General features: G+C 44.1%; 3 protein-coding genes across 4 annotated transcripts; all 3 read right to left on the bottom strand.

The window, feature by feature from the left end:
- Window positions 1-6,210: 6,210 nt before the first annotated feature.
- PTF1A (pancreas associated transcription factor 1a) lies at window positions 6,211-7,505 on the bottom strand. Its single transcript, XM_077809457.1, has 2 exons — window positions 6,869-7,505; window positions 6,211-6,413 (listed from the first exon to the last, which is right to left on the bottom strand). The coding sequence occupies exons 1-2, from the start codon at window positions 7,503-7,505 to the stop codon at window positions 6,211-6,213; spliced, it is 840 nt and encodes a 279-aa protein (XP_077665583.1).
- Window positions 7,506-22,305: 14,800 nt separating this feature from the next.
- Window positions 22,306-73,604, bottom strand: MSRB2 (methionine sulfoxide reductase B2). The gene is given in 8 exon segments (XM_077808758.1): window positions 22,306-22,429; window positions 60,232-60,260; window positions 60,262-60,309; window positions 61,964-62,111; window positions 69,702-69,778; window positions 70,777-70,889; window positions 72,990-73,089; window positions 73,518-73,604. Coding segments are annotated over 8 exon segments (726 nt in total).
- Window positions 73,605-101,947: 28,343 nt separating this feature from the next.
- Window positions 101,948-205,759, bottom strand: ARMC3 (armadillo repeat containing 3). 2 transcript variants are annotated; one of them, XM_077809455.1, is made up of 19 exons: window positions 205,712-205,759; window positions 200,248-200,365; window positions 196,696-196,821; window positions 184,321-184,389; window positions 183,819-183,994; window positions 182,162-182,356; window positions 177,637-177,820; window positions 169,410-169,562; window positions 169,180-169,285; window positions 139,906-140,155; window positions 137,388-137,524; window positions 129,524-129,692; window positions 126,203-126,303; window positions 124,762-124,848; window positions 122,780-122,788; window positions 122,247-122,342; window positions 113,043-113,246; window positions 106,312-106,474; window positions 101,948-102,157 (listed from the first exon to the last, which is right to left on the bottom strand). In XM_077809455.1, the coding sequence occupies exons 1-19, from the start codon at window positions 205,757-205,759 to the stop codon at window positions 101,948-101,950; spliced, it is 2,601 nt and encodes an 866-aa protein (XP_077665581.1). The 2 variants fall into 2 exon arrangements, with proteins under 2 accessions (XP_077665581.1, XP_077665582.1); XM_077809456.1 differs by lacking the exon at window positions 122,780-122,788.
- Window positions 205,760-224,344: the final 18,585 nt, after the last annotated feature.

Here is a 224,344-nt window from a genome sequence, read left to right as displayed (position 1 = left end):
GCAGTGAACGCGCCTCTCTCTCGCCCTCCAAGCAGCTCCGTGCAACAGGTTGCCCGGAGCAGGTGCACTGGCGGGGAAGGGGGATGAGTTGGCGCTGAAGGCAAAGGCCCAGCCGCCCTGGGGAGCCGGCCCGCGGTGCTGATGCTGTGCAGGGGGCAGGCCAGCCACGCCGGCGCCCCAAGGCTCACAGCGCCGCTGGCCAAGCAGCCCGAGCGCCTCTGGCCAGGGAGCTGTGCCGCTGGCATCACGGCCTCCAGCGAGCTCTGCCGCCGCCGCCCCCGCGGGAGGGGGACCCTGCTCTGCCCCCCCGGCAGCCGTGTGGGGGGCTCCTTACCCCGGGAGGGATGGTCGGTGCCCTGGCAGATCCTTCGGGGGTGCCCCAGCCGCTGCCCCCGAGCCTCCCCAGCGCCTCCTGCGCCCCGGCTCAGCCCTGCCTTCCCGGGGCCCCTCTTGGAGACCTCCATGCGCAAAGTGGCCAGGCCAGTCGGAGAGCCTGCGCCTGCGGCCCGTTCCCGGCTCGAGGGGCCACCGACGGCACCCGGGCACCGGCTCAGTCTGGAGCTGGGAGCTGCCTCCTCCCCGGGGCCGCCTCGCCCGGCTCCTCTCCGGTTCCCCGGGGATCTGGGAGCAGCGGGGAGAGGCGGGGCGCATGCGCGCCTCCGGCCGGGGTCCCTCTACAGCCGCTGGCTGCAGAGTTTGGGGAGAGTTTGGCCAAGTTTGCCAGGGAGGCAGCGGGCGCTCGGACGCCTGGCTCAAGTCGCTGGGGAGCCGGGCTGAGGCCCCGTGGGGCTCCCAGCCTGCGGCTCGGGGTGGGCTGGGGGTGGGAGGCGGCGGGGGGTGGGAGGAGAGAGGTCTTTGTGTGGCACGGGGAGACACTTGCGCACAAACGCAGCAGCGCGCTCGGCCATGGAGGCCTCTCTCCAGCGAGGCCACCTCCGCCCGGGCGCGCTTCATTTACAGCCTGGGCCATTCATCCCCCCTCCCCTTTGTTCGCCTTGAAAGTAATGCTGTGAATTAAAAGAAATGACAATATTTTCCGTCTGCTTGAAAGTCCAAGAGAAGGGCCCTTGAGCTTGGCAAAAATCAGGCAAATCATTCATCATGCCACCCCGCACCTGTGGTCTTGGCATTGAAAACCCTTCAGACCCATTCCTATTAAACTTAATTATTCCCCCAAGGCACACAATGGTTGAAATGGAGCAGGTTGGAGTCTGTTTATTGGTCGTAAATGTTTTTCTGAAGATCTTCTGAATCTCATTGTTAGCTCGTTGTTTGAGGCTGCCCTCTTTCTTTCAGCCTAGAGTAGCCTTGGACTTTTCAATTTTCAATCGTAACATCTGCTTAATCGTACGGATCAAAATATGGAGACACAAAACATATGTAATGGTTGATTTGTTAAATCCTGGTAATGAGTTATTAACAAGGGAAAACAATAGGCCAGGATGGTGAGAGCCTTATGGTAACAGAGTCACTGTATGTAACGCCTGACGTTTCCCTTCTTGATAAATGGAACTAAGGCCTGAACGCCAGGTGATAGCAAGAAAATCAATGTCTTTAGGGGCCAGCCCTGAGACTTTTTTTCTATGTGAAAAATTAGGAGACATAAAATTTAATTGGCTGATCAGGGGGAAAGCAGTGGTCTTAAGTTTAATTGCCAGTAGGCTTAGCAAGGGAGACAAAACAAGATTTGGGCCTGTTTGTTTGCTTGCATCCCAGCTTCAAGTCCAAGTGTATCATTGAAAATGTGTTTTATTATAACACATGTCATGCTTTACAGTTCCCATATTGTGTAAAGACAATAGTTAATGGTACATTAAAGACAAGCAAACCATGCCAACACGTCTTGGAGACATTGTAAGGGCCTCTCTCTTTGCTTGTTTTAGGCAGCTGCAGTCCAGGACCCAGAAGCACAAAAAGAACAAGTTTGAAATACCAGGTGCATCCTAGAGAACCACGACAGGGATTGATATGTTATAGCCTAGGACATGAACCTAGCAATAAAGATATCATTTCGATTGTCTGCGGCTTCCACGCCATGTAAAGCAAGAGGCGCCTGAGCAGCCTGCTTGCTGGCAGCAAAGCTTTCCCTCCCTGGGTTTCCCTATCTCCCTCAGCCAAATTCGAACACCTGTTGGCCAGACCTCACAGCCCGTCGTGGGAATCGTTGCCGACCAATGATTCCAGATCTCTGAAATGCGATTTGTTGTGGAATTATTTCGGACCATTCCCACAGGCTGCAGAATGCTTTGGAAAGAGGGAGATTTACCAGGGAGCACTCAACTGGTGTTTGTTCAACCTCGCAGCTGGTACTCGATGCCACCGAAAGATACATTAATGAAAATGGGATGAGTTCATGGATTTAAAAGGCTTCACACCCCATACAGTATAGGGCGTTAATCCGAATATTGGCAGATTAGAGGCCATGGGAATCACAGTGGGACAATTTCACAGTGCCAGTGAGAGCCTCTTTATGCGCACTGCTTTGCCGGAGGAGGCTTGCTCTCTTTCCCATACCTTTTCTGTATTTTAGGGCAAAGAGATTGATGCTTTCAGGTTTTTATGGGGTCTTTTTTACAATTAAATTGTCTTTTCAATGGGCTTTAAGGGGCATCACGAATGTTATTGGTCTCAAGAGGACACTGTCGCCATGTACATTAATAAGCACCGATCCCCCTTCTCGAAAGGCTGTGGGAAGTTACATGGCTCGAAGCCTCTTTTAAAAATACAGGCAGCCTTTGTGATATTTCTTTTCTTTTTGTTTTTAACATAAATCAGAGATCTCTGGGCTGGCCCTGGGTGTTTCTCACATTGGAAATGGGAGGGGGTATGGCCTATAATTAGTCACCTCCTTAAGCAGCCTGCACTGAGAATGAGAAACCACCAAAGGGGAAAATCAGAGGCTAGGTCACTGCATTATTTTCATAGCTGCATATTAGCCATGACTTCCCTCGTACCACTGACGTGAGATACATCCACTTTAGAGCCGATGTGAACTGACTTTGGGAACAGGGAGATTTTTAACTCAAACAAACACAATCTGTAGCCTCTGGCACGGAAGTCTCGGCAGTTTGGTTTTAAGGTAGCACTAAATATCAAAGCAGCTTTTAAAATATGACCCGAGGTTTGATCAGGCACCGGGTCTTTTGACTGACGAAATCAGTTTTAAAGAGGGGCATCATTTATTTTAGCGAAAGTAAATGCCTAGGGGAAAGGGGCTAGTTTGTACATATTGTTATTGCTACAATTGTCGTTTTCAGTGTGGTTGGGAGAAAAGGGGCAGGCTGATTAAGAGGAGGCCTGAATAGCTGTCAGTCATGCCTGCCCACACGCTGGTCCTTACAGTGCCAAGCAATATTCCGGACCAGCAAAACCCCTAAAGCTACGGCAAATCTCAGAGTTTGCTCCTGAGACAACAACGCCTGTGTCGGTTTCAGCCGTGGAGCTCTGCTCGCCTTTTGGACAGGAAGACTTGGAATGATCCTTTCCTTCTGCCTTTTGCGGCAGGACTGTTTTTGCAGAACTGCTGCATTAGAATGAATGGATTATGAGTAAGTAAAAAGAAGCTGTCAGTCTCTTTGAAGGTTGCGTTTAAAGGGACTTGCCAAGTCAAGACAGGAGAGTGACAAGATAGAGACCCTGGTGTTTTACAGGCGAAGCCCGGCTCTTCCGCTTGATCTGCATCATACTAAAGGATGTGTTGAAGCATTGAATCACAAAAAAAAGTGGCACGCCAGAGAAAAGGTGGCACACAACAATGATGGTAGTGTTTGAATTGTGGAGTACCCCATTACCAAATCCAATCGGAACGGAGGGGTCTCTACAACAGAAGAAAACGGTACAACACTTCCATAACTTATAATTAAACTGAAGTCCGACTAACATTTGACTTTCTAATGAGTGTAATGAGATTACATGCCTGATGGAAGCATTTGTGCAAAAGCGACTTTCTGTGTTTAATGAGGTCCTAATACAGGACAAAATCGAATTATAGTTTGACTCTTTTTCTCTCTCAAAGAGCACAGTTAAGTTCAATTACATCGGTGCAAACTTCTCCCTCCCCTTGCAGAATGGGGGGAGGGGGTTTGCACTCTGACACCAACACAGATTTTTGAGCTTTTTTTTAAAAAAAAAGAATTAAAAAAACCTTGAAGCCCCAGTTCTGTAGTGTTTGTATGGGCAAGTTGCTCTTCTAATTGCTGTTGGAAGGGGTCCATGCCATCCGCGCTAGCACAAGGGGAACTAAATGCGCTTAACTAGGTTAATGCAATTAGCAGGCATGCAACATATTGCTCCCAGTTTGTGAGCTCTAAAAAAAGAGTCCAGTATATGAGGAGTAATAATTATACCTTGGCTCGCCAGCGCCGTTCCCATCCGCCTGGGCACCTCGTTTGCTCAGGTCTGCTCGGGACTCCGCTTGCAGGGCTGGGGTGGGCATCTGGGGCTCTCCCGGGAGCAGTGACGTCGGTGGCTGAGCCTGAGGAGCGGCGGGTACCACGGGAAAATCAGCACCTGCAGCGCTGGCCAGCAGCAGCACCAGGCCGGCAGCCCACGCTCCCCCCGCCCCAGCCAGGTTCGAGCTCTGGCTCTGCAACACCCCCCACCCCACACACACCGCCGCCTCCTGCCCCCCAGCAACACATTAACACTTGCCGCGCCGGCCCCAGGCGCTCCCGGCTACTTTCCTCTGCCAGGAGGAGTGGCCAAGGGGCGAGCTCGCTGCATCCTCCGAGGCTCGTCCCAGTCCAGCTGGGGGCCAACGGGCTGCTAGCAAAGGATCTCAGCTCCCGCAGCCCTTGCTCGGGCTTTGAAGTCAAGGGGCGCTTTACCTGCGTAAGGGCTGCAAGGTCCGGCCATTTATTCCTAGCCACAGAGCAGCTCCTCGCTCACATGACGCACCCACGGGGCCGGGGCGCCGGTGTTCCTCTGCTTCTTGGCCTCAGGCTTTTGCTGGAAGACAGCCTGGTCCGCGGACCGCGCGCAGCCCCGTACAATACTCCTGTCCCCTTGTGAGTGCCTGAGCCCCACCCTGCGCCGCCTAGTCCCGGATTATAGGAGCTGGGAGTGTCGCCGAGTCACTGTGTTCTCTGGCCCTGGTGCCCTGGACGCAGCACCGGCACTGGGCTCACATGGCTAGGAAATGCCGCTGGTTTGCAACCCAGCTTGGCTAGGCTGCTGCGGTAAAGCAATAGGGCTGCTCCCTTGTCCTCTTCCTTCTTGGGGCTTTGTTTGTTGAAGAGGTGCCAAATGCATTTTGCTGAGACCAGCAGCGTTGGAGCTGTGCTGAGCTAAGTGCAGCCTAACCAGGTTGTTTCCCAGAAGTTATCTGAAATGCTGGCAGGTGGCTGTTGGTGGATTAGTTCTGAACTCAGTTTAGTTTAAAGTGATTCGTGAGAACGTGTGAAGCTGGTGTTGCACTAGCAGCCTCGTTCTTGGTGGTGGAAACCACAACCAGATCCGTGTCATTGTAAAAAAGCAGAGGGGAATGGAACTGGACAAAGCCATGACTTTAAAACACTTAAGGAGGGCATGTCTAAAGAGGGTGGAGTGAAAAGGCAGATGATGCCTTCCACCGATGTAAGATCAGCCCTCAGAAACGCTCCTTATGCTGAACGCTAGTCATCCCTGGTGCAGAGGCAATGGTACGGATACAATATAATGCTGCCATTGTTTGAACCAAGTAACCAGCCTGGAACTATTCCTGAACTGTAAATCCCTCTTTTTAGGAAGTGCCCCTTTAAACACCACAGCTCTTATTTGGCTTCTACAAGGTAACTTGACTGTGATGTAGCTGAAACTTCCAACTTTTTATTCTTTGAGTTCACTGTTATATTGTCTGATAGTTTTAGCAGCAAAGTCCCACAAAATAAACTGCCTTAGAATATTTAATCAGGGTTTATTATTAACAAACATAGAAATAGTCCACATGTGGTAATAAATTATTTTCATATTCTGGAAGTGTTTCCCGAACAGTTTTATAGAAAGGTGCTGGTGGAATAAAACTATTGCATATTTTAAAATCAGGATAAATTATATAAATTATACATACAAATAGACAATACCACCGAATTAACTCTACTTGATAATAAATAGATAAATAAAAGCATTGATTGCCATTAGATTTTGAATTTTAAATTACCTTTAAAATATAGGTTTTTACATACAAATATACACTGGTGTCATGTTTGCATTTACAGTCAAAATATTCACGATTCATGATACAAAATCAAATGGAGGTTCGTTTTCTATGTTGTTTAGAGAAGATTTGTTGTTTAGTTTTCTGGGATCTTCAGGGGTCCACACTTTAGCTGTTCTAATTATGTTTTGTTCCTTAAGTTGCTTTTCATCAGTCCATGACAGAGAGTGCCCAGCAAGAGGAGGCAGTCCGTAATCAGGGTCGCTTGGAGAAGGTGATCCTGGAAAAAGAGAGCAGTAGGAAAATAAATATTTTGCTATATACCAGTGGGAACCAGTCCCCTTCTCTTTGCTCTTGGCCTTTTCAGTGATGCAGGTAACCCAGCTACATGTATAAGCATTATAGGACCGTGTGACATGCTTAGAAAATACCAGGTTCCTCCCTCTTCTACCGATCAGCCTCGCTGTGGAGGGTCTCAAACCCTCTACAAGGTGCCCCTCTCTATCCAAGCTGCAGTCTTGCGCTCGGAGAGAAGTAGTGACATCAGGCAAGGTGCACATTCCTTCAGACCAACGGCTCAAAGGAGAACGCGCTGTGTGCGCGCCTCTGAGAGCCTGTCTTTGTGTGTGTCTGGGGAGGTGTAAACCCAGCCCTGGGGTAACTCCAGGGAAGCCAGTGGAGTTACGCCAGGGAGCAGTTTGGCCCTGGGCGCCTGTGTCTGTGCTGCCCACTTACTTGTGCCCCTGTGGCAGATGATGACTTTCTTGGGCTGGCTGGGGCTCTCGCTGCTGGCGCTCCGCAGGGGCAGGTCCGACTGCACCAGCTCGCTCAGGAAGTTGATGTAGCCAATGGCCAGGCGCAGGGTGTCCACCTTGGAGAGCCGCTTCTCGTAGGGCAGCGTGGGGATGTGGGACCTCAGCCCCTCGAAGGCGTCGTTGATGGACTGCATCCTCCGGCGCTCCCGCACGTTGGCCGCCTGCCTCAGCTGCTGCAGCTCGGCCTCGGAGCGCACCCGCCGGCGCCGCTTGGCGGAGCTCAGCGCCTGGAGCCTGCCCCCCGCGGACAGCAGCTCGGAGGCCGCCGCCCCGCAGCACTCGTAGGGGACGCTGGGCGAGGACGGGGAGGAGGAGGAGGAGAAGTTGGCCGCGGCGGCCGCCGCCTCGCAGCAGTAGCCCCCCTGGCCCTGCCCCCCGTCCCGGTAATACTCCTGGAGCTGGTGGCTCAGGAAGTCCACGTCCTGCTCCAGGAACTCGTCCGCCTCCAGGGGGTCGCGGGAGGACTGGTCCGTGAAGAAATCCTCCTCGTCGAAGTAGGGGGGCGAGGAGAAGGAGTCCAGGCCCCCAGGGAAATGCTCCAGCAGCACCGTCTCCATGCTGCGCCCCGGCCCGGGCACGCTGGGGCGGCTGCAGCCCGCTGCCGCCCGGGGACCCAGCCGCGAGGAGCCTGCTGCTGCTCCTGAGCCACTCGCCCCTGCTGCTCCCGGCGAGCCGCCCTCCGCTGCTGCGGCCCCCGTCCCTGCAACTGCGGCTGCGGGCGCTGCCCTGCCCCGGCGCCTCTGCCTCTCTCTGGGGAGGCGGCTGGGGACTTGCTGGAGCTGAGGGCTGGCACGCGAGGATTCTTATAACTACATCCACAGGCGCGTGCCATTAACCAACAGCGCCAGCCAATCAGAGCGAGCCGGCGAGGGAGAGACTCGGGCGCGGGGAGGGCGCATACACCTAGAAAGCTCCTGAGCGATGAGGGGAGAGGCGGGGCCCGGGCCAGGCTCGGGGGGTGGCGGGGCGCTGCCCCAGCTGCTGCCCCAGCTCTACCTGGCGCTGCTATGGCACCTTCAGGTGTTTGCCCTCACCCCTGCTCAGGGCGCATGCAGGCCGAGTTGGGGAAGAGGTGATGAAATGCAGTAGCAGCTCTGGGTGATTTTATCTGCCCCAGATCACCGGGGCTGTGGGCAGGACACCCTTGGTGGCCCTTCCCGCCTCTGTGCTATTTACCTATAACGCAACACTCAGCAACCTGAAAGGGAAACAGCAAGGCTGGTTTGTCGCCACGCTGTAGATTCCCCCCGTCTTAGAGATCGTGGACCCTAACATGGCTTTGATGAGCGCCACTTAGCAAGATACAATTCTTCAGTCTCTGATGAGGAAGGTGATTATACCTGCCCTAGAGAGCACGAAGCCTAAGGCACTGTGCGCTCAGCCTCTGCTCAGACTGAGAGTTTCGATATTTACATCCCCTGGGACTGTCACAAAGCATTTTGCTGCTGTCTTTCTTTAGGGTGCTCTTGGAAAGTTAATTAAAGCAATGTCTTTCCATTTCTTCTGTTATAGAATGTGACCATGTCATTCTAGATTTTGAACAGTATCTGCTTCGCTGGAGACTTTTTAACTACACAAGGCGCTGAACAGCAGGTGGATGCCATCCCTAAGTATCTTTATTTTTTTATCAAACACTTTTGAAATGGAGCATTAACTTACACAGATCACATTCGCAAAATCTACAGACGCGAAGTATGCCTTCCAAAGAGGTATATTTCATTCCTTGATACTTGCTGTCTTTGTCTAGTCACTTAAATATTTTTCCACCGTGTATTTAAGTAGTAACACCATTTATTCAGAAAATCTGTGAGTTTAAGCCGTTTTAAGAGTTATTTTAAAAGCAGGCATATGGTTGATGGATTGCTCGAATGCTATTTTATTATTTTATTGGCGTTTGAAATTAAGACGCTCTAACATCAAAATAAATTACATCAACTTCTTGCGTTTGGCTGTGTATCGATTTTAAACATATCGGATTTTACTTCCCCCCTCCCCACTCCACTGCTCCTCTGACTCAGAAAGCACTCATTTTGCCGAGGTTCTGTTAATAATTCTCTAGCTGACTCTAATTGATTACAGTGTTAAAAATTCTCACTGGGGTAAAATGGATTACACATCAGATTAGGGAAAGATTATCTCTGTGATTAACACTGCAATATTTTGCTCAGCAGAGTCTGTTGAGGTTTATCGAAATTCACTTTCCAATGTATTACTGAGCATTTGCACAGATCAAAACAAAAATGGAAACATATCCTTCCTATATCAGCAAAGCAAGACAGGAAAAATAATAAATGACTGGACTTCAAAGCATTTAACAAAATTTGGATAACATAAGAGTAAAATGTGTCTCATAGTAGTGAACAAAGGCCTTTGTCAGAGCTATTTCTTGGGAAGTCCTGTTTTTGGACTAACCACGCCGACGTGTAAAAGAAAAGAATAAGATCCACGTTTTAGTTCGGTAGGTTTTATTCAGAAACATGAACAGGAATGAAACAGCCCCTGTGGGACGCTGAAAATAACCCCCATTTGTTATGCTGAGGGGCAGGCAGTAGTGTGCTGGGGGAAGCCCAGCTCGAAGGAACTGGGAAGATTTGGGTCTATTTTTCGATCCACGTAGAAAGAGTCCCTTCAGAGGGATTCCTCTCACCAGATAAAGGCTGAAACTTGAAACTATTTGAGAGGTATTTTGCCCATAGATTTGTTTTCATTCCGTATGAAATGTAAAAACATATAAAGCTTTATATTATATTAAAAACAGCTCAGACTAGCTTTACCCCAGTGGCTCTAGTAGGCAGGAATTATGTACTTTCAGAGAAGAATTAATACTCATACAATAGCAGTTAGAAGGGAGTTTCCTATAGTAACTGTTCCTCCTCCTGGCTCTTTGCGGGGGAAGAGGGAAGAAGCTCATGGACAGGAGGATTAAGACCACGATGAGTAAAACATAACCCTATGAACGCTGGAATGGCTGCCTCGGACGAAAGGAAAGCTGCAAGGCAGAGGTAGGCGAGCAGCGTTAACAGGAGCACACCTTCTGCAGCACACTTGCATGTGACCTTGTCCTACAAATATGACCTCGAATTAACTGCTTGGGGAGAAGAGAGAGCCCTAAACCCAGCCTGGCCCGTTAGATTTAGAAAAACCTTCCTCCTTTGTAAAGCAGTGGCCCTAGTGAATGCAGCGGTACTGCCAGGATCGAAGAGCTAAAAGCAGCGGGATCTTCATCAATCAGCGACAGCCCTCTGGTCAATCAGTTTCTCTGGCAGCCGCCCAGCCGCCCCAAGGGTCACGCCGTGATCAGCAGAGGCGTCTCTCCCCAGCCAGCCTCCAAAGAACAGCAGCGTCCCCCAGTTCTCATGACCTGGCTGGGCCCCTGCTCGGAACACCGGGGAGGGAGCACGCCCGGCTGTCTGGTGGTCAGGCTTCCTGGCGTGATAAAGGAAACTTTGGGACCTTGCTGGAAGCTGCAAGGGGTGAGTGGCAAAGAGGTGCCAAATCCCAGCCAGCATGACACTGCAGGGTTCATCCTCATTCATTTAATTAAGTGTTATGTTGTTAGTCTTCGTGTTCACAGTGCGCGAGGGGTGGGAAACAGGATGAAAACCCAATGGGGCAAAACGCCCCTTGACTTCAGTGGGGCCAGGCTTTCACCCTCCGCCTCTGCCCGGAGAAGGACAAAATAGACACTCTTCTGCCTTCTCAATGTTCCTAGTGCTAATAAAACGCGAGGTGCACAGGCCTGCCGGCACAATTATTGCAGGAGAGGTGATTTTACATCTCAGAGCTTGTCTACACCGGCAATTTACAGCGCTGCAACTTTCTCGCTCAGGGGGTGTGAAAAAACACCCCCCTGAGCGTTGCAAGTTTCAGCGCTGTAAAGCGCCAGTGTAGACAAGGCCCCAGCGCCGTCACACAAGACATGCTCAGCTAGAACCCCAAGCCATTGAGAAATATTAATGAATTTGCTGAATCGTTGGAAATCTGGTGCAGTAAGAGCCACTGAGCCGGAGAGATAAAGGTGCAGCAATTGTTCCCAGTCTCTGAAATCATGCTGTAATATGCAAGAGCACCCAGGCCCTGGGATGTTATCTCCTAGTGCCCGGATTGCTGATGAATTGCCGAGAGACATGATTCTGGGATAAAGAGAGGCTTCTGATTTTTTCACTACTGCACCTTGTTTTCGAGTCAAGTGTATTCGCTTTGGCAGCAGCCAGGTAGTGGGAAGAAATTCTAGAGGGTTTCATCTGCCCTAAATAAATACATTTATGAATGTTCTCAAATAATCTTTGCTGGCCCTTTCAAGATCACCAGTGGATGCCGCTGTGGAAGACACGGAAGAAAAGATGTCACGATTAAGGAATATAAGAGGCTATAAGATACAGTGACAGCCTCCTGCAAAGTGAATTCCTAGCAGTATCAAATGCAGGCCTAATTCCTTGCTTGGAAAAGGGAAGTCTCTGTGCTGATTAGCTCACTATAATTAGTTACTGGTTCTACCAGCTGAATGAAAGGGAGATCGCTTTATAATCTTACCTTCATCCGAGTTGCTTTATAGGTACTATTCAATTATCTCTTGCCTTCCCATTTACAACTGTTGGCTAATGGAAAGACTCATGGCGGTATAATTATTCATAAGAAACTGTGCCCTGTCATTCCAAGGTTCATCAGATAGAAAGCCAAAGGTTTAGTGCGATGTCCTTCACTTGTGCAACTATGAAAGTTGTTTGAACTCCTGAAAAGTAAACATAATAAATTATTATAATCAGACTTGTACTTCGTGGCCTCATTCAGGAATAACGAAAATACAATGGCAGTGAACAAGTACCGGCTCATTGACAAGAAGAGCCCTACTGATTGCTAGAATACGTTTTTTCCCCCTGTTATCTGTAAAATACTGTTTGCCTGGTTGGTGTTACAAACTTAGCTTCACAAGGTACAGGAGTCAGAAGGGGCAAATGCTGTCTGGGCCCCGGATCAAGGGGACATACAAGTGACCTAGCATGACCTTTGCTACCTCTAGGCGCTCAGGTCCTGAACTCACTGCAGTGTGGCCAGATGCAGGGTCAGTCCTTGTAGAAAGATCTAGCAAGACCAAGAACTAGGGGTCACCAAATGAAATTAATAGGCAGCAGGTTTAAAACAAGCAAAAGGAAATACTTCCTCACACAAAGCACGGTCAATCTGTGGAACTCCTTGCCAGAGGATGTTGTGAAGGCCAAGACAATAACAGAGTTCAAAAAAGAACTAGATAAGTTCATGGAGGATAAGTCCATCAATGGTGATTAGCCAGGCTGGGCAGGGATGGTGCCCCTAGGCTCTGTTTGCCAGAAGCTGTGAATGGGCGACAGGGGATGGATCACTTGATGATTACCTGTTCTGTTCATTCCCTCTGGGGCTCATGGCATTCGCCACTATGGAAGACAGGATACTGGCTAGATGGATCTTTGGTAGGACCCAGTATGGATGGTCTCAAGACCTGAAAATCAGCAAGTCCACCCAAAGACAAAGACACTTCACCCAGAAACCTCTGACACCGTATGTCCTCCTGGAGTCTCTCGCCTTAATGCGCAGGAGTTTATAGGTGAGATATTTGCGCCATAGCTAAGCACCAAAACTTCAGCCACGGAGATGTGAAAGGCTGAAATAGGAACCATGTTGTCTGGCCAGACTATTTCTGACCAATGGCTGAGAGACTCCGGGGGGACTCAAAGTCTATGTGCCCTGTCCGGACTCCTCCCAAATACCCCGTTTTAGGCTAGGCTTTGGAACAGCATCGTACCATGGCCTCGTGTTTGTTAGCGCTTGGGCGCCTGTAGCATTTGATTGAAGTTCTGACATTGCCATGGCCCCGGCAGCAGCGAAATGCTCAGCCTATCGGTGCTCGGAGAGAGGCGCCACTACTCTGCCCGGCATTTTGGATTGGCTACATCAGCGGGCGAAAAGCCCTCGCCTCATTCTCCTCTCTCTATTCCTCCTTCTGTGGTGGGAGCTGCGGCGCTCCGGCAGGTTCGTGTCTCGCCGTAGCCACCTAGCTGCTGAAACGTCCATGTATGCCTCGGAAGTGTTCACGGTCTGCAGTGTGCCAGGCTGTTCTGCACCTGGGCGGGGAAGGGGGCGCTGGGCGCGTGGCAAAGTCTGACAGCGCTGGAAATGAGCCGTGGGGACTGGGGCTAAGGGGGTGGGGAGGCATAGGGGCACAGTGAGTGTCAGGCTTGCAGGACGCAGCAGTAAGTGTGCACAAGGTATGTCGGTCAGCGGGACAGCAGAACTGCTGCAGAGATGAGAGAGGGGGAAAGGCACTGCGGACACTTCGGAAACTGAATGCTCCGCAGGGCTTGGAAATATTGGAATTAGTAGAGTACCGGGCATGTCCAAAATGCTAAGAGCAGTCGAAGTGATAGGGGTACCGGGTGTGCTTAGGCTCATCCTGTAAGAGAACCCTCAATTTAAACGTGACACCTGGAATTTAAAATACTCCCCCGTTAGATTATGTCACTATAGCTCCTGTATATCAAAGATGAGAAGATGTGATTGCTTGAAACAGTGCGTGAGATTTTTTGACATCAAATCAGATCCCAGGGGTCTTTGAATCAAGTATGATGCCGCGGACGCAATTATGATTTTTTTGTACTGTGTGACTGATGCCAGTCATTATGCTGAAGATAACTGGGGAAGGGACTAATTCAGTGATGTTTTATAGGCAAAGCATTCAGTCATTTTTCATTTACATTTGAAGATGAATAAAATTAACCTATCCACTTTAGGATTTACGGAGCAATCTTAGACAGGTGGGGACGTGTGACCCTAGCACATATCTCAGATTGCTCCAGATATGGTGCAAGTGTAACTTTTTAAAGCAGTGAACAAGCAACACCGCAGTCTTAAACATTGGAATTCCCCTGGGCAAGTCCTGTCTGTTGCAAACGTGGCTGTTTCGATATTTGAATTAGTTGGGCATTTTATCTTATAGTTTAGTGTCTTATTCACTGGCAAACCACACTCCAACTGTTTGGAGAGGGAGCTGTGAGGAAGGACTGCAAACCCGGCAGTATGAACCCCTGTGGGCAAGTCCCACACCCTGGAGTGACCACTTTCAGCAAAGTAAATATTCTGCTCTAAATCCAAAAATGTTGTATATAAACTACATGCCCCTGAGAATCCAGGAACAAGTGGAGGTTTGATGCATTAGTCATAGTAAGGGCCCAATTCTAGTCCCTTCCAAGTCAACAGGTGATTTGAATGGAGAACAAAATGAGGCCTAATTATTGCTCCATGACTACAGTAATCCTGAAACAATGTCATCATGGAAATACAAGCATTTGCTGTGTTTAAATTAGGCGATATCCCCTGTGGCCCAGATTGGTGACAGGCTTGGAGCTTTGAGAGCTGCATTTATTGAGGGCCAAAGAACTATTCCAACTTGTCACCATATCCATTCCTGGGGGCCTACCAAGGCAGCACTGTTTTGTGATCAGCAATTGCTGAAGAAATTATAAGACAATGGGTGCAGGGTAGGGTATTGTTTTTTATTTTCAGCTTTCTGCTGCATAGCATGATTTCAAACATGCAACTACAAGCCCTCTTTATCCTAGAGCTAATGAAGGACCTACAGCAGTGTTTCTCAACCTTCTCAGGTTGGCAACCCCTTAACCACAGTCAAAAAACGTTGTGACCCCCCCTACATGCACTATGGAAATAAGAGTGAAAAATGTATCAGTGATCACAATGAGAAACCTACATAACTTTGTGTGTCTTGAGAGGTTGGCGGAGAATACCTGACCATGAAGGATAAGAGTGTGTTGGGAATGGGGAGCTAGATTTTCTTTGCTTTAGACTAATAAAATGTTCAATGCCTAGCAACCCCTACATGCCCCATTGCCTTTCCTGATCCCCCTGCAGGCCAGGACCCACTGTTGAGAAACATTGGCCAAATGGCAAGATCGACCACACTGTTTTAGAGCCTGAGCCAACAGAAAGTCTCCTCTCAGCTATTGGTCCCTGGAAGCTCTACAGGTACCCTGGGCTGCACTGCACAAACCTCTAGGCCTGAGGTGGAAAACTCCTGCCTTCCTACCATTGGAAACTGAATTAGGCATTTTGAACCGGCCCTGGCTTCATTACAGGTCCTGGCTTCATCCTGCCCACTCTGGCAATTGGCTTCCTAGGACGGGCTTGGAGGGTGGGTGAGTCTCCACTGAGCATGCCCAGAAAGTTCCCCAATGGTCGATGAAGCCGGGGGTAGCCGAACTCAGGGAGCAGAAAGCCACTGGGGAGGGCAGCAGCCCAGAGGAGCTGCGCCCTCTGGCTGACCTCCAGACTGGAGCGGTCAGTCAGTGCAGAGACAGAAAGGATCCCACCGGGCACAAGATTCCCTGTCTTCTGTGGGCCCGTTTACTGCACCCCGCGTGTGCCCCGCGAGGAGCTCTGTCGTGCTGACTCCCTCTCACCTGACTGTTAAGCTTCGTTGTCCCATTTTCCGGCCTTACTTGTCTTTCACAATCTCTGCCTGCCCGGCCGCTTGCACCGCCGGCTCCCCAGCCAAAGCGGAGCCCGCTGGCGGCTGGGGAGCGCGCTCCTCTCCAGAGCGCGGAGCGCAGCGCGGTCTCTGACGTGCCGTCTCTGCGGTGGCCCAGAGCCCCGCTCCCCACAGCTAACCTCGGTCGCCTGAAAGCGCCCGGCTTGCTGGGCGGAGAGGCGGCGCTCGTGCACCAGGCCGGCACGAAACGCTGCTCGAGCTGGTTTAAAACGAGAGGTGGCCCAAGCTGCACGGTTCAGCTCCAGTTTTCAGTCACCTCCAAGAAGTTCAGGGCTCGGTGGCACCAGCGCCTTTTGGTGCAGCCCACTGGAGCCAACCGGCCCCGAGCAACACCTGGGTTCAGGTGCAGATTTTGGGTGGGTCCCATGGCCACTTCAAACCATATTTAAGCAATCCCTGTCTCTCTGCCACAGGGACATGCCCTGCGCACGTGCCCAGCCTCACTGGCCATGGCACAGCCTGGTGAGCTGACTCCTCCATCCTCCCCACGCAGCGCGGCCGCTCATGTCTCCAGAGGGTCTGGCAGGGCGGATCCCCGCCCCGCCCGAGGCCCCTTTTCTGTTTTTCTTGTCGTAGTTTCCCCTCTCTCGCCTCCCTTTGCGCTCCTCTGAGGAGGACTCGCTCCCCTCTGCCCTGGCACCGCGTCACAGCGTTAGGGTTCAACACATGAACAGGTGCAGTGCCTCTGTGCCAGGGGAATGAAATCCCCTAGGCCAAGCAGAGCGGCGTGAAACAGCTTTCCCGGTCAGAGTTGAGGCTCGCTCCACACTTAACCGCTGCAAACTTGTTTATAAAGTATCAGCCAGAAGCCTATTATAATAAACAAGTTACACGCCCTTAACTAGCTGGACTTCCAAGGCAAAGGGCAGACCAGACCCATCACTACAGCATGGGAATGACTCCAAACACCCGCCTCGCCTACACTTCAAAGGCCATACTCCGCTCTCACTTTGCAAAGTGTAAAAGGAAATAATTCCCTGGATCACTGGTTTTAAAGTGCTCCAACCTGAACCGGGAGCTGCACAAAAATAAAGGAAACATGGACGATGTCAAAGGGCAGCAAGGTCCTCAAAGGTCAGCAGAATGTGTGCCATCCTCAGCCGTTTGATTTTCATGGGTCTGTGTTTGCTGGTCTGGTTGCGGACAGGGTTTTTATATCCATTCTTCTGCCGAATATAATTAGTGTCTAGCCTATCTATATCCCCATATAGGGATTTCAGGGTTTTTGTGTTTACAGTGCTACTTACTCCAGCTCTCCAATCCAAAATGAGCTTCCAAAACGACCTCTTTCCCAGACATAAACTACACCACCATAGTTATCCTTATATAAGCAATGAATAATCTTTTGCGGGAGCTGCCAGGTCTGACTCAGAACTGCAATGCATATAGCCAGGACTGTGCCTGGCCCTTTGCAGGTGCAAAAGGTAGGTGGGGAGAACCCAAAGTGCTTTTCCTCCCTTCCTTGTACCTCCCCCCCCCCCCCACACACACACACAAAGAGGAGTCAGGTAACAGTTCTGTTTCCTTCTAGTCCCCGCTGGAGTACACTGCTAGCTATCCCAAAAGTGGCAGATAGTGGAAGAAGCAGAGCTATACCACCCTCTCAATATTTAAATATTAGCCAGGGGAGCTGGCCAGATAAGCAGGAGGAAGTATACTCTGCACTGCACTCTGTACTCTTTTAGTGGGTGGTACAAAAAGCAGCTGGCCTAGCATGTCCCCTGGGGAGGTACGGCTAGACACTGCCCCCTAGCGTAGGCCTGCGCATTAAAGGCACCACACAGCACATCATAATTGCCTTCGTTTCATATTGTCCCAGATCATTATAGTCATATATCTTAGCAGTAAAATGTCCATTTTGCTGTGTTCCAAAATAGATAAATAAAATGAAGAATACTTTAACGTGTATTAATAATTTGTACTGAATGTTACTTGGAATTAAATGACTATCCATACATACTAAAATTATTAATCATATCCATAGCTGAAACAGCAGAAAAAAATGCATATCCATTAATTGGTTTATGGACCCAAAGTCTCCCCAAATCCATGTGAAGTCCCTGAATGTTGAAAGCTGTGTGTAAAACCTCATGTACTCAGATAATTTACTGCTGGATACAAACGTAGGAGCTGATCCTGCAGTCCTGTCTCATTCAAAATTTCCATTGACTTCGGGAATTAATCTCCTAAACAGTTTCTTATGCATACATTATTCCAGTTGAAATTGTTGCTAACTTAAGATCATGAAATGATCTTGAGATCCTCCTGTTATAGCTGGCGCTAGCCTACTGAGATCTTCATGACTTCGTGTAAAACACTGCACTTCTAGATGGTCCACCATCACACACATGGGAAACGGACAGGTTGGAAGAGAGACACTCTCAGCATGGAGACTTTTTCTAATTTTCTGAGACCTGTAGTGCAGATCTACGAAGAAATAATTTGTTCCCAAGCTTTCCTGAACTATGGGACACATTTTGACCTGTAGAAATGATTAAAAATCTATTGACTTTTGTGGAGTTGCATCTACTTACGCTGGAAGGTGTGAGATCAATAAAGTCACATCCACACTGATGCAAAAACAGAATAATAAAGGTCCAGATTTTCAAAAGACCTTAGAACCCAGCAACTCTCACTGTGACAACTGAGGTGCTGAACTCTTTTGAAAAGTTATTGTGGTGCCTAAATGGCAGCTGAGGTCTTCTGAAAATTGGCCCACAGTAGTGAATTTGGCCCAGTATATCTATGTTAGCAGATAGGCAGAGGCATCCATAAAGTCTACAGCAAGTATGCTAGCACACCCCCATTCCAAACCCCACCCTCGCTCATTTGAAACTGGATAGCATCTTTTCAGTTAAACTTATGATTAGAACATGAAATATCCAAGAACATCTATTTTTTAACTAGGTAACTTGGTTACATCAAGTGCTTCCACTTTCTGTTCAGATAAAGAATGTACTGCAACGCTGTGGGTTTCCCCAGAGCAACCCATAATGCATAACTGTACAGTGCTGCACATGGGAGAGCGAGGGCTGGGGCTTCTTCTAGACCAGTGGTTCTGAACCTTTCCAGATGACCGTACCCCTTTCAGGAGTCTGATTTGTCTTGCATACCCCCAAGCTTCACCTTGCTTAAAAACTACTTGCTTACAAAATCAGACATACAAATACAAAAGGGTTCCAGAGGTGATCCCAGCATCACAGGCCGGTAAGCCTGACTTCAGTACTGGGCAAACTGGTCGAAACTATAGTAAAGAACAAAATTGTCAGACACATAGATGAACCTAATTTGTTGGGGGAAGAGTCAACATGGTTTTTGTAAAGGGAAATCATGCCTCACCAATCTACTAGAATTCTTTGAGGGGGGTCAATAAGCATGTGGACGGGAGGGGGGCAGTGAATATAGCATACTTAGATTTTCATAAAGCCTTTGACAAGGTCCCTCAGGAAAGGCTCTTAAGCAAATTAAGCTGTCATGGGATAAGAGGAAAGGTCATCTCATGGACTGGTAACTGGTTAAAAGATAGGAAACAAGGGGTAGGAATAAATGGTCAGTTTTCAGAATAGAAAGAGGTAAATAGTGGTGTTCCCCCAGGGGTTCGTACTGGTACCAGTCCTATTCAACATATTCATAAATGATCTGGAAAAAGGGGGTAACAGTGAGGTGGTAAAATTTGCAGACGATACAAAACTATTCAAGACAGTTAAGTCCCAGAAAGACTGCGAAGAGCTACAAAAGGATCTCTCCTAGGTGACTAAAACTAGGTGACTGGGCAATAAAATGGCAGATTAAATTCAGTGTTGATAAATGCAAAGTAATGCACATTGGGAAACATAATCCCAACTATACGTATAAAATGATGGGGTCTAAATTAGCTGTTAACACTCAAGAATGAGATCTTGGAGTCATTGTGGATAGTTCTCTGAAAACGTCCACTCAGTGTGCAGTGGCAGGCAAAAAAGCAAACAGAATGTTGGGCATCATGAAGAAAGGGAGAGATAATAAGACAGAAAATATCATATTGCTCTGTATAAATCCATGGTATGCCCACATCTTGATCACTGTGTGCAGATGTGGTTGCCCCATTTCAAAAAAGATATATTGGGATTGGAAAAGGTTCAGAAAAGGACAACAAAAATGATTAAAGGTATGAAATGGCTTCCGTATGATGAGAGATTAATAAAATTGGGACTTTCAGCTTGGAAAAAAGACGACTAAAGGGGGATATGATGCAGGTCTATAAAATTATGACTGTGCGGAGAAAGTAAAGAAGTGTTATTTACTCCTTCTCATAACGCAAGAACTAGGGGTCACCAAATGAAATTAATAGGCAGCAAGTTTAAAACAAACAAAAGGAAACATTTCTTCACACAACACAGTCAACCTATGGAACTCTTTGCCAGAGGGTGTTGTGAAGGCCAAGACTATAACAGGCTTCAAAAAAGAAACTAGATAAATTCATGGAGGATAGATCCATCAATGGCTATTAGCCAGGATGGGCAGGGATGGTGTTCCTAGGCTCTGTTTGCCAGAAGCTGGGAATGGGAGAGAGCAGTATAAACAAGTCATTGTATGAAATTTTAGTTTGTACTGACTTCGCTAATGTTTTTATGTAGCCTGTTGTAAAACTAGGCAAGTATCTAGATGAGTTGATGTACCCCTTGAAGACCTCTGCCTACACCTAGGGGTACCCCTGGTTGAGAACCACTGTTCTAGACTTCTGTGGCTATCACTTTGCACCCAGAAACCTTCTGCTTGGTGCTCAGAAGTACAGTGCTTACATGAGCTAGAGAAGGCTATGGGTGTAAGTGATCACCATAGAAGTCAAAAAGGAAAGTTACACCTCCCTCCCCCCCCCCCCCCAAGAGCACTGTTGACTTTATTGACCCCACCAAGTGTTTCGGGTTGCTAATGCTCCAGAGACTATGCCGCTATGGCAGAACGAGCTGGAATCTGTTCGGCCCCTGCATCATCATAAGCTGTGCCAGCCAAGGTAGCTTTCAGAATGGTTATTAAATGGGGGGCAAGAGGAACAGGGCTGGGTCTTTAGACTCCATTTGTGTCTCTTGCAGGGCAGGCGGTTAGATAAAAAAAAAAAAAAAACCGGCCAGGTGCTGCACCGCAGGGTCAGCTCCTGCAGCCCCCTCCTCTTAGACCAGCGGTGACTTGTGCCTGGAATTGTCCCCTTGTGACCCGAGGACAGAGCACATCTGATCTGGAGTCACTGCGGGGGCTCGCCCAGGTGCTCTGACTACACTCTCCTCTCAGGACAGAGACGCGCTGGAAACGGCGAGATTTGGGGGCAGTTTCCAGCGGTGAGTTGGCTGCAGCCCAGCGATAAGGTGCAAGCGAAGCAGGGGGCCCATTCTCCGCTTCTTTACACCCGTTTTACACCTTGTCAGGCCCCTAGCTTCAGCGGGGCCGCTCCTGATTGACAGGGCGGTGAGCCAGAGGAGAAGCAGGTTGGGAGCCTGGATCCCCCACCTGCCAGTCCCGTTCCCCATGGGCCAACGCGTGACGCCCATAAATAATGGAGCGAGCGCTGCCCCCGCTACTGGGACAGGGCCGGGGCGATCGGGACACAACCCCCCCGGGCAATAAATAACGCCACAAGAGCAGCGAGCCTAGGAGCTGGTACCTGGCCTCGGGGCCGGCAATGCGCCGTAAACAGCCTCTTGTCCGGCGCTTTCAGGCGCAGAGCGCGGAGGTCACGGCGCCTGCCAGCCCCCCACCCCCAGACCGGGCCCCGCGCATGGGAATCCCAACACTTGTGCTCGCGGGAGGGGGGCGCCCGCCCCGCCTCGCCCCGGCCCCGTGACAGATGGAGCCATCGATCCGCGGGCGCCGAGGCACGTCAGTGGCCCGGTGCACAGGGATGCCCCAGCCGGCAGCCCCCCGAGCCCGCGCCGGGCAGCGCATTGGGCCCGGGGGGGCCCCGCTGGTGTATGCAGGGCAGGCCCCGCAGCAGCGTTCCCCGGGCGGGAGCTCGTGGTCACGATGGCGGCCGGGCCGGGCGTGCAAAGCGCAGGGCAGGAGGCCTCACCCCAGCCGCGCCACCGCCTCCGTGCAAACGAGGGGCCTGGGCGGGGGTGAGCCCGGGGCTCTGCGGCGCCACGAGCCGGGGCTGAGGGGCGCGTTGCAGGGCTGCGCCCAGCGCCTTCCCTTCCGCCCACCCACGGGCCGGCGGGCCCCCAGAGAACAAGCCTAGCGCGCCCCCTGGTAGCGCCGGCCTGGGGTGGCGGCGGGCAGGCTGCAGAGCTGCTTTGGAGGGAAATGCACGAGCGTGTCGGGCTGTTGCAAACTACCCCGGGCACAGAGACTAGCCAGAGCTCGGAGAACCCCCAGCTGACTCGGGCTGCCCAGCCCCCCCCGGTGGGGGGCACGAGCCTCTGCTCCGCGCCCCCGCCCCGCAGCCCAGCCGCTCGGACCCCAGGGCAGCCGCACGACCACGTCCTGCGCTTCGCGGGGAGAAGGGCGCCACCTCTCGGAGCGCCCGGGGCACGGCCTCACCTGCGCGCCGCGGGCTTCGGGTGCGCCTGGCAGCGCAGACTATAGTGCAACCCGGAGTTCATTAAACGCCTCGTTAGTGGCCGCAGTAAACCAGCCAGCCCGGGTGCGGCATGGTGCCCCCCCCGCCCCCGAATAATCAGACCTATTCTTCCATGCACAAAAAAAACCCACCCCCAGAAGTGAACAGCGCCGGCCTAATGGGAGTTTCAAAAGGCAGCACCTGCAAGAGCTGCCGGTTGTGAATGGAAGGGATTCAAGCAGCGAGCTCGTACCTGGGCCCTTTTCTCAGCCGCGAGCCATTAGCGCCCCGCTCACAGGGCTTGGGAACAAACCAGCCCCAGGCCCGCGTTTGTCTGCCTGCAAAGCTGCAGGACGGAGCAGTCCATGGGAATCTCACCACTTGTGCGCCTCGCCGCCAGGAGGGGGCTGGGCCGCCTTTACAAAAAGAGACACAATTAAGCAAAATGCTCAATGACCATTATAAATGATGTGCAATCGCTCCGCAGAGTGCCTGGCAAATCAAATTATATGGTCGCTCCCCGACGATTTCCATGTGTTTTCAACCTCCAACAGGTATCTGCGGAGTGTTCCAGCGTGCTTGAAAACCCACGGAGCAATGCCACACGCTGAAAGGCTGCGCTTTGAATAGCCACTTTGGCTTTTGTTAGCGGCTGCTTTCCACAATAGCGCGCGGGGGGGGGGGGGGGGCTGATTTTCGGTCTCCTGGTACATTTACCAATCGTGGGCTAAAAATGTCAGACACCTGCTTGGCAGAGCAGAAAGTTGCCTGCTTTTCCATAAACAATTTACTGGGCTCTCGGCTTCTAAATGGGTCTAACAATGCCCGGGCTAAAAGCTAATATCATTTAAATCAACCAGAATAGCTTAGTTCAAGGAGCGGTGGCAAGAGACAGCGTGCGGGGGGCAAACAGTGGGATTTGTCGCTAGCCCTCTCCGCCCTTCCGCTCGCCGCGAGGGAGGTAACGGGGCGCCGACAGCCGCAGCTGCACAGGGCTGACAAGCTGCACAGACAGGGCAGGGCACCTCGGGGTGGGGGAAGCTCGGTGTGTCTCTCTCGCTAAAACTGCCGAGGGCAGGAGGACGATGGCTCGGGCTTTCCTTGCTTCCTGCGGGAAGCGGAGTGAAGGAGTGAGCTGGGGACCGGCCACCACAGCAAGATGCGGATCAGAGGGGGCTGCTTGCATAGGAGTCCTTTTTAGTAGCAGGATGTCAAGCTATTGGGGGGGGGGGGAGAATTGCCTAATCAAAGAGCCTTTGCACAGAACGGACGAGGAAAACGCGCGTCTCCCAGCCTGGAGGGTGCTGCGTGCGAGTCTCTCTTTGCCTCTCCGTTAATGGTGTGAAACGGTCTGGCTACGGGCGACCGCACGTCTCTTGTTCTTTTGAGATCGTGAATGGAACCGGGCGGGTGAGTTGATCTGTCCTGGCTGGGAGAATCTTTTGTGGGGGCTGCATCCGACCCCCTAGAATACGGCTGAAGAAGACACAGCCACTGTGCTCCCTACAAAATAGAGAGACCGAGAGACACGCTCCAAAACAGACTTTAATGTAACAGCTCTAAAATGCCTGTCCGGCGTCAGAGGCAGGTCGATTGTTTTCCCATCTGTTTTCCCCAGCGTCTGCCTTCATCTTCCTCAGGGTACAGAGGAAGGAAGTGCGGCAACAAGCAAGAACTTGGAAAGCGAGCTTTCTTTAGAGGGCGCACAAGGGAAATGTAACCAGCTTCGGGAAAGGTACCAGCGTTTATACAGCACAGTCAGTGCCTACAGACACCAACAGGCTTGGAAGCAAGTGGGTGTTTCCCTTGAATCTTAAGGTCGTATAACCAGGACAGTTGTTCCAGCAACAGAGGCTGAAAATGTACCTTTCCAGTTAGTTCTCCCTACCATTAATGCTAAACTTAGCATTAGTAAATGCTAGCAGCATGAAATTGCTTTAAATACACGTAAGCCATTCTGCCAGATTCCCTACTCTTTTGAGCCGCCAAGACCACAAAGAAACCATTTCGTAAATGGCATATTTTAATAAGCAGTCCTTTCCTTAAAGATATCCCCAAAGCACTGTTGGGGAGGATGGTCACTCCATGGTAGAGCCTCAGAAATATTAACTCAGTCCTGTCCCAGTTGATCACAAATTAGGAAGGATTTTAAAAAATGAAAAAGATCATTGTGATAAGAGCAGAAAAAATTACAGAAAACAAGATAGGCAACATTAATTGAAACAATGTAAACACGTGCTGAACATTTTAAAAAATGAGACATCAAATGGATAGACAAAAAGAAGGGTGTCAGCTGGAAAGGGGCTTGTGTGCCTTTGATTTTAATTTTTTGTTTTTAACTGCTACCATACTTCTGTTACATTCCCTAATAATTATGGGCCCAGCTCTGACACCTTTACATTGAGTAATCCCTTATGCGGTGAGTAGTTCCACTGCAAATACTAGGTACTACTCAGCATGAGTAAGGTGGGAGAGTTGGGCCATAAAAGAATATGATCCCAATCTTGCAAACCCATATTCAGGCAAGTGCAACCCTCTGCTTCAACAGTACTATTCATGTAGAGTGAGTAAGGGCTTGAAGGACTGAGCCCTCCATATTTGTGATCAGCTATTAAATAAATCAGGGACATGATGACAAACCCGTGCTGCATATACACATGTTGCAATTAGGGTTTGTCTACACACAAAGGTCCCACTGCTCTATTTAAGTAGTTAAAGCAGTACAAGAGTGAATGTAGCTGTAGAATCATAAAACAATAGGGTTAGAAGGGACCGCAAGGGTCATCTAGTCTACTCCCCCTGCCAAGATGCGGGATTTGCTGTGTCTAAACCAGCCAAGACAGATGGCTATCCAGCCTCCTTTGAAAACCTCCAGTGAAGGAGCTTCCATAACCTCCCTAGGCAGTCTGTTCCATTGTCCAACTGTTCTTACAGTTAGGAAGATTTTCCTGAGAACATGGGCGGCGGGTGAACGGTGGGCTTGGGGAGGCTAGCTTCCAGCTGGCCTGCCCCTTCTGCCCCGGGCCCCTTCCCCAGCCAGAGCCCAGAGCTGGACGGGCAGGCAGCGCGGACCCCAGTGCTCCCAGCCCCTGAGCGCCAGGTGGGCGGGCAGCGCAAGCATCAGCTCCAGCTGCTCGGACTCCCTGACTGCAGGCTGGCCCCCACTAGCCCAAGCCCCAGCCCAGAGCAAAGGTGCCAGAGCCCTCCCAAAAGTGGGGAAACTGGGGGCCCATTCCCAAGGTGGAGGCAAAAGCAGCAGTCCCCTGCCCATGGAAGGTGGAAGGACCCAGGCCCCCCACAGCTGCCTGCACATTTCTCTCTGACCTGGCTCCGGCCAGCCGGTGGGGCCTCGGAGCCGCAGCCCGGCCATTATAAGTGCTGGGTGGCAACTGTGGGGAGCTGCAGCGGACCCTCCATCTGCCCATGGTGTGGGGGGGCCCAAGCAGCCCCGCCAGCCCATGTCCCCACCTAGGGCAGGTGGAGCCAACCCTGCTTACAAAGGAGCCACATCCGGGAAAGGTCAGGTGATTGGTCTGTAAAGAGCAGGGGAGGCTGCAATAAGGATGGGATGCTTAGGGATCAGAGCCTGCTAGGAGTGAGCAGGCTCCAGTTGAACATCCTGGGAGTTAGGACTTAGGGTTTGTCTACATGTAAAACGCTGTGCTTCTGTGAAGACACTACCTATGCCAACGAGAGAGGTTCTCCAGCTGGAGTACGTACCCCATCTCCCTGAGAGGCAGTAGCTAGGTCAAAAGGCAAATTCACCCATCAGCCTAGTGCTGTTTACGCCAGGGATTAGGTTGGTTTAACTGTGTGGTTCAGGGGTGTGGATGTTTTACAGCTCTGACCTAATTTCCTAGTGTAGGCTAGGCCTTAGACTCCAGCCAGATAGAGCCTAAGAGTGGCCTGGCAAAGCAGGAAAGGCCCCAGCAGGAATGCCTGGAAGGAGGAAGAGAAACCCTTGTTTTGGCTGAGCTTTTGGATGGACTTTGTTTGGGATTTTGAGATTTATTTATATTAATAAACCCAGCCTCCAAAAGGGGTATTTTTGACCAAGAAATTACTTGGATGAAGTTTTTATTTGAACAGTCCGAGAAGGGAAGCTGAGGCAGGCTGCCTGTAGCGTGACCCTAGCCCATGAAGGGGCACATGGAAGGTGTCTGGCCTATTTACAAATATCAGTATTATCATGATGGATTTTTAAATAATTGAAAGCTGCACTCCTTGCAGGAGATCAAGATCCCTGTGGGGTATCCGAGTTCTGCTTGTGGCCATTTCTCCCTTCTGCATCTCAAAAGTTATGCAGACATGCCACACAGAAGAGTGTAAGCTTAGACAGAGAAGGCTCGTTCTCATCTAAAATCCAAGAACTTTGATATTTATTATAAATAAACAGAAAACTGAATATGATTGGTGAAGATGGGAGAAATGGGTAAGTTATGGTTTCCTCTAGCTGATCCATAATTTGTGAGTTGTATCACACAAGAATTTACAGGAGTAATTCCTCTACTAGTAACGTGCACTATATTTGCCTTAATCTGCACCTCGTTCTGCACCACAAGCGGTTATGAAATAATAATTGCATCAAAATGAGCTACAGTATTTTATCACACAAGCCTCAGGGATGGCAGCAGAATTATCCCATGCCACCTGTTCCTGATCACCATGATGATGTACTGTAGGAAAATTAACACTTATTTTGTTCTTTTGTCCCCTAATGTTGTCTGGGTGGGACTGTACCGGCTCATTGTGAATGAGGACCCTATCATTAGGGCTGGGTGGCTGGGGCAGCTATAGCTGGCCCTCCGTGTCGGTATATGAAGTCTTGGGGGGAATGAGTGTGACTCCAGTGCCCCCTTTATAAGGTGCCAAAATTCATTCCAAATCCTCTGCAGGTCTTTACAGCTCATAGCCTGCATTCCTAGTGTCTCTGCCTGGGATTTCACACACTGTGTTTTCCTTTCTTCTTTGAACGGTGGTGATGTTGGCTCCCCATATTTCAGATGCTTGGCATCTCTTCAGTTATGTGTTTGTAATTGTCTAGGACTAAATAACTGTCACCTGACAGTAATGTATCTGGAGGCATATTTTTGGGTGATGAATCTCTGGTACTGCCAGCTCTTTCTAATGAGTTAATTAATTAACGTATCTACAGTGCTTTGAAGTGGTATATAAGTAGAGATGGGTCTGAGCCACAAAATTTGGAAAGATCACGGTGGTTCAGATCCAGGATTTTCATTAAGCCCTATTAAAGAAAGCGGGTCCAGCCACAAAATTCAGGTCTAGATCCAGCTCAGAGTCTGCCATTCCATCAAAGCTCAAGGGAGTTTGGATTCCGGGTTCTACTCCACCCCCATTATAATCAGAAATCATGATAATTAGAGCTGGATCTGAACTGTCCACAAAGCTCAGCAGTGTTGAGGTCCAGAATGATGGTTTGGACCGGTAAAGAGATATCAGAGGATCCAGTTCCCAATGCCATGTCTCTGAGGCATTTCTGTACCATGGCCCTTCTCCAGAGGTCAAAGTACAGCATCTTAAGCATGCTTATTGCACTGGGAGTTCAGGGTTTCTGAATTTCCTTCCTAGTGTTCTTGCTACATGTGTGGCATAAGCATCCTGATAATGATCTCCCCTTAGGCTTTGGACTGCTCTCCTCCCTCTCAGTTGGTCAGATTTAGGAGACTGTTCACTCAATTGTAAAGAGTGATGTCAAGGACATATTTTCCATTGCAGCCTGAATGGATAGATTACAGGGTGGATCTTCGAGTGATTAAGCCAGAGGCCTCAAGGAAACAGACCCTGCAGAGTTTACACCCTGCTTCTTTTCTCATCAAGGGCAATGCAGGCATCTTTTTCTTCAAGTAATGTGAAATTCAACTGGAATTAATGATCAACCTTGACTGGCATGAAATCCTTCCTTCCACCCCTGGGGATCCATAACTTACATCTTGTAAGAGATAATCCTGACTTCTCAGATGGTCTACATTTTCCAGATGCAACTGTAGTTTTAAAATGCAAATCTAACAGTTTCCTACAGCCTTCTAGTTATTTTCTGTCACTTCTGGCCATTCTTTCTTCTTCAGAATAGTTTCTAAACTCAGTGGGAGCCGCAGGTGTTCAGGCCCTTCGAAGGTCAGGCCACTGTTATATCTAGGTGGATTTTAAATATTTAATTCCATATTTAGGTGGATTTAAGGGCCTAACTTTAGGCACCCAGGGTTGAACATTTTTGGCCAAAGTGCCAATGACCCAGGAAGCTTTCCTCCGGTGAAGACATGAACTGCAGGGTGCAGTGTTCCTTGTGTAATGGTAAGTGACATTGCTAACACCTAATCCACAGCAGTTTCCCAGATTTGTGTTAGGTATAATGCCTTCAGCTATTGCAGGGAAACCAGAACTTTGAACTCATCCAATCTTTGCTAGTTAAAATAGCAGGAAATTATTTCAAGCTGGTTTTAAAATGTAGGTTTTGGTATCCCTTTGACAGCTGCACAAATATTCTGCAACTGATTTTTGGATCTTGAATATTTTAAACACCGTATTGTTTTCAGAGAAAGCTTCTCGGTTGACTTTAAGAGCAAGGCATGCTGACCATTCTGTACTGTGTGTTATAAAAGTCATCTGTTTCCATCGTACTGCAATAGGATGAACACCCTGTCACTTAGTGGCCATGTGAAAATACAGACAGAAGCAATGCTGTTGCTGCAACTCCCTCTCCCTAGCTGTTGAGGGGAAAGAAGGTCTTTGATACAGGCCATAGAGCTGCCAAATTTGACAGCTGAAGGAAGCCTGACTCTCAAAGCCAAATATTTTGCTTTGTTTCTGTGTGTACACTTTATCTTGTTTTACTTATCAAAGCAATAATAAACTACCATCCTTCAAGAACTAAATATTGACATTTAGGGCTCTTTTAACCCAAAGGCACTCACCTTGTGTCCCAAAGTTCCTTGCCCAAACCATTAGCCTCTCCCCCCCAACAAACATACTCACACTTTTTGCAATGAGGTCTGTTGTACAGTGGACTCATTCACTAGGTTTTTCCTTTAGGAAAGTTGTGTGATCCTGAACCCTGTTAAATGTTTTAGCTATGATTTGTATCCAACTTATCAACAATTACACACAAAAAAGGATGTTAAAAGAAGCTTAAGGTTGCAAAGTTAAGCACTCCAAAGTTAAGGAATACTAAAATTAAAGTGGCCTGTGTAACTTCCCTAGGTTTTTAAATAAACAAACTGAAAAAATAGAAATTCCATCATGTGGAGTCATAATGACTTCCACAGGGTTCATCAGCAGGGTTGGAACCTTTAGCTCCATCACACAGACCTCTGCCATTTCAGCTAAGGGCAGTAACTGGCACCAGTAATAGACTGTCCTCTTTGTGGGCCAGCTGCCAGAAGGGGATGAGACAGACGCTTTTTGCCAGTCGGTTTCACGGCTATTTTCTGATAGGAGAGGAATGGTGGGACTCACTCTTGGGCTTCATTCCAAATTCTGGAAGGGAGAGTGTTCTAGTGGCTACAGAGCCTTCTTGCCTTTCATTCCAGCCTATCCCAGTCCAGTCTCTTACCGAACATCTGCCTGCTTGCCCAGACAGACGCCTGCTATGGAAAATTTCATCCTGAACAATTACAGTTAGGCAAATCTATAAGCAGCTGAAAGAAGGTCTTACAGTTGAAAGTGTTGGGCAACCTTAACTAGAATAAGAGAGATTTTCCAAACCTATCCGCTAGTTTGTTAGTTGAAAATGAGCTCAATAAATAATTTCATAAGAATTTGATTGTATCTAGTATTCCCTAGCTTCATCCAGTGCTGTTGTAACCCACTGCTTCGTGTGTTACAGTCCCCCTCTTTGACAATCTGCAGGGGATATGAATTGTTGTAGTCCCCAACTACAGAGCCTTGACTGTTTACCTCAAGCTGTAGAAGCTGATCAGATACTTCTAGCTGTGGTGGTCCCAATTCAATATCCAGCACGTTGGCCAAGAGGTTAGCCACCACACTGGCATTTTGAAATCATGGTTCCAAAGGGATCTTTGTCACTACCCCGCCCCACCTCCTTACAGTTGCCATATTGAATGTGGTCTGTCCCAGGACAGACTCTTGGGGCCACTCCCAAAGATTTTTTTTTCTTTTTTGCTCTGAATTTGAAAAGCACACTGGGACCTCCTAGGCAATTGTCAAATGGGCACATGCCATGTAAAATTAGGCTTGGAGAGCTTTAGAAATAGCCCTTTGATTCAATTCAGTTCATGGAAATGAATCCAAAACTGCAGCCAAGATTTTGCAGCTTGTGCAGGATTCTATGAAGGCCCGTGCTTTGTCTTCTGGAGGGTCTGTGACACAGTTAGTATGTTTGCGGCCTATTGTCATTTGGGGGGTGGAGAAGAATTTTGTTTAAAAAATGAATTTGTTCCAGCCACACCACCTTATTGCTTGGCTGAAGCATTACAAATTACCAGTTCACACCTCAAATGAAGCAATCACTTTGTAACATATCAGTATATAGCCTGGTTAGATACAAGGGTGCTGACAGTATCTTCCCGCCTGCCAGACACTGGTATGTTGTGTTGCTGTGCATTGCTAAAGAACTATATTTTGGTCCAGAGGAGGATGCATTTCAGCAGTGGGTGAAGCGATGCCTGAGCACAGTTGGTACTGTCCCAGTGGAGCAATTAAAGTTTGTAACACTTTTGGATGCAAGAAACTGTGTAAACACATTATTATATCTTAGCAGGGATGACTCAGTGACCACAGGTTCAAATCTAGGCAGTGGTAACTGAGACCTCCTAGAGATAAATTGACCATGTTGGGATCTATCAGAAGAAGCCTTAAATTCTGAGGCCATCTCTCTGATCCACTTGGATGTTAAAGATTCCATGTCATAAGAACGTAAGAATGGCCTTTCTGGGTCAGACCAAAGGTCCATCGAGCCCAGTATCCTGTCTACTGACGGTGGCCAATGCCAGGTGCCCCAGAGGGAGTGAACCTAACAGGTGATGATCAAGTGATCTCTCTCCTGCCATCCATCCCCACCCTCTGACAAGCAGCGGGTCACTTTTCATAAGCACAAGCTTTGCCTTAGTGTCCTTAGCCAAAACTTCTCAGGCTGGCCTCCATCGCAGAGGTGGCTGCACCTCAGGGCTGCTAGATTCAGTGACAGCCAAATTCTTTTCACAGGTCACTGGGTGTTACACAGGGGAATAAAATCTTTCTCCTCAACCTGGAACCAAGGAGCAGAGCAGCCACACAGTCGCTTTGCTGTTGCTAGTGCAGTGTCTAGGCTACGGTAGCAGTGGCAGGCCATTATAAGGCCCCCAAGCAGGGTTTCGGACACTGATTCCGCATAGCTCAAGACCCACCTGCCTTCCCCCAGACCTCTCACACGGCTGTGGAGAGAGGTGCCCTGGCTCACAGGGCTATGTGAACTCTCCTTGTATAACCTTTCCATTTCATGTTCCCCCCTGCAATACAATCATGACCATTCCACTGCTTTTTAGCCTTGGCTGTCCATGTAAACAGGAGCGTGTGTGTGTAAGGTGCGAGGAGTTGGGCAGGACTTGCCCCACAGTTTGTAAAGTACTTTGGGCTGACGGACACTATGGGCCATATTCTGTCCCTCTCACTCACATCAAATAGTACCTTACTCCATGAGTTAGTATATGACTTCAGTGGGACTGTCTGGGGAGGACGATCCTCTTCAGCCTAAGTAAAGGAAGCAATAGCTTACATTAAAATATGTCCAGAGTCTATATAGCCTGGGTTGGGTCAGCTGTGATGGCTGGAGGGGATGTGTGTGCAACTGTAGAGACTGACCACTCAGTTTAAAATAGTTTTAGGCATGCTGGAAAAAACCTAACTAGGGGAAAGAATTGAATTTTATAAACGTATCTGATACATTGGAGGCAGACGGAACATTTCATCCAAAATTTCAGCTTTCTTAAGTGTTCTCCCCTGATTTAAATACCTTCATCTCACATCTCCCCTGCTGGTTTGTTTTTGGAAAAAAATATTGCTTGTAAATGACAACGTAAAATAAAGTAAGGAAGGGAAGATAGATGGGTTTAGCTATGCAATACGAACACTGTATTCTTATCAGACTACAACATGCTAGAATGACAGCATGGCATCTTCAAAAGCAAAGGGAAACTGTGCTTATAACTGATTTGTTGTCATTTGCCTCTTTATCAAATACAGAAACAGAACATACAAAAGTGGCCTCAAAAAGCAAACTCTGAACAAGTTCTTTGGCTCCATCTTGTGAGTTACCCTGGAATTACCACACCACTCACCTCTTCCTTCTTCCAACACTTGTGCTATGGTATATAGGCTGCACAAGGCTGTTTCATTCCCCTGGTCTGCTATAATGTTAAATAGCATGTCAATGCCTTCCCAGTATGCCTGGTTCTTCATTGGGGGAACCACTGGGCTGACATAGCCCCAGCAGAGCCTGGTCCTTGTACAGCATAGTACTAGATGTATATTCTGGAATAGCAGGGAGTCTTGGTTGATCTCCATGGGAATATTGTTTTGAAGAGTTTGTCGGAAAGGAATGACGTGACTTATATGGTGTATAAGTTCTGGCAGTTCTGACTAACTAATTGCTGAATTAGTAAACAATTTGGGGCACAGCAACTGGTGGAAGCCTTTGGGAAGAGGAATGCATGAAAGGAGATCTTCGGATTGGTGGGGCGCATACAGCCAGACCTGCTACACAGAGCTGAGTTTGATTTTTAACAAGATATATATGTTAAAGAAAACTAATTTGCTTTTACTGTTTAAGGGCTTCATCCTGTAACTTTTATTCAGATCTGTGGTCTCTACTCACACAAATTATCCCTCTGACTTTACTGGGACTGTCCTTGTGAGTAAGGATAGCAGGTGCAGGGTCTAAAGCCTTCTCTATACAGGACAGTTTTTTGAGTAATAGTTTTGGGGCTATGTTGCCTGCCATCCACACACAAAAGTTCATTTTTGGATTGTCTGGCCTGCATTAATCAACACACTGTCAAAGTGAAACAACTTTATTCTGGAATAAGTATTTTTAAGCTAAGATTTGTGTGGCTGCATCTATATTTCATTTTAACTATTCTGCTTCTTTGCAGTGTTGTTGTAGCAGGGTTGGTCCCAGGATATGAGAGAGACGAGTGGGGGTGAGGTAATATCTTTTATTGGACCAACTTCTGTTCATGAAAGAGACAAGCTTTTGAGCTTACCCAGAGCTTTTCAGGTCTGGCAAGATACTCGGAGGGTGACAGCTAAATACAAGGTGGAACAGATTGTTTAGTGTAAGGAGTTAACACACGTTGGAAGAGACCATCCAAGATGAAGGAGGCAATTCATACTTTTGCAGTCATAGGACATAGGGTTAGTGGGTTACAGATTGTTGTAATAAAACATAAGTGTCTCTACTGAGTCCATGGATTTTAGTGTCTAGCGAAGTAATGAATTTAAACTCCCAGACTCGTCTTTTGAAGGTGTTGTGTAGATTTCGTTTGAGAGGTCAGACATGGAGTGATTATTGTGTGAAAAGTGTCCATTCATGGATGATAGAGTGTTTTTGTTTTTTATCATTTTTCTGTGTTCATTCAAGAGCATTATGATTGTCAAGTTTCACCCACAAAGGTGTTATTGAGGTATTCAGTGCACTGGATGAGGTACACCACATGTTATGGTAAGCATCATGTAGGCCCCTCCCCCAGAGCTCACTGCTGCCCGTGGGGAGAGGGCAGGGGGAGTCCTCCTCTCTGGCCCCAGCTCCCGGGCAGCCTGCCTTCACCCCAAACTCATCCCCAGCCCTGCCCCACCCCAGAGCCTGCACCCCCAGCCAGAGCCCTCATCCCCCCTGCACCCCAACCCTCTGCCCTAGTCCTGAGCCTCTCCAACACCCCAAACCCCTCATCCCCAGCTCCAGCCAGCACCCTCACCCCCCCGCACCCTAACCCTCTGCCCCAGCCCTGAGTCCCTTCCTGCATTGTGAACCCCCCAGTCCCACCCCACAGCTCTCACCCCAACCCTCTGCTCTAGCCCGCATCACCAGCCCCACCCCACAGCCCTCACCTCCGCACCCCCTCCTGCCCCCAAACTCCCTCTCAGAGCCTGCACCCCCTCCAACCCCCAAACTCCCTCCCAGAGCCTGCACCCCTCACCCTCTCCTGCATCCCCACCCCAGCCCAGGGCCTGCACCCAAACTCCATCCCAGAGCCTGCAGACCTCACCCCCTCCTGCACAACCACCCCCTGCCCCAGCCCAGAGCCTGTACCCAAACTCTGTCCCAGAGCCTGCACCCCCACCCCCTTCCCACACATCCTCTCCTGCCCCCAAAATCGCTCCCAGAGCCTGCACCACCACCCCCTGCCTCAGCCCGAAGCCTGCACCCAGCACCCAAACTCCATCCCAGAGCCTGCACCCCAGACCCCCTCCCCCACCCAAACTCCCTCCCAGAGCCCAACCTCTCATCCCTTTTGCACCGAAACTCCCTCCCAGAGCCTGCACCCTGCACCCCTCCTGCACCCCAATCCCCTGCCCCAGCCCAGGACCTGCACCTCAGACCTCCTCCCCCCACCCAAACTCCCTCCCAGAGCCTTAGGCAGGTGGGGGGCGGAGTTTGGGTGGGTGGAATTTGGCAGGGGCAGGTTCTGGGCACCACCAAAATTTCTACAAACCTGCCACCCCTGTTGGTGAGGCCTCACCTGGCGTACTGTGGCCAGTTTTAGGCCCCACACTATAAGAAGAATGTGCAAAAATTGGAAAGAGTCCAGCGAAGGGCAACAAAAATGATTAGGGGGCTCGAGCACATGATTTATGAGGCGAGGCTGAGGGAACTGGGATTATTTAGTCTGCAGAAGAGAAGAATGAGGGGGGATTTGATAGCTGCTTTCAACTACCTGAGAGAGGGTTCCAAAGAGGATGGATCTAGACTGTTCTCAGTGGTAGCAGATGACAGAACAAGGAGTAATGGTCTCATGTTGCAGTGGGGGAGGTTTAGGTTGGATATTAGGAAAAACTTTTTCACTTGGAGGGTGGTGAAGCACTGGAATGGGTTACCAAGGGAGGTGGTGGAATCTCCTTCCTTAGAGGTTTTTAAGGTCAGGCTTGACAAAGCCCTGGCTGGGATGATTTAGTTGGGGATTGGTCCTACTTTGAGCAGGCGATTGGACTAGATGACCTCCTGAGGTCCCTTCCAGCCCTGATATTCTATGATTCTATGAAGGTGATTTTAAGCGTGTTAAGGTGTGTATCCCAGACTTTCTCCTGGGAGCATATTTTGTGTTATCTCAGTGCCTGCCTATAGATAATAGATTTCTTGGTGTGTCTGGTCTGGATACTGGATCTGCAAAGGTTGGTCTCATGATCCCTGGGTTCCTTGTATATAGTTGTTTGTAGGAGTCCATTGTTGAAACTGATCGTGGTATCCAGGAATTTGATGTGGGTGTGGGAGAGCCCTAGAGAGAGTTTGACTGAGGGACGGTGGTTGCTAAAGTTGTGGTGAAAATCGATGAAGGAGTTCAGGTCATCTGTCCAGAGTATGAAGAGATCATTAATGTATCTCAGGAATATCACTGCTTCTGGCATTTCTCCTGCTGCTGTCCCACACTGCATAGCTTCACACCTGTGACAGCCTGTCTCGGTACCTATGTGCTCTCTACTGCTGTGGAGTCATCTTGATTGGTTGGCACCTTCCTGTTTAAATGCTGGAATGCAGCCAGGTGAACCTCTTTGTGATTCCAGCCTGTGGCAGGTTCACACACCTGAAGCCACATACTCATCTCCCTCAGCAGAAAGACAGGGAATCCCCTTCCACTCAAAGGTGCAGTACATTTAAACAGACTCAGAATATATTCCTAGTTACAGAATAGCTGTGGTTTTCCTTTCTCAGCAATCCTATCTTCAGAAGCCAATGAAGAAAACAGGTTTGGAAGAAAACAGGTTTGGGTTAGCTCTGAAGGCCTCTCCTGGAAATACTGAGAAAGAAATAACCTCGGTTCTTCAAGCTGGTCTCAAGGGTATAATGAAAAAAGCATCTCTTATCACTGTGATAAAAAACTCCCTGAAACAGGCACTATTACTAATATCACTGAAATGGACTCTGAAATTCGTTTTCATTTGCTTTATTATTCTTGCTGATGGAAAAATAAAGCCAGCTTGGTGTTTTCCAATGCCTGGCTGCCTTCTCAGTTTTTTGCTGCTTTCTGGCTCCATACCAGACCTGATGATGGATTTTCCTTAGTCTGTATTATTCCTCCCTTCAGTCATTCTTAGCTTGATGAATCAAGTTCGTACCAGCTAGCTAGATAAGATAATGAATACTAAGTTGCACAGTGAATGATTTCCTGTGAATAGAATGAAAAGGGTACTTAGTTCTGTATCCTACATAGTTCACCTCATGCTCTAGTCTTCTGAACCTGGCACCCGTATACTCTGCTGCCATATTCCAAATCACACAGGCTGCTTTGGATTTGGGTAGCATGCAAATGAGAGACCTAAAATCCATACCTCCTTTGAATCTGTAGTTAATAGCAATGAAGATAATCAGAGTTGAGAGCCAGCTGTAGTGAGTTTAGATGACAAATGAGGATTCAGATATAAGATTGATAGCAATTACACTGTCACCTGCTATTGCTCTAATCTCCACCCTGAAGTTCAATTGTTAGCAAATGAATGCATAAGGACTATCTTTAAGGACACGAGATACTAGGATTTCATCCCAGTGACTGTAAGTAGGGCTGTACCAATTTTATTTTCAATTTCCTACTACAAATTTTTGTCCTGCTTTTTTGAATAATTTTGCCCTGAAGTTTATGAGAATTCTTTAGCCTGGAGACTTCATCTGCATTTAAAAAAAGTGGCCTGATCTTTCTTTGGTCTGGGCCACCTGTTTCCATCTTGGCTTCCTGATGACCTTCTGCTGTCAAGTGGTTTGCATTCATTTTCTTTTTGTTTCATTTTCATCCAGTTCCTATTTCAAGGCCCAATCCTCCAACCCCTTACTCACATGACTAGTCCTACTGCAGTCAGTGGCATAATACGCATGGATGAATGCTACTCACACAGGTTAGCAGGGTCAGGTCTCAAGTTTTCTTTTGGGTGGCTGTATTTTTTTCCCGCATCATAGTTCATCAGAAAAGGTATGAAGAGAAATGGTGTCAGGTTAACGGGATCTAGCAATGAGGGGCTTGGCAACAGGTGCCTCAAAGGGAATACGGTTGGATAAAACCTGGTTGAAGAAAGGCCATAACATTTGTATAAGGGACACAGGAGAGACTAAAGTTTGTTTAAGGGACTAGCATTGTCTATTGGCCTGTTCCTGAGAGGTGGGGCTTGCTCCGGTCCCACTGAGGTCGAAGGAACTGCTTTCATTTACTCCAATGAGTGTTGGAGCTGGCCCATGTTGAGTACCTGCAACTTTCTCTGAAGCTGCAGAGAATTGCGGATGATCTGCACCAGTGAGTAGCAGGCTCTATGTATGACATTAGGTGGGGAAAGGACCTTTACTGTGGGTTTTTGAAAGGAATAAGATCCAGGCTTATAACAGAAAACTGATTACAACGTTCCGTAGGGAGAAGCTACTGCTTCTGCATTATAAATATCACTGGAGGTCTGAAAGCCTAGAGGCAGAGCGGTCTTGTGTTCTGTCTTGTCTTATGGGATGAATTAATTGCCAGATTATTCTGAAATGTTAAATAAGATTTTTAAAAGGGCATTTTCAGATTACCTTAAATAACCAGTGTCCAGTTTGAAACCAAACAACATGGTAAATATGAACATTGCTTTTTTCCTTGTTTTGTACTGTGTTTTCTTTGATTTTTTTTCAATACTTGTCTTTTTTTCTCTCAATAAACAAAGGACCTCTCATTTGGGGGACAAAATTAAGCAAAAGAACAAAATTGCATCACTAGTAAATGCTAGCATTTAGACAACTAAGTACTGGATTGCACCTGCAAAACAGAAGTCCCATTTTAAAAAATTGGCCCAAGATAACTATTAAAAACAACAGGGAAAGGACTGGGTTATCTTTTCACAGTATCAAAGTCTCCCTAAAACAATCTACTGCATGTTATATTTGTTATTGGAAACTGGTCCTTACTACTAGTCGAGGAAAAAGAGAATACATTGAATGAACACCAATTGCCTAGAGTTTGCCATTTATTAGAGGTATATTGCTTACTGTGTTCTAAAGAAAAGTGCCAATGAACAAAACAAATTTTTAAATATTTTTTTTTCTTGTGGACCCAAAGATGAGGATTTCCTACCCTTCCTCCCACGACCCCCAGTTGCTTGGGCAAAGTTTCCATTGAAGCAATGGAAACAAGATCAGGCCCAAAGTCATTTAAAAAATACAACAGACTCTCACTAGAAGTTTCCCCGACATTAACCATAAAACATTGCACCTTATTATGAGCTTCAGCGATGCGGTGAACACTTTGACCTTGATGAGTTTTGTGCTCTAAGAAAGCCCACCAGGGAGCTCGACTCTTACTTGAACACGGTGTGTCTTAAAATAGCGAGAGCCAAGAAGGAGTGTTAGGCCATAATCCTTATTGGCCCATACTTTTCAGCTATATTAGACCCAATTGACCATAAGCTGCAGAGCATGAAGGTGAAACCTTGCAACAAAGAAACCATGTCAGGAAGGAGATCCAGCTTTAATAGAGGAGCAGAGTATAGGGAGCAACAACGGGAAATAATAATACATTCATTTCTACAGCACCTTTCATCCAGGAACATCGAACACTTTACAAACATCAACTACTTAAGCCTCACAACCATGCTTCTGAGGTAGGAACAGATGCTGTCCCTTTCACACACTACTCAGCAGAACGCTGAAGCTTTTTGACAGTGTGCAGCAACAGCACACAACAGTTTAGGGTGCAAAACAAAGAACGTCATATCGAACTGAAACAGCAAGACAGGGCAGTAGTTTGGAATCTGGAAACTGGCCTGCCCACCCTCACAAAAAGAGCCCTGGATCTTTAACACCAAGTGGTCAGGATCTCAGTTTTATGTCTTAGCAATAAAACTGCAAAGGTGAAAGCAGGGGCAGAACCAATCTTTTAACAGACAGCTATGGAAGAAGACAAATTTGTAAACTGAAAGAGGAACAAAGGGAAAACATTTACCCCCTGCTCTTAATAGAGGCTCATTCATTAAAATAAGGCAAGGGATCCAAGGTCATAGAAAGTTACATGTGATCAATTTTTGGAAAATCCCCTTGTTAGGGTCCTACCGAGCAAAGCCATAGTCAGAGACTCTTTGGAATATTGCCAAAGTGAAGTGTCATGAAGGCCCCATTCTCCTTCTTTGGGGCCCACGTAAACTCATGCACACTCTGCTAGACATATCGTACGTGAAAAGGGTTGAATGACCTTTGCTCATAATGGACCCCAAGCATGAATGCATTCAGGAGAGGCCCAGGACTAAGATATTATGTAAAGCCAAAAACATGGAATGAAATTCTTCTGGATTGGGATGAGGGTCATTGCTGGGGCAGTGGACGTGTAAGGGTTCACTCTGCACCTGGTGTACTGATTAACAGAGAGTGTCATAGATAGCCTGGTCAAGTCCATAATCTTCCCAAGCACAAACACCTGCCTCTAGCTTAAATTAGTTTAGTAAAGGGCCTGTTCCCTCAGTACTCCAGGAAAATATATGCTCCTGCTACAGCTCTTGTCATAAATATAAAGGGAAGGGTAAACCCCTTTGAAATCCCTCCTGGCCAGGGGAAAGCTCCTCTCACCTGTAAAGGGTTAAGAAGCTAAAGGTAACCTCGCTGGCACCTGACCAAAATGACCAATGAGGAGACAAGATACTTTCAAAAGCTGGGAGGAGGGAGAGAAACAAAGGGTCTGTGGGTCTGTCTATATTCTGTCTCTGCCGGGGATAGACCAGGAATGGAGTCTTAGAACTTTTAGTAAGTAACTTTTAGTAAGTAACTTTTAGTAAGTAACTTTTAGTAAGTAATCTAGCACACTTGTTAGATTATGATTTCTTTAAATGGCTGAGAAAAGAACTGTGCTGAATAGAATAACTATTTCTGTCTGTGTATCTTTTTTGTAACTTAAGGTTTTGTCTAGAGGGATTCTCTATGTTTTGAATCTAATTACCCTGTAAGGTATCTACCATCCTGATTTTACAGGGGGGATTTCTTTATTTCTATTTACTTCTATCTTTATTAAAAGTCTTCTTGTAAGAAAACTGAATGCTTTTTCATTGTTCTCAGATCCAAGGGTTTGGGTCTGTGGTCACCTATGCAAATTGGTGAGGCTTTTTATCCAACATTTCCCAGGAAAGGGGGGGTGCAAGTGTTGGGAGGATTGTTCATTGTTCTTAAGATCCAAGGGTCTGGGTCTGTAGTCACCTAGGCAAATTGGTGAGGCTTTTTACCAAACCTTGTCCAGGAAGTGGGGTGCAAGGTTTTGGGAAGTATTTTGGGGGGAAAGATGCGTCCAAACAGCTCTTCCCCAGTAACCAGTATTAGTTTGGTGGTGGTAGCGGCCAATCCAAGGACAAAGGGTGGAATATTTTGTACCTTGGGGAAGTTTTGACCTAAGCTGGTAAAGATAAGCTTAGGAGGTTTTTCATGCAGGTCCCCACATCTGTACCCTAGAGTTCAGAGTGGGGGAGGAACCTTGACACTCTAGTGTCATAAATGTCCCCAAGAGTCTCTGTCACATCAGTGTAAATAGACCTCAACTCCTGTACTCCCCTGGCTCATTCTGATCCCTGTATCCCATCTTCCTAGATGTTTTCCATGTGCCAGCTCCTGGCTGCACAATAACTTCCCAATACTGAATGCTTCATTCCAAGTCCCCTTCTGGAGAGAAAGTTCTGTCTCCCATTTCCCTCTCTGATTCTGTCCCTCACCTCAGGACTTGCTTGGGTCTATTTTCTGCCATGCAGACAAAATGTTTTGCGATCCCCACCCAGTCTCCCCTCCCAGCCCCACCAACCTAGTAGTGATTCCTGTCCCCGTCTTCCAGAGAAAGAAAGATGTACTGACTCTTACCTACACTTCACACTAGGTTAATGGGAGTGACCAGCACAGGCTGTTTCTAGTGAGAGATGGGACACCCATGTGTCCCTGAAAACCGGGAATATTCCTGTTTTCAGGGGCTACGCCTCTCAGTTTTACAGTAAACAGTGTTTGTCCTTGTTTTGTAAAGCCCAGCAGACTGGGCGCCTGAAGCAATTGGTAAAACTGACAGCCAGCTAGGTGAGCATAGCTGCACCTCAGAGATCAACCCTCTGTCATGCTGCCACCCTGCCCTTCACGAAGCCTGGAGCTCCTGACACAAAGTCAGATCCATGTGGAATCTGAGGTCCAGCACTGCTCCAGGTGATGAGCCCTCTAGGCAACCCAGCTGCATTCCCACTACATGCAGCAGCTACTGACCCAGACTGAGGGGATTCAGAGTAGCAGCCGTGTTAGTCTGTATCCGTAAAAAGGAAAGGAGGACTTGTGGCACTAACAAAGTTAGAGACTAACAAATTTATTAGAGCATAAGCTTTCGTGAGCTACAGCTCACTTCATTGGATGCATACAGTGGAAAATATAGTGGGGAGATTTTATATACACAGAGAACATGAAACAATGGATGTTACCATACAGACTGTAACCAGAGTGATCAGGAAAGGAGAGCTATTACCAGCAGGAGAGCAGGGGAGGGGAGAGAACTTTTTGTAGTGATAATCAAGGTGGGCCGTTTCCAGCACCCAAAGAAGCCCTTAAGGAATTCCACCATGATTTCAACAATTTCCATCCCACCATCAACCTCAGCCTGGACCAGTCCACACAAGAGATCCACTTCCTGGACACTATGGTGCTAATAAGCGATGGTCACATAAACACCACCCTATACCGGAAACCTACTGACCGCTATACTTACCTACATGCCTCCAGCTTTCATCCAGACCACATCACACGATCCACTGTCTACAGCCAAGCTCTACGATACAACCGAATTTGCTCCAACCCCACAGACAGAGACAAACACCTACAAGATCTCTATCAAGCATTCTTACAACTACAATACCCACCTGCTGAAGTGAAGAAACAGATTGACAGAGCCAGAAGAGTACCCAGAAGTCACCTACTACAGGACAGGCCCAACAAAGAAAATAACAGAACGCCACTAGCCATCACCTTCAGCCCCCAACTAAAACCTCTCCATCGCATCATTAAGGATCTACAACCTATCCTGAAGGACGACCCATCACTCTCCCAGACCTTGGGAGACAGGCCAGTCCTTGCTTACAGACAGCCCCCCAACCTGAAGCAAATACTCACCAGCAGCCACACAACAAAAACACTAACCCAGGAACCTATCCTTGCAACAAAGCCCGTTCCAACTGTGTTCACATATCTATTCAGGGGCACCCACCATCATAGGGCCTAATCACAGCAGCCACACTATCAGAGGCTTGTTCATCTGCTCATCTACCAATGTAATATATGCCATCATGTGCCAGCAATGCCCCTCTGCCATGTACATTGGCCAAACTGGACAGTCTCTACGTAAAAGAATAAATGGACACAAATCAGACGTCAAGAATTATAACATTCAAAAACCAGTTGGAGAACACTTCAATCTCTTTGGTCACTCGATTACAGACTTAAAAGTGGCAATTCTTCAACAAAAAAACTTCAAAAACAGACTCCCAACGAGAGACTGCTGAATTGGAATTAATTTGCAAACTGGATACAATTAACTTAGGCTTGAATAAAGACTGGGAGTGAATGGGTCATTACACAAAGTAAAACTATTTCCCCATGTTTATTTCCCCTCCTACTGTTCTTGTAAAGTGCTGGAAATGGCCCACCTTGATTATCACTACAAAAGGTCCCGTCCCCCGTCCCCCCCCCGCTCTCCTACTGGTAATAGCTCTCCTTTCCTGATCACTCTTGTTACAGTCTGTATGGTAACACCCATTGTTTCATGTTCTCTGTGTATATAAAATCTCCCCACTATATTTTCCACTGTATGCATCTGATGACATGAGCTGTAGCTCACGAAAGCTTATGCTCTAATAAATTTGTTAGTCTCCAAGGTGCCACAAGTCCTCTTTTTCTTTAGACTGAGGGGAGTAGCTGCATGGATGCCCACCTCCCCTGCACCACACCTCGGGTATTGGAGATGGCGGAGCTCAGAGGACCAAGGGGCGAGATAAAGGTCTCCGAGTGGATGTGAGTGAGGAATGAATACATTTGGCACAGAGCGAGGGAGGGGAAGCTCTGAGGGGATGGCAAAAGAGGAGAGAGGAGATGGAAAATAGAAGGCAGCTCATGGTTTGAGAGACCCTTCTTTAACTATAAATGTCTCATGTCCCAGACTTGCTGTGACACCTTGGGCAAGTTCCTGCCTCCGTGTGGTGATCGGAGCCCGAGTTCATTAGGCCCATAGTCATTGTTCTAGCTCATCACTTGTGTAAAGTAAGAGGTGGCACAATCACAGGAACACGTTTCTAAAACACTTCAGTGCCCCAGACTTGTGCCATTTCAAAACAGTACCAGGTACAAATAAAAGGATTCCCTTCTCAGTTGCGGTTAGATGACCTTCCATTGGCAACAATTGCAGCCAGAATCCAGGAAACAGAAAGTTGCTCCAGCTCGATTGCCACCTAAGGATTCCTGCAACTCTGGCCCCCCAGAAATAAGTTATCGAAGTGCACAGACTAAGGGCCAGCCTGCAGATTGGTGGCAGGACTCTCAGGTCCTGCAGGGGAGACCCACGGCTGATACTGAAGTTTGATGACAGGCAAATGTAAAAGTGCTTAGGGGCACAAACTGAGCACTCCCAGCATAGTCCACAAACTGCCATGAGCAAAAGTGGGCTGTTTTTACCATCTGGTACTGTGTCACATACAGTCACCTCCAGAGCTGAATCCTGGCCTAAGTATGCTCTGGATCAGCTCTGGCATGGCAAAGCCTACCTTCGGGTCCTCCTGGCTGGGGCCAAGAGCTGGCATTGCTGCGGGATGACTCACAACTTGGTCTTTACGAGACCTCACAGTCACAGACTGCAAAAGAGAAAATAATATTCCTAAATGCATAGAAAAATCCAAAATAAAGGTCCGTATTGGCAAGCCTCGCTCTGCACTTTTCTGTTTCAATCCCATTTGCGGCTGCGCTGCCTAAAAAAATCCCTGGGCATGTTCAAATGTCACTAATGTTCTCCGTTTTGGCAATGTGCTGTACTGGAGTGTCCTGTACGGAGGGTTGTGCCAAGGAAAGTGATGTTTGCTGCCAAATCTGGGCTGTAGAATTCCTCCCTATAATGCTCTGAGGGACCCCCATGTAGCTGCCTATTTCACAACCAAGCCTGTACCTCCTTTGCACCAAAGAACAGGACAAGTAAGTATTATTCTATGTGCACAAACATTTGGCCGAGTTTGCTTAACTTTGTTTGAATATTGTAGCTACTAAAGTAAATGTGTTCTAATTTTACTTTTTCTTCTTGTCATTTGAACTCATAATAAATAAGTACAAATCAGGTGTAAGAGGGAGGGGCAGGGTCTGAGCACAAACCTGGAGCCAGGCATGCCTGAGTTCCAATCCTGACTCTGCTACTGGCTTCACTCGTGGCCTTGAACAAGCCAGTTAACTTCTCTGCCTCATTTTTCCCTTCAGTAAAATGGGTAACACCTACCTGCCCTGCAGGGGTGCTGTAAAGATTAATTAGTTAAGAGTTAAAAGTGCTTTGAGGTGTTACATTTAGTATGCTAAAATATTTAAGTAGTATTGAAGTAGGAAAAAAAATAGAATAAAATCACTTTATTTCAAAATTTGGGGAGAGAAAAACAATGCACTATTGTTACAAACAAATAACTTATGAAAAAGTAGTTTTAGAAGTATTTTATCTTCACAGGCAAATGGAGCAACATCAAGTTCTGGTAAAATGGCGGAGTGTTTCCAGTTCAGCTGTGCAGCTGCCCTTTATCTGATACTCAGGAACAAAGCTGGTGCAGGTTCTGTGACAACCCCCACACTGTAATACATAACACATTGCACTTCAAAAGCACCTTCCATTTATTAATTATTATTATTAATTATTATTATTATGTATTCATATTAGAGGCTTCAATCAGGATCCGAGTCCTACTGGGCCCCGTAGACACAGATAGTAAAAAGATGCTCCCTGCCCCAAGGCGCTTACAATCAAAGGGCCTTTCCCCGCAAAAACATACACACATGCTTAACTGTATACACAAGTGGTCCCACTGAGATCAATAGGGCCATTTACGTGCAAGGAATTATGCCTGTGTGTAAGTAGGGGTCGTATAAAGGTAGCCAGCCAGTCAGGCAGCGGCACGGACAGCTGCAGCGGCACAGGAGCCAGCAAACAGAGCTGTAAAGAGGGGAGTTTGAGCTGGAGCTCTGTTGGAGGAGTTTGTATTGCGGTGCTTGTTTGGGGTTTGTTTGTGCTGTGGGTGGTGGTGTTTTGGTGTAGTTTGTTTCCCAGACTAACAGGATGTAGGTGGGAAGGCTATGACAGATACAGAGGCAGCAGTGGTAATGACCCATGTAGTGGAAGACACAATGAAGATGACTGGGTGTGGAAGCTGCGGTATGTACATGATCCTGGAGCGGGTACCTGGAAAGAGTTTCGTCTGCATGAAGTGCTGCCTGATAGAGCTGATGGAAGAAAAGATCCGAGGTTTGGAGATGCAGGTGCAAAGTCTGGTTGAGTTTAGAAGGGGGTTTGAGCAGATTATGGAGCAAAGACACGAGATGGCTGAAGGGAAAAGCTCAGACTTGCAGATGGAAGCAGGACCGAAGAACTCTGAGGGGAGACTGCTGGGTGAAGAAAATGGACAGTGGAAGCATGTGACTAAAAGAACCAGGCAGAGGAAAAGATGGGCTAGTGAAGGAGAAATAGAGCTCAAGAACAGGTATGCAGAGTTGGAAAATGAAGAAGGGGCACAGCAGGTGGTCACTGAAGGTGGAAGGGCAAGGAAGAAGAGAAGAGCAGCTAGTCCTATAGGAAAAGGGGAAGAGTCAATGGAGACAACACCAAATATGAGCCCCAGGAGGATACAGGATGGGTTAAAGAGAATTACAAGGGAGAATAAGAATGGAAAGGACTTGCAGCCAGACGGAACAGGGGATGGACCAGAGAATCGCACCATCCCCAGGAAAAGGCAGGTCTATGTGATCGGGGACTCTTTACTGAGAAGAATGGACAGGCCTGTAACCAGAGCTGATCCAGAGAATAGAAGGGTATGCTGTCTGCCTGGTGCTAAGATATGGGATGTGGACCCGAGGTTGAAGAGGATCCTAAAGGGAGCGGGAAAGAATCCACTGATCGTCCTTCATGTGGGAACAAATGATACCGTTAGATTCTCGCTGGAACGTATCAAGGGAGACTATGCCAGGCTGGGGAAGATGCTTAAGGAAATCGAGGCTCAGGTGATCTTCAGTGGGATTCTGCCTGTTCCTAGAGAAGGGCAACAAAGGTGTGGCAAGATTATGACTATCAACAGATGGCTCAGGCAGTGGTACTATAAGGAGGGCTTTGGGATGTATGGCCACTGGGAGGCCTTCATGGACAGAGGACAGTTCTCTCGGGATGGACTTCATCTGAGTAGGGAAGGAAATAGACTTCTAGGATGGAGGCTGGCACAACTGATTAAGAGAGCTTTAAACTAGGAATCTGGGGGAGGTGGTTGGGAGATGTCCAGGTAATCTCCACGCTGGATTTTAACACTGAGAGGGAAGAAAACAAAGTAAGAGAGGATACAGCTGTGGGTAGGAGAATGGACATAAGGAGGAAGGGCAGTGTGGATACCAGTCTAATAGGTGATGCTGGCGATAGAATGTCCATGCCTAATCGGGTGAAGAAAGTGAGCGAGGCCAAACAGCAAAAATTAAGATGTTTGTACACCAATGCGAGAAGCCCAGGTAACAAAATGGAGGAACTAGAGCTACTGGTGCAGGAAGTGAAACCAGATATTATAGGGATAACAGAAACATTGTGGAATAGTAGTCATGACTGGAGTACAGGTATTGAAGGGTATGTGCTATTTAGGAAAGACAGAAATAAAGGGAAAGGTGGTGGAGTAACATTGTATATCAATGATGAGGTAGACTGTAAAGAAATAAGAAGTGATGGAATGGATAAGACAGAGTCTGTCTGGGCAAAAATCACATTGGAGAAGAAAACTACTAGAGCCTCCCCTGGGATAGTGCTTAGGGTGTGCTGTAGACCGCCAGGATCTAATCTGGATATGGATAGGGCCCTGTTTAATGTTTTTAATTAAGCAAATACTAATGGGAACTGCGTGATCATGGGAGACTCTAACTTCCCAGATATAGACTGGAGGACAAGTGCTAGTAATAATAATAAGGCTCAGATTTTCCTGGATGCAATAGCTGATGGATTCCTTCATCAAGTAGTTGCTGAACCAACAAGAGGGGATGCCATTTTAGATTTGGTTTTGGTGAGTAGTGAGGACCTCATAGAAGAAATGGTTGTAGGGGGCAACCTTGGCTCGAGTGATCATGAGCTAATTCAGTTCAAACTGAATGGAAGGATAAACAAAAATAAATCTGCAACTAGGGTTTTTTATTTCAAAAGGGCTGACTTTCAAAAATTAAGGAAATTAGTTAGGGAAGCAGATTGGACTGAAGCACTTATGGATCTAAAGGCAGAGGAGGCCTGGGATTACTTTAAATCAAAGCTGCAGAAGCTATGAGAAGCCTGCATCCCAAGAAAGGGAATTCATAGGCAGGAGTTGTAGACCAAGCTGGATGAGCAAGCATCTCGGAGAGGTGATTAAGAAAAAGCAGAAAACATACAGGGAGTGGAAGATGGGAGGGATTAACAAGGAAAGCTACCTTATTGAGGTCAGAACATGGAGGGATAAAGGGAGAAAGGCTAAACGTCAAGTAGAGTTGGACCTTGCAAAGGGAATTAAAACCAATAGTAAAAGCTTCTATAGCCATATAAATAAGAAGAAAACAAAGAAAGAAGTGGGACCGCTAAACACTGAGAATGGAGTGGAGGTTAAGGATAATCTAGGCATGGCCCAATATATAAACAAATACTTTGCCTCAGTCTTTAATGAGGCTAATGAGGAGCTTAGGGGTAATGGTAGCATGACAAATGGAAATGAGGATATGGATCACCTTATCCGAGGTAGAAGCAAAACTTCAACAGTTTAATGGGACTAAATCGGGAAGCCCAGATAATCTTCATCCGAGAACATTAAAGGAATTGGCACATGAAATTGCAAGCCCATTAGCAAGAATTTTTAATGAATCTGTAAACTCAGGGGTTGTACCATATGACTGGAGAATTGCTAACATAGTTCCTATTTTTAAGAAAGGAAAAAAAAGTGATCTGGGTAACTACAGGCCTGTTAGTTCGACATCTGTAGTGTGCAAGGTCTTGGAAAAAAATTTGAAGGAGAAAGTAGTTAAGGACATTGAGGTCAATGGTAAATGGGACAAAATATAACATGGTTTTACAAAAGGTAGATTGTGCCAAACCAACCTGATCTCCTTCTTTGAGAAAGTAACAGATTTTTTTAGACAAAGGAAACGCAGTGGATCTAATTTACCTACATTTCAGTAAGGTATTTGATATGGTGCCACATGGGAATTATTAGTTAAATTGGAAAGGATGGGGATCAATATGAAAATTGAAAGGTGGATAAGGAATTAGTTAAAGGGGAGACTACAGCGGGTCATACTGAAAGGTGAACTGTCAGCCTGGAGGGAGGTTACCAGTGGAGTTCCTCAGGGATCGGTTTTGGGACCAATCCTATTTAATCTTTTTATTACTGACCTCAGCACAAAAAGTGGGAGTGCGCTAATAAAGTCTGCGGATGACACGAAGCTGGGAGATATTGCCAATTCAGAGAAGGACTGGGTTATCATACAGGAAGATCTGGATGACCTTGTAAACTGGAGTAATAGGATGAAATTTAATAATGAGAAGCGTAAGGTCATGCATGATATGGCTGTGAAAAAAACTAATGCGATCTTGGGATGCATCAGGCGAGGTATTTCCAGTAGAGATAAGGCGGTGTTAGTACCATTATATAAGGCACTGGTGACACCTCACCTGGAATAGTGTGTGCAGTTCTGGTCTCCCATGTTTAAGAAGGATGAATTCAAACTGGAACAGGTACAGAGAAGGGCTACTAGGATGAGCCGAGGAATGGAAAACCTGTCTTATGAAAGGAGACTCAAGGAGCTTGGCTTGTTTAGCCTAACCAAAAGAAGGCTGAGGGGAGATATGTTTGCTCTCTATAAATATATCAGAGGGATAAATACCAGGGAGGGAGAGGAATTATTTAAGTTCAGTACTAATGTGGACACAAGAACAAATGGATATAAACTGGCCATCAGGAAGTTTAGACCTGAAATTAGATGAAGGTTTCTAACCATCAGAGGAGTGAAGTTCTGGAACAGCCTTCCAAGGGAAGCAGTGGGGGCAAAAGACCTATCTGGCTTCAAGGTTAAGCTCGATAAGTTTATGGAGGAGATGGTATGATGGGATAACATGATTTTGGCAATTAATTGGTCTTTAACTATTCATGGTAAATAGGCCGAATGGCCTGTGATGGGGTGGGATCTGAGTTACTACAGAGAATTCTTTCCTGGGTATCTGGCTGGTGAATCTTGCCCACATGCTCAGGGTTTAGCTGATCGTCATATTTGGGGTCGGGAAGGAATTTTCCTCCAGGGCAGATTGGAAGAGGCCCTGGGTTTTTTTGCCTTCCTCTGCAGCATGGGGCATGGGTCACTTGCTGGAGAATTCTCTGCACCTTGAAGTCTTTAAACCATGATTTGAGGACTTCAATAGCTCAGACATAGGTGAGAGGTTTATTGCAGGAGTGGGTGGGTGAGATTCTGTGGTCTGTATTTTGCAGGAGGTCAGACTAGATGATCATAATGGTCCCTTCTGACCTTAATGTCTATGAGTCTATGAGTTTACAGGGTCTAAGTCTATGATGAGACACCACATGGATGCACCTAACAGATGTGGGGGAGCACAAGGTGACTACGATTGATGTAACAAGCAGCAGTCAGAGCATGCCAGCTGCCTAGCCATTGTGGAGTGCTGTGTAGGCATCGTGACAGATGTAAGATTTAAGCAGAGACCTGAAGAAAAAGGATAATGAAGTGGTTTTGCAGATTTTTAAGGGGAGATTGTCCCATGCATAATGTGACACTGCTGAGCCCGAGCCTGCTGAAGCCTGATGAGTCATTCCTGAGCTGGAGAGTGTGATAAGTCACCAGAAGCAATTACCTGCAGGTCTTGTGACAGGCCCCCCACACCATTCAACCAGGGTTCAGCCAGTTCACGGGGAGGATACACCCAGGTGATCCCAAGGCAGATATATAGGTTCCTAAGGGAAGCAGTTTCTAGTCTGCTCAACATTTATTTGGCTGGGAGCATTTCCATTGCTAATAGTTTCAACAGACTGTCCTTGCTCCTGCTCCTGCTCCAGCTCTGGCTTGCTTCTGCCCTAGCCATGTCTGTTTCTATGCTAGGCAGCAGAGGAGAAAGCACAAAGACGTTTGAGGAAAAACTGGGCTGATGGATTGCATTGCTGGTGGAGCACAGGCCAATGTCTTGATAGTATATAAGCGATAGGTGGGTAAGGAACTGGTTAAAGGGGAAACTACAACGGGTCATACTGAAAGATGGAGGGAGATCACTAGTAGAGTTCCTCAAGGACTGGTCCTGAGACCAATCTTAGTTAAGATTTTCATTCCTGACCTTGGCACAAGTAGGCTTGTGCTAATAAAATTTGCAGACGACACAGAGTTGGGAGGTGTTGCTAATATGGAGGAGGACCAAACTATCATACAAGAAGATTTGGATGATCTTAAAAACTGGTGTAATAGATATGGGATGAAATTCAATAGTACAAAGTCATGCTTTTCGGTACTAACAGGAAAATTTTTTGCTATAAGCTGGGAATGTATCCGTTGGAAGCGTCAGAGGAGGAGAAAGGCCTGGGTATACTGGTCAATCACAAGATGAGTATTAGCTACCAACATTATGCGGCCATGAGAAAGGCTCAGGACTGGCTCTAGGCACCAGCAAAGCAAGCACATGCTTGGGGTGGCATAATTCCAGGGGCGGCATTCCAGCCACCCTTTTTTTTTTTTTTTTTGCTTGGGAAGTTGTGCTCGGAGCTTGGGGTGGAACATTTTTTGCTTGGGGCGGCAAAAAACCTGGAGCCGGCCCTGGAAAGGCTAATGCCAGTATCAGACAAGGTATTTCCTGTAGAGAAAGGGAAGTGTTAGTACCATTATGCAAGACGCTGGTGAGACCACATCTGGACTACTGTGTGCAATTCTGGTCTCCCATGCTTAAGAAAGATTAATTCAAACTGCAACAGATGAAGAGAAGGGCTACTAGGATGATCACAGGAATGGAGAACCTACCTTACAAGAGGAGATTTAAGTAGCTTGGCTAGGTTAGCCTAACCAAAGAAAGGATGAGGGGAGATATGATTCCTCTCTATAAATATATCAGACATAAACAGTGGGAGAGGAGTTATTTAAGGGCCAATGGTGGCACAAGAACAAATGAATATAAACTGGCCATCAATACGTTTAGGCTTGAAAGTAGATGAAGGTTTCTAACTATCGGAGGAGTTAAGTTCTGGAACAGCCTTCAAAACCTAACTTGTTTTAAGACTGTGCTTGATATGTTTGTGGAGTGATGAGATAGGCCATATTCCATTGTAGCCAATCTGTGACTCCTATTACTAAATAGTTCCAATGGCCGACACTAGCTGGGCAGGGCTCTGAGTTACTACACCTGTTCCCAGGTGTCTGGCTGCTGGGCCTTGCCCACATGCTCAGGGTCTAACTGATCACCATATTTGGGGTAAGGAAGGAATTTTCTACCAGATCAGATTGGCAGAGACCCTGAGATTTTTTGCCTTCCTCTGCAGCATGGGTCACCTGCTGGGTTGAACTAGAGTGAATTCTCAGTAACAAAGTCTTTAAATTAAGATTTGAGGACTTCAGTAACTCAGCCAGAGGTTTTGGGCCTACTACAGGAGTGGGTAGGTGAGGTTCTGTGGCCTGGTATGTGCAAGAAGTCAGACCAGGTGATTATGATGGCCCTTCTGGCCTTTAAAGGCTATGAGATTATACACAGGGTGGGGCCAAAGCTCTTAAAAATGAATACACGTAAATGTATTTGATGCAGTGGAGGAAGAGCCAGTGGAAGGATACAAAGGGAGATGATGTGGCCAAAACAAAGAGTAAGAAACCTTTGAACCTCCCATCTCCAGATTTCATAGCATGCTATTTATTACCATTATTTACATCACAGTAGCTCCAGAGAACTGGTTAGGCTCAGGGACCAATTGTGCTTGACACTTGCACAAACAGAGGTAGACATGGCTCTTGTCCCAAAGGGCTCACACTCCAACAAGATGAGCCGCATAAGAAGGCGAGACAATCAAATGTACTATCATATGGTACACTCATATGTAGACATTAGGAGCAAGAGAAAGTTGTAGGAAAGTGTAGGGCCTCTACTTAGTGGGGAAGGAGAGCTAATAATTGATGACACCTGAGGCGTTAAATGCCTGTTATGCTTCAATCATCACTAAAAAAGGTTAATGGTGACCAGATACTCAACACAGTTAATATTAACATCAAGGGGGAAGGAACACAAGCCAACAGAGGGAAAGAACTGGCTAAAAATATTTAGACAAATCAGTTGTATTCAAGTCAGCCAGACCTGATGAAATTCTTCCTAGGGTACTTAAGGAGCTAGTTGAAGCAATCTGAGAACTATTAGCAATTATCACCAAGAAGTCATGGAGGACAGGTGAGTTCCAGCGGACTGGAGAAGGCCAAATGTAGTACCTAGCTTTAAAGAGGGTAAAACAAAGAGGACCCAGGATATTATAAACCAGTCACCCTAACTTTTTGATACCTGGAAAGATATCGGAACAAATGATTAAACAATCAGTTTGTAAGCACCTAGAAGATAAGATTATAAAGATGAGCCAGCCAGAACAAATCATGCCAAAAACCAACTTAATTTCCTTCTTTGACAGGGTTACAGGCCTAGTGAAGTGGGGGGAGAGTGGAGGGCACGGAAGTAGACTTGATATATCTTGATTTTTAGTAAGGTTTTTTTTAAAATAAAACATGGTCCCATATGACATTCATCGAAGCAAAACAGGGAAATATGGTCTGATGAAATTACTATAAGGTGGCTGCACAATTGATTGAAAGACCATACTAACAGAGTTACCAATGGTTCACTGTCAAACTGGGAGGATGTACCTAGTGGAGGGGTATCTTGCAGCAGTCAGTCCTTGATCTGGTGTTAATCAATATTTTCATTAATGACTTGGATAATGGAGTGGAGACGATGCTTATAAAATTTGCAGATGACACCAAGCTGGGTGGGAATGTAAGCACTTTGGAGGACAGGATTAGGATTCAAACGAACCTTGACAAATTTGAGAATAGGTCTGACATCAACCAAATGAACTTCAGTAAAGTGCAAAGTACGTCATTAAGGAAGGAAAAAGCAAATACACAACTACAAAATAGGGAATAATGGGCTAAATGGTAGTGCTGATTAAAAGAATCTGCAGGGGATATAGTGGATCACAAATTGAATGCGTCAACAATTTGATGCAGTTGTGAAAAAGGCTAATATTCTGGGGGATGTATTAAAAGGAGCGTCATACATAAGACGTGGGAGGTAATAGGCCTGGTTAACTCGGCACTGGTGAGGCCTCAGCTGGAGTACTGTGTCTAAGACGAGGGGGGAGAGAGCTACACTTTAGGAACAATGTGGCTAAATTGGCGCGAGTCTGGAGGAAACAACAAAAATGATAAAAGGTTTAGCAACCCTGCCCTCTAAGGAAAGGTTAAACAAACTGTGCCTGTTTAGTTTTGAGAAAAGAAGACTGGGGGTGTTCAACTACAGTAAGGGCTGTTATAAAGAAGACTGGAAGCAGTTAGCTTGTTCTCCATGTCCGCTGATGGTAGAACAAACAGTAATGGGCTTAATCTGCAGCAAGGGAGATTTAGGTTAGCAAGTAGGAAAAACGTTGCAACAATAAGGATAGTGAATAGGCTTCCAAGGGGTGTTGCGGAATCCCCATTGCTGAAGGTTTTTAAGAACAGGTTGGATTAACATGTTGCAGAAATGGTCTAGATTTACTTGATCCTGCCTCAGTGCAGGGGTCTGGACATGCACGCAAGGTCCCTTCCAGCCCTATATTTCTCTGATTCTGTGCAGCCTATGACAGCTTTGTAAATACTTTTTCTTTTTTTATAAACAAGAGCCTCGCAAGCTAACCTGATCCTTATTTGAGTTTTCCCCTCAGGTCATTCTGCAGCACATGTGGGTGGTCACCAGCTGTTTCTCACCTCAGTCAAGCCTCTGGTTGGATACAACAACACCTACGGTTACAGAAGAAACACTCCATCTCTGCGCAGGCAGCCCTCACTGTTTGGCCTAGTCACCAACTTGCCAATTCACTAAGGGCTGGTCTATGCAAAAATTTGCACCAAACTAATTAAATTGGTTGTAATCCACACTTTATTTCAGTGCAAGTTTGTGTGTTGACAGATTTCAGAGTGGTAGCCGTGTTAGTCTGTATCAGCAAAAAGATCGAGGAGTACTTGTGGCACCTTAGAGACTAACAAATTTATTTGAGCCACAAGTACTCCTCGTTCTTTTTGTGTGTTGACACTCTTATCTTGGATTCAGAGTGTCACTTTGATGTGAATATACTGCAATATTGTGGTGCTGAGCAGCAGGAAACCCAGTGTCCTGTTTCAATTTTTGCTGGTCTGTGTTGAAGCTACATTGAAATAAGACACTTGTACGCCACACTGAGTGCACACAAACAGACTTGCACCAAAAGAACTCCAGGTGTGAATTAAAACCAAGCTAGTTATTTTGGTGCAAGTCTGCAGGTGGATCTGACAGAACTCCTATCACAGTACAGGCCACATTCCACTCTACTTTGAGCTGGATTGGTGGGTGTTGTGAGCATTTTAATTTGGGGACTTTGCAAGTGAAATATCTGATCATGTACATACAGAGTCACACTGTGCTGTCTGTCTATACATACTAAACATGGCCGGCTAACCACAGTTTTCTTTGATAATCTCTAGTCACTTGTTTAGACAAAACTCTCCCTGAATGAGCAGTGCTGAACTGGGCCCTAAAGGACCCTTTGATAGTGGAGCAGTAGATCCCAAGAAGAAAACCAATGAAAGCATATTTGAGGTCTTAGTAGTCTCTTGGCTTATATGTTCACATAGGTGCATAAGGAGGCATGAGATCCCTTTCCATCCCTGTGCAGAGTACCTGGACTTCAAGTCTGGGTGTACAGGAATAAGAAACACTGCAACATTCCCTGGCCAGAGTAGGTGGGCAGGAAGTGGACAACAGTATATGACACAAATGACACATTAGTCCTGTTAATAAGCAAGTCTGACATAATTTGGCTCTTTGCTCCGAGGACAGCAAGCCAGGAGCTCAGTAGTAGCATCGCTGACTCCTCATGCAGTTTTATGGCTCTGCTGTCCTTTGTGCAGAGCTCTATTTTAGTTTAGCTGGAAGAATGATGTGTGTTCTGTGTGTTGTCACTAGTCATTTTTCAGAAAGGCTGATTCTAGAGCTGACAGATGATGTAGGGGTGAGTTACCCTATGTCCGTGATCACTATAACAGTTATAAGGAATTCTATGCTTCAAAAGATTTAGATGAGAAATGAAACTCCGTGCACAGCTCCAGACGAATGCAGCACTGCTTATTACATGAACTGAAATTTTACTAAAATGTTTCATGTCTTTAGAATTATACCAGGCAGCAAAGCTCTAAATAAATTAGCACACCCCTATTACTTAGGCAGCCAAGAAAGGGAAAACAGAAACACCTGTTACAGGTAGTACTGAATGAGATGTTGCCTAGTAACTCTCAGCAGGGAACAGTATAAAGCCAGCTAGGTTAGCATTATAGAGGTTATAGATGAGTGACAATCTGAAGGTAGGAAAGCTCTGTGCAGCACAGCTATGATTCTTTCCTTTTATGTAAGTGCTTAGGAACCGCACAAAGGTATGTACAAGCTTATACAGATATGTGTTTGACAAACAAATTACTGAAAATATTTTTTGCACAGAAGCCTTTGCACCCATTGTCATCAAATCTCTGAAATGTGTAAAAAGATAGCAAGTCAAATGCCTCTGTAGATCCTTACAGTGAGTGGACAAGGCTTAGTTCTGATGCTATTTTTGCATCAGGGAGTATCTAGAGTGAAACCCTTTGCCCATGTCTGCTAATGGCACAGGCACAAGGGCATTGTTTGAAGGAGGAAGTGAGCTGCTCTTGCATCTGAACCATGTTTCCTTGAATGGTTTTAAATATGGTTGAGGTTTGGAGTTTAAAAAGCCACTTCCAACTAAGTCCACTTAAGAAGATTTCCTCTGTTAACAGTGTTTAAAGTCATGGTAGAATGAAAAAGTGATGATGTTTGTGTAAAACACCTAGCTTGTTTATCCCTGCTTCAGTGCATCATTTCCTTATGTAAGCGGGGGAATAGCCCTGCTATTGTGGGGAACTTTCCTGGCTTCTCTACTACCCTGGTGAAGTGGGTGAGTGAAAGGCTCTGAGTCTTCGCTTCCACTTCCTTTACCCAGTGGCCTCCCTTCCCTTGAGGACTCCCCTTCCGCTCTCCTGTCTGGCGGAGTCCTCGTAACCCCAACAAGGCTGGGCCCAAGATTCCTGGGGGACTCAACCCCCAACCCTGCTGTGGTCACCTAGGACAGGGGCTAGGGTGTCCCCACTCTGGGGTACTCTCTCTGCACTGGGCACTTCCTTGACCCACTAACCATTACATACAATGTAAAGCAAATGCAAGTTATTTAATCAACAATTAATTTTAAAAAGAATAAGGAAAAATGGAAAAGGTTAAAGGAAACACATCACCCCGCTCTGTGGCAGGGAACATCACAAACAGTGTCTCTGGAATGTCAGGGCAGTTCACAGTCTGTTCCTTGTAAGTCCCAGGCCTTCTTCTCAGGCCCTAGCTGTGCTGTAGGTTGGACTCTTGCTCTGGTGGTGGCCCCACGCTCTCAGGCTCTAAGTGGTAGGACCCTTCTTCCCAGTGTCACCCCCGCCCTGTCGGGGTTATGATCCAAGCCTGGCCTGCAGAGCCTCTTGGCTGAGGCGTCTCCCTGTGCTGGGCCTGCTGCCCAGGGTCTCCCCAGCTGTTCACCGCACCCAGTTCCAGACTGCTCCAGCCCCAGCTCCACCACTCTGTCTCTGCACTGCTGCTGCTCTGCCTCCAGCTCCCTGGGCTGCTTCTTTGGCCCTTCTGCCTCTGGTTGCTGCAGCTCTGCTCCCAGGACAGGTCTGCTCTGCAGGCTGCTTCTGTGACTTCTCTCAGCGCTGACCTACTTCGTGGGCTGCTTTTCTGGCCCCTCTGGCTCTGGTTGCTGCAGCTCTCTCCCAGGGCAAGTCTGCTCTACTGGTCTGTGCCTCTAGCTTTGGGGCTGCAGCTCTGCTCCTAGGACAGGGTCTGCTCTCTCTGGGCTGCTTTTCTGGTCCCTCTGGATCTGGCACAGCTCTGCTCCCCAGCTTAGCTTGGGCCCCTGCTTCCTCCTTCGCTTGGCCCCACTCTGTCTGACCCAGGCAAATCCAGCTCACACGGAGGATGGGACCTCCCTGGCCTCCTGACTCCCTGATTAGCCTGCCCGCCTTGTCATTCAGGCTGACCTGGAGCATTGGCCTCTCCCCATTGTTCCTGGGGGCTGTCAGTCTCAGGGTCCTGATTCCCCATCGACCCTTCCCCCTTTTTAGTACTTGGAGCTAGCAACTAAAACACCCCCACTGAATGTTAGTAAGGGGGCAACAGTCCCCTTACATTTACAAACATAACTGGCGTCTAAGAGCTGAGTTCCACTCTGTGCCAATAGTACCACTCGTGTCAGGGACACAATGGAAGTGGCTTGTGTCTTCCCGATTTAGAGGCTGCCTATTTAGAGGCTGTCCCAGCCAGCCATCCTCCTGCCCTCTCAATGCTGGGGGCTCCTGAGGGCAGGGGTGAGGGCTGAAGAGTACAGAGACAGACTGGTGCCTACAAAACAGGTTCCCTGTGCTGGCTGATATTCACTGGGAGTTTAAGGAATTTGAACCTACAGTACGGCTCCTTTGTTTTGACGTAGCACAGCCAGTACAAAGAAGCTATTGGGCAAGAACAAAGTGTGCCCTGGCTGTCTAGTTACAGGTCTTCCCAATCGGAAGGCTTCTTCACTGAGACGACGACCATCTAAATTAAATTCCAAAAAATAATTTCATCCCATTTTTTGAATTATGTTTACTTCTGCACTGTTCGCTGTAGTGTGAAAAGGCCTTCCTCTCGCGTTGCTGGAAGAGCCTAGGGCTAAGGTAACCATGCTCTGAAAATAGGTTTCTGGAAATGGATCTCAAGAAGTGGTGAAATCTAGCTTCCTTGGGGGTAGGTCTGGTCTGCTGGAAGAAATCGGGGAACACAAGGGTTATCATACATACTGGTCATGCAAGGCAATGCACCAAGTGAGTAGATCTGCTAACCTTGTAATAAGAGTCTCAAAGTCTAGAGTTACTTTCTGATGGCATCCAGGATATGGCATCCTTTAGCTAAACAAGCTAAGATATCATTTGGAAGATGGGAGAAGTAAGAGACAAAATCAGTGGTCTTTAAATACTTTACTTATCCCTAAATACTGCTGGGGTGATAGTGGTAAGATTAACGACCCTCACACCTCATTCAAGCTAAAATGGGGAGCATACCCTTGTGAGGTCTCCACTTGCAATCTCAACCCAATTCAGTTCTGGAAGAAGAATAAATTTGTCAGAATTGAATCTCGGTGGGAATTGCAGCAATTCAAAGCCCCCTTTGATTCTGTTGTCTCAGACTGGGGCTGGGAGAAAGTGTTAATACTTTGGACTTACATTGCCCCACTGCAGAGCTTTGAATTTCTGGGGTCAGTTGCTCTCACAAGTCGCTGCTTCAATGAAATGTCTCTCAGACCTGGAAAAATATGAATTTGCAGATGTGCATTATTTGCTTTTTAATCAGTACTTGATGAGCCCAACATAAAAGCAAACATTTTAACACTGAAACCTACAGGCCACTATGACTTGGATTTACTTTTCAAAGTTAATGTAGAAGTTTAAGTTAAGTACGAGGCAATCATTCTGAGGAACATTTTATTTCAACATCTACAAGATGGAGGAACACATCAATGTTCAATTCCATAAACATTTTGCATTATTTCATAGAAACTTAAACATTATAGTCAAAACCAATACATTGTACACATTCTTAAAACCAAATTCAAATGAACACAAATATTAGGCTAGAAATTACAATAAATATATTTTTACCAACATTTTCTCAACAGCAATAAAGCAAAACTCCAGCAGCACAAAGGATCTGGTAGTGAATTCATGTCTGGTACTAAAGTGAAGTATTGTTGTGAAAGCTACAAAAGATCCTTCTCTTACTAGTCTAAGCTTGGTTTAAAGGGATAGAGAATAAGACAGAGAATATCTTGTTGCCCTTATATAAATCCATGGTAAGCCCACATCTTGAATACTGAATACAGATGTGGTCTCCTCATCTCAAAAAAGGTATACTGGCATTAGAAAAGGTTCAGAGAAGTGCAACTAAAATGATTAGGGGTTTGGAACAGGTCCCATATGAGGAGAGATTAAAAAGGCTAGGACTTTTCATCTTTGAAAAGAGGAGACTAAGGGGGGATATGATAGAGGTATATAAAATCATGAGTGGTGTGGAGTAAGTGAGTAAGGAAAAGTTATTTACTTGTTCCCATAATATAAGAACAAGGGGCCACCAAATGAAATTAATGGGCAGGAGGTTTAAAACAAATAAAAGGAAGTTCTTCACACAGCATACAGTCAACCTGTGGAACTCCTTGCCTGAGGAAGTTGTGAAGGCTAGGACTATAACAGGGTTTAAAAGAGAACTAAATAAACTAATGGAGGTTAAATCCATTAATGGCTATTAGCCAGGATGGTTAAGGAATGGTGTCCCCAGCCTCTGTTTGTCAGAGGGTGGAGATGGATGGCAGGAGAGCAATCACTTGATCATTATCTGTTAGGTTCACTCCCTCTGGGGCACCTGGCATTGGCCACTGTCAGCAGACAGGATACTGGGCTGGATGGACCTTTGGTCTGACCCAGTACGGCCGTTCTTACGTTAACGAAACACTGTTGATACAGAACCTTTTGTCCAGAAGGTCTGGGACCATCATCAAACACATGACCAACATCACACTGCAACAGAAAAACAATGATTAGTTAAGTGAACACAAATCTCTTCAAGGTAGAATATCAGACAGGACTCCATGTTCTGCAGTGCAGTGCTATTCCACAACTTAGTTAAGAGTGACAACTCAGGGGGAAAAAAACCCTACAGGCTACTCAGACATTTCTTTAAGAAAAGATTTTCTACACTCACAGCGTGAGGAGTGGGATCAGCACAAAGCTAACAGCAAGTTCACAAGCTGTAAAGACATCCAAAGGAATGTGAGGTTATGAGTTGTTCTAAGAGATCCCAGTCTTTCCAGGTTAGCAGTAATACACAATAAGATGTACTCACTACAGAACCTGGCCCTGCTGCAGGCAAGATATGACCTGGTTCTGCAGGTCTTATGCACACAATTCTTGCTAACCTCTATGGAATACTTTGTCAATCCTATCTTCACACCTCTGGTACACTCTGAGGCATCAGGTCCTACAAAGTGTGGCCAAACACCACAGACATGTTTGTAACAGTTGGTCACATGAAATAATCTCTAGTGAATTGGTAATAGATTTTGTTCCTAAATTCCACCCTGAGTGTACTTAAAAAGATGCTCATCTTATCTGCCAGATTGTTCCCTCAAACAAAAATGGATTTTTATAGCTGATACTGCTTTGATCTTGACTCACATATCTGAATCCCAAGGGATGAGAAATAAAATTTTTCAGTGGTATCATAATACTTCCGGACAGACTAATTTGCTAACTGCATGGATGCAAACAAAACATATCCACAAAGATTTTATATAAATTCACACACCAAATAACATTTTCAAAAGCACCTGAGTGACTTAGAAATTTAAGTCCCATTTACTTTCAATGGGGCTTAGACGCCAAAGTCACTTAGACATTTTGAAAGTTTTACCCTTTGGGGGTCGAGGCGGATAATCGGCTAAACATGAGCTCCCAATGTGATGTTGTGACCAAGAGAACTAATTTGATCCTGGAATGCACAAATGGGGGAATTTTGAGTAGGAGTAGAGAGGTTATTTGGCACTGATGCACTCACTGCTAGAATACTTTGTCCAGTTCTGGTGCCCACAATTTAAGAAGGAGATTGATAAATTGGAGAGAGTTCAGAGAGCCACAAGAATGATTAAAGGGTTAGAAAACATTCCTTATAGTGAGAGACTCAAAGAGCTCAATCTATTTAGTTTAACAAAGGCTGCTAAGGGATGACTTGAATACAGTCTATAAGTATTTTATGGGGAACATATATTTAATAATGGGTTCTTCAATCTAGTACAGAAAGGTATAATAATCCAGTGGCTGGTAGTTGAAGCTAGACAATTCAGACTGTAAACAAAGTGTACATTTTTGACAGTAAGGGTTACTAACCATTGGAACAATTTACTAAGGTTTATAGTCTATTCTTCACCACTGACAATTTTTAAATCCAAGACTGGGTGTTTTCCTAAAGATATTCTCTAAGAATTACACTGGTGAAGTTCTATGGCCTGTGTTATGAAGGAGGTCAGACTAGATGATCACAGTGATAGATTCCAAGGCGAAAAGGGACCAATCTCTAGATATTGTTCTATGGCAAACTATGCAGACAATGAAAGAAAGATGAGGGAAGAAGAAAACACCATAAAGTCCTTCCGTACCACCTTCAAGATAAATGTACCTGTTTGCAAATGACTTCTGTGCTGGTTGATCCCAATGAGGTATCTGGATGCCTCAGGATATTGGCATTGCATTCATCTGTACCACATGCACCAAAAACTTCTGAAAATGAAGGCCATCCAGTGCCAGAATTGTATTTCTTCTCTGACCTACTGAGGACAGCAGATCTTGTTGTTAATCAAGAATATAGATGTTAATCAGATCTTTTTTGTTGTTTTCAATAGGAAAAACTGGCTTTTCCTTCTACTCTCTCCTTCACCTTTGGCACCTTAAAGACTAACAGATTTATTTGGGCATAAGCTTTCGTGGGTAAAAAACCACTTCAGATGCATGGAGTGAAAATTACAGATGTAGGCATTATATAATGACACATGAAGAGAAGGGAGTTACCTCACAAGTGGAGAACCAGCGTTGACAGGGCCAATTCGATCCGGGTGGATGTAGTCCATTCCCAATAATAGATGAGGTGTCAATTCCAGGAGAGGCAAAGCTGCTTTTGTGATGAGCCAGCCACGCCCAGTCCCTATTCAAGCCCGAATTAATGGTGTTAAATTTGCAAATGAATTTTAGTTCTGCTGTTTCTCTTTGAAGTCCATTTCTGAAGTTTTTTTGTTCAAGTATAACTACTTTTAAATCTGTTATAGAATGTCCAGGAAGATTGAAGTGTTCTCCTACTGGCTTTTGTATGTTAATACATGCATCTGTAATTTTCACTCCATGCATCTGAAGAAGTGGTTTTTTACCCACGAAAGCTTATGCCCAAATAAATCTGTTTGTTTTTAAGGTGCCACCAGACTCCTTGTTGTTTTTTTGTGGATACAGACTAACACAGCTACCCCCTGATACTTGTCTCCTTCACCTTTTGTTTTTGTTTTTTTTTGTGTGTGTTTGGGTTTTTTTAAATAGCATTTGGCTCAGTAAGCATCTTTTTCACTGCACATCACTGTTCCAGAACCTTTTCACCTAATAGATTTCTTGTTCTTTCTAGAGCACAAGCTTCTGTCTCATCAGTGGTGGTCCAGCCTTCTACAGTGTTTGAAAATGGCTTTCCAAATAGCTAACCACACTAGGCATTTTCCATAGAGCTCCAAAGGCCACAGTTCAAAACTTTATGCTTCCAAATACATTATTTTTAAAAAATCAAAGTTGAAAATTACAATAAGTTTTGGAGTCTCATTAGTTTAACCTTCCAGACAAGGTTCATACCTCAGCAAAAGCGACAAGCTGTAACTAAAAAAAGTCCAGCAGATCAATTCTACACGAGTCAATGGAGCTTTCTAGAATACAATGATCTACTGCCCCCAAGAGGTGACAATTAGCATTACAGAGACAACTACTACTTGTGGTTAAACAGGAACTGGAAAAAAATATGCTGAAAAAGATAAGAGACTGGGGGTGGGGAATCCTTGAGCCAACCTTTGCTCAGAAGGTACAATTCAAAATTCTGTTGGGAGGAAAAATAAAGTCAAAGATAATGCAAATCAATATAGCTAATCAATACAAAACCTGAAGATTTTACATCAATCACAGAACAGCATGGCATGAAAAATAAATGGTATTCAAGAATGAAACAATTTCAGGTTCTTTGCCTTAAGGGTTCCTTTTTACATCCATTTTAATTCTCTAAGCAGACATTTAAAAAGAGAGAACACTACAGTTAATCTATGGGATTATTACCAATACAGAACTAGTTCCACATTCATCTTAAAATCTATTATAAAGTAGGATTTATTAATGACAGTAATTCAGAATTGTTCATTTCTATGGATAAAAGATTTGTAAATCATTGCAACAAATCAAGACTGATTGCACTACTATGCTAAATATACTGAAGAACAAATCCTGAAGGTCTCCACTCAGGTTTTCATTCCCTTATTCCAGGGCCAGCTTTCTCAATGCTCCCCAAAAATCAGTGCTTACAGTGGCACCTAGTGGTGCCACCATTGAAGAGTTTCCAGTAGCAGAAGGGAGTCCTGTATCACAAATGCTCTAAAGTGAAACATTTAATTAAGCTAAATACGCATGTTATGGTGGGGCATGATGAAACACTGACAATCTTATTTCTGTGCCTTTCAGAAAGACATATTAATATGTCTAAAAAGAAAAGGAGTACTAGTGGCACCTTAGAGACTAACCAATTTATTTGAGCATAACATTTAATGTTTCTAAAATGGCCAATGTTCACTTTAATTCAAGTCAAAAGTAGCAATGTACATCTGGCACATAATTTGTAAATATTTTACAAGCAATATAATCTTTGCAAGAATGCGAGACTATAGCGAAGGAAGGACTGGAGGATCACTCTAAGGGCTACTGTTCCATCTATTATACAAAGGCACAAAGTATTATTGAAAATGCTCAGCTACAGGTTTGCAAAAGATGTACAGAGTTTGGCCCCCAACACCTAGGGATCTCAGGGGTCTGCTAAAAGCCAGGACAGATTATCACACAGAGAGACCTGGTCCATCTTCACTGTACTGCATGGCTTCAACTGAACCAGTTCTCCAGGGGCTCCTCCAGCTGTCATCTGCTGAGGGAAACATGCCCCCTCACCTCATGGGGGTATTGGACAGTACTACAGAGGCTCATGGCAGGAAAGTTAACAGAGCTTGCAGATTCCCCATATGGGTTGGTGAAGGGACATTATGTGGTCCCCAGTCCTGCCCCACTCCAGCTATGCAAGGCTCTCTGCAGCATCTGGGACAGCTTTGCCCCAACACATATGGGCAGGGGAAAAACCACATGCAGCTTCCTAAGGCATGGCCTGAGTCAATACCGTCATCTGGTTAAAACTTCATCTACTTCTGCTTCTTTTTGTCTGTTTTAATAGTTCCAGAACACAAGAATAAGCTCTACATGTTCATACACTAACTCCCCGCCATCACTCCACACATAGTACATGAAAATTACAACAGAATATTGATAAATTGTCAAGAAACAACCACATTTCCTTACATTTATCCTTCTGTTCATTTAAATGAATGATACTCTGTAAGGGCCCTATCTGAAACCTAGTGAAGTCAATGGAAATTTTTTCACTACAACCTCAATCGGTTTTGGATCTGTCCCTAAATTTGCTAGTTCATTTAGTCTTCTACACCAGTTTTACAATGTTTAAACCTTACTGGAGAGGTTTTCCATTTTCAAAGGATCAGTCTTCTGAGCTATTAAACCAGCTTTCAAACAGAAATTGTCCCTGTGTGGTTTACTAGTAGGTATATCACTTATATCCTCTAACAGAAACATTTAAGTAGCCACAAAAATGCCGCTGTTCAAGATCATATTTGTCCTTTGAAGTACTTAATCGCAGAATTTATGGATAACTGGACTTTCCCAAAACATATGCATTAGATTAGCCTTCACCATACTATATCTTCAGCACATGTCATTTGCTTTGATTTCTACTTTAGCCACCTCAATGGAGTCCTGATAATTCTAAAAATGCTTTTTGCAGTAGAAGTCTCAGCTGTGTGGTTATTGAAGATTTGAGGTTTCATTTAAACTCCATAATTCGCTATCTATGACGGTTGCGGTCTTTGTTCCATGTATTTTGAACCTTTTCCACTGAGTAGATATATCTATATACTTATTACTCTCTGCTACCATATGGAGAGAGAACTTTTTGTTTATCCTTGGCTAAAACTCCGATGCATTTTAAAAAAAATACGGATTTTTTATTGTGAAGTTCTTTGTGTGTGTACAGCTCAGCTAAACTAGGATGAATGATTCTCTTTTTAAATACTAGTTTTTCTATTAGCATTGTGTAGATCCTTCTTAAAAAATTGAATCATGGAAATTTTTTCTCTCAGTCCATTTTAACCTATGAATTTTCCTGTTTCCAATCTTAAAGGATAGGCTGTTCCAGAATGTGATTTTTTTTTTTTTCCCCTGTAGCAATGGATCAAAGCCCAATTTATTTGACAATTCTAGCCATGCTTTTCTAGAGCAGTGTGTTACAAGATCTGTGTGTGTGTGTCTGTGTGTGTTTTTCTTATTGCAATAAGACTAGAAGTTTAGTACAAATGAAAGCAACTGACACAATTCTCTTCAATACTGACCCATCTTCATGCTTCCGTCTTTATTTAACATTCAATATAAAGGATGCTTTAATGTAAAGGAACAGCAATTGTTTTTGCAATTTGGGAATTTAAAATCTCCCTGATCTGCTGGAAGGTATCACTTTTCTAGCCTATTGCAGGCTTTTTACCTTGTCTCCACAGAGTTTTGCAACATCTTACTAGCTTCTGAACATTGATTTTTAAAAGTGTTTATGGGCAATGATCTAAAAAGCTACAAAAGTTTAAGCAGTGTTCATTGGTATTAAATATATTTCCATGCTCACCCAAAGGTGAATTTAGTCCGTTCCCAATTACCACGATCTAGTTTTATCACCATTTATTGCTGGGTCCTGCTTAATTTTTACTATGGCCTTTACATTGTTTTATTTTATAGCAGTTCCTCAGGTTCCCACTGAAGTTCTAGTCTGAAATGTATGTTTTAAAACTTTTATAGAAATTGGTATGATTTCAGCCTTATCCCAATTTAACTCTTAGTTGGAAATAGACAAGGCAATTACCTAGGTCCAAAATATGAGGAACCATCTTTTCTGGCTCAGTTACAGACAGTAGAGCCATCTGCATATAACATTCCTAGACACCCTATTGACAAACTTAGATGTTGATGATCTTGCAGAGTGTGTAGTGCTGATAAGGGGGATATGGAGAGGAAAAGCATAGACACTCAGGGCCAGATTTTCAAAGGTATTTGAAAATTCCATGTAGTGGGAATAGGTTAGACACCTAACTACCATTTGCTTAGCAGGAGTTCGGCACCTAACCTGCTTAAGTGCCTTTGAACATCCAACTAGATGCCTGTCTGCTTCTTAAAGGCACCTAATTATCTTAGAAAATCTGCCCCTCACAGGCCAGTAATGTCAAGGGTATGCAGAGAATAGTAGATTCCCATGCCACATTTCCTAGGCACTTGTGCCCCTGAAGATCTGATAAGGGGAAAAGGAGGGAGGCCTGGGGGCAGATATTATGGTGCTCAGACACAGTGGGTTGGCAGCAACCATCCTCACTATATAAAAGTAGGTGTACAGTAACAATTTTAATAGAAAACCAAGACTACTGCTCTACGGCAGAGTAAAGCTGATGCACTGCCTCCAGAAGAACAGGGTCTGGAGAAGGACTACTCAGCGGGCCAGTAAGTACTTCTCAGGGCTAAGCAGTCTAATGACCACTTTTCCTTTCAGGATCAAGCCCTTAGTGCCCCTGGTAATTCTGCAGCTGTCAAGATGCTTTGGCTAACCTGAAAGTAGGAGGGACTATGGAAATCCTTGGTGAGTGCCTCTGTGGACAATAAACATCTGAGATAAGGGGGAACCATCATGCTGGATCAAACCAGTGGCCTATTTGGTGCAATGTTCTGTCTCCAAGAGTGGTCAGCAACTGCTGCTTCAGAAGATGGTGCAAAACCCTGCAGTGGGCAGTTATGAAATAACCTGCCCCCAAAGAGAGTTTCTTCTTTACTTCCATTAGTCAGAGGTTAGCTTATGCCATGGAACATGAGGATTTATATTCCTCCCCAAACTCTTGGGTGTGTTTTACTATTATAACTGGATATTTTTGTCATCCATGTAAATGTCCAATTCCTTTTTGAATCCTGATAAGGTCTTGGCCTCAATATCTTCTAGGGCAATGAATTCCCCAGGCTAATGGCGCAAACTAATATTTCCTTTTCCTTTAAATCTGCCACCTTTCAATTTCACTGATTGTCCCTTTGTTTTTCTAGTATGGGACAGGGTGAATATGCCTTGTCTACCTTCTCTCTACCATACATTATCATTGTCTCCTTTCAAAGGTAAGCAGATCCAATCTTTTCACTCTCTCTTCATACAAATGTTTTTCTATGCCTCTAATCATTCTTGTTGTCCATCCCTGAACCTCTTCTACACAGACTCAGAAGCAACTATGCCTGGGCACAACAGCCCTGCCTAGCTCTAAAGTCAGTGGTAGTGTTGCTTAGTGGATACAGCACTGGGTGGGGATTCAGAAGACCTGGTTTCTATTTCTGGCTCTTCTATTTTCCTGCTGAGTGACCCTGGGCAAGTCACGTCCTTGCTCTGTGCCTCAGTTTCCCCAACTGGGATATGGTGATAAAGATAGTAACCTTTATGAAATGCTGTGAGATCTACTGATGAAAAGTGCTATATAAGAGTTTGGCTTTAATAATAATACCTGCCTTTCTTCCCAGCTGTAATGTACATTCTCAGTTCACTTTACTGAATGCCTTTCCAGCATCTAGAATCAGAACTGCAATTTGTCTGTAAACCTGTGAAGACATGTCAAAGCTAGAATAGTTGTCAATAGCAACACCAGCTTGGCTCACTCTGGGAGAACATATTCTATTTGTTTATCCATAACTCTGACAGTCTTACAAATAAAATTAAGGAACAAGGATCATCCAGTCACTTTTTTGGGGATTTAATATGAAAGAAATGAAAATATCCATGAGTGTTTGTGGTAAGATGGAATCTTCAATGGCTGCATTGAAGGCCCTGATTAATCTTTTCTAAAGTTAAAACTCTTCCAACATAAAATTCCATGCATCAAGTCCCAGTCTTCTCCCATTATTCAGAGAAGTGACTGATCCCCATTTATTTTTCTTTCCTTGTAGTTTTATCCCAATAATTTCTCACTCGTCATTTAAATCTCTCCTTAAAACGCACTTCTGCAAAGCCTTTCAAAATGACCGATGCTCAAAGCTGGATGAGGACAAACACTATAGGACATGCCTAGGTCCCAGCTTCTGGAGTCATGTGACTATATCAGACCCTCCGTTTTTTTTTTTAAAAAAAAAGTAGGTTTCTAGACCTCCTGGTTGAAAATGTGACACAAGTGTAATCAATGAAGTCATGTCTGCCTGAATCTTCAGACATCCTGAAACAATAGCTCAGAGGTGTGATCTGCTCCATTAATCTCAATGAAGTATTAGCTCCAAGACCTGCTGCTTTGGGGCTCAGCCCATATCAACCAACAGAGGCCTCTGTGCAGCAGGGGAAGAGTGCAGAAGCCCAAGCCCTAGCCCTGTCACTCAAGCAGATACACCCCGGGAAAAGTACAGCGGTGGGTACTGCTCTCTCCAGAGGGAACCCTTTCCGCATTCTTAAGAGGAGGAGGGACCCTGCTTCTGCCTCTAGGAGGGGAAGAAATGGGCCCTATGCCACTGCACCTGCCTCTATGAAGTGAGGAGGTCCTTCTGTTTCCACCATTCCAAGTGATGGGGAAGGACCACACAGCATTATGATATGCCTAGGGGCTGGGCCCAGACTGCTTTTGCTCGACCCTGCATGTGCTGCAATCTCTTACATCAACTCCAACTCTCCCCAGTGGACCAGGTGCTGTGTGTGTCCAGTTTGTTTTGAATTACACCATAAGCATCTTAGAAGGTCATCTTGTTTTCTTACTTCCTTGTAATGTACCAGGCCCACTGTTAGCAAACAAGTAAATAATAGGTGACATTAGGGATCTTCATGTGTTTAAGAACAGGGCCCAATACATACCCATGTCCCTGCCAGCATCTTGGAAATCTCATGCAATTTTTCGTATGCTAGCATCAAAGGATTTTTCGATAGTCTGGGCTATGATTTTTTCCCCCTGTTAAGAATATATTGCACTGCCTGTCATACTAAGAAGCTCTTAGGACAGCCATATATGCTGGAATTTTGAAGATCTTACCTGAACAATGGGGCATTGCAGTATACACAATGGTACATTCCTGGATCTCTGTTATTCAGATAGATTCCAGTAAATGGCTAAAAACCAACATAGTATTAACATACTACTTTCAAGGTTCAACATCTGGAACAAACATGTAGAGGGTCAGATTTGAAACAGGGGAAAAAAACAGACGGCTTCACAGGAGGCCTTTGAGGAACAAACAACAAACACGCACACAAAATCGAGGGGAATATGCCTTTGGATTAACAGTGAAGATTGCCCCGGCCTTCAAAAGCTTCCAGAATACAGTCTAACATCAAATGTGTAAATCATCCAGGTAGTGGAGCCAGTGTCACGACCTTCTAAGCTCATGAAGTGTGCAGCACCTCACAGATCAAGTCACTTAAATAGAGTTCAACAACTTCAAAGTACTCTACAACTAACTAATCCTCATAGCCCCTCTGGGAGGTAGAGAATTGTTATCCTTATTTTACAACTAAGGAAACAGACGCAGGTTACATGATTTGGTCCAAGGGCACATGGCAAGTTAGTGACATAGAACTAAACCATATGGCCTTTCAGTTAGAGAATGAAATATAGCAGGGTGACAAGGTATGAACATGGTCTGGCATGTAGAGGGTTACTCAGTTCCAGCCTATTACATGGCTGTTGTGGGTGGGGTTATAAAAGGAAAGAGGAAGCTGGTGCAAAGGAGGCAACCGCAGGGGAAAGGTGTATTCTGGTTGGAGCTGGAAAGGGCCCACCAATTATTCCCCGGTAATTTGAGTTGATTTGTTTTGGTTTTGAGCTTTGTTTTTGGAACTCAAACAATCCCTAAAGAAAGGGCTAAGTCTGCACACCAGCTTACAAGCACACAGTAACTGCCACATTGGATCAGACCAGTTGCCCATCTAGGCCAGCACCAGAGGCCTCAGAGGAAAGAAATCCTGCAGTAGATGGGGATAAAGAGCCCCCAGAGAAAGTTTCTCCCCAACCCCCAATAGCTAAAGGATGGATTAAGCCCAGAAACGTGAACAAAATGAGATATATTTCCAGTACCGTCTCCTTGACAGGCATCAGACCTTGTGCTTACCACTTCAGTTCCTTTTTTTCTCATGATATAGAACTGTTTCGGAGTCAATTTCTTTTGCCAATCAGTGGTGACAGCTGTTTCATCATATCTAGTCAGAGACCCCACATCTTTAACTGGAAAAAGAAAAGAGTATATAATTTAAAATATGTGCTTTTCTCATCTTGAAACACAATCTGTTGGCCATTGTCCACTTCAACATCAGGCTGAAAATTCACTTTGCCCACAAACAACTGAACTTGAGGTTTATGTGGGTAATATATAGGTGAGGAAGGTGGGGCTGGGAGCTGAATATTGCCACACCCAACAGAGGAGCAGGGCATGCTGTTGCAGTGCAAAACTCCACACCTGCTCTCTATGCTATGGGCTGGAACCATGACTGCAGTCCCTACACACCACTTACGTTAAAGATACTGGAGCTGTGTAACACAGCCCCTGTCCTGGAACTCCCCAAGCTTGGCCCTCCATTCACGCTGGGGTCAGCACAGAGGCCCCTTAGTCACTGCTCTGCTGGTGCACCTTCTTCACCCAGGTGCAGGGTTTGGCATAATTTGACCCTTAGAAATCAGAGCCAAAGCTAACAGAGATGTTATCCTCATTTATAGACCATCAAAGACTAGAGTAATGGTTCTCAAACCGTGGGCCACTTGTGGCCCAATCAGCGTACATGGCCCATAGGCACCGACTTCCCCGCTTTCCCCTGGGTCCTTGACCTCCTGCTCTGCCCTCGGCCCCGCCCCCACTCCACCCCTTCCATGCAGCCCTGCCCCGCCTCTTCCCAGCCCTGCCAAGCCCCCATTCCAACCCCTTCCCCAAAGTCTCTGCCCCCTCCCTGTCCCTATTCCAACCCCTTCCCCAAATCCCTGCTCCGGCTGTGCCTCTTCCCCAGCTCCTCCCTCTCCCTCCCAGCACACCACCAAACAGCTGTTTGGCGGAGGCAGGGGGAAACGCTAGGAGGTAGGCAGAGGAGCGGGGACGCGGCGTGCTTGGGGAGGAGGAGGTTGTGAGGCCGGGAGCTTGGCTGTCAGTGGGTGCAGAGCACTCACTAATTTTTCACTGTGGGTGCTCCAGCCCTGTGGGTGCAGCCCACATAACACATAGAGAGCTATATATGCGGCCCACAATGGTAAATAGGTTGAGAACCACTAAACTAGAGGAACTCACTGATACATTGTCAGCAATGGTGGTGAAATATCCCACACAATGTATGGAGTGGCTACCCGAGCTCATCCATAGGTTAGAACACACACAAATGAATGGGAGAGGGATAGCAGAAATCAGAGCATGGGTTCATCATTGATACATGGACAGGGAGCCCAGAGTACCAAGTCACAAAAGCCTGAACTACCAGTACTCCTATGCATGCTGGTGGTAGGGAGTAATAGGTTATTAACACAGCTGCTCACAAAGTGAAGCTGTTATAGAATTGCAAATATTAGCCTATTTGGTACCAGGTGTATAATCTGTGAAGTTTTATTTTAAACAACTACTAACTAGGATCTGAAAAATTCACAGACTAGTGGAGCAGCAATCTCAGAAATGTCACCCTTCCCCTCTTCACTTTCTAGTGGGTCAGGGGGATGGGATAGATAGATTGTAAACTCCTTGGGGCAGGGACTGTCTGCTAGTCTGTATTTGTACAATGCCTAGCACAATGAGGCCCCATAGTAATGAAGAATATTATGAGATAGCAATGAATTGTTTGGGGAGGGATGTTATGTGTTCAACAGTGACCTCAGAACATCCCTGATAACTATGTCTCTCCAACTAATTCAGCAATAAGCTAAGCTAAGGTGAAGAGGAGTGTACACAGGGGCAGATAAGGGATGAGAAAAAACAGACCATTGCCATATTCATAATTGCATGCTCCACAGGTTTAACTGATTGCCTATTAACTTTTACCGAGCGATTCCTGATCTAGCAAGCAATTCACCCATCAAAAAAGCCTTTAGAGTCATTAAAAAGACTTGAGATAGGAGGCTCCGAGGAATGGGATACAGGGCAGATGAGTGTTCAGCACAAACACCATTTCGCATGGCACCCTTGTTGGCACTCAGTGAGCTAAATGATCTCCTGCAGGCCAGGATCAACACAGGCCACGAGTGCCCTGCCCAGAGCCTAAAGGGACACATGGGCGGGCGGGCAGCAGAACGGCGGGAAAGGTTTCTGTGGTTCCTTAAGCTGGAGCCTGTATTTTCCCTGCTGCCTCCAGTCACCGCCTGACCAGGCGCTCTGGGTGCTGAGCGCCGGCGGGGCCCACGCGGTCAGCTCCAGCCGAAGTTCCGCCTCCCGGGCTCCAACGCTTCGAGCAGTTCCCTGGAGCCCCGCCCAGGTGGGCACAGGAGACAGCAGAAGTTTCCAGCGGGGAAACTCCTTTGCCCTCAGCCAAGCCCCTGGACCCGCTCCCAGGCACGGGACGCTGAGCACCCCCTAGCGCACGCGGCGGCCGGCGCGCGGGCGGGAAGGCGGCGCCCAGCAGCAGCCCCCCGGCAGGCGGAACGTGGCGCCACCACCGAACAGCCCCCGCGCTCAGGGCAGGCGCCGGCGGGTGCAGCGTCCTGGGCAGGGAGCGGGCGGCCCCGTCCCGGGCACAGCTAAGGGGGGCTCGCCCGGGCGCTCAGCTGCACGGAAGCCTGTGCCCGGGGGAGCCGGCAGGGCAGGGGCAGAGAGCCAGAAGGAGCGGGCCCGGCCCCGAGAGCAGCCTGAGCCCCGCCAGGCCTTCCCCCGAGCTCCGCAGCAGCTACCTCTGTCCGTGTGAGCAGCCCGGGACCGCCGGCCGCTCCCGGGGTCCCCAGCACCAGCGGGGGGAGCCCTCGGAGCAGCCGGGCCATCGTGCAAGGGCGGTGCCCACCCCAGTGCAGCTCCGCGGAGCCTCCTGCACGGAGCGCGCAGGAGACAGCGCTGGGTCTGCCTGGCTCCACGGCACTAGACACCTGCAGCCGCCCAGAGACCCGGGGAGGGTCCTAGAGCCCAGCCACCACGGGAAGCGTCTACAGGATAAAATTAGAGCCGGGCAGGGAGTCAGCGGATAAGGGCCAGCTGGGGGTGTCTTAGTGCTGTGGTAGCTGGCTGCACCCCAATCCCAGGAGCTCACTCAGGTTTGAGCCCAAGTCCTCTTTCCATCCACAGGCAAATCAGTCTGACTCAGACGAGTAAGCACTCAGGATCTGGTGGTAAGGGCCCTGCTAGGGGGGTGAGTCAGAGCCTGAGTCCTACTTTGACTTGGGTCTAAGCTTTGTCATTTTCCAGTGTGAACACAGCTCAGGCTGTAGGCCCAAATCAGAAAGTCTGTTCAGTGCAGCATGGCCACTTTAGCACACCTCTGAGACCCAGGTTGCAGTGATGAGGCTGGACAGGCAGGTACTGCTTCTACTCTCGGACTTTGGCTTGAGGGTCCCTCTTTAGAACAATATGTGCAGGCCACAGTCTGCCCGTTCTTGCCAAGCAGCTTCAGTGAAATTGCTGGGGCCACCTGGGGGGGAACGGGAGGTGTCAAGGTTCCTCCCCCACTCTGAACTCTAGGGTACAGATGTGGGGACCTGCATGAAAAACCTCCTAAGCTTATCTTTACCAGCTTAGGTCAAAACTTCCCCAAGGTACAAAATATTCCACCCGTTGTCCTTGGACTGGCCGCTACCACCACCAAACTAATACTGGTTACTGGGGAAGAGCTGTTTGGACGTGTCTTTCCCCCAAAAATACTTCCCAAAACCCTGCAACCCACTTCCTGGACAAGGTTTGGTAAAAAGCCTCACCAATCTGCCTAGGTGACTACAGACCCAGACCCTTGGATCCTAAGAACAATGAACAATCCTCCCAACACTTGCACCCCCCCTTTCCTGGGAAATGTTGGATAAAAAGCCTCACCAATTTGCATAGGTGACCACAGACCCAAACCCTTGGATCTGAGAACAATGAAAAAGCATTCAGTTTTTTACAAGAAGACTTTTAATAAAAAATAGAAGTAAATAGAAATAAAGAAATCCCCCCTGTAAAATCAGGATGGTAGATATCTTACAGGGTAATTAGATTCAAAAACATAGAGAACCCCTCTAGGCAAAACCTTAAGTTACAAAAAAGATAGACAGAAATAGTTATTCTATTCAGCACAATTCTTTTCTCAGCCATTTAAAGAAATCATAATCAACACATACCTAGCTAGATTACTTACTAAAAGTTCTAAGACTCCATTCCTGGTCTATCCCCGGCCAAGACCAGCATAAGACAGACATACAGACCCTTTGTTTCTCTCCCTCCTCCCAGCTTTTGAAAGTATCTTGTCTCCTCATTGGTCATTTTGGTCAGGTGCCAGCGAGGTTACCTTTAGCTTCTTAACCCTTTACAGGTGAGAGGAGCTTTCCCCTGGCCAGGAGGGATTTCAAAGGGGTTTACCCTTCCCTTTATATTTATGACAGGAGGCATAATTCAGCCCAGGCCATTCTTCTCCTGATTAATTGTCTGTGTTATGTTAAACCTGCTTCCAAGGTGGATGGGGCTTTGGGCATTGGCCTCACCCAGACCCACTAATCCAGACCTCAGTGTCTCTCAGTTTTGGCCTCTCAGTGAACTAGATAAACTGACCTAACCCTCAGTGTAGACAACACTAGGTCGATGGAAGAATTCTTCTGTTAATTTAGCTACTGCCTCACAAGGAGGTGGATTACCTACACAACCCCTCAAATCAGTATGTATAGTGTCTATGCTGAAGCACTATAGTGGCACAGCTGAAGCAAATCCCTGAGTGCCTTCTACTAGTACATTAACACAGCTGTTACATGTAGTTCTCTCTTCCACTCCCCCGGGGGAGAAGCATGTACAACGGAGTGTCCTATTTGATAGGGTTTGGATTTTTTTTTTTTTTTATGTTACAGAAGGCAAGGTCAAAGAAATGTACCTTTCACTTGGAGTGAAAGGTGGTGAGGTTTGTGATGGTCCCTGGTTCCTGGGAGAGTCCATTCCACATTCTCGGACAGGCCCATAAAATGTTCTGTCTCCTGCATAGTCACGTTTACCTTTATCGTAGAGAGTTCCTTGTGCCAAAGGAGCAAAGTCATTGACCAGTCTTCATCCTGGAGCTTTAGGCAGTCTTAGATAGCCTGGGCTCAGGTCCTGGGGTGCCTTGAAGATAAAGACCATGACCTTTAACTTGATTTGAAATGCTATGGGAAGCCAGTGTAGCAAACAGAGGACAGGTTTGATATGCTTGTGGTAGCTTGTGTTGCTGAGGATAGACACTACAGCATTCTCTACTAATTGGAGTTTCCGATGTGCTAAAGGTTGCATGGCCAGCTATATCCTTAGTGTGTTATACAGAACAAAGGAAGAGGCATTGTTTAGAAACAGTTATTTTTAATAAGCTGATTTTCAGAATGATCTCAGAGGAGTTTTTTAAAACCCCATCAAAATCAGTCTTCTCTGCTGCATGCCAAAACTCCAGAATGTCCTTCCAATCTACTGCTCATAGAACATCTGTCTGAGGCACCCTTCCAGGTGAGGCTATTGTCTGTTGTCCTCTAGAACTGAAATAGTCCAGCTAGTGTTAAAAAATCCTACGGTATTGAAAAGAAGAACCTCACAAATAGGATGATACTTCGTCTTTCTTTTCAGAATGTTTGCCTGACAGATAATGAAAGAATATGTGTGTACTGGGAACAGTGCTGGCGATACAAGTTCTGATTTTTGCATTGAATTCTGTCAGTGGACCTCTGAATCTAAGCAGAGCTTCAGTGAGACACCACATGGGCACATAGAGCTTAATGCAGGATCAGGGCCATAAACTGATGTTATTGTTGTATTATGACAGTTTCCAGATTGCATGGTTCAAATGTCTGATATACTATGACCTATAAGCCAACCTTCTCTCATTTCCTTTGCTTTCTTTCTCCATCCTCTGTGCTTTGGCTCACTCTCAGTTTTCTTACAACATACAGCGTGAACAAATGTAAAATATTGAGGACATTATAAACTTGGCACATATCTTTGTATTTCCTTTTATTTCATTGTAATTGTTGGTGTGTTTTTCCTTTGTACAATAAATAACTATTCTCAAATTCTTCAAAAGATGGTTGCTGTGTTTGTATGATCTACAGACACGTTATCCAAGTGGACACTAAGCTAAATGTTTAGTGGTTTTTCTTCTGGCTGTGCAAATGAAATTAACTAACAAACCTCATCCCCAGAGCTGTGTATGCCCTTGCTGACATCATCTGGCATGTGCTAAGCCAAACAGAACCAAATTATCTTCTGTTTCATTAGAAAAAGGGGCTGAGTGGCTAGAAGGAATCCGTGTTTGTCAAATGGAAATGGACAAAATCAGTAATGAAAGAAATTATATTTTCAAGCATCTAAGACAATATTCCAAAGAGAGACCACAAAAAGTGGCATTAAAAGTGGCAGGAGATTATATATTTGTATTCACCCATGCTACGGTGCTTCTAGCAATTCAAGTTTACAGTGATTTACATGGATGGGTGGATGGGTCAAAAATCATTAACTGTTCTACAGATTCATGTGTGTTTTTTTTTAAATGGAAAGCTTCCTCATATTGCTATGCCAAATGCTGCTTCATTCTTGGCCTGAAACACCCCATCTCCTGCTGTTGCAGTTATGAGCTATTTCTAAGTAGCAACTGCCAGTCATTCCATGGTTTTGTGAAGAAAACATCCAGTAGAGATCATTTTGAGGTGAGACTCATTGTAACTAGCCACCTGAGCCGGATTTGAAACAAGTTATGAAAGAGGTGAAAGGCCAGTGTACTAACAAATGGTGCCTCCAAGTATCTGGGTCCAGAGCCTCAGCTGGGATAAATCACTGTAGCCTTTGGCGTCAAGGAGTACTGGTCTCCTCTGGGACCTCTTGAAGAGAAGAGACTGCGGATGCTTTTTACTATTGCACCCCCTTCTCCTAGAACAGGCTGCTGTGGACCCTCTGGTGAATCTGCCCCACTGAGTGTCATTCTGACTTAGGCCTTGGGCAAATCATTTAACTTCTTTGTGTTTCAGTTTCCCGATCTGTAAAATGGGGATAATGATCCTTAAGCTTTTGGGTCAAGTGCTTTAATAGCCACAGATAAAAACGTTACATGAGTGCTAGGTAGTATTATTGCCACAGAAAAATCATCCATAAAACCACATGTACTTGGGCTGAAAGTAATTCTGGGACACCTGCTTAGTATGTAATTTGGCCACCTATACAATGTAAAAGCTATTTCTTTATTTTCCTCAGTATGATATTTTCCTTTAAGAAACAAACTCCTGTTTCCTGATTGCAAAGTGAGTTTTAATAAACATACAGCTACATCAAACACACTTGGCTAAGCAGGATTTTTAGTAGCCTCTGATTTTTACAGTGGTCACTAATCTCCTGGGTACGATCATATGCCTAATGTCAGTTCTGTCATATGCGTTCCATCCACTCTAGCTATACAGTCCTGTGGACACAAATTGAGAGTATGCATATGTGTCCAATACAAGTAGCATGCACTTGTAACCAATATTTTCTTTGGTTGTCAATTGCCTTAAAATTTAAATTAGTTATGGGAAGGATTCTTGAAGCCGTGTCTTGTTCCCAGCCATCCCGGGCTTCCTTGGGTGTAGGTAAGAAATGTGGTAGAGCACAGCATATCCATAATCCTTTCTCTACTCTATCATCTATACAGGCTGTGATTCAAAATCTGCTTCTGTTTAAACTGGTGTAATAGATTGATGCTGTAGATTTATGCTGCTGTAATTAGAACAGAGTGTGACCTTGTGCTTTGACATTGTATTTTGCTTCGGGTGCAAGAGGCCTTGCTCTCTAAGACCTGGATTCTCAAAGCCACCTGCACCTCTGCTTTCAATTCCAGTTCAAGCCCCTGATTGTGGCTGTTCACACTTGTTTCTCAAGTCACAAGACTCTCTTTCCCCTTGATCTGAGAAGTGTTCTCCCCAAAAATGTTAAATCCTTAGCAACATATGTATTAGAACAATATTCAATTTCCATGGAGTTGTGGGCCATTGTAATTTCAAACAACAGATGACACTATTATTAGATCAAAGTGTAAAATAAAAAAAAATTACAGTCGTGACCGATATTCAGACCAACAAAGATCATATGATTTTTCTCTAATGGGGATGATTTTATTGAGCTAAGACTGGCAGCCTGCCCCAAAGAGGCCCAGTTTGTCAAATTCTTATAACAAGATTTGTGCTGAAGACTGAAGCTGAATTTTTTGTGCAAAAATTGAAATAGACTTAATCATCCATACAGTGCATATATGCATTAGCCTTAGAGTAGTAAAAAGGGGATTCTCAGCTAGTCCTATCACTTAAATGCTTGACAAATTAAAACAGCTGAAGGTTCTGTGTGGAGCAGGAGGATTACTGCTACGCTCATATCAGGCTAGGGTGACCAGACAGCAAATGTGAAAAATTGGGACAGGGGGTGGGGGGTAATAGGAGCCTATATAAGAAAAAGACCCAAAAATCAGGACTGTCCCTATAAAATCAGGCTCAGTTCTGTCCTCAGATACATGAGCTCAGCTCCCATTGGCTTCAGAGGGACAGTGATATTGGAATTGGATCTGCAAGGTCTGACGAGTGTGTTAAAAAATAAGAAGCCTTATTAAGATACTCTGGTTTCCAAACTAGTAGATGAAAGAGCCAGCATTTTGTGGTAACCAACCCAAAGATTTTAAAGGCTAGTTGTAATGGGGTGAAGGGTTTGCCAGTGAATGACCTCTCATCTCATGTACATATCAGTGAGGAGGGCCAAGGATAGAGAAGGCCGTTGTGGCCTGACAAATCTCCTAACTATCCTCCATCTCAATATGAAAACATAAAAGTCTGATCTGCATTCCATTAAGAATTGCACTAAAATTAGCAGTGCACAGAATAGACCATAAAAAGACAAGTCTGACAGATTTCAATCACTTCTTATTAAGAGACAAAAAAAAGATCAATTTAAAATTGAATAATCACTCTAGCCATAAAAATATACAAAATATGTTTATTTGGTCAAGGAAAAATTCCTTGTCAAATCATTTATTTGCAGACTTTATGGATCACTTTTTAAATAAGGCATGCCCAGTATCTGCATGCAAAAACGTGTATATTGTGGTGCTCCTAATTTTGCATGCACAGTTGTGAGTACTGGTTGTACAACTGCATATGCAAAGAGCTATTTGGACACCTAACTGGCTATTTGCACACACATTTGTTTGATTTGCATTCACAACTGCAGATAAATATATCTACACCATACTGCATGTATTTTGGCTTGTACAGTTTGGGCCTCTTGTTTTAAAAAGACGGTCCTATAAATGAGTCATTAAACCATACTAGATTACTTTTGTCAACATTTCAGCACTCTGTTTCTGATTTGGTACTTGTTTATTGTTACTGAATGTAATGGAAATAACTATTTTTATTGCATTGAATAATAAATAAACCAGAGATAAATATGTTTAATAAGAGCTGTCATTAGGAAGATTTGTTAGTAAAATAGCATTTGGCCTTACCAATTCTACATCTTACAATGAAAAGATTAATTCTGTACATAAACTACTGCTATATGTCCAGCCTTCTTGACACAAATAACCTTTACACCAAACTGATCCTAATCCTGTGGGGTGATAAATCCAGTGGAAATTGAGGGGATTCAACCCACCACATTATCAGACCAATTAATTGGTTTCAAGATTAGATTACAAAATTCATGTAACCCTGCAGTGAAAGAGGGCCAGCACTAAGACTGGTTAATGATTGCATGTGATGATTTGCAGCACTCTATGGTACCACACTGTTAATTAAGGGCTCATTTAGTGTATAGTAAGATATGGTGGGGTGGAGCCATGTTACCCCAGCAGGAGCTCCTGGAGACATTGTGCCTTGGACTCTCCAGGAAAAAGAATTCCTCCAGTGGGAGGTCCACACTGCTGGGCAATATGGCTTTAATCCCCTTTGGAAATGCTAGCACCATCTGTGGGCACTAGCTGGAAGCAGTGCTTGCAATTGAGAATAAGGACTGAAACTGTGCCCAGTCCTTGTAAGGAGGTGAAAGGTGAAGGAGGATCTTTCCACCCTCCTATTGTATGCCTGTGTAAGGGCAGGTATGCACTGTAACTATAACTTAGCAGCAACCTGGTAAGGGGTTGTAAGCAGCTAGCCAGCCACTGACCTGCACTGGAACTAGGATAGCTAATCTGATATTCCTCTGTTCTGGTGCATGGCACAGAGCTGACAGTACAGAACCCAGCACAACCTCACTCCTCCCCTCCCCTGGTCTTTGCTCCCAGCCCCTAACCCTATCATGTAAATTAGGCATTTCCATTGTGGTATTGGCCTCATACTCAAGCAAGAGGTGTCCCCAAGGTTGTATAACTAATTAGTGGAATACCCCCTGAAGGATCCTGGAAATAAGAAAGGATTAAAAAAAAGGTGATTAGTTCTGAGACATGCATTTTAAAGTAATCCACATTGATTTAACTGGTGTGTTTTTAAATCACAAATTCAATAAAAAATGAACTGCCAGTAGCCTCTCTACAGCCCAATGTCTTTGTTGCATTTCAGCTATTCAGAAATGCCACAATTTACAGGCAGAGAGAAATTAAACAGGGTGGATCAACCACTTTGCTGTCTGCACCATGCTCTAGAGGCGGAGTCCAGTCCAGCATGTGAGCAGCAGATGGCTACACTGAATGAGAAAAAGCTAGGCCCCCTCAGTCCTGAGCTGGTAATTCTCTTTATTTGACAGAACGTTTGCTGCCAAACCATTGTTTGATTAAAATACATACATTGGTAATACTGCCAAGTCCATTTCACCTCAACAGCCATTTTCCACACTCCATACCCAGTACTCCAGTGCCCTGCATGTACATAGTCATTCACACCAGAGCCAAGTAGGTGTGACATGCAACCAAAGCAAAATGGAAGCATTTTACACCCATTTTGGACTCTCTTTGCACGTGTGCAAACAATCAAAAAGGTGCAAGACAGTGGCGAATCAAATCTGTTTGTTCTATTGGCCATAATTTTTCAAGAAGGGCCTGATCCAAAGCCCAGTGAAGTTCATAGTGACCTGCCTTCCTCAGCTTGAAAACAAAATTGCTTTGCTCTTCAGTGCTCTGAAACAGCATCATTGTCCCTGTCTGCTTTGCGATAGTGCCTCCCCCCGTTACAGCCCACACCAAGCTAGGCAGCGAGCAGCATTTCTCCCTGCAGACTGTCATAAAAGCCTATCAGGTTGTTACTTAATTTTCCTCTTACTTTTCCTGATGCCGAAGGGAGTCTCCCCTCACTACATTATCTTAATTGTAAAGTAAATTCTCCCAGGATTACAGTCCAACTACATTGTGGTGGAAGTGACATCCGACTTCAGCGCACGGGAGTCGTACAATCTGCATTCAGAGAAGGGTCACTCAGCAAAAGCACAACGTCTTATTAAATATGGGGTTGGGAAAGCAGCTCATCGGCTGGCCCTGCAGTGTCTGTGTTGTGGCAGCAGCATGTGTGTAGGTGGATGAGGTAGACAGTAGGAGGGATATGGTCACGGTCCAGATTATTTTGCTAATATTTGTTCCTGCTCTAACCATTTCTCAGCTCAGCTTCTGTCTTGAATGACAGCTCTGGAGACAAGCAGAGCATCACATAATGCCTACGCTGGCAGATACTGAGCAGTCAGCCAAGCAGATGTGACATGCAGAAACAAAATTAACCCTTTAAAAACTGCTGTTTAGGCAGCTGGTTGATAAAGCTTTTTATTGTTAGCAGACATTAAATATTTTGAAATTCTCTCTATACAATCATGTGTATGTGATATTATATATTATTTTTCTGGTCAGTGGTGCTGGAACTAGAGGTGCTGAAGTAGAAATAGCAAACATCAAATACATGGTTTCCATGATCAGCACCCCAATTATAAAAATTATTCCAGCACCCTTGTTTCTGGTGATGTTTTTGTCATATTATTCCACATGTTTAAGACTGCGAGTTTATCATGGATTCCAGCACTTTCCGGGATCTCTGTGATTTCTGCAGCAGCCAGTATGGCTGGCCCGGGGGCCACCTGAGCAGCTCGGGCAGTCCCCGGGCCAGCCACACCAGCCGCTGCTGGGGTGGTTTTGGGCCTCTGCGCCCCCCTCCTGCAGCAGCAGCAGGAGTTTGGGTGAGGGACGGTGCTCAGGGCTGGGGGTTGGGGCACGGGAGGGGATGAGCGCTTTGGGAGGTGCTTACCTCAGGGGGCCTCCCCAGAAGTGGCGACATCCCCCTCCCTCAGCTCCTAGGTGGAGGCATGGCCAGGCAGCTCTGCACACTGCTTCCACCTGCAGACACCGCCCCCAGTACTCCCATTCACTGTGGTTCCTGGACAATGGGAGCTGCGGAGCTGGCGCTCAGGGCAGAGGCAGCATGCAGAGATGCCTGACTGTGCCTCCACCTAGGAGCTGAGGGAGGGGGATGTTGCCACTTCTGGGGAGGCGTGGAGCCAGGTAGGGAACCTGCCCCCCCAGTGCCAACGGGGGTCCTGGGCTGGGTGCTGCTGCCCCCCCCGCCAGCACCAGAAGGGGTCCCAGGCTGCCCCTCCCCAGCACCTGTGGTGCCCCTGGGCTGTCCCCCTGCCAAGATTAGGCAGGGGTATAATACAAGTCATAGACAGGTCACAGGCTGTGAATTTTTGTTTACTGCCCATGACCTGTTCATGACTTTTACTAAAAATACCTGTGACTAAAATATGAGGCATCCCATTTCTGTAAGTCTTCCATGTGGGGAGTTCGCTTGCAGAATTGGGCCTGTCATATGTAACTGCAATTTTGATTTGTCCCAGGTGCCTGAGGAAAGGGGCACAAACATACACACTTTGCTGGATGTATCTGACTCTGGCATGGAGCTCCACTGCTCTCTCAGAAATCCATGGTATCCATATGCAAGACCTCCTTAGGACCTCCATGTCATCTTCAGCTAGAAACCTTCCCTTGCCACCCATAGAACTCAGCTCTATTTGGATTCCAGACCCTGGAACAGTGTCAAGATAACGCGATCACCTGATAATTGGCTGTATGATGACAGGTAACAATGGTCTGGTATAAAAATGATACATGGCCACATTCACTCATTGAATGCCACTGCTGGAAGTGGCTTCAGCCGGTTGTTGAAATCATTTTTATGCATCTTTGTCCTGGGTTTTAGCTGGGATGAGAAGTAAAAGTGCTGAAACATCATGACAAAGGGCCTGGCAGAAATCCCAACAAAGCCTATTCTCACCAGATTACCAATTCTAGCTCTGTAGCATCAGGAGCTTTAGGCAGTTCAGAAACAAACAGAAACTGACCCACCAAATGTTTTGAGGTTAACTTGTGCAATAGGTCTGTTTGGCTTAGCCAAAGACATCCATTCAAGTGAAGGAGGTACTCTGTTTTGTTTTGGTTTTGCTCTGTCTTTATTTAAGAAAAAGATTAGTGAAAAAAATAGATGACTAGTGGCTTAATAGCCCTTTTTGCTAATCATAAACAGCACAAACCAATCTCAGCCTAACCACCATTTTAAAAAAAGACATTGGGCCAGATTGTCAGATCTGTGCATTAACGTGAGTAGTGCTGCCCTGCACCAGGATCTGAGGCCAGAGTTTGTCCCATTGTGATAAAACACTACCACACACATTACTCAATGTAGGTCAGATAAACAACGCTGACGATAGGTAATGAGTTTCCAAAATGTCTGTGCAACTCCTCTCGCACACTGTATAAGTCTGTTCCTTGTATGCTATGGTAGTGAGCCGTTTTGAAAGGCCTCCTACCACCAAAACACAACCCCTGAACAACGTGTTTGAATGAACAATCCCTCAGCAGCAGTGGTGGAAGCCATAGCTTCCTGTAAGTTATTTTAATGGCTTTATCACCCTGAACTGAGCCATGGCCATCTGTTCCAGCCTCTAATTACAAATGCAGAAAGAGCTAATTCACAATTGCACCATAAACAAGTAAAATATAAATGATTTAGGAGCTGGTATATGTCATGTTTCACACACCAGTCAGAGGAAAATTGTTGTCCCATTGATAGACTGATTTCCATGATTATAGAACCTCTCTTTTCTGGCTGGCAGGAATTCCTCAGAAGCAGGGCTCCACATAGCGGGCTCTACTGCTTAGGGGTGCACAGAGGTTTGAGGGGCCTGGGGCAAAATCTGAACCTGAGGCCTCCGGCTCGTACAAAAAAATTACCACTGAGGGGAGGCCGCTGAGTGAGCCTACCCCACACTCACTCCAGAAGGGCAGCTCTTGTCCCATGCTAGTGGGCCTGGTTCCCTGCTCTGGACATTGGGATCTGGCGCATGGGATCACTGTGCCTCTCAGGTTTGGTCCAGATGCACCTGCAGGCCAAATCTGAGTGGCACTGCAGACCCGTATGCCAGGTAGCAATGCCACTCAATTTGGGGGCTTTCACAAATAGGAGGCCTGGGGCCAACTGCCCCTTTTGTGCCGCCCCGGGCAGTCCTGCCACTGCTGCTCTTTGTTTCTATATGTATAACTAGTTAATTGCTAATCACATATACTGCCATATGACTGATGTAATATTCCCTTTCTCTGTACAATGGGTCCAAGAGATGGAGGATGGCATTTTTGTGGAGCATTTCCAGGCAGGCAGGACAAAAATCCTGCTGTTCTCAAACCCTCCAAACCTCTGGGCCTCCTCCCACAATAAAAAAAAAAAAAAAAGCCCCATCCCACTAAAACAGGCACATGCATATTGCTGCTGATTTATTATCCGTGTTCAAAGCTATCCATTAATGTTACTCTGGTATTTGGTTTGCACTGGTATGTTCTGATTTGGGAGGTGGGTAGAAAGTTGAGAGGGGCATTTATTGCTCAAGCCCACAGTGACATTTGAAAGGGTAATTTTAAATCACTTGGTACTGGCAATACTTGATCAAACAGCAGTTATAATGTTTTAGTAATGATTTCCGCTTCTGATTTGCATTTGATATTTTAATAGCTGTGAGTGCATTAAGATTTATATGAATATTTAATCTAATTGTTTGTCCTTACTATCCATGGGGGATTCCCTTATTAAAAAGCTGATACAGCTGAAGAGGTTAAGCTACAAGAGTAAAAAGTAACACTTAAGGGCTTGATTCAGCATTCCAAATTCCTTACAGCCTCAGTCCTCTCACCACCAGCACTGGAGACAAGAATCCTCCTCTGGGTCTGCAGTAGTGACAGATCTTCTGGGTCTGCCCCCTTAGACTGGGCCATGGGGGAGCCCCCATGTTGCTGGAGTCTGTACCCCAGCATCCTGCAGATTCCCCACACATACTCAAAAAATCCTTTTTTCCTCTCTTGCACAGCAGTCACACTATGAAGCTCTCGTGTAGACTTGGGCAGGATTTTGCATATTGAATTTAATGGGGGTTTTGCCTGAGTAAGAATTCAGGCGTTTTGAATAGGATACTTGGTAAGTTAGATAGTTGGATGGTAACTATTAAAGCTGGGGAAATAATGAATGATTCCTAATGAATCATTTATTTATTTAATTTCTCTTTTTCTGTTTACAAATTGTCCACAGGCAAATCTGGTTTTTGTTGGTTCCTGGAGTAGTGGTTTCAGCTTTCACTATAATTCTTGGTGCTTAGGTCACTCACAAGCAATTTCTTGAGAGTATCAGCATTCTATATTTAAAATGTCAGCTGTTTTAACTGGGCAGCAAGGTAGCATGGTTTCTGTTCCATGACTGGATGAATGTTACCGTTAGACTCAGGTTTTGGGTGCAAATTCTTATGATTACAAATTTGAAATTTGCCTTCCACAAATATTCTCTAATATCCATGATGAGTCTGTGAACATTCCTGCCTGTAAAGTTCATACAAACAAATAGAAGAGTAAATGCAACCAAAGAGAATTCATGTTAAGGTTCTAATAAATATTTGTAGATTTTTTTTTGTTACATTTCCTCAGATCTAGTTACCATTATGAAAACCAGATGGACTATAAACACCTCAGAATGTTTGGTTCCCTGATGCCATAAAGGACAGGGCACTTCCCCACTCAAATACCATACATTGATAGTGTGTGGTACTTTAAGGGCTCGATTTTTCAAAGCTCACCCTTGCTCATCATGAGCTGTGATTGCAGTCTATGCTGCTGTACAGGGGAATAAGGGGATATGAAGTCCCCTTCTGGGGTCACACAGGACTGACTTGGAGCTTGAGGCTGGGCACAGTGTAGGGAAAAGTAGGGGTTGCATGCCTGATACCCCACAATCAAGTAGGCAGGGTGGAGTCCAGGAGAAGTGAGGCAAAGACAGAGCCATGGCTCTGAGCACTCCATCACCCTACCCCAGACAAAAGAACTGGCTAATATGATGGGGGTAGTATGCTGCATCTAATACAGCAGACTTCTCACCCTCATCCCAGGTAATCTGGAGCTCCAGAAGTGTGTTTCTGAGTTACAGTTCCTTTCCAGACACAGTCTTGGGGAAGTGCAGGGCTGTGCGTAAACTTTCAATCTAGCTCCATGCAAGCACTCCCTCTAAACACTGTGGGGTTAGTTATGCATGTAGGGACTCCTCATATGAAGGGTTGCAGGGTCAAGTCATATGTGTAGGTTTCACTTTTGAAGCCTTTTCAAAGAAGAGTTTGCATATCAGCATTGGTTTCATAAATGTTTGCTGTATAAAGGAAGGGCAGAAAGTGTTTGCAGGATCAGGGCTTAAAACAGTGGAATGCCATTAGCACAGAACTTATTCTTCAAAGCCATACAGTTATTAATAGAACAGCTGCTGGAGAGAAAAATGCCAACATATATTGCTACGTTGTTCATTATGGCACATCAGAAAAAGAGTTGTTACGTCTGGACTGCAAAAAAAGACCCACAGCAACGAGTCTCAGAGCCTAGGTCACCTGACTTAAGCTTGTACTATGGAGCTAAAAATAACAATATAGACATTTGGGCTCCGGGGGGAGCCCAGCTCTGAGCCCACCCACGTCACCAGTTTCAGAGCCCAGGCTCCAGCCCAAGTCCAAACATCTACACTGCTATTTTTAGCCCCATAGCACAAGCCCCATGTGCCTGAGTCAAGTGACCTGGGCTCTGAGGCTTGCTGCCATAGTTGGTTTTTTGTTTGTTTTTTGCAGTATAGATGTATCAATAGTGTAAAACAAAGGCATGGTCCAGCCTACCCAGTGTTAAGTTACTAACTGTGGCATGTAACCTATCACTTAAATCAGCCTCTGTACCAGATGACTGGTGGATAGCTAATGTGATGCGGATTTTGTAAAAAGACTCCAGAGACGATCCTGGGAATTACAGGCTGGTAAGCCTAACTTCAGTACCAGGTAAAATAGTTGAAACTATACTAAAGAACAAAATTATCACACACATATATGAACAAGATTTGTTGGGGAAGAGTGAACACGGCTTTTGTAAAGGGAAATCATACCTCACCAATCTATTAGAATGCTTTAAGGGGAGGTCAACAAACATGTGGACAAGGGTGATTCAGTGGATATAGTGTACTTGGACTTTCAGAAAGCCTTTGACAAGGTTCCTTAACAGAGGCTCTCAAGAAAAGTAGGCAGTCATGCGCTAAGAGGGACAGCCCTCTCATGGATCAGTAAGTGGGTAAAAGATAGGAAACAAAGGTTAGGAATAAATTATCAGTTTTCATAATAGAGAGAGGTAAATAGCAAGATCCCCAAGGATATGTATGGGGACCTGTGCTGTTCAACATATTAATAAATGATCTGGAATAAGGGGTAAACAGTGAGGTGGGAAAGTTTGCAGATGATACAAAACTACTCAAGATAGTTAAGTACAAAGCAGACTGCAAAGAATTACAAAAGTACCTCACAAAATTGGGTGACTAAGTAACAAAACGGCAGACACAATTCAATGTTGATAAAAGCAAAGTAATGCACATTAGAAAACATAATTCCAATTATACATAAAAAATTATGGGGTGTAAATTAGTTGTTACCACTCAAGAAAGAGATCTTGGAGTCATTGTGGATAGTTCTTGGAAAACACCTGCTCAATGTGCATCAGCAGTCAAGAAAAAAAAAAGCTAAAAGAATATTAGGAACCATTAGGAAAGAGATAGATAATAAAACAGAAAATATCATAATGCCACTATTTAAATCCATGGTATGCCCACACCTTGAATACTGTGTGCAGTTCTGGTTGCCCATTTCAAAAACGATATATTAGAATTGGAAAAAGTACAGAGAAGGGCAACAAAAATGATGAGGGGTATGGAAGAGTTTCCATAAGAGGAGGGATTAAAAAGACTGGGACTGTTCGGTTTGGAAAAGAGACGACTGAGAGGAGATATGATAGAGGTCTATTAAATAATGAATGGTTAATAAGGAAGTGTTATTTATCCCTTTACATAACACATGAACTAGGGGTCACCAATGAAATTAGTAGGCAGCAGGTTTAAAACAAACATAAGGAAGTACTTATTCACACAGCGTACAGTCAACTTGTGGAATTCATTGCCAGGGGATGTTGTGAAGGCCAAAAATATAACTGGGTTCAAAAATGAATTAGATAAGTTCATGGAGGATAGGTCTATCAATGGCTATTGGCCAAGGTGGTCAGTGACGCATCCCCATGCTCTGAGTGTCCCTAAGCCTCTGACTGCCAGAAGCTGTGACTGGATGACAGGGGATGAATCACTCGATAATTGCCCTGTTCTGTTCATTTTCTCTGAAGTATCTGGTATCAGCCACTGTTGGAAGACAGGCTACTAGACTAGATGGACCATTGGTTTGACCCAGTATGGCCATTCTTATGTTCTTCGGTAAGTTCAATAACATTGTCGTACAGACATCAGAATAGACACAGACAGAGTCTGCTCACAACTTGGGAACAGTAAAAGTTCTAAACTGATAATAAACTGCCCCAGATTTGTGATGTTTTATGTATGTAACAAAAGCAGCAAGCTTCGAGCATTCTCTGAGCAAATCACTGCAATTTTATGACTTTGAAATTTGGCTCTGAAGGGATCAGCTTCACCAACAAAGGAGCTATTACTGGAAATTTCTCCTCACAATATTTCAGCTTTGACTAGGCTGCATTTAGTGTTATTTGTACTTTAGCTGCACACAGGGCTGAGAATTGCTACCTCATATTCAATTTGTGGTCAGGTTTGAAGTAGCCACACAACTATTGCCATGCTAATGTATCAAGTTTAGCAGACAGATAATACTTGAAACAAAATCGGGGACAGATCAGCCTCTGGAAAAGGCAACAAAGGCACTAAGGGCCAGATTTTTACAGATATTTAGGTCCTTAAAGAGGCACATAGATGCTTAGTGGCTCTGTTAGCTGTGAGGAGGCATCAGGACGTAGGCAGCTTTGCACATGCCTACTGGTGGTAACTTAGAGTATGTGTTCACTGCAACAAAAAACCCCTGACAGTGAGTCTCAGATCCCGGGTCAACTGACTAGGGCTCACGGTAGTGGGCTAAAATAGCAGTGTAGGCATTTCCATTCAGCCCAGAGCCTGGGCTCCAAGACTCACCGTCCTTGCCAGGTTTCAGGTGACAGCCCAAACAGGAACGTCTACACTACTAATTTTAGTCCCATAGCACAAGCCCCACAAGCCCACGGCTCTGAGAATCGCTGCTGGATTTCTGCCCCCCGCAGTGTAGATGTACCCTCAGGGTATGTTTACTTTACACTAAAACAGCCAGAGCTGGCCCATGTCACCTGACTCAGCCTTGCAGGGCTTGGGCTGTGGGGCTGTAAAACTGCAGTACAGGCATTCGGGCTCATGCTGGAGCTCAAGCTCTGGGACCCTCCCATCCCTTGTGGTCCAGGGCTTTGGGCTCCAGGCCGAACCTGACTGTCTACACTGCAATTTTATATCTCCTCAGCTCAAGCCCTGTGAACCCAAGTCAGCTGACAATGGCCAGCCTTGGTGTTTGATTGCAGTGTGAACATACGGCAGAATCCAGGGCAGTCTATGGTGAATGAGATGTTACCATTATGTGTTGAAACCTAATTTCTGGCAATGTAACAGTGCAAGTAGGATGCAAGTAGGATGTCTGAGAAGATCCAGGAATCCACAGCTGTTCTTTGAACACTTAGAAAAACACCACTACCATCCCAGCTAACTGATTTAAAAGCAAATAACTGATGAAATGCTTCTAAGCCAATTTATTTGGGCTCTCAGCAACTAGCACTAACAATGGACCAATATGTTCCCCACTCCAAATTCTGCACTTACGGAAGGGTTTCTTTTTCAGTATTCTTATATTTTGGAGATGTGCATACCTGACCCACTTAGCTGATTGCAGGCTCCAGCACTGAGTAGTGTGGTTTTAATGTTACCAACAAAACCCATGGGACATCTGCTCACAGAAGAAAAAAAGTCCATAACCAAGGGGAAGCTTTACAGATTTGCAAATATAGCAATAATAAAGTAAAAGTAAACATCGTCATTAAAGCCTAAAACTTATATTTGGGGTTATGCTCAGCTACAGTTATTAAAGTTGACTTGTCATATTTTAAAAAAATCCTCTGCTGCTTATGTTTAATAAAGGTGAAGGTGAAATAAAGAAGCCCAGCATATTTGGGCAATGAAGAAAGTATAGCAAAGAGGGGATAGAGTGCAGAAGGGCAACGGTAGAGAGGGAGCACATTGTTTTATTTAACACACGTCTAAACACAACAGCATCTAGTGTAGATAAAGACATTTAAAAACAAGTTAACTGGTCATGGCAAAATATGTTTGCTGATTGTGGTTAATCCTAAAGTCCTTAGGGCAAACCATGGCTAGCTGACGTGTTTAAATGTTTGTGTCTACACTGCACTACATGTCTTTGTCCACATTATGTGCTAATTGGCACTTCAAATGTGTTAGTTAGAAATCTGTGACTTAAACCCATTGTAGAAGCCTTCACCTTTTCCCAGAGTGGAGAAACCCCTTGAGACACAGCCTCAAAAACCTTACAGTATTATATGGCCTTGTCTATGCTTTTTACTGGCAAAGACATACTGGTGAGTACTGCCTTGTGTCCACACACATATTGTTTTATTTTGATATATTTCTTCTCTTCAATCAATGTGTGTGTGGACACAAGGCAGTACACTTTAGGATTAACCACAGCTCAGACACAGTTAAATCAGTTTACTGACAGTGTGGACATGTTCCCCTTCCAGTTGAACTAAACCAGTTCAGCTGGTCCTCCCACTCCTATCCCACACTGCATCTGTCACTTCAGAGGTGACTGGCCTTTTAATTTTCTGCACTTTACTGTTCGAGGGTCATCTGGACCAGAAGCATCCCGCTCTCTTCCAATCTCAACCATACAGTCATCCTAGTAATCTCAGTTATAGACAAGATTGCAGCAGTCTCCTGGAATTCCTCCATGCTGACAGTGCTGGCAGAAGGCAGTTTTCAAATGGCATGGGCAAAAGGACATAAAATGAATTCAGGCATTCTGTGGGGTGAGGACATGGGAGTTTGATCCCTACTCCCACAATTCCTCCAGGCTCTAGGTGGTATCCAATAATCAGCCATGAAAACTGCCCAGAATGCCATGAGCCTAGAAGCAGCACTAGGCACTCTGGGATACGTAGCCACAGTGCAACTTGCTTCAGTTGATACAGCACTGGGCTGTGTGGACACAACATGGCTTCAACTGGGAAGCAGTTTAAACCGATGCAACCATAGTAGTGTGAACACACAACGCTGGAACAGTGCTCTCAGTTTAATAACTATATTAGTGCAACTTTTGCAAGTAACCAAGATGTGGGATTGCTATGTATTTATCTATGGATACTGATGTATAATTATTTTATGAATATTGTATGTGACCAGGTCAGTGAGGTAAATCTGATCTAAATTAATGGGGGGTTGTGGGAAAAACAAACAGAAAAGCAACACAATAGATCTAGATAAGGACATTCCAGCACACAGTTGAAAGGCAATGGGACAAACTGTTAGCTTCAAGGATCCTGTCTCCAAGAAACATACAAGCTTGGGTTAGCTAAAGGTAAGAGCCTGGAGATCAAAAGTACACTAAAGAGTTAAAAAGAGCTTCTCAGAGCGAGCATGGGGCTCACCTGTGAGAAGCTCTCTAGGGAGACAGACTGACAGAGAGAGTGAGAGACTCTGCCAGGGGAGACTAAATAAATTGGGCCTTCACAGATCCAGGGAATGGTAAACGTTAGGGAAAAGCTACATACGTGTACAGTCTGTTTTATTGTTTTTAAAATACGTTCTCTCTGTAATGCTTTTGTTCTAAATAAATAATACATTGCTTTAAGGAGGCTATTGGGTCACTTATTACCATGGTCTTTGCCTAGAATTGCAGGGGCTGCACCTAAGTCAGACCTGCTTAAGTAACCACAGGTGATCACAGGGGACTGCAGCTCAGGGCTTGGTCTGAGAGTGGGAGAATCACATGGTTCCACCCAGAAAGAGAAAGGACAGCCTGAGACCTGAGGCCTAGAAAAGGGTACACATCAAAAGACCAGGAGGGGTTAAAAGTGCAGGTCACCTGGTAACAGTTTCGCCATCTGTACAATGGGGATGATGATCCTGACCTCCTTCGTAAAGTACTTTGAGATCTAAAGATGAAAAGCATTATATAAAAGTATGTCGTTATTAATATTATTAATAATAATAATAATTAGTGGTAGTAGTACCCGAGGCCCTGGAGACAACATGCAACAAAAGAACAAAATAAACAATAGGAGGGAAAGTGAGCGGGTGGACAAGTGAGGCAGTAAGATTATCTAGTGACATAGTCCAGCTACGTGCAAAACTTAATGGTTATCACTTTTATTTTTTAAATCCTTCCTTGAAAACTGTTGTCTTGGAACGGTGGTTTTCAGCACCCTGTCCCTTTTCCATTCCCTCTGACTTTTTGGTTTGCTCAGGTTTGTCATATTGCTTGTGTCAGTGACACTTACTTCATGCTGCATTAGGTGAAATGCATGGGGGAGCTGCGTGGCATTTCATGCCAAGATATCTCAGCACCTGGCAGTGAGGGATTAACAATGATTTTTTTAAAAAAATGAAAAATATTGAATCTTTTTACTAGTTCAATCGAGTTGTCAAAAAACATTACATCAGGTCTCACTGCCCACATTTTCAGGGGCAATTCTAACGAGTACATACACTATGTCTGAGACTGCCTTTTTGCCACTACCCATGGCTAGAAACCAGTGACATTTCACCTTCAGCAGCGGCTGTCACTTTGGTCTGGTTCCCTACTCTTTTGTGACAGCTGTTACTGAATGTGAAATGCCTGTTACCTGTTTCTAATCCATTGCTTGCAGGGCCTTATGTCATCTCCAGTGCTGCAGCTGTGGAATTTGCCACAGAATCCCCCTTCTTGCAGCACAACTGTGCTCCAGTATCAAATCTTTCAATAAAGAAACTGTTTCCAGTCCTCGTGATTATGAAGATACCCTTGAAATCATAAGCCAAGTAAAAGGAGTGCAGTGTTTTTTCACAAACTGCAGACAGCCTGAAAAATAGCTCTGAAGCTGTGAACTGACCCCCCACCTCCCTGGGGTATAGAATTTGCGGGGAGGGATAGCTCAGTGGTTTGAGCATTAGCCTGCTAAAGCCAGGGTTGTGAGCTCAATCCTTGAGGGGGCCATTTAGGGATCTGGGGCAAAAATTGGGGATTGGTCCTGCTTTGAGCAGGGGGTTGGACTAGATGAGGTCCTGTCCAACCCTGATATTCTATGATCGAGCTGCCCATTAACCTCCATGGGCTGTTAAGGATGAAAGGTGACCATTTTAAATGTCAGCTCTGTTTACTATTACCAGCTCTGTTTCTCTGCTGAACATTTTATCAGAAACATTCAGCCAATGGTTTACCCCCACTATCCCCAAACTGCCTCCCACAGGTGTCAAAATCCCCAACTGTCCCCTACCCAGCTGCCAGACTTCATGACCCTGCTAGAAACTTCTACAATGCAGATAGCATGGTCAATAAAGAAAAATCAGTGGCATATTGAAAAATAAAAATATGTCTCAACGTAAGATAACTTGTAGCAAAAGAAATAATACAGGGCCTACTGTATTGACTGTGAATATTCACATTTAAATAAAATCCTTCCTTCTTTACATTTAAATGAGGTTGCCACCAAATTTCCACTCCACTGCAGCAAAATGCTGCAGAATGTAGGAACTTGTCATAGATTCAAGAACCTGCTTGCAACAGACTTCATCATGGGACCTAGCCCTTAGTTGGTGAGAAAAGACATTTAGGGTCTGCACACGGGGAGAACACACACACCCCTTGTCTACTTGAGGGAATTATAAAAAAGAGACCATCGGAACAGCCTTTACATTCTGCCTTCTTTCTCAGAGGGCTTGGCTCCATTAGAAACTATTATCATGTCTGAACACAGTTGTGAAGAGTCAAGTTAGCAGATATAATGCTGAATGTGATTTGTCCTGGTCTATGCTGTCCAGTCAGGATGGTGTCAGCCAACTCAATTCATTGCAATGGTGTCAAACACAATAACATGTTCTATAGAGCAGCGCTTCTCAAACTGGGTCGCAACCCCATTTTAATGGGGTCTCCAGGGCTGGCTTAGACTCGCTGGGGCCCAGGGTTGAAGCCCAAGCCCAAGCTCTACTGCCTGTGGCCAAAACTGAAGCCCTGGATGGCAGGGCTCAGGTTACAGGCCCCCTGCCTGAGCTGAAGCCCTTTGCCTCTCCCCCGCAAGCAGCGGGACTTGGGCGGGCTCAGGCTTCTGTTCCCCCTCCTGGGAATAATTTTAATAGAATAATTTTTGCGGTCAGAAGGGGGTCGCGGTGCAATGAAGTTTGAGAACCCCTGTTCTAGAGAGACAAGCCCTTATTCAGAAATGTACTAACAGTGAGTATGAATGAACAGGGACTTCGAGAGATCAAAGATCCTCTATGGGGACCATTTATTCCCCCTAATTTTTTTCTTTTATTTGTCAAGGTAAAGATTTATCTACCCATCCTAGAAAGTTCATACCCAGCGCTACTAGAAGTACCCATCTAAGGCATGGGTATGCTGAGATGGGCAAGTTAAGTAACACTGAGGTTATACCAGTAGGTCAAATCAGGATCTAAGGGGCAATCCTAGGAAAATTAATGGTCCAATAACACATGGTACAACTTGAAAGACCTTCAAGTCTGAGAGAGTTCACGTCACCATTCAAACACCACACACTCCTTACTCAGGCAGGGCATAATCTTCCTGCAGAAAAATCTGTGATAGGAGGGATCAAAGTATGCTGGGAAATCCATTTGGTTCATCTCCCTAAGTTGCCTCCTTATTCACCCCACAAGACGAGGGAGTTCTGGGCACACAGCTTGTAGATGCCACAGAGTCCAAAGGGAGAAACTACTTCAATTTTTGTTGGTTATAGGCAATTGTGCATAAAACAGACCCTTTGCAGTGCTTCCTGATCACCTCCCCCCCGCAACTAGGAGCACAGCTACTGTGTGAGACATGCATCCCTTGGCTCTCTTCCCTTGCAGCTGCTCCCTAACCTTCATTCAAGGGGTGTAGAAAGTGGAAGAGAGGGAGCTGATAATGCCTGGAGTATTTGTATTGTAACCCTTCTGCCCATCCGAGCTAGCAGCAACAAGGGCCAGGTTCAGTATCTAGGGGTTCCATTCCAATAATACAATGCAAAACTGGCTCAAGCCCCCACCCAGTGACCTGGGACAACTATATACCACCTTGCTGGGCGCCTCTAAGAGGCAATACTTCCCCTCTCGCAAGCACGGAGTCTGAGTGTAGCAAAAGCCTTTTAATAACAGAGAGAAACAATGTGGCATTATGTTGGGGAAACACCACCAAAAGGATTCATACCACAACCCATGAGCAAAACCCATCCCAAGCAAATTGGGCCATGTCCTTTCCCTTTGGTTCTTGAGTCCAGCAACCCAAAAGTCACACAAAGTTCCAAAAATCCAAAAACCCAAAGTCTCTGTCCCTGGTCAGTGCAGCCCCAGAGTTTGAAAGTTTATCTGCAGTGTTTTACCTCCCAACTTGGGTGGAAATGGGAGGGTTAAGGGGTACCTTATGTGGTCCAAAGCCGATTGCTCCAGCTCTCAATGGGGCTCCGCTCCACTCTACCAGCCGTCCCACAAATTGCTCTGCTCTACCAGCCCCCACGCATGAGCTGCTCCAGCCATCCCACAAACTGCTCTGCAATATATCTTCAGGCTCCCCCACTACCTAACACAGCACTCAGTGATTTCAGCTCTTTTGTGAGTTCAGCTTGTAATAGGGGAGCCTCAGTGCTGGTGCACCATTGGCCTAAAGTGAATTCAGCTCAGCAGCCTGTAACTAAACTCCTAATGGAATCAAAATTAGCTCTGACATTCTACAGTGGAGGAAGAAGGAGGTGCAATTAGCATATAAGGCCCTCACCAAAGGTCCATACCACCACCACCACCACCACCACATAGTAATACCTATCCCCAACCTCTCTCAATTCACTGTGTTTTAGAACCCATGTCCCTTGCCTAGCGAGTGCTACTTAGTTGATGGCAAGTCCCTCCATCATAACAAAAGGCCAAGTACAGTTCCACGGTCCTTGATTCACATAATCAGGATAATAACAATTAATTCTTCCTGCCACAATAACAGAGAAGCTGGGGATCCCACAGCAGCCAGAGTAACCATTTGGGCAGCTATGGGCTCATGCTAGGCGGGGTGGGTGTGCCTATGCCAATGAGATCAGCCCCTGAAGTTCTTTTCCACAACTTGCCACAACTCACCACCGGATGTCAGGGTGGAGCTCATCCTGACTCAGCTTACATCATCAATAAAAACAGCAAGAAGAGACGAAATCCTGGAAGTGTCAAGAGCTAGAGTCACAAATCAGAAAAATAAAAACGGTGCAAGTGTGTTTGTATGGTACATGGAATGCCTGCTGTACTGACTGAGTGGAGAACTGTGATTAGATGAATTCACTCATGTTGAAACATATGCTACTGTCTGAGAGAGACTCAGAAAGATCTCTTCGGGGCAGAGGGAACAGGGACTAGAGCAATAAAAGGAAAAGAACATAAAATTAACTGGAATATCTTAAGCCTGAGACTTCTTTAGGTGTATCAATAACCAGCAATATAAAGAGATGCAAGTGAATACACAACTTGGGAGAGTGCCATATTGTCACACTTCAGTCATTGCCATAGTATGTTATTACTCGTATGATTAGAGCAGAGGTGGGCAAACTATGGCCTGCGGGCCAGATCTGGCCCCTCAGGGCTTTGGATCTGGCCCGCGGGATTGCCCCCCGTGGTGCCGCAGGCCCCGCGCCGCTCTCAGAAGCGGCTGGCACCATGTCCCTGGGGCCCCGGGAGGAGGGTGGGCAGAGGGCTCTGTGCGTTGCCCTTGCCTCCAGGCACCGCCCCCGCCCCCAGCTCCCATTGGCCGGGAACGGGGAACCGTGGCCAATGGGAGCTTTGGGGGAGGTACCTGGAGGTGTGGCAAGGGCAGCGTGTAGATCCCTGTGCCCCCCCCGCCCCCAGGGGCGGCACAGGGACGTCGTGCCAGCTGCTTCCCAGAGCAGCGTAGAGTGGGGCCAGGGCAGGCAGGCAGGCAGGAAGCCTGCCCTGGCCCCGTGCATGCCGCTGCCACCCTGGAGCCCGAACCCCTCCTGCACCCCGCCCGCCAACTCCCTGCCTGAACCCTTGCACTTCTCCTGCACCCCAACTCCCTGCCCTGAGCCCCCTGCTGCACCCTGCACCTCTCCTGCACCCCAACCCCCTTCCCTGAGCCCCCTCATAAACCCCGCACCCCTCCTCTGCCCCAATCCCTTGCCCTGAGCCCGTTCCTGCACACCATATGCCCTCCCACACCCTGCACTCCCTCCCGCACCCCAACCCCCTGCCCCAGCCCTGCATACAATTTTCCTACCCAGATGTGGCCCTCAGCCCAAAAAGTTTGCCCACCCCTGAATTAGAGACTACTTGAAAAGTGTTAACTCTATCATTTGTATAGCAGCTGTTCCCTGGTCACACAAAGATAAAACACACATCAGTTATCCTGAATGTTTCTCCAGATCTGGGTGAAAGATATCAGTGGGCCCATGTGGGCCTGTTTGCACTGCTGCTGGGAGTAAATTGTACATTCTCTGCACCTGCTCTAGGGAAAAACCAGAGGATTCAATTGCCATATTACCTTTCAAAAGACATCACATTCATCACCAAAAGCCAGCCTATCCAAAGTGCAAATGTTCCGCATCCAGTGATGAGCAGCTACCAAGACTGCATTTCCCATGCCAATGCATGATTACAATGTTAACTAATCCAGAGCTGGCTCTGAGCCACAATCCCACAGCTGAAAAACCTTGAACTACCCACAGAGAACACCATTGCCTTTAATGGGCCTTTCCACTAGCATAAGAACTTGTAAGCATGGAGCAACATTTCACAATTTACAGTCAAACAGCACCACTGCAACCCATACGAACATGTGCAGCCATGGACTTCAGTGTACTACTTTGACTACTCGAATCAGTTAGAGTTGTGGAATCACATCCCAGCTCCTATCAGTACAGTCTAATTTCTCACCATATGTGGCTGTATTCCATATTGAACATATATTTTCCACATCTAAATCTAAAACAAAATTCCTTACAGTAAAAATGAATAGAAGATTTGTGTGTGTGTGACTTTGTGTTGTGTCCCAGAATGACACTTCTTTCTCATGGTCCCAATCCCGATTTATTTCCACTTTGCTACAAACAAAGTAAAATGTTTATTCGGATGAAAATCAGGGCTGGAGACAGATTTTTGTTAATTACTTGAGTTGTTAAAATCATCCTTCTCAACAGAAATTTTTCAAGAGGCCAAAACGGGCCCTTTAATTTAGGAAAGGAGGTTAATATCTCCTATTAAATTTACTGACATTTTGATTGGCCAGGATATTTGTTGACTTGCAAATGTTTGACTGGTGTCATAGAGGGACATGGCTCTAGCAAAAGCTTTGTCTTCTATTTCAATAGTGGCCCAGCCATTAGCCATGGCTAAGGATAAGATTTTGTCATGGATATTTTTAGTAAAAGTTAGGGACAGGTCACAAGCAATAAAGAAAAATTAATGGAAGCCTGTGACCTGTCACTGAATTTTACTAAAGATATCCGTGACAAAATGGGGAGCCCAGCTGTGGGGTCCCCCCACACTGCCTGCAGAGGTTGGGCAGCTGCAGGGGCCACTCCGAGCTCTGGGGACCCCACCACCTGTGGGGGCTTGGACCTCCAGGGTACCCCAGCTTGGAGCTCCCGGGTCCCCTGCCCCCTGCAGTGGATGGGAGCTGTGGGGGCCCCAGCCACCTATGGTGGCTTGGAGATCCAAGGGTCCCACACTGCCCGTGTCCACTGGGAGCTGTGGGGGGCCCCTGGTGCCCGTGGTGGCCAGGAGCTGCAGTCCCACTGCCTGTGGTGGCGGGGAACTCCAGGGGCCCCCCGGCAAGCACAGCCATGGGGAGCTGTGGGGTCCCCCTTCTGCAGCAGGGGGACCCTGCAGCTCCCAACCAACAGGGCTGAATGCACGGAGGTCGCTGGAAGTCATGTATTCCATGACTTCCGTGAAAAAATCATAGCGTTAGCCATGGCCTCTTCTTCACTCTGCACAAGCTGAAGGAGTTCTCTAGCTTATGTGTCTCTGACACCCCCAAGATACTAAGTACTGTGGACTACTCTCCACCTTCTGAATTTTGGATTATTTTTTCCATTCATATCTCATTTCTATTCCACATACTATCTATGGACTCTATATATGAAGGCTACATCACTGAACCTGCATTTGTGAATTGTACGGATTCCAGCAGCCAAGGCAGTCGATGACTGACTGGCTTGACGACCTAGGTGGAAGAATGCCTACATAGTCAAGAGAAAGCAATGATTTATTTTTTCAAATATCCAGAGAGTTATATTTAATTAAACACTGTAAAGGAAAAGCTCAATGTAAAATTCACCTTGAATGCTTCTATGGAACTTCATGTACCCTGTTGATGTTGAGTCAACTTTGAACGTGCACGTGATTTGTTGTCAATTTTTGCTAGCCAAGGGCATTTCTTCCTGGTGATTTATAGTTTTCAAGCAACAGAATTCAGTTCATATAAAACTAAACGCACAACAGAAAATCTGCCTCCAAAACAACTGCACACAAATGACATTTTTGATAGAAATCTTGTCAAAGTCTGCAGTGTACAAAGTTGTTTGTTTTGCTGAGGGTTTACTTGTCAAATAGTGTCTACTTGTCAAATGTGTTTGCTACGTGTCTAGAAAAGTATTTTTCATTTTTTACTTCAAATGACTTGCATTTTGTTTCTGTTTACAACCAAAGAAGAGAAAACGTTACCAAACAGCCCACCAGGAAATCACACCACATGTCTGTAGAGTTGGGGCAGAGGGTGCGGGAGGAATGGTAGTGTCTCGTTTCATCAGTAGTCATGAATGCAAATACAACCTCTCATCATATCTCTCCAAAGCATGCATTCAACATGCTGATGACCCTGATTATTGATGGAAGCACTTTGTTGACAATCAGCCAAGCCTCCCACAGGCATAATTAAACCACCCCCAATGAGTGGCAGTAGCTATGTCGGCGGGAGACGCGCTCCCGCCAACGTAGCTTTTGTCAGTGAAACTTATGTCAGCAAATTTTTGCCGACAAAACTGCTGGTGTAGACAAAGACTAAGACAATTCCTAGTACTCTGCTTATTTTAACAAAAAATATATTATAAATTGGTTTAACCATGTCTAATTATTTCATTGGCTTTGTATTCTCCTCACCTCGTATACTCCCATTAACATCAATGGAAGATGAGAGAGCCAAAGGAAAAGTTCTTAAATACTTTAAACACATTTACTGGGAGAAATGATAATGCACAGTCAAGTATTATGCTCACCAATATTGACAGTCCGGATTTCTACTTTTTATTCTATAATAAAGCATCAAATAAAATAAATAAAATGTCTAAGATGTCAAATTCGGATACCTAAAATGAGATGCTTAAATTCACATTCTGGATCACAAACAAGGATTTAGAGTAGACACCTAAAATGGATATTTAGAAACCGAAGTGCCTCTTTAGACAACTTAATGTGGGAATAGGTGCTTTAATTTCAGCATCAAAGTTTGAAAGTTTGGCCCACAAATCTTTATGTTTCATACAAATTTATTAATGAAATCTCTTTAAAAATATTTTCTTTTTGAAAGAGATCTGACATTAGAATTAAATATGTTGGTAGTGGTCTGCCTCTGCACTTCCTTGCTTCATTAAGCAGCCTGGCTGGTACATTAGATCTAAAATATACACTTGAGGAGGAAGCAGAAGCCCAGTTATTCCTTGAGGAGAATCGTCAACTAATTTAACTTCATTCCAAGCTCTGCCGTATTCTCCACGAACTAAACTACAGCCAATGCCAATTCTGTCTGCTATAACCTATGAAAGAAAACAAAAAGGAGTTAATGAAAGTCATTACTAGTTTCTGAAAGGTATCACAATACATTTAGTTTGTGAAATGCACCATTGGGCCACGGAAATGCTTAAACAAGAGAACAGCTGAAAGGTGCAGAGCCTTCCTAAAGGAGATTTGGTAATGGAGATTTTTCTGGATTCCCTGCAGGGTTCTGCAAACAGTAAGTTTTCACTGTAGGTCCTGGAGGGAAATTGCATTTTTAAAATGTGATTTCCACCATATTCTAGTGGAGGAGCAGTGATATACAGTTATTATAAGTCTTTTCAAGAACTAACTCATTTTGTGTTATAAGTCACTCCTCCAGGCGTCAAACTGAACAGGGCACATGTGGTCCCAAGACAGAGTCTTTTCAACAAATTTAGAAAATATTGGAGGAGTTGTTTTTGAATTACAGCAGCCTAAGATAATTTACCAATACAAATAAAGATATATATGTTTGCTCTGCATATAACATGGAACATATGATGATGTTTGATACAAAGGTTTAACCGGCATGGGTTTGTGATTGCAACATCATTCATAAGCTTATCTCTCAACATTCAGACTGGCCAGTGTATGATACAAACCATTGCAATGTGTGACAGATGACTGAAATGTGGAACACCTGAGTTTTGTTGCACGTTACACTATAATGACATATTGTAATTAGGCTTGGAGGATTAAATTTTCATTGGTAATTGTCGGCAAACATCAATATCACCACACGCACACACAAACGAATGAAAAAGTATTTCCACTGATAATAATCTAAATATGTGGATAGGAAAAGAAAGAAAAATGCTGCTTGAGAACTTATCAGAGTCGCACCTTAATGGGTATAAAACACGTTGTTATGCCAGCATAAATGGAGCAGGAGTAGGGCTGCCATTTAGGTAGGCCATTGGGAGCAGTCCCCCTCCTCCCCCATGCTTCATACCACAAGTTAATGTTAAGAACGTCTACTTTAAGTAATTATTATCGGACAACCCCCCGTCCAAAATTCATACAGCTCTGAATATTTAAACTGATAAAAATTGAAAAAAAGTATTCAAAATTAACATTCATATTATTTGTCGAAATTATAAATAAAAATTGAATTCTGCCAAGCCTAATTATAATTTTTTAAGTATAAAAATTCTTCCAAAGGATGTTTCCTTGTTGTGTGAATGAAATAAATCAGTTTTGTAATTTGTTACAGATGGCAGTGGGATTCTCATGACCTGCGCGTCTTGAACCTGGGTCAGCAGTCACGCTGCTCTGGGCCCCTGCTCCTCTCTGACCCTTTCCTCCAACGAGCACAGAGAGGGAGCCTGGCTACCCCAGAGCCTTAGTTTTTGCAGGAGAGGAAGAGGGAGGCTGCGCCACATCATTTTCCATATGGAGCAGGGAGGAAGACGGATTGGAGCCTACCAGCCTGTGAAGAGACCAGCAACTCATTGTCTGCTCCACTTCCTCCTCCCTCAATCCTGTGAAAAACACAGCTGCTCAGCCTGCTTTAGCCTATTCTACCTCATTCCTCCATTTTCCTCCTCAAAAATATTGCTTCTGGGTTCCCTTCCTGGGACACTCGCTCTGCAACTTTGAGGGAAGTAGAGAAAGAGAGAAAGGACCAGGGAGCCCAATGCTACCCGAGGAGACTCTCTTTCTCCTTTCTGCACCCTCGCTAGCCAGCTGTTGCTCTGATCTTGTGGCCTGCCACATATGTATGTGGTGCAGCAGAAGGGAGGCAGAAGCTGCTCTACTGTGGGACGCACATATAATGTAGTATACCCGGCAGGTTGCTCATGAATTATCCCATCAAACAAGTGCTAGTACAGTCTTTACAACATGCCATTATTTAGTTTGTTTAGGCTACATATTTTTAAAAGAGCCAAAATATAAACAAAAGTACTCATTTAGAGGTGTTCTCAACCCGGGGGCACCTTATCCTTCCCATATTGTTGAATGAGAGAGGTCCTGGTTATATGGGAGAGGGAGTCCCGGGTGGAAGAGGTTGAGAACTAGTTTCAAAGTATTTAAAAAATTGTACTGGGACTATTTTTCATATCCCTCATTAAGTAAAGCCAGGCTCTCTTGGGACCATAAATGCACATACAGACTGCACAGGGAAAAGAAAAATATAAAAAATAAAATGTAGAACCGTTTAAAATCACATTATTATGTATGAAAAACCTACTTTGGGTAATTTTTGAAGTCCAAAATATCAAGTATTTCAGGTCCCAAAGCACGCATTGTAGGATCCACTGAAAAGCCGGGAAATTCCTTTTTGCAATAGGATAAAGTTCCCATTTCTAACTATGCAGGAAGGAGTAAAATTTGGGGGGCACGCACAGGTGGTGTATATCCTGAATGCCACAGAGCCCAATTCTGTGGATATATCTACGCTGCAGCTAGGAGTATGCTCCTAGCTTCGGTAAACAGATGCACACTAGCTGTGCTTGAGCTAGCATGCTAAAAAATAGCAGTGTGGACGTTGTAGAATAGGTCGCAGCACAGGTTAGCTACCCGAGTTCGGACCCAGGGGGTCAGGTGGGCTTGTACTTGGGTGGCTAGTCCGTGCCACTACCTCTTCCGCAATGTCTACAGTGCTATTTTCAGCACACTAGCTCGCTTCAAGCTAGTGCATATCTGTCTCCTGGACTGGGAGGCACGCTCCCAGTTGCAGTGTAGACATACCCATTATGTGGCTAGGCGGTGGAGGTTTGTTAGGGGGGCTGTTTGATTCCACGAGCCATTCCCTCAGTGGGAGGGTGGTAGTAATAACAGAAGGAGCCAATGGCAGGGGATGTTGAGGCTACTCCAGCCCATTGTTCCCCCAAGGAACTGTGCAACTCACGAGCTATTCACTGCTATCAGAATTTGAGCCTAAACTTTTCTACATTGTAAGATACAACATCAATTATTAAATATAAATGATACTGCTATTTAATGACAGAGTACTTTCCACAGGACAATTTATCTGCTCAATTAGATATTTTATTACAGTTAATGTAGGAAGTATTTATGTGCACACTCACTTAGCTCATAATGGAAAAATGAGTATTTGCCCAACAGCACATGACATTGTAAAGTGTTCTGTGACTGTATAAGGTGGGCTGGGCAAACTTTTCAGCCCGAGGACCATGTTGGGGATGCGAAACGGTATGGCGGGCCGGGTAGGGAAGGCTGTGCCTCCACAAACAGCCTGGCCCCCGCCCCCTATGCACCCCCTCCCACTTTCCACCCCCTGACTGCCTCCCTCAAAACCCCAAACCCATCTACCCCCTCCACTCCTTGTCACCTGACCGCCCCCTCCTGGGACCTCCGTCCTTAACTGCCCCTCCAGGACTCCAACCCCATCCAACCCCCCCTGCTCCCTGTCTCCTGACCGCCCCCCCCCAAATCTCTGCCCCATCCAACCGTTCCCTGTCCCCTGACTGCCCCCCGGGACCTCTTGCCCCTTATCCAACCCCGCCTCCTTCATGCTGGCGGCAGGACAGGCTTATTGGAAAGCCTGGGAGGTGGGCGGGTGCAAGCCACACTGCCTGCGCGGCGGCGTAGCTGCAAGGGAGGGGGAACAGCGGGGGAGGGGCCGGGGGCTAGCCTCCCCGGCCAGGAGCTCAGGGGTCAGGCAGGACGGTCTCGCGGGCCGGATGTGGCCCGCGGGCCATAGTTTGCCCACCTCTGGTGTAAGGAAAGACCCTATGTCCTATCATAATGTATTACACATGAGCACCATTTAGAAGCTATTGTTGCAACAATTTTACATTTGCAGCATGAAAAATAATGAGCACTGCATAATTTAGTGCTTTACAGTTTACAGAAAAGGGAACGTATTTTGACTCACAATCAAACATTTTGGCTTTTTGCCTTATATCAAGGATTCTGCTGACATCACTTAAGACAAGTTCAACGATGCTTATAATAACAAGGATGTTTACAGAAAGAAGCTATAATGGCTTTCATTCAAAAGGAAATCAAATATTTACCAAATGAAAAATGACTTAAATATATACACAAATAAACATCAATATAACTCAACAAGGTTCTATTGAACCTAATATACTGTAGTTTGTGCTATCCCTTTAACAAAAATAAAGAATTATAATTCCATCAGTATTTTTAGATCAGTTAAGTGGTAAAGTAAATGCTAATATACCTTGAAAAGCAAAGCCCTGTGGTAGAAAGTCCCTTTCTTGATTTTCCCAATAGGTACAACATTGCATTTCAGTTCAAATTCAATTTCACTTATATGAAGTTCCCAGCTGAATTCATGTAATTTGTCTCTTTCAATTGGGCCACCCATCTTATCTGCAACAAACCTGTTTTAAGGTACACCAAAATCAATTAAATCTGTCATTTCTATCATACTTATCATGCTGAATGGTATAATGACAAAGCTGCGTAAATACAAACAATACCTGTATGACATATAAAAGTGTATTACTTTTGTTATCTATGCTTTAGTTTTATTGTTCAGTTTCTGGTACTAGAAGTCACCATTAAATAAATTAAAAGGATAATGCAGATCATTGGAGGTGAGCAACATAATGCCAATTATCAAGAGAGAACCAGCAAAAATTACATAAAATTACTGATAAAGTAATTCAGAAGCTAGGATTCATCTTTGAAGTTAGTAGAATCATTTGCGCTATTTACTATAATTCTCAGCCCTACCATTTGTTTTAAGTAACCAATATCAAAGGCATTAGAATATGAAATGAGAAAAATAAGGTCACAGCTAAAGACCATTGATTTATGAAAGCAATCCAATTAAATTTAAAGTTATGCATGTGTTTATTTGCTTTCTTGAACCAGGGCAAACATTTGTAATTGTATTGATTTGTATTTTATAATTTATGTATAAAAATGAATGGCCAAACCAAGGAAACCCAAGGTCAAAAATGCCTATGCAATTACTGTGATAGTGCACTACTATCAGACAACTGCACATACCAAAGCATTAAGCCCTGATTCAGCAAGTCATCCCTGTTCATCAAAGCACTTAGGTACACGTTTTACTTTAGGCATGTCCTTAAGTCCTATTAACTTCAATGGTACATTGAAGACACAGCAGAGGTGAGTTTTAAGGAAGAATTTAAAGGTAGCGGATAGGATAAGATAGTGGCTTTATAAATTTTTATGGAATACTTCTTCCATGCACAGAGGGTACATAGGAGAAATCTGCTAAAAAAATCTGCAATTTCATTGGTTGCTCATGCCTATTCAAATGTGATATAAACAAAAATACAATAAGCTGTGGACTAAAACATTTTATACATAGAAACAGAGAAATTTTCGAATGGAGAAAATTGAATCTTTTTTTGAGTTTCCAAGCACAAAATTAAAACAATAAGTTATATTAAAAACAGAAAAACACTTCCCTTCTCTTACCTTTGCCTCCTTCATATCCAGTTATTTCAAAAATAACTGAACAGATTTTAATAAAATTTTCCACAACCATTCATTTCTGGTATGAAACCAATCATGAGAAATTTCAGGCAGAAGGTATTTTTCTAAACTTACAGGCACCTGAGAATAAAAGTTCAGAATGGAATTCTCTCTATCATAGCCACAGAAAGATTACTCTGATATCATAATGATGCATCTTGCTTTAAAGTGACTCCATGCAACCAAAGTTTTGCTAAGTGCCAGACAGTGGCTGGAGGGTGTTTATGAGCAGGTACCGTCTGTGAACACAAGATCTGGAAATTTCTTGCATCAGCTTTTCAAAGGGAAAAAGTGAGGACAAGGATGAGAAAACCAGTTACTCATCTTCGCGTAACTGATGTTCTTTGAGATGTGTTGTATATGTCCATTGCACGGTAGATGTGAGTGCATCTGGTGCACTAGTGCCAGAAAGTCTTCCCTAGCAGTACACATACGGGAGGGGGGCACCCCTAGGTGAGCTCCTCATGCTCCAAAGAGAGGGTATAAGGAGTGGAGCTGCCCCACTGGAAGCTGATGGGAGACTCTGATGTGTTGGGAAAGGAGGGTGGGTCACATAATGGCCATGTGCAACATATCTCAAAGAAATTCATTTACAAGAAGGTGAGTAACTATTTTTTCTTCTTGTTCTGTGTCCATTACACTGTAAGTGACTTCCAAGCTGTCATCCCAGGCGATGGGGCTCAGAGCCTCATTGGTAGGACTGCTTTGCCTACATTTGCATCTTTCTTTGATATAGCAGACAGTCCATAACGTCTGGTGAATGTATGAATGGAAGACCACGCTGCTGTCCTGCAGGTGTCCATAATGGGGCCATATGCCACAAATGCTACTGAGATTGAACATGCTCTAGTCAAGTGTGCTGTGAGTTTGTCAGGAGGCATTATCCCTTTGGCAGCAGATCACCAGCTGCATAACAATGTGTTATCTTTCAAGAGTCTCTGAGTTGTGATTGGTTGTCCTCTCATATGCTGTGCATAAGAAACAAAGAGCTGTGAAGAAATTTGAAAGGGCTTTGAAAATACTCAGTGAAAACTGAAGGTGGGGAGCCCTCTCTCATCCTTGTGAATAGGTGGCTTTGGGAAGAAAACTGGCAGGAAGATAGACTGATTCAAGCAAAAATCAGATACCATCTTCAAGAGAAACTTAGGGTGTGGTCTAAGCTGAACCTTGTCCTTGTAGAAAACTGTATGGCAGATCAGTGACCAATGCATTCTGTCCTCTCCTCCTCCTTCCGAAGGTGATGGTCACTAAGAAGGCTACTTTCACTGATTGGTGTAGAAGCAAGCACAATGCTAAAAGCTCAAAAGAAGGGTCAAAAGTGAACACATCAGATTCAAATCCCAAGAAAGTTTTGGGACTCTGATAGGTGGAAACAATTTATCTCGACCTTCCAAGAATCTGGTCGTCACAGGATGAGTGAAAACAGTCTTACCCTTTATGCAAGGGTGAAATGCTGAGATTGCAGATGCACTCTAATGGAGCTATGGGATGGACTCCTTAAGGTGCAAAAAGTAGTCCAGAATTGTCTGAATTTTAGTTTGAGCTGGGAACACATTGTGGGGGGCTGTTCAGATGGCGAAATGCTTCCAACTGGTCTGGTAAGTAGCTTTTGTGGGAAGGTTTTCTACTATTAAAGAGAACATTCTGGATCCCTTTTGCATTTAACCATTGAACCGTGCTGTGAGGTGCAGCACTAGATGAGGTCTTCTGTTATCAGTAACAGCAAAAGTTTTTGAGGCGGCAATTTGTGGAGGTCTGATTATCAAATCTGTCTCGATTGCACAAGTTGGAGCTATAAGGATCATTCTGCCATGATCTTGCTTGAGCTTGATAAAGACCCTGGGAATCAAGGGTACTGGTGGTATGCATAGAGCAGGTCCATGTCCCTTGGAAAATGCCTGATATTGATCTGGAACTGTGACCTGCCCTGGAACTGAATCAGGGACACTTCCTGTACTGCCAAGTTGTGAACAGATACACTAATGGGAAGCCTCCTATGCAGAACATCCGAGCTAAAATGTTTGTGTTGAGATACCATTTGTGGTTGAAGCATCTGCTCAGATGAGATGCCCGGAGAGTGACCAAGCTCCGAATGAACCAATTTCACAATGTGACAGCCTACTGACAAAGGATGCCTGACCTGGCGCCTCCTGCTTGTTCACATAAAACATCACTGTCCTGTTGTCGCTGAGTATCTGGATAGTCTTGCCCTGAATGTGAGGCAAGAACCACTAACACAAAGAGAATATTATGCACATATCGAGTATGTTTATGTGTAAGCTGGCCTCGTGGGCAGTCCAGAGCCTGTAGGTCACCCAGATGTGCTTCCCACCCCATGGCTGAGGCAGGTAAGGATACATGTGGATGTCTCTTTCATGGAGGCAGGCCACCACTACTGCCATGGACTTGTTAAAACCCTCTGTGACAATGAGGGTTTGAATGGCAGGATGGTGAATTGATAATTTCCTACCATGAACCTCAGAAATTTCCTGTGGCCAGGATGGATCACCACATGGAATTAGGCATCCTGTAAGTTAAGGACAGCATTGCTGTTAGCTCAGCACAGCCCCACCTTGTCCCAAAACAATGGAACAATAGCATAAAAGGAGATACTTTTACAATAACGTTAGCCATGTAAGTCAACCCTTTGGAACCTCAGTCTCCCTCCTCCATCCATTAAGAGAGTCTTATATCCATTTACTGGAAAACTGGATCTAAGGGGGTGATAATCATAGCCAGGGACACCATCCAGAATATTATCTTCTTGATGTATTTGGTCAGCTTCCAAAAGTCTAGGATGGGTCTGAGATCCCCTTTAGCTTTGGGTATTAGAATATAATAAGAATAATCCCCACTGCCCTGATGCAGATGGCTCTATGAGACAGAGGCTCCTCCTCTATGGCTCTCAAAGACCATAGGGTTTGCACTTGTTGTCTTAGTACAGACTTGGGAGAGGGTTCCCAGAAGAGGGACCAGGTAGGGGCATGGGAGGAAAGGACAGAAAGGCAATGCAGGGTATATCCCAATTTCACCATGCTTAGCACCCATTTGTCTGAGGTGATGGACTGCTAGGCATGTGAGAAATGGGATAACCTTTCCCAGAAAGGAGAGAAAGAGCAAGTGAGAACCAGGTCGAGTAATATGCTGTCCTTGACATATGTGTCAAATTGGCTGCTCTGAGGCCTGGGGATGTGTAGATGAAGAGACCAAGGAAGGAGAAGCCATCAGCTTTCTCCTCTGCGACCTTTGCTCCTCTTGGATTTGTCAACCTGATGGAAGGGGTAATACTGCTGTCTAGGCTGGCATTGAGGACGATAGTTTGTCCTCTTCATCACTGGAGTACAGAGGCCCATGGGCTTCAGAACCACTCTTGCGTCATTCAGAGTATACAAAGCCTCATGTGTTTTAGACTAAAACAAGCACGACCCTCAAAGGGGAGGTCTTCAATTGTCTGTTGCCCCTCCAGAGACATCCCTGAGCACTGCAATCAGGAAGAATCATACATAGGATATATCTACATTGAAATTAAACACCCAAGTCAGCTGACTCTGACTTGCGGGGCTTGGGCTATAGGGCTCTAAAATTGCAGTGTAGATGTTTGGGCTCAGGCTGGAGCCTGGTTTATACATAGCTGAATAAACAGAGATGAATACGTGTCTTGTCAAACTTTGCAAGCATCTGGAGAATCATTTCTCAGACCACTGTATATCACAACATTAAAAGGGAGGGGTCACTTGCAAGACTAAGGAGGGTCTGGTACCAAGATAGCTAGCCTCAGAAACCAGCCATGGACCTGGTAAAATACAAAAGGGTAAGCTGGGAAGAAGACAAAAACAAGCAGACTGTTCAGAGGTGAGGATTCAACCTAGTGTGGCCGTGATTACAGCCTGGACTTGTTAATATCAGTCAAACACAACACTGCAATCAATATAACTATTGAGCCACACGTTGATATTGATATCCTGTAACATGCAATGCAATGTGATGTACTGGTATTAATAATAATAGTATCTTCAAACATCATCATGTTTATTATGGCAGTGCCCAAGGACCAATCAAGAATAGGGCCCCACTGTGCTAGGCTATGTACACACACAGAGTAGCAGACAGTCTCGTCCCCAAAAGGTTTACAATATAAATAAATAAGGACTTATCTTCACTTACAGCTCTACTATGCTGACGGGAAAGCTTCTTCCGTCAGTGTAATTAATTCACGTACCCAAGAGGCAATAGCTATGAAGCTCTCCCGTCACCATAGCACTGTCTACACCGGGGATTAGGTTGTATAGCTACGTCACTCAGGAGTGTGGATTTTTCACACCCTTAAGCGATGTAGTTATACTGATATAGGTCTGTAGAGTAGACCTGGCCTAAGACACACACAGGTTGAGGGAAGGGGTCTAACACACAAGCAGAGTGGACTATGTGATGGTGGCAAATGTCAGTGTAGATGAGCGGCTACCTCACAGCACCCTCTGGGGGTCTCAGGGCAGCCCTACATGCAACCCTTCATCTCAATTTCCTTTTATGGATCACCCAAAAAACTCTACACAGGGTTTTTCCAGTCCATTCACAACAGCCATCTTTAGGGTCAGATTTCTTAACTTAAAGTTCAAAACTAAACACAAAAGTCTTCTCTCCAGCCTTCAGCTGGGTACAGCCCAAATTCCCCATGTCTGGTCAGAGTCCTTACTGCCTGAGGGTATATCTACACTTAATCGGCTACAGAATCACAGCCGCAGTGCTGCAGCTGTGCTGCTATAGCGTTTCTGTGTAATCCAACTCCCCAAGAGGCAGCAGCTGAGATGATGGAAGAATTCTTCTATTGACCTAGTGCTGTCTACACAATGGGGTTGGGATGGTTTAACTACATTGCTCATGGGTGTGGATTTTTCACATCCCTGAGAGACATAGTTGGGTCAACCTAACCTTTTAGTGTGGACCAGGCCTAAGTGTAGACATACCCAGGCCACATGGTGGGGGAGGGCAAGCACCACCTGGGTTCCAGTTTCCCCAGACTGTGGGGGCGGGGGGGCTCCCCTGCACCATTTTGGGTTGTGGGGGCTCTACAGAGGGGTAAGGTCCTGGCGGGACCTCATTTTGACATTTTCAAAATGAAAAATTCCATTTCTTTGGCTTGATACAACATTATAACCATAAATTTAAGCTAATTATAGTAAAAAAAGTTTTAAATAAAAAAGAGCAAAATCTAAAAGAAACATCTTGACATCGCGGACCCTAAACATTTCGATTGACCCAAACTGAATTTTTTTTTCACATCGCAGGTTCACAAAAAAAGTATTTGACATTTTGACTTTTTGTCCCAGTTTGGGACGGGAAAACTTTTCAAATTCTCAAACATTTTCCTGGAGTGGAAAAAGTGTTTCCCACTCAACTCTACTTATTTGTATTTTGTTTCAGACACAATACAATACTCACTGTGCAAGTGCCACAACCTGTTCCTTGGTAGTAGTTAATGGCAGGATTATTTTGGAAGCATCCATAACGTAATCCAGTAAAATGGAGTCAAATGGTGGCAGCCATGGTACCTTTTCAAGAATTACTTCCTGCTGGATTTTAGACATTGTTTGCAACTCTTCTTCATCTTTTGGTTTTTCTTCTTCTTTTTTTCCTTTCCCTTTTCTTAAACAGAAAATAATGGATGTTTATTTAGAATGATGTAATCTCTCAGAGCCAAATTCCAGCTGCATGGCTCTGTGTAGGGACACAGCAGGAAACCCAATTTTGGGGGAGGAGCCTGGAAAGTTTTCTCAAGTACTCCTTTTCTTTTTGCGAATACAGACTAACACGGCTGTTACTCTGAAACCTGTCTTCTGATTCTGAACACCTCCAAATCCACAAAGAGGCTATTTCACAGGACCTGTGAACACTAGTTGTGGAAGATGTTCTGAGGAGGGGCTTAGGTACCAAGTAACATTGTCTGCATGTCTGTGCTCACATAACCCTTGACCAGACAGCTACAATGACACCAAGCATACCTCTCCCTATAAGGACTGTTTGTACTACTGGATCTGCAGTGGTAAGCACTACCAATCTGAATATAGGCACATAATAATAAGAGGTTTCTATAACCAGGGCCAGCCTTACATAGAGGCGAACTGGGCGAAAGCTCAGGGCTCCGTTATAAATGGGGCGCCTCCAGAAGCAGGAGTGCCCCGCCCCCTGCTGGTGTCTGCAGCCCCACGGCTCTGCTCCCTGCCTTGGAGCTGCCCCTGGCCAACTGCTCCTGGGAGCTTCCTGTTTGGTGTATGGGGGCGGGGGATGCTGCCCCCCCCGGCCCATGTACCCCATTTCCACAGAGCAAGGTGTGTGTGTGTGAGGACAGGGCTCACTGATAGAGGGACAGAGCTGCTTTCCTTCAGGCTGGTGAGTGTCACTTTCTTAAAGGGGCAGTGCGCAGTCACTCACACACTCCCCCAGCTCACATACGCTCTCTCTTTCACACTCACCCCCCCAGTACATACTTTTGTTGTTGTTGTTACTTGCTGGTACTTCCTGCAATGCATATATGTTCTCTGTAATTTTATTATTTCAAAGTGCTATTATTTTAGTTTTTTGACTGGTCTGTGCATTTCATAATTTTATTTCTCTCTTATGCTTACATTTAATTCTTTAAGTAGTGAGTTCTAAAATGCCTAACCTGTCCTGGCTGGAATAATTATCATTATTACTTGTATTATCATACTGTGCTTTGTCATTCATTATTTAAAGTGGTACAATCAAACAATAGTATCCTTCTAGAACAGGAGTGGGCAAACTTTTTGGCCCAAAGGCCACATCGGGGTACGAAACTGTATGGAGGGCCGAGTAGGGAAGGCTGTGCCCCCAAACAGTCTGGCCCCTACCCCCTATCCGCCCCCTCCCACTTCCCGCCCCGCTGACTGCCTCCCTCAGAACCCCTGACCCATCCAACCCTACCTTCTCCTTGACCCCTGACCATCCCCTCCCAGGACCCCCCCCAAACCACCCCTGCCATCCCACCCCCTATCCAACCTTCCCTGCTGCCTGTCCCCTGACTGCCCCCCAGCCCCTATCTACCCCCCCACCCCCTGACAGGCCCCCTGGGACTCCCATGCCATATCCAACCCCCCCATTCCCCTGACTGCTCCCTGGGACTCCCTACCCAACCCCCCACCACCACCAACGCATGCTGCTGCTGCCCCCTTACCATGCTGCTCAGAGCAGCAGGAGCTTGCAGCCCCTCTGCCCATGCGACGGGTGGCTGTAGGAGACGGGGAACAGTGGGGAAGGGGCCAGGGGTCAGCCTCCCTGGCCAGGAGCTCAGGGGCTGGCAGGATGGTCCTGCGGGCCGGATATGGCCCGTGGGCGGTAGTTTGCCCACCTCTGTTCTAGAATGTAACTTTAGCTTGTATTAACCTTAGCAGTGCCAGTTTAAAAAACATTAGCTAAATACATAACTTTAGACACTGGGCAGATGAAGGCTGCTTATTTTCAGACTGTATTTTTAGTTATAGATGTAAAATAACTTAAAATTTGCATGAAAATAAATGCAGTTCCAACTATGATACCAATAGCAATGATTGAGTCAAATATTAGTGAGTCACATACAAGATTATGATTGGTAAACATAAATGCCAAAATAATTAGAAAAATAAATTCCCTTTCTTAATAAAAGAGGGAAAAAACCCTTAATCACATATGTTAAAATTATGTTTTTAGTGAAAAACAATTGACTAAAATAGAGTAGATAATGGCAGTAACACAGATTTTAAGCAGATTTTATTTATCTTTATGTTTCGCTAATAAAGATAGTGTACAAAGTATCAAATGTGTTTCTGATATCTGTGTTAAAGCTCTAGAACTGATACCTCAAGGCTTGGGATTGGGAATATCTTGCTGTATTATCTCCTGATTGTTCTAAATTTACATATAAACTTTAAAAGTGGCTTTAATTGGAGTTTGTATATATTTTTTCTTTCTTTATATAACAATTAGATACAGTGCTCCTGTCAGCTAATTCCTAAGTTATTATCTGCAAAAACCTTAGAGTTTTCAGGTGCCTAAGTAGTCCCTGGAATCATGGTTAAATTTTCCTTCCCCGGCCCCCCTTAAATCTGAAATGGCACCCTGGGTGAGCCAGGAGGGCCATGGGCTCTGGCAAGATGCAGCCCCCATGTGACAGCATGAAGCCCGCCTTGAGCCACATGTTGAGCATCAGGCACCACGAGCCACAACAGCAGCGCAGAAAGGTGGCAATACACCATATACCATGCCACCTTTACTTCTGCGCTGATTTAGGTGGTGGCATTGCCTTCAGAGCTGGGTGCCCAGCCAGCACCCGCCAGTATCAGGCTGACCTGCCAGTGCTTAATTAGTGCCAGGGCTGAGCTCTAGCCTCTGGCATCTCTTTCAATACAAATTAAACACTGGGGGAGGCAGCAGGATACAGAGGTGATGGGGGGGGGAAGCCCAGGGAGCCCATGGGGGCCAGGAGTGATGGGACAGGGGACACCAAAATACAAGTTCGCCCAGGGTGCCATTTTTCCTAAGGCCGGTCCTGTCTTTAACATACATGTAAACCCATTTTTGAAGCATTTTTGTAATTAAACAGAATTTGGTTCCATACAATGTTGGTAGTTTACAGACAAAACAACTCCTATGAGTCCTGTAAAGTTTTTCACTGTGACTTCAAACAAACAAACAGGGACTCAACAAAATGGTTGAGCAGGTAATACAAAACAAGCTGCTACAAACCTCAACTACTAGATGACATGTCCTATTAAGATTTCATAAGAAGTCTATGTATTTATTGATTATTCATTGCACATTCTGCATTCTTCACTGGAGCTTATGATTTGAGAAATGCATATGATCATGAATGGCAATCACAAGAGTCTAGCAAAAATGTAAACTAAACATTAGGTTAGACCAGATAAACTTGTGAAATTTATATACTTTTTTATGTGGTAACTATAAAAATCTATATATTACTGGATATGTCATCCAAACATATTTCCAAAAGTGTCACAAACATAAATTTAATACCTTTACAGGCAGTTTGAGCACTTTTAGACAAAACGGTACATCAGAAGCCTGCTAAATCATCAAGAGGACAATAAAATAACTTGACGTGTCAGCTGTACAAAATTCCAGATTACAAAATTCCAAACTTTATACATATAGTTTTAAAAGGCACTACTAGATATTGTAGAAGAGACAGTTACTCACCTTGCAGTAACTGAGGTTCTTCGAGATGTGTGTCCCTGTGGGTCTCCACTCCAGGTGACAGTGCGTCCCAGCAGTGCCTGGTAGGGACGCATGTGCTCAGCTGCTGTCTTGCAGTCTCATTAGAGTTTGCTTGAGTACGTGTGTCCCACACCCCCCTCAGTTCCTTCTCTACCGTGGAGATGTCAGAATAGTACTCCAAAGTAGAGGGGAGGAGGGCGGGGAGTGGAGCACCCACAGGGACACACATCTCGAAGAACCTCAGTTACTGCAAGGTGAGTAACCTTCTCTTCTTCTTCGAGTGCTGTCCCTGTGGGTGCTCCGCTCCAGGTGAATGTGAAGCAGTACCCACTATGGCTGCTGAGACTTCGGAGTTGCATCAGTGACGACTGTAAACAGTACAGCGTGGCCTACTACGGTGTCTGCCGTGGTATCCTGTGTGATAGCATAATGTTTGTAAATGTGTGGTCGGATGTCCATGTGGCCACCTTGCAGATATCAGTAATAGGTACGTTATGGAGGAAGGCAACGGATGTTGACATCGCCCTAGTAGAATGAGTTCTGACGCCCTCGGTGGTTGGGCATTCTGAGTTCGGTAACAGGATTTAATGCAGTCAGAGATCCACTTGGAAAGTCGTTGCTTAGAGATAGCCACACCCTTCGATCTCTCTGTAGTGTAGACAAATAGCCGAGGGGATTTACGAAATGGTTTAGTTCTGTCTAGATAAAAAGTAATTGCCCGGTCTGATGTCAAGGGTATGTAGAGCTGCTTCGTGTGGAGTCTTATGAGGTTTGGGATAGAATGCAGGTAAGTTAAGGTGGAAGGTGGACATCACCTTAGAGAGAAATTTAGGGTGGGGTCGCAAGGTAACGCCCACGCAGAGGTTCTCTGGTCTTGTCCACCATTGTAGGGAGGCTAACATGTTCGCTGGAGGACTTAGCATCATGCAGAAGCTGTGTCTGCTGGGTTTGTAGTTGGAGTTGAGCCAATCCTGAAGACATCTCATGTGCAGCCTGGTGTACTTGACCACCAAGGTGGTGGCTGCCATGTGGCCAAGGACCTGTGGGCAAATTCTTGCCTGTAACCTGGGACGAAAGGATAGCATGCGTATGAGAAGTGTAATAGCGAGGAATCTGTTGTGTGGGAGTGAGGCTCTGATTTGAATTGAGTCCAGGTGAGCTCTGATGAACTCAATTCACTGTGTGGGTGTCAGGGTGGATTTTTGAAAGTTTATTTACAGACCTAAGCTGTGGAAGAGGGAGATGGCGAAATGGGTAGCTCATAATGTCTCGTTAGGGTCTTGGAGAATATTCTCGGTGCTGTGGAAAGTCCGAAATGGAGTACGCTATATTGAAAATGGTCGTGTCTGAGTGTGAATCGCAGGAAATGTCTGTGTGCTGGATGAATGGATATGTGAAAATAGGCATCCTGTAGGTTGAGGACTGTGAACCAGTCCTCTTGATCCACCGCAGGTATTATTGTGCCCAGTGTGACCATCTTAAATTTCTGTACACATATAAATTTGTTCAGTTAGCATAGATCTAGCATAGGTCTCCATCCCCCGCTCTTCTTTTGGGTCAGAAAGTAGTGGAAGTAGAACCCTTTTCCTCGATGTTGTCTTGGCACAGGTTCCTGTGAGATGTAGAAGATGAGCCACTTCTACGCGAAGTAGGTGCTTGTGAGAGGGGTCCCTGAAGAGGGACAGGGAAGGGTAGGAGGGTAGGATATAAAAGGGATGGAGTAACCTGACTGAATTATTTCCAGGACTCAACGATCCTGTGTGATCTGCTGCCAGGCATGGTGGAAAACCTGCAGGCGGTGGCCAAACAGGCATTGGAGTCAAGGGGTGGTCGCGCAGACCCTCAACCAACACTTCAAAATTGTTTTTTGTTTCCCGATGGGTGGGAGGTAGCTGGTTGTGCCTGGTTTTGTCTGCGTCTAGGAGGTCTAGTGCAATTCCTGGTTATATTGTATGGTCTGGGCTGGGGCTGGTGATATTGTTGTGTGTGTGGCCTCTGATAAGGTTGATATCATTGTCTCCTGGGAAGGGGCGGGTAGATGCCCAGGGTGTGCAGGGTTGCTCTAGTGTCTTTCATAGTGTGAAGGACTTCATCATTTTTTTTTAAAAAAGTTTATCTTTATCAAAGGTGAGTTCCTCCACTTTGGTTTGCAGGTCTTTGGGGATACCGTATGCAGACATCCAGGAAGATCTGCACATAAACACCGCAGTTGCAGTAGTGTGGGCTGCTGTGTCTGCCATGTCCAGAGATGCTTTGTAGGGCCATCCTGGAGACCAATTAGCCCTCAACAAGGACTGACTTAAAGTCTGCTCTCCTGTCCTCCAGGATATGGGAGGTAAAAACAAAGAGCTTATTGTAATTGTCAAAGTCGTAGCTTGCAAGTAGGGCGGAATAGTTTGCAATTCTGAATTGCAAAGTGGAAGAGGTATAAATTTTGCGGCCCAAGAGGTCAAGGTGTTTGAGGTCCTTGTCTTGTGGGGTGGGCTGGTATTGCGGCTGTTTCGTCCCGTGTGTCACCGCATCCACTACAAGAGAATTTGGTTGTGGATGGGAAAATAAGAAGTCTATGTCCTTAGCAGGAACATAATATTTACGTTCAGCCTTTTTGCAAGTTGGTGGGATAGAGGCTGGGGTGTGCCAAAGGGTGTCAGCTAGTTCTAGGAGTGCTTCATTTACGGGGAGCACAATCTTTGAGGGCACAGAGGGTTGGAGGATTTTGAGGAGTCTGTGTTGTGTCTCCTGGACCTCCTCTCAAGGGATGTCCTGCTTGAGTGCCACCTTCTTGAAAAGTTCCTGGAATTGCTTAAAGTCATCCATATTCTGTGGAGGTGGAGGCATGAGAGCTCTGTCTGGAGCTGATGGAGAGTTAGGAGTCGGTGAATCACGGTATGGTTCATAGTCCACCTCTTCAGGGAGGGGGTTCAGGCACTCTAGAAGTAGGTGGAGCTGGAGATAGGGGGCAGAACATGCTTGTGGACTGGTGGAAGAATCATGAGGATGAGTGGCAGCAGGAACCGGCCAAGGGTACCACTGAGGCCAAGGCATGGGATAAGAGAAGTGAGGTCCTGCCCACGGGGGAGCAAAGTAGGGAAACTGAGGCTGGTGCTTGTGAGCCGTGACCTGAAGTGTAAATGGTTCCGGTAGAGGAGGAGAGGCAGGTGGGGAGAACTCCGCCTGCTGCTGCACATCGGGCTCACTGTCAGTGAAGGTAGCCAGGTCAGGTGGGGTGAGCGGCTGGTCAAAGAGTGAGCACTGTGTGTCAGGGAGCGGGGAATCAGGCTTGGGGCCACTGAGATGTCGTCCTGATTTAAGAATTGCTGCTGCTCCCTGGGCTGTGACCCTGCTAAGCGTGATATGTGCTCAGAAGCCCGTATTGACTTCTGTTTTGCTTTCGCTGGTGCCACAGGCTGTTTTTAGGCACCCTGTGGGAGGTCCGCTCCTGCTGCTGGAGTGGTAGGCAGGCTTGGTGCCGACATTCTTGTCGGCACAGGAGCAGAACGCGTTGTCGGCACCGGGTCTATTTTCAGTGCTGTGGGGACTGGTGCCGTGGAGACCTTCCCGCTATGGGAAGTCGGGTCCCTGCCTCTGTGTTCTGTGGGAGCCATAGCTGAGGTGCTGGGATGGTTGGAGGCACCTGCCTTCGGCGCTATCAGCACTGAGGGTAAGGATCTTGCAGGAGATCCTTTACCGTTTTGAGAGTCTCTGGACAGAGACAGTTGGGCTTCCTGCCTCTTCGCTTGAGAGGATGAAGCCGTGCTCCCAATCGGTTCCGACCTGGCAGGGGAGCATGAGGGAAAGGGTTTGCTATTGCCCGTCTCCATAGGTGGCTGTAGGGATTTCTCCATCAGGAGCATTTTCAGTTGCAGATCCCTGTCACAAAGAGCCCTGGTTTTCAGGCTGGTACAATGGACACACTTGGCAGGGATGTGTCTCTCGCCGAGGCACTTCACACAGCGAAGTCACTTGACAGGAGGCACATTTCTTAAATCCTGAAGACCCTGACATTATTCCACTAGGAATGCCAGGGGAGAGTGTCTCAACGGGAGACGAACTGGAGGAAAAAGGTTGTTTTTTTTTAAACTAGGTAACTATTCTAAAGGAAGGGAAATAACTGGGATGTTTCTAACTAACTGTTTCTATGTCTTTGTACTTGTTTCCTTCAGTGACAGGAAGTGGAGAGAAGAGGTTCAGCACTGCCCTGAGTCCTGTCTTCAGCTGAGGACAGTTGAGAAGGAACTGAGGGGGGTGTGGGACACGCATGCTCAGGAAGACTCTAATGAGATCGCGAGACAGCAGCTGAGCACGTGCGTCCCGACCAGGCATTGCTACCGAAGATCTCCGATCAACGGCGCTGGGACGCATCGTCATCTGGAGTGGAGCACCCACAGGGACAGCACTTGGAGAACAACACTTTCTTTACTTACAAAAATACAAAAGACCCCACATCTTGTAACCATCAAGCCTTTCTTCAAAGAGTTTGAGACCTGAGAGATGCATAACTTGAATTTCCATCTCAAAGGCAAGTTTCTCATAATTCAACTTAATGAGAAGCAAACAACTCTGAAATCCAGCCAAACATATTAATTTTCCCTATCTCTAATAACTCCAGCGAGTGAGCAATTCTGGCTTACTTTTTAAATTCCCAATATCCCAGGGACTTTTGTAGAAAAAACAGAAACAATGAAAAAACCACCAGACAATATGGACTCAGGACAGACCCTAATTATTTTATACTTTTAGAATTATTAATGAAGTTGTGAAAATTAACACATTTCTGCATTCTTGGGATAGAATGCACTGTACAGAATAATCAGCCATGTACCAGTAGCCTTATTCAAGGACTCCTCTCTCCAGAAAGGTTTGAATACTTTTCTTTTGCCTTATTAAGGATTATGGTATTAACTGGTAGCCCTCCTCATAAATATTAAGGCCAGAAGGGACCATTCTGATAATTTAGTCTGACCTTTTGTACAGCACAGACCATACATTTTCACTCAGTAGTTCCTGCATCAAGCCCATAACTTCTGGGTGAGCTAGAACATATCTTTTAGAAACACAATCATTCAAGTGCTGGAAAATTCACCACCTCTCTAATTAAGCTGTCCCAATGGTTAATTACCCCCACTGTTAAAAATGTCTGCCTTATTTTTAGTCTGGTTTTGTCTAGCTTCAGCTCCCAGCCCTTGGATCTTGTTATATCTTTGTCTACTAGATAAAGAGCTATATACTAATAGACTTTTTTTCTTCATGGAGGTACAGTCACCTTTGAGCCCTACTTTGGGTTCTGCACCAAGCAGAGCTCAGCCAGACCTGAGAATCAAGTCCTTAGCTTTCAATAGTCAATACTTACTATCTATAAATAGCTTGCATTTTAACTCTAAAGAAAATAAAAATACTCCATCCAAATTATAATACCTTGAGCCTTTCTCTCTAGTGCTGCTTTTGCTGAGAGAAGAAGGAGATCGTCCAGAAGATTCTTGTTTTTCCTCCACAGGAGATACCACTGCACTACTGAAATTACAAAGTAGTTTCCCAAATCCTTTTTACTTCCTTACAGTAAATTTCAATTTACACACACACAAAGCAGCACATAGGCAACATTAAGGATCACCATCTCTAGCAATAAAATTCTTACATGGAGTGTAGGGGTGCCATGATTTGTGGATGATCCCCAAGAAAAAACTGGAAATATTCCTCCACAACCTCTACTCCTTTCCAATGTCTTCTCATTCCATGTATCCCCCACCAAAATCTATTTCTCTCTGTTCCCACAATCCATGCAGTGCTGCAGGAAGTCATCTGTACAAAGGTGCCTCAGCTATTCTGAACCCCTGCACATAAATAGAAAAGGCACCTCCCACATATCCATAAGGCACCTCAACTTTAGCAGGCAAGCAGGATGCAGGTGCATCTTCCTAGTCTCTGGAAAGTAGGGAACTTCAGCTGACAAATTGAAGCTCCTAATCCCTGAGTTGGGACTATGGTTCCTCTCTCTCCTTCCTCACAGCAAAGAGGAACCAGAAGGGATATCTCTGTTCCTAGTCGGTGTTGTAGAAACCTCTACCTTTGCTAGAAACCAGGGAGGGGAGGCAGCAAAGTTATTTTTCTCTCCCGCTCCATTCAAAGTCAGAGTGGGGAGAGGGTCAGTAGGCAGTTGCTACTCCTGGCTGACACAGAGTCTGTGCTACACTTTTGGAATCCCTCCCCACACCAGCCTTGCAACTCCACGGGGAATTGACTGGGCCCCAACCCCAGCAGGGATGGGATTTATGTAAAAGATAAAGAAAAGGAGACAGAGAATTTCCTTCTCTGCCACAGATGTCTTGTGTGTCCTTTGGCAAGTCACTTAGACTTCTAAGACACTTGAGTGCTTTTTAAAAATTGTGTCCCAAGTCCCATTTTCAAAAGTAATTCAGGAACAACTGAAAGTCAGTGGGTCTTGAATCCTAAGTACTGAAGTCACTTTTGAAAATTTTACTCTTAGTCTCTCTGTACCTCAATCCCCTATCTGGCATAATAGCACTTCCCTACTTACCAGGGTGTTGTGAGGATAAATACATTAAAGATTATAAGGTGTTTGGATACAATGGTATTGGGGGACAGATAAGTATGATAGATTAGATAGACAGATATGCAGTGTTGTAGCCAGGTTGATCCCACGAGATTAGCTAGACAAGGTGAGTGAGATGATATCTTTTATTGGACCACCTTCTGTTGGTGAGAGAGACAAGCTTTCAAGATTACACCAAGCTCTTTTTCAGGTATATGCAAGACCTGAAGAAGAGCTCTGATTAATCTGAAAGTGCCTCTCTCACAAACAGAAGTTGGCCCAATAAAAGACATTATCTCACTTACCTTGTCTCTCAGCTAGACAGACAGATAGGTAGATATTTCTGTAATTATGAGGTGAAAAAGAAATTGGAAACAAAAACTTAAAATTACATTTAATCATTTTTATTCTCTTAGGAAACTGTCCTTCACCCATTTCAATTGAAATTATATTTTTTAATAGACAAAGTGTCTTAAAACATTCCTATATATTTAGAGATTGTTTCCATTCCATTAAAAATAGTTTTGTTTAAAAGTCAGTCAGTATGTAAGCCTTGTCTGAATTTAGATGCTTGTGTGATGGATATTGCAACCACATGCTGTATCTGTGGGGAAGCAGATTGTATTAGGTTTATGAATGGTTTGTGTGTCAGTGTGGGCCAGGGATTGTATGCAACTCTGTGGGGTGGGGAGGGTTGCCTCCAGGAACAAAGAACAGTGTGTGGGGGGTGAGGTAATTCAGGTGAATCACTCAGGTTGTAAACACCTCCAGAGAGGTACCATCCCCTGGAGAGGCTTGCATCTACTGGTTCAAACTGGGATTTCCAGAGATCAACAGACAAAGGGCTTTTGATATAAAAAAGCTGGGTTTAAACTGACTCAGAGTCTTCTTTCTGATCCAGCAAATGGACAGCAGGCCCCAACCCTTGCAGAACCATTGAAAAGACTTTGGCTTACTAGGGCCCTATAAGACTGATGGGTGATTCCTTGCACATTTAGAGGGTTTTAATCTGTTTATTGTTTTCATTACATTTTCTCTGTAAGGCTTTTACCTTAAGAATAAATGTGCTTTCCTAGAAAGAGTTTTGTGGTAACTTGTAACTGCTAAAAATACGCTGTTCATAGCCCTCAGAGAAAAATCAAAGCACAAGTGCTGCTGGCCATTCGGTGGACTGGCTTGCTGGGGATATCACAGTGTAAGGCAGAGAGCAGTGCAAACTTAAAACACCCAGTCAGAGGCGAGTGGGATAGGCGATGGGTGAAAACCTGAGACCTGACTGGGCACTGTCACGGATGGAGGGATACAGGTGCAGTTACCCTGAAACTGTGACTGTTTGCTCAATCACAGTGCAATGACTGTTAATTAAACCAAAGGTCATACCTTGCTCTTTCTTTACTACTTTTTCTAATAGAAGAAGAAGAAGATGTGGTTCTTCCATCATATCGATCTTGTGATTTGTCCTCTGCACTGAAGGAACTGAAATGATACAAGACATTTTTATTCTGTTAGAACAGGCCAAGAGAGTTGTGCCACCTTCAAAGCACAGCAAGTATATTTTATGAGAAATAAAATATTACAGGTTGAACCTCTCTAGTCCAGCGACATCTGTGGTCCAGCATGATTTTATTTTATGCTTTTTATGCTTTATCTACTTATTTCCTTATGTCAGTACAGTAAAATTGTGTAACAACACTAACACTTTGTTATGAAGCAAGCCAGAAAGCCTTGGCTAGGCGGTGTTAAAAGCGCTGTTCTGTTTATTTGCCTTGGCGAGATAAAAATAAGAAGAGACCCACTTGCTACAATATTGACCTCCTGTGGTTCGGCAAATTCTCTGGTTCGGCACCGGTCAGGTCCCGAGGGTGCCAGACTAGAGAGGTTCAACCTGTAATTAGTGATCTTGATTAATTACTAAATAGTGAAAAATCCTGTGACCCACATAAAGAAAACTGGACAGTATATTGCCTTCAGGATGCTACCAGGGCATGGGGTTGTGACAAGAATGGCAAATAAAGAATATTTGAAAGAATTAGGGACCTGCAAAGAGCACTGAGGTTTAGGTTATAACAGGTGATCTCAGAGATCTTTATATCATGTACAAGTTAAAAAGGGAAACATGATAACAGAGATCAACTTGATGACAGCAGAAAGGAGGGTTTGGGATTTACAAAATATTTACAGCGCCTTCTCTAATCTGGGAGACTGTATAGATTAAATGATTTCCAGAGTACCAATTTCCTGCGTTCAAAGGTAACAGGGTTTGTTAGGTGGTCTTAAATTTAAGTAGGAAAAAGGTAGACATCAGTTCTTGATAGTACTGCACCACAAATGTAGAAGGCCACTAAAGGGTATGAAGCTTGGCTGTTTCTTGTTTTTGGGAATATACTGCTTTAAACCTCATGAATTTGGTTGGGGAAGAAGTTCAGCAAATTCATGGGACTCATTGCAATTCTGAGACAGGTACTAAGCTTTGATAGCCCAGTAATCAATGCAGATGGCATGCTCTCCTAAATCCTTGGGAGCCCCTCCATCGAGAGTTGGAGCTAAATTGAAAATTTTTCCTGGCTCACTTTTCTAAATGTAACCAACTCAACTGAACAGTTATGTGCCGTTTAAAGAAAAATATATCAAAACTCGGAGTTTATAAAATGCAAAACCTTTGGCTCCTGAAAAAGGAATCACAATGTTAAGGTTAACCTAGAAAGATCTCACTCACAATAGAAGGTCAAAGTTGCAGTACTATTGGGCTATGAGAATGCAGAGGGGGAAAAGGCAAGTTATTTTAATGAAATGTAATCTTTCCAAAGCAAATCTGACTCACACATCTGGTAGTTTAGCATTAACTAAAATTATAGCACGATGATCATTAAGTTCTTGTAAATTCAGTTCCTCCAAAGACAAAAGTTTCACTCCAGGCTTTACCTACAGGAAAATTAGAATAACAGAAAAGAAATTTTATTCTATTAAAGGTGAATGAAAAAGCTTATTTTGAAAAAGTAAGGTTAAAAAGAATCATTTAAGATTCCGAATCTTTAACAGAATGTAGCTGAGAACTTAAAATTACAAACACTTTTAAAAATAAAATACATAAAAATCAATTGCTTCTTCACTTACCTGCCATTGAAAAGCTGCTTTACAAATAATTTCATTTGAAATTGTTGTTACTACTAGTATATAATCCAAAATGAGTTCAGAATAAAGACAGGTTCATACAATCCAGGGTGGGATTTTTAAAAGCACCCAAGTGATTTAGGAGCACAAACCCCACTGACTTTCAATAGGACTTGTGCTCGTAACATACTTGGATATTTTTGAGGATTCCACCCACAATTAAGAGAGCAACAGATGACAAAGTATGGAGTGGCCATTCTAGAAAGGCCATTTTATGGGAAAGAGGGCTGTAACGAAGCACATTTTGGTCTCTGTTATATTCACATCCTGTTTGTTCCTCTTGTGAAAAAACAACATAGTTATTTAGATGGCAGATTAATATATTATACTAGTAGCTAAAAGCCTGTGTTTGGATATGGCAGTTGGGTCAAGTAATACACTATTTGTGCAGTTTCCCCCACAATCAGTGAATTATTGCTCGGGCATGTAGGAATGAAATCAGGAGGGCCAAATCGCACCTGGAGCTGCAGCTAGCGAGAGATGTCAAGAGTAACAAGAAGGGTTTCTTCAGGTATGTTGGCAACAAGAAGAAAGCCAAGGAAAGTGTGGGCCCCTTACTGAATGAGGGAGGCAACCTAGTGACAGAGGATGTGGAAAAAGCTAATGTACTCAATGCTTTTTTTGCCTCTGTTTTCACTAACAAGGTCAGCTCCCAGACTGCTACGCTGGGCATCACAAAATGGGGAAGAGATGGCCAGCCCTCTGTGGAGATAGAGGTGGTTAGGGACTATTTAGAAAAGCTGGACGTGCACAAGTCCATGGGGCCGGACGAGTTGCATCCGAGAGTGCTGAAGGAATTGGCGGCTGTGATTGCAGAGCCATTGGCCATTATCTTTGAAAACTCGTGGCGAACCGGGGAAGTCCCGGATGACTGGAAAAAGGCTAATGTAATGCCAATCTTTAAAAAAGGGAAGAAGGAGGATCCTGGGAACTACAGGCCAGTCAGCCTCACCTCAGTCCCTGGAAAAATCATGGAGCAGGTCCTCAAAGAATCAATCTTGAAGTACTTGCATGAGAGGAAAGTGATCAGGAACAGCCAGCATGGATTCACCAAGGGAAGGTCATGCCTGACTAATCTAATCACCTTTTATGATGAGATTACTGGTTCTGTGGATGAAGGGAAAGCAGTGGATGTATTGTTTCTTGACTTTAGCAAAGCTTTTGACACGGTCTCCCACAGTATTCTTGTCAGCAAGTTAAGGAAGTATGGGCTGGATGAATGCACTATAGGGTGGGTAGAAAGCTGGCTAGATTGTCGGGCTCAACGGGTAGTGATCAATGGCTCCATGTCTAGTTGGCAGCCGGTGTCAAGTGGAGTGCCCCAGGGGTCGGTCCTGGGGCCGGTTTTGTTCAATATCTTCATAAATGATCTGGAGGATGGTGTGGATTGCACTCTCAGCAAATTTGCGGACGATACTAAACTGGGAGGAGTGGTAGATACGCTGGAGGGGAGGGATAGGATACAGAAGGACCTAGACAAATTGGAGGATTGGGCCAAAAGAAATCTGATGAGGTTCAATAAGGATAAGTGCAGGGTCCTGCACTTAGGACGGAAGAATCCAATGCACCGCTACAGACTAGGGACCGAATGGCTAGGCAGCAGTTCTGCGGAAAAGGACGTAGGGGTGACAGTGGACGAGAAGCTGGATATGAGTCAGCAGTGTGCCCTTGTTGCCAAGAAGGCCAATGGCATTTTGGGATGTATACGTAGGGGCATAGCGAGCAGATCGAGGGACGTGATCGTCCCCCTCTATTCGACATTGGTGAGGCCTCATCTGGAGTACTGTGTCCAGTTTTGGGCCCCACACTACAAGAAGGATGTGGATAAATTGGAGAGAGTCCAGCGAAGGGCAACAAAAATGATTAGGGGTCTAGAACACATGACTTATGAGGAGAGGCTGAGGGAGCTGGGATTGTTTAGCCTGCAGAAGAGAAGAATGAGGGGGGATTTGATAGCTGCTTTCAACTACCTGAAAGGGGGTTCCAAAGAGGATGGCTCTAGACTGTTCTCAATGGTAGCAGATGACAGAACGAGGAGTAATGGTCTCAAGTTGCAGTGGGGGAGGTTTAGATTGGATATTAGGAAAAACTTTTTCACTAAGAGGGTGGTGAAACACTGGAATGCGTTGCCTAGGGAGGTGGTGGAATCTCCTTCCTTGGAAGTTTTTAAGGTCAGGCTTGACAAAGCCCTGGCTGGGATGATTTAACTGGGAATTGGTCCTGCTTCAAGCAGGGGGTTGGACTAGATGACCTTCAGGGGTCCCTTCCAACCCTGATATTCTATGATTCTATGATTCTATGTTCCACGCAAATTAACTGTAGAGTAAGGGGGGTGACTGGTTGAGTTACCTCTGATATCTCAATGGTCGAGGACTCTTGGCATGGCATAGATACATGCCTTACTGTGGCTGAATATTTCACAGGTATAATTAGTAAAGTAAAAATGGCTGTGAACTTCAAAACTGTATAGTAGCAGACCATGAATCACAGGGATGACAGAACCTGGTGATATTCTGAACAAAAAGAGCTCTTAACCGTGCTTGTTGCTGTTTCCATTGCTTCACACTGACTCAGCAGACATTAGGCTTCAGAGAGAAGGACATTTTATTATACAGACTGTAGAGAAAAAGAGCAGGAGAGGAGCCAAGTATCTCAGGAGGAATCTGAAAAAGGAGACCGTGGTTGCAAAGCACTTATGGTCAGTGGGAAGATTCCAGATATGGGGACAGCAGGAGAAAAGATGTGGATTCATTCGCCAGGGAAGCTGATCAAAAGAGTGACAAAGTGCACCAAGCTGGCACAGCATAGGACAGGAGAAGGAGCAAGGTGATTCAAGGGACCAGATCCTGGTCCCTGCTATGACTCTTTTGTATTGTGGTGGCATAATGGGGCCATAAACCCAATACTTTGTCTGAAGGAGTGAAAAGTCAGGCCCTGCATAGACTTTTAAATAATACTTAAAGTAATTTACCTGACCATAATCATAGAACCCATCAGTAATTATGTTACTGGATGATAAGTACCCCATCTGGCTGTATTTTTGGGAAAGGTTGTTATCAAGTAGCTTGTCCAGAGCTCCTTCACTGAAGTTATTTTTGCGCCCTGTTGACAAGTTAATTTCTTCCAGGATGTCTAAAGCACTGTTCAACAAAATAGAAAAAATTATTCAATTAATGTGACTAATCCATCATTAAGTACTAATTAATTAATTATTACAAAGTGCAGAGATAGTACTCTGCACTGCTATTCCGGAGACACGTTTATTTTCAATCCCTGCCTCCTGTCCCTTGGGCCAGCAGGAGGCTGTGAATGGGGTGCAGCATTCTGTCTCTGTAGGAAAAAAGATCCTTCATATTACTCAGAAGCAAAAGCCATTCCTCTAGCCAGTTAAGTATGAGCATTAAGACGAAGGGGTGTTCTAGTTAGTTCTCAGTCAGAAAGATGTTGACTGTGTCAGAGATCTTGAAGATAAGGGGAGTGTAAAAGTAGAGAAAACAGAAGAATAATCTGACCTCATATAAGAACCTGGTGAGTTAACTATGTATTATGTATATTTTATAGTACAAAATAACCAAATGTACAATTCCACAGAAGAGTTACGGTTCTTTCATAAGCCTCGCAGGCTAACACAGCTAACTCAGGTGCTGATGTATGGAGATTGTAGAGTCCATGTAGAGGAAGAAAAGAGTAATTATCTTGCACGGCATTAATTTTTGTGATGTTTCAGCACAACTACGTTGACTTAGTCCTTGTCTACACTAAGAAATTAGGTCGAATTTATAGAGGTCGGTTTTGTAGAAAGCGTTTTTATACAGTCGATTGTGCGTGTCCCCACACAAATGCTCTAAGTGCATGTAGTTGGCGGAGTGTGTCCACAGTACCGAGGCAACTGTCGACTTCCAGAGTGTTGCACTGTGGGTCGCTACCCCACAGTTCCCGCAGTCTCCGCCGCCCATTTGAATTCTGGGTAGAAATCCCAGTGCCTGATGGGGCTAAAACATTGTCGCGGGTGGTTCTGGGTACATTTCGTCAGGCCCCCCTTCCCTCCCTGCCTCGTGAAAGCAAGGGCAGACAATCGTTTTGCGCCTTTTTTCTTGAGTTACCTGTGCACACTCCATACCACGGCAAGCATGGAGCTTGCACAGCTAACCGTCACCATAAATCTCCTGGGCACCATATATCTCCTGGGTGCTGGCAGACGCGGTACTGCATTGCTACACAGCAGCAGTTTATTGCCTTTTGGCAGCAGACAGTGCAGTATGACTGGTAGCCATTGTCGACGTAGTCCAGGGTGCTCTTTTAACCGACCTCGATGAGGTCGGGGCGCCTGGGCGAACATGGGAGTGACTCACCCAGGTCACTTCCCTTTTAAGTTTCATCTCATGGCGATTCAGTCCTACCAGCAGTGCACTTTTAATCTGCTGCCAGCAGAAGACAATGGCCAGCAGTCATACTGCACCGTCTTCTGCCGAGCACCCAGGAGATGACGATAGCTAGTGATCATACTGCACAGTCTGCTGCCAGCAAGATGTATAAAGATAGACAAAGTGGATCAAAACAAGAAATAGACCAGATTTGTTTTGTATTCATTTTGTTCTCCCTCCCTCTGTGAAATCAACGGCCTGCTAAATCCAGTTTTGAGTTCTATCCTTGAGGTTTTGAGTTCTATCCTTGAGGGGGCCATTCTGTTTCTCACACAGCCATCCCCTTTGTTGATTTTAATTCCCTGTAAGCCAACCCTGTAAGCCATGTTGTCAGTCGCCCCTCCCTCCGCCAGAGCAACGGCAAATAATCGTTTCGCGCCCTTTTCTCATGATTGCCCGAGCAGGAGTAGATGCCATAGCACAGCAAGCATGGAGCCCGTTCAGCTCACCGCAGGAGTCATGACCATTGTAAACACCTCGCGCATTATCGTGCAGTGTATGCAGAACCAGCACCTGAAAAAACAGGCAAGGAAGCAACGGCAGCGCAGTGATGAGGACTTGAACACACTTTTCTCTAAAACCGCATTCCCCCGCAATTTGGAGATCATGGTGTTAATGGGGCAGGCTCATGCTGTGGAACGCCAATTCTGGGCCCGGGAAACAAGCACAGAGTGGTGGGACCACATAGTGTTGCAAGTCTGGGATGATTCCCAGTGGCTCCGAAACTTTCACATGCCTAAGGTCACTTTCATGGAACTTTGTGACTTGCTTTCCCCTGCCCTGAAGCGCAAGAATACCAAGATGAGAGCCGCCCTTACAGCTCACAAGCGAGTGGCAATAGCCCTGTGGAAGCTTGCAACGCCAGACAGCTACCGGTCAGTCGGTAATCAGTTTGGAGTGGGCAAATCTACTCTGGGGGTTGCTGTGATGCAAGTAGCCAACGCAATCATTGAGCTGCTGCTATCAAAGGTAGTGACTCTGGGAAATATACAGGTCATACTGGATGGCTTTGCTGCAATGGGATTCCCTAACTGTGGTGGGGCTATAGACGGAACGCATATCCCTATCTTGGCACCGGAGCACCAAGGCAGCCAGTACATAAACCGCAAGGGGTACTTTTCAATGGTGCTGCAAGCACTGGTGGATCACAAGGGACTTTTCACCAATATCAACGTGGGATGGCCGGGAAAGGTTCATGACGCTCGCGTCTTCAGGAACTCTGGTCTGTTTAAATGGCTGCAGGAAGGGATTTACTTCCCTGAGCAGAAAATAACTGTTAGGGATGTTGAAATGCCTATAGTTATCCTTGGGGACCCAGCCTACCCCTTAATGCCCTGGCTCATGAAGCCGTACACAGGCAGCCTGGACAGTAGTCAGGAGCTGTTCAACTATAGGCTGAGCAAGTGCAGAATGGTGGAAGCGTGTGCATTTGGACATTTAAAGGGTCACTGGCGCAGTTTACTGACTCGCCCAGCGAAACCAATATTCCCATTGTTATTGCTGCTTGTTGTGTGCTCCACAATCTCTGTGAGAGTAAGGGGGGACGTTTATGGTGGGGTGGGAGGTTGATGTAAATCGCCTAGCTGCTGAATACACGCAGCCAGACACCAGGGCAGTTAGAAGAGCACAGCAAGAAGCGGTGCACATCACAGAAGCTTTGAAAACCAGTTTCATGACTGGCCAGGGTACTGTGTGACACTTCTGTTTGTTTCTCCTTGATGAAAACCCACCCCCTTGGTTGACTCTAATTCCCTGTAAGCCACCCACCCTCCCGCCTTCGATCACAGTTTGCTTGCAAAGGAAGTAAAGTCACTATCATTTAAAAAACATGTATTCTTTATTAATTGATTATAAAAATAGGGAGATAACTCACAAGGTAGCCCAGGTGGGGTGTGGGAGGAGGGTAGGAGGGAAGGAAAAGGCCACTTTAAAACTTGTTGAATGCCAGCCTTCTGTTGCTTGGGCTGTCCACTGGGGTGGAGTGGTTGGGTGCCTGGAGCCTCCCACCCCTGCGTTCTTGGGCATCTGGGTGAGGAGGCTATGGAACTTGGGGGGAAGGAGGGTGGTTAAGCAGGGGCTGCAGCAGCAGTCTGTGATCCTGCTTCTGTTCATGAACCTCCACCAGACGCTGGAGCATGTCCGTTTGATCCCGCAGTAGCCCCAGCATTTCCTCATGCCTCTTCTGATCCTCCTGCAGCCACCTCTCCTCACGTTCATCGGTCACTGTCCTGTACTCTGCTATTGTGTCCCTCCACACAGCTCTGTCAGTGCCGGACGACGGCATGTGCTCAGAGAACATTTCATTGCGTGTGCGTTTTTTTGGCTGCCTTATCTGAGATCGCCTATGGGACGGAGGAGGGAGGCTTGAAACATTTGCAGCTGCTGGAGGAAAAAAAGGGAGTGAAGTATTTAAAAAGATACGTTTTACAGAACAATGGCTGTACTCTTTCCCGGTAAACAACGCTATTCACATTACAGAGCACATGTGATTTGGGTACAAGGTCGCATTTTGCATCTTATATTGGGTGCCTGCGGCTCTGGTGCTAGAGATCGCACACGCAGGGCCGGGCAACAGAATTCGGCTTGCAGGCGGCCACGGTAAGCCATAGTCTTTCGGCTTCTATAACCTTCATAACAGCAGCCCCCTCCTTTCCCGTACAAGGAAAGCCCGTTGAGTTCGCCATGTAGTGCTGCAGTTTTCCTGTTAACGTGCAGCGGCAGAAACCAAACTAACCCCCCACCCCCATCCAATTCTCTGGGATGATCGCTTTTCCTCTCCCCCCACCGCCTGGCTGGTATCAGGGAAGATCCCTGCTAGCCAAATGCGAACAGCTCAGCGCCAATGGCCCCCCCACTGCGTGGCTAACTGCAGGGAGGATTTCTTTTCAGCCACAGGCAAACAGCCCAGTAGGAACGGCCACCTCTGAATGTCCCCTTAATCAAATTCCCCTATTTCAACCAGGTTACCATGAACGATATCACTCTCCTGAGGATAACACATAGAGATAAAGAACGGATGTTGCTTGAATGCCAGCAAACACCGAGACCAGACGCAGCCAGGCTTTGTCATGCAGTGATACCAGATTACTTGCTACTAGCATGGCGTGGTAAAGTGTCCTACCATGGAGGACGGAATAAGGCTGCTCTCCCCAGAAACCTTCTGCGAAGGCTTTTAGAGTACCTCCAGGAGAGCTTCACGGAGATGTCCCTGGAGGATTTCCGCTCCATCCCCAGACACGTTAACAGACTTTTCCAGTAGCAGTACTGGCCAAGAATGCATCCCAAGATCTCAGGGCTACTTAATCATTAAAAAACGCTTGCTTTTATAACATGTATTATATTTAAAAAGGTACACTCACCAGAGGTCCCTTCTCTGGCTTTGTTGGGTTGGGAGGGTATTTCAGTCAGGGTGATAAAAAGATCCTGGCTGTCGGGGAGAACGGTGTGCTGTGTGCTCTGCCCAAGCTCATCTTCCTCTTCCTCATCTGCAAAATCCTCACCCATGGCGGAGAGTACCCCGTCATCAGAGTCCACGGACAGGGGTGGGGTAGTGGTGGCGGCCCCCCATTGCATTGTATGCAGCTCAGCATAGAAGCGGTATGTCTAGGGCTCTGTCCCGGAACATCCGTTTGATTCTTTGGTTTTCTGGTATGCTTGTCTGAGCTCCTTAAGTTTCACACGGCACTGTGTTGCATCTCTGACGTAGCCTCTGTCCCTCATGGCCTCTGAGATTTTTTGAAATGTTTTGGCATTTCATCTTTTGGAACGTAGTTCTGATAGCACGGATTCCTCTCCCCATACAGCGATCAGATCCAGTACCTCCCGTTCGGTCCATGCTGGACCTCTTTTTTGATTCTGGGACTGCATGGTCACCTGTGCTGATGAGCTCGCCTGGCCAAACAGGAAATGAGATTCAAAAGTTCCCAGGGCTTTTCCTATACACCTGGCCAGTGCATCCAAGTTCAGAGTGCTGTCCAGAGCGGTCACAATGGTGCACTGTGGGAGAGCTCTCGGAAGCCAATACCTTTGAATTGCATCCACACTAACCCTAATTCGAATCGGCGATGTCAATTTCAGCGCTAATCCCCTCGTTGGGGAGGAGTACAGAAATCGGTTTTAAGAGCCCTTTATGACGAAAAATGGCTTCGTTGTGTGGACGGGTGCAGGGTTAATTCAGATTTAACGCTGCTAAATCCAACATAAACTCGTAGTGTAGACCAGGCCTCAGTACCTGGAAGCAAAATTCAGCCTTTGTGTAATCTGTGCAAATCCATTCTTTACAGATGACTTGTGACCACTAAAATGAGATGGAAAATGGTCAGCGTGCTGATGGGGAAAGCCTTGTGCTGAATCTCACCAATTGTGCAATAAAGGATTTTTGAAATTTTATGGTGTGTGAAAGAGGAGTTTCTCTGTTTCTACCACAGAGTCTGCTATGTTTTATCAGCAGATTTGACCTAAGCAGCATACTACCTGACCAATCCAGGCTGGTTTTGCACAGTGTCTGATACAAGTGACAACCACTGAAGAAATTGCAAGTGTCTTTGCAGAGAAAAATCAAACATATTCAGACTGAACTGCCTGCTTTGTGGGTGCAGGATGATATCTAGTAGGTACAAACGTCTCAGGTTAAATTTAGGGCTGTGATGCTCACTGAGGTACTAGAAGTACTGGGAATTCTTCAAGCCACAACCTGTGCTTCAGACCTATGTCCTTCCTGCCTGCTGAACACCAGGGAAGAACTGGATACATTGTTGACTGAGATGATCAATGCCTCCCTTAGGAAAGGCAGGTTGCTGGCTTTTATATGGAAAGCCGTTGTCCACCATTACTTGTTAATGGCACTTGAGCTGACAAGCTGTCCAACTACTGTCCAGTAATCTTCCATTTTTTGTAAAAATTATCATGAAGGTCACAGAAAGACAGCTCTCTGAGTAATTAGACACTTCATATTGCCCTGGCCTTTACCAATCTGTGCACAGACTTTCAATATTGTTGACCATGAGTTGTTGTTCACTCACCTGTTGTTCACTCACCTAGCAGGAGTAAACACAGCTGCTCTTCAGTAGCTTCATTCCCACATATCAGGGAGGTTCAAGGTGTTAACTGTGGGAAATTGTTTTTCTGCCCCATTGATTTTCTGATGGGGAATTCTTGCCCCACTTTCCTCTTCAATGTGGATATATTAGGAGATTTAAGGAGGTTTGCCTACAGTATTGTATACTGATGACACTCAGTTTAATGTGCCTGATCCAAAGCCTATTTGGTCAATGGAAGTATTTTCATTGACTTCAATGGGCTTTGGATAAGGCCTTATATGTCTATTTCATCTGCCCAGTCAGTACTATCAACTTCCTTACTACGCATTTGGCTGAGAATGGGGCGAAGATGAGGGCTAACTGGCTGATGCTCAGTCCAAGTAAGACAGAAGCAATTCTGTTGGTAATACGGGACATGTAGTAGGAAGATATAACAAAAACAATATCTGCCCTTCATTCATTGCCAGAATTTGAAGTCTGGGATTACTGCAGCTGCTATTAGAAGAATATATACCTGAAGTGATCAGAACAGTATTTTTCATCTATGTCCATCAGGCAATTGAAACCATTTAAATGCAACCTTATTGTGATCTGTACCATTGTCCCTTTGAGATTAAATTTACCCTGGTACACTCTATGTGGGGTTACACCTTAAATCAACCTGGAACTGCAGCTCACGCAGAATGTTGTATCTCATTGGTTAGGTGGAGTTTCTCATCAGAAGCACATTACAGTAGTGTTCCATGTGAGAGGCAATGGCTGCCTGTTGGTTTCTGGGTGGAGTTTTAGGGTTTGGTTTTCATCATTTGGTTTGTAGTTGGGGTGGGTATTTTTCCCTTCCTAGGTCTGGGGAGACTGTTACATTTATTTTGTTGGTATTTGCTTGATTGTATTTTATGTATGACAAAGGCACTCAGAACCCTGGATAGGCACTTTTTTTGTACACATCTCAATATATAAAAATCCTGTTGACCCCAATGGGATTGCACTTCCTCACATCTGGGCTGAATTTGGCCCATAGTGTTAATCTCAATTGTATATGGCCTTTACATGGTGGCCCCTAAATTTTGTTGCTAAAAGTTCACCTTTAACGTTAAACATAGTTTTGTTAAGTTCCATCATAGTAACAATACTGAGAATGCTTCCATAAATTCAGGCAGGCAGGCCCCATTTCAAGCTATTTTCTTCTAGTATAGTTGACATGTAGAATCTATAACTTTCCTTCTGAAATAAATGTCACATCGTGAAACTAATTTAATTTTAAGAAATGCACAATTAACTTTGGTATAAAATCAAAAATATACAAACAACAGCTTTGTTAGCATCTTCATCCAAACCATGCCCGCTAAGCCCTGATACTACTTCTACTCACCCTAGCCTGCAAAGTTCAACTGCTGTTAGTTCATCGCTTGCACAAACCATAACAGCCCAACAGGCATTTCTTCTGACTTCATCATTCTTAGAATGTAGCAGTTTAACGAGTGGTTCAAGTCCACCTGCATTTTTTAACTAAAAACAAATATAAAAACATTGCTCATGTAGAGTTACATTCAACCCACTGAGGAAGGTCTGTGCAAACCCCTCTGAAACTCTCAAGTCCTGAAGAGAAGCTATGCAGGTGGATGGAACGGACTGGCAGAATGTCCACATACAAGCTTTCTGCATCTATTGCACACTCCAAATAGAAAAAGAAGCTTAAGGGTGGGCTGGAAAAATACACATACCCATTCTATTGGCGGTGTCTTTGTCAACTATTAGATTACATTCTAAAAATTGTACAGAATGTACATCCCAAGGTTGCCATGGAGAGCTGTAAAACATTCTCAGAGTTCTGATGCATCCTGGCAACTAATTTACATCACAATATATATGAATTTGTGTTGCCTTGTATGTATGCCATAGTCTCATTAACACCTTTTCTCCTGGGGTGCTCCAGTACTTTTTCCAAATACTCATGGAAATATCCGTCATTCCAATTTTCAGGGGTAAATATGTTCTCAGTATGTAGATACGGATAAATGGATAAGCCCATGCCCCATATTTCCTGACCTGACCAGCTGTCTTGACCCTTGAGAAGGTTTTCTATTTATGGGGTGTGTATGTGCAAGAAGAGTCAAAACACAGCCATTGATAAATAAGTAGGCACAGGTTCACTTACTGGGTTCCATTGACCAAAGGATTAATGATCTTCTCCATGAATTATGTTTACAAGAGTCATGTCCAACTCTCCTAATAGAGGGTTAATCACTGTGCCACAAGGGCCTGAAGACGGATAGTAAAAGAACAATAAGGGAAGCTTCTGAGCTTCAAAAAGGTCCTTTTGGGGGGATAAATTAATTTTAAATGTTTCTGAAGTTTCATAGGGTGTGAAAGCTCACTGAAATAATTGGAGCTTCACCAGAGATGAACTTGGCCCATTCAGTTTATGTATATCTACAGCAATGAAATGAAGATTACAGAGGGTCCTCTATATTTCAGTTTTTCCGAGTGCTCATGCCAAACTGAACTAAGTTTATCTAACTATTATTTAACTAAGTGGATGTATTGTTTCTTGACTTTAGCAAAGCTTTTGACACGGTCTCCCACAGTATTCTTGTCAGCAAGTTAAAGAAGTACGGGCTGGATGAATGCACTATAAGGTGGGTAGAAAGTTGGCTAGATTGTCGGGCTCAACGGGTAGTGATCAATGGCTCCATGTCTAGTTGGCAGCCGGTGTCAAGTGGAGTGCCCCAGGGGTCGGTCCTGGGGCCGGTTTTGTTCAATATCTTCATAAATGATCTGGAGGATGGTGTGGATTGCACTCTCAGCAAATTTGCGGATGATACTAAACTAGGAGGAGTGGTAGATACGCTGGAGGGCAGGGATAGGATACAGAGGGACCTAGACAAATTGGAGGATTGGGCCAAAAGAAATCTGATGAGGTTCAATAAGGATAAGTGCAGGGTCCTGCACTTAGGATGGAAGAACCCAATGCACCGCTACAGACTAGGGACCGAATGGCTAGGCAGCAGTTCTGCGGAAAAGGACCTAGGGGTGACAGTGGACGAGAAGCTGGATATGAGTCAGCAGTGTGCCCTTGTTGCCAAGAAGGCCAATGGCATTTTGGGATGTATAAGTAGGGGCATAGCGAGCAGATCGAGGGACGTGATCCTCCCCCTCTATTCGACATTGGTGAGGCCTCATCTGGAGTACTGTGTCCAGTTTTGGGCCCCACACTACAAGAAGGATGTGGATAAATTGGAAAGAGTCCAGCGAAGGGCAACAAAAATGATTAGGGGTCTGGAACACATGACTTATGAGGAGAGGCTGAGGGAACTGGGATTGTTTAGTCTGCAGAAGAGAAGAATGAGGGGGGATTTGATAGCTGCTTTCAACTACCTGAGAGGTGGTTCCAGAGAGGATGGTTCTAGACTATTCTCAGTGGTAGAAGAGGACAGGACAAGGAGTAATGGTCTCAAGTTGCAGTGGGGGAGGTTTAGGTTGGATATTAGGAAAAACTTTTTCACTAGGAGGGTGGTGAAACACTGGAATGCGTTGCCTAGGGAGGTGGTGGAATCTCCTTCCTTAGAAGTTTTTAAGGTCAGGCTTGACAAAGCCCTGACTGGGATGATTTAATTGGGGATTGGTCCTGCTTTTGAGCAGGGGGTTGGACTAGATGACCTCCTGGGGTCCCTTCCAACCCTGATATTCTATGATTCTATCTGAATGAGAATTTATCTATTAAGGAGACACAAGTTGATTTACTCTATATAAAATAAAGGATTTTTTTCAGACACACATATTAAATTGTGTTGGTCCCAGAGTCAGCAAAACACAAACATCAGTTTTATTTTAAAAAAGTAAATATAATAAATATCCACAGAGCAGATAAAAGGTAACGTAAGACTTACCTCAGTTCTTGCATCAGCGTCACAACCAAGGGCAGCCACAGTGAGTGCTGCTTTGCTTTGTACCAGGCTGTTGGTAGACTGTAGTGGTTCTACAATTGCATTCATAACACCACGACTCTGGATGCTGAAACGTAATGGCTCTTGCGTGGCCATATTTGTTAGTACTGTAGCTGCATTAGCAACAGTCCCATCTCTCTTAGCACTCAGGACGTTTATTAATGGCTCGATTCCTTCAGCTTCAGCAACAGCACTAGTTAAATTGGGGTGGAGGAAAATCTCTATTACTTTAAAGCCAAATATATATTTTTTAAACTTAAGGTATTTACAAACCAAATCAATATTTTAGCTCAAAAAGTACGTGAATAAAATGTTAGAAAACACAACAGTGATTGTTTGTACAACTCTGAATTACAGTATATAAATGCACCTAACCTGAAAAATACTCTGATACCAGTAATACATTTCATTCATTGGGTGGAGTTGAGAAAGGCACAGCATGAACAGATGACAAAGAGCCAGACACTCCTGAGTTCTCATGACAGCTCAGACATGGATTCCTTCTGAGGCCTAGAGAAAAAGACTTATGGCCTGATTTTTAAAGATGCTGAACATCTGCAACTCCATTTCCAGTCAAGAAGATCTGCAGATGCTCAGCACCTCTGAAAAATCAAGTCCTTAACCCTCTAGCTCTGTAAAATGCGGACTATAGTGCATAAAGCGATAACTGATAATATTTTTTCTGGTAGACTTCCCTGGATGGCATTAAGCCAACACAGCAGCCCTCTTCCATCCCCTCTCAGTGCTCATTGTATGTTGGGGGCAGGTAGGAAACATGGTCAAAACAGGCTGAGCTCCAGAAATCTCTGGCAGGTGAAGGGACCCTTGGGAGGCCATTGCAGCGGAGACATACTTTAAAATGTAGCAGCTCAAAACTACATTGTGAGCCAACTCAATCATCCTCTGCCCCAGGGATGGGGGAACTGAGAGGGAATGGAAGAGGGCTGCTGTGCTGGCTTTATGCCACCCAGGGAATCCCTGACACTGAGACATCTTAGGGTGTAGCACACAGAAAAAGTGATAACCACTGAACCATGGAACAGGTGAACATGGTTGAACCATGTGCAGATTGAGAGCACCTGATTGTGCTCTCTCTTACACCAATTTTACACTAATGTAACTCTGTGGATGTCAATGGCATTGCTCCTGATTGATACTAGCGTAAATGAGATCAGAATCAGGCACTAAGAGGGTAAAAGCAGCAGAAGAATCATCCAGACTTGAAAAATTTGTTGTTAATCATAAGTCTGCAATGGAAAGAAGGTTGGAAATACTAGAAAAACAGGTGAACACTCAGAATATTGACTTGTAGGATTCCTAAATAACTTTGAGCCTGAAGCCCAAGTTGTAAAAGAACTATCTAATCTTCTAGGAAGCCATGTCTAACAAAAGGACCTATGCGCTAACCATAAAATAAGGACAATATAGGGAATGCCATCATTATCATCTCCCTGTCTAACATCTGGGAGAAAAAAAATCCTGAAAGCAGCAGCTGACTTTACCTATAAAGGTTCTAAAATCCTGATTTTTCCTGATCCGAGCCCTCAAGAGAGAAGTTGGATTGGATGGGACGGAAATGCTGTGATTCCCAGCAAAGCTCTGAGTTGCTCATGTTGAAAATGTGTACATTTTCTGGGCTACCAACTCACCATAGCGCCTTTTGGGGAAAATGTGTCTACTTCCCTAAGTGTCCTAGACAAAAAAAAAGAGGATTGATAGGACTATATCTTACTTCCTTCAAATACGTTTGGATGGTTATTCTTTCTATAGCTTCAGGTTTATTCCCCTTGTTCCCTGGGATCCCCACCCCCAGCTAAACTGTGGATGGATTTCTAATTTCTCCTGTCCTAATGTGCATTCTCCTTTTTTCTTATTGTTAATATCAATGTTACTGGTTCTTGCAGTAGTACACAGTAGTAGAAATCACTGTAAGAATTGAATTCTTTTTCTTATAAGTTTGTATATGCTGTTTGATCAAATGACTTGAGGCATATGCCCAATTTACTATTTTTTCTTAGTAATTTTACATTGGGATGATCTGTTTGTTAAACAAAAGTTGGCAATGCTGTTAACACAGGAAATATACAGATGGCAATCTGAATTTTCCTTGTGCTTTCTTATTTTTAGATCTTTACTGCAGTACATATTCTTTCAAAACTGTCAACTCCCTATTACAGGATCTTATCTACATTGCTACTGCAACAGAAAAGTTTACAGGTTTCAGAGTAGCAGCCGTGTTAGTCTGTATTCGCAAAAAGAAAAGGAGTACTTGTGGCACCTTAGAGACTAACAAATTTATTTGAGCATAAGCTTTCGTGCATCCAATGAAGTGAGCTGTAGCTCACGAAGCTTATGCTCAAATAAATTTGTTAGTCTCTAAAGTGCCACAAGTACTCCTTTATTTTTTGAGAAAAGTTTACAGTTTTTTATTAGCTTCGGTAACTTCCTGTCAACATATTAATAACAGAAATCTGGATGTGCTACTCTCCTTTTAACCATAACAAGAATCCGGTGAATGGATCTTGTCAAAAATCCATACCAATCTCTCAGGTAGTTCTCCCAATTGTAAAACAATCATGTGCCCAAAATTATCAAGTAGACAAGAAGTATTCATGCCATTCAAGTGAGTCAAGCTATTGATAAAAACATATATGAGTACTGCAGATCTTTCCACTCTGCAATCTCATTCAGAACATAAGACCTCTAAGTTTCAATCCCAGATTCCACTTTTGTAAAAAGTTCTGAAGCTTGGTATCTTTGTTTTTGCTGCTTCCAAAATCTAATCAAGGCTAACATCGAGTAGACTGAAAAAAATTCCAGTAAAAATGACACCAACAGGCAACAGGAATTGAGTGTATGCAACATCTTGCAAGATCAGGCTTTAACAGGAGCTCGAACACTAAGGGGAAATATTGTATCCAGCCCTGCATAAGTACATAAGTGTGGGTTTGCAGGAGAGGAGAAGGAGTCCACCAATTTGATTAGGGTGCTAGCATAGGATCTGTGAGACCTCAGTTTAATTCCTTACTTTTCCATAACCTTCCCACGTGACCTTGGGAAAGTTACTTAGGGTATGTCTACACTATAAGTGAAGATTGTAACTACTTATACAGCTTCCATTACTGTAGTATCTGAGTGCCTCCCAATCGTTAATGGATTTATTCTTCCAACACCCTATGAGGTAGGGGAGTACTATTATCCCCTTTTTGCAGATGGAGATCTGGGGCACAAGTGAAGGCGTGATTGTAGCACAATTAGGTTTACCCATGCTAACTTTAATCTAGCTCTAGCACAGGTAACAATAGTCATGTGGATACGTTGGCCCAGGCTAGCAACCTTAGTATGTATCCCAGCTCCCCACTGGGCTTGTAGTTGTGCAGCTAGCGCGTACTACCATATCTACACTACTATTGTTACTTGTGCTAGCTTTATTAAAGCTAATACAATGCTACTTTAAAAAAATAATCGTAAGTCCTGAAAATTCAGAGGTCAGGATACAATTAAAAGAAAGGCAGAGTTCAGTAGAGCTGGTCAGGAATTTTTCGACTAATCTTTTTTTTGTCAAAAAATACTAATTCATCAAAACTGAAACTGTTTCCTGCCCCGCTCTAGAATTAAGGCCCTCAAATAATCTTAACTCTGCCCTGTAGTGATGCCATGCTATAAACATACAATTATGATTAATGCATTTTAGTGTTTGTGTTCCCAGATTAGATAAAACTGATTTTAAAGACGCTTTTTTTTTCATTTTCCCCCTCATGATATCACTTCAGCGGAGAGTAATGGTCTGACACTAAGTACTAAATTTCATGAAGGACCCATTTTAAAATGAATTTTAACACAGATAAAAAGACAGATTTACTTGAAAATTCTCAGCAATTCCTTCTGTACTCAAAGAGTAAGTGCTATAAATTTGGACAAGATACAGCTGTATTCTGCATACATAATGAAGAGGTTTGCTATTAGTTCAAAACTTAAACCAAACTTAACAATAAAACCATGGGTTACACTTCCATAATGAGAACAGGTTTTCCAAGATGCATGGAGGGAAGAAACACAATGCTTTGTGTGGATCAGATGAAAATTTGATTCGTACTATTGGCATCCTGAGGGTGCAAAAGAAAGGATATGTCTACACAGTATTTTGGAGTACGTGAGAGCAAGCCTCCTATCCTGGCTTGATAGACTCAGGCTAGCAAAGCTCACACTTGTGCTCTAAAAATAGTTCTGTAGATAGAGCTTTGAAGTTGTGGCTTGGGCTGGAGCTCAGGCTCCAAAGCCTATAGAGTTGGGTGGGGCGGATCAAGCGATGATCACTTGTACCTAAATTACCATTAATTTTTATTTGATTAAAATGAAACCAAATCTATAATCAGTTCTTTATTTGTTAGGACAAGGGTGTTATCTAACAAATTAGTTCATTATTTAATTATTTGTATTACCACAGGACCTGGGAGCCCTGCTCATGGACCAGGACCCCATTATGCTAGGTGCTGTAGAAATACAGAACAAAAAGACAGTCCACGACCCAAACAGCTTACAAACCAGACTCAAGGAGTTTTTGCCTGGATTTCTCAATAGCCTGTTTCTTCTGTTATCTCTTCAGATATGTCTGAACAGCATTTTGGAGTGAGTGGGAGCAAGCCTCACACCTGGGTCAACAAATTTGGGCTAGCAGGGCTCGCACTAGTGCTTTAAAAATAGCTATATAGACAGTACTTTGAAGTTGCGATTCGGCCTGGAGCTGTGAGGAAGAATCATTTAAGAACACCTTTCTAAGCCTGGTCTACACTATGGGGTTAGGTCAAATTTAGCCGCATTACGTCGATTTTAAAATGAATGCGTCTACACAACCAACCCCGTTCCGTCGACCTAAAGGGCTCTTCAAATCGACTTCTGTACTCCTCCCCGGCGAGGGGAGTAGTGCTAAAAATCGACCTTGCTGGGACAAATCTGGGGTAGTACAGACGCAATTCGACGGTATTGGCTTCCGGGAGCTATCCCAGAGTGCTCCAATGTGACCGCTCTGGACAGCACTTTGAACACCGATGCACTACCCAGGTACACAGTAAAAGCCCCAGGAAATTTTGAATTTCATTTCCTGTTTGGTCAGCGTGGAGAGCTCAGCAGCATAGGTACCATGCAGTCCCCCCAGAATCGCAAACGAACTCCAGCATGGACCAGTAGGGAGACACTGGATCTGATTGCTGTATGGGGAGAAGAATCTGTGCAGGCTAACCTCCAATCAAAAAGAAGAAATGCAAATATATATGGCAAAATTGCACAGGGCATGGTGGAGAGAGGCTACAACAGGGACACACAGCAGTGCCAGGTGAAAGTTAAGGATCTCTGGCAAGCCTACAAAAAGACAAAGGAGGCAAATGGTCGCTCCAGGTCAGAGCCCAATACATGCTGCTTCTATGATCAGCCGCATGGCATACTAGGGGGGGACCCTACCACTACCCCACCACTGTCTGCAGACACCTGCAAGGGGGGAATCTCACGCAACAGGGAGGAGGATTTTGCAGATGAGGAAGAGGAGGAGGAGAAGAATGCGCAGCAGGCAAGTGGTGAATCTGTTCTCCCTGGCAGCCAGGACCTTTTCACCACCCTGGAGCCAATACCCTCCCAGGGTGGGATCCCCGACCCTGAAGCCGGAGGATCTCTGGTGAATGTACATTTGTAATGACAGAACAGGGTTTAAAAGCAATAGTGTTTAATGTTTGATTTGCCCTGAAGAATTGGGATGCATTCATGGCCAGTACAGCTACTGGAAAAGTCTGTTAATGTGTCTGGGGATGAAGCAGGAATCCTCCAGGGACATCTCCATGAAGCTCTCCTGGAGGTACTCTGAAAGCCTTTGCAGAAGGTTTCTGGGGAGGGTTGTCTTATTTCGTCCTCCATGCTAGGACACTTTACCATGCCAAGCCAGTAGCAAGTAGTCTGGAATCATTGCAGCACAAAGCATGGCAGCGAATGGTCCTGGGTTTTGGTCACATTCAAGCAACATTCGGTCTTTATCTTTCTGTGTCAGGAGAGTGATATCATTCATGGTCACCTGGTTGAAATAGGGGAATTTTTGTAAGGGAACAGTAAAAGGACCCCGTTCATGCTGGGTTGTTTGCACTTGGCTAAAAGGGATCATCCCAGACAATAGCCACGTGGCAGGGGGGAGGTGAAGGGATCATCCCAGAGAATAGCCATGCGGTGGGGTAGGGGGAGGTGTGTGCTGCACATCCACCCGAAAACCGCAGCCCCTGTGGTGAAACCCAACTGGCATTGCTTGCTATGGGAAAGAATGGCGCTGCAGTTTGAAACCATTCCCACATGTTATGAAGGCGGAAGAAGCCAACCCCGCTTACCAAAAGGCTTACCATGGCTGCCTGGAAACTGAATTCTGTTGCCCAGCAGTGTGTGATGTGTCACCACCCTGGCAGGCGCTCGATATAAAAGGCAAAATGCGACCTTGTACCTAAAGCACGTGTGCTGTGAATTGCATGATTCACTGTGAAAGAGTCTCCCCTTTGTTCTCAGAAATGTATCCTCTTAAATTTTACTCTCCCTTTTTATCTCCCCCCAGGTGCAGATGTTTCTATGCTCCCCCTATCATCTCCGTCCCTGAGGTTATTGCAGATTAGAAGGCGAAAAAAACACACTTGCCATGACATGTTTTCTGAGCTCACGCAGTCCTCCCGCACTGATAGGGCACAGCTTAATGCATGGAGGCATTCAGTAGCAGAGGCCAGGAAAGCATTAAGTGAGCGCAAAGAGAAGAGGCAGGAGGTGATGCTGAGGCTAATGGGGGAGCAAACGGACATGATGAAGCATCTGTTGAGCTGCAGGAAAGCCAACAAGAGCACAGACCCCTACTGCATCTGTTGTATAACTGCCTGCCCTCCTCCCCAAGTTCCATATCCTCCTCACCCAGATGCCCAAGAACACAAGGGGAGGCTCCGGGCACCCAGACACTCCACTCCACAGGATGGCCCAAGCAACAAAAGGCTGTCATTCAAATGGTTTTGATTTGTAGAATGGCTACAATAAGCAATGTGGCCTTGTCTTTCCCTTCTCCTGCACCCCACCCCAACTGATAACTTGTCAGTTATCTCACTTCTTTTTTTAATTAATAAAGAAAAAATGCATGGTTTCAAAACAATAGTTACTTTATTTCCTTTGCCAGCTGTGATCGAAGGTGGGAGGGTGGCTGGCTTACAGGGAATTAAAATCAACAAAGAGGGCGGGTTTGCAGCAAGGAGAAACACACACAGCTGTCACACCATAGCCTGGCCAGTCATGAAACTGGTTTTCAAAGCCTCTCTGATGCGCAGCACACCTAGCTGTGCTCTTCTAATGTTTAGCTGCTCAAAATCGGCCGCTAGGAGATTTACCTAAACCTCCCACCCCTCCATAAACGTCTCCCCCTTACTCTCAGAGATATTATGGAGCGCACAGCAAGCAGCAATAACAATGGGATTGTTGGTTGTGCTGAGGTCTAATCTAGTCAGCAAACAGCGCCAGCGAGCTTTTAAACATCCAAAGGCACATTCTATCACCATTCTGCATTTGCTCAGCCTATAGTTGAACAGCTCCTGACTACTGTCCAGGGTTCCTGTCTGTGTACGGCTTCATGAGCCATGGGAGCAAGGGGTAGGCTGGGTCCCCAAGGATAACTATTGGCATTTCAACTTCCCCAACAGTAATTTTCTGGTCTGGGAAGTAAGTTCCTTCCTGCAGCTGTTCAAACAGACCAGAGTTTCTGAAGATGCACGGGACATGCACCGTTCCCGGCCATCCCACGCTGATGTCGGTGAAACGTCCCTTGTGATCCACCAGTGCTTGCAGCACCATTGAGAAGTACCCCATGCGGTTTACGTACTGGTTGGCAAAGTGGTCCGGTGCCAAGATAGGGATATGTGTTCCGTCTATCGCCCCACCACAGTTAGGGAACCCCATTGCAGCAAAGCCATCCAGTATGATCTGCACATTTCCCAGAGTCACTACCCTTGATAGCAGAATGTCACATGCATCTGACTAAGTGGGTATTCACCCACGAAAGCTCATGCTCCAATATGTCTGTTAGTCTATAAGGTGCCACAGGACTCTCTGCTGCTTTTACAGATCCAGACTAACAAGGCTACCCCTCTGATACTTGATGAGTAATTGCATTTGCTACTTGGATCACAGCAGTCCCCACAGTAGACTTGCCCATTCCAAATTGATTCTTGAGTGACCGGTAGCAGTCAGGCGTTGCAAGCTTCCACAGGGCTATCACCACTCACTTCTCAACTGTCAGGGCAGCTCTCATCTTGGTATTCCTGCGCTTCACGGAGGGGGAAAGCAACTCACAAAGTTCAAGGAAAGTGGCCTTACGCATGCGAAAGTTTTGCAGCCATTGTGAATCATCCCTACCTGCAACACTATGCAGTCCCACCAGCCTGTGCTTGTTTGCCGGGCCCAGAATCGGCATTCCACTGTATCAACCAGCCCCACTGCCGCCATGATGTCCCAATTGCCACAGTCCATGCTTTCAGGAATGTCTGTGTCCATGTCCTCATCACAATCGTCCTCGTGCTGGCATCTCTTCACCTGGTTCTGTACATACTCCAGGATAATGTGTGAGGTGTTTACAATGCTCACCACAGCAGCGGTGAGCTGAGCCAGCTCCATGCTTGCCGTGGTATGGTGTCTGCATGGGTAACCCAGGAAAAAAGGCGTGAAACGATTGTCTTCCGTTGCTTTCACGGAGGGAGGAAGGGAGTGAGAGGCGAATAACGACATGTACCCAAAACCACCCTTGACAATGTTTTTGCCCCATCAGGTATTGGGAGCTTAACCCAGAATTCCAATGGGCAGCAGAGACTGCAGGAACTGTGGGATAGCTACCCAGAGTGCACCGCTCTGTAAGTCGATGCTAGCCACAGTATTGAGGCCACAAACTAGAACAATATAAAATTAACATGGCAAGCACGAAATGAAAAACTGGCTAAATGACAGATTAAAAACTGGCTAAATTACAGGTCTCATAATGTAATTGTAAATGGGGAACTGTCATCAAGTGGGTGTGTTTTCAGTGGGATCCTGCAGGGACTGGTTCTTGGCCTTATGCTATTTAACATTTTTATCAATGACCTGGAAGAAAACATAAAATCATCACTGATAACATTTTCACATGACATAAAAATCGGGGGAGTGGTAAATAATGAAGAGGACAAGTCACTGATTTAGAGCGATCAGGATCGCTTGGTAAAAAGGACACAAGCAAACAATATGTATTTTAATACAGTTAAATGTAAATGTATAAATCTAGAAACAAAGAACGTAGGCCACACTTACAGAATGGGGGACTCTATCCTGGGAAGCAGTGACTCCGAAGAAGATGTAGGGGTTGTGGTGGATAGTCAGCTGAACATGAGCTCCCAATGCTATACTGTGGCTAAAGAACTAATGAAATTCTGGGATGCATAAACAGGGACTCTTGAGTAGGAGTAGAATGGTTATTTTACCTCTGTATTTGGCATTGGTGCGATTGCTGCTGGAATATTGTGTCCAGTTCTGGTGCCCACAATCAAGAAGGATGTTGATAAATTGGAGAGGGTTCAGAGAAAAGCCACAAGAATGGTTAAAGGATTAGAAAACATGCCCTATAGTGATAGGCTCAATGAGCTCAATCTATTTAGCTTAACAAAGAGAAGTTAAGGGATGACTTGAATAGTCCACAAGTATCTACCTGGGGAACAAATATTCAATAATGGGCTTTTCAATCTTGCAGAGAAAAGTATAGCACGGTCCAATGGCTGGAGGCTGAAGCTAAAGAAATTTAACCTGGAAATAAGTTGTAAATTTTTGACAGTGAGAATCAACAAGGGTTGTGGTGGATTCTTCATCAATGACAATTTTTAAATCAAAATTGGATGTTTTCCTAAAAGATATGCTCTAGGAATTATATCAGGGAAGTTCTATGGTCTGTGTTATTCAGGAGGTCAGACTAGATTATCATAATGGTCCCTTCTGGTCTTAGAATCTATGAATCACCACGGGTTAGGAAAGGCACGAAATACAGAGCTATGAATCCTTTACACTTATTTTGAGAATAAGTGAATGAAGTGAATGCACAGGAGTTCTCCAAGCTTGAGGCTGGACAGTTCCTGGTGAGTATGTGTGAAAGGAAGGGTCCAAGGAGATGTTCTCCTCTCCTTGCCCTGAAGGGAAGGGTCAGGGACAATTGCAGCCCCAAGCATGACTGACCAACTGCAATGCAACACATATCTCCCGAAACAGGACAGCAAGGAGGTGGCCTCATAGCCCTGCCTCCTGTGTCCAGGCCACCTTGCAGAGAAGGCCCAGAACAATGGGGCAAGTAGGTAGCACTGTTCAAAAGTATGGGTGGAGACTGTGCTTGCCCCTTGTGCACCGTAAGCTTGGAGACAAATTGTATCTCACAAAATCTGTCTCTGAACTACATCTAGGGGGCGAAGCTCCACATCACTGGTTACACAGGGCACTCATGAGATAAATTATAAAATAATTTTATTTTGTGCCACTTCCACCACTACCCTACATCTATTCTATTCTTTTCATAGGTTCTTATGCTGCACTCCATCAAGAGTGGGATTTCACTCAATTACAGCTCAGAAAAATCAAATACTATCTTCTCACACAGGGACACTGAACTCCTTATGGACTTCATTTTCAAAATGTTTGCAATTTGTGTGCAAAATTACCGTGATTGTGTGTGAGATGCTTAGCTGGCCATTTATGCATGCATATACCTAATTTTCGTGCATAATTGCCTAATTTTATGCATAATTTATGTGCATCTTATTACACAAACACATTTTTTAAAATTAGGCCTATATATGTCAAATCATATAACTTCATTTCCACACTAGGCATTTCAGATCCAGCTCAATTACATAATTTCTGACTCTAAAACAACTTTAAAGCCCAAGAAAACAGCAGCAATGCAGAACTCTGAAACCCTCACAAAGGATATTCTTTTTTCCTCCTTTTTAATGTTGTGCTTTGTTGAATCTTTATTTGTCTTGTCATATAATCAGAATAATGAATCACAGGAATATATATGCAATACATGTCTCTTATGGTTATCAAAATCTTCACCTTTGCTTTGACCTATAATAATTTCCAAAAGCAACTTATTGCTTAATATTAATTAGTTTACCATGTACAGTATCACTTAAATAGCTCTCATTGTTTTCAGTTATGTACAAGAGAGATTAATGCCGATTTATTTATTATGCGTGTACCGTGCTCCCTGATTGGGGCCACTATATGCTACCACAATGGAAATAATAAATAATAAGTTTACAATTTTGATATCAGTAAACAAGAAATATTCATTCACTGGTTCAGGCCCAAAAACTCTGTTCCTGTTTTTGTTAGTGACAGGTACCTGGTTAAAAAGACAATAAACCTAGCAGTCCTGAGGCAACCAGGTCTTAAGCTCCCTTGGTTGGCAGGGACTGGAACAGCTGACCCATTTAGAAGCCCATTGATGCATTCTAATATCTGTCATTAAATTTACCTGAAATAGTTACAAAGAGCTCAATTATAACACCATAGTATACTGAAATTCAAATCCATATTACATGAGGAAATGGTAGTGAATCCCCTATTTAGACTGCCTCACTCTTTACATAATAAAAGATTTTGCAATCTTTTTTTGGAAGAGCTCTAACACCTCCATTATTTGCAGAAGGGCTTTGAATGCAGCAGAGAGAAAGCCCTTTGGTTAGAAAACGGCCTTTTTCTTTGTCCCTTGAAATTCCATTTATGTTTAGCTTGCCTGTGTTGCTCAGGAAAATTATAGTAGCATGAACATTCGAAGCAAAAGCAACAAACTCTGAAATCGGAATGTCTGGGAGCTGCCAGAGCAGCTGCAGCATTGCGGGTCAGGAGAAAAGAGGACAAAGCCACAACCGGCTCCCCACAACCAGTTCCTGGACCCAGCATCTGGGTGGCCCATCTCCTCCTTTGGGGGCACCAAATAAGATAGGAGCTTCCCCAGATCCGTGGGAAGGAAACAGAGTTATGCCAGGCCAGTCTTCCGGACATCCAGCACCTGGCCTTAGCAGCCCATCCTCCCTTCTGGGATCACAGCCTTACCCTTCCAACAGTTAATGTAACTCAAATGGTAGTAGTCTGTGTTGCTACACAGAAGGTTCAAAACCTGCTGTTGTCATGTGATGGAGGGACTGTTACAGAATTTGTTTTTCCCTTTAAAATAAACTAAGAAATTACATATAAAATACTATGGTTAAAGAACATTATTAAATTGGCAGTCAAGCACTCAGTAATTAGGAAATGCCAGAATTAAGGCTGCCTGTGCAACCTTAGTTCTAAGCCCTTGAGCACATGCATTATGATGAAACCTTTAATTACATGATCACATACTCTTTTTTCCTGCAGGACCCCTGCAACACTCAGTGCACATGATGGATTCACAAGAGGGCTGAATTAAGATTGCATGGACAACTGTAAATCTGCCATATCCTAATTGTCACTGTTTGGCTCTGCAACCTAAATAAAGTTCTTTTAATACATTTTTTTCAATGTATAAATACCTATGTAAGAAATATACAAGAGCATCAAAAAATCTGCCTCATCAGATTATTTATTAACATTTAAACGTAATATTCAGAAAGCCCTGGCATCTTTAATTCATTAAAAAAATTCACCACAATGAGAAATTGTGTCTCAATGTATACTACTGAATACCCTATCAATGGCATGCAGTAAGAAGAGGGTAGATATACCCTGCACTGCTATATGAAAAACAAATTTGACTCCCAACTCTAATAGTCTCCAACCTAGAAAGAGACAGCTTCTTGTCATTCAGTGGGAACTCAATGTGGTCAGTTAAGGATTGCTGTCTATCAGCTCTGAAGGTAGTCCCAGTCCTCTGCAGCTAACAAGGACAGTGATCACATTGCAAGGGCTTGAGGGAAAGAGGGTGTTATGGTCCAACAGATACTGCCACCTTCCATTAGATAGGGTCTGTACGTAATCATTATCCTTCCAATTTAAAGTCACTCTCTTTCCTGTTTGGAATCATTTTTGACATGTATAACTACTACACAAATGCCTCCTCCAGATTAGGTACTCAGGGGGTCTTTATCTCAAGGTGGTATGGCATCAAAAATGATAGAACATTTAGAAAACCTGACCTATGATGAAAGGTTAAAAAACTAGGTATGTTCATTCTTGAGAAAAGAAGACTGAGGGGAGACCTATTAACAGTCTTCAAATGTGTTAAAAGTTGTTATAAAGAGGATGGTGATCAATCATTCTCCATGTCCACTGAAAGTAGGACAAGAAGCAATGTGCCTGCAGCAATGGAGATTTAGGTTATATTTTAGGAAAAACTTTCTAACTATAAGGGTAGTTAAGCACTGGAATAGACTTCCAAGAGATGTTGTGGAATCCCCATCATTGGAGGGTTTAAGAACAGGTTGGACAAACACCTGTCAGGGATGGTCTAAATTTATTTGGTCATGCCTCTGCACAGGCGGCTGGACTTGAGGACTTCTTGAGGTCCATTCCAGCCCTACATTTCTATGATTCTATGGTTTCTGTGGGATGGAGGGAGATGAACAAATTTTCTGTGGCATAGAAGAGTTCTCTGTCACCAATGTGTCCCTAAATTGTTTCAGAGCTGAATTGTCATCAAAAGATTAGCAACACCAAGTCAAAAACAGAAAAGTCACCAACAAAGGGTAACTCCTCTGTACCATCAAAGAATGTTGCAGCAAGCAGTGCTGGTTAGCAAAGCACCTACAGTAACCCTATCTAAGAGGAAGGACCCCTCCATATAGCCAGGCATTTGTGTGTCAAGTGAAAAAAAAACAAAAAACAGCATTTGGCTGAGGTAATACCTCTTATATTGCACAAGGGAAGGCAATTTGAACTTATAGCTATGGGGTCTTTGTGTCTGTCACCGGGCATTATCTTAAGGCTGCAGATGATTACCCATTTCTGAAAGCTATTATGGCATTAGATTTCAATTGAGTATTTTTTAGAGTGATGCATTTTCCAGTTTTGAATGGAAGTTACTGCTTCAGTTCTACTTTATTAGTGCAATTTTACAGATTTTATTGGTCAAAACCAAATCAATTTTAGTCACATTCCGTCACAATGTGCTTATACACAGACTGAACTGCTTTGAGTAGAGACTATTCTTTCTTTCCTCTCTGCAAAGCACCTATGAGAACAATAAACCCAAACTAAAACAATAAGATGTTCAGGGCAAGGACTAACTGTGTGTGTTTTGTACAGTGCCTAGCAGAATAGAGTCTTTGGGTGAAAGTGTAAAAATAATAATAATATTTAACAGCTAAACCAAACAAAAATCTGTCTCCTTTTAAAGCTAATAGTACCACAAGAAATAATTCACTCTGATTTTCACTAGGGGTCAGTATTAAGACATATTACCTTCATACAATACAGCTAGTAAAATTCTGCTGTAGATTCCTCTTTCAGGAGTACAAACTTCAGTTATAAGAGAGACATTTAAACTAGGAAAAATGATAAAATCTGTAATATTATAAATTATCACACACCACTGTTTTAAAATTTAGCACTCAGAAGAGATCTTGCAATTTGTATGCATACTCAATAATAGATCAAGTATTTTTGTACATTGATACTTCTATGTTAATTCTAAAAGATTATTTTGTATGGTAATAATTCTTTCATGTTAATCTAACTTGTGTGAGTCAGACCCAATCTATGACTTGAGAGAGACAAGGGCTTTGTTTAAACTTTCCCTTCTCTCATAGCTTCCATCATCAGGCACTCCCTAGCACACTTTTAACAGAACACCAAATAAAATGCAACATATTAAAAATTAAAATATCTGTACAATATAGTTTTATGCTTTTACCATTTAATGGGGATGCGGGGCAGGGCACTAGCTGGGCTACTGATGAAGACATACATTCCAAATGTAAACAAACAGGTTACTTAACGTTTCTTCCCTTGACAGCTACGCATTTTTAAGCACTCGTTGTCTGTATCTTCACTGGATATTGAAAGCACTTCTCTAAAAACAGTGGTTGGGTTCTCAGCACAGAAAAGGTCCATTTTGTTATTATTTATAAAGCATTGTCCAGATACAATGGACCAGTAGTTGAGCTGGGTCAGCAGACAAATGAATTTCAACAGAGGCTTGATCCAATGCCCACTGAAATTAATGGTGGAACTCCCCTTGACTTCAGAGGACACTGGATCACACTCTAGATGAGCCTTTTCGACAAGCAGCAAGTTCCTGACCTGGACCTTACAGCCTAAGGTCCAGATCCTGCAAACACTTATACATGTAAGTAAAAAGGTGCTTAGATACTACAGTTATAGAGACCATACAGTTACCTAGATGGATAGAATTTTACCAAAATGAGTAGCCCTCCTGAGTTCAATTAAAAATTAAAATGAAAATGAAAAAATTTAAACCCTCTAGTCTGTAACCTTGCTCTTCTTGGGATGATGTTCTGTGATCCCCAGAATCCTGATGTATTATTTAGAAGATCCCTGGCAAGTCAGTAGTGGTCACCTGGATTTGTGTTCTATCACACAAGAAATCATGTATGTACTACAACTCTCTTCAGCCCTTGATGCACCCTCAATAACCTGTTTTTCTCCCTCCTCCCTCAAATAAATCTTTAGCTGAAAACCCTGTATTTTGCACTTACAACAATCAAAAATATATATTTTAGATGATAATAATATCCTCATTTTTATGGATAGTGTGAATGATTTAACACAGCTGTTAAATCTTAAATCTATTTAAGAGCTTATTTCTTCCTTGATGATAACTCTAGTAGATGCCTAAAATTCAAATGTAACCAGCATTACTAAGACAACTATAAAATGATATACATACTGAAACAACACTCAAGATAGGAGAGAGAGTCAGATCAGTTTATGCCTTACCAGCTTGCATATTTAACATGTTTAAGCCCACATTACCTCAGAGTGTATCTAACTAGTTTCATTTTACTTTTAATAATTGTCTACAGTATGACTAGGTTATCCTATAAAAATGAAAGGCAATAAGATAGAGATCTATTTTAAAAGGTTAATATAGGAATAGAGCCATATAAAATGCAGGTTCTAAAATGAGTTGTCCAGCATGGAATAATTTCTTTTTGTGTCCAATAGATGGCAGTGATGTTATAAATTAATAGTAAAACTTTGCCGAAATATAAGGCCTAAAAAAACCCTGTGAACTAAGAGCTAGTTCTACTAGCACTAGTATATTTTGAGATTTTTGCATAATTTATATTATTGAGGTGTTATGGATTTCATGGAGCTGGCACACTATAAATAGACAAATTTCATAGGCTCTTTTGTGCAATTTGTTTGACAATGGCATTTTGGTGTTCAAGTGACTGTATGGAACTTCAGAGTTATGCAAACCAGTATTGCATATTGCAATAGGGTGCTTGGAGGGCCAGGGGGCCTACTGGTTGGAGCACCTGACTTCTGGCCCCTTGCTTCCCTAGCAGAGGTGCCTCAGTCCTTAAGAAGGTGTGGTAGGGGGACCCAGGCCCTCCCTCTCCACTGGGTCCCAGTCCAGGACCCTGTGTGACTAAATGCCAGCAGGACTCTCCCAACACAAAGTCTAATCTACTGCTCTGGGCTACTTCCTACCTCTGTCCCTTCAGTTCAAGAGTGGCCCCATAGTCTGAACAGTCTGTAGTGGCTCAACTCTTGTGGACCTCTTCCGGCTTCCTGCCACAGTCTCAGGTCCATTGCCCAGCCTGGACGTAAGATTAAAGGGGCCTAATCCAAAAATGTCTTTATAGTTCAATCACACAGTTCTCTCATGGCTTGGAGTTCCTTCAGGGGTGCCACTCAGGGAGGGCTCCCCCTAGAGCAGCACCTGCCCTCCCCGGAGTTTCATACCACATTACAATTTCACAAACGGGCGATGCTGGGGGTGGGTCTTGCAGGCAGGGCCGGCTCCAGGCACCAGCAAACCAAGCAGGTGCCTGGGGAGGCAAATGTAAAGGGGCGGCAGTACGTCGGGCTCTGCAGCGGCAATCTGCCCTGGCGGTGGCAGGAATTCGGCGGCTGCTCCGTCTCAGCATGTTTAGCGCTCTGCGGCGATTCGGCGGCAGAGACGCGACTCTTCTTCAGTTGCTGGCGGCAATTCGGCGGTTGCACCATCACTATGCCTCCATGTTTGGTGGGTAAGATTCCGCCTCCCCATTCAGTGGCAAGTTGTTGGGTTTTTCTTTGCTGCTTGGGGCGGCAAAAACGCTGGAGCCGGCCCTGCTTGCAGGGGCTATAGCCGCCCCAAAATTTGCTTTAGCTCTCCCATAGCCACCCATCCCAGAGCTGGGTGCCCAGCCAGCTGCTCTCCAGCAGCCCAGCTCCAGCCACCACTGCAGTATCCTCTTTTTTGGGAAGCTGATCCATGGCTGGAGGGTGCTTGAGGAGCTCACCTGATGTTAGAGGTGGCCATGCCCGAGTGGGTCTCTGCTGAGCTGGGGTGGGGTGACAGGGAGCTTGTCTGGGCTGGTGCTTCTGGCTCAGGAGTGGGAGCTGCAGAGTGTTCAGGCTCCTGAATGCTCAGCTTAAAGAGACAGCGCGCTGACACACTCAGGCACACACACAGTCTCCCAAACACACCCCTACCCCACATGCTCTCTCTCACACACAATCTCCCTCACATACTCCCCCAACACACTCTCTTGCGCATGCACACACACACACACTGCCCCCAACACTCACCCTCTCACACAGTCTCCCTCAATACACACACACACTCTCTCTCACACTCCCCAACACACACACATTTACACACAGTCTCCCTTACACACTCCCCCCCCACACACAATCTCTCTCTCTCTCACACAGTTGTATTATTATTGTTGTTGTTACCTCTTGGTACTTCCTGTCAAAATGCGCAATGCACATATATATATTCTCTAATTTTATTCTTTCAAAGTTCATTAATTATTACAGTACTGTTATTTTAGTTTTTTGACTGATCTGTGCCTTTCATAATTTTATTTCTCTTTTATGCTTAAATTTAATTCTTTGAGTAGTGAGGTCTAAAATGCCTAGCCAGTCCTGGCTGGAGTAATTATCATTATTACTTTTATTACCAGATTGTGCTTTGTCATTTATTATTTAAAGTGATACAATCAAATAATAGTATCCTTCTAGAATGTAAATTTAGTTTGTACTCACCTTAGCAGTGGAAATTTAAAAAAAATTAGCTAACATATAACTTTAGACACCGGGCAGATGAAGATCACTTATTTTCAAACTGTATTTTAATTATAGCTGTAAAATAACTTAAAATTCGTATGAAAATAAATGTGGTTACAAGTCTGATACTAATGGTAATAATGGTGTCAAACGTTAGTGAGTCACGTACACAGAATCATACAATCATAGGACTGGAAGCGACCTCATCTAGTCCAGTTCCCTGCACTCATGGCAGGATTAAGTATTATCACATGATTGTAATTGGTAAACATAAATGCCAAAATAATTAGAAGAATGAATTCCCATTCTTAATAAAAGAGAAAAAAACTTAATCACGTATGTTAGAATTAAGTAATACATTTTTAGTGGAGTGAAAAACAATTGACTAAAATAGAGTAGATAATTCCAGTAACAGAGAAAGTAAGCAGATTTTAAGCCGATTTTATTTATTTTTAAATAAGTTATTGTACAAAGATAGTGTACAAAGTATCAAACCTATGTTTCAGATATCTATGTTAAGGTTCCAAAACTGATACCTCAAAGCTTGGGATTGGGAATATCTTGCTGTAATATCACTTGATTGTTCTAAATTTACATATAAACTTAAAATATGGCTTTAATTGGTGTTTCTATATATTTTTCCTTTCTTTATTTAGGAATTAGATACAGTGCTCCTGTGTCAGCTAATTTCTAAGTTATCTGCAAAAAAACCTAGTGTTTTCAGTGCCTAAGTAGCCCCTGGAATCATGATTAATGTTGCCCCCTACCATCAATATCTGACATGGCGCCTCTGTGTTTCTTGGTCTCCTTAGCAGTCTCCTTTAGTCAGAGTTGCTGTGCGTCTTCCCCCATGGCTGCCCCAGCTGCCAGGCTTCTAGTAATGCTCCCCTGTAGGGAGGCAGCTAGCTTCTGCCTCTTTGCCAGTCAGCCCTGAACCGAGCCAGGTTCTTGCCTTTTCTTCTTCCTCCAAGCCTAGCATTGGCTGCAGTTATAACAGGACAGGGCTAGCTAGTCTCATAGGTTTTCTTTAACCCTTTTCGTTCTGGTGTCATGTTTCTTGGCTTTACCAAGTATATCTCCCCTTATTAGGTACTTCCGGTACTTCCAAGAACAGCGTGGACCTGCCCAATGTTCCTTCTAATTTTTGACAGGTCGTGTGCGCAAAAAAATTTCTTCTGTGCAAATTTTTGAAGCAGAGTTCAAATTTGTGAGCCGTGAGGCAAATGCGCCTAAGCGAGTAAAATGCTTATACATTTAAAAAGTTTTAATTTGCAATTTGAGATAAAAATAGTTTTACACCGTGTTATTTTATAAATGTCATTTTTAAATACTTAGAAAAAAGGAAATTTAACCATTCTTCATGAAGCAGAAGTTAGTTTTAAGCATTATGCTTTATGATCTTTTTTATAGACAATCACGAGCATATATCAAGCATATTAATCATGATCTTTATCAGTCCAGAATTTCTGCCCGTTGTGTCCACTTTCACCTGTCATTCTATACACGTCTGAAAAGATTTTGATAAACATATAATAAAGACAATTTAATAAGTATGCCATTATGTCATTTTATATGGGTTTTCAGATAGAGACGTCATAAGTAAAAAAAGAAAAACAAGCGTTTGTGTTTTAAATTTAAAATGTTCCTAAAAATATCAATGAATGATTATCAACCAAGAATAAGATCTGTAATTACAAATGTATTTTAATTTCCTTATTGGTCGAAATGTCAAAGACTGCTGAACTAACCTTACTGGTTTTCCCTGTGATCTTTTTCATTTGCCCATTCAATACAAACTCTATCCAGATCTATCAGTCCTCCATCCAGTTGATAACTCTTAATACACACCAGCATGTCAAAATTATCTACTTTACTTGTAAACAATCCCATAGTTTGCTTTTTAGAGTGTTCATTAAGCTAAAGCCATGCTCACAGTCTGCACTTGATGCTAGGAATGTTCCTCCAATATCCATCAACTGTGCAAGATTCTGAAACTGTTTGTTCTGGTGAGCAAATGTCACCATGTCCGGGAAACTTAAAACCAATTGGCTTTTGAGTCTTTCAGCTATTGCAAACTTGAAGTCATTGTACTGACTGACTATAACAATCTCTTCAGCAAGAAAGTCTTTGTATTTTGAACATAGGCATTTGACAGATGACGCTTTAAGAAATCCAACTTCCATACATAGTTCCACATTCTTCCTGTTGAAAATTCTCCCGAAGCTCTGGCATCTTGACAGTATACACAAACCACTCCGTTGTCCTCATCATACTTGAATATTTCACGAAGTTTAACAAGCTTTACACTATGTGACTTCAGTGTAACCGTCTCTATAGCCTCATCCTACCATCCAGATTTAAACGAAGTCGCTGTTCTTTTACGCTTTAGACCTCTAGACAGTGACATTTTGGGATTGATTTTTTACCACATTGGTTTATTTAAAATTAATACTTTTATTATATGGCTACTATTTCAATGCGCTTAACAGCATGACTCGACAAAAGGGCAAACAGGAGATCATTCAGATCAGGATACTGGAAGTTTGTGCATAGCTCTGATCACATCCAGGCATCTGCGGCAAAAAAACACGGGAAAATGGAGATGTGTGGGTCCCGACAGTCCAGATGTGATCAACTTTCCACGTTTGAAATGCTGGTGGGGAGGGGTACGATTCATTGCCCTCCTTTCCCTTTCCCCCCCTTGCCAGCTAGTAGAATCTGGCTGTGTTGATAGATGGCAGGCGAACAATGTCAAAAGTCGCCCATAAATGATATTTCGGCCTGGCTCCAATGTAGTATTTCATTTTTTGTGCACGCAGTGTTTCGCCGTGTCCACAGGGTTTAGGATCTGTGAGCATGCGCACACGCGCACAGCTTAGAGAGAACACACCTGCCCCTGCTGGTGTGACCCCCACCTCCGCCAGTGTGACCTTGGATGTATGGTGCGGGAGAAGTCATGCTGCATAGGGGAAGAGGACACCCTTTTTAAGGAGATCTGTAAGAGGGACTGCAGTCCATTAGGGACTTTGTATGCTCACCCACTGTTTGAGCCACTTGAATGTGGGGATAAGATTTTACATCACCATGCACACATTATAACAGAATGGTGCCTTGGGTCAACTCTGGGTTTGGGACCACCGAGCTCCGCAGCAGGGTCTGAGCACACCCTGAGTCCACAAGCCTCACCACATCTACCAATATCTTATGGGTCTGGTCAACATTGCAGAGTTTCCTTGTCAAGCTCAGGCCCCTTGGGTCCAAAACTTCTCAAAGCTGCACTCCATATAGAGGCAATCTTGAAACCAGTGCCCTGGAAGACCACAAGCAAAACACCTGTCTTGGTGTTTGCTGTTATGTTTGGGCCTTCCTCTGAGTATCTGGGAGGTCCCTCTGCATGGGATCCCCTAGTTCGGGGACCAGTGATATTCCCTTCTTAAACTCTGGTGGGTCATCAGTTTCTCAGTCTGAGGTGTGGGTCAAAGGCTCTGCACATTTGGTCCAGGGTATCCATGGGCCTCTTGATCATGAGGCCACTTCTGAGTCCAGGTGAGGGGGGAGTAGGTTGAAGCTCCTCAAGATGTTGGCTTCCATGGCCTGCTCTATCATTTGGCAGTGTGGGACCCTTGGTCCCAGCAGGTCCCTGGTGGACTGTTAGTATCGGGTCTTGGCCACTAGACAATTTTCCATGAGATGAGCAGTGTCAGTCAGGGTTTTGGAATGATGTCACATCACTCATTGTTTTCCTCCAGTGGGTGAACTATTCGAATAGGACAAGCTTGGCAACCAGAGCACCCATCCTCATCTCATTGCTTCTGGGTAACCAAGTGGGGCCTTGGTCCCAGAGGGCACCGCTCATTGTGGAAGTGTTGCCAGCACGTCTCTTCCACAATGTCCCAGGCATCAAGAATGGCTGCCTTGACCTGACCATACTCTCGTGCCACAACAAGGTCTCTAAAGCATGATACAATTGTACCACCCCAGTTAGGCATGGAGCCAGCAAAACAGCTCTTTGGTTTAGGGGCCATCTGGCCACCATAGCCACTTGCTCAAAGATTTCAAGGAAGGCTTCAGGATTGTCATCAGGCGGCATCTTGGTAAGCCTGACAGGCAGTGGCCATGGCTAGGTTGAGGCTCACTGGCACTGCTGTATCAGATAACTGTAGTAACACAGCTACCTGCTGTACCAGCTGCTGCTGCTGTTGGGCTGCTAAATTGTGGACCAACAGCTGCTGCTGGTTGGCCATTTGTTGCTGATCACTTGTTGCTGATGATGATGATGCGCATTCTGATTGGCCATTTATTTTAGCAGCTGATCCATCTCCATTAAGCTATGGGAGGAGGCGTTTTCTTGAGGGTGTTTCTGCCTGTGCCCAGACTTCCTTATGCAGGGACTAGGGCATCTGCCTTCATTCTCTACCAGTTTTGTAATAGGATGCATGCAGGGCCAGTGGCCTAGTGATTGGAACACCTGACTTCTGGCCTCTTGCTCCCCTAGCAGAGGCACTTCAGTCCTTAAGAAGGGACCCTACGGAAGCAACGCTTCCCAGCAAAGAGTCTAAGTCCACTGCCCTGGGCTACTTCCCACCCCTGTCCCTTCAATTTGGGGTGTGGCCCCTGTAGTCCAAACAGTCTGGAGAGGCTCAACTCTGTTGTACCATGGGTACTGTGCTATATAATTAATTACGTTTTGGCTATATCCATGTTTTATAGTAAAATTTAAGGTATTAAAATAAATGAACAGAATAGTGAATACTAGTATTAGCCATTTTCTTTTTATGTCTTGTAAGTAACAGATAGGGTTTTATCTGTGTCTATGTTAATTAAATTAGAGAAATTTCGGAAGGCCAGGCCCCAATGTGGGGAAAAAATAGTTACAAAATTTAGTAAGGTCTAATTTACAATGCCTTTCTTGTTCAACATAAAACACTGCTATTTGTTACCTTTTGAAGGTCTCTGCAAAAAACTGTTTGTGTGAATGAGGAATGTATGCATCAGGGAAAAATAAGGTGTGAAAGCCATTTTTGAAGCCAGATGGCCAAGGAAAAGAAAGTGAAGAGACTGAAAAAACTCAAAAATGTCAGAGAACCATCAATGCGCATCCATGGTTGAGAAGGGTCAAATTAATGGCCCTGATGTAAAGGCTGGCATCCTTAAAACATAAAATAATTAATTAAATCAAAAACAGACAGAATGACCCTGCCGGAGGTGTTTTGGGCCATAAAAAAATAACATCCACTGAAAATTAACTGGTCATAAACTGACATAGCAAAATCCATAGACTTCAACAGAGAAAAAGGAATATAAGAACAGAGTGCTTTACCTTGGGGCTTTGGGTTTGTCTTGCCAACAACTCCAGAAGCATCGGATCGCGACCAACAGAGCCCGGCTCCCCTCTGTGACCAATTTGGCTGGCCACTACATTAATCCAGACTCTGAACTGGTAACTATAAACATCGACCAGCGGGACTGTGTGCATGTGATGTGTGTGACTAAAAAGCATAAGCTAACTGCTGTATTCTCAATAAATATAGCTTGTTGCCTTTTCCCCTATAAAAAAATCTCATGTGCTTTGTATAAGCATAACATTTTTGGTGGAGAATGCAAAAGGGGAAGAATATGCGCTGTAATAGTTGTAAATACTGCTAAGAAGGTATATCACACACTTAAAAGTGATCAATCATTCAGGTGTGCGCACCCCCAGTCATAGAGATACCGGGCAGTAAAGAGGGAACCATTTGTGGTTAATATTGTCTTCACTGTTGGTACTCTATGAATTGAGAATTTTGATGGTTAAAAGGTATACACACACTCAGTCATAGCAGGGCTAAGAAACAGAAGAAAGGTTTAGCAGTCCTCTCTCCACCCCGGGTTGCTGGGGGGAAAATAATTGGAGGTGGGTATACCCCTAATCGTAGTAAGGTCGGGCAGTAGGAGGAGGACTTAGAGATCCTCACTCCAAACTGAAAAATCCTAGGTGCATACACCCTCAGCTGTAGCAAAACTGAGCACAAGAGGAGAACTTAGTGTTTCTTGCTCTGATCCTGGGAGGGGTTTTTATGTTTGGTGTATGAACCCTTGGTGGTAGTAGTCCAAGTGATACAGAGGGAGGCTTAGCATCTCTCCCTCTGGCCCGGAACAGGTTACATTTGTAAGCCCCGGCACTGGCACGGTCAACAGGGGTGAAAAAAGGAATTTGTAAGCCTCGGCACTGGTGTGGGCAACACAAAATCTTAAAAGTAATTAAAAATACCAACCAAAGACCTTAAATACAAAATATTCAAATGAAAGGCTATCAAAATAAAAAACTCAATAATAATGGGGGATTTCAATTATCCCCATATTGACTGGGTACATATCACCTCAGGACAAAATGCAGGGCCAAAATTTCTCGATACTTTAAATGACTGCTTCTTGGAGCAGCTGGTACAGGAACCCACAAGGGGAGAGGCAATTCTCGATCTAGTCCTGAGTGGAGCACAGGATCTGGTCCAAGAGGTAACAGGACCACTTGGAAATAGTGACCATAATATAATAACATTTAACATTCCTGTGGTGGGAAGAACACCTCAACAGCCCAACACTGTGGCATTTAATTTCAGAAAGGGGAACTATGCAAAAATGAGGAGATTAGTTAAACAGAAATTTAAAGGTACAGTGACTAGAGTGAAATCCCTGCAAACGGCATGGACACTTTTCAAAGACACCATAACAGAGGCGCAACTTAAATGTATACCACAAATTAAAAAACACAGTAAAAGAACTAAAAAACAGCCGCCGTGGCTTAACAACCATGTAAAAGAAGCAGTGAGAGATAAAAAGGCATCTTTTAAAAAGTGGAAGTCAAATCCTAGTGAGGTAAATAAAAAGGAGCATAAACACAGCCAAATTAAATGTAAAAATGTAATAAGAAAAGCCAAAAAGGAGTTTGAAGAACAGCTAGCCAAAAACTCAAAACGTAATAACAAAATGTTTTTTAAGTACATCAGAAGCAGGATGCCTGCTAAACAACCAGTGGGGCCCCTGGACGATCGAGATACAAAAGGAGCACTTAAAGACGATAAAGTCATCACAGAGAAACTAAATGAATTCTTTGCTTCAATCTTGACAGCTGAGGATGTTACGGAGAGTCCCAAACCTGAGCCGTCTTTTGTAGACAAATCTGAGGAATTGTCACAGACTGAAGGAGGTTTTGGAATTAATTAAGAAACTTAACAGTAATAAGTCACTGGGACAAGATGGCATTCACCCAAGAGTTCTGAAAGAACTCAAATGTGAAATTGTGGAACTATTAACTATGGTTTGTAACCTGTCCTTTAAATCAGCTACTGTACCCAATGACTGGAAGATAGCTAATGTAACGCCAATATTTAAAAAGGACTCTAGAGTTGATCCTGGCAATTACAGACTGGTAAGTCCAATGTCAGTACCAGCCAAATTAGTTGAAATGATAGTAAAGAATAAAATTGTCAGACACATAGAAGAACATAAATTGTTGCGCAAAAGTCAACATGGTTTCTGTAAAGGGAGATCATGTCTTACTAATCTATTAGAGTTCTTTGAGGTGGTTAACAAACATGTGAACAAGGGGGATCCAGTGGACATAGTATACTTAGATTTCCAGAAAGCCTTTGACAAGGTCCCTCACCAAAGGCTCTTATGTAAATTAAGTTGTCATGGGATAAGAGGGAAGATCCTTTCATGGACTGAGAACTGGTTAAAAGACAGGGAACAAAGGGTAGGAATAAATGGTAAATTTTCAGAATGGAGAGGGGTAACTAGTGGTGTTCCCCAAGGGTCAGTCCTAGGACCAATCCTATTCAACTTATTCATAAATGATCTGGAGAAAGGGGTAAACAGTGAAGTGGCAAAGTTTGCAGATGATACTAAACTGCTCAAGATAGTGAAGACCAAAGCAGACTGTGAAGAACTTCAAAAAGATCTCTCAAAACTAAGTGATTGGGCAACAAAATGGCAAATGAAATTTAATGTGGATAAATGTAAAGTAATGCACATTGGAAAAAATAACCCTAACTATACATATAATATGATGGGGGCTAATTTAGCTACAACTAATCAGGAGAAAGATCTTGGAGACATTGTGGACAGTTCTCTGAAGACGTCCACGCAGTGTGCAGCGGCAGTCAAAAAAGCAAATGGGATGTTAGGAATCATTAAAAAAGGGATAGAGAATAAGACGGAGAATTATTGCCCTTATATAAATCCCTGGTACGCCCACATCTTGAATACTGTGTACAGATGTGGTCCCCTCATCTCAAAAAAGATATACTGGCATTAGAAAAGGTTCAGAAAAGGGCAACTAAAATGATTAGGGGTTTGGAACAGGTCCCATACAAGGAGAGATTAAAGAGGCTGGGACTTTCCAGCTTGGAAAAGAGGAGACTAAGGAGGGGGCATGATAGAGGTATACAAAATCATGAGTGGTGTGGAGAAAGTGAATAAGGAAAAGTTATTTACTTGTTCCCATAATATAAGAACTAGAGTCCACCAAATGAAATTAATGGGTAGTAGGTTTAAAACAAATAAAAGGAAGTTCTTCTTCACTCAGCGCACAGTCAACCTGTGGAACTCCTTGCTTGAGGAGGATATGAAGGCTCGGATTATAACAGGGTTTAAAAGAGAACTGGATAAATTCATGGAGGTTAAGTCCATTAATGGCTATTAGCCAGGATGGGTAAGGAATGGTGTCCCTAGCCTCTGTTTATCAGAGGGTGGAGATGGATGGCAGGAGAGAGATCACTTGATCATTACCTGTTAGGTTCAGTCCCTCTGGGGCACCTGGCATTGGCCACTGTCAGTAGACTGGACACTGGACTGGATGGACCTTTGGCCAGTATGGACCAGTATGGCCATTCTTATGAAAGGAGTCCCCTAAGGAAAATGCTCAGGTAGAGCCAAAAAAGCTGCCGTGTGTGCAAAAGATTACCCCTTTTAAACAAATCTCAAATTTATAAACCTTTCAACCCTAATAAAAAGGGATTCGGCTGCACTCTGGCTATTGTGGAAAGCCTGTAATGAGGTGTTCCTCCGGCTGGTCAATTGCCAAGCAAAAAACACTACACTGCATGAAAAGCTCGGTGCGAGTAAGCAAAACACCAATAAATGGAAAGTATTGACTACAGGGGTTCACGGCCAATTGGACATGCTTAAGGACGCTGTACAAAAACTAAAAGCAAGGGAAAAAGAATTACTAAAACAAATAAAAGAATAAAATAAAATAAAAAAAAAATCCCAAGTCCTACAGGGCATAGTAAAGAAACTAATATTAAAGCAAGGCAGAGCTCCTGCAAGTCATAATCGCTGCAAATTGATTATCAAGCAGCTTAACTAGAAGCTAGGCTTCGCAACCCACCAAGTTGCAGCAGTCACAGCAAAAGAATGGGATCAAACACTGTCCAGGGTAAACCCTGACTGGGAGGAAGAAATATGGGACCCCAGGGAAACCTGGGAGGAAAATATATGAAATAGTCCGCAAAAATGTACACACAATGGGTGCACTCCCATGGCCCCAGTAGCGTTCCCCCTCCTCCCCCCAGCGCTTCGTGACACGAAACAGCTATTTCGTGCAGCAAGCGGTGGGAGCTAGGGGGAGAAGTGGAGCGGCAGTGCACTCAGGGGAGGAGGCGGAGTGGAGATGAGCTGGGGCCGGGGAGGGCTGGGAGCTGCCAGTGAGTGCAGAGCATCCACCAATTTTTCCCCGTGAGTGCTCCAGCCCCGGAGCACCCATGGAGTCGGCGCCTATGCCTCTGGGCAAGGCGGACATAAAATTGGAGGGGCCTAACTTCAAAATGTCTCTATAGTTCAGTCACACCATTCGCTCACTGCTCCTTGGTCTCCTCAGCAGTCTCCCTCAGTCAGGGACGCAGTGCTTCTTCCCCAGTGGCTACCCCTCTTTAAGTTAGCCACTATGCTGTTCTTATCACATCAAAATGTATATGTTGCTGTTGGCTTTATGATTTAACACTCTGGGGGCTTATAAGAAGGAACTAATACATAACTAATAAAATGATTCTATTCTCATTAGTCCCATTTGTGACTAGAATATCCTCAACATCATTACACAGCAAATTCACATCATTTAAAGATATATCTGCATTCCCATTAAATGTATTTACTTTCAGTGGTTTACAAGTGAGACAAAAAGCAAAACCAAAACCAAAAACAAACAATAAACAAACCCAGTTCTAGGATGAATATGGATTACAGTATCTCAGGCTGGATTTTTTTTTCCAAATTAAAAAAAGGGTTAGTATTTTTTTTAGTTATATGAATATAAAACAAATAGGGGCCAGATTCTCAGCTGGTGAGCTGGAGCTATGCTGATTTGTATCAGCAAAGGGTTTGGCCTTATCATTCATGAGTCCAAAGTTACTCTTTGGCTCATCTATGACTCAGAAAAGAGTTTCATTTACAAGTGAAGTTAGCAAGTAATTATAGTCACACAGCATTCATCCTGCATACCCATTTAATGTAAGTTATTGCTTTCTGATCTACATAGCAGACCTAAGATCAGATTCACCAGTCCATCTAAGGTTGGTGCAGGACTGTGTGATAACAGAAAAGTAAATTTAAGCCAGCTTTACATTCCCCTGATCCTTGATCTGTGCATAGGTCAGCTCAGCCAAAGGCTGCTGTAATTTACATCGGCTGCCCAGAGCCTCAATGAACAGTTTGCAGCTGGACACTACCATAGTGTAGGGATGTCCTGACCACATCCCTTACATTGAGGACTAATGGGGGTGGCGTAGAACTGCCACACCAGCTCATCATCATCAAGAGATTCCCCTGGCAGCTGCAGCAGGTTAAAGTCTGGCCTCTTGGCTACTATGCTGTGCTCTCTTTTATGTATGTGTAACTCCCACTGACATTGACTAGAGATCTAGGACATTGACTGGAGAATTTTTTAAAAATCAAAGTATGTCCAGATTAGTATTTTACATAGTTATTTACAAATTGCACACTTACCTTGCATTGTTAGGACTGGCTGTTGTCAGATTAGCCAGAGCTATGGCAGCACCTTCTTTTACTTCTTCATTCTCACTGCTTAGCAACTGAACTAGCTGGGGAATCCCTTTAAAAAAATAATTGTACATATGCTGCTTTAAATAACCCATGGGAAACTGTAAAATGATAATATGATCCTTACAAAATGGAGCTTAATGGAGCTAATTCCATCTCCTCCCCAATTTACTCACCTTGGATTCCAAAAGCATCTTTGCTTGCTAAACTCTCACACATAGCAGAAATAGCTTGAGAAGCAGCAGCTTTAGCACCATCATTGTCAGTTCCCAAAAGGGTTACAAGGCACTTTTCAATCTCTTCTTCATGCAAAATTCTTCTGTTTTCAGCTTTACACAAAACAAACAAAAAATAGCATTAATCTTCATAGAAATAGGATTGCAAATGAGAACGACATCTATTTGATCTTACACATTTGTTCCTTGCTTTTGATACAAATGAGAGACTAAAGCCCAGTGTGTGGCATCACAGTTCAAGGCAATTGCACCTATATTCCTCCCTCCTGGTCCACCAAGGGCACTCACTGTAGCTCCCGGTTCCTCAGCTGTCACCTCTCCTGGGCAGAGACCCGCATTAAAAGGCAAGGGAGATTAAAAGGATGCATTTTAATAACCAGCTTTAAACACAAATAACCAAATTCAGTCGAGAGTTTGTTTCCTGATTGTGCAGACTCAGTGATTCAGCTTTCACATTTTCTGTTTACTACAGTCATACTCTTTAAGGGATATATTCTTCCCTCAGTTCATGCTAATAGGAGTCATGTACATGAAATTTAAAGGCAAATATACAAGTAAAAGAACAATTAAGCTGTGTACTTGATGGTTCCCATATTAGTCACAGTATTATATGGACCAAACAAAAGGCAAGGGCAGATAAAAAACGTGCAACTCATAGTTCTTCATTAAAATGCAGCTTTAAAGAAAATGTTAAAAGACTTGGGGCTCAATCTTGCCCTATGCCGCACTGACGTGCCAGGGCAAGGAAGAGTGCACAGGAAGTCTCCTCCTACTATACAAGCAGGAGCACAAGATCTTTCCACAGCACTCAAAGGAGGGCTGGCCAATAAGCTTGGAGAACTCACCTACCTCAAAATAGGTGTGGTCTGAAGTTTAGAGGGCATGTCCAGCTCCCTCCCTTCACCCAGCAAGGCTACATGTTGCTGTCAGCAATCCTGTTCAGGGTAACAATAAAGTGCACACCAGAGTGCATCCTCCCTGACTGGCAGGAGTCTGTAGCAAAGGAAGCACTGGATAGCATATCTGCTGCTCTTCATCACTGTAATCACTAGAGCCGAGAGCCAACAAAACACTCAAGCATGTGCATAACCCATGCTTGTGAGTAGTCCCATTGACAGCAATAGGGCTACTTATGTGCTTAAAGTTATGCATATGGGGTAAAATTTTCAAAAGTTCATCAGTGATTCAAGAGCTCAAATTCCATTGACTTTCAATGAGACAGATATATAAATCACTTAGCCACTTTTGACATTTTTGCCACAACTATTTAAATCCTTTGCTGAATCAGAGCCTAGGGCAAGATGCAGCCCACAATCTGTGGTCTAACTGAAAAAAAAGAAGATAATTTTAATATTATCTAAAACATTTACATCCATTTTACAAATTTATTATTTTATGTTATTTAAAATCGTTCTTCTCAATGAAAACGGAACTTCTGTGATAGTTTTGGTTTGGCTTAAAAAAATTCTCAGTTTGACCATAAAGCTAATGAAAACTAGATTTTCAATCAAGCCCTATTACTGCAGAAATGGCTCAATGCATACATATCACAAGACTATCGTTTTCTCTTTTCCAGACAGTTTCTACATATTTTATACTCATCAAAGCTACATAATCTACATCACAAAGTATAATACACAAAAATTCAAGTGTTGGGAGAATTTTAAGCAACAGCAGAAAGAAACTTGGCGCAGTATTGACGTGTAACAGCCAACTCTCTCAAGAGGGCATTAAATGGGATTACAGACTGATTTGACAAGTAATAGACTTTGCTTCCGACCTGTTGCTTGCCAAACTAGTCTGTAATCCCTAATAACGCTCTCTAGGGGAGTCTTCTTGCTTCAGTAATTTGTTTTGATATGGCAAATTCATCATTGCTATATGAAATTTTTGTATTTTTTTAAAATGCTATTCTTATTTTTCCAAATGCCATATGTGATTAAGGATGAACATTTTTTTCAAATATAGGTAAAAAATATATTTACTGCCTACATGAAGGCAAATTAAGAACATTAATACTCTGCAGTAGTTCCTTTAAACTAGTAAATATAGCCATTTCAAATGTATTAGAAATAATCTAGAACAGCAGATTTTGATTCGACTTTATTGTATACTATTACAGTGTACATATAAAGAAAATTATTAACATTTTAAGTTTCATTTTCCAATTGTATTCTAAGGACAAATATTTCTGGCTGACCCTATCTCTATTTGCATGAGCTTGTCCATTTGGGTTTTATTATGGGCCTTTTATGTACAATAAAGCAGCATCATTTTGCACCAAAGCACTTCTCATGTTCAGATGATAACACCATATTTGTAGTGATAAATCTCTTGACCCTGGAATTATTTGAATATATTGATCTAATAGTACACAGAGCAATCAGACACAGGCAGCCAGCAGAGTCTGGAGGACCAACACCTCATCCTGTTTTTGAGCACTGAGCCCATCATGAACTAACTCTTGTTTAGGTTGTTTTTTTTTTACTACTACTCATTTTTACCCCAAAACTAGGAACAAAGAGCCCAATACACTATTGCCCTGCACCTTCTGTAATAATTTATACCAAAGCAAAGTTAGGTCAAAGTGGATGAAAAATACTACTAAATTACAATTACAGAATTTTAAATACATTTTGTTCTCACTTTGCACTCATGTAAATGACTGCATTATTTGTGAGACAACAGTGAATCAGGGTCAAAGCTTGCAATCCATATCTCTGGATGTACAAAATAAAAGCCCTGCAAAGGAACTGTATTAAATACATAATTTTGTGGCACAACAAAGCACAGTGATTAAACTGCCAGTTTGGCCTTATATAAACAGAACACTGAACTAAAGATGGTGTCCAAAATTTAATAAAATATTTATCCTACCTAAGTTGCTTTGTTCATACAGTGTAACCCTTTTGTGACATCTTTCCCAACAAAGAAAAGCTAAGGCAAATACTTTTTTGAAGGATGACATGCAAAAAAATGTGTTTACTAGCATCACATCAATCAGGAAAAAAGCAACTTCAGCTACAGCTGCCAACACTATTTATTTCAGAAACTGGCACTGGTTTATAGCTAACTGTTGCCGTCAGAAAATAGATACATGTACCATCATAACAGAGGTACAATTTTCCATTTTAATGCAAGACCATAATTCTTTTTCTCTACCCTGCTGGAAATGTTCTCAAAATCCAGCTGTGTTCACCAAACCTGCAAAGGGCAGATTACTGTATAGTTATAACAGATTTTAATGATGAAATCACATGCTGACTCAGAACTATAATGCACTATATTGGATTTCTGCGCAAGAAGTCATGCACTTACATTTTAATCAGAGTAATAATCGAGTACTAGACCACACACTAGGCATACTACTAATGCAATGAATTTACAAATGTTGCATGTTTAGTACATTTACAGTACAAAAAATTCCCAAAACACAATTGCATACTGTTGATTCTGATTTTCCCCTACACTGTTCCTGGTAATTGCTACTGTTCCACCTTTTCTTCAGCTGAGAAGTTAACTTTAGATCATGAACCTGGCTAGCAGCAATGTATTTAACATCTCCCTCTCTCCCTGGTGCCATGTCTAGGAGCTAATATTGGACAAAAAGAAAAGGAGGACTTGTGGCACCCTAGAGACTAACCAATTAATTAGAGCATAAGCTTTCGTGAGCTACAGCTCACTTCATTGGGTGCATGCAGTGGAAAATACAGTGGGGAGATTTATATACACAGAGAACATGAAACAATGGGAGTTACCATACACACTGTAACGAGAGTGATCAGGTAAGGTGAGCTATTACCAGCAGGACAGCAGGGTAATAGCTGGTAATAGCTCACCTTACCTGATAATAGCTCACCTTACCTGATCACGCTCGTTACAGTGTGTATGTAGAGGATCTCCCAGTCGATTGCGATCTCCAGCAGTGCAGCGGAGTTGCCGCTAAGACAGGCTCCCTGCCTGCCTGGGCCCCACGCCACTCCCGGAAGCGGCCAGTCCGGCCCCGGAGCCCCGGGGCAGAGGGGCAGGGGTCTCCCTCCACACACTGCTCCTGCCTGTAAGCACCATCCCCGCAGCTCCCATTGGCTGGGAACGGGGAGCTGTGGCCAATGGGAGCTGCGGGGGTGGTGCTTGCAGAGAGGGTCAGTGCGTGGAGCCACATGCCACTTCCCCACCCCCAGGGCTGCAGGGGCGTGTTGGCCCTTTCCATGAGCAGTGTGGGGCCAGGGTATGCAGGGAGCCTGCCTTAGCAGCAGCCATGTACACCACTGACCGGGAGCCACCGGAGGTAAGTGCTGCCCGGCGGAAGGCCGCACCCCAAGCCCCAGCCCTAAACCCCCCTCCCAGAGCCAGCACCCTAAACCAGCCCTGAGTCCTCTCCCAGAGCCAGCACCCCATACCGCCTCCTGCCCCCCAAACTCCCTCCTGCACCCCAAGCTCAAGCCCCAAGCCCCCTCGCAGAGCCAGCCCCGAGCCCTCTCCTAGAGCCAGCACCTCGTATCCCCTCCTGCACTCTTACAGTCTGCCCCAGTCCAGAGCCCCCTCCTGCACCCAAACTCCCTCCCAAGGCTTGCACCCCTTACCCCCTCCTGCACCTCAACCCCCTGCCCCAGGCTCAGCCCAGAGCCCCCTCCTACACTGCAAACCCCTTGGCCCCAGCCCAGAGCCTGCAGCCGCTCCCGAACCCCAGCCCCCTACGCCAGTCTGGTGAAAATGAGTGAGGGTGGGGGAGAGCAAATGACGGAGAGAGGTGGGGATGGAGTGAGTGGGGAGGAGCTTTGGGGAAGGGGAGGGGCAGATCCTGGGTTGCCCTTAAATTCAAAAAATGATTTTGGGCATAAAAAGGTTGGAGACCACTGATCTACGCCATATATCGTAGTCTGAAGAAGAGACCAAGCCTTTATACTGAGACCATTGATTGCGTTTGTAAAGAAAGGTAACAAGAAGATGCATCATCACTGGCAGTTATATCCAAGGACATAAGATTGTATGATACAGTAATAATTATGAGTAGTTCTTGTCAACATGTGCTTTAGGAATGTCGTACTGTAGATGTTAAAACAGTAGGACACCAAAATGCAAAAAAAGGTGAGCAAAGGGGGAAGAGAGGTATGTGTTTATATGCAAGAAGTAAATGTGAAAGAAGAAATAAAAATATATTGTAGTAGTAGGAACATAAGTAATCTACCTGGAATGTAGTACATGGAAATCTGTCATAGGACTATGAAAAATGGTGTTTACATTCTTATTGTTCATTTTTTCCCAGAATGTCATAATAAAATAGCAACACTGGAAAAATACATCATGAAAGTCTTGACACAATCTCCTCCTCTCCAATCTACGGTGCCAATCATCAATGTACAGAACTCTCACTGACATTACACCTGTGGAACTTCCATTGACAAGTGGAGAAAATGAATAGAGATCCATAGTGTGGACTGGAGGGGCAGAGTTGCTCTTTTCATATAGCATTTGCAATAAAAATAATTGTAAATATTCAATTGGTCAATCTAGGGAGGTTATGAGAAGAATTAGATGAGGACACAAGAAAGGAGACCTGAGAGGCAGGGGAGGGGAAGGAGAGTTTTTTCTAACTGTATATTAGATTAGATAATATGTTTACAAAATGTACATAAATTAAATGTATAATGCTGCCCTGTGATCTGAAGAAATTGGAGAGGGTAAACAATGCTGCATTCAGACAATCTGAGGCAGGTTGGGGTATCCCCTACAGACAAGGAGCCAGAAGAGCTTCCTTTTTCTCCAACAGGACATGCACGGGATCATGGAGATGGTGCCACAAAGGGTACAGCAGAGGATGCGGCAATGAGAAAAGATCCTAGAGATGTAACCGTAGCTGGGAAATTGGGGGAGGAGGGGTGGGAAGCCTCCTCTGAGAAGCCCTGGGATGGATGTGGAAATATGATGTCCCATCTGTGGCCAGCTGGGTCATTTTGCCTGGGATTTCCCAATCCAACCACTGAGGCCCAGTGCAGTGCTGGGAAGGCCAGCTCCACCGCAACTTCAGAATACACTGTGCGACCAAACCTTTGGAGGTGGAGCCAGTTCATCAATGGCATGTAATTTTCATGCTGAACCATTCACACACGAAGCTACTGCCCACATGTCATGCTACACTCTCTGGGGTGCACATTCATCTGATCACCAGTGGGAGCAGGCGATAGTTAACGGGGAAACAATAATTGTATGGAGAGATACTGGGATTGCTAGAACTCCACATAGTTAAACTCCATGTAGTGAAACCCCATCAAATGCTCCCAGGGTGAGAAACCTGGGTTAAAGTTCCCAGTGTAAAAGCCTTCACTCTATCTACAGCACAGACTTCCATATAGACCCAGGAAGGTCAGGAGTATTGGTTGTAGATGTGCTAGCAGACATTCCATTTTCTTTGCTGTTGGGGAAGGATATTATGGCTTTTAAGGCAGAATGGGTTAACTGGACCCCTCAGTTAGCTCCCAGCTGCAAGGGACCATGTCAGCCAAAATGCAAATGGAGCAGGTGACAGGGATAAGTAGGGTTGGGTATCCCTTGCAGGTAACAAAGAAACTGATACTTGAGATAGCAACAAAGAAGGGGGAGCTTCCCTGCCCCCTCCAGTCTGTGACTGCCTGGTGGTCTATGAAAATATAAAGGACCCTGAGCAAAGGGGAGAGGAACTGCTGCTCATCTCAACTCAACTGCGGGGAACAAAAGCAATAATCTTCCTCCTCCCCTCAACAAAGCTGAGTTTAGGCCATCTGGGTTCCGAGGCCTGACCTCCAAGGAGGTGGGATAGACAAAGAAATTTGGCTAGGGGGAGAGAATGTTTATTATGTGCATTATTGAAGTCTCAAGTTATAAAAGGTATTGGCAGACATGCCAGCCAGGGAACAAACTTGTGGGTTCCCCTAGGATGCTAGACAAGCACCCTAATTATACCCACTTCTTTATGGAGGAGATTTGACAGATATTGCAACCCCATGCAGTATCTTTGGGGACCTTTGTATTACATTTATGAATGGTTTACATAGGATTGTGTTATCCTATAGGAACTGAAACTGTATGGGGTGATTACTTCTGAGATTGTGAACAACTCCAGAGAAGTTCCACCCCGAGGTGGTTTGTGTATACTAGTTCAAGCTGGGTTTTCCAGAAACTACGAGACAAAGAAAGGGCTTTTGGTATAAAAGTATGAACTTGAACTGACTCAAGGCCTTCATTTTGTTTCAGCAGACAGATAGGACCCTTCTTCATAGGTTGAAACCGCTGCTGGACAGAAGGTCCTGTCTGTTTACTGGGTCAGAAAGAAAGCCCTGTTATTTTAAACTCAGCCTTTTATACTGAAAATCTTTTCTTTGTCTCTTGGTCTCTGGAGACTCAGTTTGAATTAGCATATGCCAGCCTCCCTAGTGGGGGTGGTACCACTTTGGAGGTGATTACAACATGAGGGATTGACCTTACTCACCCCACACTATTTTTCATTCCTAGAGGAGCTGCAGTAACTCTCCACTCTTCCCACCAGAGGTATTTTCATGTATAGACTTATTTAAACAGCATCCTCATGGGCAAAAGTGATGAGTTTGTTCTGCATAATTCTCAACTCAATGGTGAATTAAAAAAACCTGGCTGCAAAAATAGGAACCATGCTATGAATAATTATTAAAAGAGCAGAAAAAAAGCTATCTAATTCCACAGGGATTTATTAATCTGCAGGCCATTTAAAGTCTATTATGTCCCTGCAACAGGAATTTATACCCTAACTTGCCTGACATTTAGATGAGCAGTTGTAGGTTTAAGAGAGGGGACTAGCCCAATTATTGCTATTCAGGTTTATCCACTGCCAATGAGGAATATTTTCTGGCAAACAACGCTTGAGATATCAGGTATCTAAAATCATTAAATAAAAGATAAAGGCCCAAATTTTCAGAGGCCAAGATTCCCTTTTTGGAAGCATTTTATACCCACATATTAGCAGTTTCTATATCTAATTTAGTACCTGTTTGCTATTTTGACCACTAAGATTTGCAACTGCAATTCATTTATGGAATTATTTCTTCCCAGCATGATTAGTAGTCTTATGCTGGGAAGTGACCCTCAGGCTGGCTGAAAATTCACCCCCACAGGATTTCCATAAGAAATTAACATAGAACTTTAAAAAGTAACATACGATCATAAGCTGCTTTAGTAATTGCCTTTGCTGCATTCTTCTGAATATCAGGAATGGTAGACATTTCTGCAAATGAAAGTAGCTTTTTAAGGCCCCCTGTCTGCTGAATTAGTTGCATAGTATCCACATCCTCAAGACAATTTGCCACTACTGCAAGAGCTTCCACATGAAGATCATTAAATTCCTAGTAAGAAAAAATAAAAAGTCTTCTAATGAAGATTAAAATATCTTTAACTTTTCTAGCTTCTAAGATAATTACCATAATTAATTATTGCACATTCTGGTATACAATGAAATTCATTATGCATCTTTTAAAACTATGCTGACAGACTCCACAACCTGTGTTAACATGGAGTCAAGCTTGGTTATAATTATGAAAAAAATGGAAAGACTCCCATTGAGTTCAATGGGCTTTGGATCAGGTCCTTAGAGAGAACCTGATATCTTAAGACTTCAAAGAGCTTTACTATATATTAAGCCTCATGATACTCCCACAAGGGAAATAAGTATCATTATACTCATTTTACAGATGGTTAAAACTGAGGCAGGAGGTGCTCACGTGACTTGTTCCAGACCTCAGAGCCAGAGCCGCTTCTAGGCATAAGCAGACTAAGCAATTACTTAGGATCCCAAGCAGCTCAAGGGGGCCCGCAGTCGCTTTTTTATTATGTGATGGGGGTGGGGGGACAATCATTCCTGCTTAGTGCCCCCAGTGGGACAGCATCACCTCTGCCTGGAGCAGTGGAGTATCCAAGTCAGGAATGGAACCTGGAATCACTGGTGTTTAGACTAAATTAAGGGAACAAGATTGGCTCTGAAACTGCACTAGCACTGGACAAAATATAGAAAATGGAAAAGTCACATAAAATTAAGCCATGTGAATTCTTCCACTATTTAAAATTCTTTGAAAAATGTTACAGTAATGTCATTATAAAAAGAGTGTTAACAGAACCCAAATGATAAAACAATAAACACAGCATGAAAACTAGTGATTCTCCCACTCACTCACCAGGTATAGCTGTAAAAAAAAAAAAAGAAAAAGAAAAAGAAAAAAGATTTTCCAACTACCATTTAGATCTGGTGAGATCTTATTTTTATCTGAATAAGCTGACAGGATGAAAAACAAAACCAAATGTGCTTCCCAGATGATGGTTAATATGAGAGAAACCCTTCCTTTACTTTATCATCTCTTCGCATATTATTGATCAGTACCACAGCAATGACAAAAACTTCCTAGGCTGCTGCTCTTCGGCCCCATTCTGCCATTGGATATGGATAGAGCCCTTTTTAATCTTTTTAATAAAGTAAATACTAATGGAAACTGTGTGATCATGGGAGACTTTAACTTCCCAGATATAGACTGGAGGACGAGTGCTAGTAATAATAATAGGGCTCAGATTTTCCTAGATGCGATAGCTGATGGATTCCTTCAGCAAGTAGTTGCTGAACCAACTAGAGGGGATGCCATTTTAGATTTGGTTTTGCTGAGTAGTGAGGACCTCATAGAAGAAATGGTTGTAGGGGATAATCTTGGCTCAAGTGATCATGAGATAATTCAGTTCAAACTGAACGGAAGGATTAATAAAAATAAATCTGAAGCTAGGGTTTTTGATTTCAAAAGGGCTGACTTTCAAAAATTAAGGAAATTAGTTAGGGAAGTGGATTGGACTGAAGAATTTAAGGATCTAAAGGTAGAGGAGGCCTGGGATTATTTTAAATCAAAGCTGCAGATGCTATCGGAAGACTGCATCCCAAGTAAGGGGAAAAAAATCATAGGCAGGAGTTGTAGACCAAGCTGGATAAGCAAGCATCTCAGAGAGGTGATTAAGAAAAAGCAGAAAGCGTATAGGGAGTGGAAGAAGGGAGGGATCAGCAAGGAAAGCTACCTTATTGAGGTCAGAACATGTAGGGATAAAGTGAGACAGGCTAAAAGTCAAGTAGAGTTGGACTTGCAAAGGGAATTAAAACCAATAGTAAAAGGTTCTATAGTCATATAAATAAGAAGAAAACAAAGAAAGAAGAAGTGGGACGCTAAACACTGAGGATGGAGTGGAGGTCAAGGATAATCTAGGCATGGCCCAATATCTAAACAAATACTTTGCCTCAGTCTTTAATGAGACTAAAGAGGATCTTAGGGATAATGGTAGCATGACAAATGGGAATGAGGATATGGAGGTAGATATCACCATATTTGAGGTAGAAGCGAAACTCAAACAGCTTAATGGGACTAAATCGGGGGGCCCAGATAATCTTCATCCAAGAATATTAAAGGAATTGGCACAAGAAATTGCAAGCCTATTAGCAAGAATTTTTAATGAATCTGTAAACTCAGGGGTTGTACCGTATGATTGGAGAATTGCTAACATAGTTCCTATTTTTAAGAAAGGGAAAAAAAGTGATCCGGGTAATTATAGGCCTGTTAGTTTGACATCTGTAGTATGCAAGGTCTTGGAAAAAATTTTGAAGGAGAAGGTAGTTAAGGACATTGAAGTCAATGGTAAATGGGACAAAATACAACATGGTTTTACAAAAGGTAGATCGTGCCAAACCAACCTGATCTCCTTCTTTGAGATTTTTAGACAAAGGAAACGAAGTGGATCTAATTTACCTAGATTTTAGTAAGGCATTTGATACCGTGCCACATGGGGAATTATTAGTTAAATTGGATAAGACGGGGATCAATAGGAAAATTGAAAGGTGGATAAGGAATTGGTTAAAGGGGAGACTACAATGGGTCCTACTGAAAGGTGAGCTGTCAGGCTGGAGGGAGGTTACCAGTGGAGTTCCTCAAGGATCGTTTTTGGGACCAATCTTATTTAATCTTTTTATTACTGACCTTGGCACAAAAAGTGGGAATGTGCTAATAAAGTTTGCGGATGATACAAAGCTGGGAGGTATTGCCAATTTAGAGAAGGACAGGGATACCCTACAGGAGGATCTGGATGACCTTGTAAACTGGAGTAATAGTAATAGGATGAAATTTAACAGTGAGAAGTGTAAGGTCATGCATTTAGGGATTAATAACAAGAATTTTAGTTATAAGCGAGGGATGCATCAATTAGAAGTAACAAAGGAGGAAAAGGACCTTGGAGTATTGGTTGATCATAGGATGACTATGAGCTGCCAATGTGATATGGCTGTGAAAAAAGCTAATGCGGTCTTGGGATGCATCAGGTGAGGTATTTCCAGTAGGGAAAGGAGGTTTTAGTACCGTTCTACAAGGCACTGGTGAGACCTCACCTGGAATACTGTGTGCAGTTCTGGTCTCCCATGTTTAAGAAGGATGAATTCAAACTGGAACAGGTACACAGAAGGGCTACTAGGATGATCCAAGGAATGGAAAACTTGTCTTATGAAAGGAGACTCGGAGCTCGGCTTGTTTAGCCTAACTAAAAGAAGGTTGAGGGGAGATATGATTGCTCTCTATAAATATATCAGAGGGATAAATACCAGAGAGGGAGAGGAATTATTTAAGCTCAGTACCAATGTGGACACAAGAACAAATGGATATAAACTGGCCACTAAGAAATTTAGACTAGAAATTAGACGAAGGTTTTTAATCATCAGAGGAGTGAAGTTTTGGAATAACCTTCCAAGGGAAGCAGTGGGGGCAAAAGATCTATCTGGCTTTAAGATTAAACTTGATAAGTTTATGGAGGAGATGGTATGATGGGATAACATGATTTTGGTAATTAAATATTCATAAATAGGCCCAATGGCCTGTGATGGGCTATTAGATGGGGTGAGATCTGAGTTACCCAGGAAAAAATTTTCTGTAGTATATGGCTGATGAATCTTGTCCATATGCTCAGGGTTTAGCTGATCGCCATATTTGGGGTCGGGAAGAAATTTTCCTCCAGGGCAGATTGGAAGAGGCCCTGGAGGCTTTTCGCCTTCCTCTGTAGCATGGGGCACAGGTCACTTGCTGGAGGATTCTCTGCTCCTTGAAGTCTTTAAACTACTATTTGAGGACTTCAATAGCACAGATATAGGTGTGAGGTTTTTTTTGTAGGAGTGGTGGGTGAAATTCTGTGGCCTGCGTTGTGCAGGAAGTCAGACTAGATGATCATAATGGTCCCTTCTGACCTAAATATCTATGAATCTATGAATCCTTATGTTGAGTACCTCATTCATGAGTGACCCATTGATTACACATACTACATTCAGTCTTTTCAAGTAAAAAGCAAAGTTCCTTGGAATGAATTATTATTACTTTGGTTACACAAAAAAGGGGCAAAAAAATTATTTTGTTTATACTTTTCAAAGAAACAGCATAAATGAACATTTCTCTGGATTTGGTTTACTCTGTCAACTTGTCAGCTCATTGGTATAATCAAACAGCAATAAAACAACACACACATGCTAACAGAATCTGACAAAAAGAATCTTACTCCCCACAACAACAAATTTAAAATGATGAAGTTCATTTCTTTAGTAGGATGCATGGATGAAGACTGGATACAGAATATCTGAAACACACTTTTTCAAGTTTACATTTATAGTTCATATTTCAAATAAACTGTACCTTAGTTTCCAGTATCTTAAAAAGATGATCTAATCCTTGGTTTTCTCTCAGTATTATCCTGGTTTCTCTGTCATTGCTAATTACACCAAAGGTTTTGAGAGCTAACAATTGAACAACTGGATATTCAGATTTCAGCAGTTCCAGTAAGGCAGGAATAGCATTTAGTTCACGAACTGCAGCACGGCTTTGAAAATCCTGCAGCGAAATACCAAACTGAGTAAGTGTAACTGATAGCACAATATAATAGCATGTTGACTCCTGGCTTTACATAAAGAACAAAGAAATTCTGATTTCAAACATATTAATGAGCTAATATTTTGCAACTTTTAATTCTGAAGGTTTCTTTACATTTGGACTGAAAATGGAAATTGAAATAAGTATTCCACAAAACAATATTCAAAACAGTTCAAAGAATTTTGCATTACTAAAGTATTAATTATAATGCCTAGTTATGGTTGAGGAGGCCGAAAATGTTGATGCTTATCTCAGTCCATATGTGGATTTTTTTGGAAAAGTTTGGTGAAATTTAGTTTGCTCATTTCAAGTTATCTTAGTGACAAAAAAGAGACTTTTTCACACTTTGAGGCACTTGCCTGGTTTCCTCTCTTAGGCTTCCATAACTAAAAAACTGGTTTTGGTTGCATCTGATGAAGCGAGCTGTAGCTCACGAAAGCTTATGCTCAAATAAATTGGTTAGTCTCTAAGGTGCCACAAGTCCTCCTTTTCTTTTTGCGAATACAGACTAACACGGCTGTTACTCTGAAACCTGGTTTTGTTTAATATTTCAACCTTTGCATATATATCTAATCTTTATCTATATCACTCAATGAAGAATGTATACTATACCATATTAAAATAGTAAAGGAATAAAGTAGTTATAATCTGTTTATAATAGCATATTGCACCTGTACAGTGTGTAATTTTCCTTATCAATTTAAGCAAGCACCTGGTGCAATTATCCAGATACACCCTGCAACAAAGTCAGCAAGATAGCAAGAGAGGAGATACAGCAAAATGTGATTCAGAATAAAGACTTGTTCTGATGCACCCAAAAAAGAGAACCACGAATTGAATTCATTACTGAACTGATTTGCCCAGCCTCTGAAAAGAACTACTATACAACTGTACCATTCTTTTGCTAAGCAGCTTATGGGTGACATTAGTGCTGATTGTGAAAGTAGTCAATTACAATACCTTTCTCCCATATGGAAAAAAAACTGCCAACAGTTTTCACCTATATTTAGGAATAAGTTCAAAATTATTGTTGTGGACTTGTTTGCAAGAATAAGGCAAGATGCAATTTTAATCACTCTATTTGTGCAGTTTTGGATAAACAGACATTTCTGTAACCCTTACTATGGGGATAAAGACTTGTCAAATGAAAAAACAAGATTTTTATTTAAACAAACGTTTTTGGGTCTGATTTTGATCTTGCTCACACTGGGGTAAATCAAGAGTACCTGAGCTGAAGTTAAAAGAGCTATAGTAAGGTAAAACTATAGCTGAAACTGAGATGAGACTCATGCCCTTTGAGATTAAGTGATTTTTCAATAAATTGATAAATTCTAGATATTACAGGAATAGAAGTAGATATTTTAAAGTGATTAATCTCTAGAAAAGAAATAAAAATACAATGCTGATCTGTTTCTGTAATTACCTGTACGAGGTGATAGATGCATTCAACAGAGTTCTTCTTAACGTCAGGGTCAGGGCTACTTAGCAATCTGATAAGTGGTTCTAGTCCACCTTGCTCAAATATTTGCACTTTACTGGTATATTCGACTGCCATATGTGCTAGGCAAAGACTGGCAAACTCATGGACAACTATATCTTCTACAGGGTGAAAATAAAATTAGGTTTTGTTCAATAGAATATATGCTCATTCATCCATTGGGTTAAAATATTATTTGAAAGTCAATAAACATTAGCTGTTAATCTTACCTTACTTTGCTATAAACATACTGTTCAATCTACATAACATATCATAATTCTCAGTAAATTACTGAATTGTGGCTATAAAAGCACTAGGTCAATCACTTATCTAATGTGTTATGACAAATCATAACTTACAAGAAAGCTTTTTATTAAATTGCCTGATCAGATGGTGAAAGTAAATTACTTTTGACAGTATTTTTACACAAAGGAGCATTGCAGGTTACCTTCTGGTGCCAGCCGAGCTATGACTGAATTTGTGACATCTAGCTCTCTTAATAATTTTCTGACGTCATCTACAATGACAGAAAAATAAATATGAAGATTTTGTGTGGTTAGATGGAAATAATGCAGAGATACAGCTGATGCACAGAATGAAAAGCAAAGTGAAAACTCAATGAGGTTGCTTAATGCTACTCCCTGATCCTGAGAAACTGACTTATGCCTGATCTACACTAAAAAATTAGATTGACCTAGCTATGTTGCTTAGGACTGTGAAAATTTTTGTGCCCTGAGCACCATAGTCAGGTCATGCTAACCCCTGGTATAGATGGAGCTAGGTCAACAGAAGACTTCTTCTGCTGACTTAACTACCATCTCTTAGCCCTGGTCTACACTACGAGTTTAGGTCGAATTTAGCAGCATTCGGTCAACTTAACCCTGCACCCGTCCACACGACCAAGCCTATTTTGTTGACTTAAAGGGCTCCTAAAATAGATTTCTGTACTCCTCCCGGGGGTTTAGTGCTTAAATAGACCTCGGTGGGTCGAATTTGGGGTAGTGTGGACGCACTAATGATACCTTGATACTTTGATACTAATGATACTTGCTAATGATAGGTTTCAGAGTAGCAGCCGTGTTAATCTGTATCTGCGAAAAGAACAGGAGTACTTGTGGCACCTTAGAGACTAACAAATTTATTTGAGCATAAGCTTTCATGGGCTACTGCCCACTTTATCAGGTGCATAGAATGGAACATATAATAAGAAGATATATATACATACAGAGAACATGAAAAGGTGGAAGCTGCCGTACCAACTCTAAGAGACTAATTAATTAAGATGAGCACCAGGTGAGTGACTGTAGGACCTGGCTGGATACAGACACCTTCTTGTTCAAGCGGTATTTGTTGGGTACATAAACTATCCTGAGCCACCCCCGGAGACATGAAAGATGCAACATGGTGTTTTTTGTCACAAAAACTCAAGTTGCCCTGCGTCCCAGTAGTTGCAGACATATCTTTGCTGGAACTTGAGGGCTGAGCTGCACTTTTTGGATAAGGTCCTTCAAAGCAAAGAGCCTGTCAAGAGGGAGATAAGCCCTGCCTGTTACTGAATCCGGAAACATTCCAAAAACAATTGTTGTGTAGGGGGTTAATATTGATTTCTTAAGATTTATCTGCAGACCTAGACTTTGGAATAGTGAAGTTGTTGTTTGAGCTGCTGACCAAACCTCCTGATATGATTGACCCTTGAGGACCAGTTGTCGAGGTAGGAAAAAACAGTTATTCCTAAACAACATGGTATGACCACTATGATTTTTAAGAAAGCTCCTTGGGCAGATGACAAGCCAAAGGGTAGGACATTGTATTGGTAATGATTGTGATTGAATGTGAAATGAAGAAATCTTTTGTGGGATGAAACCCTATTAGAAAATAGGCATCTTTGAGATCAAGGCTTGCAAACCAGTTCCCTAATTCCAGGAAGGAAATTATAACTGCTAGGGATGCCATCCTGAATTTCAGATGTCAACATGCTTGTTCAATTGTCTGTCATCTAATAGCGGCCTCCAACCCCCATTATTTCTTGGGTATCAGAAAATATCTTAAATAGAACCCTTTTCCTCTGTATTGAGGTGGGACTGGTTCTATGGCTCCTAGAAGCAATGAGATCTTCTGTGTCAGCAATTGACAGTGAGAGGCAGTCCCTGAAGAGGGATGGGGGTTGGAAGGGCATGATGGAGGTAATTTGGATAGTATAGCCCAAAGTTATGGCCTCTAACACCCATTTGTCTGATGTTATAGTCCCTCATGCTTCCTGAAAAAGACAGAGGAGGTGTCCAAATTGAGGGCTGGGGTTGTGTCACGCAGCTGGGAAAAACCTGGTCATTTGGTGGTTTGGACTCTCAACCAAACCATCTAAACTGGTGTTTGGACAATGTTGAAGATTGGCATGAAGCAGTCAAGATAGTTCTAGGCTTTTTCTTTCAAAACCTCAACCTCTTACCAGTGGTACTGGTGGCCTACAGAAAGCAAAAAATTGAGCAGGGCGGGATGTTTGTGCTAACTGAGACCTGCTAAATGTCCTCTCATTTGCAAGCTGCTCTAGAGTTCTTTAGGATATGAAGCGAGTCATTCGCGAAGTCTGCAAAAAGCTTATGGCCATCGAAAGATAAATCTTCCATGGTCAATTGAACCTCTTGTGGAAACTAACAGAATCATAGACTATCAGGGTTGGAAGGGACCTCAGGAGGTCATCTAGTCCAACCCCCTGCTCAAAGCAGGACCAATCCCCAACTAAATCATCCCAGCCAGGACTTTGTCAAGCCTGACCTTGAAAACCTCTAAGGAAGGAGATTCCACCACCTCCCTAGGTAACCCATTCCAGTGCTTCACCAGCCTCCTAATGAAAAAGTTTTTCCTAACATGCAACCTAAACCTCCCCCACTGCAACTTGAGACCATTACTCCTTGTTCTGTCAGCTGGTACCACTGAGAACAGTCTAGATCCAGCCTCTTTGGAACCCCCTTTCAGGTAGTTGAAAGGAACTATCAAATCCCTATCAAATTTTTCCACATCCTTCTTGTAGTGTAGGGCCCAAAACTGGACACAGTACTCCAGATGAGGCCTCACCAATGTCAAATAGAGGGGAATGATCATGTCCCTCAATCTGCTGGCCATGCCCCTACCTATACAGCCCAAAATGCCGTTAGCCTTCTTGGCAACAAGGGCACACTGTTGACTCATATCCAGCTTCTCGTCCACTGTAACCCCTAGGTCCTTTTCTGCAGAACTGCTGCCTAGCTGCTTGGTCCCTAGTCTGTAGCAGTGCATGGGATTCTTCCGTCCTAATGCAGGACTCTGCACTTCTCCTTGTTGAACCTCATCAGATTTCTTTTGGCCCAATCCTCCAATTTGTCTAGGTCCCTTTGTATCCTATCCCTACCTTCCAGAGTATCTACCCCTCCTCCTAGTTTAGTGTCAACCTCAAACTTGCCGAGGGTGCAGTCCACGCCATCCTCCAGATCATTAATGAAGATATTGAACAAAACCAGCCCCAGGACCGACCCTTGAGGCACTCCGCTTGATACCGGCTGTCAACTAGATATGGAGACATTGATCATTACCCGTTGAGCCCAACAATCTAGCCAGCTTTCTATCCACCTTATAGTCCATTCATCCAGCCCATACTTCTTTAACTTGCTTGTAAGAATACTGTGGGAGACCATACCAAAAGCTTTGCTAAAGTCAAGAAATAGCACATCCACTGCTTTCCCCTCATCCACAGAGCCAGTTAAGTCATCATAGAAGGCAATTAGGTTAGTCAGGCATGACTTGCCCTTGGTGAATCCATGCTGACTGTTCCTGATCACTTTCCTCTCCTCTAAGTGCTTCAGAATTGATTTCTTGAGGACCTGCTCCATAATTTTTCTAGGGACTGAGGTGAGGCTGACTGGCCTGTAGTTCCCTGGATCCTCCTCTTTCCCTTTTCTAAAGATGGGCACTACATTAGCCTTTTTCCAATCTTCCGGGCCTCCCCTGATCGCCATGAGTTTTCAAAGATAATGCACAATGGTTCTGCAATCACATCCACCAACTCCTTTAGCACCCTCGGATGCACTGCACATCCTCTGTCACTACGTTGCCTCCCTCATTCAGTAAGAGGCCCACACTTTCCTTGACTTTCTTCTTGTTGCTAACATACCTGAAGAAATCCTTCTTGTTACTCTTAACATCTCTTGCTAGCCTCAATTCCAAGTGTGATTTGGCCTTCCTGATTTCACTCCTGCATGCCTGAGCAATATTTTTATACTCCTCCCTGGTCATTTGTCCAGTCTTCTAGTTCTTGTAAGCTTCTTTTCTGTGTTTAAGATCAGCAAGGATTTCACTGTTAAGCAAGCTGACATATTTACTATTTTTCTACACATTGGTATGGTTTCTTCCTGCAACCTCAATAAGGATTCTTTAAAATACAGCCAGTTCTCCTGGACTCCTTCCCCCTCATGTTATTCTCCCAGGGGATCCTGCCCATCAGTTCCCTGAGGGAGTCAAAGTCTGCTTTTCTGAAAACTCAGACAACTGAAGCCAGAAACTCACACCATTGCTACTGAGGTGGAAATAGACCTGGCTGCAGTATACACTACATTGAGTGAAGACTTCAGTGAAGTTTTTGCTAAGCTGATCCTCCTTTATTATGGCTCTGAATTGTTCTTGATGTTCCTGGGGTAAATGGTGAATAGAAGCATTAAGCTTCTGTAGTTCAGGTAGACATATTTTGACATCAGTGCCTGGTGGTTAGCTATCCCAAACTGAACATTTCTGGTCCTTATCATAAGAGGTAGCGTTTTGGGTATGTTGCCTTCCCCTTTCATTGACTGGATTCATGACTAAAGAATTTGGTGCTGGATAAGAAAATAAAAACTCACAATCTCTGGCCAAGACATAATATTTTTTTATCACCCCTCTTGCATGGGGGGGAGGCGTTGTTGTAATTTGCCAGATGAACCTGGCTAGCTCAAGGAGTGCTTCATTAATTGGCATACCACCCATGCTGAGATCATAGAATCACAGAATATTAGGGTTGGAAGAAACCTCAGGAGGGCATCTAGTCCAAGTCCCTGCTCAAAGCAGGACCAATACCAACTAAATCATCCCAGCCAGGGCTTTGTCAAGCCGGGCCTTAAAAACCTCTAAGGATGGAGATTCCACCACCTCCCTAGGTAACCCATTCCAGTGCTTCACCACCCTCCTAGTGAAATAGTGTTTCCTAATATCCAATCTAGACCTCCCCCACTGCAACTTGAGACCCTTGCTGCTTGTTCTGTCATCTGCCACCACTGAGAACAGCCTAGGTCCATCCTCTTTGGAACCCCCTTCAGGTAATTGAAGGCTGCTATCAAATCCCCCCTCATTCTTCTCTTCTGCAGACTACACAATCCCAGTTCCCACAGCTTCTCCTCATAAGTCATGGTCTACAACTACTGCCTATGAATTTTTTCCCCTTACTTGGGATGCAGGCTTCCGATAGCATCTGCAGCTTTGATTTAAAGTAATCCCAGGCCTCCTCTGCCTTTAGATCCATAAGTGCTTCAGTCCAATCCACTTCCCTAACTAATTTCCTTAATTTTTGAAAGTCAGCCCTTTTGAAATCAAAAACCCTAGTTGCAAATTTATTTTTGTTAATCCTTCCGTTCAGTTTGAACTGAATTAGCTCATGATCACTTGAACCAAGATTTCTTTTTGTGAACCAAGATTGTCCCCTACAACCATTTCTTCTATGAGGTCCTCACTACTCAGAAAAAACAAATCTAAAATGGCATCCCCTCTAGTTGGTTCAGCAACTACTTGATGAAGGAATCCATCTGCTATCGCATCTAGGAAAATCTGAGCCCTATTATTATTACTAGCACTCGTCCTCCAGTCTATATCTGGGAAGTTAAAGTCTCCCATGATCACGCAGTTTCCATTAGTATTTACTTCATTAAAAACATTAAAGAGGGCCCTATCCATATCCAAATTAGATCCTGGCGGTCTATAGCACACCCCAAGCACTATCCCAGGGGAGGCTCTAATAGTTTTCTTCCCCAACGTAATTTTTGCCCAGACGGACTCTGTCTTATCCATTCCATCACTTCTTATTTCTTTACAGTCTACCTCATCATTGATATACAATTCTACTCCACCATCTTTCCCTTTATTTCTGTCTTTCCTAAACAGCACATACCCTTCAATACCTGTAGTCCAGTCATGACTACTATTCCACCATGTTTCTGTTATCCCTATAATATCTGGTTTCACTTCCCGCACCAGTAGCTCTAGTTCCTCCATTTTGTTACCTAGGCTCCTTGCATTGGTGTACAAACATCTTAATTTTTGCTGTTTGGCCTCGCTCACATTCTGTACCCTATTAGGCACGGTCATTCTACAGCCAGTATAACCTATTAGACTGGTATCCACACTGCCCTTCCTCCTTATTTACATTCTCCTACCCACGGCTGTATCCTTTCTTACTTCGTTTTCTTCCCTCTCAATGCTAAAATCTGGCATGGACATTACCTGGACATCTCCCAACCATCTCCCCCAAATTCCTAGTTTAAAGCTCTCTTAATCAATTGTGCCAGCCTCCATCCTAGAAGTCTATTTCCTTCCCTACTCAGATGGAAGTCCATTCCGAGAGAACTGTCCTCTGTCCATGAATGCCTCCCAGTGGCCATACATCCCAAAGCCCTCCTTATAGCACCACTGCCTAAGCCATCTGTTGATAGTCATAATCTTGTCACACCTTTGTTGCCCTTCAGTTTTGGGACCAATCTTTTTATTACTGACCTCGGCACAAAAAGTGGGAGTGTGCTAATAAAGTTTGCGGATGATACAAAGCTGGGAGGTATTGCCAATTTAGAGAAGGACCAGGAAATCATACAGGAAGATTTGGATGACCTTGTAAACTGGAGTAATAGTAATACGATGAAATTTAATAGTGAGAAGTGTAAGGTTATGCATTTAGGGATTAATAACAAGAATTTTAGTTATAAGCTGGGGATGCATTAATTAGAAGTAATGGAGGAGGAAAAGGACCTTGGAGTATTAGTTGATCATAGGATGACTATGAGCCGACAATGTGATATGGCTGTGAAAAAAGCTAATGCGGTCTTGGGATGCATCAGGTGAGGTATTTCCAGTAGAGATAAGGAGGTGTTAGTACCTTTATACAAGGCACTGGTGAGACCTCACCTGGAATACTGTGTGCAGTTCTGGTCTCCCATGTTTAAGAAGGATGAATTCAAACTGGAACAGATACACAGAAGGGCTACTAGGATGAGCCGAGGAATGGAAAACCTGTCTTATGAAAGGAGACTCAAGGAGCTTGGCTTGTTTAGCCTAACTAAAAGAAGGTTGAGGGGAGATATGATTGCTCTCTATAAATATATCAGAGAGATAAATACCAGAGAGGGAGAGGAATTATTTAAGCTCAGTACCAATGTGGACACAAGAACAAATGGATATAAACTGGTCATTGGGAAGTTTAGACTTCAAATTAGATGAAGGTTTCTAATCGTCAGAGGAGTGAAGTTTTGGAATAGCCTTCCAAGGGAAGCAGTGGGGGCAAAAGACCTATCTGGTTTCAAGATTAAGCTCGATAAGTTTATGGAGGAGATGGTATGATGGGATAACATGATTTTGGTAATTAATTGATCTTTAAATATTCATGGTAAATAGGCCCAATGGCCTGTGATGGAATGTTAGATGGGGTGAGATCTGAGTTACTACAGAAAATTCTTTCCTGGGTATCTGGCTGGTGAATCTTGCCCATATGCTCAGGGTTTAGCTGATTGCCATATTTGGGGTCGGGAAGGAATCTTCCTCCAGGGCAGATTGGAAGAGGCCCTGGAAGTTTTTCGCCTTCCTCTGTAGCATGGGGCACGGGTCGCTTGCTGGAGGATTCTCTGCTCCTTGAACTCTTTAAACCACGATTTGAGGACTTCAATAGCTCAGACATAGGTGAGAGGTTTATTGCAGGAGTGGGTGGGTGAGATTCTGTGGCCTGCGTTGTGCAGGAGGTCGGACTAGATGATCATAATGGTCCCTTCTGACCTCAGTATCTATGAATCTATGTGCTCCAGTCCCCTAATCATTGTCATTGCTCTCCGCTGGACTCTCTCCAATTTGTCCACATCACTTCTGTAGTGAGGGGACCAAAACTGGACGCAATACTCCAGGTGTGGCCTCACCAGTGCCCAATAGAGGGGAATGATCACTTCCCTCGATCTGCCGACAATGCTCCTGCTAATACATCCCAATATGCCATTGGCTTTCTTGGCAACAAGGGAACACTGTTGACTCATATCCAGCTTCTCGTCCATTGTAATCCCCAGGTCCTTTTCTGCAAAGCTGCTGCTTAGCCAGTCAGTCCCCAGCCTGTAGCGGTGCATGGGATTCTTCCTTCCTAAGTGCAGAACTCTGCACTTGTCCTTGTTGAACCTCATCAGATTTCTTTTGGCCCAATCCTCCAATTTGTCTAGGTCACTCTGGACCCTATCCCTACCCTGCATCCTATCTACCTCTCCCCGCAGCTTAGTGTCATCTGCGAACTTGCTGAGGGTGCAATTAATCCCATCATTCAGATAATTAATAAAGATGTTGAACAAAACTGGCCCCAGGACTGACCCCTGGGGCACTCCGCTTGATACCGGCTGCCAACTAGACATCGAACGGTTGATCACTACCCGTTGAGCCCGACAATCTAGCCAGCTTTCTATCCACTTTAGAGTCCATTCATCCAGTCCATACATAGATAGAAGTGTGTGATATGTTCAGAAGCTTGTGATGGGAATCCAGGACTTCTTCCAGGGGAATTTGCAAGGTGTCAGCAACCCACTTCATCAGGTCCTGGAATTGTCTCATCAGCTAATAATGGTGGTGGTGGTGGCATTACTGCCTCATATGGTGATGATAGGGGGTAACCTCCTTGTCTGCCCTTGCCTCTTGCTCCTCAAAGGTATTCCTGGGCTCAGAGAGGGGAGGAGGAATGGATGGTACCAGCGAAAAAGTCTTCTGTGTTCCCTGTGAAACTGAGTTTAGATCCCTCAAAATTGCAAGGGGATCCCAGTAAGGCCAATAAGGGAGACCATAAGGCATGGGGGGAGGTATCCAACATTGGTCATCCCAAATGTTGTAAGGCAGGGGTCTGGTGTCCTGCCTCTGTTACATCTGTAACAGAGAATAATGTCTCCTGGAATAAATTGGAGAGCCTTGAACAGAAAGTTCAAAATGTGAGTCAGAATGCCCCTCCACATATCGTATCTGTGGTGACATCCTCTCCTCATGGGTAGTGGAAGATGAAAAAGAGGTAGATCTCATGGAAACAGGAGCAGGCCGTGACCCAATCAACCTTGCTACTGAGAGATGTCCAGAGGTTGCAAGGAGTGGAGATTCGGGTTCATTCGGTACCAAAAGATCTTTCAGGTACTGGAATTCCTGCACTACTGGCAGCACAACAGAACTCAATACCAACACCAATGATGCTGCAGAAGCTGTTGTGCGAGGCACTGACATCTGTACCAAGGCGGCTGAGGATTCCATTGAAGCCAGTCTCTTGGTAGTAACAATCTTTGGTACTGAGCCCTTTAGACCTGAGGAATGGAACTTAGTTGAATTCTTAGAATCCTTCACAGTACCTGAAGTACTTGGAGCCTCACTAGCACTCCTCTGGGGGTCTGAGGTTTCCAGTGACTGGATCTTCTTTGATGCGGAACTCTCTTCTCCTCCTCTTCTCTCTTCCTTATACTTTGAGTGGGAAGCTCTCAGTGTCACAGTTATAGACACCTCTCTCATAAAGAGAGTTGGATGCCTTATTCCCCTTGGAAGCTCTCGATGACCATGATCTTGATGACGGGAACTGACAGAAGTGGAGGATCCCTATACTGGAGGGTTCTCTGCCCCTTGGTCAGCAGCCGGTCTCCAGGCTTGCTCCATCATTAACAGTTTCCCTATACTTTATTTCCCTGTTCTTCTGAGATCTTCCTTTAAAAGAAGAGCAGACCTTACACTTGTTGGGAATATCAGAGTCTTCCAAACAACGAATGCATTGGGAGTGCCTGTCGCTAAAAGGAATTGCTTCTTGACAAGAGAGGCACCTTTCAAAAGTCTGGGGAGCCTGATATCCCTGAAAGGAGAAAATTTGTTCAAGCCCCTCCATAAGGTAAAAAGAAAAAACACATTTTTTTGAAGAAAAGAACAAGGGAGAACAAGTGTTCCTACAACTATAAGGTACTAAACCTGCTACTACAATGACTAATTATAGAAGCCAAAACACTAATACAAGATGGAAGAGGTGCACAGTAAATTGACACATGCTAGACTCCATCTCTGGCCAAAGGTAGCTGAGAAGGAACTAAGGGCAGTTAATCCGTGCAGCCCTATACTACGCGCACATGCAGAATTCATGCCCCCCGCAGACTTCCTTGCAGAAAAATGACTTTCTGATGGGGAAGCAAAGGGAAGCCGCAACAGCGGTCACACACTCCTCCCCGGCAGTGTGGGCATGTCATTTTGGGCACCGAGAGCAGCCAGTAGAGAGAGAAATCACTGCGGGGGAGGAAGGAGAGTGGGCTGGGGATGCTCCAGCCGGTGGCTCCTACCCTGCACCAGACTCAGTTCCTCTTCCCCTTTAAGAAATGTCCAGGGCCAGGTCGGACCCACCTCCAGAAACCTTCCCCAGCTGCAGGAAGCTCTGCATAGCCCCCTGCTTACTGTCCCCATCACTCGTCCGTCACAGGGGGCGAGGTAACTGTACAAGGAGCTGCTCCCCATCCACCCAACCCCCATGCATCTGGACCTCCCATACCCAAGCCCCAGTGCTGAGCCTCACCCCTCCACACCTATATTCCCCACCCTGCTGAGCCCCCCCCTGCATCCGGACCCCTGCTGAACCCCTCCCCTGTGCAGCAAGACCCCTCCCCCCATTAAGCTGCCTGCACCCAGAATGTCCCATACAGAATCCTCTTACCCCACACCTGGATCCCCCCACACTAAGCCCCTCCATTCTTGGATCCTGCTCAGCTGAGCCTGCTTGCCCCACACCTGGATCAGGGCTAAGGCTGGGTGTGCATGAGAGATTCTGTCCCTCTCACTTGCTATCTTGGTGCACCTGGTTGGAGGGGCATGACACTGGGGCGTTTCTGGGGCAGGCCTGGCCCTTGTGCTATGTCAGGGTCGGGTGCAGCCTCACCACCAATTCCATATCCCGAGGAGGGCTGCAGGGTGATCTTCCATCTCCAGGCAGCCAGTGGCCTGTGTTCCCCACTGCCATGCTGGAGCCTCCACATTTATTAGTGACAAATAAGATATGCAGAATTTTAAAATATTGTGGGCAGATTTTTTTTTTTTAAAGCAGAATTCCCTTAGGAGTATTATACAGCCTCAGTACAGGGCAAGAGGATATGTAGGGTGCATGAGCGGGCCAATCAGGCACTGCTATCAAAAATCTCCAATCAAAGGTGCAGGGATACATGCATACTTAATGTGGAGCATCCACAGGCACACTAATCAAAGAATACTTGCTTCTGACAAGTTATTTAACTTACTAGTTATTATAAAGATTTAGGCAGCAAACACCCAAACCTAACCTTGGGAATAAACAACAATTTGTTGTTTGGCAAGGATGAAGGTTTTTTTTTATTGCCCTAAAATAATCTTTGAAGAATTTGTTTTTCAAAGTAATCATTTTCTAATTTCCTGATGACACAGCACACATAGCAAATTTCATATCTGATTATCAAAAAATGTAATTTTTATGGATTTTGTAAAAACTATGACAAAGACATTTTGAGAGAGACTTTTAAAAGATAGTAGTATTGTTGACCATTTGCTTAGCATAAACACAGACAACAGGAGACACAGGTTCAGGAGCTGACTTGAGACACCTACTTTTGAAACAGTTGATATCATAATATTATGATGCTGTGTTGCAGCCTATCAACATGTCACACAATGTTCATGTTTGTACTGGAGGAGAAACAGTTAGAGGTGAACATACATAAAAGGAAAGGACCTAGATGTTTATGGGGAAGATCCTTCAGACCTGACCTTGAGGCCACTGTTAGTTGGGAGTGTGTTCCAAAAATAAGGGGCAGTATGGAAGAAGGCATGATGATGAAAATGGGAAAACTTACAATGGGAGTCAGTGAGAAAGAGGCTTGGTGCGGAGCAAAAGGGGCAAGAGGAAGAGTAGGAAGAAACCAGAGCAGAAATGTAAGCAGGTGGGGAACTGTGCAGTGCCTTGAAGGTCAGAACCAGAAGCTAGAACTTGGTATGGAAGGCAGAGGAGACAGTGAAAAGATTTAAATAGGGCATGACAGGAAAAAAAATTGGTCAGGTTACTTACAAAAAAGTGACATCGTCTGTGATACTAGCAGGGTGGAAACTTATAAGTGACTGTAAAAATACTATTTACTTATATCTTCTTATTTTCTTAGATAACTTATTTAACCATAGCTTTTGGTGGGGATGGTAAGCAGTAGCAAATTCTTTTTCCTCTATTTTCTATAAAAGGGGAGTGATCAAGCCTTTCTAGACATACTAGAATTCCAGTAGCTAGCCATTGGAATTTAGACCTAATTATCACATCAATATTAAATTGTTTGTGGTGAAGTGTATTTCTGGTCTAACTATGGTATATCACAGAAAATTGAGTTACACCAGAGATAAAGTTGGCCCTTTATTGTTGTTTTTTAAATTAGATATTTTTCATATTAGCAAAGAAACAAACATTAGTAGGATGTTTTAATTTGTATCAAAATTTCATTTCACATGCCACCTATATCTGCATTAACTGTATTCCTACAAAATACAATTTAATGAAAAAAATTAAAAACGGAAGACTTACTATTAGAAGCCATGATCCCAAATACCATGGTGGCATTTCTGCGCACAAGTGGGTCTTCATGTGAGACTAGTTTAAATAAAGGTTCCACAGCTCCAAGACCAAGGAGTGTCACTTTGTTTTCATCACCTAAACAGTAATTAGGTTTAAATTCTGATATGAATTATTGAAAATACCTTACACCAGAATGCAACAAAAAAACACTAATACTAATGCAATATACATACATATTAATATAAGGTATTATTGATATCAATCTCTTTATTGGATTACAGAATATATTTCAAATAGTACCAAAATGATCTAAAATAAAGCAGTCTAACATAACACAGTCATTAAAATTCTTTGATGGAATTATAGCCTTAAACACTGCAGTATTAAACATAATACACCACATGTAAATAAAAAAATGTGTGGTTCACAAGGATGCGATGTCACATCCAAAGCTGGATTAAAGCATAGGCACTAAAGGCCCGGGTCTAAGACCCCAGCTCTTGGAGTCATATGATCACCTCAGACTCCTCATGAAAATATAAAGTAAGTTTCTAGCCCATATGATCGTGAAGAAAGGTTTGAAAATGTGAACAAGTGTAACTGCTTGTCTTCAGAGAGGCTGAAACAACAGCTCTGAAAGTTGTGCACTGCCCTATGCATCTCAATTGGGTGTTGATCGAAGGCCCACTAGGCTGGAGGGATACCACCAACACCAACCTAACAAAGGAGCAAGGAAAAAGCAAGATCCATGCCATTAACCCAAGGGTTCCCAAAGTTTTGCTGGTATGACCCCTACTGGAACCCCAGACAGCATGAAGGACACCATTTTGAAGAGCAAACTGACGTTCTCTGCACGGTCTGACCTCACACACTCCATACATACGAAGTCACACTGTGCAGAGGACACCATTTTGTAGAGCAAAATAGTGTCCTCCATGCATCATGACCTTGCACGCACCGTACATAGAAATGGGTAGGGAGGGAGTGGAGGGAATGGAGTGGAGAGTGCTCTGTCCCTACTATGTGCTGGCCAAAGTAGCTGACCAGGCACACAATGAGGAGACAGCTGCTCCATTAAAAGGGGTGAAATAACTTACTCTACTGCATGCAAGTGGGAGCAGAGAAGAAATTGTTCTTGGGGCAGCGCAGCTACACACCAGGGGTATGTCTTCACTCAAGAAGTAACTCATGTTATCAGCACTCAAGTTACCCATCTCAAGTTAGCCTAGCTTAAGTGAGAGCAGCTACACTGTAAAGTAACACTCAAGCTGCTGTGTTTGCACTGGTGCTGTACTCTCTCATGTGTGGTGCTAAGACTACTGGGGGCACAGCCTGTGGTTCTTAGCACTGCGGTAAGCTGAGTTGCTCCATCAATTATTTCCCAGTGAATTGTGGAAGAACTTGTCTGTCCCTTCAGGGCACATGGGGTGGGGGTGGGGGGACGACTATGGGAAGGCACTGGAGGACTAGCAGCACTTGAGTGGAGCTAGCCTGTGTCCACACTGCAGAGTTGTCATGTTAGCAGCTGATGAATTGCGCTCACTCAGGTTTTAGCCTATACTCCCTCTTGGGCTAGCCAATTCAAATTAACTGCACCAGTGAACCTTTTTTTGTATGTGGATGGGACTCAGGTTATTACCTGAGTTAACTTTGCAGTGAAGACAAGCCCAACTACCTAGAATATGTCGCCACTGCAATCGGGGGCATGACTGCAGCTCAGGTAAGCATACATGCACTAGCTTTAATCTAGCTAGTGCAGCTAAAAATAGTGCAGATGCAATGGCATGGACCATGATGTGGGCTAGAAAAGTGAGCATGTACCTAGGTTTCTGGGTGGGCTTGTATAACCTGTGCTGAATCTTCACTGCTATTTTTAGCTGTGCTGGCTAGATTAAAGCTTGCACAAATATGCCTATCTGAACTGCAATGACATCTCCAACTGCAGTGCAGACACACCCCTATTCAGGGCTGATTGCAAAAGTACACTCTAGCCCGCTTGTTAGGATATAGATATTCAGGTCTGTCTGCAAAGGCTTATACTTTAATAATTTAGGTGTATTCTTATCACTTAGCTAGTTATAGAGGTATAAAAGAAAGAATCAAAATCACTGTCTGCCAGTGTAAGGGCCTTAAGGCAGTAATTTTGATTCTTTCTTTAAATCTCTATAACTAGCTAAGTGATAAGAATACACCTAAATTCTTAAAGTATAGGCCTTTGCAGACAGACCTGAATATCTATATCCTAACACCACTGTGGGGTCAGAAGAACATTCACATCAATAATCTGTTAAATAGTTAATTTAGCAGAAACAACAAACTAATATATTTGTTATTTTTGGACATGATGGCAGATACAGTGTTGTTGCAGTGAGCAAAGGGATAGCTGTCAAGAGCTGTTGGGGTGGGGAACAAGGAATTCAACCCCCTCTCCTCAAATTTACAGTAATCTCTGCCCTGCACAAAATATTGCTGCATCTCCTCCTCAACCTAAAGCCTCAACTGCATATTGTTTACCAAGCCCAGCCTGCATACCTTCCAGCATTCCAGAAACCCCAAATGCTCCCTAGCCAGCAGTCAAAAGCTTCAGCTTTTCTCTAACAACTTTAACAATGTCATCAATGTCTGTCAATACAAAAATCTGCAGCCCACAGAAACCTTACAATTTAGGGCAACATAAAATAGATGGAATATCATATAAAAATAAATTAAACTAAAGATGCCACTACAGTACACTAATTAGACTAGACTGGGTGGAGTGGAGTGAGTGGGAGAGAATTTGGGAAAGGCAGGGTCACATAATTGTGGGTTCCTTTATTCATTATTATTATTATTGTTACCATAAGACCTAGGAGCCCCAGCCAAAAACCAGGACCTCATTTTGTTAGGCCATTTTTTCGGTTCTGTAAAAACCCAGAACAAAAACATGGCCCTGCCCCGATTTATGTTTGATGTGCCACACACATAGTGCCTTTATTACATATATAATTTAAACAAGAACATTTAGGGGATTTGAAATATTAGACACTTGTTTGATTCCCAAACATGTAGCAATGATTGAGGCTGGTTGTTCTCATGAGGATCTTCTACTATGGAAGTACTGTTCTTGAAAAAAAGAAAAGAAAAGTAAAGGAAAAAAAAAGATTAAATGCAAAATAAAAAAACAAGGAAACAAACAAATCTCCAGAGACACACACAAAAAAAGCTTGAAATAACTATTTCTCCAATTTAAATTATGTACCGCTATAGCAAATTGTCATATGCAAAGAAAGAATTTCTTGTTTTCCAAGATGCCACAATCTCATGCTCAAGATAAAACAGATTTAGACTATCCTACATTCAGGGTAAGTTTTATTATTAAAAGATGCAAAAAAATTAACTTCATGCAGAACACAGGACCTTCCTTATAACTGTAAATAATACATGAGAAATATTTTACAAAATTCCAATAGGAGCATTTACTGCCAAGCAGGATAGTTAAAGTATGGAAACTAAAAAAATGCCGGACAACTAGTCTAGGAAACGTAGGAAATGTGGAGAGAGACTGATCATGAAAAGACAAACCTTTTGATGCAAATTTATATATAGCATCACACGCTTTAGCCAAAACTTCCTCTTCTGGAGAATTAAGCATCAGCACCACTGTTGCTGCTTTTTTGCTTTCAATCGATAAAGGGTCAAACTACAAATACAAAAGAGAAGAGAATTTTCTCAGTCATACTAAGCCTTACTGTTCAATGCAGCAGCCCACTATATATATATATTTTTAAATCAGACTTGATCCAGTCTGAGATTTATAGGCCAGCTAAATATGTTTAAATGGGTTTTCCATATACTCAATAGGATTCAGGGACATTTTTTCATCTTTCCTAATAACAGCTTGAGCTTCTGCTGAAAGATAAGAGGGCAAAAACTCACCTCTAAAATTGCTAATTTAACACAAAATTATAAATTCAGTGAAACTAATTATACAGATGACACACGCAAAGTTTTATTAAATTACTTACCAACAAGAGTACTTACTCACTCACTCTGCTGATCTCTGAAGGAGGTTAGTGGTTTTTGATTTGACACCTATATTCCCACACCACCTGCACCTATATCCCACCCAGCCAGGTCTCAGATCTCTGGGCAGCAAGCCATTCTGCCCAAAAGCCAGCAGCACCTGTGCTTTGCTTTCTCTGCAAAGACTATGAACAGTATATTGCCAGCAGTTTCAAGTTACCACAAAGCTCCTTCTAAGCAAGCACACGTATTCTTAAAGTAAAAGGATTATAGCAAAAACATAATAAAAACAATAATCAGATTTAAACACACTAAACATACCAGGAGTCACCCATCAGATTTATCGGGCTCGAGTAGGCCACAGTCTTTCCAATCCTCCCCTAAGGACTGGGGCCCCCATTGGACAAAAGGTTCTGTCCATTTGCTGGATCAGAAAGAAGGCCCTAAGTCAGTTCAAACCCAGCCTTTTTATATCAAAAGCCCTTTGTCTGTTGGTCTCTGGAAAACCGTGTTTGAACCAGTCCGTGCAAGCCTCCTTGGGGAGAGGGTACCTCCCTGGAGAGGTTTACAACCTGAGTGATTCATCTTAGTCATGCCCCACTGTTTTTGACTCCTAGAGGAGCTGTGATAACTCTCCCCTCTGGAATTGTACACAATCCCTGACCCACAGTGATACATAACCTTAGTATAATATGTTCCCCAAAGAGATTATATGTGGTTGCAATAACAGTCACAGTGTGTTTGGCAAATACCCATCTGATAAAATGTGTGAAATCCTGGCTCCACTGAAGTCATTGACTTAAATGAGACCAAGACTACATCATATGTGAAAACTCTGGGAAAATCTTCACACTTCCTTGTATAACCAGAAAGTCCTGAAGACAGCAGTAACTATGTGATTTCATCATGCAGAAGAGGTGAAAATTTTGACAGTGATTTCTGCAACTCTGATGCTGCAATAGCAGCCACTAAGCAGCATGTGGGGAGAATTCTCTGAAGAGCACACCCGTGTAAGGAACCCATGTACTCACATGTTGCATGGGGAATAGGTTTTGCCCTGGTGCACATTCTCCTGCACTCCTACATTGTGGTAGTTTTTTAAAAATAAAATGATCCTTCCTGTGCTATCTTTTCCCAAGATCCCTTGTTAAACACCTGCTCTTCATGATCTTATGCTAGTTGGAGCATTACCCTGACGCGGTCTCTATTCAGATAGCTGGAAGTGGTACAAGTGTTCATTTCCATTTCTGACCTCTCTTATATAGAAAGAAACCTTCTATCAAATCCAGCTGCTCTGACTCTCTTAACAGACTCTTTGAAACTGACATAGTTTGAGAAAGGGCAATTTTTTAAAAAGCCTTTTGTTCTTTATTTAGACTGAAGCATTTTTGAAGACTTTAAAATTCAACCACGAACAAAAAATAAGCTTTTTTTTTTTTGGCTTTAACATACAATTTTTGTGACTTTGGAAAAACAGTCTTCTGTCCCGGCCATATCACATTCAATGACTGTGTCAGAGTATCTGTGTTAAAGGGGCTAATATATAGCAGACTGCTAAAGTCAGGAAGATTTCCTAATCCACAAACGTATTTTTGTTTAAAATTTAGTAAATTAAAGCATTTAAAATACAAATCATGGCATATCTAATATACAAGTTATATATTGTATTAGTACTAGCATTCTATTAAATATATCTATACCATATAATTACACACTTTAAACCATTTATTATTTGTGTTGCTATACTACTCTTTAGTGCCTTTTCATATTACTAATACATCAGAGGTCCATGTTGCTAAATAATCCTGAACATTGAGGTCACCGAAATGTATATACATAGCTCATCAGTCAAGGATATCACTTAGGACCAGGTAGATCACTCAGATCTTGCCCTGAACTGCAGGATGTGCTAGAAGAGGGCAGATGAGGGTACAGGAAGCTTTTTGTCCCCTATTCTCAGTGTACATGTGCAGAAGTAAGACAAAATATGCTCCTAGGACCAAATCCTACAAACTCCTCCTCGCAAAACTAGTCCTTACCATGTCATTTATTCCATTGACTTCAATGGGGCAACTCACATGAGTAAAAGTCTGCAGGACTGGCCCCCTACAACTCCCTTGAATGCTATGAGGGGATTGCTTGGCTAAGGCACCTGTCTGTGCTTATGCCCATCAAGCGATGTTGTCAGCTGGCTTGACAATATGGCCCAGCAACCCCCACATAGTTCATGCTGTGATCAGCATCGGGCATGGGAAGTAGTGCAATTAGTTAATCCTCACAGCAGCTCTATGAGGTATGAGCATAGTGAGCCAAATTCTGATCCCAATGTGAAGCCCAAAGGACAGCTCTATATGCTGGGGATCTATATGGGAATCTTTTCCCTAGGCTGTAGAGAGGCAATACAGCCATTCCATGGCCTCTACAACAGCCTCACAGCTGCAACAGCCTATGTGGTTGGTTCACTCTCCCTGCATGGCAAATGGCCACAGGGCAGTTGAGGATCTCTTGCCACACCTTCACTCTTCTCCTGTCCCAACCAAAAAATCTCTCTGTGTGCTGGGACATAGGAAACCCCTATAGAGAAGAGCTATGTGGTAAACACAGGATATAACCATTCTGAGAGTCAGACAATCCTGTCCCGTCCCACCCCTTTCCAATTGCTGGATCAGGGCCCTTTGATGCAGTGGAGATTTAAGAGATTAATGTCATATCCCTCATTTCTACTTCTACTAAGGTGACTACATAGCAAGTGTGAAAAATCGGGACGGGGTGGGGGGTAATAGGTGCCTATATAAGAAAGAGCCCTAAATATTGCGTCTGTCCCTATAAAATCGGGACATCTGGTCACCCTAACTTCTACATTTATATTTCAGCTTGTAAAGGTTTGGGAGCCTTTAGGGTGAAGGGCTCTATATATTGTAAATGTAAACTATTGATAGATTCTAAGGCCAGAAGGGACCATTGTGATTATCTAGTCTGATCTCCTGGCCATAGAATACCACAAAATAATTCCTACAGCATATCTTTTAGGAAAACATCCAATCTTGATTTAAACATTGTAAGTAATGGAGAATCCACCCCAACTCTTGGTAACTTGTTCCCAACTGTTAAAAATGTATGCATTACTATTATTATACTACATCTATACTAAGCAGATATGACAAATTGAGCTGATAACCAATAACAGATATATATACACCACCCTCCAAAATATTCTGCTATCTGAAGTCTAGCTGGGACTTCTAGCAAACAGCCCGTAGGAAGGAGCAGTGAGGAGCTTGGAGGGAGGTAGGAAATCATCTGTGACACTTCTTCATGGGACACAGCCATCATAATTCCTCAGGTGCACAGCTAGCTCTGCTGGCCAACACATGAGAGGGTGGGAGGCAAAGCCATAGCTCTGAACCGATTTTTCTTGGATTTTAGTTTTGTAATTTTAAATAAGTGGGCAGGTGCTAAAAGTCTGTCTGAGCACTTTTTATTTTAACTTGAAAGGAAATAAATAAAAACCTAAAAGAATACTCCTTGTCCCTTTCCACCCAGCTGTGCCTGGAGGATGCATCTGTGGCACAGCCTCTGCGCTCCCTCAGGAGCTGTGGCTGTGATTTGGGCTTCCCTGATGCAGGCTACATAAAGGAGGAATTCTTGCTCCCTTCCCTCACCCCTGTGCAACTGCATTAGACATAGCCTTGAGCGATTTCTCTATAGCTTTAGGTTGTGTGCTTCTATAAACATTTGGTTAGGCTAGAAGGTAAAGATATAAACAATACTGGAATAAATCATAACCTCACTTTTTTCTGAAACTTCAGAACTTCAGAAACTTAGGCTTCTTGAAATTGTCATAGGCAGTTGCAGACCTTGCAATGATATTAGGCTTTGAACGGAAGGGTGATTTACAGTTAACATTCTAATGAGCCACCTATTGAAGAGGGAGGGTCACTTTCAGCCCTGGTGAAAGCTAGAGAAATTCCACTGATTTCCAGAGTTGGGCCTGCCTATAAAAGGGATGAATCTGGTCCAAATATTTAGCTGTGGTGATGAAGTGGTAGATATAGAATTATAGATTCTGAGGCCAGAAGGGAGAATTGTGCTCATCAAGTCTGACCCATAAATAAATATTTATTTTAAAAAATTCAGTCCTGATTTTAAAATGGCCAGTGATGGAGAATTTACCAAAACCCTTGGTAAATTGTTCCAACAGTTAATTACCCTCACTATTTCAAAAATGTATACTTTATTTCCAGTCTGAATGTCTCTAGTTTGAACTTCTAGCCATTGGATCATGTTATACCTTTGTCTGCTAGACTGAAGAAACCATTATCAAATATTTGTTTCCCATTTAGAGTCTTATAACCTGTGATCAAGTCGCCTCATAACCTTCTCTTTGTTATGCTAAATAAACTCAGCTCCTTGAATCTATCACTATAAGGCATGTTTTCTAATCCTTTAATCATTCTCATGGTTCTTCTCAAAACCCTCTCCAACTTATCAATATTTTTCTTGAATTTTGGATGAATCTTGAATGAAGAAAACTGAGCTGTTTCTCATGGGGGGAGTTGATAACACAGAATCCACAGTGCTAGAGCTAGAAACATCTGTAAATCATTGAGGTGTGTCCAGTAACAGAGCCATCCACGCTGCTACACAACTAACCCCATTGAGATGAGAATGTGCCAGCTCGACAGTTTGAACGCCATGGAGTTTTTGGTTCTTTCCCCCTTCCTTTGATGTTTACAGTGGGAGGAGAGCATATAGACTTTAGAGAAAAATGAAGCTTGGATTGTTTCATACATTACTGTTTATAAACCCCGCCAAAGATAACATTCTTCATAAAAACAACACATGCCTGGTCACTGTTTTGCATACTGTCCAAAGAAAGCATAAATGGGATCATCTTTATGAGACATTTTTAGAATGCATGCGGAAGTTAGTGGGAGTAAGGGACTATGCAAGAAGGGTATGATTGGAGCCTATAATTGTGTAATATGTTCATTTCACAGCACATAGCATTTTATAAACTTACCACATCCTTGGGAGGAGGCTCCACTTCCTTCTTTACTTTTTTACCCATTCTAAAAACAAACAAAAAAACAAAAGCAGTTAATAAACAAACAAGTGATGTTGTGTGTCTTAGGACCTAGTTCACCAGGGATGTTGTACAGAAGCTTTTAAGACAGGCTCTCCCACCTGTTTGACCCACCTAGCCAGCCTAGACAAATCTTAGAGGACTCTTTTGCATGGAGCAACAGTAATTTCTTTGGCTGAAAGTCATCCCTCAAAGGCAGCAATATTATATTTGTGCCACAAAACAAACTTCTTAACACTTGATCACACCTGGAGAAGCTTAAATGCCAACTCAATATACCTCTGAAAAGTGATGAAGAAAGAGACACGAGATTGGAAGGCAATGTGACACTACAAGGTCAGGTTGTAGTGGTAGTTGTTGTTTCCATATAGGAAATATATTAAGGATTAACTTTTCTGTAGGTTTAGGTTCACAAGCATGCACAAAACTGTGCACCCATTTATTACAACTGTACATGAAAATGGGCGTTTAGTTGCATAAATGTATTTTTCCATGGATGGTTGCAGTAATTACCCATACAAATATAGACAGACAACTCTATGAAGACACACTGGCATTTACAAGCAGTGGAATAACAACACTCTGTGACTGTTGATAAGGGCAGATTAGCCCCTGGAAGCAGAAAGGGAAAAGACGACAGAACAAATTATTTAATAAAACTCCAGAGCCTGTTTCTCCGCTGCCTTCTACCTTGTGTAGTCATATGCATCTGTGAAAAGTGAGTGTAACATACTTCAATTCTGACTTGACAGTGTTTTCATTCACTTTATACAGAGATCGATAATTACACAAGGTTCAAGGCAGTGAAGAATCAAGCGCTTATAATTTTATCATGGGATTTTACTCAGAATGCAGATGAATATGCAAGTAATGCTACACTTCCCTACACTATTCAAAGAGTTTTTGGGTCCTTGATAATGTTAAAAAGCAGTATGATCCATATGAATGAGCTTTAGTATGAAGGAATCGTATATTCAGTGGGCTAACAGCCATTGGCCTCACTTCAGGAGCTTAATTACCCTACACAGACAGTTACTTCACCACTACAGTGACTATCCTGGGTTTCAGTACATTCTGTCATCAAATAGTATCATCAGTTTAGTTACCAAAAAGCTCCCTTTGTTTAGTGGCCACTTTCTGCTAATTAAAAAAATGTGAATTTTATACTGAATTGTCTCAGTCAATTGGGGTGAATAGAGGTGGAAAAGATATCGACCCACAATTTTTAGAGCTGGTCAGGAATTTTCAGACAAGACAGCTTTTCATCTAAAAGTGCCAATTTGTCAAAACTTCAAACTCTTCCAGTTAAAGGGGGAGTAATTACAAAATCCTTTTTCAGGAAGGTTTCTCAGATCCAGGATGGAATTCCTGCTAACAGTGAGCCCATCACCAAGAGCCTGGCGGTTATGGCACTCACCTAGGATACAAAAAATTGGGAGAACTAAGTTTAAGTCCTTACTCTGCCTGATTTAGAGCAGAGACTTGAACCCAAGCCTCCCAAGCCACAGGTGTATTCCCTAACTATAGGGCCACAGAGTCTATTGCTTTTATTCTGGCCCAATGAATATTTAATAATTTATAAAAAGGGGAGCAGCTCCCGCACCTGAGAGACCCACAGTATAATAGCTTGTTGGGTAGAGCATTCAATCAGGCAAAGCAGGGAGCTGAGCCTAAATCCCCCATGTCTCCTGCATGCCCTTTGAGTACCATAACCACCAGGCTATTCTGGGGGTGGGAATGTTACTCTCCACAATAAATTTCAAGAGGTCTCAGGCTCATCCTGCTGCAGAACAAAGGAAGTTTTTCAACAGCATGTTTTCCTGCCCCATGACAATTTTCAATTTCCCAGCCAGTTCTAATGGCTACTCCTCAGTAATGCAGATCCCTGTTGCTTGCTGACTGGATGGTCAATCTGCATATTGACCATATGGCTATTTCTCAATAATAACATAGTATGCATATTCTTGGGCTCTGACTTCCTAATGCCCTCAGCCATATATGTCCACAACACAACTGTCTGCTTCTGATCCTCATTCTTCCTGACCCCTTTCAACTTTCCCTCCTGTACCTTCTTGCTCCTGATAAAGGCTAAGAATTCCACACACATAGATAGATTCCTATCATATGAGATTACAGTCTGTCACTTTACCTTAGTTTGAATGTTTTTTAAATTGTTTCTGATGATATTTGCAGCCAGATTCTCTGGTAGGGTATATCAACCTAAACCAAGCAGATTTGGTTTCAGAAGGACTCCCCATACTGTGGAGAGTCCTCCGGTGGTGTAGCGTTGTTGGAATGAAGGAAGCATGGATGGAGGAAAGGTCGCAAGGCTGGGATGTCTTATGTCCTGGTGATCCCCTGCCTTCCAGAACAAGTCCTGGGGACTGCAGGCAGCTGGCATAAAGTAGAGCAGTCCTAAGGCACAGGATTTTCCACACAAAATGCTGTAGTGTGAATTTATTTCAGAGGTTGTTTTCCATTCCTGTTGCTATAACTGTCAGCTATTTTCCCCTTTGCTTTTCTTTGCATTCTGACTAACCCTTGCACCCACTCAACCAACCTTTGTTTCATTCTCTCATCACCATACCTGTGATATCAAGGCTTCATAAAGACAAATGAGGGATTTTACATTTTAGTCAACTGTTAGCTAAGGGAAGTAGCTACACCAAAAAACAAGTAATAGTGAGAAGTGCAGTTTCTGCCAATTTCCACTGCTCAGCCCCTGGACTAAAAAAATTGTATTCCAGTTTTAAGTATATGCAAAATTCAACAAACTTTCCCCAGCTGAAAATACAGTGCCTTGTTCTCATGTGCTTACTCAGTAGCTTTTTATAGTCTGTAAAGTAGTTTGCCTAACTGGTTTATGTAGTAAGGTCCTTTTAAGGTTAGAATGAAAGGAAAATGCAACACATCTAACTGAAAGAGAATACACTCCTGTTCTTTAACGGTCTTACTATTTTTTATTCTCCATTGTTTCTAATGTTATTTTAAAAGCTTGAAAATGAATGTATTTTAATTATTTTATTAATTAATTTAATTATTCAATTAAATATTTAGAATACAGACACCCTTCCCGTGAGATTATAACTTTAATTGTGGCCAAATTTTGGGTCTAAACTACTTGTCAATATGTCCCTTTTAAAGATGGAACTCTATATTAATAAAAAAGCAGTATCATCAATTTGAATTTGAGAACCTAGTAAAGGATCTTTTAACCACAGTGATGCAGAAAATTGCTCTCTCATTCTAAAAGCTGTTACCATCACAAGTCCTACACTTTTCCTAAATTACTTGAGATCAAAGAATTAAGGGCATAAAAAGGGCTTTTAATAACTTAGTCAAGTATAAAATTAATATTCTATGACAACTGGCTTTTTTATACTGAGGAGTAACACATAGTACAAGTGAATTTTCAATGCATCATTCCCCAATAAACTTGAGGATTAAATGAGTGTGAAGAAATAGTTTTCCTTTCCACTAATTCATAGCAGAGTGATGGATGACAAGTGAACTGTAAGGAAAATAGTCTGTAAAACTTGCTCTGAAAAATGTGAAAAGATCCATTGAAATTTGCAGTGTTCAAACACACTCTCAAATCCTAACTGTTCCTATACAGTACCAGATGTCTACTTCTACTCCCAAACCCAAACACGTCAGTTTGTATCCACAAACAAAAACTTACACCATGGTGGGATCAGATATTTGCACTTACAAAGCTACTAACTGACTCCAGTGCTTCCCTTCACCCATTATCTAAAACTCAAATGACAGAAGGAACAGCCTAAGACCCTGCAAGCCCTGAGCAGCAGTGAGCTGTGAGACAAAGCAAAGGAATAAGAAAAAAGCACTGCCAGATGTGGAACTTACCTCTTTGTCAAGAAATCAGAGGTCAGTTCTGGGGGCAATTACTTCCTGTGGAGATGGGGTAGAGAGAAAAGAATGTAAGGATAACTTCTGAGCAGTTATTTATCACTTGATCCACTTCTGGAGCTGATAGTGCCCTTCTCTAGGAGAGCTTGTGGCTGTGTTACTGCAACCTTTGCCACCAGCTTCAAGTTTTTCCTAAGAAGGACCCAGAAATGTATTATTTTTCTTCAAAATGTTAATTAGTTTGACTTAATTAAAATGAAAACTAATTAGACTAGATAAAGTCTAGGTATTTCTTCTCCATTATAGAAATCCAACCCTTTCTTTCTGTCCCAACAGCTAAAATGCTTGTCATCTCCTGCCTTGATTACTACAGCCTAGCCTACCAAAACAAGTTTAAACTTCTCATCTTTACCACCAAGGCACTGTATAACTGTGCCCAGCCTACATCTCAGGTCTCATTTCATACTGCTCCAACAGTAATGCCCACCCTGCAACTCCCTTTCTTCTTTCCTTCTCCAACTCCCATCATTGAACTTTCTTACATCCTGTCCCCTATGTATGAACAAACCTCCCAAACCCAGTACAACAGGCCCTCACTCTCTCCTCATTCAAACTGGCTTCCTCCCTTCAGACAGCGACTCCTTCACTCTGCTCCAATTGAAAGCATGTTGCTGTAGGTTCTGGGGATGGGGGGTGCGGGCCCTCTTGAGACAGTACTGCTCCTTCCCTTCCTTAATCTCTGTGTGGGATCATCTGTAAATCCTACCACACAGTTCTTTTTATTTGCCTTCTGATTTTTGAACCTTTAGTGTCCACTTGAATAATATTTTCAAGCTTTTCTTCACAACCATAAGGGCTAGAAACTTACTTATTTTTTCATGGAAGCTGAGATTCTCACATGACTCCAGGATCTGGGGTCTTAAAAATACACCAATATCATAAGACTTCTGATAAAAATCACAGGAGTTGGCAATACTAACAGTGATTGGTAGGGTTACCTTTTTCCATGTTGCTCCCCAAACATACTTTAGACCTCTTCTGAAGAGAGCCCCTCAAAGCACTTGGTGAGAGGGTATTTCAGTCTTCATGCTCACTGAACCCTTGGATTTTGAAACCATCAATTGGGTACCAATTGCAAGGATTTTCTATTGTGACATTTTTTCACTAAGAACGAATCTTGTCTACCAATTCGTTTCAGATAAATCAACAAAACAGCCAATGACACCAATCTGGGCCTTGGCCTCAGAAACCACACATTGGGCTCAAATCTGAGCAGGCATCCTAGATGCACAAGGATCCATATGCCCTTTAGCAACCTTCTATGCCACTCATCCTGTGACAAAAATAGTATATTAAAAAAGTACTGAACTACTACATTTTATTTTCAGAAAAACTCAAAATAAAATGTTTATCACGAGGACACAGAGACTAGTAGGTGAGTCACTCAAACCCTGTCCATGTGCAGCTGAAAACATTCAAGTCATGTCCTATTAAGACTGTAGGCTATTTGAGGCAAAAATGGTGTCTTTCTCTGTTTTGTATAGTATAAAGCATAATATGTGATTAATAAATGAAGAAATTGAATTAATGGGTAGAATGAGAGAAAAAGAAAACAGCAACAGGGTTTGTTAGGCACAGAAAAATTGCCATACTGGATCACAACAGGTCCATGGAGTCTAGGATCCTGCCTCTCACAGTGGCATGTACCAAATACTTCAGATGAAGTTGCATGAAACCTGCCCTCAAATCAGTCTTCCGAACTTGCAACTGTTAGTGGTTTGCTAATTCCTTGAAGCATGAGGGTTTATATCTCTAACAGTTTTTTTTATCTAACACAATTGTGGATGTTCTTATTAGCTATAGAAATGTTTATTCCCTTTTTTCATTCTATTCTATTCTGAGCCTCCATGATATGTTGTGGCAACGAGTTCCACAAGTCAAGTATGTATTATGTAAACATGATTTCATTAGTTTTAAATTTGTTGCTTTTCAATTTCATAGACCATTCCCTTTTTCTTGTATTTTAAGGCTGAGTAAATATATGTACTTGATTTAACTTTTCTATACACTATTCATTTTATTTATATCCTTCTTTATTGTTCTCTCTGAACCGTCACCTCTCAAAACAGGCCTTCCCCACCCCACCCCAAATCTCTTCATTTAGCAGTCTTTCCAAGCCTCTAATCATATTTGTTGGTTGTCTCTTATCTCCTTCAATGTCTGTTATATCTTTTTCAGATGTGATGACCAGAAATGAATACAGCATTCCAGTTTCCTTTGTACTAATGGCTTCTAACATGGCATCATAAAATTTTAGGTTCTACCAAGTTCCTTGAGCGGAAGTTTTCATCGAGCTGTCCACAACGTTAATAAGTCGTTTCCCGGAGTGGTTACAGATAATTTAGAACACATTAATGTGACTGCAAAGTTCAAACTATTTCTTCCAGTGTGCATTACCTTGCATTTATCAACAATGACTTCCACCTACCATAGAGCAGCCCTTCACCTAGCTTTGTTATGTCACTCAGGAGTTCCTCACAATCTTCTTAAATCTTGATAAAACTAAATAATTTTGTCTCATCTCCAAATTTTGCCATCTCACTGTTCTCTCCCTTTTCCAAATAATTAACTAACATATTACATAACACCAGACCTAGTATATATCCTTGGAGAATCCAAGCTGTGACAATTTGAATGAGGGAGATTTTTAAAAATTACGTGTGAGATTTTAAATGTCACGTTGAGACACACAGCAAAATCCCTCATCCCAAGAGAGAGAGACTTGAAGAAGAACTGCTTTAATATGAATCTAAAATAAATGAGACGTGGCAGTTATGCAATCACTTTCTGTACATTAGCAGCAGGATATTTTTAATTCTCAAGTCAAGGAGTGTCTGCCACTACCTCACAAGCAAGCCATTTTAAAGGGTCATATAAATCAGAGGTTCCTAACTTTTCAGGCAGCTGTGCCAGTTTACTGAACTATGATCCTGATGGTAACAAACAGTGCCTCTTGGTTCCCATTTCAGTTGTGTACATTCTCACAGTTTTTCACAAAGTTGCCAACTCTTAAGATTTTATCACAAGTATTGCAACATTTGGTGTTTTTCTTAAAGCCCTTTCTACTGGAGTCATGTGAGTATCTGAGAATCTCAGCTTTTATTTTATTTTTAAAGTAATTTCTATCCCTCGTGGTTGTGGAGAAAAGCTTGAAAATGGGAACTCTAAAAGTTCAAAAGCCAGAAGGAAAATAAAAATAATGTAAAATTAATATTTTAAAGACTCATTTTTAGGCGACTTTGACCCTTGATTTTTGAATGCCTGGAGTTCACACATGACCACAAGCCACCCAAGAGAACAGAGTAGCCACAAATGAATGGGAAGCAGGCAGAGACTCCAGGTTACTAAAAAAAAAAGAAAAGGAGTACTTGTGGCACCTGAGAGACTACCCAATTTATTTGAGCATAAGCTTTCGTTAGCTACAGCTCACTTCATCGAATGCTGTAGCTCACGAAAGCTCATGCTCAAATAAATTGGTTAGTCTCTAAGGTGCCACAAATACTCCTTTTCTTTTTGCGGATACAGACTAACAGCTGCGACTCTGAAACAGGTTACTAGAGTTCACCATTAAGGGTCTGATCTAGCTCCCCTTAAAGACAAGAGAACAGAAAGAACTCCTATTGACTTCAGCAGGATTTGGACTGGATCCAGAAAGAGGCAATTTAGAGTACCAGTCCCAGAAGCCTGAAGTGCCAGCTGCTAACATGATAGACCACTTGTTGAGAACTACTAATGAAGACTGGAAAATTATTCGCTTAAGGGACAGCAATGCAGGCAGAGACACGGCAAGGGCAGGACTGAGGCGGGCAGACAGACAGACATTACACCTCCCCCACACATGACACACACGAGCGTTGTCGGCCACTCTCCCCCACCCCGACAGACAGACACCCCCCTCTCCCCACCACGCCGGCTCGCCCAGCCCCGCGGGGACCGTGCCACTCACCCGCGGCGAGGGGTGCCCACTGCCCAGGGGTGCCGCCGGGGCCTATCGCCAGCGCTCTCCCCCGCCTCGCTGTTGTTTGCCGGTTGCTAGGGAACGCCGAACGTGCCCGCGGCGCACGCTCCCGGGGCTCCCTCTGGCGACAGAGGGAGGGAGGAGGCAGCGCCGCGGCTTGTGGCGCATGCGCACGCGACCTTGTGGCGGGGTCGTATCTCGCGTCGCGGATCGGGTTGCCTGGGGCTGGCAGCTGATGCTGCGGTTAGCGGCGCAGGAGGTCGGGTCTGAGTCCGGTGCATTAAGTGGCGGGGGGGAACGATCGCTCCCCCCATATGCAGCCCCTTTGTGAGGAGGCCCGGCTCCCTGCCCCAGCCGCTGGGAGGTTTAGGGCCCTGGGGCCGCCCAGCGACGCTGCTCCCGAAGCTGGGGCTGCGCAGGGAAGGGGAGGGAGCGGGGCTGAGCGGTAATACCAGGGCTGGGGGTAGGAGCCGGGGCTGAGACGAGGGCAGAGGGGAAATCCCCTGCCAGGGAGGTGGGGGCCGAGCGGGTGAAAGTGACCCAGATGCGGTGAGCCAGCTGCTTCCCCCTCCACAGGACGGCGCAGCTGCGCGCCCACGGCCCAGGGCTGTGCTGAAAGGCGCGCTGCCTGCCCGGCAGCTCTTCCCTCCCTCTCTGATAGGATGTATTGAGCTGCTAAAGGAGGCTTGAGTCAGTGAAACCCTTTACAGACGCCTTCCCCTCCAAAAATTAAAATCGTCAGTGTTTATAGGAGTCCCGTATCAATGGACAGGCTGTATAGCGCCACGTCGCAGCTCACCTTTGTGTCAGCTTTCAGAGTAGCAGCCCTGTTAGTCTGTATTCGCAAAAAGAAAAGGAGGACTTGTGGCACCTTAGAGACTAACCAATTTATTTGAGCATAAGCTTTCGTGAGCTACAGCTCACTTCAGAACATCTTCTGTATTTTCCACAGTATGCCTCCGATGAAGTGAGCTGTAGCTCACGAAAGCTCATGCTCAAATAAATTGGTTAGTCTCTAAGGTGCCACAAGTACTCCTTTTCTTTGTGTCAGCGGCTGTTCTGGTTGCCTGAGCTGGGCTGCCTTTTCCTTGTAATCCCTGTAAATGGAGTTTCATTCCTTTTTTAAACTATTATTTTTATTACTCTTAGCACTTCATCATTTACCTTGGTTACTGCTGCCTAGATGGATGTCATTGTGCTATTTAGTTGATACTTTCATAGTAAATAATCATTGAAAATCTTAGTAGTTGCTAGTAGCTTCAGCAATCACGGCTCACTCTGTTTCTAGTACCGCTTCCTGTTTGTATTGGGATATGTTAGTTTTTAATTCTAATTTTTTTTTTGCATATTTGATGTACAAATTTATTCTATGGTGTCCTGTGACATTAAGGATGACTGATTTCCTGATTTGGTGTCAAAACTTAGTTTCTTGTGATTCACCAATAGGAATTGCCTTTGTCAATGGTTATTTTGCCTCTCTAGCCAGCACCCTTTTGCTTTTTTCACATGTCACCACTTGTGTGTTGAACTTGGTTCCCAAATAGTTACTACAGGCCAGATTTGTAAAGGTTGAAAGCACCTTGATGCTTTTGAAAATCTCCCTAGTTGCCTCAGTACCTTTAGCATCGTGCCCTTAAGGCCAGGTTTTTATCTTTTGTGAAATCCTTCTCAAAGGCAAATTTCTACTTTTTTTTTTTTTTTTTTTTTTTTTACTAAATACAGATATACACCCCCAAGATAGATTGACAACCACAAGTATTCAACAGTCTTGAGTTATATACCCAAAAGTTCTGAAATTTAAAATACATAAATAAATACATCTGGTTTTTTAAATTTCTCTTTTTGTTCCTGAGTCTTTAGGGCACGCTAGCTTCATACTTTTGCTGTTACCTCTCCCAAAGAATCCATATATTTAAAGAGGTTGCACGTTCCTATAACATTCAGTATCATTTTTGACTTCCAGTAACATGGTTCCGCTGCTCTTTGTAAGTGAAAACTTATTTAAAATTCTTATTTCTGCAAGTAATTCCTCATCCTGCAAACACTGAAGAGCATGCTTTACTCTTCTGTCACTTCATTTGTAGCATACATACATGCTGATTTTTTTTGTTACTGAATTGTTTATACTAATTGCATATTTTAATTTTATGTATGTTACATATTTTGTTATGATACATTTCAGTGATGTTCTTCATTCTGACAAGTGTACTGTTCTGTACTGCCAAAATCAAGGATTTTTTAAAATGAATTATTCTGTTACTCTTTTGCATTGGTTGCCATTTGGTGAAACTAAAGTGCCTTGTCTCCACATGTTTTTACAGGGGGATAGCAAATAGTTATCCCACAGAAAAAAACATATTTTCTTAACACTGAGGACAGACTATAACACGGACTCAAATGTCAAATGAACCATTATTATTCATAGCTTGACAACTCTGATACTGATTGTGTGGCTAACGCTGCTCCTTCACCGTAAGATGTTTTTATGTGTGAATGTGTGCTGCCCCTATTTGTGTAGGTGTCATGGAAAACCAGTTAAAGCATTTTAAATTAAAGGAATTAACAGAGGCTTTCCCACCCTCCGTTTCCTTTATTAAGTGCTTGTCTAGATTGTGTGACACTGAAAGTGTGATGTTAATGCACATATATTACAGTGTTGTAAACCCCTGTGTGGATGCAGAGTTAGGTGGCCTTAGTTTTGTCAACAACAGCCGGGGCAACCATAGAAGATTGCAGAAATCCTTCCCCAACACTATTAATCATCAGATCTTTGACCTGTTTTGAACATTTTTAAAATTGTGTGTAGTCCATGTGTATCCCCTGTTTGATATTTTAAGTCCAAAGGAGTGATGTTATGGAGCACTCAGCTGAACTTTTCCTGTAGAAAAGCCTTTGCAGTATTTCATAGATACCAATTTTGGAATGACAAAATTTCAATAAATGGTGTAAGATTAAAATTTAAGGTGATCTTGCTCCTTCTTTCTGTTCTAAGCTGGTCAGGACACCTTTCATGGGGGGGAGAATAAAGGCCTGATAATGTCATGGTAGATCCTGTTGTGCACACAGAGGGTGTTGGCCTAGCTGTCTAATGATCCCTTCTATAAGCAATGCAAATAAAGTGGTCTACTTGTTCTACTAGAATTAACTGATTGATATATGTTTTGGTGCTTTACCTCTAAAGATTTCTCTTTGATTTCAACCTCTACCAGCTCATTAACCACACAAGATAGAAACTTTATCTTATCCCAGAAAAATTTAACTTACACACATAGCATTTGTTGTGTTTAAACCTTTCGTACATCATGATAGTAATATTGAGTCCATTATTGTGATATCCACAACAGTGTGAGAACACAATCTGATAGGCACAACAAAAATATTTTCAGCTCACTTAAAACATTGTGATGTTGTGTCTCAGCACATGTGCAGAGAGCAGGGCAGATCAGTTTGCTCTGAAACATCCAGAAATAGGGTGTGGCAGTTACTAGACATGCTCTATATTTATTTCTGAAGCAGTATAAGATGTTTTCATTGTAGGCAAGACACTTCCTGTTTACTCACCTTATAGCGGAGCCGATCAGAGCTCAAAGGTGGGAAATGTTATAAATATATCTGCTGAAGACAGCCTTGTGACGTCAGTGGTTGATCAGTGCAAGAGCCTGCACATTTCTGCACATGCATCCGACAAAGTGGGTATTCACCAATGAACGCTCATGCTCTAATACGTCTGTTAGTCTATAAGGTGCCACAGGACTCTTTGCCACATTTCTATTGTGAGAGATGGATTTGCTGATAACACTGAGAAATGTTTGAAAAGAAAGAGGATGCTAACATTCTTATAAAGATCTGAAGAAGCCAGACTTGTATGATGCATATTATGGACATATAGAATCATAGAAATGTAGGCCTAGAAGGGACTTCGAGAAGTCAAGTCCAGTCCCCGATGCTGAGGCAGGACCAAATAAACCTAGACAGGTGTTTGTCCAACCTGTTCTTAAAAACCTCCAATGAAGGAGATTCCACAACCTTCCTTGGAAAGCCTATTCCAAAGCTTAACTACCCTTATAGCTAGAACGTTTTTCCTAATATTTAACCTATATCTTCCTTGCTGCAGATTAAGCCCATTGCTTCTTGTCCTACTTTCAGCCCTTATAACAGCCTTTAATATATTTGAAGATTGTTATCAGGTCCCCCCTCAATCTTCTTTTCTCAAGACTAAACATCCAGTTTTTTTAACCTTTCCTCATAGATCAAGTTTTCTAAACCTTTTATTATTTTTTTTGCTGTCCTCTGGATAATCTCTAATTTGTCCACATCTTTCCTAAAGTGTGGCACCCAGACTGTGACACAGTACTCCAGTTGAAGCATCACCAATGCCCAAGTAGAGCCTGTTGATTACCTCCCGTGTCTTATATACAACACTCTTGTTAATACATCCCAGAATGATACACCCTTTTCTGCACCTACTTTTTTCACACTGTTGACTCATGTTCAATTTGTGATCCATTGTAACCCCCAGATCCTTTTCAGGAGTAGTACCACCTAACCATTTTCTTCATTTTGTTGTCGTGAATTTGACTTTTCCTTCCTAGGTGTAATACTTTGCATTTGTCTTTACTGAATTTCATCTTGTTGAATTCAGACCAATTTTCCAGTTTGTCAAGGTCATTTTGACTTCTAATCCTGTCCTCCAAAGTGCTTGCAACCTCTCCCAGCGTTGTGTCATCTATAGATGTTATAAGCATACTCTCCTCTCCATTATCCAAGAAGTCACTAATGAAAATATTTAATAGTACTGGACTCAGGACTGACCTCTGAGGGATCCCACTAAACACTACCTACCAGTCTGATAGCAAACCATTCATAATTATTGTTTGCGTATGGTCTGTCAACCAGTTGTGCACCCACCCTATTGTAGTTCATCTAGAGCAGTTTTTCTCAACCTTTTTGATTCCAGGGACCGGCTTGGTTCATTCCTAAACTGTATCAGGGAGATATCAGGGACTGGTGCCAGTTTATGGATCGGTCACTGAGAAACTCCAGTCCTGGAATCTGATTGGCAGAGGTCCAGATTGATCCACAGCTTCTTTTTAAACCAAGCACAGGAACAGGAAGTTGTCCATGCAACTGGGTTCTCTCTGCTTTAGACTGCTTCCCTGATGATACCTGCTCCTACTGCGTGCTACAGATCTCCTGGTGACCTGACCGTCCCTGACACCTGCCTCCTGGTTTGCCTTATGGTCTGTCTTGGACTCTCACCTCTTGGTATCTGATCTGGCCTGACTCCAACTCCTGCTCTGACCACTAAGTCAGACCACCTACATTCCATTGTGACTGTTTGCATGGACCACTTTGGGCACAGGAGTGGGCCTACTGCCAGCAGAATGGATCTGGCTAATACTTCAGGAGCACCGAACATGCTTGAGTGGGGTGCCTGCCTTCAGGCGGACAATCAAGGTCTGCAGGCCCAGGTCATCCAGCTGGCCTAGAAGAACCAGCTATTGCAGGAGCAAGTGACACAGTTGTGTACTGAGAATGCTGCATTCCAGACACAGCTCATGCAGCCCTGTTCCCCGACACATCTGCTGGAACAGTTTGATGGTAATCACCACTGAGTCCAGGGTTTTATAAACCAGTGCCGCCTTCTGTTCATGATGTAGCCCTTAGTCCTATACTACTGATCATGCAAAGGTGAGTCTGGTTAGCAGCCTGCTGCCTTGGGAAGCATTACACTGAGCCTTTCCCTTGACTGAGTGTGACAGTCCAGTACTGTCGAACTAGGAAGTCTTCTTCCAAGCCATGTCAGTACTATTTGACAATCCGCACCAAACTCGAATGGCAGAAACTGCCCCAAGGAAGATCAGATGGGGCAGGGCACCATAGCCTCCTGTGCTGTGCAATTCCACCCACGTCACGACTGATACATACTGGAACAAGATAGCACAGATAGACCAGTTCCAGTGGGGCCTGCAAGAAGTTAAAGACGAATTAGCCCAGGTAGAGATGCCTGTGAGTCTGGATGCCCTCCTGGGCCTCACCATCCGTATAGACAATTGGTTACGGGAAAGAAGGGAGGAAAAAAGGTGGGGTCATGCAACTCCCCAGTCCAGGTATTGTGACCGAGCCAGTGCAGGTGAAGGTGGTCCATTGATGGCTCACCCCCAAAGAAAAGGAATGATGACACCAGCACCACCTCTGCTTTTACTGCAGAAAGTCAGGTCACTCCATCTCTGCCTGCCATGTATCAACCCTAGACTTCAGTCTAGACTGGAGTACACCTGGAGCCCTGCCCAAGGGCTCCCCACTTGCAGGTGCCAGTCCAGTTGCACATATCTGGGGCATCCCTGAAGATTCCCAACCTACCTGCCCTCATTGACTCCAGCACAGCTGACTGCTTCATGGATGTAGTGGCAGCCCAGACACTGCAGAATCCCCTGAAACACAAGGCCACTGCTAACTATATAGAGACAATTGATGGTCTTCTGGTCCAGTAATGGAGGCTATGATTCAGAGGCATTGAGAAACATTACTATTTGGCGTGATCCATTCTCCACACTTTCCCCTGATCCTTGGTATCTCCTGGCTAGCCCTCCACAACCTGCTCATGTGGTGGCAAGACCATAAAGGGTCTGGGCTACCCTCCTTAGTAGATCTTGGTGTTCACTGTGATCATCCTGCGCAGGCACAGTCGAGGTTCCCGCTACCGCCTCATCAGGGGAAGAGGAAGAGGATGCGAGGACCAGTTCCGGGCCTTGCTCCTGTCCATCAACACCTAACAGATCCCATGGTGTTGGTCCCTGAGGTATGGTACCGGGCTCAGTACCTGGGCCCTGTTCCTGTACTGCGGGAGGAGGTAGTGGGGCTCTACCCTCCGGTGCAACAGAGTACAACCTCCTCGACTGAGATCCTTGGGCCTGATGAAAAGTCCAAGGAATCCAAAATGACCATTGCACAGGCATCTGCCACTGTGCCGGCAGGGCCGTTGGTGGAAACCCCTGGCCCACATCTGCCATTGGATACTGGTGGTTGGACTGGTGTTGGCTCCTGTGGGAGCTATAGGATTCCAGCTCTGAGTCTGGGGGGCAAGGATTCACTTTCCAGTGACCATGGGAGAGCAGTGCCAGATGGTACCGGTGAGTGGTATTGGGAGCAGGGTGACCAGTGCTGCGGCATCAACGCTGGTTTCCCCTTCGACAGCATCTGGGGTCTCAGTGCCGTAGCCACTCTCGCCTCTAGTGCCGGTTCACACCTGGTGGGGGATGGAGGTACCAGTAGGGACATCAGGTCCCGTGCTGCCTGGAATGCCTTTGGCGTAGATGGAAGCGCTAGTCTTGCGCTCCTATGGCTCTCCCTCGGAGGAGAGTCCAATGGCACCAGACTCAATGGTTCCCTCTCTGAGGCCAGAGTTGACAGTACAGACTGGCTGCCATTGATTCTGAGTGGCTCTGCATGGGTCGCGCTCTGCCGATTTCCTTGCAACCACTGATCTTTGGAGTTGGGGAATGTCCCCTGTCCATTTTGCGTTGTTTCTTACATGGCACCAGCTACCGGGATCGGTGCTGAGTGTCTCCATGAGGAGTAGATCTCTGCACCAGAGAACTTTGGCGGTGCCGTGAATCCCAGGACGCAGATGAGGAGTTCCTCCTCGGTGCCAGAGGGGCCAGCCTGCGGTGCCTATCCCTCAGAAAAGCCCGTGCACTTCTCACCAAGGCAGAGGTGCTCAATGCCGAGTTGGCATGATTTGGCTGTGAGACTGGACAGAGAGCTGCCTCCAGCAGGAGGAGTTGTCTATGGTCCCTTTCTTTTTGGATGCAGGGTTTGAACCCTTTACAAATTCTGCAGCAGTCACGTAGGTACTTGAGGCAAGCTGAGAGGGGGTTGCTAATAGACATAGGTTTGTGGCAAGCCTCACACTGCTTGAACCCCGGAGCCTGAGGCATGCCCCTGTGCCAGGGACGGGGGAGAACCCCATTAAGTGTGATCCTACTATATTACTACTAACTAATACGAAACCGTAACAACTAATTACTAAGTTTTTAACTGTATACAGGAAGCAGACAATGTTGACTGCCGAGAGTATTTGCAAGTGCAAGGACAAACAGAAGTTCCAGCAACCAACATGGACGGAAAGAAGGAACTGAAGGGGTGGTGGGGCGGCAGATCCCTAGATATTGTGCCATGAGGGTGCGATTCCAGGGGACACTAGAGCCGACCTGATGGATACCACTGAAGGAAAAACTTTCCAGCGGCGGTGCATGCAGTGTGCACGCCTACATTAAAATGGACATGAGCAAGGACTCAAAGAAGAACCTGCAGCTCTCAGGATTTGGTTATAGATAACCTAATACCAGAAAGTGAATAACTTCAATGTCCTGTCTATAGATTTAATAATCTTAAGTAGTATCACTTTAAATTAATGATCTTAATACTAATTATACCAATTGTGTGTTACAACTGATGATGTCTTTTATTCTTTGTGTAATTAACCTGTGGAAATTACTGGCATAAGATATTACTGAGGCAAATTGCTTAATAGGATTCAAACAGTTAGTCATTTACATTAATAATAATGATAGCCATAATTACATTAACTAAAATAAAAATGACTAACTGTCTGAGATTAGGAAGAAATTTCCTCCATAGGTATGTTATGGAGTTTACAGCATCCTCTAAAGCAGCTGGAAGTGGCCACTAGTCCAAAGACAGGATACTGGACTAAAAGGCCCAAAATTATTTGATCCAAAAAAACAATATTTTTGTTCCTTTGTGGGTTTGGTGCCATAGAGTATTTGCAGCATAAACTACCAGTAGGTAATGTCCTATGCACTGCTGGTAACATGTTAATTAAACTCTTTGTAAATGAGTCTAGGACATTTTAAACATGGAAAACATTGTAACAACTATATGGGATGGTGTGATGTTCCCCTCTGGTGTTATCTGGACCGGTGATCTGCTAGGTCACTCCAATCCTTGATTCTGGGAACCAGCTTTACCTTGCTCTACTGTGAGAACCCCCACTCCTGGGCTGTTCACGCACAGCCTCTAGCATGTAAGCTGCTCCTTGGATTGTGCAACCGAATGACAACTAGCCAATATCTCCGGTCCCAGACACCACCCTAGGAACCTCTGTCTTGCAGTGTCCAGTTATGCCTGCTGGACACTGCAAGCTTATATGAGTTTGTCAATTTAACAAAGAAATTGATGTGTACCAGGCTTGTTATCCCAACAGGAGTCTCTGACACGCTTCAAACCAAACGCACTGCTTCAGGTAGAATAAACAAACAGATTTATTAATTATGAAGATAGATTGTAAGTGATTATAAGTCAAAGCATAACAAGTCAGATTTGGTCAAATTAAATAAAAGCAAAATGCATTCTAAGCTGATCTTAACACTTTCAGTGCCCTTACAAACTTAGATGCTTCTCACTAGAGGCTGGCTGGTTGCTCTTCAGCCAGACTCTCCCCTTTGATCAGTGCTTCAGTTACTTGGTTGGTGTCTTTAGATGTAGGTGGAAGAGATAGAGAGAGCAAGGCAAATGTCTCTCCCTTTTATCATGTCCTTTCTTCCCTCTTGGCTTTGCCCTCCCCCCCACACACACTTCAGAGTTAGGAGGGCATTACCTCATCACAGTTCCAAACTGACCAAAGGAAGGGGGGTGACTCACTCGAGAGTCTAAGAGATCCTTTTGTTGTTGCCTAGGCCAGTGTCCTTTGTACCTGTGAGGCTGGGCTGAGTTTGTCCCATACATGCCCTGATGAGGTGTGAACTGCCTCTCTGTTCTTGGAGAGTTTTTGCCTGGGCTTGCTTTAAGCCATGAGGATACATTTTCAGCCTCATAACCATACATGAAATTATAACCTATGACCTTACTGTGACATTGCACTCCACATGTTTTATGGAAATATGCTTATGAATCTGAATATGATGTAACTGGAACTTGCTTTATGCAGAAGGTCTCTTGTAAGGTATCATAATAAAGGTTAAAACCTACTGAATATATGCCTCCTATTTGTATGTATGTATCATTCTTGTATCTGAAGCTAGAAATATGAAATATAACTCTGAGGTCCTATTGTAATTATGCAAAGTGTGGGCCATCAATGGTGGTTTAGAATTTTGATGGCTCCCATTGACTAGGACAATTGGTTGTAAATGGCTCTGTTTACTTACAAACCTTCCTGTGTACGTGTAGGCCAGCCCAGGAATAATGGAGGCTGGGGTCTCACAGGACATGTGATCATGTCACCTGATACTGGAATCCATCTTAAATCTGGTACTTTTCCTTTTTAGGACGGGTGGGGACCTAGAGAGACAAAAGATTTCCGCCTTGTACCAAAGCTATAAAAGGGGGTGGAACAGAACAAAGGGGACTGCCAGTCATGAGAACACCTCTGCTTTCTGCCTAAGATGTCTGCTGGAACTAATAAGAACTGTACCAGAGGAAAGGATTGGGCCCAGACTAGGAAGGATTCTAGTCTGTGAAAGAAGCTTATTGGAACATCTCTGAGGGTGAGATTTTACCTGTAAACAGTATCTTAATGTATTAGGCTTAGACTTGCATGTTTTTTGCTTTATTTTGCTTGGTGACTTACTTTGCTCTGTCTGTTATTACTTGGAACCACTTAAATCCTACTTTTTATACTTAATAAAATCACTTTTGTTTATTAGTAAACCCAGGGT

The sequence above is a fragment of the Eretmochelys imbricata genome, chromosome 2, assembly GCF_965152235.1.
Source record: "Eretmochelys imbricata isolate rEreImb1 chromosome 2, rEreImb1.hap1, whole genome shotgun sequence".
Lineage (NCBI taxonomy): Eukaryota > Metazoa > Chordata > Testudines > Cheloniidae > Eretmochelys > Eretmochelys imbricata.
The sequence above is the reverse complement of the archived record's forward strand: the minus strand, read 5'-3'. Positions and strand labels throughout refer to the sequence as shown.

Excerpts from the sequence above, each read along its gene's own strand:
- PTF1A (XM_077809457.1), bottom strand. The coding sequence starts at position 7,505 with ATGGAGACGGTGCTGCTGGAGCATTTCCCTGGGGGCCTGGACTCCTTC. Across the intron at positions 6,414-6,868 it reads CATCTGCCACAGGGGCACAA|GATCACCTTCTCCAAGCGAC; the intron begins GTAAGTGGGCAG and ends CTCTTTTTCCAG.
- ARMC3 (XM_077809455.1), bottom strand. The coding sequence starts at position 205,759 with ATGGGTAAAAAAGTAAAGAAGGAAGTGGAGCCTCCTCCCAAGGATGTG. Across the intron at positions 200,366-205,711 it reads AGCCTCCTCCCAAGGATGTG|TTTGACCCTTTATCGATTGA; the intron begins GTAAGTTTATAA and ends TTGTATTTGTAG. Across the intron at positions 177,821-182,161 it reads TTAAGATACTGGAAACTAAG|GAATTTAATGATCTTCATGT; the intron begins GTACAGTTTATT and ends TTTTCTTACTAG.